We start from the raw sequence: 263,678 nt of genomic DNA, 5'->3' as shown, positions 1-263,678 counted from the left end.
GGAACATATAGAAAAAAGCAGAAAGATGGATTCAACTGTGCCAGCCACTGAGCCCCCCTCGGTGAGGAGGGGCAGGACGCTCGGCTCTGTCTGTGTGGCCCCCAGGAGCACAGTCCCCAGCCTGGTGCTCACAAGCCTGCTTTCCTCCAGGAAACAGTCACTCCTGCCGTCAGGCAGGTCCATACCTAAGGCAGCTGAGGCCTGGAGAGTCCCTTTCTGATGAGTCCCAAAGAAAGATTTAGCATTCGTCCTCTCTGGCCTCTGCCTGTCCCTGATACCAGTGGCTAACAGCCATCTTCCTTGTCCCCTTCTGCTCCTCTTTGGGGCCACCTCCCCCGTGCTGCCTCCAGTCACGAGGCAGGAGGATCTTAAGCTCGTGCAAAGTGTCAGACCTGAATTGGACTCTCCATTTCCCCATTTAGCTGGATGATCTTGGGAAAGTTATAAAACCTCAGTTTCCTCACTTATAATATGGAGCTTCATAATCAGACGTTTTTTACAGGGCTGTTCTAAGGATTCAACTGTGTTAAATGCCAAGCAAGCTAGTGGGTGCTCACAAATGGCAGCCACAACTCCTTACCACCCGCTCTGTCCAGACTAAACTCTCACACAACACATTTACCACTCCTTCACCCGTTCTCCTTAGATGGTATTTTCTAAACCTTTAGCCATTGTTCAGCTTCCCTGTGATTCCCTAAGTTATGGATCTTTGAGCTCTGAAAGGACAAAGTGGGTGGTGGGAGAGGAAGCTGCATCATTGAGCACCTACAGGTGGCTGAATACATGTATCCTTACTGCAGTTGTGTTATTCTCATGTCACAGATGAGGAAGCTGAGGCCCGGGGACATCCAGTCCTCTGCCCGAGGTTACACGTGTGGGGAAGAAGGGGAGAACTGAGATCTGGGCCTGGGTCTGCCTGACTTTCCTCCTCACCCCTTTGCCTCTGCATGATGTCACAAAGTTCATTTTAGAAATTTGTAGGCCATGACATTATGTATTTTCTGGACCAGTTATTAACTTTTTGGCTCCAAGGAGATCCTCCTGGCCAGGTGCCTGGGAGCAGTAGACAGGTGTCTCGGGGAAAGTCCTAGCAAATCCTGAACTATTAGTGCTACAGGTGAGCCTTTCTTCTAGAAGGAAGACAGAAAATCCAAGGGAGTGGTTGGGAGGGGTCCCAGGAAAGGGGAACAGCGGGAACATATGTGAGAAAATAGAAGGGCTCTGATGAAGTAGCCCAGTTCTATTACCAATAAAATTGTTTCCCAGGCTTCCCTGGTGGTGCAGTGGTTAAGAATCCGCCTGCCAACGCAGGGGACACGGGTTCGAGCCCTGGTCCAGGAAGATCCCACATGCCGTGGAGCAACTAAGCCCATGCGCCACAACTACTGAAGCCCATGCGCCTAGAGCCCGTGCTCCGCAACAAGAGAAGCCACCACAATGAGAAGCCCGTGCACTGCAATGAAGAGTAGCCCCCGCTCGCCACAACTAGAGAAAGCCTGCGTGCAGCAACAAAGACCCAACGCAGCCAAAGGTAAATATAAATAAATAAATAAATGTTTCCCTACACTCTACACATGCTTGACATAAAAATTCCTTATCTGTGCATTTTAAGTAGAAAATAGATTAATAAATCCAAATGTATTATAGGATTTTTCAGTCTTATATGCTCTAATCACGTACTCTCAGCACCTAAGATACAGGCTGCTAAAATGCATTCATTTGTGCATTGAACACTTCATTTTAGAGGCTATTCCTCTAAAATCATATAAAGGAATTTTCCAAAGACACTTGACTTTTTCTTTGTTTTTTTCTTTTTTCTTTTTTGGACACAGTGCACGGCATGCAGGATCTTAGTCCCCCTACCAGGGATTGAACCCACGTTCCCTGCAGTGGAAGCATGGAGTCTTTATCACTGGACCACCAGGGAAGTCCAAGTTTTTTCTAGGAAAGTATATAAACCCTTGGAATCTGGTCAATTATATTTAAAATTTTTTAAATTATATATTTACTTATGTAAGTTGAAAATATTTATATATTTAAGGAAAAATGCATGGTGATTATTAATGACCTTTTTATTTATTTTTTGGCAGCTTACACTATCTTATAAGAGGACCTTTATTTTTACTAAGAGGTTAAAAATAACCTGGAAAAGAGTGATTATTTTCTTTAAAATAGCTACCAGCAAGTCCTGTGATGCAGTGAATATCATCAGTATCCCCAAAGTATCAGACAAGTCCCCATTATCACTATCTTCCTGAACAGTGATTTTTTTTTTTTCTTTTTTGTGGTACGCGGGCCTCTCACTGTTGTGGCCTCTCCCGTTGCGGAGCACAGGCTCCGGACGCGCAGGCTCAGCGGCCATGGCTCACGGGCCCAGCCGCTCCACGGCATGTGGGATCTTCCTGGACCGGGGCATGAACCCGTGTCCCCTGCATCGGCAGGCGGACTCTCAACCACTGCGCCACCAGGGAAGCCCCTGAACAGTGATTATTAAAGAAGGTTCCCCAGGAGTTCTGAGTTTACAGTCATTGAAACAGAAATAATGTCCGATCTTTTAGCTGTAGCAGCAGAAATGTACCTTCACATGTGTGTTTTCAGCACTGGTATTGAGAGACGCGTTGTTTTCAGTCTGTAACAGCCTTCATTTTGACACAGGAATGGCAAGTATAGAACTCAGGTCACTTGTTTTTTAAATATTTATTTATTTATTTGGCTGCACCGTGTCTTAGTTTCAGCACACGGGATCTTTCGTTGCAGGGCGCGAGCTCTTTGTTGCGGCACAGGCGTCTCTCTAGTCACGGCGCTCGGGCTCTCTAGTTATGGTGCACGGGCTCTAGAGCACGCAGGCTCAGTAGTTGAGGCACAGGGGGCTTAGTTGCCCCACGGCATGTGGGAGCTTAGCTCCCCAACCAGGGATCAAACCCACGTCCCCTGCATTGGAAGGCGATTCTTAACCACTGCACCACCAGGGAAGCCCCCACTTGTTTTTTTTAATCTTTTAACACTGAGATAAAGGAACTTAGCTTTTTCTGAATGGCCTTTTTAAAGCATAATTATCAAAGAACACCTTCATCATTAAAACACAGCAGACTGTTAGTTGTTCCTGAAATGGGCACTTCTTGGCATGGGCAGTCCAGCTAAGACAGCATTCCCAGCTAGGCACAGCCATAAGAATAAGCTGGTTTCAGTGGAGTGTGAGTGGAGGTGATGTAACTTCCACCCTATTAGCTCAAAAGGAGTATGTTTGTCTAGGATTTCCCCTCTGAGTCCCTTCCCACTAGATGGGATGCAGGCTGCCAGCAACAGCTTCAGCTATTCAGATAAGGATAAGATGATGCAACAACAAGAAAGAAGGAAACTGGGGCCCCAAATAACCTCCAGGAGCTGAGCTGTTCCAACAGCCTGACCAGCTGTACTGTGACTTGAAAGAGAACTTCATTCTTTTTAAGCCACACACACACACACACACACACACACACACACACACACACATAAACTTTTAATTCAAGTTTAGCCATCACAGAGTTTCATATGTCTTAAGTTTATAGCTGGCTGAATTTTCTTAAACTGAACACACTCTAGTAACCTAGATGAAGAAGCATAATACATCCAGGAACGCAGATGGCCTCCCTCATACTCCCCTTCAGAACTATCTGCCAAGGTATTTGTAACAGCATAAACTGGTTTTGTCTGCTTTTCTACTTTATATAAGTAGAATCATATTGTAGTAGATGGAAGATATGGCCACAAGCTTCTCCCATCCCTGTATGTGTGACCCTTTGCAAAGTAACTTCTCATTAGTAGATGGGATCTATTTTCCTAGCCCTTGAATCTGTGATGGCCTTTGACTTGGTTTGACCAACAGAATGCAGAAGAACAAATGCTATGCAAGTCTGAGGCTCAGCCTTAGAGAGAGCTTGCCACTTCACTTTCACCCTCTTGGAATGCTACTCCAAGGCTGCCACGTCAGGGAGTGACCTAGGCCCTGTGGAGAAGAACCCAGTACCACCACACATGTGAACAAGGTCACCTTGGGCCTTCCAGCCCTGCCAAACCTGCAGCTGAATGCAGCCATAGATGAAATCAGAAGAGAAACTGCGCAGCTAGCCCACAGAATCATGAAAAACAATAAATTGTTTTAAGACTAGTTTTGGGGACAGTTTGTTATCCAGCAGTAGAGTTAGGTGAAACAATATGTGCGCTTAATTTTCGTCAGGCTTCTTGGGCTCAACATGTTTGTGAGATGGATTGACATTGTTTGATAGTATTCTATTGTGTGACAATATTATAATTTACCCACTTAACTACTGATGGGCATATGGGTGTTTCTAGTTTGGGGCTCTTATAGTTAGTGTTGCTATGAACATTCCATTAGTATGTCATCTGGTGAAATATTCAGGCATTGTATTCACTGTAGAACCAGGGGAGGCCATTCTGGGCCATAGGGTAGAGTGCATGATCAGCTTTAGTAGATACCACCTCTTTTCCAAAAAGTTTGTCACAGTTCACATTCCCACCAGCTGTGGAGGACCTTCAGCAGAGTTTCTGTTGTTCCATACCCTTGCTAACACTTTGTGCTCTTAAACTTTTCAAGCCTCAGTTTTAAAGATCAGTGTGTAAATGTTGAAGACTGTACGAGGGAAGTGTCAGCTCTGCGGGCCAACATTAGAAAGAAGCTGGACCAGCTGGTTTTGATTGTACCTTTCTTCCTGATACCTCCAGTTAAGAGGCCAGAATTTTAACAGTAAAACCTTGTATGCTCTATACAAACTACTTTCACAATCATAATTTCATCTGAGTCTTCCAATAAAATAACACTGGTGTCAACTAGCCCTGCATGTCCAGGTGCTGAACTCACAGTCCATCCAGAAATAGTCTTTTGGAAACCAGCCACCTTCACATGACTAATAACCTTGTACACATTTAAAATGGGGCTGCATGAAATGTTGTCCACGATTCACCCTAAGTGAAAAACACAGGTGACAAAACAGCCCCATATAGGCTCATCCCATTTTGGTAAAAATATATCTGCACATATGTCTATACATTCATAGATGAAGGTCTGGAAGAAATAGAGCAAAAATATTAACAGTGCTATCTCTGGGTATTGAGTTTAAAGATGAATTTATCTTCTACTTTATGCCTTTTTTGTAATGAGAATGAATCAGTTTCATTTTAAAAACTTAGTTATTTTTGAAATAGATAACTCATTCACATAGTCATAATCAAGACTGCAAGAGTTTATACATTACAGTCTCTCTCTCATCCACATCTGCCTTCCATCTGGCTCCCTCCAGAGGTAACCAGTGTTACCAGCATCTACTGTACTCTTTCAGAGACATTTCACGCATATACTACAAGCAAATACATAAATTTGTTCTTTCCTTTGTCACTTTTATGATCAAAAACAAGACTATTTTCATTTTGAAGAAAAGGTTGTAGAAGACTATTTTATGATGTGGAAAGATAAGCGGAAAGGCTACAAAACAGTACATAGAGTATGACATATTTTATAATAATGTATGAAAAAAAGTTTGCATTTAAAATACTTATAAAGGGACTGAAAGGCTATGATAAACATACCTTTGTCCAGAAAGAATTTTTCTTTGTTTCTAATTACCATCCGTAGAAAAGTTCTTATTGTGAAACCATAATTCAAGTTTCATACTGAAGATTCTATGACCCATTCGTTTGAACGATGTGATAATTAGGATACAATAATACAATTACAAAAACCACTTTGAGTTGCCTCTCATCCAGAAGATGTTATTTTTACAGTCTTATTTATTGTGGCGAGGGCTTTATGTTAGACCCTTCCCATTGTTTGGGTCCTGAGCTTTATTTTTTCGGTGGTCATCTCTGCATGTAGGATTTTGGGTGAGTTTATTTTCTCCTTAGAGGTGGCAGTGTGGCCTGGTTTTAGGGCGTGGACTCCAGCACCACCATGCCTGGTTCAAATCCCAGTCTGCCTCTTCTTAGCCTCACGACCTTGGGCAAGAGACTTAATCTGTGTCTCAGTGCCGTCATCTGTGAAATGGAGATGGTATGATGGCAGCACCTACTCACGGAGTTGTCATCAGGGATGTCATATGATTCAGGTAGAGCCTCTCGGATAGTGCCTAGCATTGTTCCTAAGTGTCAGTGTTATATTCATCTGAGTTGCCTAATTTCTCCATATTGGACATGTACTACAATAAAAGTTAAAGAATAAACTCCCATGAGAGAAGGGAAACTAGACAGATGTAGAGACCAGCACAAATGAGAAAGTGCCATAGAGAAGAGTGCCAACCATGAGGCCCTGGGAACCCAGAGAGGAGGGAGGGGCCCGGCTTCCTGATTTCGACTAAAAGCCCCATGAAAGGATCCCTCTGTCGGTTTTGCAAGCTGAGCATTCCAAGAGCAGAGATGGACTTTGGCCCAGGAGCCTTCTCTCCGGGAATTTGGAGAAGGCCTTTTAGACCTTCCTGGAAACTGCCCTGGCCCTTTCTTGTACAAACGGCCTCTTGCAACTTTTTGCCACTGTCTTCCTGGCAGCGGTCATGTGGAGAAGGGCTTCAGAGTAAGTGTCAGGACTTACCCAGCTGTGCCTGGCCCAACTCACTCCAAGGACCTTCAGGGGGCAATTACTGCCACCTTGATGTGGCAGCATGTCTGGGGGACTGGAAGACAACGTGCTTCATTCACAGCCCAGCTGGAGGAAGAACCGTCCAATTGCAGTTCTGTGTTTCTAAACACACCAGGTGGCATGGGCAGGAGGCCTGCTGTCCTGTGTCCTCAGCCAGGAACCCTCTGCCTGGGGACAGAGAGGGGAGGGGAAGGCAGATGAAGGGAGAGGAGGAAAGCGCAGGGCTAGGAGCTGGAGGCCCTGGGGTCTAGCCTTAGCTCTGACGTTTCGCACTGATGTTAGCTGGGATAAATTCTTAATTTCATCAAAATCCAGTCACTTCTCACAGAATCCCTTGAATTGATCTGGGAATAACAATGCCAGATGTGACCTGCTTGATAAAAGGAATTATGTGAACTACTTTATATTTGAAAGAATATCTAGATCCTGTAGTTCCTGCTAAGTCTGAGGTAAACGAGGGCTGGGAAATAGTGGTATATCAGTGTTTCTAAATTTATTCAATTGACACATTTTTAAAATAAAATAAAATAATAAAACAGTTCATAATCCTTATCCACAATGCTTAAAATCCCCCCATTCTGGAGACAAAGGTTTTTTTCATTAAATTTGGTGCCAAAACTGACCTGATGGTGCTTATCATTTTGGGTATCAATCTTTAAAATAAATTGCAGAATATTAATGCATTTGACTACCAGGTGCTGCCTCAGGTCTCACTAGTATATGGTAAATGCATCATATTATCTTCCTAAAATATGAAAAATTCTGAATTCTGAAACACATCTGGCCCCAAGGGTTTTGCATGAGGATTGTGACGTGTAAAACAAACTCAGATGCTGCACACAGGAAATGGGGAGGGAGGGACGGTGTCCATTCCCAGGCTGAGATTCACCCAGCCCTGTCTGGGACATCTTCTTCCTGGTGTCAGATCCTTGAGAAGTCTTTAAGAACCTGAAGACAAATGTACCCGGGATGAGTCAAGGAGCATATACTGGGGATATTTTTTTCCTAAATTAGTCCTCATACTTCAGTGTGTCTCTGAATCCCCCTGGAGATCTAGTGAAAATGCAAATTCTGATTCAGTAGGTCTGGAATGGGCCTGAGCTTCTGCATTCCTATCAATCTCCAGGTGATGCCTCTGCTGCTGGGACTGTTCTGGCCTCCGGATAAGCCTAAGACATGGCTCCAAGTGATAACAACGTGGTGCCCCACAGGGAGAGTTGCCCCCTGCCCTTGGCGGGGGTGGGAGCTCGCTCAACACTGATCACCTGACCAAAACCTGCCTCGTCACCGCCTTTTCTCCATCCTCCACTGCCCATTTACTGCCTTCTGCTGCCTCTTCCTCCCCGCGTGGTTCATGCCACCCTCCGCCTCCATTCCCGACCTTGGCTGGGCCTCACCAAGTCTCATGACTCTTCACTCACCCGGTTCCAAGGTACTGCTTAGACGAGGTGCTTTTCCAGCTGACTGACCTCACCTCCGAAGCATGAACTAAGTTAGTTCAACTCTCAAATTCCTGAGATGGCTCACTATCTCTCCTGGGTATCTCCCCGGAAAATTTTCCACTGGTTGCAAAGTACTCCCTCGCCCTGACCACCCAGCGATATTAATGATAATGCATTTGCTCACTAGACAAGCAGTGACCCGGGAAAGGGCCATGGGTTATTTTATTTTTATGTCAATGCTTGCAATGCCCTGACTGGTTTCTTACACACCCTCCTTGCTTCTTTTTAAGTTCTGGATTCCCGGGTTGCAGAAAACTCAGATTTCCTTGTTTTCCAAGTGAATTTTCCTATTGCAAAAATAATACATATTTATTAATAAAAGTCTAGAAAATATAGTTAAGAAGAAAATGGCAATACCAGTAAACTTAGCACGCAGAGATAACCATTGGGACATTTTGTCTCATGGCCTTTCAGGCTTTATATATAAATTTTGTTTTACAAACTCTGGATCATACATATAACATTTTGTAACTCCTTTGCCCCCCACCATTTATAGTATATTGTGACCATTTTCACAGATCAATAAAAATTCTTCTGCAATAGCATTTTAAATAAGGGACTTCCCTAGCGGTCCAGTGGTTAAGACTTCACGCTTCCACCACAGGGAGCGTGGGTTCAATCCCAGGCCAGGAATAGAATGAAGGCCAAATATACATATATTTCTTACTATAAATCACAATATCACACATACCTTTTGGATACTTACAGGGAATTATATTATTATGTAAAAGTGTATAAACTTCTTCATGGTTCGCATGAGTTGCCAAACCAGAAAGCATGGCTTCCAAACTCTCAAATACGAACCAGATCCTTTGGGCTGAATCAGTGTCTTGAATTCTCACTAACCTTAGTTAACCCGAAGTGATACTGGAAAGCAGGGCGTTCTAGGGCTGAGAGGGAATTCCAGGCCACCAGGTCATGCCTTGAGGTATCCCTCTGTCTCCTGCTCAGAAAGAGGAAAAACGCTTAGAGGTCTTTGTTAGGGATCTACAACTTCCCAAAGAACACAGCTATTTTTCAGACAATTCAAGGCTAATCTAAATCCTGCAATCATTTTGGCATTTATTTTTCCAGCCAATATTTATGTATTAAAAATGAAGGGAGGGCTTCCCTGGTGGCGCAGTGGTTGGGAGTCCGCCTGCCGATGCAGGGGATACGGGTTCATGCTCCGGTCTGGGAGGATCCCACATGCTGCGGAGCGGCTGGGCCCGTGAGCCATGGCTGCTGAGCCTGCGTGTCCAGAGCCTGTGCTCCGCAACGGGAGAGGCCACAACAGTGAGAGGCCGGGGGAAAAAAAAAAAAAAAAAGAAGGGATTAGGGGAACTTCCTGGCTGTCCACTGGTTAGGACTTAGCGCTTCCACTGCAGGGGGCCCAGGTTCAATCCCAGGTCAAGGAACAAAGATCCCGCATGCCTTGAGGTGCGGCCAAAAAAAAAAAAAAAAAAACAAATAACAACAAATGAAGGGATTAGATCAATAAGGGAATGGTTAAGTAATTTGTGGTACAGCCATTCAATGAAATATGATACAACCATTAAAAAACTGAAAAAGCTCTTAATGCACTAACACAGAATGATATCTCAGATACATGGTTAAGTGAAAAAAGCAAGGTGTAGAACCATGTATACCAAATGCACATTTGTGTAAAAAGGAGGAATAGGAATACATAGACGTTTTGACATAGGAGTTTTGCTTGTGTATTCATAAAGCATCTTTGGAAAGATACACAAGAAACTGATAGTATAATTCCTTAATTTTTAGGGAAATTAGGTAGCTGGGAGAACAACATTTTCATTGCAAAATGAAACCTCTTGTGCTGAACATGCAAATGTATTACCTCTTCTAAAATAAAAATTTTAAAACACAAAATAAGGGGACTAGGGCATTTGATTACATCATAAAATACAGTTATTTGTGTTTATTCTCCAAACCCCAATTTAAATGGTCAATAAAGGAATAAAAGAAGAGGACCATATGTACAGAGAATAGGAGAGGGAACAAAAGATGGATCGTATGAACACACTTTTGGGAGACAGTGAGGCAACGGCACAGATTTCAGAGTCATACTTGCAGTCTCAGCTCTTTAACTCGCTTCTCATGAGCTCTTGGGCAAATAAACCCCTTACTTGCTTTGAGCTTCTGATTCCTTATCTGTGGAAGAGTAAGGACAAGTCATTTATTTTATGTGATCCATACTGTGCCTTGTGAGAGTGTTGGGAGGATTCATTGTCCCAGATCAGAAGCATTTAATAAAGCACATAAACTGCTATTATTACTTTTAATAATAGTAGCGGGTTTTAGTTAATATTATGTTAATGTTTGTCAGTCTGATAGGAAAAATAGCAGTATCTTATTTAAAATCTGAATTTCTCTAACTATAAATGAGGTTGAACAATTACATATATATTCCACTTGTATTTCTTTTTCTGTGATTTGCCTGATCATCTCTTAATAATAGTTAACATTTACTGCATGTTACTGTGTACCAGGCACTGTGTTATGATCTCTGCATGCATTATCTCATTTAACCTGTGGATCAAATAGGTAAAATTATTATGCCCATTTTCAGCTGAGAAAAATAATATTTAGAGAAATTAATTTGCTCAAGTCTCCATCACTAGTAAGTAGAGTCTGGATTCTGGGCGAGGACTTGACTCTGACCCAGAAATCTGACTTGACTGAGAACCCAGGCTCTTCAGGCTTATGCTTCAGTGACTCTCCCCTAATGGTTTTCCTTTTGGATTAAATAATTTTCTCAATATTTTACAAGTGCCCTTTGTATTTTAGTTGCAGGGCGCAGAGTAGGAAAGGATCGATCTGCGCCGAGGGGCAGAAGTGGCATCAGAGACAACCTGCCTGCCTGTCAACTGCCCATAAGGCTGTGTGTGAGCCAAGGCGGTGCAGTCAGAGGTGATGCAGGAGGCCAACCGGGTGCAGAACAGAGGCCTGCAAAGATGAGTGGACTTCGACCTCCTTAGAGAAAAAGCAAGAGTGACTCACAGGAGGAAGATGAAACCAAAGCTTCCAGGCTGTCCCTGGTAGGCTCAGACAGTCCAAAGGCAGCAGAGGGAAGGGAGAAAATCCTGAGATGGAGAGCTGGCCGACAGCTTCCTGAAGACCATGCAAATGAGGCAAGCCCACAGCCGCCTGGAAACCGGGCCGGGAGAAGTCAGAGCCCAGAGCACATGCTGCAGGGCCGTGCTAGGCAAAGGAGCTGGAGGAGGTGGAGGAGGCGCTGAGGGAGCAGGTAAGGAACCAGGGAGGGTCATGGAGGGACGGCTCACAGGGCCCTGCATCCTGAGAGGCAGCATCGTCCACCGACTGGGTGAACGCTGTCCTGGGAGGCAGGGCTCCTGGGATCATCTTTCAAGCTCAGCCATTCTTTAGCTGTGAAGCCTTGGGCAAGTCACTTCACCATTCTGAGCCTTGATGTTCCCATCTATAAAATGAGTGTAAAAATAGCACGCTACTTATGTATGGAGCATCTGCTGTGCTTTGCTGGGCACATAACAGTCATTATCCCCTCCTCACAGCAAGCTCATAAGGTGAGATCATTAGCCTATATTACAGAGGAAAACAAAGCTCAGAGAGGTTAAGCCATTTGTCTAAGACCTCACAGCAAAGAAGTCTGGTTCCATAGCTGCACACTGTCGACTCCTGATCCTGCTTCCTTCAGCGGCTGGTTTTACAGAATCAAACGGTCTATGCAAACGGAAAAAAATTGCAAAAGGCAAATTATACCATCAAGATGTGAGTCACCACACTTAGATCCTGGCCAGGACTGAGGCCCTTTGTAAACTGGGAAGTCCTATAAAAATGCTAGTTCTTCCCCTCTCTCCTCTGGAGGTTGAAAGTATGGGGGTGATGCTACAGACAATGGATATTTGGCTGACTGACCTGGTCACAGACTGAGGCGATGTTTTTGGGGTGGTATTGGGATGTCCTGGCTTGAGAGTGAGTCGTCAGTGGTTAAGTGGCCAGAGTCCCTCCTGGAGACAGACTCTGAAACCACAGACAAGGCCTGAGGTGACCATGGCAGATAAGGGCCCAGGTGCTGATTCAACAGTGATCATCTCTCCTCTTGAGCATCTCTTTACAGCTCTGGCCATGGAACTTCAGAAAATGGAAGCCTGCTTTGTGGGGAGGGGAAGATCTTTAAGGGTAGTAATACAAGCTTAGTGCAATAAAGTTAGAATTTTCAGGCAAGAGAATGAAAAACAAACAAACTAACAAACCTATAATCTTACCCCCAGAGATAACCACTGTTGACATTTCAGTGTTTGTTTTTCCACACATTTTTTTCCATTGCACACATATATTGAAAAATTAGATTGTACCGTAATATGGTTTTATTACTGGTTCTTTTCACTTAATGACATGTCATGAACGTATTTCCATATCAATAGATGTGTTATCACATCATTTAAAGGCTGCAGAATGTCTCTTTGTATGGATGGAGCAGAATTTATTTAATAAGTGTCCTACTATTGGATAATTAGGCAGTTTTCAATTTTTAACCATTAGAGCCGTGCTTTCTACCCAAATCTTGGCACAGGTCCTGGATTATTTCCACAGGATAAATTACCAGTGGGGGAACTGCTGAATCAAGGTTATGTATATTTTAAGGCCTTTGATAAATACTGAAGGTCTGCTTCTGATACACTCTGGAATTCAGGGGCTCCTCAAAGCTCAATGCAGAAAATTTCATGGCCTCAAAGTCAGCCTTGAGCCTCCCTCTCTCTCAAATCCATTTGAAGGCATAATGCAACCACCTCATATATAGTCTTTACTGGGTGCCAGGCTCTGTCTAAGAGCTTTACCCTCTGAGGCACCACTTTTAGCTTCCTCTTCAGAAGAAACTGAAGAACAGAGAGGTTAAACAGTTCACTTGGAATCACAGCCCTAACAAGCAGTGTGTTGGGAGTCAATAGCCTTGACAACCTGGTTCTAGAATCTATGCTGTCCACTGCTTCTTGGAAAGTATATTTGATTGCATCTGCAAAGATATCTTTCACCCATCCCTTTGATCTTCTCCACCAACGCCTCACATGCATCAAGCCCCACCATCCCAACCTGGACCACGGCTAGAGCCCCTAACTGGTCTTCCATTTCCACTCATCCCTTTCACCCTGTCTTCTGCTCTGCAGCTGGAATGTTACTTTAAAAATGGAAATAGGATCGGGTCACCCCCACCCCCACCCCCACCCTTGCCGGCAAGCACATACATACACACAAGCTCAGCCCTAGAATAAAACCCAGATGCACTCCCCAGCCTCCAGGGCAGCATCTCTGGCTTCTTCCTAAAAGCCACTTCCCCATCCAGACCCACCCACTACACCCCAGTCACCCGGCCTCCTTTCACTTCCACAACGACGGAGCTTTTTCTCACCCTAAGGCTTTGGCACGTGCTGTTCCCTTGAGCTCGAATGCTCTTCTTCCACCCTGCAGGGCTGGATTCTTCTCATCCTCTGGTCTTGGCTTTCATATCCTCTCTCTGGAGAAAGCTTCCCTGGTGATCTCACCTGAAGCAACAAGTCCCCTAAGCCCATTTTCCTTTTTGTCCTTTATGGTATTAATTAAAATTGTGTATTTATTGCCCATCACTCATTAAATGTCTCTTTCCCTCACTAGACTCTAAACGTCATGAGGTCAAAGACCATGTCTATTTTGTTCCCCATTATTTACCCAGTGCCTAGCACAGCACCTGGCATGTGGCGAGCTCTCATTAACTCAATGACTGCTCGTAGAAAGGACGAATTGTCCACAGAAGGAGGCATTCATTGTTGAGGATCTTTGGCAAACTATCCGAGCTTCAGCCAGAGCTGTTCCATCCTCCTCCTGCGTGTCTTCACTTCCTCTTCCCTGTCACGAGGCAGTGACAGAGGTCTAGGGTCTAGAAGGAAACCAGGAAGCCATGGGTGAGAATGTAAACAGGTTTTGCTTCAGGCACCAACTCAGTCAGGGTAGATGATGTCATATCGGGGGCACAAGGGAGACTCGTTACCCCCAAGTCCCCCCTGCACGGTTCCTGGATTCCTACCATGAGAGACTTCTGGCCACGAGGAATCTCCTAGTGAAAGGCAAACACTCACTATCCAGTTAATAACACACATCCAGCAGGTGGACTGAATGGCTGAGGGCTCTACCTTTCTGACAGCAGCATGGTGGTGGCCTGGAAGTCCAGGTGTTGCCACTGACTAGTGGGTGACCATGGGTGAGAGTCACTTCTTGCCTCCCATCTGCAGAGTGAGTGGTTAGGATGGAGAAGAGGTTTTTAAACTTCTTTTTCCTCAGAAGCTCAAGTCTTCAACTTGTTCAGATGACCAATATGAGAAAAGTCAAGTGTTTCTGGTTGAAATAGGGATGTGGGGCTGGAGTGGTCCTCCTCCCTGACTCCCGCTTTTAAGTCCCAAGCATGGTGGGAGGGCTGAGTCTTGGACTCCAAGATCTCAGCAGTCAGTGCCTGCCGGGCTGACCATCTGTGTCATCTAAGGACAAAGAAGGCAGCCGGGCTCGCATGTTCTGGGTGTAGCTCCTTGGGCACATTAAGTGATCGGAAGGGGATGGGAGAGGACTTGTTGAATCTGATATTCAGAGAGTATTCAGAGACTTTAGGCTGTGCAGCAGGTGAACTTCATAGCAATTGAAGGGTAGGGCAGGCAGCCCCTTTGAGAAGGAGGTTTCAGCCACTTTAGAAAAGAAATGAGGGCCCAGGAGAGAGGAAGCCCAGAAGACTCACTTACCCTCTCCACAATCTAGAAGAAGGAAATTGCCACCCCTGCCTTTCCAGGCCGGCAATCCCAGGTCTTGAAGAGACTGCCCACAGTCTCACAGATAACTTGGCTTCCAGGGTTGGTTGTTTGCCACGCTCCAGAGGAACACTGTTTCCTCACCTCACTACCCGCCACCTGGGCAGCTCTCTGGCCTTCGCTGCAGGCAGGTGCGCTCAGGAGACTGCAGCCTGGGCTACCTGGCAGCTCCAGGTGCTGTGTGTACACTGCTATGGAGATGGGCCCCGGGGTTGGTGGTGAGAAAGCAGTCTCCTAAAGCTTTGCAGATCCTGGAGGGGAAGAGGCTGGAGCCTCAGGCCCTTCAGGGTAGTCTGCCTGACAGCCGTAGTGCCAAGGAAGGCCAGGTGGGTGCTCTGGGAGTTTCTAGGACAAAGGGGGGTGGGGGGAGGAGGAGCCAGGGGAGGCCAAATCTTGGGAGGAGGCTCTGGAAGGGCTGATCTGGGCAGGGGAGCCTCTCCATGTTTCCAGGTCAAGGGGAAAAGCCTTCCCAGAGGCCCCCTTGCCAGGCCAGTGCAGTGCCCTGCACAAAGACTGGGCCAGTCGCACTGAGGATTGGCCCTGCAGCCCAAGGGGAGGAGGGAGAGAGGGCCTGGCATTTGCCTCCAGAGGAGGGGTAGACCAGGGAATTCACAAAGCCCATCTCTGGGCTAGTCAGGACCCGAGGCAGCAGGGAGGGAAGTATTTGCCCTGTAGTGGGAAGCACTGACTGTGGCTCCTCTCCCTCTCCCTGGAGCCCAAGAGGCCAAGGGCAATCACGTGTAGCACAAGGAGCATTTTTATCCATTTCCAAAGCCAGGGGGCCGTCTCCTCGCGGGAGCTCGATGATCGTGGGGTGCCTGAGGCCTGGGCCCGGTAGAGGGGATGCTGCAGGAGTGCCACACCTAATTCTACGGCTTAGGGACTGGGTGATCTGAAACAATCGCTTCATTTTTAAATTTTTATTGGGGTATAGTTGATTTACACCTGTTAGTTTCAGGTGTACAGCAAAGTGAATCAGTTATACATATACATATATCCATCCTTTTTTAGATTCTTTTCCCATATAGGCCATTACAGAGTATTGAGTTCCCTGTGCTATACAGTAGGTCCTTATTAGTTATCTATTTTATATATAGTAGTATGTATATGTCAATCCCAATCTCTCAATTTATCCGTCCCCCCCTTACCCCCTGGTAAGCATAAGTTTGTTTTCTACATTTGTAACTCTATTTCAGTTTTGTAGATAAGTTCATTTCACTTCACCTTTGAACCTAAGTTTTTTCATCTGTGAAATGTGGGCGATAATACCAGTTAACAATCCACAGGACACAGCCTAGGGCCAAGTACCGGCACGGAGCTTAATGGGTGTTCCTTTGCTCCTTTTCCCTTTCTGCCAGGACGTCTCCTGCCAGACCTCCCAGTGTCTGGTCTGAGGATGGCGGAGAAGCAGGGCCGGGAGCCGGAGTGCCCTGTGTGCTGGAACCCCTTCAACAACACGTTCCACACCCCCAAAGTGCTGGACTGCTGCCACTCCTTCTGCGTGGAATGCCTGGCCCACCTCAGCCTGGTGACTCCAGCCCGGCGCCGGCTGCTGTGTCCGCTCTGTCGCCAGCCCACTGTGCTGGCCTCCGGACAGCCCGTCACTGACTTGCCCACGGACACTGCCGTGCTCACCCTGCTCTGCCTGGAGCCCCACCACGTCATCTTGGAAGGCCACCACCTCTGTCTCAAGGATGAGCCCAAGAGCCGCTACTTCCTGCGCCAGCCCCAGGCCTACACGCTGGAACTCGGCCCCGGGCCTGGGAGCCAGACTGGGCCCCCCCAGGACGTGGCCCCTACCACCATCCCCAGCCCCAGCCCCAGCCCCAGCCACGACTCTCTGAGGGGGTGTTTGCGCAACCCGCAGTTCCGGATCTTTGCCTACCTGCTGGCCGTCATGCTCAGCGTCACTCTGTTGCTCATCTTCTCTGTCTTTTGGACCAAGCAGGTTTTTGGGGGTGTGGGGTGAGCATCTGTTCCAGACAAAGGACCAAGCCTTTCTTGGCTGCTGCTGGGTATGAGGACTGCAGAGCCTCATTTGGGGTTGTCTTCCTTTGTAGTATTTTTCTTTTTTACAATCCAGGGGTCGGCTAGGCTGTGCATCTGCTTCTGGGAGCGGAGAGAGTTCTATTATAATGAGAACCTCTGAAAGCTAATGGGAAAAGATACGAAGAGAGCTCTGGGTGTGAACCACGGGTCATGGAAGGGCCGAGAAGCAGATCTGTGATGACAGGGCTACATAGCATGTTGTACCAAAGGGCTGGGCGATGGCATCCAGGAACCTGACCCACTCAGACAGCAAGCTGCAACTCTTACTGGAGCTGCTTTAAACTCAGTTCACATTTTTTGGAGTTGCTAAAAAATTTGGAAAGTGAACTTCAATTGTGAGCAAATGTGTTTGTCTTCCCCTTTCAGTTTTCTCTTTGGATGTTTTGCCACCAGTCCCAGTAAAAATGGCCTGCATTCATTAATTCATTCACTCACTCATTCAACAACCAGTTGGCTGGTCCTCTGTTAGAACTAGGGGCAGAGAAGCGTAGGATGAGCCAGGGGTGGCAGAGTCCTTACCAGCAAGGAGGGCACGTTCACTCAGCTGCTGCTCGTACAAGACGACCTCTTGTCAGTGCGTAGTTTATGGAGTGTTAAGAGTAGAAAAGTTTAAAGGTGAAAGAAACCAGAGTCAGTGATCAAAAGAAATCTGGGATTTGGAGGAAAAGATTTTTATTCCTCCTGGTAGGTGCGGGGTGGAGCTCTGATTCCCCTCCTCCAACCATTGTAATTCTGGCCTTGAGAGGTAAGGCAGGGAATTCCCTGGCGGCCCAGTGGTTAGGACTCTGTGCTTCCACTGCAGGGGGCACGGGTTTGATCTCTGGTCGGAGAACTAAGATCCCACATGCCGTGTGGCATGGCCAAAAAAGAAAAAAAAAAAAAAAGGTAAGGCAGAAACCCCGCATAGAGTAAAAGCCTTAGTTCCCATCCCAGGCCATGCAGGCAGGGGATTCTGGTTTTCATTTTACATGACAGAATCTAGGAACCAAGGAAAACTAGATAGGATTTGGATGCTTCTTGACTACAGGTTGCCACCTCTGCAGTATCTAAAACTCTGATTTCTTCTTCACTTTTAATACTGCCTGGTGGCTCAGGGCTCTGAAACAATCTCAAAGCGGTTAAAACACCATCACAAAAAGATAACATTTTGTTTTTGGGGATATGTAGAATAAGCTTTCAGAGGCCAGAAATTGGTTTTATTTGCTCTAAATAACATTTTGTTAAGTTTAATGAAACCAGCTTCTATAAACTCTTAGGGGTCTTAATGTACAACAAAGTATCATCTGTCCCAAGATGCAAATAGTTTCCTGTTGAATAACACTATAGGCTCCTTGCAAGTTCACAAGGTAGAAGTGGTAAAGTTAACTCCCTTTTGTGTGAAGTCAGAGTAAGAGATGCAGTGACTCCTCAAAAGGGCAGTATAAATGGTAGAGCAGGCTTTCCCGGTAAGTGGTCTGAGGTGACCGAGAGGTTCAAATCTTCATGTTCACTTTAAGAACACTCGTGAAACCATCCAGGCCATGAAGGGTAAGCACATCCGAAAAGCCACCAAGTATCTGAAGGATGTCACTTTACAGAAGCAATGTGTGCCATTCTGTCATTACAATGGTGGAGTTGGTAGGTGTGCCCAGGGCAAACAGTGGGGATGGATGCAGGGTCAGTGGCCCAAAGTGCTGAATTTTTACTGCACATGCTCAAAAATGCAGAGTAATGCTGAACTTAGATGCAGATTCTCTGGTCATTGAGCACATCCAGGTGAACAAAGTCCCCAAGGTGCAGCACAGGATTTACAGAGCTCATGGTCGGTTCAACCCATACATGAGCTCTCCCTACCACACTGAGATGATCCTTACTGAAAAGGAACAGATTGTTCCTAAACCAGAAGAGGAGGCTGCACAGAAGAAAAAGATATCCCAGAAGAAACAAAAATTTACGGCCTGGGAATAAATGCTGCAAAAAACTAACTACTACTAAATGCAAAGTTTTTTTTTTAAAAAAAGGTGGAGCACTTAAAAAGTTCAGACTTGGTACAGGGAACAGGCCATGCTGGCTGGACTGTTTTTTTTTTTTTTTTGGTCTGGCCCATGTTGCCGACATACTCAGTAAAGCCCTATGAAATCTCTTATAAGGTCACAGACGGACCAGACTCTACCATTTACTAACTAGGTAACCTGGAACAAGTTACTTATCTTCTTTGAACTTCAGTTTTTTTGTAAAAGAGGGAATAGTAATTAACTCCTAAGACTGTGAGGATTAAACAAGATGTCTGAATGTGCCTAGTGGTGTCTAGACGGCGGTTAAGTGTCCTATTAAGTGATGGCGGTGACGTTTGTCTCACCGTTAGCAGGAAATGACACACTTGGGATATGCTCCTCAGCTAACGGCTTTTGGACACTGATACTCCCAGTAAGGAAGTGTATATCCTGCAAGACATTCGTCTGGCCAAAGGCTTAGATGAAATCTTTTCATCCAGTTGCTACCCCTCTAGATCTCTTGGAACCACCCACCCCCTGCAAAACAAACGACAAGTTTAATGGAACAAGTGGTAAAATTTCAACTTGAAAAACTGAAAACCTTCAACACACTATATTTGAAAGTTGCACGCTAATACACTAACATTCATTATTAGTTTAAACACACTACAAAGGTAATAATGAAAAATAATTCCTTTTCATGGCTAACTATGGAGGAAATAGAGTCCATTAATACTTAAACAGTGAAGTGCCCAACAGAGAGTAGAGCTGATAATCCAGAAGCTTAACAGGTACATAGGATATGCAACTACTTGGTTATAATTGAAATCAGATTAAACAGACTATTTAGCTACATTTCACACATTCCTAGCTTGCACGACAGAGCCAGACAAAGTCACTCTCATCCTCCCTGGAACAGCAAAGGAAAAGTGTTTTGAACGTTCAAGGAGAAGCCATCATATAAGCCCTTCTTGAATTCTCTATACACAATCCTTTCTTCTTGCCAATTCCTCTATTTTTTGTGTGAATTTACTGTGTATTTCCGGAGTTCAGTGGTTGTATACCTGGGGTGGAAAGAGCTGAAAGTAACTGCTGCTTGGCCAGTGCGTAAGAATTATAGAGTCCTGATACAGTTCACTGGTAGTCTCGCCCACAATGCAACAGCCCCCCATTTTTAAAAAAAATTACTAACAGAATGCTTACTAAGGAGACAGAATTGGAGTACGCCATACTTGAGATCATTTGCTATATCTCAGACTAAAAAAAAGGGACCTCTGTGGACCAATGCCTAGGATTCAGAAAATGCTTAACTATACAAGATGATTCTTTAAAGGGCAGTTTTTTCAATAGGATTTTACTCTGTAGCAAGTGTATAATAAAGAAAAGGTTTATGTTTAGGAATATCCATTAGGGATTTTTTTCCAGAGTAACCTCAACATGAAGGGTATATCCTTTAAATAACCAATAGAAAAGAACTTGCACAATAGAGACATCATGTTTGCTTTCTAAAAATTTTATTGAAATCTTGGCACAATGGCCTAGCTTTTGGGTAACACAAAGGATGCCAAACTTGAAAGCAAAATGGAAGACATCTTCTGACGAAGAAAATGTTCAGTTCTGAGCTTCCTAATGCAGTTAGCATTCCCAGTGAACTCAACAGGAAGAGGTAAAATACTCTCTACTGCAGAACCCTGAGCATAGCTCTTCACCTCTTCACCTTCTGTTCTCAGGGTTCTTCTGTCAGGCATGGTTTAGCCAGTGCATGGTGAGGTGTCTCTCTCTACTTGAGGGCTTCCAGAATATAGTCCAGCCACCTTGTTCTCTGGGTCACATGTAGTCCTGAAGCATGTACCATGTAATGGAAAGCCAAGTTTCAAGAATTAAAAATGGAGTCAGTCACAATCCAGAGTGCTGTGAGGGAAGCAATAGGGCATTCAAACAAAAGATTAATAAAAACAATGTCTACAAAGTTCATGGCAGGGCTGGAAGATGAAAGTTAAAATTTCAACCATGAAAGGGATTCACCAACACCCAGGGACTGGGCTGCCTGCTTGAAGTGGGAGCTGACATGGAAATCCAATTCTTTTGAATCTATATATGGTAATTAGCAAAACACATGACAGAACAAAACACATCAACTCCTTTCCTTTGAAAATGGCTCTAAAGAGAGAGTGAGGCTAGAATCCTTCTTCCATGGTCCTGCCTATTCAGCCATCCAGAGCTTGAAGGTCCTGTCATATGAGCAAGTGGCTATGAGCTGCCCGTTGGAAGAAATGTCTAGGCCCATCACTTTGCCTTCATGGCCGGCCAGAGTCTTCAGTGGCGACCAGCCTGGGTGGGTCCAGATCTTGGCTGTGTTATCATAGGCACCAGTAAGCAAGAAATTCCCATGGATAGCTACAAAAGAAAAGGGGAGTTGCTTCAGGAATTCAAGTACTCAAAAAAGCGTAAGAAAATAAAAGACCCAAAATCTGCTAGAACATACTATTTTGAAAAAGAAGGTATCTACATTCAGAAAAACTCAACACTCTGATCTGTATTCCTACTAGACCTCGACGAAAAAGAAGACAACTACAGGCAGACTTAGGGAAACAAATAACATTATTAAGGTCTTTTGGCTCTTTCCCTGATAGACAACCTATTCAGAATAATATTAAGGATTCAGTGCTTGGACCTTCCATGGAAAAAAAATAATAAAGCGAAACATTCATGGAAGTCTTTACTTCCTAGGAACAAGACGCAGGCTGTGTCATAGCTCTGTCTGAAAGTGTGGTGGAGGGAAGGAGATTATAATTTGCTCCTTCAGTAGAGTCCAAATTCTCTCCTGTTCCACTTCCAAATCTTAACACCCGGACTGCATTCCTCAGAAGTGCAATTTGTCTATCTTGTAATTAGGCCTACAACAGGAGGAAAGCTTACGCTCAAACTTGACACCAGTCACTAAGTTCTGGTGGGCAGGAATGGTATAGACACAACGCCGCTGTCGAAGGTCCCACACTTTGCAGGTGTTGTCACCACTGCCAGTTGCAACGTGGTAGCTGTGGATCAGATGTAGTACTGAAGTTAGAAACAAAGAATATTTTCTGGCCAATAACCCTCTCCACCCCTCACTCAGTGAGCTTATTTACCCATTGGGGGAGAAATTTATTCCATAGATTTCCTTCAGGTGACCTTCTAGGAACATGATGCAACGTCCTGTACGCAGGTCCCAAACTCGACCAAATGCATCCAGTCCCCTGACAAAATAACTTATGAATGAACATTTTGAATCCAGTTCTCTGTGGAAGCAAGTATACTTAAGAGGTGAGACTACTGAGCTGCCCCCGCTACGTGGAAGAAGCCTTACCCAGTGCCAGCCAAAGAGCCATCTTGATGGAAGGCAATGTCATACACACCCATGCTGTGGCCTTCCTGATGTAGGATTTCCTCTTGAGCCTCCAAATCCCATAAGCGCCATGAACGGTCATAGCTAAAAAAGTCAAACTAACGATTAACCAGCAGATGTTCAGTTCCTACAATGTATAAAGTGCTATAAACAGCTGTAGCTCAAGTTACGTTTCTGAAACTACTCATACAACCATATTAACAAACTCTTTTCTGGCATAAACAAGGTCTCAACAACGAAGCATATCTGTCTTGGGTGCTAACTGGGAAACCATGGTTCCTATAAACCTACTTCAGTAGCTATTTTATTTTATATTTATTTATTTAGAAACATTTATTTAGTTAGTTAGTTATTGGCTGCGCTGGGTCTTCACTGTTGCACGTGGGCTTTCTCTAGCCGTGGCGAGTGGGGGCTACTCTTCATTGCGGTGTGCGGGCTTCTTATTGTGGTGGCTTCTCTTGTTGTGGAGCACAGGCTTCAGGTGCGTGGGCTTCAGTAGTTGTGGCTTGCGGGCTCTAGAGCGCAGGCTTAGTAGTTGTGGCGCACAGGCTTGGTTGCTCCGCGGCATGTGGGATCTTCCTGGACCAGGGATCAAACTCGTGTCCCCTGCGTTGGCAGGCAGATTCTTAACCAGTGTGCCACCAGAGAAGTGCCTTCAGTGGCTGTTTTAAAAACAGAATTCCTTAGAATGGCCCAGCAAAGATTCTGTTGCCTTCTTTCTTCCCTAATTTCACTGTTATGTCCTTCCATTCACTGAGCATTTATTGGGTCCTAAACTGAATGCTGGGCATACAAAAATCAATCACAAACAAATAGATCAATAGAATAGAATAGAGAGTATAGAAATAGGCCCACATATACATGGTCAAATGATTTTCAATGAGGCCATCAAAGCAATTTCAATAGTGAAAGTCTCCTCCATAAATGATGGTAGAACTGTAATACATATGGAAATAAAGACAAAACAAACAAAAAACCCTCAATAAAAAAAATGGGCAAAGCACCTGGACACTGAACAAAAGAGAATATACAGTCAATAAGCATATGACAAACTACTCAACACCAGTAGTCATCAGAGTAATAAAAATTGAAACCGTGAGATTTCACTACATACTTGCTGAACTGAGCAAAATGATAAGATTGATTAATGACAAATGTTGGCAAGGACGTGAAAAAAACCAGAATTCCAGAATTCTGGGAATGTAAAATGGCACCAACACTATGGAAAACCACTTGGAAGTTAAAAAAAAGTTACATATACATCTACCCTATAACCTTGCAATTGCATTCCTAGGTATTTATTCAAGGAAAGAAAAACACATCCACAAAAAGCATTGTACAAGAGTATTTATAGCAGCTTTATTCTGACTAGCCAAAAGCTGGAAACAGCCGAAGTGTCCATCAATAGGAGAATGAATAAACAAACTGTGGCAGAGTTACACAATTGGATACTTCTCAGCAATAAAAAGGAATTACTGATACATGCAACGACATGAATGAATGTTAAAAATGTTATGCTGAGTAAAAGAAGCCAATCAAAAAGAAGCCAAATGAACACAAATGAGTTCATAAACTATGAATAGATAGAATTAATTTATGGTGACAGTAATCAGGTCAGTGGTTGCTTTGGAACAGGGAGTTGACTGGGAAAGGGCATAAGGGAACTTTCTGGGGTGATGAAAATGTTCTCTCTATTGACTTGTGTATGGCTATGAGCATAACTGATGCTGTCTTGGGCCTGTACAGTTCTTCCTGTCCTTCTGCTGACCCGACCCAGAACTATACTGTGTGGTAAGTCACTTTCCTGTAGTCAAGGGCTTTGTAGTTAATAGATATTGTTTAATAATCATTAGGACCAGGTGGCCTCTATGCTCTGTTAGTCCTCCAACAATGATGAAGACCTTTGCTGATATATTCCCAGCACCCACTAGTTTACCCATTCTTCACTTAGGAATGTACTTCCTGTTTCCAAACATGTACCCCCATACCTTAGGTTAACTATAAAATTGCCTCAATGGTCTCTTGGGGGTGCAGAGTGCAGCTGTGAATGCTTCTGGATTGCTGTCTGCCAGATCCCACCCTGTGAGTAAGTGACCCTATGATAAACGGATCCATTGGATATATGGAGCTGCTGGCCGTGTTTTTCAATCTCAAGATGCCTTCTCAGTTTGGTGGGCACCTTCTGTTCCCTTGGATCTCCAACAACAGGGATGTGGGCCACATGAGTGTATGAATTTGTCAAGACTGACTAAATTACACACTTAAATCCATTCCATTGCACGTAAATTGTATCTCAAAAAATTCTTTAACAGATTCTGGCCTCACTGAATTTATAGAACCAGAAAAGGGGACTGATTTGTAAGCAGAGAAATTACACTGTATAGCAAAATATATATATATATACCTCTAGTATTGGCCAAGAAAGAGAAGAAAGAGGGAAAAATAGTTTTCCGGGAGTCAGTGACTCTGAAATTTCAGATTAACTGCAATTTAAAACCAAATACACTTAGCCCTGACTATGTCATATATTATTTTCTGATTCTGATTTATTAAAGTCCAAGAAAATCTCTTGAAGATCTCTGCTCTAAAAATTTACTTGGCAGTTTAGCCATAAAAGGTTAACAAGATGCCACAGGCCTGTATGGATAGAACAATAAGAGGATGGCTTACCAGGTGGTACCCAAGAAACGTCCTGATGGATGCCACATTACACGGGCCACACGCACTGTATGGCCTTCAATATCTGCCACTGGTTCATCACTGAAAAGGAATCACGTATATGTAAGTAAACTATTCTACAGTCATGTAAATACTCATTGAATTTATTAACTGTTGAGCACATACACACCCATTCTGCATGGTTTGACAGGCCAAATTGTAACTAAACCTGTAATTTGTTAAACTTTTAGGACTAATGATAATTTAACGCACTTCCCAAGGTCATTATAAAAGCTTTGGGACTATTTCCTGTGCCCACGGGGCAAAATTGCTCTTCAATAAACACTGCCTATTTCAATTCACTATGTTAATAAACTCTTAATGCTATATCATTTGCTTAGAGAAAAATAAAAGATATTTCAGCCTGACAAGCAAAATAAGCTCTCTGCACCAAAGGAGCGCTGAGATTCTAGAAAGAAAACATACTTTGATAGAGATGCAAGGCTATATCAAAAAGTTTTGGTGCAAGTGGATTACAGATAAATTTATCTCAAACTTCAGCTTGTCCAAGGATCCACATGAAAACAGGAACTCCTAAACAGAGGCTTAGTTTCCTTTTGGTGGCCATTAAATTCTACTACTAGCAAGGACAGAAAGAAGGTCTGAACACCAGCAAGAGGAAATAAACATGAACCCTAAAGAGGGCAATTAAAAAGGGAAATTTGTCAATGTGCATACACAGAACTAACTAAAGCCCTAGGGGAACAAATATTGCTATGTATTACCAAAGCCAATTAAAACTTGCTGTGCTCACAGGTAAGATCTTGTCTGGCAAAGAGTGGAGACACTAATTAGCTCCTCACAAAATCCTGGAACAAAAGCCTCATGTGCTTTCCCAAAGAAAGAAAACTAAGCAACTGAATTCAGTTGTCTTTTAGGCAAACAAAGTGCTTCCAAAAATTTCTTGGAAAACAATAATCACAAACACATTAAAAAAAAAAAACTGTTGCAGTTGGAAAATGTAGTCTAGGTAAAGGATGATGCTATTGGAAGTAGACATCACTTCCTTGGCAATACTGCCAGACAGAACCTCCTTCCTCTCCCCTGTGGCTGTTTGCTAAGAACTAATGTGCTGTCTAGAATATTATTTTTAGTCAAGCTACCAAATAGTGCATTTCTCCAATGTCAATCTATTGCATGGGAGGTATAATGGATCCTTCCAGAATAGCTGGAGCCAGGAAACAGTGGCTACTATGTTAGAGGCAAAAATCAAGGTACAAAGTTAACAAAGAAGGAAACCTGACACAACTCCTCTGGTGAGAAAAGGTCTAAGAAAAAAATCCTCCATTCTATTTTCACACAAGTTACCTTGACTCAGAGCATCTCTGGGGTTAAATGGTAGATTTTTAAGTCTCAAGGACCAACCAATCAACTATTTACTTTAGCGATCGCAGTGTGGACAGAGGGTAATATTCACCTGTCAAGGCTCCAAAGCTTCACAGAACCATCAGCAGCACAAGAGGCCAGATTGACATCTTTTTGGTCCAAGGAGACAGTGGATTTTGGATGGAATACAATTGCTCCCACGTTTGTGTTATGGCCTGAAGGAGTGTGAGAGATGCAAATTAAAGGGCTCCTGCTCCCTTATAACTTAAGTGTAAATACAGACATGACAAATATATATACACATATCAGAGGACATGTGGACCTAGAGAGTATTAAAGTAGCTATTCAACTACTAAAAAATTGAACTATTTTAACTTAAATTAATATATAAATTGCATTAAAAAAAGCTAAACACACAAAAAGATGTTTCTTGGTTTAGAGATTATAAATGCCAGAGTGGGGCTGGACATGAGAGAAAAGTGGTATGCGTATGAAGTCATTATCATCCAGCCCTGCAGTCAGAGAAAACCAAACCAAGTCAAATCAAATCAAGAATTAATCTGCGTGTACTGGGTCTGAGTGTCAGGCAGAGTTTTAGAGTTGTATTGCTTGAAAGAGTTCACACTGAGAAAAAGACTGAGATTTAGACAAGATTCTAACTCACCTCGAAGAGTATGGAGGAGGTTGCAATCAGGAACAGACCAGAGCTTGCAAAGCCCACTCCTAACAAACACAAAGGAAAGCATCTCAGCCAGGGTTGGTCTGGGAAGGAAAAGGTACCTTGGTAACATTACTAAAGGACAATCTCTCTCACCACCCCCACTCCGCAAAAATGTTACAGTGGCAGACAGAAAAAGAAACAGAAAAGGCTTGAAGGCTTAGAGAAGAAAGCTACACCCAGGTCTCATGCAAACAGAGGCCTCTACTGGACTAAATATTATAGCACAAGTTGCTCTTCTCCTTAACTTTTGGATCAATTTCTGAGGGAAGGTAGGACAAATTAAACTATCTAACATTAATATTAATAATGATACTATCTTCTTAAATACCAATAGCATTTTGCTGCTTACCAAGTACATTAATTTTTTTTTTTTTTTTTTTTTTGGCAGCACTGTGAAGCATGCAGGATCTTACTTCCCCAACCAGGGATCGAACCCGTGCCCCCTGAAGTGGAAGCACAGACTCTTAACTACTGGACTGCCAGGGAAGTCCCCAAAGTACTTCAATTTTTTAAAAAATGTTTTACTTTGGAAAATTTCCAACAAATTACTTTCATATCTATCATCAAGTGATCCTTATAACAGACCTGTGAGGTACATATAAGGCAGAAATGATCATTTCTACTTTATTATTTTTTTCTTATTTTATTTTTATTTTTTGTAATTAATTTTTTAAATTGGAGTATAGTTGATTTACAACGTTGTGTTAGTTTCTGCTGTACAGCAAAGTGAGTCAGTTATACACATACTCATTTCTACTTTATAATGAACGTAACTGAGGCTTGGAGAGGGGGAGGGATCTGTGTAGGTCCCTGGCTTTCTCCTGAGCCACAGTCTCAATTTCTGCCTAGTCAAGTAGTTCTTGTGCGTACAATGCAAGCGAGTTTCCCCCTCACTAGATGACAATGTTCCTCAAGAACAACTAAGTAACTAAATAGGACAAAACAACAAAGTTATCACATCCTAAGAGTTTTCTGCATATGTGGTGAGTAGAAAACAAAATGAAGATAAAAACAATAATTCAAGTTTACTGAGTCCTTACCACATACTAGGCACTATCAAGGCAAAATGTTTACAAACATTATATCACCTTACTTTACAGGTGACAAAAGTGAAGCTTACAGAGATTAAGCATCTTGCCTAGGTCACATAACCAAAAAAGAAAAGTTATATCAAGGTGTGTATACTAGTCTATAAGCTCACTATCTGATCCAAAATGATGCTAATGCCAAGAATATGACTGACATGTCATGGGTCTCTGGGGTACCTTGTGAACAGTAAGAACTGCTAATTGAAGGCTATATTGTAAACTACAGTGGGTAACTACTAGCATCTCTAGTTTGGTGTGATCATGAGAAGCAGAGGCAAATGGTACTGAAATGGCCTTCTAAGACAAATACTGATTTCTTCCCCTGAACCCCATTTAGAAAAAAATGTTACTGTAAAATGGGACTTACCAACAAGCTGTGGCCAGCATTTTGGAATTGGGACTAAAGTGACAGTAGGAGATAGGCCGATCATCCCCAATCTGACTGCAGAAATTATTCAAAGACTTAAAGAAAGACAGACAAGGGATCATTAACAGGCTAACCCAAGACTTTCTTGGCTTTTCCACCATAAAAACAAAACCAAAGACCATTCCAGTTTTAACCCTCCCCAAGAATCTTCTACCACCTTTTTGTTGTTGTTGTTAGGAGACACTTATACAAATGAATGGAGTCAAGGCTTATCTGGAACTCCAGCATGCTGTCTCCTACAGTCTTAGTATCACTAGCTTCTATGTCAGCTAAATACAAACAGGAAGGCCATGGCGAGATCTGAAGTACAGTCTGACATATTAAAAGGGAGAATTAAAGAGGAGACCCATAGGTCTCTGCCTAGTACAAAGCACAGTAGGTTCCCTGCCACCTTAGCTGATGGCTCCTCCCACATAGCAACAGTGTAAGCACAGACGAATAAGTATAGCTGCCTTTACTTGCTAGAGGTGGGCCAAAGTAGAGCATCTATTAAATACTTAAGAATCTTTAAGATATTAGACAATTATATATATGAGAGCATCTTATATATATAAGATGAGAGCATCTTACCCGGAGAGATTTGTGCAGTTCTTGCATCTGGGAGGTTCTCGTTGTCTCAGGAATCTCTTTATGAAGACGGGCCTCTTCCAAGCGTTTCATTGCCCTGTGACACAGAAATAACATTATTAACCCTGAGCAAATGGGTTGGAAACAAAGGTCGATAAAGTCTCTTTACCACTCAACTTCAATTAACAGCCACAGTCATTATAAAGCAGCTCCTCAGTCCTTGAGAGGAAATAAGAAAAAGTATGTTTCTTCCTCCTTCTCGAGGCTCTCCTTACCTGGGCAGTGAGTAATTAGCAATCCACAGTCTAGCAACCTTCAGGCTGTTTGGTCCTTCATGGTACCAGGTTTGCTGATACTGAAAGTTAAATTAAGAGCAGAAATGTCAAGTCTGAAGCATTCCTGCCCCTTTCATAGCTGTCAATTCCCTATTGTTAACTGCCCAGAAAAAAGATGAATTAGTTCAGTAATAGGATGAAATCAGGTATATGTGCTTTCTCTTGTGTTTCTTTCTATGAACTCTTATTGGATAGTTTCTGGTTACTTGTTAAAAGTGACACCAGGAATGCTATGGTTCTTTCCTGAATGGGGAACTCACTTTCTCCATTTATACCTACAAAGGAACCACAAACTATTGCCAACAACTATTCCGGAACAGTAGAGTCTCCAACTCCCCCTGTTCCCCATCCCACAGAAAACAGAAAATGAGAGAACTACCCCCTTGTTTCCTGCATGTTTATACTATGAAGCCAAAGACACATTTTTACCTCTTCTTTGGACTTCTTTGATTTCTCATCATCTTTTTTGGTCTTTTTTAAGGCATCAGTACCGACCACTGAAAGGATATTTCTTAACCTGCAACAAAAAAGATCAGAATTTAAACAGAGTTAAGACTGTGAAAAGTATACCTAAGAAGGCGGCAAGCCTGCCCTACTCTCTCACCATTCAAATCCCAAGCAACCTTCTTTAAGGGTCAAGTTGTGATGCCTGAACTTCCAGTGTGATTTCTCTCACTCAGTAGTCTTTATTTGAAGATTCCCTAAATTGAACTAAAAGCAATTACCCTGTTAAACTTAGAGTCAACTAGCTCCAACACTGCTACCACTTGGGCTGTGAATACAGACAACCTTCACTCAGTGCCACAATGTTCTGGATACTGCTCAGGTGCTAAGTATAAAAAATGACTAAGAAACAGTCCTTGATTTCAAGTAGCATAGTGCGGGGTGAGGGAGTGGCGGGTGGACAGGACATACAGAAAGTATCGGGGAACTAGAGTACGTTCCATTAAGTATTATGACAGTGGTAAGTGCATGGTGCTAAGGGAATCATAAAAGGAGTAAACAACCTAGGCTTGGAGGGAATCAGGGAAGGCTTCATGGAGAAGATGTTACCTGAACTGAGTCCTCAAGTAATCAAGTCAATGGGTCAAGAATGGGAAAGGACAGTTGAAGCAGAGGGTTCAACAAATGTAAAGGTCTGGAGGCAAGAAAAGCATGTTGAACTTGGAATCACAACAATTCAATATGGCTGGAGCACAGAGTACTGGGAAAGGGTTGGTGAGAGATAAGGCTGCAAATCTAAGCAGGGGCCAGGTCACAAAGAGCTCCTAACGCCATGGTAAGGAGGGTTTACATTTGAGAAAGACCCCTGGAAAAGTATGGAGAATGGACTGAAGAGGGAAGAACAAAGGCATATTATTGTATCCCCTGGGTCTTATGGACTGAATCAAGACAGTGGCAGTGAGGACTCAAGACATTCATTTAAGGGACACAATAAGACAGACTTTGCTGGTGGAGAAGACAACAATAAACAGTAGAAGTAAACCCTCTGAAAGGCTATTAAGAAAGTATGTTACTTTCTTAATAATGGCAGGACTTACTTTACAAGGGGTCAGGTGTTAGGAAAGGCTTTTTTGAGGAGGTGGCATTTATGCTGAAACCAAAAGAATAAAAAAGCTCTAAAAGGCAAGAGAGGGGGACAAAAAGAGAAAAGTTCAGTGGAAAGACAGCAAAAGAGCTTGAGTATCCCAGCAGGACCATTATGGCTGCTAAGTCTAGTAACCTGGGGAAGAGTGGCACAAGGCAAGGATGAAGAGCATGATTAGGAGCTTTTTACTCTAAGTTTAATAAGGAGACTCTGTAGGGGGCTTCCCTGGTGGCACAGTGGTTGGGAGTCTGCCTGCTAATGTGGGGGACATGGGTTCGAGCCCGGGAGGATCCCACGTGCTGCGGAGCAACTGGGCCTGTGCGCCACAACTACTGAGCCTGCGTGCCACAGCTGCTGAGGCCTGCGAGCCTGGAGCCCGTGTTCCGCAGCGGGAGGCCACCATGATGAGAGGCCCGTGCGCCGTGATGAAGAGTCGTCCCCGCTTGCCGCAACTAGAGAAAGCCCGCACACAGCAATGACAGACCCAACACAGCCAAAAATAAAATAAATTAAAATAAATTTAAAAATTTAAAAAAAAGAAGACTAGGATTTTAAGCAAACAATTAACACAACACATTTGGGGCTATTACAACAGTCTAAACGTGAAAGCAATGGAGGTAGAGAAAAGAGGACACACTGGAGGTACATTTCAGAAGCAGAAGAGACAAGATTTTGCTGATGGGTTACACAGAAGGTGAGCAGGTTTTCAACTGAAAACTGTGTGAATGGCACTGTTATTTGCAAGGAGAACTGGAAAATAGGTGAGTTCAATTTAGACATGTCAAATTTGAGTACCTATAGAATATCTAGGTTACAGAGACCTGGGAGTCATCAGAATATATATATACACAGAGTAATCCATGCCATGGGAATGGATTTGATCACTCAGGGTTAATGTAGGATAAGGGCAAAAAACAGCAGTTTATAAACAGGAAAAAAAGAGGCTTAGAAGAATTAGCTAGAGAAACAGGAGGAAAACCAGGATGATTTGGTCTTCTGAGAGCCAAGGAAACGGAGTGTTTGAAGGAGGGAATAGGTGGCAATGTACTAGGGCTATTCTTGATAAAGATGAGTTGATGACCTTAATTAAGAGCAATTTCAACGTGGTAGTGGTCGATCAGTTTGCAGTAGGTTGAAGAGTAAATGAGCGGTAAGGGCCTTAAGAGAGTAAATGTAATGAGTGAGGAATAGCTGAGCCCCAAGTCCTAAAGAGGCAGGTAGGCAGGCCAGGTCCGCATAACTGCATAGAACCAGCCTGTCACTAAGAGGTTTTGTAACTTCAAAATCACAAGAGGAGCATTATATGAGGACAGTGCCTTTTTGCAATAACACCCAAAAAACACTTATCATTATGTCTTATGTTAATGACAAAGAATGTGTTTGTTGTTTAAATTTTCAGAGTTCAGTGACGGATGTTTACCCAACTCACAACTCCATAGTGAGGAGAGGAAGGGAGGGAATGTGTTAACATCTTCTTCATAGTTTATAAAGAAAAATTAGTAGTGGAGTAAAAACTGGCCTAAGACTTAAATTATGGGCTAAAACATATTAATGCAATTTAATAAGGTATTCTGTCAACATTATCTGAGACATTCTATTAAAGTTTTAGCTACAAATTCCAACTGAAATTTGGAACTGGAACCCTGTGATTAAAAGAGAAGACAGTAGATACTTAGAAAGGGCACCTTTCTCTTCTTTCAGCAGGACCCTCTCCAAAAAGTGTGATGGGTTCCCCCAAGGCCCTAAGGCAAGCCTTGACCTCTGAGTCATCCGTGGAAACATTGATTTGCCGGGCTCGCTTCCTCCTCTCAAACTCAGCTAACACTTCGGCCTGTCGCTCACTGATGTGGTCTTCAATTTCAAACACCTCTCCTGTACAAAGAACCGGCAACATCAGCATAATCACCAGACCTTCCTCAAGTAGGGAGAAAGAAATAATTCCCATTTTTTTCTTTTTAATTTATCTTTGGCTGTGTTGGGTCTTCGTTGCTGCGCACGGGCTTCTCATTGCAGTGGCTTCTCTTGTTGCGGAGCATGGGCTCTAGGCGTGTGGGCTTCAGTAGTTGCATCAGGCAGGCTCAGTAGCTGCGGCACGCGGACTCTAGAGCACAGGCTGAGCAGTTGTGGTGCACGGGCTTAGTTGCTCCGAGGCATGTGGGATCTTCCCGGACCAGGGATCGAACCCGTGTCCCCTGCATTGGCAGGCGGATTCTTAACCACTGCACCACCAGGGAAGCCCAGAAATAATTTCTTACATTTGGAGTCTGTATGCCTCTAGGGAAAGTTAACTGTTTAATCTACTACAAACTTTACAGTTTCTCAGTTTATTAAAGTATGCCAGGGACTCCCTGGTGGCTCAGTGGTTAAGAATCCACCTGCCAGGTGGATTAAAGTATGCCAGGACCTCCCTGGTGGCACAGTGGCTAAGAATCTGCCTGCCAATGCAGGGGACACGGGTTCTATCCCTGGTCTGGGAAGATCCCACATGCCTCGGAGCAACTAAGCTCATGAGCCACAACTACTGAGCCTGCACTCTAGAACCCGCGAGCCACAACTACTGAACCCATGCACCTAGAGACCGTGCTCTGCAACAAGAGAAGCCACCGCAATGAGAAGCCCGCACACGGCAACGCAGAGTAGCCCCCGCTTACTGCAACTAGAGAAAGTCTGCGCACAGCAACGAAGACCCAAGCAGCCAAAAAATAAATAAATAAATAAATAAAAATAAATAAAGTATGCCAAACACAGAAAACTAAACGAGGTTTTAAAAGGCAGAAAAATAGTTGAAGCCATCTTGTTTCATTTGGCAAACTTACATAAACACATAGCTTGCATGAGACAATAAGAGTATGGAGCATCTTTAACAAATAAGTTATGCAGGCTTTCTATCCATGATAAAATAGAAACATTATTTTAACAATTGCCAAGGCTACTCTCTGAAATAGTCTCAGTATAGGGACACTAACTGGAAATAATTACCATGAAAATGATATTCTTTGACTGTAAGGTTTTTTGGATCATCTATCAGCTAGTTTTAAAACTCACACCAAATACAAGCATTTCGATGAAAAAGGAAAAGTATAGTAGTGATGCAGCTACGTTTAAAATAACATAAAAGGTTTAAAAAGTCACTAAAGTGCATGTGTATAGAAAAGAAAATGCATGGGAGGATCCATGAGAAACTTGACAAAAGTCCTATCTGCAGAGAACTCTTTTTATACCCTTCTGTACTCTCTGAATTTCTCATGACAAACATGAATAATTTTATTTCAAAAATATAGTGGACCACTAGTTACTGACATGAAAAAATATCCTCAACAGTATACAGAATGACAAATGCAGGTTACAGAACAATTTGCTTATCGTGGTTTCATTTATGGAAAAAAACTTGTATTCTGATTTCTTTCAAAATAAAAATGGCTACTACTTTTATAATTTAAAAGAGATATTTCATTTTGGGTGAAAAATAACTGGAAAACTAAAAAAGGGAGAATATTATGAACCATAGTAGCTCCAAACCAATGCCACAACTATGCTAGATCTCCAGAAGACAAATGGAATCACTTTGAATCCAAATACACAATGAATAAATTCCTAGTAAAATTACTAACAATTCACAGAAGAAAAACTGTATAAAAGGTTTTAAGAAAAAGGTTCTCCAGATGATACTGAGTGAGCAGAGAGTATGGCCTTATGATAGATGCAAGTTTAATATTTGAAATTTTTTGACACTAAACTAGTGATATCTAAGTTTAGGAAGGTAATCATTACAGATAATTTGAGCACCAAAGGTAAAGATGGACTCACAGTTTGCATCTTACCGGAGGTTATGTTAATGTTCCCTGCTTCAATTCCTGCTTTAAGTCCTTCTTTTCCCAAAATCCCAGATTCTCCTTTGGCCAGGCGCTCCCTCTCCTTCTCTTCCAAACTTCCATAATAGATGTGTGGTTTCTTCACAACAGGAGCGACTAAGTCATCAGATGCCTTAGTTTTGGTTGCCTGCTAAATTAAAGACCTGGATTAACCTAAAGCTTAATCTTAGCAATTTACTAGACCTCCCAGAAGGATGAAGCTTATCCAGAGCTTCAATCCCATTTCTTCTCTAAAGAAAAGACAAATTGGACACCGGTTAAGATGTGTCTTCCCTGATTTGGACGTGGTCGCGGGGTGATTCCAGTCTCTCGGTCACTTAAGTTTTGCAGATAGGAAGAGATAGATAAAACTAGTGAATTTCTCTTGGTGATTTTTCTATCAAAGGCGTGCTTTGGAACATGTTTACTTAATTCAGTTGCAAGTGCAATCTCTTCCTGGGTTTTACGAAACTTCCAGGGTTACTGCTCATCACAGGCGATATCAAGGATAACTGAAATAACCAACGCGATGGTAAGGGGGACAAGTTACAAAGTTACTGTCTATACATTTCAAACGTTTTCAGACGTGGGGCAGTAGATAGGAAGTTAGGAGGCCTCATTACAATTAAGAGGTCTGACATTGTCATAAATCTTGGCCAAGACACTACTCCCTTTCAGAACTCCGTTTCTGAACCAGACGGAAAAGGGGTTGTAGCAAGAGCTGAAAATGGGCTAAAATAGGAAAGCACTCAGGGATCAGGAAAACGCTGCTCCGCTCTCTAAGACCAGACCGAGTCTGGCAGCCTTCCTCCTTAGCCCTCCACCGCCGTAGCCCGTTCCCTAACGGCCCTGTTCCGCAGGGACCCCCACCCCTCCGCGCTCCCTGCCAGAGTTAGCCGAGACCTGTACCGCGGAGGAAGCTCGTGAGGAGGCCATGCTGGGCTCCGGGGCCGCGCAGCCCCACCGAAAGCCGTGCTCTACGTTTCAGACCATCCACCGCGCGCCCAGGAAGGCGGAATTACGACACCTACCGGAAGTGGGCCGCGGGCGGACGTAGAGTCCTGCGCGGCGTGGAGCATGATGGGAATCGTAGTAGGAAAGAGTCTGGGCGCGTCGAGTGGTTTGTTCCGTGGAGCCTCCGAGAAAAGCACGCGGGGGACGGGGTTCTGCAAGGAGAGAGACTCAGAGCAGTCTGGGAAGTGTAGTCCAGTTGGCTTAGCCGGAGATTCGGGGTGAGCGCCGAGGTTCCGGGAAGGGGCTGAACAGGTCTGAAAAGAGGTAGGTGCGGCGAGTCGCGCGGCTACGGACTGAACTCGGGGAGTGAATAGACGGCTTCCGGGGCCTGCTGTTGCTCCGGGCCCTGCGAGGGGCTTTAAGTCCTACGGGAGCGAAGGACCGTGTTGCCATGGAAACCCTCGCCCTGGACCAGCGAGTGCGGCCTTGGAACTGCGGAAGGAGTGCTATTCTCTTCCGCTGTCAGGAAGTTCTCTCGGCGGTTTCTTCTGAGCTGGGTGGGTTTTCGGTGGATTTGGGCAGTGGCGAGAGAATAAGTTCGAAGAGCCCTCTAGCGCCAAAGGAAAATAAAGACCTGGCGGAGGAGCCAAGGCCTGCTTTTGCTGTCTTCAGCCCGGTCTATCTTACTCAGAGTGAGATGATGAATGTGAGGCGTCAGGTAAACTGCACGCTAGCAACTCTGCACAGCCCTGTGTGCGCTGGGTGCTGGGGCTTCAGAGATGGACAAGACAAGGTTTTGTCCCCGTGTCGGGGGTGGAGATGGTCAAAATATTGGTGTTTCCCGAGCTGGACAGAGCCCCCTACACTCCCCGAGGACAATTACAATAATAATGCCTGTTTATTGAGCGTTTACTAAATGCCAGGTTATGTTACAGGAATTTACGCTGCAATACGACATTCAGTCCATACAACAATAGAGTACAGGTACAGACGAGGAAACCAAGATCTAGTGAAAGGTGAAGCTGATGGTCCAAGAGCAGTGGCGATGGGATTAGAATCTGCGCCCTCTGCCCTTTCGCCTCCAGAACAAGCACTTTTACCCATTACTCTATACTGCTCCCTAGTGGCGATCTTTTCATAGTTTGCAGAAAAGTTAGCTTCTCATTGCGGTGGCTTCTCTTGTTGCGGAGCTCAGGCTCTAGGCGCGTGGGCTTCAGTTGTTGTGACACGTGGGCTCAGTAGTTGTGGCGCACCGGTTTAGTTGCTCCGCGGCATGTGGGATCTTCCCGGACCAGGGATCGAACCCTTGTCCCCTGCATTGGCAGGCAGATTCTTAACCACTGTGCCACGAGGGAAGTCCCTGTTTTTTCTTTTAAGCATTCTCCCCCCTTGGAACTTGGCTTCCTCTACCTTTTGTCTACTTTGGAATCAAGATAGTATCTGTATCAATTTACATTCTCACCAACAGTGCAGCACTATTTACCATAGCCAGGACATGGAAACAACCTATATGTCCATCGACAGATGAATGGATAAAGAAGATGTTGTACATATATATAATGGAATATTACTCGGCCATAAAAAGAAATGAAATTGGGTTATTTGTAGAGATGTGGATGGACCTAGAGTCTGTCATACAGAGTGAAGTAAGTCAGAAAGGGAAAAACAAATATTGTATATTAACGCATATATGTGGAAGCTAGAAAAATGGTACAGATGAACCTATTTGCAGGGCAAGAATAGAAAGGCAAACGTAGAGAATGGACGTGTGGACATGGGGGGAAAGGGGAGGGTGGGATGAATTGGGAGATTAGGTTTGACATAAATACAGTACCATGTGTAAAATAGATAGCTAGTGGGAACCTGCTGTATAGCACAGGGAGCTCAGTTCCGTGCTCTGTGATGGCCTAGTTGGGTGGATGGGGGGGAGGGAGGTCTAAGAGGGAGGGGATATGTGTATGCGTATGGCTGATTCACTTCGCTGTGCGGCAGAAACTAACACAACATTGTAAAGCAATTATACTCCAATAAAAAAATAATAAAAGAAAAAAAAAGATAGTATCTGATTTAGTACAAAGCAATTTGAAATGTAATGTGTCATTGTTTCGTGTTGATAACATCACTTGTATCTGTCCCAAGCTTCGTGGTAGAAGGAGACATTTCTTCCTTTGTATACTTCACAGTCCCTAGCTATATCCTAGATACATGTAATAATAATTTATATCTGTACATATTTTAAAGGAGCCTTCACTTACATCATTTTCATTTAATCCTCACCATGTGACCTATATATAATTTTCACAGGAGGCTGACTTTTGTTTTTGGTTGCTCTGCTGCGGCATGTGGGATCTTAGTTCCCTGGAGAGGGATCAAACCCGTGCCCCCTGCAGTGGAAGAAGAGTGTAGCCAGTTTATTCAACAGAACATTTAATGGCTGGTTATTGCAGACATTCTCTACTGGATGCTGTGAAAATATAAAGATGATGCCTTCAGCAGCTTTTAAACTCAGTTGGGGAGTTTTATTTTCTTCTAAAAAACCCAGCTCTGGGCTTCCCTGGTGGCACAGTGGTTGAGAGTCCACCTGCCGATGCAGGGGACGCGGGTTCGTGCCCCGGTCCGCGAGGATCCCACATGCCGCGGAGCGGCTGGGCCCGTGAGCCATGGCTGCTGAGCCTGCGCGTCCGGAGCCTGTGCTCCGCAACGGGAGAGGCCACAACAGTGAGAGGCCCGCGTACTGCAAAAAAACAAAACAAAACAAAAAAAACCCAGCTCTTCTTCTTTTTTTTTTTTTTAAAGCATAAGCATTACTTTGGGTTTTCAGATTCTAGAGTGTTCTCTTGAGCTTCTGTGCGTACTTGTTCTCTCTGCCTGGGATGCCTTTAATCCTCTCTGCCTGCCCTTCACAAGGCAACTAAGACATCATCTCCTCTAGGAAGTCTTCCACATCCCTGTTCACCCCACTGGATTGCGTGTCTGTGTGATGCCATTGCATTACCCACATCAGAGTTCTTATTACAGTATACTGCAATTTTCCATTTTTGTGTTTGTTTTCCCCACAGACTGTGACTATGCCTCTTAACTCTGTAGCTGGAGCATAAGAACTGTTTGTTTAATGAATGACCTATCCATTTAGGACCTATTTAGACCCTGAGGATAACCCTGTGAATTGGTGAGTTAGAGGGAGTTTTCATAAGACTTAGTAAACTTATTTTAGCATTCGGGAGTGATCACAAATCTCTCATAATTCCCACGTACTGTTGTTGATCAAATTTAATGGTTTGTATACTCTCCTACTAACTGTACTGAATTAAAATGTGATATTTTAACTTTATTCTCTTAGCTAGAGTATTTCTTTGTGAATGGAGCATGAGATTAAAGTGATTGTTGCCTAGAATCCTCTTTTACAGGCACCTTGCTATTTTAAGTTCTGGAAGAAAGCTTTTGGGAATTACAGAGTGGTCAATCTCCATCACGTAATAAAATTGTAATAATTATACACTTAAAGACTTAGAAGTCAATGTGTGGATCCAAATGAGTCTTTTGTATCACCATTCGTTTTAGTGTGCATGCTTACAAATTGAACATATTTGTAGCTGAGATTTATCCCTTCCAATTTTTTCTCCTCTCTGCCATTTTTAACAGCTGATAGTTCACTGGGTCTGTCCCTTAGTGTTGGTTTCATTATGCTGAGACGAAAACCAACCCGTCTGGAGCTGAAGCTTGATGACATTGAGGAGTTTGAAAGCATTCGAAAGGACCTGGAGGTAAGAGTGCAACTTTCAAACCGTTAGGAATATTTAAAACAATAACTCTAACTTTTGGACTCCAGATTCTTATACCAACAGCTTATTCGGAATCTCTGGATGCTTTACAGGCATCTTAAGCATAATGTATTAGTTTCCTGTGGCTACTGTAACAAATTACCACAAACTTGGTGGTTTAAAGCAACAGAAATTTATGCTTTCACAGTTCTGTAGACCAGAAATCTGAAATCGGTATCACTGATCCAAAATCAGGGTGTCAGCAGGACCACGCTCCCTCCAGAGGCTCTAGGGAAGAATCTATTCCTTGACTATTGCAGTATTTGGTGGCTGCTGGCATTCCTTGACTTGTGGCCATATCACTCCAGTGTCTGCCTCCGTGATCACATTGCCTTCTCCTCTTCTGTCTGTGAAGTCTCCCTCTGCCCCCTCTTATAAGGATACCTGTGCTGGCATTAAGGGCCCACCCAGATAATCCGGGATAATGTCCCCATCACACCATCCTTAATTTAATCACATCTGCAAAGACCCTTTTCACATACAGGGCAACAGTTACAGTATCCAAGGATTAGGACCTGATAGCTTTGGAGGTCATTATTCAGCAAACCATACTTAACATGTTAAAACAAAAAACTCTTGATTTCTTCCTCAAACCAGTTTCACCTCAGAGTTCCCTATGTCAGTATCTAAGTAGTTGCTCAAGCCACAAACCTAAGAGTCAATCTTGAGTTCTCCCTTTCCCTCACCTTTTGTATTCAATCTGTCCATAAATCCTTTGGCTCTACCTCCAGAATATTTCTAGAATCTACCCATACCTTTTCATCTCCACCATTAGAACCCTAGTCCAAATAACCATCAACTCACTCTGTACAATTTCAGTAGCATCCCAAGTTGTCTCTCTACTTCCATTTTTGTGTCTTCAATCCATTCTCCATCAGGTGTCTAGAATGATCTTTAAAAAATTTCAGATCATGTCATTCTCATGCTTAAAACTCCTCAGTGGTTTCCTGCACTTGGAATAAAACCTCAGTTCCTTATCATGGCCTACAAGCTTTTAAATGTTCTTTCACCTTCTGTCACTCTTTGCCTTGCCCTCTGTACCCTAGGCACATTGGTTTTCTTTTATTTCCTTGAATATGCCAAACTATTTATAACTCGTGGCCTTTGCACATATTATTTTCCTCTGCCTGGAGTGCTTCCTGTTTCTTCATGTCTCAGTTTGAATGTCACTTCCTCAGTCTGAAAGGCCTCTTCTGACCCTATCCAACTTAGGTGTATCATTCCTACCCATGCTGCCTCCATCTCATTAGGGTCTCTCAAAGCACTTTATTCTTTTATTTCATAGCACTTATTATAAATTATAATGATTTGTTTGTTTATTGTAAAATCATTTACATTAGGAACCCTGATTGCAGAAATCATGTCTGTCTTCTCCACCGTTGAGTTCCCAGCATCTAGTACATAGTAGGAGTTCAATATGTATTTTTTAAAATTAATTAATTAGTTAATTAACTTTTGGCTGCACTGGGTCTTTGTTGCTGCACACGGGCTTTCTCTAGTTGCGGCAAGCAGGGACCACAGTGAGAAGCGGTGCGTGGGCTTTTCACTGTGGTGGCCTCTCTTGTTGCAGAGCACAGGCTCCAGGCGCGCGGGCTTCAGTAGTTGTGGCACGTGGGCTCAGTAGCCGTGGCTCGTGGACTCTAGAGCACGGGCTCAGTAGTTGTGGCACATGGGCCTAGTTACTCCACGGCATGTGGAATCCTCCCGGACCAGGGCTCGAACTTGTGTCCCCTGCATTGGCAGGTGGATTCTTAACCACTGCGCCTCCAGGGAAGCCCCGATATGTATTTTTAAGTATAGCCTTATGCCATGGTATTAGATGTCCATTGACAAGACTTAAATTCTTTTATTGGCCTTCAGAATAAAGTCCAAATTCCTTAGGATGGCATGTAAGGCCCTTTGTGATCTGGTCCTTGGTCATCTCTCCACTTTATCTTCCACTGCTGAGCTATCTTTAATCTCAGTGCCTATGCACACTCTGCTCTTTTCCTGAAGTGTCCTTTATGGCTCACACTTCAGTTGTAATGAGTCTCATAAAGTGTTAGTCTTATACTGAACTTTGACTCTGCAGAGTCAGCTCACTATTGAGTTACTTTTTTTTTAATTGAAGTAATTTTTATGACTGAGTAGTATTCCATTGTGTGTATGTGTGTGTGTGTGTATATATATACACCACATTTTCTTTATCCATTCATCTGTCAAGGGACACTTACGTTTCCATATGTTGGCTATTGTAAATAATGCTGCGATAAACATGGTGGTGCACTTACCCTTTTGAATTAGTGTTTTCTTTGGATATATACCCAGGAGTGGAATTGCTGGATCATATGGTAGTTCTACTCTTTATTTTTTGAGAAACCTCCATACAGTTTTCCATAGTGGCTGCACCAGTTTACATTCTCACCAACAGTGTGTGAGGATTTCCTTTTCTCCACATCCTCTCCAACACTTATTACTTCTTGTCTTTTTGATAGTAGCCATTCTAATGGGCATGAGATGATATTTCATTGTGGTTCTGATTTGCATTTCCCTGATAATTAGTGATGTTGAACATCTTTTCATATGCCTGTTGGCCATCTGTATGTCTTCTTTGGAAAAATGGTTATTCAGATTCTTGGGTTGTCTGGTTTTTTGTTGTTGAGTTGTATGAATTCTTTAGATATTTTGGGTATTAACCCCTTATCAGATAAATTGTTTGCAAATATCTTTTCCCATTTGTTAGGCTGTCTTTTCATTTTGTTGATGGTTTCCTTTGCTGAGCAGAAGCTTTTTAGTTTGATATAGTCCCATTTGTTTATTTTTGCTTTTGTTTCCCTTGCCTGAGGAGACATACTCAGAAAGATACTGCTAAGACCAATGTCAAATAGCATACTGCCTATGTTTTCTTCTAGGAGTTTTATGGTTTCAGGTCTTACATTCAAGTCTTTAATCCATTTTGAGTTAATTTTTGTGTATGGTGTAAGATAGTGGTCTAGCTTCATTGTTTTGCATGTGGCTGTTCAGTTTTCTCAACAGCATTTATTGAAGAGACTGTCCTTTCTCCATTGTATTTTCTTTGCTACTTTGTCATAAATCTATTATCCATACGTGTGAGGGTTTATTTCTGGGCTCTCAGTTCTGTTCCATTGATCTGTGTGTCTCTTTTTCTGCTAATACCATGCTGGTTTTTTTTTTTTTTTTTTTTTTTTTTTTTTTTTGTGGTACACGGGCCTCTCACTGTTGTGGCCTCTCCCGTTGCGGAGCACAGGCTCCGGACGCGCAGGCTCAGTGGCCACGGCTCACGGGCCCAGCCGCTCCGCGGCATGTGGGATCTTCCCGGACCGGGGCATGAACCCGCGTCCCCTGCATCAGCAGGCGGACTCTTAACCACTGTGCCACCAGGGAAGCCCTACCATGCTGTTTTGATTACTGTGGCTTTGTAGTATAATTTGAAATCAGGGAGTGTGATACCTCCAGCTTTGTTTTTTTTTTTTTCCAAGATTGCTTTGGCTACTCGGGGTTTTCTGTGGTCCCATACAAGTTTTAGGAATTTTTGTTCTATTTCTGTGAAAAATGTTGTTGGGATTTTGATGGGGATTGCATTGAATCTGTAGATTGCTTTAGGTAGTTATAGACATTTTAACTGTTAAATCTTCCTATCCATGAGCATGGAATACCTTTTCATTCCTTTGTATCTTCTTCAGTTTCTTTCAACAATATCTCATAGTTTTAAGTGTACAGGTCTTTTCACCTTCTTAGTTAAATTTATTTCTAGGTATAAATTTATTCCTAGGTATTTTTGTTGTTTTTAGTCTTTCTACTAAAGGCAGTTATCCAATGGGTTTCACCCATTTTAGAGCAACTTAGGAGAGAGGGATAGTTTTTGCCCTGCACTAAAATAAAAACAGTAGAAAACTGGTATTTCATTTGTTACTGAAATTAGTTTGATTACATTTTGATGACTCTGGTTATTATTATTATTTTTTTGGCTGCGTTGGGTCTTTGTTGCTGCGTACGGGCTTTCTCTAGCTGCGGCAAGCTGGGGCTCCTCTTTCTTGCGTGCACGGGATTCTCATTGTGGTGGCTTCTCTTGTTGTGGAGCATGGGCTCTAGGCGCATGGGCTTCAGTAGTTGTGGCACGTGGGCTCAGTAGTTGTGGCTCACGGGCTCTAGAGCGCAGGCTCAGTAGTTGTGGCACATGGGCTTAGTTGCTCCATGGCATGTGGGATCTTCCCGGACCAGGGCTTGAACCTGTGTCCCCTGCATTGGCAGGCAGATTCTTAACTGCTGAGCCACCAGGGAAGCCCTGACTCTGGACTTTTTTTTTTTGCGGTACACGGGCCTGTCACTGCTGTGGCCCCTCCCGCCGCGGAGCAACAGGCTCCGGACGCGCAGGCTCAGCATCCATGGCTCACGGGCCCAGCCGCTCCGCGGCATGTGGGATCCTTCTGGACCGGGACACGAACCCGTGTCCCCTACATCGGCAGGCGGACTCCCAACCACTGCACCACCAGGGAAGCCCGACTCTGGATTTTGAAACAGTCAGCAGTTGTTCATAGTGGGAAGCCTTTTAAATGATTTCATTCTACTTGGATATTCCAACTTTCTCATGGCTTATAAGATGAAACGATATCATCCTGTGCCTTTTAGAACTTGTTTTCACAAAGGTGTTTGGGGAGAACTTTCTAATGTTATTTATTGGGTAATGTAGCCTCGAGAGTAACTCAGGAAGGTCATTATGTTTGTATATATATAAAAAGTAATACCTCACTTATTCACTATAATACTTTGACACTGGCATTTAAATGCTCACAGTTCAGCAGTAAGTGGTGAAGAATAGCAGTGATTCCAGGGATTAGTGTAGTGGAGCCATTCTTCTGGTAAGGAACTCTCAGGTAGTGGTAGTTGTGGGGTGTTAGTTTTTCTCTTTGAAAATGAGCAAACTGAGACAGACTTTGTGAATTCTGCAGTTACTTGTGGCTTAAGAGCCAAACCTTTTATCTGAAAACAAAATGAATTCCCCAAATCAGGCCTCATGATAAGATAGCACAAAACCTTCTTTTCCTGCATTACATTTAATCTCATGGTGTCAGCTAAGCTGTTAATTTCTGGTGGTTATTGTTTTACTGGTCGCTTTATTTTTCCATCTCTTGTGTGGACATTCCTGTGTCATAGCCCTGATCACCCTGTGTTGTAATGGTCTATTTACCTGTTTCCCTATTAGACTGTGACATCCTGGCGGGTAGGGGTTACATCTTTTATCACTATATCCGTGTATCCCCCTTGTGCCCCTAACCATCTAAACCTAGGATTTCAGTTTATTGTTCTGTAGACCCAAACCCTATCCTTTACCCTGTGCCTAATACATGGTAGATGCTAAATAAATGTTTGTTAATGAATAGAATATTGCCTTAATACTAAAACTTTTATACTTTCAGACCCGTAAGAAACAAAAGGAAGATGTGGATGTTGTAGGAGGCAGTGATGGAGAAGGTGCCATTGGGCTCGGCAGTGACCCCAAGGGCAGGGAACAAATGATTAATGATCGAATTGGTTATAAACCCCAACCCAAGCCCACCAATCGTTCATCTCAATTTGGAAGTTTTGAATTTTAGAGGTGGATTATCTTGTGTGCAGAGCCCTGGAATGGAGTAAAGTGATGGCAGAAATACAAACAAGATTTAGAGAATTGAGTGCTTGCAGTCAAGCCGAATATTTTACGTCCTGCAGAGAGAGATACTTCTGCATGAGATTGCTGATGCTTAACTTTCACTCTGAAAGCTGAAATTCAAACTGTGGTTTGTCTCTGGAAAATCTGACTCGATAAAACTTGTCTGATTTTTGTTTTTAAAAATAAATATATTTTTGGAAAAGTGTGTGACATCCTTAATGAAGTATAATAGCACCGTTAAATTGCTACATCATTTTTCCCATCTTTATTAAAAGACCCTAAACAGAACACTTCCAGTTGATCCCTGTCACTAATTTTTGTTTAACTCATTTATTCAACAAGTATTTATTGAGAGTGCCAGGTACCATTCTAGGCACTTGGTAACATCAGTGAACAAATCAAAGATCCCTGCCCTTGTGGAGATTAGATTCTCATGATTTTGTATAAACTCGATCAAGTTGTGGACTTCCAGTATCTTTACAGAATGGCTTTGTAACCAGTTTGGGTGTAATTTTGGGAGGACAGGCAGTGGAGTATCAGTATTACCGTCATTCCAGTTTTCTTTCCTTTCCCAAATCGCCTAAGTTTTTCTGACGAGCCAATCTGCGAGGCACCTCAGAGGCCAATTTAGAATCATGTCTTATTGTTCTCACTGTTTAATTCAACTGCTGGGAACTGCTAACTGTGGTAGCAAGAACCTCTGGAATCATCAGTTCCAAAGAGACCTGTTAGCAGGATTTTACCCAGCCTTTCTGGGGCAGTTTAAGTCTGCGAAGTAAGAATGTGGGAGAGAGGCAGGAATAGAGGATGTATAGTTTCCCTTCTTCCTCCAACCATTCTTACAAGACCTGTTCTTCCAGTTTTATCTGGGACCTTCCATTCAATCTTGAAAACACAGCAAGAATGGGCTCCAGATAAGGAAATTGAGTTTGATTATTTTGAATCCTACAAAATTCAGTCTGGAAGGGCAAAAGAAAAAAGAAAAGGATCAAATAAGACTGCTTCAACATGTCACTGTGACTTCCCAGCATGAACAGGCACAGAAGCATGAAACCATGGTGCCTCCTGATACCAATACTCAAGAGGAGTCTGGGTGGAAGACACTGTACCAAGTGCTTTATGCAGATTATCTCATTTATTTTTTATTTAAAAATTTTTTTAGATAATCTCATTTAATCTTTAACTCTTACGAGGTGAGTACTTTAACCTAATTTTATAAAGGCAAAACTAATTCTCAGCTGTTAAGGGATAGAGCTGAGATTTGAACCTGGGCAGAATGATTTTTGAACCTGTGCTTCTAAACCTCCTTGCTACACTGCTTTCCTGGTCTCCCACTAGTAGGTCTCACTCCCTCGGGGTAGAGTGGGAGGTTGCTGTTTCAGTTCTCAGGAAATATCCATGCTATTTTATTTATAAAGAATGAGGCAGTTACCAGATTAGTAATAAATCTGAGCAGCTATAAGTCGTTTTATTTTTTTGGCCGTGGCACGTGGGATCTTAGTTCCCCAACCAGGGATCGAACCTGTGCCCCCTGCACTGGAAGCGCAGAGTCCTAACTACTGGACCACCAGGGAATTCCCTGTAAATCTTTTTTGACACCACTGAAATCACATGTATTGATTCTTTATTTCTTAGGTCCTGGTGTTCATTTCTGGGTTGCCCAAACCCAAGAAGATGGTCAAGAGATACCAACTGCAGCCAGAAGCACATACCTTTCATTTTCCTGAAAGCTGGAGTGACAATAATCAGGAGATTAATTAAAATAGGTACTATTATTGCCTTTTTATAAATGAGAAAACTAAGGCTTAGGGATTATTAAAATAACTTGCCTAAGGTCACACTTCTAGTAAGTGGTGGAGCTAGGAGTCAAAGCCAGGTGTACCTGACTCCAAAGCCCATGCTCATCACACAACAGTCAGGGGGGGTGCTGAATGGCAAGATGCCCATCTGGGGGCCAACAGGAAAGGGACAAAACACCACCATTCTGGCACAAAGTGGACAGGCAGAGCCAACTCCTAGCCTCTCGCCTGACAGCAGAAACAGGGAAGCGATCATATGACAAGTTCGCTTTTAAATTCAGGAATCCTTGGTATACTGAGATACTGCAGCTTCATGAAGACCCTGTATCCTGTGCAAAAGGTCATGTAGATCTTCTGGCATGTACAAGGCTTGTCATGTAGAGTAGGAGAGTAGGAGGAGAGTGAGATGAAAACATAAAGGGATCACGCCACCTAAAAGGTGGACATCTTAAAAACCGATGATAATGACCAGACTCCATGTGGACAATGATGAGACCACTTATTCTGATGTCACTCTGGGTAGAAGACATGCATAGAATCACAAAATCAAAATATTTATTTGTTCTTTTGCACATGACACTGTTAAAACATTCCTACTACAGCAATACTGCCCTCCAGGAGCTTACAATCTAAAACAGTCAACATTAATTGTAGACCCAATGATTAAGGCATTATATCAAATGCGGACTCTGTATCTTTAGGTGTATCTTCTGAAGGATGCAGATGGAGAGGGCAGGATCAACATTAAATGACATGAAAGTGTACTCCCTGCTAACTCCCTTTCCAGCTTCTACAAGGAACCCCTGTGGCTAGAACCCAAAACCAGTACCCCACAGCCTAAAAGGGAATTCCAGACAACCCTACCATAGAAGTAGTGAAGAAACCTTCATCTCTAATTCCCTGGTGGACAGAGAGGACTCTGTTTGTGGGCAGTGTGGGGCTGAGTGTTCTTCCAGCATAGATTGGAGACGGCACCTAAGATGCTGTAACTTTGTGGATGGTACCAGGTAGCCCCTTACTCAGCCTTATAGAAATTCCAGTGGGACAATTGCTCCTCAAAGTGTGCCTAGGGTCTCTATCAAGTTTTAAAACTTCTGGCTGGTATCTATATCCACATCTACTGCACAGCATTATCCACTGCATCAGGAGGGTGAGGGAGATTTAATAAACCAGACACATGGGATAAAAAACTGAAAGAAAGGGAAAAGGAGAGCAGAATAAGGGGCCAAAGATATGGGGATACAGCTCCTAGTTGTGAACAGGAGGAAGAGAAATTTGGATTCAAAAGGAACAAAGAAGTCAGGCACTAAATTCTAAATGAACAGGGTTACAGAAATGAAAGTCAACAAGATCATTATATTATCACAATCCAAGAGCTCAAGAAAGATAGAACTTAAGCTTTACTTTTTTTCTTTTCCTCGCTAGTTTCTTCCTTTGGCAACCTAGCTCAAGATCACTACAATTCAGGTTTTTCATGAGACTCTATCTTGAATACCCGAAGACTTATCCCAAACTGATGTTTCTCTCTGAGAGTTTGAAATTCACAGCATTTTGTCTAAACTGGCCTTGATTTTTCTTACCTTACTGATAAGGTCCTGTTCCTGAAAGAGTATTTTATAACAGATCATGTCAAGATTTCTAGAGAGTACCCGGGTCACTACTAAACATTGATTTCTCAGGGTTTTATTATTCCTTGGCTTCTGAGGCAATAACAGGCTATTTGTACCTTAATGTTGGATTTTTATCAGTACCTGTCATTCCCTTTACTTATGCTAAGTATCAGCACTACAAGGGGTTGGAATGAGAGAAAAACATAAAATTTTGGTTCTTAGATTTTAACCTCGATCCAGTAAGCTCATAACCCTCTCTTGGTTCAAAGCCACGGAAGTACACATTTCTCGCCCTCCAATATTTAACTGGCACCAACAAAGAAAGTACAAACTTCAAAACCACAAGAGGCCAACAGGATAGCTGTGTTTTGTCTCTCCTGCCCTGAGGCACAACTGGAGTCTAGCACCAAGGAGGGCAGGATTTAATATACCAGCACAGGAAGAGTCACTTTACAGAGGTAGGTTGGACTGGGAACAAGACTGTGGCATAGACTAACAACAGAATAAAAATCCAATGTGATTCTTACTGAGGAAAGTATTTTTGGCCACTTGTGATCTAATTAAGTCCCCCCGAGAGTAACAAAGATGGTCATGCAGAGAGTGAGGATCTGCCTGGTGTGGGCATGGATGCCCATCAGCCGACCACACCCTAGGCCTCTCCAAAGAGAGGGCTGGGCTTTTGCCCCTCCAACCCATGACTGGCTGATTTACATTGCAGATCAAAGATTCTCAACCTTCAAGCCATTTCCAAGAAATTACAGATCTTTAAGAATAAGGACTAGTGATTTCATACATGCTAATAAAAGTTACTTTGGCTACAGCCCTTTGTGCTTGTGTGCCTGGGCACAAAAACACAGTTGGGGCTGAATAAATGTTTGTGGAATGATTAAGTATTGACCAGCAGCATTTAGTACATGAGTTAAGCCCAGAAACACCACCAACCAATAACAAGTCATATTCCTGTGCCCAGTACCAGGTAGCTCACCCACCAGGTGATATTGCCTCAGTTTAAAGCAGAGATGCTCAAAGTGTGGTCCCCTGATCATCAGTAGGAGCACCACCTGGGAGCTTGTTAAAAATAGCAATTGGGGGGCTCTGGGTGGAGGCCCAGCAATCAGGGCTTTAACAAGCTCTCCAGGTGATTCTGATGCATGCTGAAGCTTGAAAACCACTGGTTTAGAGGCAGACACATGAAAACAATAATGGGAGAAAATTACTTAAACGCTTACTTCAGCTGTGACATACGAAGGTACCAAGTCAAAGTAAAATGTCAGTGGTTTCATTTTAAAATATCTATTTTCTCAAATTGATTGTCCTTTTTTTTGATTGACAAGTTCAATCTAATCAAAATGTTAAGTGGGAACACAAGTTGATGAGTCAGCCTCCCAAGAATGCACACTCCTGCAAGGTCTGGGCCTGTATTTATACAGGCTCAAACCACCTCTCTGCCCCCTACAGAGATTTCAGTTCAACACGTCACACCTAGGGAAAGGCACAATCTGTCTCCCACTCATTGAGCCCAAAGACTAGAACGTACTTTTAAATGTTAAGTTTGGGTTCTGGGCTTAGCTGGGCAAGACCCTCCCTCACCTGCCATCAATCCTGGCTAAAGTTAATCCATTTCCATCACTGACCCAGGAAAAACCCACCAAATTCGCAAACTGTTAAAAAAAAAATAAGAACAGAAGACTAAAAAAGGAAGCAGGTAATCAAGCCATCGAATAGAAAGCTACCTGGATTAGATAAGAACATATAACTTGGATCTAAGGTAATGGGGGAGGAGAGGACATCTCATGGGTGGCTTCACCTCAAGAGAAATGGGAAACTCAGCTCATTAGGGAAAAAAGGCAGGGAGGTTACCACTTTAGCTCAGAGACTGTAAGCTAAACCTCTGTTGAGCAGGCGTGCGTGTGTGTGTGTGTGTGTGTGTGTGTAGATAAGGAGCAAGAAGAGAAGATTGGAATCCTGTCTTCCAGTCTTGAACTGCTTTCCACTGCAATCGATAAGGCCACACCATAGAGTTAGACGTTAATGGCAATGTTCTGTGATGTCCACTACCACTGCCTTCTTCCAGCTGAAGAGAAAGTACCCCATGCCAGCCCCTGCCGCTACAGCAATGCAGAGGTAGCCGTTGTAGGTCATGAAGATGAGCATGAGGAAGTAGCTGATGACCACCTGGATGATGTGCAGCACTGTTTGCAGAAGGTGAGGAAAGCTCAGCATCTGTTGCCTGGAGAGTAAACAGGGACACAATAGTCAGGGCCCCAGGAGTGCTCAGGCAGCTCTGCATGCAGATCAGGAGAAAGGGGCAACAGTTGTAGTCATGAGCTCAGCTTGAGGTGGACTCTCTCAATAGCCACCCTGGCAACTCACGGGTACTTGTGTCTCTGCAGGTTGTTTATTGTCCTTGGAAATGAAACATGATAGGATTGTGAGGTTAATAAGCATCGGCCAGATATGATTATATGGCAGCAGAAGGAATGCTCTTCAGGAGGAGGGGAGAGGAAGGAGGAGTAAGCTGACTTACCTCCACCTTGGATACTGAAAGGGATGACCCACACCCTCCCATACTTATTTGCCTGAACTTTCTCAGGCCTTCCACCTTTGCAGAGTTCATACTCTATGTAGGGGACATGGGTTCGAGCCCTGGTCCAGGAAGATCCCACATGCCGTGGAGCAACTAAGCCCGTGCGCCGCAACTACTGAGCCTGCACGCCACAACTACTGGAGCCCGAGCACCCTAGAGCAGGCACGCCGCAACTACTGAGCTCACGCAACACAACTACTGAAGCCTGCATGCTCTAGGCCCTGCGTGCCGCAACTACTGAGCCCGCGTGCTGCAGCTACTGAAACCCGTGCGCCTAGAGCCTGTGCTCCGCAACAAGAGAAGCCACTGCAATGAGAAGCCCGCACACCACAACAAAGAGTAGCCCCTGCTCACCGCAACTAGAGAAAGCCAGCATGGAGCAATGAAGACCCAATGCAGCCAAAAAAAAAAAAATTGGAAATAGAATTGAGGGTTGGGTGGTACAGTAGAAAGTTTTTAATTAGGGATCAGGAGATCCGGCTGTTTATCCCCTTTGTCACTAACTAGTTCTCTCACCTTAGTTAAGTCACAATGTTTGGCCCTCAATAAGCCCAATCACTGGTACAATTGGAATAAATAATATTGTGCTTACTTGAAAGCAGGACATCGGTCTATAGGATTCCTTGAATTCCAGTTTAGCTTTAAGACCTACATTTCTATTATAACTAAATCTTAAAGCATTTGCCAATCTGTGGGAAAAACCAGTAGTCATCCATATACTTTCTTAGGTGGAATACAGACATTAGTACAGTCTTACATTGTAACAAAATGAGACTAGAGCTGGGCAGGTACAACTTTTTATAGAAAGGAATGAACTGGCTTCTGCCATTCTTCTATACCCTGACTTGAAATTTCTTAATTTGTTTATTATTATGTTGGCTAATATGTTAAAATATGGATTCTTTTCCTTCTTCTAAAGTGATCAAACTTAAAATTTGGAATAAATGTTCATATTAGCAGAAGGGTTCCTATCATTCCTCTTTTGGCCTGCTAATGACCCACAACCCCAAGCCTCCAAAAACAGGTTTTTTTTTTTTTTTTTTTTTTTTTTTTTTTTTGCGGTACGTGGGCCTCTCACTGCTGTGGCCTCTCCCGTTGTGGAGCACAGCCTCCGGACACGCAGGCTCAGCGGCCATGGCTCACGGGCCCAGCCGCTCTGCGGCATGTGGGATCTTCCCAGACCGGGGCACGAACCCGTGTCCCCTGCATCGGCAGGAGGACTCTCAACCACTGCGCCACCAGGGAAGCCCCAAAAACAGTTTTGATTAAGGTCATGTAGAATCATTAACTCAAGAAGAGGGCTGTTGCTAATAAAATAGCTGCTTTCCTATTTAGCTAATTCAGCTCTCCAGAACTTCCATCTGGATCTGTTCAATCTTCTTACCCAACAGTTTTGTGGGTCTCCATAAGGATGGTTCCATTCGGTCCTGGGACAGGCATGGAATTGTACCGAATGTTGACTTGTGACTTGCGCAGGAGGCCCTCTCGGGCTATCTTGAGTCCTTCGTAGAACATGGCTAGTAGAAACACTGCCACAAAAGCTCCAGCCATTTCTAAGTAGGGAGGGAAAAGATGGCGGTAATGTCAAACATGCAAAATCATTAGCTGGTGTGCTCTCCAAGCTAGAAAGACAACATAGAAAAACTGCTACTCTTTTTTTTTGGGGGGGGGGTTATGCCACGTGGCTTGTGGGGGTCTTAGTTCCCCGACCAGGGATTGAAACTGGGCGCACGGCAGTGAAAGCACTGAGTCCTAACCACTGGACTGCCAGGGAATTTTGAAAAACTGCTACTCTCTACTCTTAATTTCAGAGTATGTTATATTGTTACCTCTTCAGTCATACAGATGGAAGAGAAGAACTAAGATGGCGTTAGTGAGGATTACTGCCTCCACTGCAGATCATACTCATTTTCTGATTAAGATACAAAAAAATGAACAACAATAACCTTTTGGTCTGGCTGCTTGATGTCATTAAATTAGCTTGTCACACTGAAACACACAATGTAGAATATGCAAAAGAGGAAGAAAACAACTTATTTTAAAGTGCTGACCATTTCTTGAATGGGCGTTTCAATCTAAGTCTTTCACACTGTGAAGCATTGGTAACAATACGAATGTAGTCAAACTGATTTAACATACTACCTGAATTCAATGCTTCCCTTCTTCCCAAAACAAATTGATTTTGTGGGTCCAGAGATTTATCTTGTAACCTAAAGTGGTCCACCTGACTACTGAACTTGTGCAATTTGAATTTAAGGCACACCAACTCAACGTTATAGACACAAAAAATGGGCGATTAGCTACCCCAAAACTAGGACTGCCCCTAAGATGGGCCAAGAGTCAGGAATGATGTATACCAGTTTGGTAAGCTAGAAAGAGCACTGGATTAGGCAGCAATAGAAGCCCTAGGTCCCTGTCCTAGCTCTGACATACTAACTTTATGGGATTTAGGGCTAATCATTTCACTATTTGAAGCTTAATTTATCTGTAAACTGGAAGGATTGTACTTGATTAATAGTTTTCAAGCTAGGGTTATTTTGTGGTATGTATATATATAATGCTTTTTATGTCATTTGAACTTTGGCTATAGTCTTATATCCAAGATCAATAATTTATCAAACAAGGAAACACTCTGGAAAAAGATGAAAGGAAATGGTCTGCAAAAGACTCCTACCTGGTATCTAAATTATGTTTCAGAAATTCTACAACATACACATGCTATTTAAGGGAGGTTTACTGTAGGACCAAAATAAGCACCGTGTATCCTTACCTTCCAGGTAGGAAATAGGAAGCAAGATGGTTACGATCATAACCATAATGACTCAGTAATTATGGCAGGAAGAGGTGTTGGGTTTCCAGATTCTTTGTCACTGTCTCTCATGTGAGTGTCACCTTCAAACAAAACCTGATGGCTTACTCACCTCCAGCTGTATTGATCACCAAACCAGAGAACAATAGTTCCACGTTCTTAAAGCCAAAGTAGAAGGTCATAGGCTGCCAGGAAACCAAAACATGTCAATTAGAAACAATTGAAGCTTCTACATGAGAATTTCAGGTCAAGAAGCTTAGAACATTTAAAAGTAGCAGTTCTGGGTAATAAGAGGCATTCACTGAAGTGGGAGGCTTTCTCCCTCATCATAGTATAGTATTAACCACAGGCACTTGTCCACATGTATTCTCCTTTGTCCCCACCGTCAACTTTTGTCTTTTTCTCTTTTCTACACAAAGTGTAAAAGACCAGAACTTAATCCAGAAAAAGGTCAATTTTGACAGAAAGGAATACTGAAGAAAGAACCATAGAAATCTTGGTTCTGGTGTGGCTCTGAAATTAACCTGCCACATAATCTTGGGCAAATCACTTGACTTCTCTAGGTCTACCTTAGTTTTTTCTCATTGGTAAATTGATCTTTAAAGATAATCATCTTCTAGTCCTAAAGTTGGATTATTTCTATTCCCCAAGTGGGTGGGAAAGGGCCTGGGCTGCCTCTCCTGTGGCACTTACCATCATCATCATCATGTGATCATGGGAGTGGGAGGCTGAAGAGGTCGGGTGATGGTGAGAAGGTGCCATGGTACTGTTGTCGTCCCCACTGCTCATCCCCATGCTCATCCCCATGTGGTGGAAATGGCCCATTTTTCTGGGAAAAGTTGAGTCAGCAGAAGATTCTTTTAAGAAAAAGAATTATATATAATAATTAAAAATACAAAATCTTGATTTTTAAAAAAAATCTTCACGATGTTTTATCTTGTCCTTTTTTTTTTTTTTTTGGCCAAGCCGCACGGCATGCAGGATATTAGTTGCCCGACCAGGGATCGAACCTGTGACCCCTGCAGTGCAAGCACGGAGTCCTAACCACTGGACCACCAGGCAAGTCCCCAAATCTTGATTCTTGATAAATACTTTGTCTGTGTGGGATTTCAGCCAGTGAATACATGCTCTCCTAGCCTCTTTACTCAGAATTATTTTTTATAATCTACAGATGGAAAAAGAAGTAACTGTATAATAGGGATCACCTCTGGAGACTGCAGCAAAAGGGATTTGCACGTAGGGTTTCAGAACCTAACTCTTTTTTTTTTTTTTTTGCGGTACGCGGGCCTCTCACTGCTGTGGCCTCTCTCATTGCGGAGCACAGGCTCCGGATGCGCAGGCTCAGTGGCCATGGCTCACGGGCCCAGCCGCTCCGCGGCATGCGGGATCTTCCCGGACCGGGGCACGAACCCCTGTCCCCTGCATAGGCAGGTGGACGGTCAACCACTGCGCCACCAGGGAAGCCCCTAACTCTTTTTTTTTAAATTAATTTTTATTGGAGTATAGTTGCTTTACAGTGTTGTGTTAGTTTCTGCTGTACGGCAAGGTGAATCAGTTATACATTATCAGAAACCTAACTCTTATTCTGCAGAATTGTTCCTTTACTAGATATGTTCAATGTATGTTCAAATTTAAATGTGAGATAAGGAGAAGAAAAGTAGCTTCTTCGGGTTGCAGGAAACAATTTGTAATAATGGACAAATTGATGCCATTAATGAAATTTAACTGCTTTTCTAATCATAAATGTCAGTAGATAAAAAGCAAGTATTTCAAGATAATTCACCTAATTGGATGGCCTGTGTTCAATCAGGATATTAAGAAAACATTTTCACATATAGGACAACCAGCCTTCAGCTAATTTAAATTAGAAGAAAAGGTCTATTGCTGCCCTAGGCAAGCAGTGTGCTATGAATTTAGATACAGTATCAATCCCAGCAGGGCATTAGAGCTGAGAACACTGAAAACAAGGTATAAATTGGATATTCGCTATTAAATTAAATTCGCTATTAAATTAAGTCTAGACAACCTGCACATTCAGTCTTGTGTCTTTACTACCACTTCACTATTTTACTGCAAAAGTCCATCTGAGACATAATCCAAGGAGCAAAAACTCCTATAGCTGGGGTGGGGAGTGGGAAGTTGAGGAAGGTGGAGGGGGAGGTGTTGGTGGATTCTCTTAGTGTCCCTCAACTCCAGTTTGTGGAGGAAAGAGTGCTTTAGAAATTCCAAGTAGATATTCATGTTCATGAGCCTAAGTGTGCCTCTTATTATTAATTATCAAGCTCTTACACGCACCAAACTCTGAGCTAAGTGCTAGTAATTCAACAGTGAATAAGACAAACAAGGTACAGGATGGAGAAACAATAAAGTAAACAGAACACTTTCATGAGGCGATTAGTGCTGTGATGGAAAGAAACAGGGTAATATGGTAGTATTACTAAGAGGTTGAAAAGAAGCATACTTTAGATAGGAAATTTATACAGATTCAGGGAGTCTTGGATATCTAATCAAAAGCACAAATATTCAGCCATCTATTTTCCCCTCTTCAACTCCTATCCTATGATACTATGACAGCAAGCTTAAAAAATAGGTTCTTATTGGGACTTCCCTGGTGGTGCAGTGGTTAAGAATCCACCTGCCAATGCAGGGGACACGGGTTCGAGCCCTGGTCCGGGAAGATCCCACATGCCTCGGAGCAACTAAGCCCGTGCACCACAACTACTGAGCCTGCACTCTAGAGCCCACGAGCCACACCTACTGAGCCCGAGTGCCACAACTACTGGAGTTGTGGCGTGCCTAGTTGTGAAGCCCATGTGCCTACAGCCAGTGCTCAGCAACGAGAGAAGCCACCGCAATGAGAAGCCCGCACTCCCTGCAACTAAAAAGAAAGCCCGTGCGCAGCAACAAAGACCCAACGCAGCCAACATATAAATAAATAAATTAATAAAAAAATAGGTTCTTATTTCCAGCAAAGGAAAAGGCAAAGCATCAGTTACCAATAATCAAAATTCAACTCTGAATTTAAATAACTTTCATGCCAGACACTTTATTACTTCATAATTGGGGAGCTGGACAAGCTGGTATCATTGCCATAAAGGGACTAGATTGGAGGTACAAAGAGAGACATAATAAGATCTTTGTCCACAAAGGTTTTATAGCGAACAGCAAAAAAATAATAATAATAATACACACAAAAATAATCAACAAGTGAGAGCACACACAAAGTTTCAATGATGGAACAAATGGTAAGAGGACAGCAGTTTTCAGATAAAGAAACATAGTAGGATGGAGAGATCACTGGTATCTGAGTGATCATAAATTATGATGTTGAACCAAGCAAATGAAGTGAAATAAGAATGAAAAGACTTTTGCCTGCCAAGAAAATTGATAGCACATCCTCATGAATAGTAGAAGTCACAAGTTTTGTTCTCTTCCAATAAGGGTCTAGAAAATGATTATATCATAAGAAAACCATAAAGGATAATTTCATTTCATGTTATCAACCTGAATCCTTGCCTTTGATTCGGTGAATATTGGTGGAGTGCCTTTTGGTGTAAGAGACTGAGGGACATACAGAGATGAACCAGACATAGACTCTTTCCTCATGGAGCTTCAAGGCTAAAAGCTAGAAAGGGAAACTGAACAGTCATAATTTTCATTTTGGGGCATAAGATGAAACGCAAAGGCCAATTAAAAAAGCAAGAACACAGCACCAGAAACTACTTAAGATTTGTACCCTTGATTTCCCTGATAAACTTTTATAGTCTCCCCATCAACAGGTTTTTGTTTTTTTGTTTTTTGTTTGTTTGTTTGTTTTATTGCGGTACGCGGGCCTCTCACTGTTGTGGCCTCTCCCGTCGCGGAGCACAGGCTCCGGATGCACAGGCTCAGCGGCCATGGCTCACGGGCCCAGCCGCTCCGCAGCATGTGGGATCTTCCCGGACCGGGGTACGAACCCGTGTCCCCTGCATCGGCAGGTGGACTCTCAACCACTGTGCCACCAGGGAAGCCCACCAACAGGTTTTTTTGAAGACCCAAGGTTCCTAATTGTTCAGGCACCTCACTACCAGTCAGAGACACCCGCTCAGTGAAGATCCGTAATCAAATCTCTTTAGACATATCAGTGACCCAGTAATTCATATGCCCGAATCTCAAGAAGGCCTTTCAAAGTATGCACCTATTTTGAAGTGTCATCTTGTAGAATATATTTCACATTGAAATATACTAGGAAATACAGCAGGAATAGAATCTATTTCCTTTCATTGCAGATGGACAATGGATTTCTTTCTTCTTTTTATTTTTTTTAAAAAAAACCTTTATCAGGGGACTTCCTCGGTGGTCCAGTGGTTAAGATTCCGTGCTTCCACTGCAGGGGGCACTGGTTCGATCCCTGGTCAGGGAACTAAGATCCTGCATGCCCTGCGGCAAAAACAAAACAAAACAAAAAACAAAAAGCCTTTATCTTAATTTCTTTTTGGCCGTGCCATGCGGCTTGTGGGATCTTAGTTCCTTGACCAGGGATTGAACCTGGGTCCCCTACAGTGGAAGCAAGGAGTCCTAACCATTGGACCACCAGAGAATTCCCAACAATGGATTTCTTATAACAGAATCCTAGGCAAATGTCAGTTTTCTGTTAGCTTCTCTCCTGCAGAGTATGCCAGCCAAGACCACTTTCAAGCCCCTTTCTGCCTATCCTGTCTCCTGAGACCACAAAGTGACTATCGACACATGTGGATAGTTCATAATAGCTCCTTATTCTAGCACAGAAAACTTCTTTGATTTTTAAGGAAACAGAATAGAAATGGTCTAGGAGTTGGCTATAGAAAAAAGTCAAGTATGAATTTCTATGGAAATTTGTTCATACAAAATAGGTGAGAAGTTTATTTCTTAGGAAGGCTTTACACTATTCAGTTTTTAGGGAACATTTAACTTCAGCTGGGTACTTGAAGTTGGCTATATGCCAACTTGTTTGTATTGCCCTGAATACTATTAGATATGGAAAATGAAATGGCACATTCTATATTGAATGCCATATAGCTTTGCACTTCTTTCTGCCTTCCCCTTTCCTCCATTTAGTAAGTATGGCGCAGTATTTATAAAAATAGGTTTCAAAACTTCCTTGTATTCAAGGGTCTAATTCCTTCTCAGTCTACTTCTGAGGATCATGAAAAAGAAGTTTCCTCTGTTCCTGCCAACACTCCCCCCCAACACACGCATTTTAAAGCTTAACTAGAGGGCCAGATTCTTTGCAAAATCTAGCATCTCTAGAAAAATGAATATCCATTTATAGACAGAAGTTAGAGAATTAGCAAGAAGGCTAAATTCTGATACCCATTCTGAGTCTTAGCACTGACCTTACTTCTAACAGGTTTAGTCTAAACTTCAAATTCTCTTTTATTTTCCTGGTATTGCACAATGATGAATTAGAAACAATAATCCATAGGGACTATGGAGATTAGACCCCATAAAAAGACTACACAGAAGTAGTCATACATCTGCCACATGGGCCCTCTTCTCCAGCTCAGACAGATGTAATCTGGAGTCTCATAATTCTTTTGGAGACTGCCTCCAGTCTTTCCTGACTTCAATGATAAGGAAGAAAGTTTTTATTCTTAAAATGATTAGGGTCGGGACTTCCCTGGTGACGCAGTGGATAAGACTCCGTGCTCCCAATGCAGGGGGCCCGGGTTTGATCCCTGGTCAGGGAACTGGATCCCACATGCATGCCACAACTAAGAGTTCGCATGCCACAGCTAAGGAGCAGGCGAGCCACAACTAAGGAGCCCACGTGCTGCAACTAAGGAGGCTGCCTGACGCATCTAGGACCTGGCGCAACTAACTAACTAACTAAATAAATATTTTTAAAAAATGATTAGGGTCACGTTCCTTTTTGGATTTTTAAAAATATTAAACAAAGGGAAATCTATCTAGTCACTCTTCTGCTTTCTGTAGTCATTATTTATGATTGATGACAAAAGATTTTGGCAAGCACAGATAGGGGAAATTCAAGGTCAAAGATAATATACTACCATAAACAGGGATTCATGGTTATGGGCTATGTTCATGTGATCAAGCAACAAGTTTCACTGGACTAATCCTGCCTTTTTATGACCTGTATGGGGCCAGCAGATATTCTGAGATATGGCTCTGGCTTTGTTTCAAGTGCCTCTATAGGTGAACTTTGAAATTCTCCTATGGCTTTATGAATTCTGCACTTATCTTGTTCTTTGGGGGAGGGAGGTGGTAAAGGAGACGCAGGAATAAAGGGGAGACTTTGACATAATGCAATAACAAATAGGGATTAGGTGCCTCTCCAAAACTTGGCATTCCAGGCCAATACACTGGAGTTGTTTAGAAAAAAATGTAGTAGTTCCCAGGGAAGGGAAATACAATTTGATGAATATATATGGGGAAGACCCTTCCCGTTGATGGCTATGATGTTGTTCCACTCATCCTCTAGGCCCTGGCCTCATATTCTTACTGCAAATTGACTGGCAGAAAAGTGGTCATAATTGTTCGAATATAACCACACCATGCTTTGGATATTTTAGCTGCCTTTCCTTGGCCTGTGTCCTTCTTGAGGTGCAGTAATCATAAGGATACTTACACCAGTTTCATTTCCAAAAGGTATCAGGCTGAGAAAATCATAGGTTTACACAGGTTCTAGCCAGAACTGGCAAAAACTTTTGACTCCCAAAGTTCTGCCATATCACTGTACTAAAAACAGTTCAGTGAAATGAGGCAGTAGAGGTACTGAGAAGACAAGTCAGGCCAATAAGAGAAAAGGAAATGGAAAAGACCTTAAAAATCACACACACAGAGTTCTCCCCAGACTAAACGTGGCAGGTGATAGGAGTTGATAGGGCACTTGCTACAATTGCAGGTTTATAAAGACAGAACTCTGGAGAATAACTGCCAAAACCCCACCACCATCACTACCACTACCACCAAAAAAAGTAAAAAAGAAAGAAAACTTAGATTTTATCCTTTTAAAAATCCTTCAATAAAACTAAGGCTACCATTTTCTCTTCTAACTTTGTGCCTTTGTTGATAATAAAAATAATTCCAAGGGATCATCTACAACAACAACAAATTCTCACTTGCTTTTCTTTGTGTCAGTGGTTGGGTTGAGATGAGAAAGATGTTGATAGACCTGGCAGAGAATTAATTTAGTGATTACTTGCAGATTTCAATATTATTTTCTCTTTCCACACCATATACCAAAGCGAGCTCTACTGTAAGCAGATAGTGTAGGGAGTCCCCGGAGAAAAGAGCCAGATATAGCTTTTTGATATAAGAGAAGCCATTTTAGGCCAAAGCCATCTTGTCATCTAAGCCTGGCTACCATGCTTGCCCTTGAAAAGGTCTCAGTAATAATGACCTTAAGGGAACATAAGAACAAATGACTGTTTATCAGGCAAGAGAAGTAACAATAGCAAAGATTATAAACCAGTTGCAGGATTCCTTGAAAGCACTTTTTGTGGAAAGAAACCAACCTATGCACAGTCTACATATTCAAGTAATAAGCAGAGTCTATGTGGCTGTATTACTCATACATCAGACTAATGGGATGCATCAAAAGTAACCAACTGCCAGAGACATAAAGGGGAAAACTACTTCAAACAGTTACACTTAAAGGGCCTTGATTTATGAATGGCCAATGATCTAGGCAAACAAGAAATGCTCCATGGACTGACAAGTTTTTAGAAGAATAAAAGAGCAGCTATAAATTAGTGAGAGTAGCTCTTTAACATAGAAGTTCTTGGCTAAGGATACCTATTTTAGTAAAAAAGATGATAACTCAGGAGCTGCCCTGAGAATCTCTTTCTAACTATCCACAGAAAAGACAGAAAGCAAACCTGTGATTCGATTCTAATCAGAATAAGACGAAGAAAGGCTTTGCTTCCAGATAGTGGTTCAAGGTCACCCCCTTCTACCAAAAATTTTATCTTTCCATATGTCCACTCCACCTTATTAAGCTGCTCAGGCTGAGCAAAGGAGATGAGAAGCCTGTTTGTCTTGGAGGAACTGATTACATGGAGAATTATATGTATAATAATGGAGGGCTATCATTTTTAAGAGAAAGCATGCTATGGACAAACTCAATTTTTTAAATACCCACTTTCCAATCTCTAAATCATCTATGCCTTCCAGGCAAACATGAATGGACCAGGCTACTACAATATAAGAAACAGGAGGATTGGTTCAAGATGGAGGAGTAGAAAGATGTCACTCCCTCTTGTGAGAGCACCGGAATCACAACTAACTGCTGAACAGTCATCGACTGGAAGACACTGGAACTCACCGAAAAAGATAACCTCACATCCAAAGACAAAGGAGAAGCCATAATAAGACAGTAGGAGGGGCGCAATCACAATAAAATCAAATCCCATAACTGCTGGGTGGGTGACTCACAAACTGGAGAACACTTATACCACAGAAGTCCACCCACTGGAGTGAAGGTTCTGAGCCCCACGTCAGGCTTCCCAACCTGGGGGTCCGGCAACGGGAGGAGGAATTCCTAGAGAATCAGACTTTGAAGGCTAGCGGGATTTGATTGCAGGACTTCGACAGGACTAGGGGAAACAGAGACTCCACTCTTGGAGGGCACGCAAAAAGTAGTGTGCGCATCGGGACCCAGGGGAAATCAAAAGAAAGCTGGAGCAGCAATACTCATATCAGATAAAATAGACTTTAAAATAAAGAATGTTACAAGAGACAAGGAAGGACACTACATAATGATCAAGGGATCAATCCAAGAAGATATAACAATTATAAATGCACCCAAAATAGGACCACCTCAATACATAAGGCAACTGCTAACAGCTATAAAAGAGGAAATCAACAGTAACACAATAATAGTGGGGGACTTTAACACCTCACTTACACCAATGGACAGATCATCCAAACAGAAAATTAATAAGGAAACACAAGCTTCAAATGACACTATAGACCAGATAGATTTAATTGATATTTATAGGACATTCCATCCAAAAACAGCAGATTACACTTTCTTCTCAAGTGCGCACGGAACATTCTCCAGGATAGATCACACCTTGGGTCACAAATCAAGCCTCAGTAAATTTAAGAAAATTGAAATCATATCAAGCATCTTTTCTGACCACAACGCTATGAGATTAGAAATCAATTACAGGGAAAAAAACCGTAAAAAACACAAACACATCCCTTGGGATGTTTCCCTTCCAGAAATATAAGGAAACAAACACTGTCTTTCCAGCCAAGCCAAGTACAGGAGATGGTTCATAGGAGCCTGCATTTTGCTATTTTTTGGTGATGGTGTTGATAATAGAACCAGTATTCCCACCTAAACTAGTGTCCAGATACCCTTTGCATGTATTTCTCAAGCTGTAATTTGCATTTTAGGTTGTACTCCCAGAAACTAATCTCTCTGCAAAGAGACACATAAGTATCCTCACCTCCAACTTCTCATATTGATACACTTATTTTATGTTCACTACGTGGCATTTATGTCTCTGTTACAGATTTACTTTCCAGCCTTATCCCAATCTCATCCTCTTCACATTCAAATATTCCACTGAAATTGATTTACTCAATTTCCCTGAATAAATTTAGTACTTTGACACTTGTATGCCTTTTTGGCCATGTCATTCTCTGTAGTCCCCGCCCCACCCCCCCCACCCCCCGGTTTTCTGAATATGAGCAAATCCTATCATTATTTTACAGTGCACTTAAAATGTGTCAGAAGTAGGATAAAGTTAAAATACGGCCCCTGCTCTTTTGAGTTTACAATCTAGTTCATTCTTTAAGGCTGAGTTAAAATGCCACCTCTCCTATGAGGTTTTCCTTGAATTCTTGACAGAAGAAATCTCTCTCTCTTTTCTGAATTTTTCTAGCAATCTTCTTTTATGGAAAATTTGACTTAAGTTCTTAAAATACGAGATAAAAAATACCATATATACACAGCAAGTTCTTAGAGGGCAAGTAACTAATTTATACCTCCTTACTGCACCTGGAAGAACACTGGACAAATATTCACTCACTCAAAATGTATTTAATTCTTACAAAACCCATGTAGGTTTCATATCTCCTTACAAGGAGCCAGCTGCAAAAGACAAGATTCTTGCCTTTACGGAACCTACTCTAGAGGAGGAATCCTCATTAAATATGGAAACAAATAAATATGTATACGTATATATAATTATAAATTGTGATAAGTAATATGAAGGAAGTAAACATGGTACTGTGATAGGAGAATAACAGTAAAAGAACTAATTTAGATGGAGGCGGTTAGGTGGAGAGAGAAGAGAGAAGCCCTCTCTAAGGAGGCAACATTTAAACAGACTGATAAATTACTGGAGTTGGGTAGAAGGGCAGAGAATAGCACCCTTGAGGCAAGAAAAGAATCAAAGTCATTCAAGGTCAGTATGAATAGAACACATTGAGTGAGAAGAGAGGCCAATGAGGTTGAAGAAAGAGGCAGAAGGGGTATACTGAAGAAGGCCTTATAGGTCATTTAAAGGAGGCTAAATTTTATTCCAAGGGCAACTGGAAGCTATTTAGGCGTAATAAGCAGGGGAGTGATGTGACCAGATTTATATTTTAACAGAATACTTTGCTGTGTAGAATAACTGGCCTTTATTTGTTCTTCCCTAATAATATTTCCTGCTCAAGTTTTCTGTGAGGCATTCACAGATGGAAAAAAAAAAAAATTCCTTACAGAGCCATGGGCCATAATCCTTTAATTTGCCAGAATCCAGAAAGACATCTGTTAAAACTTTCAAAGGATTAGAAGAACCTTCTAATTTCTGGGTTATTTAATGGTTTGAGGGGCAAAACTGAAGGATATTCTACAAGGACTGTCCTGGGTTGTAAAAGCTTGTAAAGTCACACATCACCTTTCGTAGGAGAGAGTTAAGCTTACTGAATATTGTTAAGAGCATGAGTTTGGAGTCAGATAAGATCCAAATCTTGGCTCTGCTAATTTCTCTCTGAGTATCTTGGTGACATTTCCTATAAAAGTCCCATGAGTCTTTAGGTTGGCAGTAGGTACTATGCATAGAGGCTGCTAAAGGGGCCATATCCAGATTTCAATACCATTTGGGTAAATTACTCAAATTTGGTAGTTGCTCAATAAGTTAAAAAATATGATGAAGGTAGATTAACCTCCCTGTGGGGATATGGACAGCAGACTGTAAGACATACAGCAAATGTTTAGTAGATTTTTATTGGATTATACAATCTGTACTATACATGGAAACCTTTAACAGTGATATATGACAAACCCCACTTTTCACTCACACCTCCATGAAACATTAGCAATAAATCCAGAATTTATGTGACTGCAGTTTTTAATGCTAAGGGCAGTGGAGAATATACTAGACTGAGTCCAAGATCTGGATTCTGGTTCATCCAACTTTGTCACTTTGTATTCTTTTGGATAAAACACCAATGTCAGTTTCTCAATTTTAGCCTTATTGACATCTGGGGCTGGATAACTCTTTGCTGTATGAGCTGTCCTGTGCGCCGTAGGATGTTTAACAGTAAGTATCCCTAGCCTTTACTCACTGAATGACAGTAGCACTGTCCCATGTGTGACAATCCAAAATGTCTCCAGACTTTGCCAAACATCCCCTGGGGGGGGGCAGAATCACCCTACTTCTTTGAGAGCCACTATTGATCTCTGAGTTTTAGCCTCTCATCCGAAACTCAGGGGAATGAGATAACATCTGTCTTGTTCTCCTTTAGGGTTATTGTATGATTCAAGTAAGATAATGAATGGGGGGCTTCCCTGGTGGCGCAGTGGTTGAGAGTCCACCTGCCGATGCAGGGGATGCGGGTTCGTGCCCCGGTCGGGGAAGATCCCACATGCCGCGGAGTGGCTGCGCCCGTGAGCCATGGCCGCTGAGCCTGCGTGTCCGGAGCCTGTGCTCCGCAACGGGAGAGGCCACAACAGTGAGAGGCCCGCGTACCGCAAAAAAAAAAAAAAAAAAAGATAATGAATGGGAAGAAATACTGAGAGAGAAAAAAAGACCATATAACATACATAAAAGCATTATTATTACTCTGTGAGTTATTGTTATTATTATGTTCTCTGAGTGCTCAAAAACAAGGCTGAAGAAAACTACTCACATCTTGTTTATGGAATGCATTGTAAGGCCTACGTTAGGCTATGGGCAATCTAATACACCTTTTACGTTTGTATTCAATAAATATTTGTTGATTGAATGATTTTAAGTCTGGGCCCAGTAGTAACTTCATTTTCTTTTCTGGCATGTTCTCAGGTTTTTCTGCTGAGCTACTACAATGTAGTATGTTTCTAGACCTAACTCCACATGAAGGACAGGCCTGGATTAAACAAGAATGGCTACTTATTTTACAGCTGGAAAACTGAGGTACACGAGGTTAACTGACTAGCCAAGGTCACGTGTCAGTCAGTCTGGAGGCAGTCTGCAATTAGAATGCAGATTCTGACCTCAAGTCCGGTGACCTATTACTTGTATCATTGTACTTCTACCCAACTATTTGCGTCCCTGTCTCTTAACACAAAGGCAGCTATTTTACTTTATGGGGGCAATTCTGAAAAATTGAGATAAGGAAACAGAGTTATAGTTTTTAGGGAGCTTAGAAAGAAATGTAGACCTATTTCTATTGGGAGGCACAAGTGAATATTCCCTACATTTGGGGTAAACAAAGATCAAGTTATCCAAGGGCACTGTCAAGTCTATAAACCCCATTAAGTTGTCCAGGAGGAGCTAAATCTAGTTGTTATCTACCTGCAGAGTAGTTGTGTCTTGCAACACTTTACACCATGCTATGGCCTACAATTTGTGTTAAAACTATTACCTGCAGTATTCTTGGCTGCCCTGCCTCTGTAGCTCTAAGTGAGAATGGACTTCCACATAGCCTGAGCTCCAGGCCACATTTCAGCATTCCATTAAAATTCACAAAAGCCCCAAATGCCATTCTACTCTATATTTTCAGTGTCAGAAACAGAACTTATAAAGAATAACTCATAAAAATGTCACCGTTAAAAAAAGTCACCATTTATTCTACTCCTTTAAAATACCAGAACACATTTAATTATTATGCCTCTGTGTGAACTTTCAAATGGTGAATGTCACAAAGAGTCATCACTCTCAACCATTGATTCAATAGTCTTCTGAGTAATTCTCAGGCAACGTATGGGTTGTAGCCTACCTTAACCTTTATAATTATTACAACTTGAAAGAAAGTAAGACCCGGGTTCTAGCCCGGGTGTTTCCATTATACTAAGCAATTTAATCTTTATGATCACAATTTCCTTAGTGAAGAAATAGAATAACTCATCTTTAGGGCCTATTTCAATTAGAAAAGTTTAGGTGTGTATAATATCATTTCAAAGAACAAATGCATACTTGTCTTTTCTAGGAACATTCTGAATATTAGATGATATGCTTTAGACATTCCAACATTTCAGTGGCTTTAACTTAACAGACTGTTCATATCACTTTCTAATATATTCCAATTCACCAATCTTATACAATCATTTCTTCTGAGAAATACCTAAAGCAGAAATACTAAGAGCAACAGCCCTTCTGGTTCTTGGAGTCAGACTGCTGACTGTCATAATGCAATGCCATCTTTGGAGTTCAGAACAAGTTACTAAAACTTTGTGGGGGTAATACATACAAATAAACCTGGGTTAATAAAATCTCACAATTTTTTTGAACATCAAATGTAAAAATACATATGAAAGCGACTGGCACATTAGTAACATACATAGTAAATAATAAATGTTAATTGCTTCCCTCCTAACTCAAGGGTTTCTCAAAGTATGGTCCAAGGACCGCCTGAATCAGAATTATTTGAGATGTTTGGCTAAAAATGAAAATTATGGACCCCACTCCAGACTACTGAATCTCCTCTCAGGGAATGGGGTCTCAGACTCTAGGTATATATCCAGATATATAGGCAATTCTTACGTGCTCTAAAATTTGAGAACCAAAGTTCTGAATTACAGAGATGTACAACATAGATATAGTACACAGGCTCTAAGGACTGTATGTTTAAGAAGAGGAAGCTAAAAAAAAGAAAAGAAAAGAAAGAAAGTCACGATTCAACCAGGAACTAAAATAAAACACTTGTTTATTCTGATATTCCAAAAGGGCACAAAGCTTGCCCAGTCTCACTTAGAATTTACACACACCACCACCTACTAATCAAAGAACTTTCTGGGCTAATACTAAATTTAATACCAAATGGCTCATCTTTGGGATTTGAGAGAGGTTTCTTTCACCCACTGTGTGAATAAAATCTGACTTCCAGATGAAGGGGAAGTTATATATCTTCTACAATTCTATTTTTCTAGATTAGTTGTGAAATACAGGAATTGAACTAACAGACTTTATTGCTGACTAATAAGACAACAAAAAACCTTCTGTGTGAAGAAAATGTTGTGTATAGTTCCCAACATGATTAATGACGTTAAGATTTGTTCCCAGCTGAGCACTCCAGGGCCTGTCCCTAACCATCAACTCCTGCATTTCTGAGAATAGGAGTTCAGTTAGAGATCCTGAATAGGCCACTAAAAACAAACAAACAAAAAAAAACATGAGGAGGAAGCGGCGGGCAGAAGAGATATTTTCTTTCTTTTTTATGGCAGCTTTCCAAGTATGCAAGGAAGTTATTCTCTAACTGGTAAAACTGTACCTTCTGGTTGTGGGCCCTTGGGCAAATTACTTAATATCTCTGGGCCTCAGCTCTAAAATCAGGTAATAAAAGTAGCCTCCCTTGGGCTTCCCTGGTGGCGCAGTGGTTGAGAGTCCACCTGCCGATGCAGGGGACATGGGTTCATGCCCCGGTCCGGGAAGATCCCACATGCCGCGGAGCGGCTGGGCCCGTGAGCCATGGCCGCTGAGCCTGCGCGTCCGGAGCCTGTGCTCCGCAACGGGAGAGGCCACGGCACTGAGAGGCCCACGTACCGCAAAAAAAAAAAAATAATAAAGTAGCCTCCCTCACAGGATTGTTACAAAGAGTTCATTGAGGCAACAGCAGAGCGGTTAAGAGGGTAAGTTAGTTTCCTCTAACACAGGGATGACAGTAGCCCCTACCTCGTGACCGTGTGCATTTAAACACCAACTTAGCACAGTGCCTAAACACAGTAAGCCCTCGATAAATAGTCATTACCGTTACTTCTTAATCTACTGTTCTTTCTAAACTTGGCATAGGTATAATCCTCCAGATCCTTTGATTTGTCCTTCACCCATTGCTCCATAGCTAACCTTTCTTTCTAACCTTTGCTGTTCTCATTTTAGGAGTTTTCAGAATGTGCTAGTGAACTCTATCCACTTCACTTCACAGGGAGGGATGTTCTTCACCTATAATGAATCAGGTGGTCAGTAATTTGTTTCAATTTGATTCCAGTCTGCATTTATATTCTTTGAAATATCTCGAAGTTTCAGGCTTCTTTCTCTCTGTTTTCTAATGATAAAGGATACTTTTCTTACGGGTGGTTTCCCCACTGCCAAACAATTCTCCAACACCAGCTGGGTGTCCTACAGTTCAACTCAATTCTGACACTATCTTCTCAGAGATAGCATTAGATTACACAGATTTAGGACCCAGTCCTACAAGACTGCTCTTCACTTCAGATGCCAATTGCAAGCCTGTGCTTGTGATCAGCTGGCTATAAATCAGAGGCTCCCACAATCCCCTCTTCTTGAGTTCTACAAATTTGCTAGAGTGACTCACAGAACTAAGGAAATCCATTTACCCACTAGATTACTGATTTATTACAAAGTATATTAAAGGAGACAAATCAACAGCCAGATGAAGAGATATATATAGTGAGGTCCTGAACAAAGTAGCTTCTGTCCTTGTAGGTTGGGGCCGGCATGGTGGCACTTGGAAGCGTTCTGGTTCCCCAAACCAAAAGCTCTCGGAACCCTGTCCTTTTGGGTTTTTATGGAGGCTTCATTACATGGGCATGATTGATTCAATTTGGCCACTGTTGATTAAACTCAATCTCCAGCCCCTCCCGTCTCCCAGGAAGTCAGGGGCTGAAAGTTCGAACCCTCTAGTCACTTTGGTTGGCTTCACAGGCAACTAGCCCCCATCCTCACAGAAGTCACCTTATTAACAAAAGACACCTTTATAGCTCTAGTCACTTAGGAAATTCCAAGGGTGTTAGCTCTGAGCCAGAAATGGGATGAAGACCAAATATATATTCATTATAAATCACAATATCATACTTTTTCTTATTTTTATATTTCTAAAGTCATTTCATTAGGATTTTGAGAAGGAAACGAGATATGCTCAAAGCGCCATCTTGCAATGAAAATACATACATTATAAGATGTGCCGTGGACTACTTTGCAGCCATAAACAAGAATGAGGAAGCTCTTTGTATAGTGATAATGATCTCCAAGGTACCTTATGAGATGAAAAAAGAAGGGGCACTATATGCTATCATTTGTAAAAAGTTTTGAAAGGGAAAAAAGTATATACATATTATTTGTAAACACCTATACTACCTCTGCGCATGGGGGAATAAGAAGGTAGTAACATTGTGATCCCTAGGAAGGCAACTGGTCAGATGTGGGTTGGATTAGAAGCAACATTTTTCATTACTTATCCTTGTGTACCTTTTGAATTGTGAACCATGTGAATATATTTCCTACTAAAAAATTAAATTATCAAGTCCAACTCCTTTATTTTACAGATGGGGAAACTGAGGCCTAGGTCATTGAATAATGATGCTAATATACTCTTTAGTCAACTGAACCTATAACATCTGCTTCTTGTACGTTGCTTCTGTAACACTAGGCTAGCTACTTTCTCCAACCCTCCCATTTCTCCAGATAGTTTGTCGGGAAGCAGCTAAGTAGGAGGGGTTTCTGAGCTCTATATATCCTGTTTTAGTGGCAAATAATATAGAAGTTCCTGTTTCTCTTGCCCACTCTCACCTTTCTGTACAAAGAAGATCAAGTGTACAACTACATTCTTCACAAAGGCCTTTGGAAAAGCTTTTATTTGCCTGGTCCGAATAGGACAACTCAAATTTGATATGTCAAACAAACAAACTGAAAAGGTCTTTTAGTTATGCAATGATGGAAGGGCCTAAGTCCAATGGGGAGTGGATCTCCCAGTTACTATACTCCACTTCTCTGATACCTTTTGTTGTTTTTTAAGCCACATCCTGGAATAAAGCAATCCCGAGATGCACCCTTTCATACCCCTCTTACTGGATCCTTTTGTAGTCTTGACACATTTCCACCATGCGAACCATGAATGCTTAAGTATGATTTATGTAAAGATCTGAGTGTTTTATAAAAAGTGTGATAAGAGTAGAGACAGCCCTGGACTAGGCATCAGAGACTCTGAACTATAGACATAAGTTTGCCATACATTAGCTATGTGACATTAAGCAAATCACCTGAACTCAACATGTACTAGTTCATTTATTACAAAATGGATATAAAAATACCCACCCTGCCAATCTCACAGGTTGTGAGGATCAAATAAAATATGTCAAAATACTTCCTAATTCTAAGGTACAGTAAATATGAGATATTATTAATGGTAGCTTGCTTTCTCATTAGAGGACAAAATTAATCTCTGAAATGAGACGTCCAAGTCACACATAGGGCTCACTTTCATGTCACTTAAAACACATAGACTCTTATAGCCTGATTTAAAGAACACTAGCTAGTCAGATATGTATAGGTTGGCAAAGCATTGTTTTAAATGCCTCTTTGTTATAATCAAAGGCAGACAAAGGTCCCCCTTGCTAAACCTTCCATTTAGTTATATTATACGGGATTTCAATCGTCTATATCACAGTGTTGTTGGTTTGCCTGTGGAGAATGCTGGGAATTAATTTGGTGTGAGGCAGAAACTAGAAAACATTTTACCTTTTCCTTTTTTACTCCTCCCTCCCTCTGAGAGAAAAGTTGTTCAAAACCTCAGATAGAGGCTGCATGGCATGGTAGAAAAGTACTGGGCTAGGAATCAGGAGACCTGGGTTCTATATCTGGCTCTAGGGGTTTATTATCTGTGTGACAGGAGGAACTAAGTCTCTTCATTCATTCATTCATTCATTTGTTCGTTCATTCATTCAAATTTATTGTGTACCTACTGAGTGAAGGTACTGTGATGAAACCCTATCCTCAAGAAGCACAGTCTGATGGAGAAGGGAAATATACAAATAATTAAAATACAGTATGAGATGTACTAAGATATAGATTATGCACAGGGTTGTGTGGGAACTGATAAAAAGCCATTAGAAAAGGTAGGAGACAGGAATAGGTGCCTACAGGTACACTTAGCAGCAGTAAACTGAACGGATACATTCTAGATGCTCTAAACTGTTCAAAATTATACAAATACTCTGTATAGTTCTATAATAACTCTACTACCTACTTAGGGAAAGACTCAAACTGGCTAAAAAAAGGTCCCGCTAACGTTTCACTGGTTGCTAAAGTTTTGCTCTTTATGTGTTCCCCCCAAATCATTTCTCTTATTTACTTTTGTCATGCAGGTTTCTATCTCATTATGCTGTATTGCACAATGTCCTCAGCCTACAAAAGCAGGTTGTATACAAAAGCCTAGGGCCTTTGTGCAAAGGAAAAGAGGTAGGGTGGACCCTTCTCAACCCTTTCCTTCTCTGCAGGGCTTTGTATTCCTAAGGATGCCCCCCCACCCCTGCTTGGGGATGTTACCTAAATCATGAAATGGTATTACTCAAAGCAATGGAACTTCAAAAGCATTTCCTTCCCAGTGCCTACTCTAAGATTTCTTTTGGCATAAACTGCTCACTTTAATGGATTAAGTATCAGACCCTTGCTGACTTCTCATACTTAGTCACAAACTACAGAAAACTTCTGATTTTTTTAATGGCTTTTTTATGCTAAAAGCTGCATGTGGGGGTGCAGGCATCAATCAGCAACCTGCCCTCTCTCTTCCCTCCCTTTTCCCCAACCATGCCTGGCTTGCCAACTTTAAATGGCAGAGTTATCTGGGTGCTGCCTGGTTATTGACTTATCTGACATCTTCCACTAGTTGAAGTCATCGTGTCGCTGTAAACACTTACTTTTTCAGGGATAACTATGTCATCTTTTTCTCTTTTGAGGCATGTCTGGTGAGGAAGGCAAAAAGAAGAATCAACAACAGAGGTAAACTGGAACAAGGAGAGGAACAGACTTAAGAATCAGAGACTCTTAAGAGTATGGTATAAATTGTTACCTTTAGAGAAGTCATTTAATTTTATTCACATTCAGTCTAGAACATTTATTTTTCTCAATTCAAAATTGAGATTATAATCAAAAGGAAAACTGGATTGAGGTCATTTAAAATAAAAAATTCCATTTCCTACTGGGCTAAGTACAAACTTGTTAGCTTGGCCTTCAAGGTATTTGACAAATATGGCCCTGGTCTCCTTTTCAGCTTTAATCCACTGTTTCCCTATGTATACTGTTTAAAACAACAGTAAACTATTAGCAAACTATTGCACAGAACTCTCTTAACCAACTTAACTGATCACACATTAGCTAGGCTCTTCTCCAGTATCATGGGAGCAACACTTCTGCTCTCCCTGTCGGTGAAATTATGTGCTTATTGAGGGTATCAGTTGTGTTTATTCACAAAACAATTTATGCCGATTGTGTTTATTATTCTAAATATATAATTTAATAAAGTATTATATAAAGCAATGAAGTATAAATGAGAAGAGGAAAACAACAGCAGCAGCTAATATTAACTGAGTACTTACTACCTGCCAGGCACTGTTCTAAGTGTTTTACGTGAATTAACTCATATAATCTTCATAAGAACCTTGGGAACTACATACTATTATTGTCCCTATTTTACAAAGGAGGAGATTGAACAACATGCCCAAGGCCTATACAACTCAAAAATGGCAAAACAATCTGGCTCCAGAGCTTTAACTACTATGCTATACAAGTTGAAAGCTTAGGAAAGACTAGATAAAGATACACATAACTATACTCCACTCTACCTTGTATGTGAAAGTAGCCACAGATAATACATAAACAAGTGAGCAAGGCTGTGTTCCAATAAAACTTTATTTACAGAAAAGGCAGCAGGCTAGGAAAAGATTTAGCCCTCACACTGTAGTTTGGAGATCCCTGAGACCCACACTCCAAGAAAAGGCTTATGTCAAAAGAATGGCAAAAAGATGTTCAAGTTTTAAGTTAAAATAAAATGTTTAAGATCTACGGGTAACTAATATCTGTATGATTCCCTGCTTTGACTTACTTTTTTTACTTTTCCCTTCAACCTGGAAAGCCTTACTTCCTTACTTCCACTTGGAATCCCACTCATCTTCAAAGCCCATTATCTAACCCACACCTTCCTCCAAACTATGTAGATTTGATCTCTTCTTCCTCTGATATCCTACAATCATTCATTTCTACTTATGAGACTTACTTTGCTATATCTTCTATTATGGCTATTTGTATACTTCAATTATCGCCATTATTCAAGTATAAGCACTTTGAGGGCAGGAACAATGACTTACTCATTTTCTCATCCCAGGCAACACCCAGCACAGCGTGTATACATAGCAGGTTTTCAGGTGATGTTTCCTGAATTGTGTTCTGACATTCTTCTGTTTCAGTGACTGAACAGAAAGAACACTATACCCCCCCAAACCTACGTTCAATTCATATCCCTAACACCACACCTAAGATCTAACTTGGTTATAATTTTAAACTATTAATTTTAAAATGCATCCACCAGAACAGATTAATATAGGTGTACCTGTATATAAAAACTGTCATCTAAATGGTAGCAAAATTGCTGATAATTCTAAAGGAACTGTTAAAATTGATGCTTTCTGGTTAATCTTCAGGGGGTCAATACATTTTATAAACACATCTAAAAGCCGTATACTTAAGCAAAACGAACAAACAAAAATGCTTTATTCAAACTTGAGACAGGGTTGTGCCTATTTACCTTCCAGCAGTACTATTTGATAGATATCTGGGAGTGTCTAGGGAGCCTGGCCCAAGCTCAGAGTGAGTTAGAAGGGCTGGGACAGGAATTCAGGTTTCCTGATTCCTAGTCCAATATTCTACTTCAGGAAGACAGTGGCTTTTTAGGTACACTCAATCCTGCAGTTCAAAGCCTGGAAGACTGAGGAATCCTCACCACTATCTTCCCCTTCCTCGTACTGCCAATCAGAACAAGCAGCTGTGTCCCACAGTGGCAATCTGGGCACCCATATTTGTGGTGTTTCCATCACCAGAAAGGCTGATCCAGATTTTAGGATTCCAGCCTATCTAGAAGGGCGACTTAAACACCCTGGATAAAAACACTCCCAACTCAAGAATGCAAAGTAAGTGCTCAATGATCCCACTTAGCATTTTTCCCCCCTTTAGCATTTTTACAAAGCACTCTTCAGATGTTGTGGTGCTGGAATGACAATGACCAGTACTGGGGAGAGGGGTAAGAAAGAGCTGTTACTTATGCAGCTTATTCTTTTTTTTTTTTTCCTGAGAGTAGCCAAGCTCACATTTAACAGAGAGCTACCACAAAGGGTTCCAGTTCCAGTGCTTAGATTCCAGTTGCATCATTGCTTTAACATTGTCAGCCTTCACTGCTTAACCATCTTAATCTGTACAATAAACACAGGAAGCAGACAACAGCCCTATCCTTCAGTGTAACAGAGGAATACTTTACTAACAAAAATTAGACCTACATATAATATTTTTAGCTATCCTATTTCTCTTTCCCCTCCCCTAGAGCTTTAAACAATAGGAATATCATCTTCAATTGACACAAGAGACTAAGCAACCCAGACAGTTCACAGCTAGTACAGCGTTTTTATCTTTCTGGAAGCTACCTATAAAAGGCAAGAGCCATTGCTGGGCTCTCTGGGTCACACGGAAAAAAATATCCTAAGAGAATAAATTAAGGAATAAGGAAACAAGGATGAATTCCACTACTTGGTCTAACAAAGAATTAATGAGGACCCACAACGGGCAAGAAGGCGTAGTGCTCTGTGACACAGGAGACACCAAGATGAATAAAACTGTCATCGTCCTTGAGGAGCTTACAATTTAGTAGAAGCACACAAACTATAATAAGAAGCAGAAGAAGGCAAGTGCCAAGAGGTATAAAATCTCTGGGAAGGCGCTACCAACCACTTCCCTTTGATTTCATGCTAACAGATTAAAACATTCAGGTAAGGGACACCTGTTGTACTAATCTGATTGAGAGGAGAAGCCCAGAGTGAAAGCACTCCTGAGATCTATGGAAACAGAAGCTACAGTGGGACATGATCTGCTTATCCACACCTCCGCCAAGCCAGGCCTACCCCGAGATTGTTCCAAGAATGACCCTACGTTAACCAAAGAAATGCTTATATAAGATACAGAGAGGGTGGAAACCGGAGGCAGAGAAGTCGACAGCAACTGATGTTGTCTTAGGTCTGTGGCAAGAAGACTAAGCGAAACCCAGGCCAAGGTTGGTGCTGGGGGTTTTCAGCTTCTGAAGTTTCCTCTTTTCCATCACCCACCCCCAGAACATTCCAGCTCTCCTGCTCATCACCTGCATAGGTGGACTCTAGGGAGGGGACTTCTCTCCAGATGTATGCCACAGTGGAGCAATAAACACTCTGTGAGAGAATACAGTGCTTAAGGACTGGTAAGGTTCTTGTTGACCCGGCAGCCCGCTAATTCCCGAATCAAGAGACTAGGGGTCCAGCCCCGGTCTGCCCTTTACTCTGTGTGACCTCGGACTAGTCATCCAAGTGCTTAGTTCCTCTCTTTCCCTATCTGTAAAGTCTGGGATTATGAGGAGACTGGGATTGAATTCGATGACCTCTGAGATCTTAAAGCTTCTTGACCAGTCGGCACACGGAAGCACTGGACAAATAGCCCGTTGAATAAATAGCGAGGGCGGCCACAGGGGACAAGCGGCAGGGGGATCAGGCTGGTTTTACAGACGGGGAAACTGAGGCACGGAATACCTTGCCCCAAGGTTACTACGGCTATGTTACTATGGAGGCCGGGCCGAAAGCTCAGGTCTCCAGACCTCCAGTTCCGGGCCCTTTTTCCTTTCGCCGAGCTGAGAAGAGTGGCGTGGAGGTCCTCGTCTCGGAGGGGAAAGAACTGTGCTCGTGCCAGGGTTGCGAGAGGGGCGGGAGAGGCCTTACCTTCCCAGATCGAGTCGAGCCACCGGCGCCTCCCTCTCAGAACCTTATTCTGTCACACCCCCAGGACTCTTCAGAAGCCCCCTCCACTTCTGACCCTCTCGACGTGTCCAAGACCGCCACCGAAGCGCCGATTCCCGCCCCTACCCCGCCCCCTGCCTCTCCGGCCAATCGCCGCGCAGGGTTTCGGAGCGCCTGTGCGTCTCGCCGCCTCTGAGGACCGGAGAAGCCTTTCGTCACGCGGCGTGCCTCCCCCTCCAGGTCCTCTCATTTGCCTTTGCTCCACCTTCTCCAGAACCTAGTCTCCTCCTGGCCGAGTCACCGTGCGAGAGTTCGTCCTGCCGGAAAACAGCACGGCGCGGCGGCGTTTTACGACGTCGGCGGTGAAAGGCTCTGGAAAGCCTCCGACTTCCTCCCCGAAACGGGGCGAAAGGCTGCGCGATGTTCGGTGCGGGCGACGAAGACGACACCGACTTCCTCTCGCCTAGCGGCGGGTGAGTGACACACGCGTGGGGCAGAGGGCGTGGCTGAGAGAGCCTGGCCGTACGGTTGGAGGGGCCGCTGTCTTATCAGACCTCTTCCCAACTTCCGGGTCCAGACCCTTGCCACATTCCGGTGCTCCACAGGTCTCAGAATCCAGGCACAGCTCGAAGCTGTGCTGCGTCTGTCCACCTGGATTCTGGACCTGGCATCTCCCCTGACGCGCGGTAGGACCCTGGGGTTCGACTTTTGCTTTCTGGGTCACAGTTTCTCCTTCTGTGAAATGGGAGTGATTATTGATGAAAATACCTGTCTCAGAGTTTTTATGAGTCAGCTGGTGCCTATATGAGACTTTCTCTTCTCCGTGGACAAGGCGGTGACACTTCAGAATTGGCGCTGGTGGGTCGGCTTCAGCATCCTTCAAGGCCTAGCTCGGGTGTCATCTTTTTGGTGCTTTCCTTTCTCCCACGGCCCCAGGGAGAATAAATTGCTTTCTCTTACTTATTCCCACAACTAGGTGTGTTTACCTTTATCTTTGTACACAGAACCTACTAGATTTTGAGCCCTGACAGGACGAGAACTGTTTACGTTGTTCTGCGCTCGGCACGGTTCACCGTTCCTGGCACATTGTGAGTGCTCAGGAGGTGCCTGTTGAGTGAATAACGACTGTGAAATTGCACTGTAAAGCTTAAAACCAATGTAAGAAACTGCAGTTGCTGTCCCCTGTCCCCAGTCACTATATAAACTAGCCTGGGGTACAGGTCTTCAAGAGGCAGGGTTTTCTCTCTTCCACTAATCAGTTTAGCCTTTTCCCTTATGTTGTGTCCATCGACACAACAAACTTGTGAGCTGCCAAGTTCTGATCCTTGCAGAGTCTTTCTTTGAACATCTGGTTAACCAATTTAAGAATGTACCGAAGAATGATGAATACACCAATATATACTCCTCATTCTACTAAATACTTAGAGGTTACAAAAATGATTAAGCTTCTCTCTCTGGTCTCTGGTCTCTCTGGTCTCAGGTTGCTTCTAGTCCTGGTGGAGAGTCCAGTACGTGATTGACCTAAAATGACACTGGCTCTCTTTTGGTCTTTAATAGGATCTTTTGACTTCCACTGTGATCAGCTCTACGTTAGCCATCCTAAGTCCTCTTTTCACTCTCACTGCCCTGTTCCACCCCTACCCTCACTTTGGACGTCCTACATCCACTTAGTTCCCCTTTGAGTTCTTTCAGTTGCTCAATTATTTTAGAGTTAAGCAGTGCTTTGGTTCCTTTTTTCCCTGCTCCACCCAAAACATTCACTGTTTCCACACATCCAGCCTGTTGCTGTTGACTATGTAGTCAGCCATTTGAATTAATGTTTTTTCAGACAAACCTGTTTTGTTAATGGCTGTGCCTTTTGAAAGTTTACAAGATATACTTTATTTATTTATTTTTAATAAATTCATTTACTTATTTTTGGCTGTGTTGGGTCTTCGTTGCTGTGCACGGGCTTTCTGTAGTTGCGGCGAGCGGGGGCTACTCTTGTCGCGGAATGCGGCCTTGCTCAGTAGTTGTGGCTCACGGGCTCTAGAGCGCAGGCTCAGTAGTTGTGGCACACAGGCTTAGTTGCTCCGTGGCATGTAAGATCTTCCCGGATCAGGGCTCGAACCCGTGTCCCTTGCGTTGGGAGGTGAATTCTTAACCACTGTGCCATCAGGGAAGCCCACAATATATACTTTAAATTCACATTCTTCACTAGGTGAAAGTCTTTGCGGGAAGTCTGTAAATGAATGTTATGGCTCCCAACTTTATTTTTAATTTAATTTTTATTTTATATTGGAGTATAGTTGATTTACAATGTTGTGTTAGTTTCAGGTGAACAGCAGAGTGTTTCAGTTATACATATATATATCCATTCTTTTTCAGATTCTTTTGCATATAGATTATTAAAGAATATTGAGTAGAGTTTAGGGCTTCCAGCTTTGATGCAACGAGCGGTACACTGCTGACTGAAAATTCCCGGGTAGATAACGACAGTCATGTGCTCTTCTCCAGGTTCCTGGCCTGAGATAAGTTCTTGGTGGCTCAGCTATGCTGATTTCCTGTGCAGGCTCCTCAAGGACCTGAGAAACTAGTTCTAGGCAGGAGACTGTACTCCTAAACACAGACAACAGCTAATTGAATGATAAAAGGTTTAGTAAACAAAGTTATACAGGTAACTTATTTTTGTTCCCCTTAATAACCAGAAAAACTAAATCAAGTTTAAGATTGAGAATACAGAAAGTTTCACCAACATTCCCTGATTCAGCTATTCCTTTGTCAGTTTTCCCTAAGGAAGTAAAACATATGACAGTACTGCGGCTGCTTTTCAGTTCCTCTTGTACAACTGTAATTTACTGTAAATGTTACTTGATTATTATTTTTTAAGTATCTTGACTTAAATGTGTGACTTACTTGATTCCACTTAAGATAGTCAAGCCTGGGCTTCCCTAGTGGCGCAGTGGTTGAGAATCTGCCTGCCAGTGCTGGGGACATGGGTTCGAGCCCTGGTCGGGGAGGATCCCATGTGCTGCAGAGCAACTAGGCCCGTGCGCCACGGCTACTTAGCCTGCGCTCTAAAGCCCGCGAGCCACAACTACTGAGCCCATGAGCCACAACTGCTGAGCCCACGTGCCACTACAGAGTCCACATGCCACAACTGCTGAGCCCGTGCGCCTAGAGCCTGTGCTCTGCAACGGGAGAAGCTACTGCAATGAGAGGCCCACACACCGCAGCGAAGGGTGGCCCCTGCTCGCCGCAACTGGAGAAAGCCCGCACGCAGCAATGAAGACCCAACGCAGCCAAAAATAAATAAATAAAATTTAAAAAAAAAAAGATAGTCAAGCCTAATAGAAGTGAGAGTATTAGTGCCTAGGATGGCTGTCTAGATGATTGATAATCTGTGTTCCAAATTTCCAGGCCTCTTGGTCCATGGTTAACCTAGCAATAGTAAAGTGGTAATCAGGAGGTTTGTGGTTTTTTTTTTTTTTTTTTTTTTTTGTTTTTTTTTTTTTGGTCTTAGCCCTTTCTTTCCGTTGAGACTTTGAAATGAAGAAATATGTGAATGTCTACTAAATGTATGGTACTTGGCTTCAGCTAATATAGATAGGAATAAGGAACAGTTCCTGCCCCTAAGAAACTTCCAGTTTAGTAGTAGAATAAAACAATCCAATAATGATAATCAAAAAGCATTCTTAAGGGGCCAGTAATGTATATACTTACGTTGTAGATTATATAAAAGTTATATCTAGGCAGGGACTTCCCTGGTGGTCCAGTGGTTAAGACTCCGTGCTTCCAATGCAGGGGGCGTGGGTTCGATCCCTGGTTGGGGAACTAAGATCCCACGTGCCGCGGCACTGCAAAAAAAAAAAAAGTTATATGTAGGCAAATCTGATTAGCATAATGATGATAAATCACCAGTGTAGAGGTAGAAAAAAGAAATCTGGAACTGATCATCAGAAAGCATTTTTAAGTTCTGTAAAAGATACAGAAAAGCCTAGATTCTGATGTTGATTCTGCCCCCAGTTAGGAGTGTGACTTTATGGACAACTCACTTACCATCCTTGACTCTCCATTCCCCAGTCTGTTAAATAATGGGGTTGCTCTAGGTGATCTTTGAGACTTTTCCCAATCCTGTAGTTTGTATCTATGCTAATATCAGCTTATAGTTGCAGGTCAGTTTGTGCACTGATCAAGCATGGTTTCTTCCTTCTAGGGGTATCTGAGTTGAATTGACATTTTAAGGTAATAGGATGTGTACACATGTGTATAAAACATATTGTGTACTTACTGTGTGCAAGGTACTGTACTAAGTACTATATATACAGTATGTATTAATTTCTTTCTACTACTCTCTGAGGCAGTTTTTACTAATATTATACTCATTTTGCAAATGGGAAATTAAGGCTGAGAGAGGAAAGTTGCTCAAGGTCAAACGGCTAAAAAGTAAAAGAACCTAGATTTGAAATCAGGCAAGCAGATTTCCACCAGACTGCCTGTATGCCTTATTATTATTATAGAAGTAAATGTTTGATACCACAGTTTGGAAAAGAAGTACTTGAACAACCAAAAGAGTCCCCGTTTATTAAAATACGTTGATACATCATAAATGCATGTATTACTGTTTCGTTGTTTTGTTTTTCATTTTTGGCTGCGTGGGTCTTCGTTGCTGCGCGCGGGCTTTCTCTAGCTATGGTGAGCAGGGGCTACTCTTTGTTGTGGTGCGTGGGCTTCTCGTTGTGGTGGCTTCTCTTGTTGCGGAGCATGGGCTCTAGGCTTGAAGGCTTCAGTAGTTGTGGCATGCAGGCTCTGTAGTTGTGGCTTGCGGGCTCTAGAGCGCAGGCTCAGTAGTTGTGGCACATGGGCTTAGTTGCTCTGCGGCATATGGGATCTTCCCGGACCAGGGCTCGAACCCGTGTCCACTGCATTGGCAGGCGGATTCTTAACCACTGCACCACCAGGGAAGTCCTGTATTACTGTTTTTAATGAGAAAAGAAAAGGAGTATAAAATTAAGGTTAGATAAGACTTTGATAACTAAATGCACAGGCTAACATTTATTTTTTTAATTTTTAAAATTAAACAAATCTTTTTTATTTTTTGGCTGTGTTGAGTCATTGTTGCTGCACACAGGCTTTCTCTAGTTGCGGCAAGTGGGGACTACTCTTCGTTGCAGTGCATGGGCTTCTCATTGTGGTGCCTTCTCTTGTTGAGGAACACAGGCTTTAGGTGTGTGTGCTTCAGTAGTTGCAGGCTCAGTAGTTGTGGCACTCAGGCCCTAGAGTGTGAGGTCTTCAGTAGTTGCGGCTCATGGGCTCAGTCGTTGCAGGGTGCAGGCTCTACGGCATGCAGCCTTCAGTAGTTGTGGCTTGCAGCCTCTAGAGCGCAGGCTCAGTAGTTGTGGCACACGGGCTCAGTAGTTGTGGCACACGGGCTCAGTTGCTTCACGGCATGTGGGATCTTCCTGGACCAGGGATCGAACCCGTGTCCCCTGCATTGGCACACAGACTCCCAACCACTGTGCCACCAGGAAAGTCCAACATTTATTTTTTAAATGTGATTAATGCTGGAATGACTTTTCCTATGAATTATAAACATAGAGACTAAAGTCCAGAGTTAGCAAGCTCATTCTTGCTAACATAGTTAGGGAGATGTGTACATTTGAAAACACTTCAGAAGTGGAAAGTGTAATAATTTACAAAAAACCTATGCCCCTAAGTCTGTGTAGAGTTCATTTTAAAAAATTAATAGGGCTTCCCTGGTGGCACAGTGGTTGAGAGTCCGCCTGCCGATGCAGGGGACACGGGTTCGTGCCCCAGTCCGGGAAGATCCCACGTGCCGTAGAGCAGCTGGGCCCGTGAGCCATGGCCGCTGAGCCTGTGCGTCTGGAGCCTGTGCGCCGCAATGGGAGAGGCCACAGCAGTGAGAGGCCCGTGTACCGCAAAAAAAAATAAAAATAAAAATAATAATAGAAAATAGAATTAATCTGAACGATAATTAGGTTGACCTGGCTTTTGGATTGATTTTGCAATCATCAATTGGCTGGCCTTTAGGGCACCTGTGGAAACTTAGTTTACCTACAACACTTTTGTCTTTCCATTGAAAAAAAAAACAAAACGCACCTGCAAAATTAAAACAGCAAATCCAATACCCATAGTTTACGGAAGCTACCAAGGACATTCTTTCTTATCAATGATTTGTGCATAATCTGTTAATCTTAACTAGGTTCTAAGCTTTGCAAATTTTTCACAAGGTTAAAGGCATTGCTCAACTTCCTAGACTCTTATTCGTTTAGGGAATCTGCTCAGATTGCCCTGGGTAAAAGGAGAACTCTTGGTCTTTTCTAAATTTCATTAGCATTTGTTGATGTCTTAATGTAGGCCAGCACTGCTCTCTACAATTGCAATATCATTTAAACTTCTTGGTCCTTTAAATTAGACATTGTTGGCCCCATTTACAGGAAACAACACTACCTTGAGAAAACAAGGTAATAGTTTCAAATCATATTAAATTTATTTTGCAAAATGCTAGTATGTATTATACATTAAAATTATCAGGGGAAAAAAGACCCAAAAAAGTTGTTGGGATGTTTCAGTATTTAACAGTAACTAATTACCATGTTAGATGATAAAGACTGAATAAGTTTTATTAATCTCTATGGAGTGTAACTCCATATAACAGCTGCTTGTTATATATCTCATGTTATAGTTTGCAATTATATAGTATATACCTAATTCCCTTGTTAGAGTATATAAGCTACTTGAAAATAGAACCGAGTTTTGCTCACCAACGTATACCCAGCACTTAACACAGTGTCTGATGCATATTTCTTGAATGAATGAAGTATAGAGTTCTGTGGGAGCCCCAAGGAAGATCACCTAACCTAGACTTTGAGATTAAGGGTCAGCTTCCAGGGGAAGAATGTTACAGGCAGAGAGAACAGCATATCCAAAGGCTGGAGATTAGAAAGATCTTGCCTTATGTGAGAAATTAAAAGTTCCACAGTGTGGGCTTCCCTGGTGGCGCAGTGGTTGAGAGTCCGCCTGCTGATGCAGGGGACACGGGTTTGTGCCCCGGTCCGGGAAGATCCCACATGCCGTGGAGCGGCTGGGCCTGTGAGCCATGGCCGCTGAGCCTGCGCGTCCGAAGCCTGTGCTACGCAACGGGAGAGGCCACAACAGCGAGAGGCCCGCGTACCGCAAAAAAAAAAAAAAAAAAGTTCCACAGTGTGACTGTAGCACGCAGTTGGAGATGAGAAATGGTCAGATAGGAATCTGGGGAGGTAAGGAGAGGTGTGGTCTTGAAGGGGCTTGTAAAACTGTCTTATGGAGTTTGGACTTTTATCTTGGTAATATTGAGGTGTCATTGAGAGTTTTAAGGAGGAAAGAGACTTGGTCAAATTTGGTTTTGAGAAAGGTCACTGTGGGTGTAGTGGGAAGGATGGATAAGAAGCAGACACGACCAGGGTAGGGAGATGAGACAGGAGGTGGCTGCAGGAATTCAAGCTCTGTAGATGTGATGGTGGTCTGAAGTAGGGAAGTGTCAGTGAGGCTGGGGAGAAGTGAACGAGTTCGAGAAATAGCAAGTAAGATCAGATGGACTTGAGGATTGATCATGAACACCAGGGGAAAGAAAAGTCAAGGTCGATGCCCAGATTTCAGTTTTGGTTGTGGATGTTTGCAGAAAAGGGTTAACATAGTAGACCTAAGACGGTTATCCTTAGGAAGTCTTGCTTACGGGGTTGGCTGGCAGCTGGAAACTCGATTGGTAAACAGTTCCCCACACTAAAGCTTTCCACAAATGATAGGAGCAGCTCGCTGTGCCTAAACTGTTTGTACAGACGATATGGTTTATTACTGAACCTTGTCTTCCTTCTGGGAGTCTAGAATTTTGGTACATGGTAGAAGGTTTCTGTGTGACTAGTCCACAATAAAAAACCTTCGGCACTGAGTGTCTAATGAGCTTTCCTGGCAGACCACTCTCACACATGTTACAACTTATTGCTGGAGGAATGTAACATGTCCTGTGTTACTCCACTGGAAGAGGACTCTTGGAATTTTGTTCCTGGTTTCCTCTGGACTTTGCTCCAGTGTGCCTTTTCCCTTTGCTGATTTTGGTGTGTATCACTTCCTTGTAATAGACCTTAGCCCTGAGTATATATATATTATATGTATATATATATATATGTATATTATATATTATGCTATAACTGTATGGTAAGTCCATTGAGTCCTTCCAGCGAATCACTGAGCCTGGGGGCAGTCTTGAGGATCCTGACACAAAATGTCATTCATCAAGAGAGGGAGCACAAGAGTAAGAACAGGTTTTGCTGGGCAGTGGGCATTGGAAGATATGAGTCCTGGTTTGGACATGTTGCATTTGTGTTCCCTGTGGGATATCTGTGTTGTCTGCACTCAGGAACAAATTCTGGGCTAGGAATACAGATTTGAGCACCATCAGAATTTGGATAGCACTGATATCAAGGTAAATAAATTAGATTGCCAAGGGAGAGAGAGTATGAAATCTTGGGGACATGGATATTTAAAGGTTGGGCAATAGTAGAAGAGTCCAAGGAGTTAAATGAGGAGCCAGAGAGATGGAAAGACAGTAAGAGAGGGATCCCATTAGCATTTATTGATGTCTTATTTGGGCTGGTCCCTCCTCACACCCCTGCAGGTATCCCCACAGAAGTCAAAAGAAGAGTTTGTTTAAAGAAGAACAAGTTAGTTGACAGTGTAAAAAGGCAGCACGAAAGCCAAATAAGATAAGGACTGATAAACTGTTTATTAACAAAGAGGTTGTTGGTGATTTTAGTAACAGCAGTTTCAGTGGAATAGTTGGAGCATAAGATTCATCACAAGGGATGATAAAAGAATGGTTCTGCTGGGAAAGATAAAAGATGAAATCATATATGGGACTATGTGTGATGCAGTAAGTTTGTAATACTTTTTTTTTTTAAGGTGGTGATTTTCTTTCTTTCTTTTTTATTTTTTGAAAGCGTGGAGTCCTAACCACTGGACCACCAGGGAATTCCCTGTAATACAGTTTTACTTCAATGTAATAAACTAGTGAAAAATAGGAAACTATGACTTGCTAAAGGCAAGAATGTACAGTTTGAGGAGACCATAGAGAGCACCTGGACTAATCACCTTACTTTACAGATGCAGAAACTGAGGTCCAGAAAGAAGAGATGCCTTGACCAAAGTCCTGTGGACGGGCAAGGTCATTTGATGCTGTTCATATCAGAGATACAATCTTGATTTCGAAGAGACTTAGTTGCCACTTCTGATACTGAGTGGTGGGATATATAGTCAAGGAGGTATTTGTTCGAGGTAGGAGCATGAGCAGCTTTTATAATGATTCCAGGTTTGAGATATGTCAAATGAAATGTCATTTTCATTTTCTACTAACAGTACCAGATTGGCCTCTCTTTTCGGACTGGATCAGACAGCTGCTGGCCATGGAAATGAATTCTTCCACTACACAGCCCCAAAGCAGCCTAAGAAAGGCCAGGGAACAGCACCAACAGGTAAGTTACGAGATAAGGATTGGCCCCTGACAGGTCAGTTGGAATGATAAACAACCTTCTAAAAGTGACATGCCAGGTCATCCCTCCTTGATCAGTCTGGCCAAGCTCACCACCAGTGAGGTGCATGCTGCTCTGAGCTCTGAGATCCCGAATTCCGGCGGCTGGGTAGTATGCTGTTTTTTGGAAACTGATGGAGGAAGGTCACAGGCAGGCTCTTCTGCCCCGTGTGGACACCACTCTCCAAAACTTTGCCCGGGGTGCTCTGCGTAGGCGCCGTCCAGTATTTTGGCAAGAAGGAAGAGCTGCTTTTCCCATCTTTCACCTGGGTGGGTTAGATGTATGCTCACAGTGAATTTTTCCCAACTAGAGAATGATGCTCAATGCTGTATCCCCTGAACATTTCATCAGGATGAACACAAGACATATTGAATGAAAATTTGTTGAACGAAAGGAGAAAAGGGGGGACTAATATTTCTAGAAAACCTGCTATGTGTTTGGTCTCAGGTGCTTCACCTAGATTGTCTTATTTAATTCTCACAACAATTCTGTGAAATAGGTGAGACTACCACCATTTTAGAGGCTCAGAGAGGTTTAGGCACATGGTTAAGGTCATACAGCAGTAAGTGACAGAGTTGAAATTTGAACCCTGATCTGACTCACTCCAAAGCTTGTCTACCATCCTCTACACTTTGCTGTCTTTGTGTAAGAATCTGAAGAGGAGTGAGGGACTGATAGAAATAGCCCAGAGCAGAACAGGGGGTAAGGGACATTAAATTAAATATTTGTTGAATGAAGAAGAAAGTATTGAATGTCTTTTATGTGCTAGGCACAATGCCAACACTGAGGATGTTGTTATGATATTTAGAGTTGAACAGTTGCAACAGATACTGTTATGGCCCATAGCCTAAAATATTTACTGTTTGGCCCTTTACATACAATGTTTGCTGACCCCTGCTCTAAGTCTTACCTGTCACTTTTGACAGCTTTGCTGTAGATTGCTGGCCCTGTTCTCCAAGCCATAACCTGGCCAGATTTCTAGTAGGCTATGCTTTTACATTTCCTGTGGCACATCTCTTCTCAGCAGTGTACTTCTAACTCAGTTTAAAGTGGTTGAGTTAATGAATGTGGATAAAAACAAACAATCTCAGTCCCCACCCAATGAAGTAACTTGCTTTTTAAAATTAGAAAACAACAACTATGAGTTAATCATACTTTTAAAGAGGAATTATAGAGGCATTTCAACTTAAAAATTACCTATACTACTGTCTTATTTAGGCATTTACAAATAAAATAAAAACTTGAAATACAGGAGGCGCTCTCTGTTCAAGGAGTATTTATATAACAAGTCTTTTTGGGAAAGGAGGTGGCTGCAGCATAGTTCTTGAATCTCTTAAGATCTCTAGAAAAACAGAGCAACTGGACAAACCTTGGATAATATTTACAATAAAGCCAATTGAAAAGATATCCTTATGAACCCCCCCAATACAAGCAGGTATGGACACAAGGCTTGCATGGTGTCAACATTTGCATGGGAGAAAACAAGGAAGCAATGGGAGAATATTTGAATCTGAGAATGGGCGAACCCAAAGTAGCCAACAGGTGTTCATGGGAAATGTGGCAGGCCAAGCTGGAACTGCAAAGCATTTTGCCCATTTTAGTTATGGGTAAGTACAAGGGGGTGATGATGGTGACTAGAACAGGAGCAGTCTTGCTCCTATGAAGTGTTGAAACTCATCCACTATGGTGACCTTCCAGGAGAGGTCCCCACCCTGAGTAGGACCTGCTGAGAGTGGAATTAAAATGAAGGAGGATAGGGATATTAAAAGTGAAGAAGAAAAGATCCAGATAAAGGTAGCTCTAGAATAGAATCAGGAAGTCTCAGGAGGAAGCCCCCTCTTCCCGCTTTTTTGAACTCTGTATGGCAACAGAACAGTGAGTTCAATGAAGTTAGGAAAGCCACCCTGAGCCATGCCTCTGTCTAAAAGTTCAGAAAAGCAAATTTCACATAAAAATGAACAATAGAAAAGTATCAGAGTCAAACTCCATGCAAAGTTATTATAAGAGCAAGGAACAGAATAGCATCCCTACAGTGAGAGCTCTACTCTGTGAGAATGTTTCTTACTGAATAGATCAAAACTACAACCACCTATTACCATTAAGAAAATAACATAAGACATGAAATGAGAACATAAGTGAGAATTTTAAAATCTCAGAAGTAAGTGACAGGACTTAGGCAAGAATTAGAGATGTCAGAAAAATTATTTCAGAAATGAAGACTAAACTAGAAGGAACACAAGAATGAATAAACACAACAGATTATGCCTTAAGAGAAATAGAAGGTTAACAGGAGGACATTTTTAAAATAAGAATTAAAAAATTTAAGAAATAAAAAGTTTTGAAAGGAAAGTGACCAATATTGAAGATAGCAAAGAACTTCCAACATGTGGAATATACATATGTATATTCCCTGAAGAATTTAAAAAAAAAAGTAGGAGGGGGAAAACAGGCACCTAAAACTATAATTCAAGAAAATTTTCCTTAGGAATTAAAAAAAGATTTGAAAATACATATTAAAAGCAGTCCTCATGAGCAGGGAATTCAAGAATCTGTACAGTATTGATTTCCGAGAGGAAGAAATGCTTAACCAATGAGAAGATCACATGATTGTGGCATCTGACTCACTTACCCCTCTAGCAAATCCATGAACAAGGGCGTTAAGTAGGGAGATGAGAGTGTACTGGGAAAAGTTGAACTGACCTGAAGGAGGATGCTAGGCTGACCTTGGGGAGACAGTAACTTTTCTGTGTTTCAGACTTGGCCTGATAACTGAGGCCTTAGTTCCTCCTTTTTTTGGTATTCACTGCTTCTCAGGAGAGGAGTTTTATTGTAGCATTACATACAACTGGAAAGTACTGATTGAATTTAAAACTATGTTGTAGGTTTTTACAAAAGAATAAGGAAAACAAGAACAACCCAGACTAGGAAAATAAGCCAACAACATAAAATGGGCAATTCATCAAAATAAAACAAAGTAAATGGCCAATACAAGTCTAGAGAAAATGTTAAATTTCTCCTTCCCTGTAATCAATAAGTGCAAATGAGAACAACAGTGAGGTGGCATTCCCCTTTCCCTGATGCCACCGGTATCCCATTGGTAAAGATTTAGAAAGAATATCTCCTCTTGCTGGCAGGGATGCAGAGCTGGCCTACTCATATTGCTGGTGGGAGTGTAAACTGGTAATGGCATTTCTCAAGGGCATTTGGGCAGGTTGTAGCAAAACCTTAAAAATGTTCACACTCTTGCATGCGATAATTCCATTTTGGGGAATTAATTCTAAGAAAGTAATTAGAGGTACATACAAAAATGTGTGTTTTAAGGATGCTCATCACAGTGTTATTTATCATAGAGAAAAATTGGAAACAGCCCAAAGAAATGTCAAACAATAGGAAATTGGATGAAATCTAGTAGAGTCAACATGGTATTTAACCATCAAAAAGTGTTTTTAGGACTCTTTTGTGTTTTGGAGACTGTTTTGAAAAGTATAAGGAAATGCTTACACTAAGTGAAAAAAGGAGATTGTCAAATCATTAATTTTCTTTAAAAAAAGATAATAAAGCTGGAAAGTTTATGTGTATAGAAAAAAGACTATGACTAAATACATCATATTATTAATGTTCATTTTTGGGTGGTGAGATTATAGGTCATTTTTTTATGTGTTTCTGTATTTGCTAAGTTTTCTACAGTTGTACTCTATAACCAGAAAAAGTTATTTCAGTACTGTTAACAAAATTCAACTGAGTAAATTTTAAAGATCTTATTGGCTGTATTCAGCAATTCACGAATTGAGCAGCATCCAATCTAGTAGATAGGGGCTCTGACAAAATGAAAGTCTTTTATAGGCAGAAGGGAGCAGGAACCAGGCAGAAGGGGGAGTCTAGCGTAACACTAGGCAAAAAAGTGGGTTGCTTATTACAAGGTTACTTTCCTTTAGGGGATAGCAGAGGTCTATCAAACAGATTACCTAACTAGTGCTGATCAGATCATTCTGGTTTAAGATTCCATTTCTGGGGGAGCCAAAACTGTAATTATGTTGAATCTCTGTTTGGTGGGGTGGGTCTTAGGCTAAGTGACTCCATTTTGGGCCTGTTGTCTTGTTTTTAATAACAACAAAAAGAATCAAACAAGGATACTTTTGAAAATAAGTTCTTGGTTGCTATGGCCATGCCTGTGTTCTCAACAGATTCATGTGGTGAGTGTGAATATGTGATTTACTCTAAATACACTATTTTTAAATGTTAGTGTTACTTTATGCCACTGAGAAAGTAAAGTAATGGATGTAATCTGAATATCATAAATTTTCTACCCCAGAAGTAAGGGAAGGGGAAACAACTTCATTTTTATTTATTATAGCTGTCAAAATATTAGAAGGAGAAAAGGAAGATGGAATGTGACCTTGTTTTCTAGACAGTGCTTCTCGTCCAGCCCAAAGACTTGTTTGGAGTGGAGCCAGAATCCTGCGTTCTAGTCCTAGGCTTGCTACTGTCATCGTGTAAGGCACTTGGGGGGCTTAGAGCCTCAGTTTCCTCATCCCCAGACACGGCCGTAGGGCCATTTTGTGGATCAAATGAGGACAGTGGTCATGAAAGCATCGTAACACAACCACAAGGTTAAAGAAGAACTTTGAAGCTGCTTTAAGGGTTAAAAATCAGTTTCAAGCAAGAAATGAATGACAGCTTTGTTTTCTGCTTCATCTCTTCGTCTTCAGGAAATCAGGCGACACCAAAAACAGCACCCACCACAACAGGCACTTCCACGGTATTGGTTGCAACAGCAGTCCATGCGTATCGCTAGTAAGTAGCTGAGAAGGAACGCTTTATAAAGTTGGTGGGGGTGTGGGTTAAGCTCCTGCTTTTTGCAGTAAGCCTTTCTGTTCATTGCAAAGTCGCTACTCAGTCCTGCCGTAGGCAAAGTATCAGTCATGCTTTTTAATGTTTCATTTGGAGAATTTTGCACACAAAACTTTGAAGAGCCATTATCTTGTGTACTCTCTCCAGGAACTGCTTATACCCTCAACAACTGCCTTTTTAAGTGCTCAGAGAAAGCCACTCCACTGAGATATCATGAAGAGTAGATGTTTAAAGAGTAAAGAAGTTGTATATGAGTTTTAACTTATAAACTGCTCACCTCTGTCCCTTTCTAGAGGCTGAATGACTAGATTCCCCACTTTATATGGCAGAAAAGAAAGCTGGTTCTACTTAGTTGAAGGAAGTATTAATACCTGTTTTCCTTGCTTCTGTAGCACAAATGGTCAGTATGTAAAGCAGGGCAAATTTGGTGCTGCAGTCCTGGGAAATCACACAGCCAGAGAGGTAAGGTTGTCTCCTTGTCTCATGTATATTCACATGTCCCAAATCATATCAGTGAGCTGGTTTTTATCGGGACTTCTCTGATGTCTTACATATCAGAGGATTAGATTGATTGTACTGAATGTGAATTTTTAATGTTAGGTATATAATAACATTTATAGTCACATTTTGCTTACTGTTGTGCATTAAAACAAATTCAACCGCTCAAAGTCAGTAAGTTTGACCTTTGTGAAATGGATCTAGCTTAAGAATTTGGAGAGTTTCAGAGTAAACCATTTACCAAGGACATCCTTTTTTTAGGTAGTGAACAACATTGAGTGTACCACTTAGAGCATGACCACCATTTATCCTTTGAAAGTTTGATGAGTTGGGTAGTTGATCACACAGCAAAATATTGGTTTGAGTCAAAAAGATGTGGATAGAAGTGCGGAGACTGATTTCCTTGTGTGGGTTGTATCTAGCTTCAAATTCTGCTCCAGAAGGTTTTGAACATTGTTGAAATACGCATAAGAAATAATAGAGGGCTTCCCTGGTGGCTCAGTGGTTAAGAATCCGCCTGCCAATGCAGGGGACATGCGTTCGAGTCCTGGTCCGGGAAGATCCCACATGCCATGGAGCAACTAAGCCCATGCACCACAATTACTGAGCCCGTGCTCTAGAGCCCGCAAGCCACAACTACTGAAGCCTGCGTGCCTAGAGCCCGTGCTCCGCAACAAGAGAAGCCACTGCAATGAGAAGCCCTTGCACTGCAACAAAGAGTAGCCCCCGCTCGCCGCAACTAGAGAAAGCCCGTGCATAGCAATGAAGACCCAATGCAGCCAAAAAGTAAATAAACAAACAAACAAATAAATAAAATAAATCTATTTTAAAAAAAAAGAAATAATAGAATTTCAGAGGTCCAGGTAACATGGAGTCCATGCACCTCAGAGACGCTGAGACACTGAGAGAGAAGATGACCTGTTCAGGGTAACTAACATAATGGACAACACTCATTTGTATTAAAAACAAACAAACAAAAAGCGTAATTTTGGAAATTTGGAAACACCTATAAAAATAGTGGGTCTAGAATAACAAACACCCGGATACCCATTACCAGACTCTAGCAGTTATTAATCTTGTTTCATCTGAACTGCAGCCTGTTTTCCTTCTTCCCCTGCTCAGATTATTTTGAATAAATCTCCAGCATACACTTTTAGCTATAAATATTTTAGTATGTATCTCTACAAGGTAAGGATTTTAAAAAACGCAACCATTACGCCATTATCGCACCTAAACAAAACCTACAAAAATTCTTTGATCTCATTCACTACCAGTTAGCATTCAATTTCCCTGATTATCTCTCTCTCTCTCTCTCTTTTTTTTTTGCGGTACGCGGGCCTCTCACTGCTGTGGCCTCTCCTGTTGCGGAGCACAGGCTCCGGACGCGCAGGCTCAGCGGCCATGGCTCACGGGCCCAGCCGCTCCATGGCACGTGGGATCTTCCCAGACCGGGGCACGAACCCGTGTCCCCTGCATCGGCAGGCGGACTCTCAACCACCGCGCCACCAGGGAAGCCCCTCTCTCTCTTTTTTAAAACAGTTTGTTTTAATCTAATAAGGTCCATGCATTGTAGTTGGTTACTGTGTTCCTGAAATCTCTTTCATTCTCCCATTGGGAGGTAAATAATGTCTGATTGTCTCTCATTTTGTTATGTTAGCAGCCATTGTTGATTATTATCTACATCTATTAATTCATTAGGGGTTGCCATTTGGATTTCAAAAATCTGGTATTGGGACTTCATCACCCTTCACCTCCAGATAGGATGTAGCATGTTGTGGCAGGCAACATTCCCACTGTGACCATTATAAAAAGACAGATAAATTGCAAAAATTATATTTTAAAATTCGTTAGCTGTGGAAATTATGAGGACTAGATGAACTAAAATTTTTAGAGGAAAGAGCCAATGAGCGGAGTGTTTCCTCTTCCCTTGGGATCTTTGCTGATGCTTAGGAGTAGACTAAACATCAGGTATGTCCCAAACAGAGAGAGACTACTGGGGGAAGGAGACATTGGTAAAAACTAGAGGAGCTCCAAACACAAGATCAGTTTTTCCCCATGGGACATTTAATGAGTTTGGGGGTGGTGTGGAAGTCCAAGGGCTGTGCCAGAAAGGCAGAGGGAAACTTCTGCAATCTTGTGGGGCATAGGAGATAAAATCCTACTGTAGGGTGGGAAAGCAACAACCTTCCTCTCAATACATTTGCTAGATTTTGAACTTCATGGGGAGGAGGCTAAAGAATCTCAGCTCAGAATCTCTGATGGGCAGAAAAGTCAAGACTGAGGAGTCAGAGACCTTCCAGACTCTTAATCAACAGCCTATGAAGATAGTGCTCGAGAGTAGGGACAACCAGAAATGGACCAACGCTTAATAAATCTGTGATGCTTTCCTGACCAGCTCAGTCTATAAGATTAGCTCCTCACTCTATCTGCTTCACATAGGGTAAAGAAAGTCCTTTCTGGTGCAAGATTGTATATGAGCCCCCGTAGTGAGTCCCTCCCTGCCTTCTGGGGTTGAATTTTAGTTTCTCTGTGTGTGTGTGTGTGTGTGTGTGTGTGTGTGTGTGTATGTGTATTTGTATGTGTAGTAAATATATAGGAGACATAAAATTTGCCATTTTAACCATTTTTAAGTGTACAGTTCAGTTGCATAAATTACATTCACAGTATTGAGCAACCATCACCACTATTTCCACTTTTTTGTCACCCCAAACAGAAAATCTGTAATCACGAAGCAATAACTCCCCATCCCCTTTCCCTTATTCCCTGGTAACCTCTAATCTACTTTCTATCTCTATGAATTTGCCTACCCCAGGTATTTCATATAAGTGGAATCATACAATGTTTGTCTGGCTTATTTCACTTAGCAGAATGTTTTCTCAAGATTCATCCATGTTGTAGCATGTATCAGAACTTCATTATTTTTTATGCCTGAATAATACTCTATTGTATGTATATAACACATTTTATTTATCCATTCATCATTTGATGGACACTTGGTTGTTTCCACCTTTTGACTATTGTGAATAACAGGCAGTGAACATTGATGTATAAGTGTATGTTTGAGTCCCTGTTTTCAGTTCTTTGGCATGTATACTAGGAGTGAAATTGCTGTGTCATATGGTAATTCCTTGTTTAGCCTTTTGAGGAACCACCAGACTGTTTCTACAGCATCCATACTGTTTTACATTCCCACAAGCAATATATGAGGGTTCCAGTTTCTCTACTACCCTGCCAACACTTTATTATTTTTCCTTTTTTTTTATAGCCATTCTAATAAGTGTGAAGTGGTACCTTATAGTGGTTTTAATTTGCATTACCCTAATGCCTAATGATGTTGAACATCTTTTCATGTACCTGTTGGCCATTTGTATATCTCGTAGTCACCCCTCATACAAATAAAAACACCAACAAAATAAAGACATAGCTAACTATAGTTAAAAAGTAGGGTCAAAATGAGAAGAGATTAAAGTGGATGGTGAGAAGATGTAATTTAAACTCTAAGCTTTAAGGGATGAACTGAGTTTTGAGTTTTATGCCTGTATGAAGCATGACTCCTGACATCTTACTGCTGATTTTGTATTGCCTTTTAATTTCTGTTCTCTCTTTTTTTCCTGCCCATCTTTGCTTGAGTACAGTATAGGATTCTTCTTTATATCAGTCAGCAACAGCCAGTTACTGTTGCCAGGATTCATCTGAACTTTGAGCTAATGGTAAGACTTCCTGTATTGGAATCATCAGTCCTTTGGGATTGGTTTGTAGGAGAGATTGATGTGTGCGTACCTGGTGGGAACTAGGTCCACTACTTCCGCTCTGGAGAGCAGAGTGGATAGCTTTTTTTTTTTTTTTCCTTTTTTTGGCTGTGCTTTGTGGCTTGCAGGAATCTTAGTTCTCCAACCAGGGATTAAATCCGGGGCCCCAGCAGTGAGAGCACCAAGTCCTAACCACTGAACTGCCAGGGAATTCCCCAGAGTGGATATCTTAACAGAGCCTCTTGGATAGGTCTCTTGGCTGCCTTCTGGGAATGTGGACTAAGGGGTGATTGGTGGAGGGTGGGAGGGAAGAAGAAAGTTCCCTGATAGCTCTCTTTGGGTCCACCTGAGTCAAGGCCCTTCTACATGAGCTTAGGCAGCCAGATTTATCTGCTACGCTGCCTGCAGTTGAGTTAACCCAACATTTCTCCTTTCCCCAGGTTCGGCCCAATAACTATAGCACCTTTTATGATGATCAGAGACAAAACTGGTCCATCATGTTTGAGTCTGAAAAGGCTGCTGTGGAGTTCAATAAACAGGTAATATCTATATATTTTTTAGTGACAAACATTAAAAAACCCACTAAATTCATCAGTTGAGCTTACTGTATTTTAGGGAAATAATAAGAATACTTATTGAAATTGCTTGAAAATGAGACTTTAAGGAGAAAAAAATGGCTAAATGTAAACTTACATCTTTAAAACACTTTCCACTTCATAAATTATCTTAAGGAATAAACACAACTATCTTTTCAAAATAGTGTTTTAAGAGAATTTTTTTTTTTTTTTTTTTTTTTTTTTTGGCAGTACGCGGGCCTCTCACTGTTGTGGCCCCTCCCGTTGCGGAGCACAGGCTCCGGACACGCAGGCTCAGTGGCCATGGCTCACAGGCCCAGCCGCTCCGCAGCATGTGGGATCTTCCCGGATCGGGGCATGAACCTGCATCCCCTGCATCGGCAGGCGGACTCTCAACCGCTGCGCCACCAGGGAAGCCCTAAGAGAATTTTTAGAAGTTATTTCATGGTCATTATAGAAAATTTAGAAAAGCATTTTTTTAAAAAGAATCATTCATAATCTTACTACCCAAAGTAATCACTGTTAATATGTCATGTTTCTTTTTTTTCTATTCATGAGTTACATAAGTAGTTATAGTCCTTTAAGAGCTCTTGCTTATTTTATTTAATGATGTAAAATGCATCTTTCCCCACCTCATGAAAAATTATTTAGAAACATTTTTGAAAGCTGCATAACATGAATGTTCCTTAATTTATTTAATCATTCCCTTTCTTTTAGGCAGTTAGATTATTTTCAGTCTCTGAGATAAATGATACTGTAGTGAGCATCTTTGTATACAAATCTGTCTTTTTTTTTCCCCTCTCATTATTTCTTAGGCTAGAAGAAGTGAAAGATTGAATCAAAGGGTTCATATATTTTTAGGTTCTGTATACACTTTGGCACACTGCTTTTCAGAGAGATTGTACTATTTTACATCCCTATCAGTTCTCTCACTATGCCTTTGCCAACATTTAGAATTACTATCTTTTTTCCTTCTTAGTCTTATTTGCTTGATAAAAAATGACTTCTCATTGTTTTAGTTAGCATTTATGTGATTGCGATAGTGAAATTTTTTAAACAAAATGAGTAGCAAGTTTCTAAGGTGTACTGTGTTTAAACATTGACTATAGAAAAATTATTCCTAAAGATGTATCTGACTTCCTTGCCTAGAATCTGTGCTAAGGTAATATGGGTAAATCTGTAGGTGGTAGAGATATGAATTCTGGGAATACAGCATGGTTTTGTAAAGGGCCTTTATTTTATTGTCTTTAGAAATGCATTTTGAAATTTTTTAGAGGCTCCCCTAGCTTTCACAGGTTCCCAAACACTGAAGCAGTAAATCAGTATAGTAATGATAGCTAATGTTTATCGTGTACTTACTGTTATTTGCCAGGCACTGTGCCAAGTACTCTACTTGTATTAACTCAGTCTTCATAACTGCCCTAGGAAATACGCAAAGCTTTTATCTCCATCTTACAAAAAAAAACTCTGAAATAAGGTTCACAGGAGTTAAATTATTTGACTGAGGTCACAAGTTAATAAGTGACAGTGCCCAGATCTGTACCCAGACAGTCTGACTCCAAAACCATACTTCTTAGGCACTTTGATTCCTGGCAAGATTACTGACTTTGGAATGGTTTACTTCTAAACATGTAATATGTTTTGCTAGTGGGTGCCACTGTTCAGAAAAGAACATTAGCAATAACTGAGTGAGTACTTACCAAGCTTAAACTAAGTTTATGCTTCTTTGATTTCATTGCACAGGTATGCATCGCCAAGTGCAACAGCACCTCTTCCCTGGATTCAGTGCTGTCACAGGACCTTATTGTAGTAGAAGGCCCTGCTGTAGAAGTTGGAGATTCTTTGGAAGTGGCCTATACCAGCTGGCTCTTTCAGAATCACGGACTGGGCCAGGTAAGAAAATGTACCCTGCAAGTTCTTTTGTAATTTAAATAGCATGAGAGCTATTCAAATGTAAGGTATTATTACTATGAATTGGTGCTTTTGGCAAATAAAAATCTTTTAGGAGCCCTGCTTTAGTCTCTACAACTGCTTTTGGGGCATAGCCATGAAATGCTAATGTATAAAATCTGCTCAGTGCCACTATGTCTCTTCTACTTAGAAAAAGGAAACCAGTTTTGCAAGTATCATTTTTGGTAATTGTTCATAGGTATGTCTCTTCCTATACCAGTTTTAAACTTGAATATATTCTTATGGGATTAGGTCTTAAAACTTTTTAGACTTTCCTCACAGTTGTTTCTCCGTTTTTCTTATACTAGATACTGTGAATAGATTGGGCTCGTTTTGTATTTATATTATTAAGCCCTCAAAAGTAGTGTGGTATGATAGAAAGAGCTTTCGACTATGAGTCCAAAAAATGTGGATTCGGGTCCCAATTTTATCCTAACTTGACTTTGTCGAGTCATTTAAGCTCTTAATTTTTTTTCCTGTGAATGGAGCTTAGTGGTGCTCACCCTGCTTTCTTGGCAGGATGGCTGTTGGCATCAAATGAGATAATTTATTTGAAAATTCTTTATAGATGAAAATATTTTTAAACACTTGGTGGGAGAAGTTTATTTTTTTCTAAACCTGGAAAATCCTTGCCTCAGTGATATTCAGTGTGATAACACCTTTAACCATGATGTGGTCTCTTCTTTTCAGGTCTTTTAAGAAGTATTTTTCCAGTTTATTTGACATTACCTATTTCAGAAGTACTGTGCTGGTGTGTATTAAGTTGAATATCATAATGATTATTATTATTTTTGAAATTGGCTAATCTTGTTTATTTTGATCAACTTTCAGGTTTTTGACTCCACTGCTAACAAAGATAAGCTGCTTCGCCTGAAATTAGGATCAGGAAAAGTCATCAAGGTAAAGGCTTAACTATGTTATTATTATATATGGGTTTATCAGTTGCAGCGGGCTTAATTTAGAGTGAATTTTGTAAAATTTCTAACCTGGGTATATTTTTGGAGAATCTGGAAAGGCTTGGTTAAAAAAATAGGAAGAGAAAAATGTGCTATGTTACCTACATTTGGGAAATTTTTACCTGTGAAACAATATATTGAAGAAGGGTACATTTCTTTTCTCTAATCCCTACATTTTATTTTTCATCCTGTGGTTCTGAGGGAACTATTAAATTCTTCCTATCGCCTAATTGAGAAAGAGGTGAAACTGTTTCTTCTAGAAGTGTATCATAATGGGTGATTCTGATCTGTCTGGGATGCTTTAAATCATGGTGAGAAGCAAGTACATCATAGCAGGAGGAACACTGGGATTGGAGTCTGAGGACCTGGGTTCATGTTGTGAATTTCTTCGTTAGCAACTGTGGAAGTATTTTATAAAGTAAAGAGTATTTTAGGGACTTCCCTGGTGGCCCAGTGGTCAGGACTCCACACTCCCAATGCAGGGGCCCTGGGTTCAATCCCTGGTCAAGGAACTAGATCCCACATGCTGCAGCTAAGAGCCTGCATGCCGCAACTAAAAATCTGGCACGTGGCAACAAAGATCCCGTGTGCTGCAACTAAGACCTGGCGCAGCCAAATAAATAAATATTTTTTTTTAAAAAAGAGTATTTTACACATGTGGGGTATCATTGTGTCAGGACATACTGATACATTGTGAAGTACTCATTTATCCATGTGGCAGAATGGTTTTCTCCATAGCTTTGTTTATGACTCCTTTTCCCAGAATCCTTTGGAAACTTTTTCCTGTAGATCATAGCAGTTGGGGCATGACCCTTAAAGTTAGACTCATCTAGTGTTGAAATCTTGGCTTAACAATTTACTAACTGATCTTGGGCTAGTTACTTAACCTCCTTAAGCCTCAATTTTCTCTTCTGTAAAATGGAGATATTGCTATTAACCTTATGAAGTTATTTTAGGGATTAAACAACGTAATGGAAGTAAAGCACTTAGAAAAATGTGTTTAATAAGTGATAATTTTTGGGCTTCCCTGGTGGCGCAGTGGTTGAGAGTCCGCCTGCTGGTGCAGGGGACACGGGTTCGTGCCCCGGTCCAGGAGGATCCCACATGCCACAGAGCGGCTGGGCCCGTGAGCCATGGCCACTGAGCCTGCGCGTCCGGAGCCTGTACTCCGCAACGGGAGAGGCCACAACAGTGAGAGGCCCGCATACCGAAAAAAAAAAAAAAGTGATAGCTTTTATTTCTATTTTAATGCCATTCTTCTGTTCCAATTTCTCTCATCATCTAAGGTAAGTGTATTTCATACAGCCCCGGATATGCTGGCTTTTACAAGTGAATTGAGAAGCAGTTGTTCGTATAACCAGTTGGGAGGGGGGAATATAAACCCGATGATCCTGTACTTTGTTTTGTCTTATGAAAAGATTTGTATCTGATGAGCTTTTCCTCTTCTCTGATTCCTAAAGAGCTGGGAGGATGGAATGGTGGGCATGAGAAAAGGAGGGAAGCGGTTGCTCATCATCCCTCCAGCCTGCGCTGCTGGCTCTGAAGGGGTAATAGGATGGACTCCATCAACAGACTCGATCCTGGTGTTCGAGGTGGAGATTAGGCGGGTGAGTGAAATTGTGCTGTGTTGTGTTTGATGAGTCCTCTTTGCTAGTTAAGTAAAATGAATAAATAAATGTGTCAAAAAAGATTCTGAAGATATCTTTTTTTTTTTAAGTAGAAAATGGTATAGTTGGAAAGAACAACAGCTTTGGAATCTAAAGGCCAAGGTTTATGTCCTTCTTGGCTCTGTATTCATAGTCACTTCTCTACACTAACCTTCTTTTTATTTAAGCTGTAAAATAGTGATTCCTGCCCAATGTTCACACCTTTTGATTTAGTAATTCTATGGCTACAAGTGTATGCTATCAATATATTTACATAAGAGTGCAAAGATACCTGTATATAGATAGATAAATAGAGATAGATACATAGTTTCCTCCCTCTGCCACATTGTGATAGTAAAAAACTGGAAACAGCTTAAGTGTCTATTATTATGAGACTGGTTAAATTATGGTTCTTCATAGAGTGGACTTCTATGTAGTTCTTAAAGAATATCCAAAATCTATTTTTAAGTGAAAGAAGCAAGTTGCTAGACAGTATGGGGGGACTTCCCTGGTGGTCCAGTGGTAAAGAATCCGCCTTACAATGCAGGGGACGCGGGTTCGATCCCTGGTCAGGGAACTAAGATCCCACATGCTGCGGGGCAACTAAGCCCGTGTGCCACAACTACTAAGCTCCCGTGCCACGAGACAGCCCTCATGCCGCAAACTACAGAGCCCACGCACCCTGGAACCCACACCCCACAACTAGAGAAAACCCACACGCCACGACTAGGGAGAAAACTGCGCACCACAACAAAGAGCCTGCGCCTTGCAGCGAAAGATCCCGCATGCCTCAGTGAAGGTCCTGCATGCCACGACTAAGACCCGATGTAGCCAAAAATAAATTAAAACAAACAAACAAACAAAACAGTATGGGTAGTATGATCTTGTGTTTGTGTGTCTGTGTGTATACAAATGAATATACGCATATGCCCATATATTCATATAAAATTTCTGGAGGCATTAAAAGAAATGAAATGATATTCTCTGGAGAATGGAAATGGAGTTCAGATACTTCTACTTTTTTACATTCTACCCTTTGTACCATTTAAAAATTTTATCAAGAATAATTTCTATAATAAAGTTTGTAACAAATTGCGGTTAATTAATGTCCCCTCCCACCAAAAAAAAGGCTCTGTTTGCTTTATACTGTGATTATTAGGTCTGAATGTGATAATGTTTGTGACTATAAACTATAAAGTACAATGCAAATAAATATTATGACCATCCTCATTGTGGTGGTTATTCCTGCTGCAACAAAGGATATGCATTTTTTATTAATGACTCTTTCCTAATTGGACACCCTTATCTCTGGTGGGCATTCCGGCCCTCTTTTTTTTTTTTTTTTTTTTTTTCTTTTTGCGGTATGCGGGCCTCTCACTGTTGTGGCCTCTCCCGCTGCGGAGCACAGGCTCCGGACGCACAGGCCCAGCGGCCGTGGCTCACGGGCCCAGCCGCTCCGCGGCATATGGGATCCTCCCAGACCGGGGCACGAACCCGTATCCCCTGCATCGGCAGGCGGACTCTCAACCACTGCGCCACCAGGGAGGCCCCGGCCCTCTTTGACTGACGTGCTTCCAGCTGCCTTTTTCACAGCTTTTATATTCTTTCTCAATTTTCCTTTGAGTTTGAGGAAGTCAAGGGTGGTAATAGATAACAAACCATTTTGAATCCATTAAGACTGACATTTTGTAAACATAAGAAAAAAATACCCTATTTTACCAATAATCAAAGAATTACAAATTGATTATTAAACTGACGAGGCTGGGGGAGTTCCCTGGTGGCCTAGTGGTTAGGATTCTGGCTTTCACTGCCATGGCTCACATTCAGTCCCTGGTCGGGGAACTGAGATCCCGCAAGCCGTAAGACGTGGCCAAAAAAAAAAAAAAAAAAAGACAGGGCTGATACAGAACGATAATACCCAATGTGACAAGAGTGTTAAGAAAGATTTATATACTACTTACGGAGTATAAAGTAGTTCACCCTTTATGGTGTGAAATTTAGTGGTATATATCAAAAGTTTAAAAAATAAGCATACCTTTTATCTAACAATTTCACTTCTGGGAATTTGTATTTTGGAAATGATTATGTGCGAAGAGAGATAAAGCTATTCTTAAAAGTATTGTTTGTATAGAAAAAATTAGAAATAAATTGAATATCCAACATATAGGAATTGGTGAAATATATTTTATGATAACATATTTATGACTTGTGTTCCCAAAATCCTTTGGAGACTTTTTCCTGTAGATGATAGCAGTTAGAGGCATGACCCTTAGACGTACTCTTCAGTAGTTAAAAAGGATGTTGTTGATTAATAATTTAGTTAACGTGGAAATATGTTAATATATCAGTGAGTGAGCAAAGCAGGGTACAAAACAGTATGGCCCCATTGTTGTAAAACACATGCACTTACACACACACACACACACACACACACAGATAATATAAGTGCAAAATATTACATCCAAAATTCTAACAACGTTATTGCTTAGTGGTTGAATTGCAGGTGATTGTTACCTTTTTTTTCTCTTTTGGCTTATCTACATTTTCTGATTTGCCTACAGTGAATAGGTAATGACTTGTATAATGAAGAATAAGTAAAATGAAAGGAGAATGGAGGGGGAAGCATGCCTTTTTTTGTGGTTTATTAGCCTGTTCCATCTGTGGTTGATCTTTCCCTAGGTCAAATTTGCTAGAGATTCTGGCTCTGATGGGCACAGTGTTAGTTCCCGGGATTCTGCAGCCCCTTCACCCATACCTGGGGCTGACAACCTCTCTGCTGATCCTGTTGTGTCACCGTCCACATCTGTTCCTTTCAAATCAGGGTAAGATACTGGAGTTGTATAAAGCTCTTTTATTGTCCATGTAAATGATTCTTAGAGGGGTTCAGAAATAGGGACATAGTTGAAAACTAAAATAATTTTAAATAATTGGGAAAAAATGGGATGAGGGAAATGGGGAAAGTAATTGCATCAGATTTTCTGACAAAGGATTAATATTCATACTCTATAAAAGCACTAACTTAGATATAAAAGAATACCTTCCAAACTCTGGAAGAAAATTGGGCAGAAGGCATAAACACAAAATATATATCCAAGGAAAGAAATGTAAATGATAAGCATTTGAATGGAAAATTGTCCATCTTCACTAGCTTTCAGAAATTATACAAACTAAAGAAGAGTTAAAACTCTGTTTTACAGCGATTAAATTGGCAAACATTTTAAAAAACAATTTGTTTATACAGTATAATCTAGACTCATGATTATGGATTTTGTTTTTATCTCAGGATATGTCTTATTTGCTTTCAGGGAGTCAGTTCTTCGTTCCAAATCTAACTCCCTCAGTGAACAGCTTACAGGAAATACAGTGAGTATATAAGTCTATCTCCTCATCCCCAGTTGGCTAGAAGGGTTTCATGTGCCTAGGGTATAGTAGGTTAGAGAAAAAAAAATGTTGAAAAATGTTGATTTAGGCTAGAAATCAGTGGTTACTTTATTCATTTTCCCTTACTTGAGAGTCAGTATAAATTAGCTTGGGCTTCTGCATCAACAGACTTGGATTCAAATCTTTATTCTTATAAACATGTGGCTTTGAGGAAATTACCTGACTTCTCTGGTCTTCAGCTTCTTCATATGTCCACTCTTGCCGCTCTTATTCAACATAGTTTTGGAAGTCCTAGCCACGGCAATCAGAGAAGAAAAAGAAATAAAAGGAATACAAACTGGAAAAGGAGAAGTAAGACTGTCACTGTTTGCAGATGACATGATACTATACATAGAAAATCCTAAAGATGCTACCAGAAAACTACTAGAACTAATCAATGAATTTGGTAAGGTTGCAGGATACAGAATTAATGCACAGAAATCTCTGGTATTCTTATACACCAATAACAAAAAATCAGAAAGAGAAATTAAGGAAACACTCCCATTTACCACTGCAACAAAAAGAATAAAATACCTAGGAATAAACCTGCCTAAGGAGGCAAAAGACTTGTACTCAGAAAACTATAAAACACTGATGAAAGAAATCAAAGATGACATAAACAGATGGAGAAATATACCATGTTCTTGGATTGGAAGAATCAATATTGTGAAAATGACTATACTACCCAAAGCAATATATAGATTCAATGCAATCCCTGTCAAACTACCAATGGCATTCTTCACAGATTTAGAAGAAAAAATTTTACAATTTGTATGGAAACACAAAAGGCCCCGAATAGCCAAAGCAGTCTTGAGAAAGAAAAATGGAGATGGAGGAATCAGGTTCCCTAACTTCAGACTATACCACAAAACTACAGTAATCAAGACAGTATGGTACTGGCACAAAAACAGAAATATAGATCTTTGGTACAGGATAGAATGCCCAGAGATAAACCCACGCACATATGGTCACCTAATTTACAACAAAGGAGGCAAGAACATACAATGGAGAAAAGACAGCCTCTTCAGTAAGTGGTGCTGGGAAAACTGGACAGCTATATGTAAAAGAATGAAATTAGAACACTACGTAATACCATACACAATCCAATTAAAAAATGGGTGGAAGACCTAAATAGACATTTCACCAAGGAATACATACAGATGGCCAAGAGGCACATTAAAAGATGCTCAACATCACTAATTATTAGAGAAATGCAAATCAAAACTACAACGAGGTATCACCTCACGCGGGTCAGAATGGCCATTATCAAGAAATCTAGAAACAATAAATGCTGGAAAGGGTGTGGTGAAAAGGGAACCCTCCTGCACTGTTGGTGGAAATCTAAATTGATACAACCACTATGGATAACAGTATGGAGGTTCCTTAAAAAACTAAAAATAGAACTACCATATGACCGAGCAATCCCACTACTGGGCTTATACCCTGAGAAAACCATAATTCAAAAAGAGTCATGTACCACAGTGTTCATTGCAGCTCTATTTACAATAGCCAGGACATGGAAGCAACCTAAGTGTCTGTCAATAGATGAATGGATAAAGAAGATGTGGCACATATATACAATGGAATATTACTCAGCCATAAAAAGAAATGAAATTGAGTTATTTGTAGTGAGGTGGATGGACCTAGATTCTGTTATACAGAGTGAAGTAAGTCAGAAAGAGAAAAACAAATACCGTATGCTAATGCATATACATGGAATCTAAAAAAAAAAATGGTACTGATGAACCTAGTTGCAGGGCAGGAATAAAGATGTAGACATAGAGAATGGACTTGAGGACACGGGGTGGGATGGGAAAGCTGGGGCAAACTGAGAGTAGCATCGACATATATACACTACCAAATGTAAAATAATTAGCTAGTGGGAAGCAGAAGCATAGCACAGCGAGATCAGCTCGGTGCTTTGCCGTGACCTAGAGGGGTGGGATAGGGAGGATGGGAGGGAGGCTCAAGGGAGGGGATATGGGGACATGTATGCATATGGCTGATTCACTTTGGTGTACAACAGAAAGTAACACAGTATTGTGAAGCAATTATACTCTAATAAAGATCTATTTAAAAAATAAATAAAAAACAAAAAAAAGGAAATAATTCTCACAGCCCCTCTAAGTGTTCCTGTGATATGTTTATAAAGCACTAAGCTCAAAGCCTACATAGAGCTTGTCTTCAGTAATCTCTCGAGATTTTTATGGGGTTTAAATGAAATGATGCCTATGGAATTTTTAGTATTGTGTCTGGCATATTGTAAGAGCTCAATTAACATTAGCTCTGTTATCATAATTACTGGTAATGCTACATATCTTCATACTTTCATTCTCTCAGGAATTCTACACTAATTCACCAATTAGTTGACTTCTATCAGGTTTCTGGGCCTCTGTGTTTCCCCAACTGTAACATGAGAAGACTAGCATACTGTTGTAGTAAAATTTGGATTTGAAGGCCTTTAGAAGATGTACACTGTGTTTGCTCCTGCTCTGCCTGGTCCGTGAAGGCATCTGAGTTTGCTACATGTGGATGAGATGATAGCTGAAGTGCTTCAAGTTCTAAAGCTCTGTGGCTTGCACCTGCCACATTGGGAAACAGGATAATTGTATGGAATGAAATTGATGATTAATTTCTCTCCAACACTAGTTTATTTGCTTATATTCAGTCCAAAGCAGGAATTAATTAAGCAAATAATTGATCTGATATGTGTAAAAAGTGATCTAAACCCAGAAGGTTAAGCCAGAGAATCAAGAAAATTGAAAAACACTTTATAATCTCAGATCTTTGAATAGCCGCAACAATTGTTCAGTATTAGTTCTTTTGTAGTCTCAAGGCACAGCTACTTTCGTCACCTATTTCTAAGCTTCAGTAACTTTTGGTAGACTAATGCTCTCCAACCTTTTTTCTTCTTTTCTTTTTTTACAGTTTTGGTTTTTTAATTGAGGCAAAGTTCACATAATATAAAATTAACCATCTTTTGGTTCTTTTTACATTTAAGTTTTTGTTTTTTGTTTTGAATAGGTAATTACATTCATATGGCACAGTTAGCAAAACAATATAACAAGATATACATTGAGAAGACTCATTCCTACCCCTGCCCCCATGTACCCTATTTTATCTCATCCCCAACCTTGGGTAACTGCTTTTATTAGTTTCTTATGTATTCAATGTTTCTTTATGCAGATGCAAGCAAATAGGAATGTATATTTTATTTTCCCCCTTCACAGAAAAATAGCATATTATATATATTATCTACCTTGCTTTTTATAATAACAGTATCTTTCCATGTTAGTATATAGAAAGCGTCCTCATTTTTTTTTTATCTTTAGATCACAAGATTCCATTGTGTGAATATTGGTTTATATAACTCGTCCTCTTTTGATAGACCCAACGTTTTTTGATTATGTGTCTCCATTAGTTAAGAAAAAATGATACACCCTCTCAGTATATGTCTGTTTACAAATTATATACATAAAGTACTCTCCATCCTTGTAAACAAGTTTAATGTCTGATGTTTACTGTAGCTTAAAAATAATTTTAAAATAGAGGTCATGGTCATTTCTTTTTACACTCATTAGATCATCTTGTGCACCCTTAGGAGTATACACTCTGCTCTAAAGGCTGCACTTTGAACCAGTTAATGCATACAGAGGCGTCTAGCTCAGGGACTAGTATGTCATCAGTGCCAAGTCAGTGTTAAATGAACCTAAATTTAGAACACAGAGCTCCTGTTTTCTTTTTGCCCTAAATCTCTTCTGAATATTTAGCTTCTGAGTTGCTCTTGGGCTTTTGAGAGGTTACTATTATCTAAAATGCCTCCCTCCCTTCATCTATACTTTAGTTTTTTATCTGTAAAATGAGAATACTTATGCCTGGTAGGGAGACTTGATTGCAGTGAAGGAATATAGATGAAATCACTTTGTCCATTCCAACATATAGGGAATTATTTTTCCTACTGTTATTAATTGTGACCCTTGTATGTATCTAGGCAAGAAATCTTTAATTCTCATTTTCTAGAAGATAGTTTCAAATAGATAAGGCAGGGGGGACTTATTGAAAGATTTGATATAAGAGCCAAAAGATGTAGAGTTGACTGAAGGTAATGAACCTTGATTACAGTGATTTTTGTGACTTTCCTCTCCTTTTAGAATCCTGATACAGTCAAGGCCAAGTTGATCTCTCGGATGGCTAAAATGGGCCAGCCCATGCTGCCCATTCTTCCACCACAGCTGGATTCCAATGATTCAGAAATTGAAGTATGTCCCACTGGCTGTCTTAGAATGAATAGTGCAGATGTTGCTGTCTTCTGTTCTTTTAACTGAAATTATTGCTTTTTCTAACCTCTAACCCAGAATCATTATTTAGAGAGCTTATATTCAAAATGATACAGGTTGGTATTGGTACATGTGTTTCTGCTATAATTATCACTTCCCCTGAGAAATGGAAGCAATTCTGTATATCTGCCACAAGAACTGGGCAGTTTTAAGTAGTTAATTTAGCTTTCTACTAGAATCTCTGTTGTCAGCAAACATAAGCCTTTAGGCAGCATGATGCCTGACCCATAAAAGAATGAATTCATATTTGTTGATTGAATGTTTAGATTATCTTGGGAAATGTTGATTTTTCCACTGATGTAATTTAATATGAAGATCACACTGTTGTAGGAATTCCCTGGCAGTCCAGTGGTTAGAACTCGGCACTGTCACTGCCAAGGGCACGGGTTCAATCCCTGGTTGGGGAACTAAGATCCCACAAGCCATGAGGTGCAGCCAAAAAAAAACACTGTTGTATCTTTTGGCTTTGTATGTGGCATGATTTTTTTTAATTAATTTTTTTTTTTTACTGCATTGGGTCTTAGTTGCGGCGTGCAGGATCTCCCATGGCAGCACACAGGCTTCTCTCTAGTTGTGGCGCGGGTTCCAGAGCGCGTAGGCTCAGTAGTTGGAGTGCGCGGGCTCAGCAGTTGGGGTGCACAGGCTCAGTTGCCCCGCGGCATGTGGGATCTTAGTTCCCCGACCAGGGATCAAACCCATGTCCCCTGCACTGGAAGGCGGATTCTTAACCACTGGACCACCAGGGAAGTCCCCTGTGGCATGATTTTTCTGAAGTTCAAAAATTTTATTGCAATCAGCTCTATCAATTTTTCCCTTTGTTTTTTGCTTTTGACATTATGCTTAGAAAGCCTTCCCACTTTCAGATACTGTAAACATCACATGTCTTTTTAAAATATTTATTATTATATGTTTAGATCTATTATTTCATATTTAATCCATCTGGAATTTGGTGAGTGGTGAGAAGTAACTTAATTCCAACTAAGTTCTTTTCCCATTGGTTAGTTCCTTATTGAATAAAATAATTCTTTCTCAACTGAATTGAAACACTTAACAGTGATTAATTTTTAGGATTCTTTGATATTGATGTAAAACAAAGCAAGCATGATGCTTTTGAGGAAAAAAAATTTCAAAATAGGCTTTTTTCACAATTTTGTTTTATTTCTTCATGGAAAAGCTCTGTGTAGATTTAACATTTTAAAGGAAGATAGGATTTCTGGGACCTGTTACAGGATTGATTTTTACCTGGTTTCTGGAAATTAAATTTGGATAAGACAATACTCTTATTAAAATTTTAGGTGCTAATTATTCATTGTAGAGTAATGTAAATTAAAAAGAGGAAACATATTTAACAAAAAGGACATTCTTTTTTTTTTTTTTTTTTTTTTTTGCGGTACGCGGGCCTCTCACTGTTGTGGCCTCTCCCGTTGCGGAGCATAGGCTCCGGACGCGCAGGCTCAGTGGCCATGGCTCACAGGCCCAGCCGCTCCGCGGCATATGGGATCTTCCCAGACCGGGGCACGAGCCTGTGTCCCCTGCATCGGCAGGCGGACTCTCAACTGCTGCGCCACCAGGGAAGCCCAAAAAGGACATTCTTTATATGTTGTTTCATAATCTGATTTTTTAACTTAATGTTATATCACGAACATTTATGTTAATATCAGTAATATAAAAAAAGTAAATAAATAAAACAAAGCTTTATCACCTTTAAAGATAATCCAGTGCTCTGCTACATTGATTTATCATGATTCCTTTTACTCTGTTGTTAGACATTTAGGTTGATATATGTAATGATGTAAAACTGGGATGCCTTTCCAGAAATGCATAATACATTTCTGAGAATATTGGGAAACAAGAGGAAGTTCTGAAGTAAAAGAATGTCAAAGAGATTTCACCCCTTGAACTGTAGCATAGCAGATCACAGTCACTGTATATTGTGCCTCAAGTTTTTCTTTTCCTTGAATGAATCAGGAAAACGTTTGTATGTTAACTTTGTTTAGAATTATAGTAGGGACCAACATTGCTTTGCTTTTATGAAGAGAAAGAATGAGGGGAAAACACTCTAAAACTATATTGTCAAAAACAGCATCGTAATGAGGCACAGTGAACCCTACTCTGTCTGATTTTCTTTGAGTACCTTGAGGTCTGTGTATATTATTTGGCAGAAGAGAAAGGCTGCATTATTCCCTGGGTTTCCTTGTAAGAGGCCCTAATTCTGTGGAAACAGACTAGGTCACTCTGAAGGTAGCTAGCTGCTGGTTTGCAAAATGATACATTATGGGGAGCAGTCACTCTAGCTGCTTCAGACAAAATAACATCAACAACTTATACTGGAAATTAACTATGATTATTTGATATAATTTACAGGGAGAAGGGATCCTACTCCAGTATATAATAGAGTGCTTTCTTCCCATAGCCCACACCTTAAACTCTTGCCTTTCTGCTTGCCTTTCCTTCCTCTTCTTTGCCTAAAAGCACTGGTTGTAAGCAGGTTTAGGGTGGACAGTCACCCTCAGTCTTCAATTAAGGACCCATAGACACAGTAACCAAAATGCTCATGCTGTTGCAGGACGTGAATGCTCTTCGAGGAGCTGGGCAGCCTATGGTGACTCCGTCCATCCAGCCCTCTCTTCAGCCAGCCCATCCAGTGCTACCACAGATGACCTCACAAGGTAAGGAACCTCTCTGAGGCTCTGTGGCCTTGAATTGGGTCGGTACCAAAGTTGTCATCATTGTTCCTTAAAATGTTAGGCTGCATTGTTTTAGTATTGAAAACTGAACTAGAGTATAAAACTTGTCAGTTTGTCCCTGGGTAGGGCATTTTCAGACCTGGAGATGTATTTGGTCTGCTTGCTGTGTCTTCTGCTGTGTTGCATTGTCAGTTTTGGAAATCGGCACTCAGCTAATGAGCCATCTCCCTGTGTGTAATTCTGCACTTTGTGTCAGCTGATGGCGTCATAGGTCTGAGTCACGTGCACCTGAGCATGCCCAATTTCCTCCCACTAGCCCATTGCTGAGACTCCAGTAGAACTGATTTTAGGAGACTAGGTGAGAGAAGTGGTCAAGTCTGAAGGGTGGTGGTGTGAAAGGTGATAGTCCAGACTTATACCAAGAAGCAAGGGATGGATAACAGTGAAAACTTCTTGCTTTATCTTAGCACCTCAGCCATCTGTTTCTGGGCTCCAAGCACCGTCTGCTGCCTTGATGCAAGTTGCATCTCATGATTCCCACTCAGCTGTATCTGGAAACGCCCAGTCCTTTCAGGTAACAACATTTTTAAACCATATCAGTTATAAGCTATAATTGATTATGGTTCTAGTCAGTCTCTTTTCTTCTTCTTGCACGACTTGTACTGTACCAGTTCCTCACAGAGTTTATAATTTTTCTCCTTCCTGAACCCCTACTTTCTCATGTCTAAACAAGCAAAGGATTACCTACCTTATAGGTGGTTGTAAAGATTTCGTGCAAGAACAAGCAAAGCACCTGGCACAAGGCCTGGCACATAGTAAAAGCCCAAGCAATGTTTGTTTGTTTTCCTTTTCACATATGTCTAATTGAGGGCTATAGATTCAAGTCTTCTGTGTTCTCTTCTGTCAAACAGCTGATAGGCCAAGATTCTGCACTCCACTCAGCAGAACGGTTGTGGTGGAGGGTCAATGGATGGAGGCTGTGAGAACATACAGCTGAACTCTTTGTCTAGTTATCCTCCAAAAGTGAGCTCTTAAAAGTAGGGTTTTTTCTGTTTTCACAGAAGGCAGTGGCAACAGCCTATCTGCCTCTGCTGACTGTTTGCCCGGACAGTGGACTCTTTCTTTTGCCCTGACACATTTGATGGTTAAGACTTAGACTTAACTCCCCATGGTAACAGACCCTCACTTCCTTGGTGATTCTTGATGGAGGGATCAGAGTGATGGTGGCCCAGCTATGCCCCATTAGGAAGGGGTGTATCAGAATTGAGAAAAGTCCTACCTGGCCCTCTCCCCACTCCTGAATGGACCTAATGTAGAGTTATATCCTATAGACTAAGATTCTTTTTTAGTAATGGATGGGCGGTTATACCAATCCCTGGAAATGAGCTGGATTTCCTTAATTCAAGGAAGAACAACCATCATCACTAAAATGATAGCTGCTGTTTATTGAGCATTTATTGTCTTCCAGGCACTTACTTACCAGCTGTTAGGAACTTTACCTATATATCGCTTCATTTAATCCACACAGCAACCCTAAGAAATGGTATTATTATTTTCATTTTATAGCTGAGGTGGCTGAGGCTCAGAGGAAGATGAGAGCTCTTGGTCATACAGATAAGCATCAGAATCTAGAAGGGGAGAGGCATCCTTTGGAAACTGGTGGTTTTAGTTTGGAATCGCAGTGAACACCTCTTCTTTTACCTTAATGAAACCAAGCATCGTTTGCTTAGTTTTAAATTTTTTTAGACCATCAATAGGCCCAATGGCCGGAGGATGAATTCCTACTTAATTAAATCATCACAAGAGGACTGGGGAGTGACCTGAGACACGCTTCCCTCACTCTCTAGGTGTGACTTTGGTGACCAGGCATCACTGGATTACATACATGACTCTTCTGCTGCAATTATTACCCAATACCAAACCCTGGTCTCATACATCTCCAGCTTCAATAAGTTTGAGTCTCCTTCCAGTTTAGCTACTTTATTCCATCCAAGACAAATTAAGCAGAAAAGAGAGATATGACTGTTTTATAAGCCATCTGTAACTTGGCATTTTCTCAGCCCTATACAGGTATGCAAGCCTACGCTTATCCTCAGGCACCAGCTGTTGCTTCCCAGCTGCAGCCCGTTCGGCCCTTGTACCCTGCACCGCTCTCTCAGTCTCCTCATTTTCAAGGTAGGAGTTTCTCATCTTCTGCTCTTGCTGTGCTTTTCTCCCTCCCATCCCTTTTTCATTTTGACTCCAGTAGATCTCTGCCCTTTTTTTCTTTTCTCTTTTTTAAACAAGTTAGTTGAGGTATGACTTACATACCGTGCAATTCACTCATTTTAAGTGTACAATTCAATGGGTTTTTTAAGGATGTTTACAGAGTTGTGCAACTCACTCATTTTAAGTGTACAATTCAATGGGTTTTTTAAGGATGTTTACAGAGTTGTGCAACTATCACCATAATCCAGCTTTAGAACATTTACATCATCCCCACAAAAACCCTCATGGCCACTTTCTGTGTTTTGTTTCTTGCATTTTCTCCTGCCAGCCCTTTTTTTTTTTTTTGCGGTATGTGGGCCTCTCACTGTTGTGGCCTCTCCCATTGTGGAGCACAGGCTCTGGACGCGCAGGCTCAGCGGCCGTCTTCCCGGACCAGGGCATGAACCCGTGTCCCCTGCATCGGCAGGCGGACTCTCAACCACTGCGCCACCAGGGAAGCCCTGCCAGCCCTTTTTAATTCCTCTCTCAGAGTTGCTCTGTAGGGTTCATAGCTAATAGTAAAAGAGTAAAACATTGGAGGAAATTGGGAGAAAACATGATGGCTGTTCAGTATCTCAGATGAAAGCTATTTTCTTAAAATTTTAAAGTTGTGAAAAGAATATACTTCTATAAAAAGGTCAAACAACACAAAAAAGTGTGAAGTGAAGTTAACTGTTTTCCATCATTAAACCCCCCTGACCTTAGGAAACAGTCCCTTGGGTAACTTTTCAGATATCTTGTATACATGTACAAATGTGGTTGCCTAGTGTAAAAAACAAAGCAAAATAAAATGCACACAGCTGGGATGGTATCCTGCCTTCTTGTTCTGCAGCTTGTCTTTTGTACAGTAACCACTTTGGGTGTTAAGACAGTGGTAGGAAGAAGCAAGTATATCCCACAATGAAATTTATGGTCCTGGAGTGGTAAGGGTTTCCTGGGTGCATCCTTTGTCTGGAAGCCCTGCCCTTCTCCATCTGGGAAACCACTGAATCTGTCTTCTCCTCTGCTACCATCCCTCTCTCCTCTCCTTCCAGAGACATAACTGTATACGTGTGTCACCAAAGAGTTAATATTGCTTTTCTCTGTGCTGCTTTTGTACCTTGTAACCTCGTACGTGGTTCATTCTTTGCACTTACAACACTCTGTTAGAATGAGCTGTTTGTGCGTGAGCCTCCTCACCAGACTGACCTTGCCGAGGGCAGGAACCATGTTTCATTCCTTGCTGTATCCTCGGTACCTGGTCCAATACCTGGCGTGCAGCTGGGTGAATGGAGAAGCACTCTGAGTCGCTAGTGCACTACTTGTGCCCTTGAACCAGACTGTATCACTTGATGCAGTTTGCAGGAGGATAGCTGGTTATTGTTAGCTTTGGAGCCATTTTGTCTTTAACCCCTCTCCATCTTCTCCTGGCAGTGTCAATCACCTGCAGCATTTTCCAGTATTTGGGAGTGTTCATTTCTTTCTTTCCTCTGTTGATAGAGCTGTTGGCTTTTCCTCATACAGTATCCTCTGCTACAGTTTCATAAGTTTCTTTTTGGCTTGTGTCTGTTCAGGATCAGGCGACATGGCTTCATTTCTCATGACCGAAGCCCGGCATCATAACACTGAAATTCGAATGGCAGTCAGCAAAGTGGCTGATAAAATGGATCATCTCATGACTAAGGTGACTGAGTCATCTCATGACTAAGGGGCTGTGTTGAAAGTGGGGGTATAAAGGGGGGATACAAACAGGGAGCAACCAGGGCAATAGGTAAACTCTTCCTAGTTTCCTGTATTCATAGTAGTTAGTAGTTACTTCCCTAGAAGGGTCATTTTATTTGGGGATCCAGTTAGCAGAAGAAAACTCCTGCTTACATTGGAGATTGTCTCAGAAACTTATTAACCTCAAACAAGTAGTCAGACCTTGGGTAAATTGTATTTCTCCTTTTAAAAATTTCATGAAAAGTCTTTCTGACACTCCTTTTGTAGGTTGAAGAGTTACAGAAACGTAGCACTGGCAATTCCCTGCTCCTTCCTAGCATGTCGGTGACAATGGAAACAAGCATGATCATGAGCAACATCCAACGAATTATTCAGGTGAGAGTGATCAAGAGCAGAGCCCTCTAATATGTATAAAATAGATAACTAATAGAAAAAGTATATCATTAAAAAAAAAAAAGAACAGAGCTCTCAACCTGGAGATCTTGCCCCTGCTCTCTCTGGAGATGTACTACTGCTTGAAACCTCTACTCCAGGAATAAGAGCATGTGATAAATGCTACACGGAGTTGGGAAATTCCGGAAAATCCATTATGGCTTAATTACTCCAAGTGACTTATCACTCTATTATCAGAAGGAAACATTTCTTTTTTGACCATATTCCAAAGTTTCCGCTTCATTTTATAGCCATTTATACATTTAGTCTATTGGATGTAGTGATTTGTATCCATCACGTAGAATTTGATACATTGTTTTAAGTATTATATTTATGTGGACATAAGCTCTAGATTTTTCTCTCAGCTATGTAACAGTTATCACCTGTCAGTTCAAGTTGATTCCCTTTTATCTGGTGCTTTTCTCTTAAACACTTAAGTTAAACATCATATATTTTGAATTAGGAAAATGAAAGATTGAAGCAAGAGATCCTTGAAAAGAGCAGTCGGATAGAAGAACAGAATGACAAGATTAGTGAACTAATTGAACGAAATCAGAGGTAATGACAGGTACGGGGCACTGGCTAGGATGGACAAAAAAGGGTTTAGTTTGTAAATGCCCAAGTTAAATAAGCATGTTTGTTTACAGAAGTTTATGTGTATTTCTGCTCTTTTCTGTTTCCTGCCTGTCATGTGAATTACTGCTTGTTGACTGAAGGGGATTTCAGGAGAAAGGGCTCAGGAGGCTGTGATGTCATGCACGCCTGCGTTTGAATCCTGGCTCTGCTTCTCATTTGTTGTGTGGCTTTGGGCGTTTTATTTATTCCCACCGGCTCTAGTTTCCTCATCTGTAAAAGCAGTGTTAGTGCCTAGAGAACTCCCGATGTCAACTCTTCTCTCTTCTGTGTGGGCTGACTCTTCTTTTATCAACCAGAACTTCACTGATTTCCATATAAAACCCAAGCATTGTATAATTTTTCTAGATCCTTCTGAAAATTTTTTTTTGTGGGGAGGGGTCAGGGGAACATGTTACAGCAGCATTTCACTTTAAAATATCATCCTCCCATATTTCTCTTCTCCAGTGTCTCTTATCTCCCACATGGAAGGGGGAAGGGGATTGGCTTTCTTTTCTTCCCTCCTTGCAGCCTTCATACTCCTGTCTCTTTCCTCTCTTATTTCCCCTCACCACCCATGTTCAAATTCCTCTCCTCTTCATTCTGCAAATTCAAAGCAATTCACCCCGGTCCAGGTTCCTGCCTCCAAACTTGCTTACTGTAGATCTTCGGAAAACAAAATGCTTTCAGGTTGTTCCTGATGAAGGTATAGAGCAATGCTCTGACAGCTGAATGTATTGATACATTGGGTTATACCTGGTGTGCATTGAGTGCTTGACAAATGTTTTCTTTTTCCCTGTTTATTTCACAGGTATGTTGAGCAGAGTAATCTGATGATGGAGAAGAGGAACAACTCACTTCAAACTGCCACAGAAAACACACAGGCAAGAGTTTTGCATGCTGAGCAAGAGAAGGTAAAGTAACTGGAGAGAGAAAAGCCCAAGTCAGGATGTGTGGAGCCAAGGAGTGTCCTCTGTACGTCCTTCCCAGTTTGCCTTTTAGCAGAATTTTTGCCATCATTGAGAAGAGAACTAGAAATCTTCCAACAGATTTTTAATATATCCAACATCCATATTTCTGTTGTATAAATGCGTTACAGTAAGTTGACTCAAAAACAATCACTGATGTTAGTAATCTGGTTAAGGTAAGGATTATACAGTTTATTAGAAACTAATCCTCTTCTGCTGAAAAAATCAACAGACAATTTCTGTTATGCCACATAGCAAATATTTATTGTGAAGTTTGAGATTGTTTAGTTTGCTCCTTCATCTGTGTCTGCCAAAGCATTTTAAAGTTTTGCTGTTTGACTTCAGTCAGTTCAGAATTAGGTATTTTGACCTGTTTCTGAAGTAGCTATAAGGAAGGAAGACTGTTGTGGGTCTTGGGTTGAGATGACTGCTTTTGAAGCCCCACTCCTCCTGTCTTTGCTCCAGTGACACTGTTTTTCTGAAATGAGTTCCTTCTTGTTTGGGCTCCCCCTCATCAGCTGGGGCATCGCGACCCTTTCATCGGCTGTTTTCTCAGATTTAAGAAGTGTTTTATATTTTGTATTTGAATTTTTTTGAAAACATGAAAATTGAATGGAATGCACTTTATAACTTGAGATAAGAGCTTTTGAGTGATTTTCCACTCTGCTTGTTCTTTGGTGAGAGTGACCATCCACCCCACTGCCTCTCCTCTGGAATTCATCCCCTCCAGTGGTCTTAGCTGCTGCAAGGCCCTGTGCAAGTGGTCTTCCCTCTGATATCAGTGAACTCTGGAGCCATGATAGACACAAAGCCCTCTGAGCATTGTGTTAGTTCAGTTTCTGTTAGGCCAGTTGAGGCAGGACAGTGAGTAAAACTTTGATTCTACTTGCAGCAGGTGAAAACTCCTCTTCTGCCTGGAAGTCCAAACTGTCATTGTCCTCTGAGTTTAACAGATGAAAACCTAAGGCTGCTGAACAGCAAAAATAAGTATCTTAGAGCTCACTCTAAAGGTCGCATGTTACTAAAAAATTTATTCTGACACTTATTAAAATAGTAAGGAAGATTTTATTCAAGACTGTTGCAATAGATGGGAGTTCCCTGGTGACTCAGTGGTTAGGATTCTGGACTTTCACTGCTGTGGCCCGGGTTCAATCCCTGGTTGGGGAACTGAGATCTCACAAGCCACAAGGTGTGGTCAAAAAAATAAATAAAATAAAAAGACTATTGCAATAGGGAAGAAATGTTGAGCTCAACTCCAAATACAGTTAAGGCCAAGAGGGCAAGTGGGGAATTTACAGCCAAGGAGCAGAGTGGGGGGGCGGGGTGGTCAGTGGATGGAAAATTACTAAGAGGAGACATCCTGGGTAGGGGGATTCTTGCTAACGACAGGCCAAGGACTTAGACAGCAAAGGTTGGGATGGAGAACTTTGATCAGATATCAAGGGTAGAGATTCACTCTAAACTGACTTAGCAGGGATTCTTGCTAAAACTGGGCTGGTCCGGCCAAAGACAGGAGGGGAGAACAAGGTCATGGGCTTAGAGGAACCTAACTTGAAGTGTGATCAAGGAGAGAGCCTTTGCCAGTGTACACTCAGATACTCATTCATAGCTTATTTCTTTTTATTTTATGTACAATTTGTTTTATTTCCCCCACCTTTAAGAGAGCCAAAATATCAGATTTTAAATGTAAGCTAGAAAACTGATTAAGCCTTTGGAATAAGTGTTTAAAACTGAGGTAGGCGCAGTGAACACCCTAAGAAGGGACAAGTGATAATAAGAAAGTAGACAGCAGTAAGAATGCATGTAAAGTATAGTGGTGTAGGAGGAGTAATGGTAGTAGCAGTGTAATAGTATAGGAGAGTTGGTCCAACCCCGTAAATACACTGCTGCCCAAAAATCAAAACCAGCGGAGCAGTCACTCACTGCCTTTCCTGTCATCTGATTTCTCCTATTTTTTACAGGAGCACATCAATTCGGGTGAAATGAACGTAGTATTTGTCATTTGTTTGCCATTCCTTTTCACTGACCATCCTTTTAATTATCATTTTCAGCATCGCCCTTCATAAACAATATCTGTAGACAGTTTTCCAGGGTAGTCATTTTGACTTCATCGGATGTTACTTGAGAATATTTAGCTCCTGTTTGGCCAGTACAGAGCACCATTTAAAATGCATTGAAAAAATAAGTAAACAAATAAAACAAACAAACAAACAAAAAATAAAATGCATTGAGCAGTCAAAGAAGTTAGAGTGTTCCCTTCTTTTATTACCACTGTTCTTCAAAGAACCCACAAAGCAGTTACTCTCACGTGACCGATCTTTATAGTACTACTGTGGGTTGGCCAAAGAGTTCATTCCCAAGTGAACTCTTTGGCCAACCCAATATTAGTACAGTAGTGCTAGGGAGAAGTTGTAGCCTGAGAAGTGGATTGCCATCAAAGGCATTCAATTTAAAATTTAAAATACCCTTTTCTTGTTAAAAAAAAAAAATGCTTGTTCATTATAGGAAACTTAGAAAATGGCAGGAATACCATTTCTCATGTATCAGATTGGTGAGATTTAACAATAGGTGGTGACTGTATACCAAGCCACTGAGTATTTTTTCATAACACTATTCTTTTTTTTTTTTTTAATTTATTTATTTATTTTTGGCTGTGTTGGGTCTTCGTTTCTGCGCGAGGGCTTTCTCTAGTTGCAGCGAGCAGGGGCCACTCTTCATCACGGTGCGCGGGCCTCTCACTGTCACGGCCTCTCTTGTTGCGGAGCACAAGCTCCAGACGCGCAGGCTCAGCAGTTGTTGCTCACGGGCCTAGTTGCTCCGCGGCACGTGGGATCCTCCCAGACCAGGGCTCGAACCCGTGTCCCCTGCATCGGCAGGCAGACTCCCAACCACTGCGCCACCAGGGAAGCCCCATAACACTATTCTTAATAGTTGCATACAGGATAGATATACCAGTTGGCTTAAGCTCATTTTTTAAAATTATTTTGTGTTTCCATTGTTTGGTAACTATAAACTGCTGCATCAGTCATCCTTGTAGGAAAATTTTTGTGTTCTTGCATAGTACTTCCTAAGGACAAAGTTTTGCAAGGGCATTCCTGAGTCAGAGACCTTGCACATTTGAGGGTTTGATTTGGGCTTAATTCAGGTTGAAGGTGGCCTTAGCTATCTTCCTACCAGTTCAGCCAGCACAGAATATGTGAGGTTGGGCCATCACCATCTTTAACATGACATCGTACTTTGTTACTGTTCAGGCCAAGGTGACGGAAGAGTTAGCAGCAGCCACTGCACAGGTCTCTCATCTACACCTGAAAATGTCCGCCCACCAAAAGAAAGAAACGGAGTTGCAGGTACAGCTGACAGAAAGCATGAAGGAGACGGACCTCCTTAGGGGCCAACTCGCCAAACTGCAGGCAGAGCTCTCAGGTATGCCCTCGCTGGAGGGGGCTGGGATTTTGACAATGTAAACTTAAAGAATTACACTGTTTCCTTCCTCCCAGTCCATTTGGCACAATGCTAATGAAGTTTGTGAAGGACAGAGCCAAAGGTTAAGGTGAACCAGTATAAACCTATTACATGATTGTTTGGCAAAAAGGACAGCAAAAGAACTGACTGTCCGTTTAGAGTGGATCAGTGGCCACAGTTCTGCTTTGTTTGGGCGAGTGTTGAGTATCCTTGGTACTTAGGATTGGCCTCATAGGCCTTGAAGAGTTCATCTAACTTGTGACTAACTAATCTAACTGAAGGGTTCCTTTAACTTGTGACTCAGTAGAAGCTTAAGAAGCAGGTGCTTCCTGCTGCAGTTGCCTCTTTCCTTAGACATGGATTGCAGTCCTTCAGCCTGGCACTCAAGGCCCCTCCACTTTGGCTTATTTCCTGTATGTTGCCCAGTTCAACATAGCTCTGGACATACTAACCAGCCTGCTGCTTCAACACATCCTGTATTTCTTGCCTTGCTTTTTATCCATGCTATTCTCTGGACTTGGTGTGCCCACCATCGCCAAGTTTTGCCTCCAGTTCTCTCCAAAAACTGCCTCTTTCAGAAACTTTCCCTTTTTTTCCCTAGAATATTTGATCTCCTTTAAAATCCTTCATCTCCGAGTGCATTATTATGCCCATTATCAGAGATAACCTTTGATCAGCACTACTTATATGTGTTTTCCCTTCTAGAATGCAAGCCTCTGAAGGGCAAGGATGGTGTCTTGCTCATCTTTGTAAAGTCCTTCCCTTAGTATTAGTTTAGTGCCTGGCACAATGGTGCTGTTCAAGACGTGGTGACTTGAAAGGCAGATTTGTGAAGACTGGCGTGTTGATTCATCCACCACTTTGTATAAAGAAAGACATGTGGAAGGCACAGATGGGACCAGTGGGTGGGGTGTGGCTGGAATAGCAGCAGAGTTAGGAAAAAGCAAAATTAACTTGCCCGAAAAGAAAGCTAAAAAACACTGATGTCAGTTGGTGAAGTGATACCTTGAAGATAAATCCCTTCCTTTATAGAGCATCACTTGGGCGCACTTGAGGGAAAATCTTAGATTTGAATGTCGTACAGATATCCTCTTTTCTGTTTTTGTGGTGCTCTGTGACAGTTACCTTAAGGGCACCATAAGGATCTCAAAAGTCTTCCAACAAAATTAATTTTGATGCATTACATTTTTATTATTTTTTATTGATGTATAGTTGATTACAATGTTGTGTTAATTACTACTGTACAGCAAAGTGATTCAGTTATACATATATATATACATTCTTTTTTTTAATATTCTTTTCCATTATGGTTCATCATAGGATATTGAATGTAGTTCTCTGTATTATACAGTAGAACCTTGTTGTTTGATGCATTACATTTTTTTTTTTTTTTTTTTTTTTTGCGGTACGCGGGCCTCTCACTGTTGTGGCCTCTCCCGTTGCGGAGCACAGGCTCCGGATGCACAGGCTCAGCGGCCATGGCTCACGGGCCCAGCCGCTCCGCGGCATATGGGATCCTCCCGGACCGGGGCACGAACCCGTATCCCCTGCATCGGCAAGCAGATTCTCAACCACTGCGCCACCAGGGAGGCCCGATGCATTACATTTTTAAGAAATATTCCAAATAGCTTTATTTGAGAAGGAATGTTTTGAAAGCAGACTCTTGGTAGAATTTCCCAGCTACCAAGAGAGTTGAGAATATCTTACCCAGGCAGTGAGAAAGGGCCTGGACCACTACTAAACAAAGATCTCAATGTGTTGAGTCCAGTGTGTTGAGATGATGACTGAAATGGAATTGTGGGACTGGTAATATTCCGAAGGTGGTCTCTGACCGCTTAGAACATTTCTCTTCCATTTTGTATGTGTCGAAGGTGACATGTAGGTGCAGAGATAAATATGGATGGATGGGGGAGTCAGTTTATGGCTTGATAAACCTGCTGTTGGTCAGTGAGGTGATGCTGGAAGAAGTGAGTGGAAGAGGCTCGTGTGGTAGGGTTGGGAGATGATGGGATGCAGCCTTGAAGGCGGTGCTGGGATGCCATGCAGCCCACTGCAGCTCTGGTTCTGCAGCCAAGTCTCTGTGCTGTCATATCCCAGAGCTCCAGGAAACCTCTGAGCAAGCACAGTCCAAATTGAAGAGTGAAAAGCAAAGCCGGAGACAACTGGAACTCAGGGTAACGTCCCTGGAGGAGGAGCTGACTGACCTTCGAGCTGAGAAGGAGTCTCTGGAAAAGGTAAGTTCTACATCTGAAGTTTCTCTGTTGGGCCCAAGTGGCCAGGGTTAGCTGTTTAATAAACATTTTTATTTTCCTTTTAAAAATTACAGTTGCATGTGCTCATTGTAACAAATACAAATAATACAGAAAAATATAAAATAAAAAATAAAATTTATCTTTTCCCCCTCTCATACACTAGAGGCAACAACTATAAAAGGTGTATGATTATTCTTCCAGATTGTTTTCTGTGTATATAATATATACATACACATATGTATATACATGTATGTATAAAATAAATGTACATACATGTATGTATGCTGATAACATTTTTAACAATAATGAGATCGTATTTATTTATTTATTTATTTATTTTTATTTAGTTATTTTTTATTTTTGGCTGCGTTGGGTCTTTGTTGCTGTGCGCGGGCTTTCTCTAGTTATGGCGAGTGGGGGCTACTCCTCATTGTGCGCAGGCTTCTCATTGCGGTGGCTTCTCTTGTTGCGGAGCACGGGCTCTAGACATGTGGGCTTCATAGTTGTGGCATGCGGACTCTAGAGCGCAGGCTCAGTAGTTGCGGTGCACGGACTTAGTCGCTCCGTGGCATGTGGGATCTTCCCGGACCAGGGCTTGAACCTGTGTCCCCTGCACTGGCAGGCGGATTCTTAACCACTGCACCACCAGGGAAGCCCCTGGGATCATATTTAATACTTAAAAAAAAATTGTATTGTGGCCATTATACTAATGAGAACTTTCTCATTCTTTTTTTTTTTTTTTTTGCAGTGTTGATTATTTTTATTTATTTATTTATTTAAATTGGGGTATAATTGCTTTACAGTGGTGCTAGTTTCTGCTGTACAGGAAGTGAATCAGCTGTAGGTGTACATATACCCCCTCCCTCCTGGACCTCCCACCACCCACCCCCATCCCACCCATCTAGTTCACCACAGAGCACCAAGCTGAGCTCCCTGTGCTAGACAGCAGGTTCCCACTAGCTATCCACTTTACACATGGTAGTGTATATATGTCAGTCCCAATCTCCCACCGCCCCACCCCTCCACCCTGTGTCCACACGGCCGTTCTCTACATCTGCATCTCTATTCCTGCCCTGAAAATAGGTTCATCTGTACCATTTTTCTAGATTCCACATATATGCGTTAATATACGGTATTTGTTTCTCTCTTTCTGACTTACTTCACTCTGTATAACGTTCTCTAGGTCCATCCACGTATCTGCAAATGACCCAATTTCATGCCTTTTTATGGCTGAGTAATATTCCATTGTATATATGTACCACATCTTCTTTATCCATTCATCTGTCAATGGACGTTTAGGTTGCTTCCATCTCCTGGCTATTGTAAATAGTGCTGCTGTGAACATTGGAGTGCATGTGTCTTTTTTGAATTATCGTTTTCTCAGGGTATATGCCCAGTAGTGAGATTGCTGGGTCGTATGGTAGTTCTATTTTTAGTTTTCTAAAGAACCTCCATACTGTTTTCCATAGTGGCCATATCAATTTACATTCCCACCAACAGTGCAAGAAGGTTCCTTTTCTGAACACCCTCTCCAACATTTATTGTTTGTAGATTTTTTGATGATGGCCATTATGACCAGTGTGAGATGATACCTCATTGTAGTTTTGATCTGCATTTCTCTAATTATTAGTGATGTTAAGCATCTTTTCATGTGCCTCTTGGCCATCTGTATGTCTTCTTTGGAGAAATGTCTATTTGGGTTTTCTGCCCATTTTTTGATTGGCTTGTTTGTTTTTTTGATATTGAGCTGCATGAGCTGTTTGTATATTTTGGAGATTAATCCCTTGTCAGTTGCTTCGCTTGCAAATATTTTCTCCCATTCTGAGTGTTGTCTTTTCATCTTGTTTATGGTTTTCTTTGTTGTGTGAAAGCTTTTAAGTTTAATCAGGTCCCATTTGTTTATTTTTGTTTTAATTTCCATTACTCTAGGAGTTGGGTCAAAAAAGATCTGTGATTTATGTCAAAGAGTGTCTTTCTTATGTTTTCCTCTAAGAGTCTTTTTTTTTTTTTTGCGGTACACAGGCCTCTCACTGTTGTGGCCTCTCCCGTTGCAGAGCACAGGCTCCTGATGCGCAGGCTCAGTGGCCATGGCTCATGGGCCCAGCCGCTCCGCGGCATGTGGAATCTTCCCGGACCCGGGCACGAACCCATGTCGCCCTGCATCGGCAGGCAGACTCTCAACCACTGCGCCACCAGGGAAGCCCCTCTAAGAGTTTTATAGTGTCCGGTCTTACATTTAGGTCTTTAATTTTCGTTCTTTATAACTACTACATAGTAGTCTACTGTGAGGCTGTACCATAGTTTATTTAACTATTCACCTGTTGATGGATATTTATGTTTCTCTTTTTTTGCTATTTCAAGCACTGCTGTTGTGGACATCTTTGTACTATATAACTATTTTTGCAAATTCATTTGAGCATTTCCATAAAATGGATCGCTCGAATTAGAATTGCTGCATTAGGAGGGAGACGCAAGAGGGAGGAGATATGGAATCATATGTATATGTATAACTGATTCACTTTGTTATAAAGCAGGAACTAACACACCATTGTAAAGCAATTTTACTCCAATAAAGATGTTAAAAAAAAAAGAACTGCTGCATCAGAGAAGAATGCTTAACATCTAAATTTTTGAAATAAATATTGCCAGATTATGCTTGAAGAGTTTGTTAGCTTACATTTCCAGCACTGTGTGAACAAGCCCATTTCTCCATACTTTTTCCAACTCTGCACATATCAATTTTTCTAATCTTTATAGTCTGATAGGTGAAATATACACTCTTGTCTTAATATGTGTTTTTGTTAGTATTAAAGCTTTCATATATTTAATGCCTATTTGTATTCTGTGAATTCTTTTTAATGTCCTTTGCTATTTTATCTATTGTAATATTAGTTTGATTTAGAAACACTGTTAAAGGTGCTATCCTTTGTCAGTCATAGATGTTACAAATATTTTTCTAGTTTGCTGTTTTTTAACTTTATTTAATAGTATCTTTTGATGTTTTATAAATTTAATATCAGGGTAATACTGGCCCCACTGAATGGATTGGGAACAGTTCTGTCTTTTTCTATGCTCTGAAACAGTTTAAATATGAAAACAACAACCTCTTTCTGAGGTTTTAATAAAACTCTAGTAAAGTCCTTTTGGCCTAGTGCCTTTTTAGGGGATAAATCTTGGTCTATATTTTCAGTTTCTTCTATGATTTTATCAGATTTTTTAAAAACCAGTTCTTTGTGATTTTGGCGGCTGTTTCAGTTTTTCATTGTTCTAGATACTACTGCAGTGACCATCCTTGTAGCACATTATCTTTATGAACACGATCTACTGCTTCCTTAAATTATAATTTGTGTAAATTCTGGGTGTGTGTGCGTATTTTGAAAGTCCTTTCACAGGATTGTGATTTTCCTACCAGTAGATTGTGAAAGTATCTACTTCCCTCTACCCTCACCACTGTTAAGATATTCCCCATCTCTTCATAGAATGGTAGATAAAGCTCTTCTTGTTTTCCTTCTTCTTGTCACAGTTTTTTTCTGCCAGTAGCCAAGAATGTTAAATATATAGGGGAAATTAAATTGAAAAAATGAATTGTTTCCAGAAACGAAGTAAGGACCCAGTGACGTTAATATCTACCACCAACAACCATCACCATCTCCATTTATCCTCTATCAGACAACTAGAGCTGATGTTGGTTCTCTTGTTCCTAAGAACCTCTCAGAAAGGAAAAAGAAGTCAGCTCAAGAGCGCTGTCAGGCTGAGGAGGAGATAGATGAAATTCGTAAATCACACCAGGAGGAATTGGACAAACTTCGACAGCTCTTGAAAAAGGCTCGGGTGTCCACGGACCAAGCAGCTGCAGATCAGGTAATGGGAAGCTGAAGCACTTTGGAAATAAAAGGAAGGCATGAAGGACTCAGAAAAGTTTCTAGTTTCTTTATCCTTTAGGATGAGATTTCTCATAGTTGATGGGCTAACTTTGGACAAAGGTGGAAGAAGAGCCAGGAATCGAATGGAGAATCTTCTTCCTTTTTTAAAGCTTAGTGAGAATTTTACTATAAGTAAAACATGAAGGAAAAAATTCTTTATAAAAACATTCCAAACATAAGGCCAAAGTCCTCACCCACCAGACACCATCCTTCAGGCACATTATCATCCTTGAAAAGAAGGGACTTATTTAGGTAATTAGGCAGGAAAACCAGGGATAGTGGCAGTACACAGCTGGATCTCTAGTCCATTTGACAGCAGCCTTTCTTTTTGTAAGTTCCTAAATTCATGTTTGTATGTTCTTTAATTAGAGTGAATTGGTGCCCTCAATTTGATCACCTATGGGAATTTGGACAAAAATAAGTTTCTTCTGAACCCATGAAGTTTAAGGGCCTGGATCCTGAAAAGTATGATCATACTAGGGCCCTGCCTTCCTGGGACCTGTCTAGACAGTCATACCTTTACCTGGTTGGAGTACCTTTTAGAGTCCTAGCAACCAAGGTCTTCCAAACAGTTGTTTCCTTGCTAAATCTGGGCTCTTAGCTTACTCTTTTTGCCTTGTTGAAGATGGGCTTCTTTAGATGTGACTAGACCACCCAGCATACGGGGATTACTTTCTCTTGGCAGCTGTCTCTAGTACAGGCTGAGCTGCAGACCCAGTGGGAAGCCAAGTGTGAACATCTGTTGGCCTCTGCCAAGAATGAACACCTGCAGCAGTACCAGGAGGCGTGTGCACAGAGAGATGCCAGGCAGCAGAAGCTGCTCCATCTTGAGGAGAAGGTGGGTGTTTTCCCTGGACTTCGACAGCCTGGTTAATTTGAGGCAAACAGGTTGTTCAAGTCTTGCAGATCCTTTTGTACCTGAAAGATGTTAATAGCTTGAAAACAGAATCATACTTGCTCAGCTCTCCAGTTTATCAGTAATCTTTCACATACTCATTTGGGATGACAGGTCAGTGACCTAGAAAAAAAAAAAAGCAGCATTCATAATCTGGACCATGTTTTCCATTATAATCTGATCCTTCATTTATTAAGCAAATATTTATTGAGTGCCAGTTGGGTTCCAGACACTGTGTTAGGGAAAGGGCTTACAAAGAACTCTCCTCAAGAATCTCACAATCAAGGAAGGGAGACCAAGGAACAGAGATAAGCATTAAATGCTGTGAGACCCAGAAGAGGAAGTGCCTAGGGGAGCATAGCCAAGAAAGACAAGGAGCTTCGGTGAGGTGGGGAAGGCGACAGAGGCTCTGGGCAGAGGCCCTGAGGTGGGCTGGAGCACAGGTGTGGTGGGATCATCTGGCATAAAAACGAGAGAGAGAGTGGGATGGCTTAGCACCAAAGTCCTCATATCTGGAGGTCAGTTTCTTAAAGTACCCAGTTGAAAATCTGACTCAGAGATGAGGAAGGCAATCTTGTAGGTGAATAGGTTGCTTCTAACGTCCACTGTTCATATGTCTGTGTGACTAGGGTTATGAAACCCTGCCCCCCCACCTGCCCCACCTTTTTATTTTATTCTTGACCTGATGAGGAACAAGGCAAGTGACCTTGTTGGTAAAGAGGAGATGAAGTTGTGAGTTGAGATTGCGTGATGAGCAAATGGAGTGCCCTGAGTCAGCAGGCCTGGGCGGGGGCGGAGGGTGTGGATGTCAGCAGACCGAAGTGAGATTGACACTTGAAGCTTAGGATGGTTCTCCTCCTCCTGGGTTTCCTGACCTTCACCTGGAAGTCCAGGTTCCAAGGCCACAGCCACAGTATGTTTTGCAGTGTTTAGCCCTCCAGGCCCAAGTCACAGCCCTGACAGAGCAAAATGCACAGCACATCAAGGACCTGGAGAGCAAGTCCCAGATGTCTGGGGTTGAAGCTGCTGCTGCTGCTGCGGACCCCTCAGAGAAGGTGAGCTGGTGATTTCGGGGAAGTGAGCCATGTCATGTCCAGGGGTTGAATGTGCACATCAGGCGTTCAGAAAGAACTTTTGTCGGTTTGTTGTGTTGTTAGCTTTTTTCCTAACTTTATCCATCTCCCATTTATCTGACTTAAGTCACAGTTAACCCATTGGAACCTGTCTCTTTGGTGGCAACCCCCATAGGGCCTTATCCTGAGGCTTTGACAGATAAGGGAAATGTTTCTAAATCACAGGAGAGGAGTGGGAAGTGTGCCCAGCATCTTCTAGCCACTAATCCTCATAGCCCATGACAGCTCTAGTGGTGGCCATGGTGGGAGGAAAGCATCAGTGAGTGGTCTTTGAGCAGTCTTGGGCACACAGGCCACAGCTTACCCATCCTTCACAGCCCTCCTCTCAAGTGCTGCTCATTATTTAACATTGTCCCCTCCACAGTGACAGCCTTAGGTGTCTCAGTCACTGACCAGCTGTGTCCCACTGCAGAGTTCTAAGAGGGCTTCATTTTAGCCTTCCAAACCTCTCTCTGGAAGTTACATGCATCCCTTAGTCGCTTGATTTTGGCAGTGTACATTTTGATACTGTTCTTCTCTCCTCATGTCGTCACGCAGGTCAAGAAGATCATGAACCAGGTGTTTCAGTCCTTGCGGGGAGAGTTTGAGCTGGAGGAGTCTTACAATGGCAGGACCATTCTGGGGACCATCATGAACACTATCAAGGTACAGCTGGCTCTCGATTGTTTCACTGAGATGGGTATCTTATTGCTTAAGTACCGTCTAAGGGATCCTGAGTAAAAAAATGATTCAAGGCTGTTCATCAGTAACTAGGATGCCTGGAATGACTTACCTGCACAGATATGGACAGCCTCCTTTGAGAGGAGGAAACAAAGTCATTTGAACTGAAAAAAACTAACTGAAAAACCAAGTCACTTGAACTAGATGACCAGTTGTGTTAATAGGAGAGCTAGGAGCGCCTAGGAGTGCCTCTGTTTCCGGTCAGTGATCCTCTCCTCTTTCTTGGCTTTTGAACAGATGGTGACTCTTCGGCTGTTAAACCAACACGAGCGAGAGAAGGGAGAGAGCAGCAATGAAGAAGAGGAAGAGGAAGAAGAAGAGGAGCGACCTCAGAGTGCTTCCGGACAGTCTCAGGCACCCTTGAACAGGGAGAGGCGGGAGCCCCCCACAGTGCCCTCAGAGCAGGTGGTCCAGGAAGCTGCCCCGCTGCCTCCTCAGGCCCTCCCCACTCCCCAGGATGATGCACAGAGAAGGGAAGGGGAGCCCTCGGAAGCAGAGGCGCACTCAGAGATAAAAGAACCGGCTTGCCTCCCCTCCCGAAGAGCTCTGGGGCCCCCAACTTCAATTCCCCCTGCGCCTCCAGGCCCTGTGACTGTGGACTCTGCGGGTGAGGAGGCGCTGGCAGCCAGCCCATTGGGAGATGCCTGTGTCGGGGAGCAAGAAAGCTCCACGAGACTGCCCCTGACTTCAGACCCCGAGAAGGTGGACCCACTGGCTGTGGGGCCTGAAAGTCCAGGAGGAGAGCCTCAGCCTCCAGAGCTCCAGGAAGACGAGGATGGCACTAGCTCCGCTGCTCCCTCCCAGGAGCCGCACGGCACAGAGGCAGCGTCTGCAGCCGTAGGAGCAGTGCCTGGACCCGAACACTGTTCTCAGCATCCCAGGTGTGTCCCCTGGGCAGAGTTTCAGGAACAAGGCGGCTGCGTGTGGAGGTTGTCTCTGGTTTCTCCAGGGCTGGTGACTCATCCTCAGAACCTGGCTGGCCGATTCGCTTACTCATTCATTCATTCATTCATGCATGCATGCATGTATTCGTAACAGGCTCTGTGGCAGGCACTGTGGTAGTGTGGGAGGCAAGGCAGAGTTCCTGAGCTGAGGAGCTTACAGTCTGGTGGAAAGACAGACAGACTCTTACACAGTTGAGCTCGAACAGCGCAGGGGTTAAGGGTGCTGACCCTCTGTGTGTAACTTTACAGTTGGTTCATCCCCAGATTCAGCCAACTGCGGGTCGTATAGTACTTTAGTACATATTCATTGAAAAAAGTCTACATATAAGTGGGCCTGTGCAGTTCAAACCTGTATTCTTCAAGGGTCAACTGTATGTTATAAATGCATGACAAATGCTTCTTTAAAAATAAAAACAGGGTGTGTAATAGAGAATAAAGGGAGAGTTATTCTGCATTAGATAGAGTGATAAGAGGGGCTTATTCTATTTTAGATAGAGTGATTAGTAGGAATTATTCTACTTTAGGTAGAGTGATTAGGGAAGGATTCTGAGAAGGTAACATTTAAGCTGAGACCTGAAGGATGGATAGAAGCCTTCCCTGCCAAGAGTGGGAAGAAGCATTTGCAGAAAGCAAGAACAGCACGTGCAAGGCCCTGCAGTAGGAGGGACATGACACAATCAAGGAGGAAGGCACAGTGAGTGGGAGGAGAGTGGCATTATGCTGAGGTTGGAAAACTCAATAGGAGCCAAGTCATGTGAGATTTTGTTGTCACTGTTAGAAGTTTGGACTTTAAGTGCAGTGAAAAGCTATTAAAGGGATTTAAGCAGAAGGGTGCCATGGTCTGATTTACCGGCTTTGAAAGATCGCTCTGGGGACTTCCCTGGTGGTGCAGTGGTTAAGAATCCACCTGCCAGTGCAGGGGACAGTTTCGAGCCCTGGTCCAGGAAGATCCCACATGCCATGGAGCAACTAAGCCCGAGAGCCACAACCACTGAGCCCACATGCTACAACTACTGAAGCCCGCACGCCTAAAGCCTGTGCTCTGCAGCAAGAGCCGCCACCCCAATGAGAAGCCCACGTACAGCAGCAAAAACCCACTGCAGCCAAAAATAAATAATAAATAAAAATAAATAAATCTATTTTTAAAATTATATTTAAAAAAAAGATCGCTCTGTAGGTTATGGAGGGAGTCAAGAGTGCTGGGAGGCCAGTGTGGAGAGGGAGGAATTCCTGGGTGATTACCCCAGGATTCTGTTGGATTCTTACCCCAGAGCCTGTGGGCATTGTGGCCTGGAGCAGAAACAACATTTTCCTATGACTTGATTTTCCTGATTTTTCTTTCAGTCTCTCTGAGGATGAAGAGGATGAACTGTTTCAAGGGACAACTCTGAAAGTTCCGAAGCCCAAAGCACAGGCTGAGGAGGAGGATGAAGACGAGGTGGTAAGGAAGTCCCAGGCGCTGCCAAGTCCTCACACTGCTCCCTGGGGGCCCTTCCCTGCTGGCTGTGAGAAGAGGAATGGAGTCTGTTGGTGGCCCTCTCCCTGGGCTCTGTGCTCAGGGCCCTGTGGGAGCAGGCTTGGGGTTGGGAGGGGGCAGCTCTGTAAGCATGGTGGGGATGGTCAGATACCACTTTATTCTTGACAAAGGACCATAGTCTCCATTCATGCAGCAGTGGTTTCTACTTTAAGTAAAGAAAGTTGGGCTGCTTCGTCCTGTACTAGAGTGCTAAAGCCTCAGGTTTCCTCAGCTCTGCTAAGGGATTATATTTTAGAATTGGAAAGGACTTTGATGATCTTCTTGTCTGGCATCCTCATTCATAAACAGACTGAGCCTCAGAAGGATGATTTACCTAAAGCCACAGAGTGAGTTAAGGGCAGAGCTAGCACTACAACCCCAGGCTCCTACTAAGACCACCCATTTCTAAGCATTTTCTGCTTCATCAGCCTGCTTTCCAGTCAGCTGCCTTGTTTTGTCACAACATGCCTGGGCAGAAAATGGGTTAAGCCCTGATAGTGTAGCCTCACTTCTCGGGAACTACTCTGGCCCATGATCAGTCTTCACGGGACCATCCAAAGGGAAGGCCACCAGAGCAGAAGGTACCTTAGTAGAGGACACTCAGTGTGCCTATCTCCAACATCAATCCCCGCTGCCCCCGTGGGACCTGTTCTCTGCCGATCCGGAAGTAAAAGGCCAGGGGCTCAAGTCATGAGAAGTGGGGAGAGTTTCCTCGGAGGCCCGTTAATCCCCCTTATCCTCCTACCTGATTGGAGGGTGTGAGGGAGGGAGGGAGACTAGGGCTAGGAGGCTGTGGCCCTGGGTTCCTGGGGTTTCTTCATCTCGGGATTCTCCACTTGGTCGTGTGGCCAAGCCTCTGAACTCGACTCTCTCTCAGATGATGGGGCCGCATCCAGAGCCAGACAGACCGCCTCAGGCCACAGCGTCGTTTTTTCAAATGTGATTGTATTCTTCCCTGCTTCCCTTCACCCTCCTGCATCCTCTTCCCTGAGGGCTGCTCTGCTTCTCTGTTCCTTCATCCTACTCCCACTTTGCCCTTCGACCCTTCCTTTCTGACAGGAAATGTGTAAGTTACCACATGAGAGGAAACCTGTCCAATCAGTACACATTTCTCAAATAAATGACAGAATTAGCCAAACAAAGTTGGTCTTCTTGTCTCTGTGTTGAAAGATTGCCTCCCTTCTCTGACTGCTTGTCTCAGCTTTTCCGGAAGCCTAGGGTTTGCTGGCCTCAGGGTTAGTCCTTTCAGTAAAACCCTAACCAGCAACCTCCTTTCCAACCTGGAGCCGGGAACAGATGCTGGTCGCTTCACCTTGCCCAGGCGGGAAGTCCATCTGGTGCAGGGACAAGTGAGGACTGACTGCTCTTTCCTGTTTTGTCAGAGCATGAAGGGACGCCCGCCCCCAACACCCCTTTTTGGAGATGATGACGATGACGATGACATTGGCTGGCTGGGATGAAGACCCAGGAAACGTGCAAAGGTTTCTCTACCAACCTTTCCCTAAGCATGATTTTGCACAGCCAGCCCTGGGTCTAGACGAGCCACAGGGTGAGGTGAAGGTGAGCATCCTGAGGACAGTAGTTCAGATATCTGACTTAGCCAATTTCTGAGCCCCCGCCTGGCCAGGTGAAGCAGAGTGTGAACCTGTCTTCAGAACGCTGGGGTTGTCAGCAGCCCGCCATGGTCCTGCCTCAGAGTCCCCCATGGAAGAAGGGCTGGGGGGCTCCCCTTCAGCCAGTCCCTACAAGAGTCCTGCCCACTCCCAAGCTTTTTATTCTCTGAACTCTCAGACTGATCTGCCTCTCAGTACTCAACTGTGTCCCAGCAACAGGACTGTCACCTGGGGTGAGGTCTCCCTGGTAGAACCGAGGGTGGAGTATACCATCTAAACCCGGTTCAGTTAACAGCCTTGCCTGTAGTCCTGGGACATATATCTTTTCTCTGCCTTAAAGCTGATATAAGAGGTCAATGAATATTTGAAATTAACAAAACTAAAATAAATGTTCAGTGAAACTTGACTCAGGGTGAAATCGAATTTGGTTCTGAGGGCAGTCTGTGCTCTCTGGGAATCTAAGGGTAGGAGTTGTAACAGATCTGGGTTAACATGCATGAAAGCATTGTGACATGCTCCCTTTGGTACTTAACCCTGGAACTTTTAGGCTTTCAAAGAAGGTCACCACTCTGCTATTCCAGCTCATCCCAGCTACTTTAAGGCTCAGGGCAGCAGGGTTGTCTGAGAACCAGTCCTGTCATCCACTGGCTCCTGCAGGTGTAGTCCTACACCCTAGGAAGCCATGCAGAGAAGGTGGGAGGGTCCCTGTGTTCTCTTGTCATCCATGATGGCACCTGAGAGATTGAGTCTTCACTTTGAGAGCAGCTTCCATTCCCTCTGAGTTTAGTCCCAGGACTAATGTAGGGAATAGTGAGAAAATATCTGTGGTCATTTTACTTATTCCAGGATTTTCTAAAGACCATGCAGCCAGTCTTCAAAAAGTAGAATAATTTTAATAAAAATGTTCCCTGATTTAAAATGTTTATAAGATAGGAACCTGAATTCCACTCCATCTGACCTGACATCATCCTTTTTGATGACAGCTTTGAGCGTGTCTCCCATTTGTGGGCCTGGGAGGCAGTAAAAACTACCATTTACTAAACTTTGTTGTTCAACAAATAGGCACTGTTGTGGAGTACTTTACCCAGACTGTCTCACCCCCAGCAACCCTTGCAGGAGACACTGTTGTCCTTGTTTTATAGAGGAGAGACTGAGGCTTAGAGAGGTAAAGTAACCTGTCCAAAGTTACATAGCTAGTAAGCAGCAGAACAAGAATTCAAATCCTGGTCATTGGATTCCGGAGCCAGGGCTCTTGGCCACCCCGGCAGCATTCATCTTGAGGGTTGAGGGAGGAGGGCAGTGATGTTTGTCAGAAATACAGGCTCCTGGGCCCCACCCCGGATCTCCTGAAACAGAATTTTTGCCCCATTAGGGTAAACAGAGCGTAGACTTTTCGGTCTCCACTGCCGTAGCCAGTTACTCTCTCAGCCTCAACCCTCATCTGAGTTGATGAACAGACTCCAGGCCAGGCTGCCTGGCTCTGCATCCTAGCTCTGCCACTTATTAGCTGGGTGACTTTAACTTCTGTGTGCCTAAGCTTCCTCGTCTGTAAGACAAGGACAGAAATAGTTTCTACGTTATTCTGGGGATTAAATGAGTTAATATTGTAAAGTGCTTAGAACACTGCCTGGCACATAATATGCACTATATAGGTGTTTGTTAAATTTTAAAAAAAAATTCAAGTAGAGAAAATACCACCTTTTGTGATTTGGCTCTGAAGAACGTTGAAGTGCCTACTTAACTTGGCCATATAGTCCATTTCTCTAGAGCATAGATTTTTTTAAAAAGCCCTTCATGCTGTGAAAGCCTCAGATGTATTACCACATTTAAAGAGACTATCAGGGACTTCCCTGGTGGCGCAGTTGTTAAGATTCTGCCTGCCAACGCAGGGAACATGGGTTTGAGCCCTGGTCCGGGAAGATGCCACATGCCGCGGAGCAACTAAGCGCGTGCGCAACTACTGAAGCGCGCGCGCCTAGAGCCTGTGCTCTGCAATAAGAAGCCCCCGCTCACCGCAACTAGAGAAAGTCGGCACACAGCAACGAAGACCCAACGCAGCCAAAAATAAATAAATTTATTAAAAAAAAGAGAGAGAGAGAGAGAGACTCAAACTGAAGAGGTTGCTGGTCACCTATGGAGAGTCTTATCTCAGCAGTGCCCCAGGGCAGGGGTGGAGCCTTAGCTGGTTAGGACACATAAGTGGATGCCAGAGCCTCCATCAGCAAGACAAGAAATCTTACACTTGTGATGCTGAGCAGCTTTCTAACTCCCTGCTTATGTGGGGAGAATGCACTAATCAATACTGAAGGCGTCACATGCTACACTTTCTGTTACAGCTATTTCTTCCTGTAAATTTTTAAAAGTGGTTTTGATATATTTTTGCTTCTGCCCTCAGGGAGAGAAGGTGCCAATAACTGTGCTGACGTGAGCGTTTATAGTCCATGTGACAATTCTTTTTCTCGTAGCAGGTTCACCATCAATGTCTGTTACATGCACAGAAGAATAGTTTGTTGACTAGGCTGGCATTGGGGGTGTCTGCCTGAGGGAATGGTGTTTCAGGGCTGGGTTTCGCTGAGCACAGAGTTGTCCTCTTAGCAGACAGACAGTCTTTGGACGGCCCTGCTGCCGGCACTACCAGCTCCTCTGGCCCCACTCAGCTCCTGCAGCTGTTACCAGGGTTACATGAGCTTTGCTGTGTGAATGAGGAGGAACAGAAAAACAGTCACGGACTATTTAAAAATATATATTTATTAAAATATATTTCTTTTTAGATTCTCAAAGCTTCAGACCATCTTTCATCTAGCCCATGAGGGGCTTGAATGTAGACATTACAGTATACAGCAGTGATTTCCTCTCCCTGGGTCTATTCTTTGCTTTTCTTTAAAGTGAAAAGGCTCAAATATCTGAAGAGCCCCACCTAAGTCTACTAGCATAATGCTTTGGTTTGACTGCTTATTGCATCTTCAGTCAGTACCCCCTGTGGCTTACTCAGTATTTTAAAGGATACATCATGTTTCCCTACCAGATCATTATGGGTGAGCAGTAAGTAATAAATAAAGAACATCTGTATTGAATATTATTCAGTGCAGTTCTTGGTTTTGCATAGAAGGAGGATCAGGATAAGAGAGGGGAATTAAGGCCATGAAGAGCTCCCTGACACCTAAAGCCATTAAAGTAGCATCTTCCTGCAGGCAGTGCTGTCTGATGGGAGGAGCTCACTCTATTTGGAGGATGGGTCAAGGCCTTGCTGACGGCCCTGCTTCTCTGCCTTTAGTCTGCTGTCACTCCCCCCACAAGAAAGGGAAACAGGTCCCGCAGATGCTGCCATCATCATGAACCTGCCCTCCGGGTTCTGGTCTCTCCATCCACCCTCTGGTCACAGCACCCTTCTTAAGGCACAGAAAGACTATGCCTGGGCCCTCTGCAGCCTGGCTGAGGAGCTACGGTGGCCTCAACTCCAGGGAGCAAGTGCTGGCTTCAGCTGAAAGTTTCCAGGAGCTGGGGATGCCGTGAGAACAGCCAACAGAAGAAAAAGGAGACGTGGGGCTGGAAGTTCAATGTCTGGAAGGAGGGGCCCCAGCTCTCTCCAGCCCCCAGAGCCTGCACAGCTGTCACCAGCTAAGTCATGCTGAGAAGTGGAGAGGCTAGGTAGTAGCCCACACCTGAGCCCAGGACCACGCCGAAGAAAATCCAGGTGTTGTAGGACATAACAGCCAGCATCATGAAGTAGCCGATGACCACCTGAGCGACATGAAGTAGAGACTGGCCAAAGTGACACAAGAGCCACCTAGATAAAAAGGAGGGCCAAGTTAATGCTGGTAATGAGCTGGAAGCTAGGAGTTGGTGTCAGGGAGTAGAAAGAGCAACTGAGTTACAGGACGAGCTTATTTATAATTTGTATGCTTAACCCAGGAGAGGTTTCTTTTAAAGAGACATATCAGAAACCAGTGATTGAGAGGGGAAGAGGGACCTGTACAAGGAGATTAGGATAATCACTTCTCCACCACATTTAGCTCCGAGCTTCCTGGTATCCAGGGCAAAAAGGAAGAATGAGATGTGTAATCTGTCACATCTGACAAGGGATAATACAAAATCATCAGTAAGGCAGATTTTTTTTTCCCTGAATTTACTGTGAGAGGCAGTATTACAATGGAAAGAGCATGGACTTTGTTGACAGATTATTCCTAGCTCTCCCACTTACTAACTGTGGCTTAGCACAAATGTCTTAACCTATTTGAACTTAAATTTCCTCATCAGTAAAACAGATAAGAAAATACCTCCCTTGCAGCGGGGTTGTGACTATTTGAGGCACTCATGTAAGAAACAGGCAGGCCCATTAAGCACAGCTGGAGCTGCAGAGAGGGCAGAAGGGGGATCCTGAGTGGCTGTCCTATCAGAACAGGAAGAAAGGAGAGGCCACCCCGCCCTCCACCACCAAGCTGGATACATTGCTGACAGCAATTCTTATTTGTGTGGGGACAGCCACAGGTCCCATCTTGGGTTTGGAAGCCTTAGTGACCTAAGGAAGCCTGCTGAGATTTGGGGGAGGGCTGGGTGGACACCCCTGTTGCTAGACTGAGGCCTGCACCAGAGTCCTGAAGATTGGAGCCTCCCACGTGGCTGTTCAGAGAGCTCCAGCCTGGGCGTTAGGAGACCTGGGCTCTAGCTCACGTCACTACTTACTAACCGTAAGCACTTCAGCAAGTCCTGGTCCTTCCCTGGGCCTCAATTTCCTTTCTGGGAAGTGGGGCTAAGTGCCCTGTGGGCCCAGGCTAGCTCTCAGGGTGAATGTGAGGACTCTGCCCTCCCCCTTCCCAACCCCCGCCGTCCCGAGCCTGTTACCTGAGGTGGGCTCTGCTGACTTGGGGGGAGTCTGAGCTTGAAGAATTCTGGTCTGTCTCTTCAATGAGCTGCTGGCTGGTAGAGATGGACAGGCTCATCAGGGCCTGGTGGAGCAGCCTGGCTTTGCCAACCTTGATGCCTTCATACAACACAGCCAGGAGCAAGATGACCAACACCGAAAGGGCCATGCCTGTCAAAGGAGGCTGAGTTACAGAGGCCCAGCCAGGCAAGCACTGCTCCTCTTCTGGCAGCTTCCCCGGGGAACTGGCACAGGAGGCAAAAGGGTACCTCCCCCAGCCACTGTGAATCCATTCCTCCCTCCCTCTCTCATCTTCTTCCCCACCCTTGCTGGGCTCAGAACTTCCTGTCTCTTTCCCACTCCAGCCCTTTCTTGATGGGGGTGGCTACTGGAGTGTGGCTTTGAGATCATGAAGAGAAGCTGCCCGGCAAAGCCGGGGGCCGGTGCAGGGGGGGCGGGATTGGCGGTGGCATGGTGAGGGGCTTGGTGGGGGAAGAAGCCATCTGTGCCCCACTGCCCCAGCTGCGCCCCAGCAGGCAGCCCAAGTCTCTGTGCTGACTTCTTGTTAAGGGAGAAGCATGTATAGCAAGTTCCTGTTTACATGTGCATATACAGAAAAGTCTGGAAGGAAGAAGATACGATGAAGGAGTCATAATTATCTCGGCAAATTAGGATACAGTTTTTTATTTTCTATTCACCGAATTTCCCTAAGTTTCTACTGTGTACTACTTTTGTAATAGTGGGAAGAAACCAATCAGCTATTTTACAGAAAACTTAAGTGCTTACTAGAACTGCTGTGTAAAATTAACTGCTAATTGCTACTTCTCTTTTACAAGTGGAGGGATACTAAATGGTCCAGCTGTAGTATTTTTGGTGGCCTCCAGGAGGAAATCATCTGCAAAAGATGCAGGTTTTTGAAATATAAAATTACAGGTAATTGCATGCACATGGTACAAATTCAAACAGTACAAAAGGGTATACAGTGAAAAGTAAGTATTCTTCCCAGCCTAGTCTCCCAAAACTCCAATGCCCCTGTCTAAAGCAGCCTCTGTGTATATAGCTTTCCAGGGATACTCAATGTATATATAAACCTTTGTCTAAATGACAGCACCCTATCTGTGCATACTCTTCAGCATCTGACATTGTCATCCAACTGTACATTGTGCATGGGTTCCCCTTAGTTCGCACAGATCTACCTTATTCTCTGGCTTTATAACATCTGTGATAGATTAGATTCTCCAAAGATGGCTGCCTCACTGTATCTCACCCCACGTTCATCTTACAATGTCAACACTCCTGCCATCAAGTGGTGTGGTCCATGTTCCCTCCGCTTTAGCCTGAGAAGACCTCTGTGACTGCCTCAAGCAGTAAAGGTGGAAGTGATGTTCTCTGAATCCAAGGCTAGGTCTTAAAAACTAGGCATGAGTTCTTTTTTTTTTTTTTACCTTGTTCTCTCTCTTCTTTTCTTCCCCCTACCTTTTTCTCTTGGGACACGCATTCACTCTTGGAACCTAGCCGCCCTGCCACAAGGACCTCAGCTAACAACACCTGCTGAGAGTCCCAGCTTACAACCAGCATCAATCAGTAGACATGAGAGTAAGTCTTCAAGATGACTCCAGTTCCAGCCACTGTCTGATTATACCTGCATGAGAGACTCTGAGTGAGGCCTGCTTAGCTGAGCCCAGTCAACTCAGAACCTTGAGAAAGAATAATAAAATGACTGCTGTTGTTTTAAGCCACTAGGTCTACCCCACAGTAGATAACTGGAGTGGTAACACATTGTAGGGAGGGCCATAATTTATTTGATCAGTACCTGCAATGATGGACATTTGGGCTGCTTCCAGTCTATTTTTATTTATTTTATTTTTTTGAAGGTACTCAACAAAATTTATTGAATGAATAAATTAAGAACAAAGAATTAACACTTCCAAAACACTGCAGTCTTTAAATTGTTTTAAATGGACCTCAGCTGTGTAGAATTGGATTATTCATACATAATCTTTGCCTTTGCCACTATCATCACTGATCTAAGAACAAGAGGACTGTCCTCTTGTAGTCACTTCTATTTTACAATTTGCCTAGCAAGCTATAGTTAACAAAATCACATGTACTATTTTAAAATAACTTGAGAAACATGTCTTACTTCTATTAACAGATGTAATAACAGACTTCAATGCACTAAGTAACTGGATAAAGCTACTCAGCTAGGAAATAACATATCCTACTCCGTTTCTAATGCCTGTGTTCCTTCTACTATGTTACAATGCCTTTCATAGTCCATTCCCAGGTTTTAGAGATCCTGGTAGGTGGCTGATGTGTATTGAATATTGTGATCAATGCAATTTCCATCCATAGGTTGCCAGCAGAGATTATAAACCCAGAAAGTAAAAATGGCAACACGTGGAAGAACACAAATATGAATCGGGTCTAAAGGTATATAGGAGGAGAAAGTAGAAAGAGCTAGAAGGATTGGAGAGAATGGGCAAATGGGAGATGTGGGCTCCTAACAGAGATAACTGGATCATGGGAGTGAAAGCTCTCATCTCACCAGTCTATTTTTAAAATGCAAGTACTAAAGTGGGAATAGAACTCCATCATGAATTAGTGCCCGACTCTGCCTTTTCAAGTTAAAGGAATACTCTTCTCATTTGAGGTCAATGGCTGCAGCAGCTGCTCTGGGCTTCTGATCTGATGCTGGACAGTGAACCCTGTATAAAGGAGGTGCTAAGAGGTAACAAGAGGCCTTGATCTAGTTCTGGCTCTGATGCTTACTCTGTGTGACCCTGGACGAGTCTTTTCCCCTCTCTGGGCTTCAGTTCCCTCCCCTGTAATAGAGGGGAAAGCTGCACCCCATAGCCTCTCTCTGGGCCTTTGTGAGCATCAGTGAGATAACAGAGCCCTTTGCAATCTGAAGGGCAGTGGTTCCAAATGGAATTATAAATGCAAAGTTCCCGCTCAATGTTTATGCAAGAGGAGTCAGGCTTGCTAAAATGTCCACCGAGAATAACAATAATGAGAACCCAGGTTCCCACTGCCTGGAGGTACAAGGCTTCCCAATTCTTACCTGCAGGACTGTGGACACTCCAGAAATCAAAGAGAAGCACTACCTCATCTGAGAAGATGAAATGCATCTGAAAGAGAAGGGACTGCATCACAGGGGGCTTAGGGCAGTGGAAACTGTGTTCCCTAATGCTCTCCAGCAAACTCTTGTAAAGGCCCAGGAAAATGAGGTCACTGGACTTAAGTGCTGGAAGGGCCATTAGGGGTCATCAGGGCCAAATGAGGCCAGATAAGGCAGGGATTTGCCCAGGGTCCCACAGTGGGTCAGCAGTACAGCTGTAGTTGAGCTGGCCCTGTTCCAGGTAGACGTAAGGTGTTGGTGGGGAGTTGCCCATCCTCACTGGGCCAGTTGGGTCACAGTGCTCTCAGGTCATGCTGAGATGACTCCCCTGTGCCCTCCAAAGCCAATGGGAGAAGCACTAGACTGAGGAATGACTACCTCTTCTTACACCCTGGGCCCCAGCTGTTCTGCTCCAGCAGTGTTTATCATGAAGGGCCCAGGGACAGCTGTCTTCAGTCTGTACCACCCACCTGTTCGCCTGAAATTCACTAAACATTTGCTGAGCCCAACTGTCTGCCCAACATTATGGACAAAGGTTAATGTCTCTGCCCTTGATGAACACACAGTCTTACAGAATGAAGGTAGAAGCAATGAGCACACAGCACCTGTCTGAAAGCTCTTCTCGAAAAGCAGCTGGTCCACCCTGTGTTCAGGGTGGCATCAAGGGCTTTTCATATATTATCTCATTTCACCACAGTCTTCTGTGTGACAGGGCCAATTAGACCCAGCTTACAGGAAGGAAAATGGGGAACCAGACTCTGAAAAGTTAGGTAATTTGCTGAAGGTCACAAAGCTAACAAGTTGGCAGAACTGGGATTCAAACTTGAGCCTGGTTAGATGCCAAAGCCCTATCCATCTATGCTGCCTCTCAATGACCAAGAAAGGAAAACAAGATGGAAACTGAATGGTGATTCTAAATGCCTGCACCAGGCTTAATGACTATGTTTGGCAAGATTAAAGCCAGAGAGATCAATCAGTTCACCCTCTCAAGGAACAGAAGTTTCCCTCTTGTCACAAAGTAAGACCTCAGCCAGCAGAAGCAGCTCTAGAAACACTGTCAGTGCTCACCCAGCTGAGGAGATCCTGGCTGAGTTGGGGTCAGTTGGTGGAAGCCTTTGCCTTCAAAGACAATGGCCAAATATTAGAATCCTCAAACGCCAGAGCTAGAAGTGTCCTCAGAAAGTTGTTTTTCTTTTAATTGAGATACAATTGACAACATTATTTTCAGGTGTACAACATGATTCGATATATGTATATATTGCAAAATGATCACCACAGGAAGCCTAGTTAACATCCATCAAGACAGTTACAATTTTTCTTTCTTGTGATGAAAACTTTGAAGATCTACTCTCAGCAACTTTCAAATATACAGTATTATTAACTAGTCACCATGCTGTTACATTACATCTCCAGGACTTAATTATTTTCTCAGAGAATTTTTAGTCCCCTGGTTTTCACTTTTTTTCCACGGAACACCAGCAAATAAAATCTTCCTTGTAACTCCACTATATAAAACGTAGGGCTCTGGGTGAAGAGGGGAGAGACATGTGAGCTCTGCTGAAATTCAGTGTGGAAAACATTGATCTAGTCCAATTCTAGTCCCTTTCTAACCCCTTCTCACTTGCAGATGGGGAAAAGGAGTCCCAATAGGGGAATGGATTTGTCCGAGACCTCCTAAGACAAAAATGGAAACCTAGGCAGTCTTTTAAAAATCATGTTGAATAATTTTAAAAATACCTTTTTATCTCCCTAGTATGAAAGTGGTACTTGCTCAATGTAGAAAGTTGAAACTATACCAAAAAGAAAGTGAAAATAATTTTGAGTCCTACTACCCAGAGACATCCCATGTTAAGATTTCAAAGAGAATATCAGTTGAGGTGGCAAAATGTTCACAAAAGATTAATACGCAAAAACAAACAGGTACAAATAATCCTGTGAAATTCCATTTATACTGGAGGTGCGCTCATTCAATTTCAGAAGCCTCTGGCACCATCTCTGCAGGTGGGGTGGAGGGAGGTGTGGAGCCTAAAGGCGCCTACCCCATCTCTGAGTTCACGTGATAAAGCAGTTGGCATGACTGGAATGTCCCCTGTGGCTAATTAATCAGAGAGGTTCCATAACTGGGTTCCTTCTGTCATCCTTGGGCCTGAGCCAGCTATCTCTGGGGCCCCAAACAGTTTTTGCAATAGACCGGAACACCCACCAAACAGTACAATTAATTCAATCAATAAGCATTGTTGTGCTGGAGATAGAGAGATAAATGAGACAAGTCCTTGGCCCCCAAGGAGCTAGCATCTGTTAGGGGAGAGGGAGTGAACAGATATTACAACGGGGTGTATGTATTCAGCAAGGGGGAGAGGCACAAGGGAGCCAGCTGGGGTACTGGGGATGAAGACCCCTGGGGGACACCTAACCCATCCAGTAAGGCAGGTGGCTAGGACATCTTCTGAAGCAGGAGAAGCAGGAGGCAGCTAGGGGAAGATGGACAGTCCAGTATTTCCAAGCTGAAAGTGTCCATACAGAGTGTCCACCCCACTGGGGAGTAAGGAGCCAGGGAGGGACAAAGACTCACCTCTCTTGCCTTTTCACAGCAGACAAAGATTCAAATCAGCACACCCTGACTTGGAGCTGCAGTTTTCAGTTAAATAGTCCCGTGGTCAGATATGCAAGGGGCGGGCCTCTCATCCTGTTTCACTGCTTAGGATAAATCCGAGCCTCCAGTAGCTGAGTTATCTGCGCCTTGTTCAGGGCCCCACCCTGCTAGGGAGGGGCTGTGGTGAAGAAGAGAGCAATCATGGGACTTGCTTTCTTCATTTTCTCATTTGGGGTTACTTATACTTTTGAGAAAAGTGCCCTCAGTTATAACCCGAAGAGTTTAGGGGAAGATTAAGGTCGCTGTCCTGCCGCTGACTGGGGATTTTTTTTTTTTTTTTTAATTATTTGGCCGCGCAGAGTGGCATGTGGGATCTCTCAGTTCCCCGGCCAGGGACGGAACCCACGTCCTCCGCATTGGAAGCGCAGTCTCAACCACTGGACCACCAGGGAAGTCCCTGGGTAACTTTTCACATAAGCTCTTCCCATCCGTTTCCCCTTTTAGAGGAGCTGCAGGAGGTGGGTGTGTGCGTTTGACTAAATGACGTGCGTTGGCTTCCTGAATCTTCAATTCTACGACATTTTTCATGGGATGAAGAAAATTGCGTATATGATTTATTCAAAGACCAAAGAGGTTTGCAAGCTGTCATTCTCTCCAGCCCAGGTGAACTCTACCAAGAAAACTAGTTTATCTGAAACGCTATTTCTAACACAAGTGTAGGGAAGATGGAAAGTAGCTGGGTCTGGGGTTTTTTTCCCCAAAAGAATCAGACCACGAACTTGCCAAGACAGGGAACTAGCCCGGGGGCTAGTGCGCGCCCGGCCTCAGGCTGAAATGCTCTGGGCACTCCCTCTTCGTGGGAACCTTCCCAGAATCTCTCTCAAGTCACTGCGCCCAGAGCTGGGGACCCTCGACTCCGTCTTCACCCACCGCGCCCCGACCCTCAGCCGCCCCACAGCTGCGCGTAATGACTGCTCGTCGAGCCGGACTGACTCCCAGCAGGAGGGACAAATAAAAAGGAAACCCCAAAGACGCGGCCGGCTCTGCCTCTCGCGTGCCCCCAGCCCTGTTCCCGCTGTTGACAAAGCTGCCAACACACCCCCTCACCGGCCCTTGGTCAGGGGCGGCGGCACCTCGGGATGCCAGAGGTCGGCTGCTCCTGGGACCCCGCCCCAGCGCCCACCCCGCGTCCTCTCCTCTCGGCGGCGCCCGGACTCACCGCCATGGTGAGCAGGCTGGGCGGCCGGGCGCCGGGGCCGCGTCTGCTCGCTCGGGTCTCCAGGCTCCAAGTCCCGCCCGCAGCCGCCGGGATCGCAGCAGAGGCCGCGCGATCACGTGGTCGGGGCGAGGCGCGCGCGGGCGCCTGGGAGTTGTGGTCCCCACGGCGCGCCCCACTCAGCGCGTCCTCGGGCGCACCCACGTGCCGGACACCCTGCCGAGCCCCTGCCGAGCCCCAGGTCCCAAGCCAAGCGGGTCGCTGGGCCAGAGCCGCCAGCACAGCGGACTCCCTCCTGCCTTCCGTTTGGCCCCTTTCTGTTTTGCACTTGACTTGTCTTCGCAATTATCATAAAAAGACTTATTGCTTGTTATAATAAACCGTGCGAAGCTTAACACATGTTGAGTTATATATTGAAGAGTCCATCCTATGGACTTAATAGAAACAAATTAGAAGTAAATTAAAGAAATTATGCCCTAAGCTTTTAATATAGCCATTCTTCTTCTTTTTTTTTCTTTTCCAATCTGATAAGTGAAAAGCAATACACAGTTGTAAATTTAATTTGTATTGCTTTGATTACTAGGATGGGAAACTTTTTTCTTATTGGTATTTCTATTTTTCTGTATTTGTCCATTTCACCCATCCAGTTTTTTGGGGGAAGTTTTACAGGGGATGAGGGACTTTTAACAGTATTTAATTTAAAATATATTTAGTAGCCTAAATATATTTAGAAGAACTCTTTGCCAGTCCTTCTATGAGGAAAGTGGCTTCTTAGAGAAACCTTTCCAGAGACCTTGAACCTTACTAGCAGACCTTGAACCTGGAGTGTGACCTCAGTTCAAATCCTGAGCCAGCAAGAACTAGCTATGGGACCTCCAGCAAAAGGCTTTATATTTTGAGCCTTGGTTTCCTGGTCAGTCAGTAAAATGGAAAGAATAGTAGAATCTATGTCACAGAGGTATTGTAAGGCTTAAATGAAGTCTTGTGTGTTAAATTATCAGCATAGAACCTGGCAGTGGGAACTTGCTCAAAAAATGATAGCCATTGTCATCGTTAGCGGCAAATATTTCTGTTCTGTTGTAACTGAGCAGGACCCTATGGGGCCTTCCAGGGACAGACCCCTCCCAGCATGTCCTCTGCCTGCCTCTTCTTTGTAGAAAAGCTGTAGTCTCCTAAGCCTCCCCTGACTCAAGAATTAGTGATTGAAAGGGTGAACATGTAGTGACAAAAATAGCAGCTGGGCCAGGAGAAACAGGTAAGAATTTAAACAGTAAATCAGCCATGCGGCAGTCACAGAATCTTTTTAATTCCTCCCTGAAGTACCTAGATAACAGTATCTGATGCAAATTTCCTGAGTTGTTTTACAGATGCTAAAACCCCAACAAACGGAAGAAGTTAACCACTAGATGATCATGAGCATGTAACCCCCAGACCCACTGGAGCCTGAGGCTTAATAATGTTGACCCCTGTGACACCAACCTGCTACCTCACCATCAACCAATCAGAGAACTGTGCACCAGCTGATCACACACCCTGCGATGCCCCTCCCTCACCTTGCCTTTAAAAATGCTTCCCTGAAGCCCATCGGGGATTTTGGGTCTTTTGAGCATGAGTTGCCCTGTTCTTCTTGCTCGGCCCTGCAGTAAACTTATGTCTGCTCCAAACTCCGATGTTTTGGCTTGTTTGGCCTCATTGTGCGTCAGGCACACGAACTTGGGTTCAACAACACTGAGAGAGGAAGCCACTTCAACGGTCAAGCCACTTGCTCAAGATCACACAGCTTCTAAGGACCTCAGTCTGAAAGACAGTGAGGGTTGAGGGAAATCAGGGATTGGGGCAGCCTCAGGGAAAGAGTACAGGGCCAGCACTGTGAGGAGGTCTGGGAGGGAGGGCTGCTGCTGTCAGGGATGTGCTAGGCGCCATGGAGAAAGCAATGGGGAGAAGAGGTATTCTTGAAGCATCTGGACTCCAAGGGCTTGGTGATTTGGGTGTAACTTCTCACCTCTCTGGGTCTTACCTGGGCAACAGAAATAAGAAGACTTGACCTTCACACTGGCAGGCACCCATGCACTCCCCCACTCCCCCACCCCCCATCAAAGGATTTTCAACACAGCTTTATTCATTTACTATTTTTTGTTGGCTTTGTTACAATCTGATGACCTTCACACTTTGTTCTCACTTCCTCGTGTGTGTTAGGATTCTAACAGTCCTAAAGTTCTGAAGTGCCCCTTTTCTTTCTGAGCCACCAGACTCCCCTCCTCTGCCTCTCAGGCAGGGAACAGAATCCCAGCTCATAAGATAATACCACAGGTGGCCAAGTCTTTGTCCATGGCAAGAGATTCTTTCCAGATTCCGTACTTGACAACCTGTAGACTCCCCTTCTCCCGAGGAGCAACAGAGTCTGCCCTTGTCTTTCCAGTGCACACCCAGAGCCCTGGAACAGAACAGAATCCCCAGCCAGAAAAGATGGTGCTGCCTTGGGTGCCACAGAGATCAGCCAGGGGCCCTTTAAATTGGGTGCTCAGCTCATGTGTGGTCAGTTGGTGGAGGGGAAATCCAACGAGTCATTTCTCCTTTTGAGGCTCAGTAGAGGAACTTGAGGTTTCATGAAAAGCCTACATGCACAAAATATTACTTCTGCAGAATATCTGGCCTTGATGCACAGATAAGGCTGTATGACCCCATGGGCACCACTATCCTTCTCTGGGCCTCTCTGGAATGGATGACCTCTAAATGCCTCTTCACATCTGATGATCTGCAATTATAAGTGAGCTTGAGTTTGGGGTTGAACACTCTATGGCTAGGATTTTTGCATGTTTTCCATGTAGCTCCATCCAGCTAACCTCCCCTGTTCTTCCACAAACCTCTAGTATTTTATTTTACTTTATTTTATTTTACTTTATTTTATTTATTTATTTATTTTGCGGGGCAGCTGTGCTGTGTGGCATCCCTAGCTCCCCGACCAGGGATCGAACCCACACCCCCTACATTGGAAGCATGGAGCCCTAACCACTGGACCACCAGGGAAGTTCCAAACCTACTATTTTATATTTATACTATGAGTAGCATAATGTATAATACATACATAATACATAACACAGCATTATGCATCTGGTGTGTGTGGCACAGGGAGAGTATGCACATCAGAGGTTGATCAGAGTGTGGAGACAGAGTGTGTGTGTGTGTGTGTGTGTGTGTGTGTGTGTGTGTGTGTGTGGCATGGACTTTGTGAGGTTGGGAAAAGCAGGAGCCAGGCCACTGACAACCTGAAGGCCATGTGTAAAGTGGGGAACTTATTCTGGGACACAGAATCGCCAAAATGTTTTTTTTTTTTTTTAGAAGATGTTGGGGGTAGGAGTTTATTAATTAATTTATTTATTTTTGCTGCGTTGGGTCTTCGTTTCTGTGCGAGGGCTTTCTCTAGTTGCGGCGAGCGGGAGCCACTTTTCATCGCGGTGCACAGGCTTCTTACTATCGCGGCCTCTCTTGTTGCGGAGCACAGGCTCCAGACGCGCAGGCTCAGTAGTTGTGGCTCACGGGCCTAGTTGCTACGCAGCATGTGGGATCCTCCCAGACCAGGGCTCGAACCCGTGTCCCCTAGCATTAGCAGGCAGACTCTCAAGCACTGCGCCACCAGGGAAGCCCACCAAAGTGTTTTTAATGTATGTTTTTCTCCCTGCAGTTTCCCTTTTCTTTCCCAGATGTCACTCTCTTAGTGAGGTCTACCCTGACCACCTGATTTAAAGCTACAATCCTTCTTGTATCCTTCGCCCTGCTTACTCTCCTTTGTTGTTTTTCCATGGTATGCATCACTGTGTAGCATCCTGTTTAATTTTGTTATTCATTCTTCCTTTCTCTGCACTCATATGGAAGTTCAAGGAAAACAGAGATTTCTGTGTTTTTATTCAAGAAGGCACTCCCAGTCCCTTAAATAGTTCATGTCACAACACAGACTGTCCATTAACAATCACTGAATGAGTGAATGAACCCCAGCAGGCACACGCTCTGTGCTTCATTGCTTCAGAGGAAGGAAGTGGCAGAAACAGAGGCAGCCTCCATGAGAGTGTGGCAGCTTTGGGGCGGTTTGTGGGAGAAGTTAGAAAATAATTTGTGGAGCAGCATGAGGTAAAGCGGGGTTCCCTTCCCCAACCCACAGAATACCTCAGCCTAGAAGAGGGAGCCTGGAGCAAGGGGCCTCTGGATCACCAGGGGAAGGCCCTGGAGGGAATGGCGACAGACAGGACAGAGGGCCATGCCCCAGCTTGGGGAAGGAGCAACTGAGAGGTCAAGAGACCTTGCAGTCAGGACAATGATAGCAAACCCAAGTGTGGCCCTGCCTCCCAAAATCATGGACCAGGGGTAGAGAGACCACCAATCATACAAATAAACATACAACCTGTTTAGAGGGGGTTAAAAAAAGATGAGCGCTTCTTTAGGAAGCCCTGGTCTTGAGTTGTGAAGTCTTAGGAAAACTTAAACAGAGGACAGGCAGGTGGGAGACAGATCCCTGGAGGGCACCCTACCTTTCAGCCCTCTCCTTTGCTCATGTCTGGGCTGTGACTCCCTTTCACTGATCACCTCAGGCATTTAGATCAGCCTGATTCCTCCTGGGTAAACATGGAGCAAGTCCCCCTGCAATCACTTTCTCTCTGTTTGCAAAGGCTCTCGCTGTTAACCTGGATTTTTGCAGCAATCTAGGGGCCAGAAGGCCAGACGTGGCCACCCAGAGAGAGGATAGGACTTCCCAGGGTCTACAGTGAGTCAGTGGCAGACAAAACCCCCCCAACTTGCACGTGGCCCAGCACTGTGTCCAACTGTGGAAGGCTGTGAGCAGCTGTTACAACCTCAGACTAGCATGTGCAGGATGAGAACTCCCCGCAACTACAGTGGGAAAAGGGGCCCTGGAGAGGTGCACACATTTTACCCAAATGTACCTGAGATGCTTTCCAAGATAACCCCAAACAGGGCCTTAAGATCTCATGCTTTACTTGCACGGTGTTTTTTGGTTTGGTTTGTTTTTTGAGGGTACTAAATTGTTTATTGATTACACATGATAATGGATGATACACAAGCTTCATTCCCGTCTATAACTTTATCTGGTACCATAATTCAATTTAGATAGTTTGCATGGGATGTGCCAACAATCATATTAATAACAAAAAAACTCCATGACTTTGCTTGGGTGACCCCCTCCCCCTTTTTTTTTTTTTCTGCGGTACGCAGGCCTCTCACTGCTGTGGCCTCTCCCGTTGCGGAGCACAGGCTCCGGACACGCAGGCTCAGCGGCCATGGCTCACGGGCCCAGCTGCTCCGCGGCATGTGGGATCTTCCTGGACCGGGGCACTAACCCGTGTCCCCTGCATCGCCAGGCAGACTCTCAACCACTGAGCCACCAGGGAAGCCCCTGTTTTGTTTTTTGAGGGTACTAAATCGTTTACTGATTACCCATGATAATGGATGATACACAAGCTTCATTCCCGTCTATAACTTTATCTGGTACCATAATTCAATTTAGATAGTTTGCATGGGATGTGCCAACAACCATATTAATAATAAAAAAACTCCATGACTTTGCTTGGGTGACCCTTTTAATGGTGAACTCCAGGTTACAGCACAGTAACTCTCAGTTCAACTATACCTAGGTTTCTGAAGACAATGGCTTCTCCATCCAAGCAGGTTGTAAGAGAACCTGGCATCACCCTGAAGGAATTCTTAGTTCATACTGTTGGGGTAGTTTACCAAAATGGCCTCAGAGTAGACTAACTTTATGCAGCACATTAAAAAAAAAAGACACATTTATTCAGTGTCATGATCAGACTAGTACACTGAGCAATCAACAGCATGGGTGCAAAAAAAAAATATCTACATTAAAACCCTTTGCTGGAATGCTTGGCTCTTTCCACAGAACAGAAACTAAAATAACCTGTTATACAATTAGTCACAAATACAGTCTTTGAGGGGTTTTTTTTGTCCATACACATGAGTATGGTCTAAAACATGTCTTCTTTGTAGCAGCTAGGCCCTGCCACCACTGTGCTTGGCTGAGTTCACAAATCTGTTGTAACCTGTAGCTTCCCTGTCACTTGTCTGGCTCTCCTCTCCTGCTCAGCTTTGCAATTAAAACCTTCTGCCACTGCTATAGCTATTGCTGCTGCCGGAACCACCATAGCTACCTTGGTTTCGTGGTTTGGCAAAGTATTGGCCTCCACTACCATAGGGGCCAGAACTTCGGCCTCCAAAGTTTTCTCCTTTCATGGGTCCAAAATTTGCAGATTGATTGTTGTAATTGCCAAAATGATTGTAGCTTCTGCCACCGCCAAAATTGCTTCCATCATTACTGAATCCATTATAGCCGTCCCCACTGCCACCATAGCCACCACCATGGCGGCTGCCACCAAAGCCACCTCGACCAATGATCCCACTTCCGCGACCACCACCAAAGTTTCCAGAACCACTTCGACCTCTTTGGCTGGATGAAGCACTAGCCATCTCTTGCTTAGATAGGGCTTTCCTTTCTTCACAGTTGTGACCATTCACTGTGTGGTATTTCTTTCTTTTTTCCTTTTTTTTTTTTTTTGGCTGCATTGGGTCTTTGTTGCTGTGTGTGGGTTTTCTCTAGTTGCAACGAGCGGGAGCTACTCTTCGTTGTGGTGCACAGGCTTCTCATTGTGGTGGCTTCTCTTGTTGTGGAGCATGGGGTCTAGGTGCACGGGCTTCAGTAGCTGTGGCACACGGGCTCAGTAGTTGTGGCTTGCAGGCTCTAGAGCGCAGGCTCAGTAGCTGTGGGGCACGGGCTTAGTTGCTCCACAGCATGTGGGATGTTCCCAGACTAGGGCTCAAACCCGTGTCCCTTGCATTGGCAAGCGGATTCTTAACCACTGCGCCAGCAGGGAAGTCCCGATGTGTTCATTCTTGAAGCCACTGTTGAGGAGGTAACACCTCTAAGAATTCTTAGGCACAGGCTCTCTGCCCAACTTCACAGGGACCCTGGACTTGTCTTGATGGGCTCCTTTGACACCTCTATGAGGTTGTCCACTCCAACTGCCAAGGGCTCCCAGGCCCTGCACACCTGCCTCCTGCAGGAAGACTGAGGGGCCCCGAAGACTTTCCATCACATTGAAGTTAGCCCATGATGTCATGTCCCAACAGTAACTCAGAGGCAAATCTAAAAATCAGATAATAAGCAGTTGGTACTTTATTTGTTTGCTCAGACATCTTGTACTGTTTGGTTTGGTATTGCAAAACAAAGAACCACATGGAAGTTTACAGTTCAGGGAGATTTTTTGCTGTGAGTACATAGACATCCAGGCAGCTTTCCCAAACATGCCTGAATGTCCCCTTCTGAGAAATCACAAGTGATTGGCAGGGAGAGGTCAGCAGAGGATGAGGGGCCACCTGTACATGGATCAGGACGTGGATGTGCGTATGGTGAGTGTGTGTATATGTCAGAGTACGTGTGATTGAGCACATGTGTAACTGTGCAGGTGCATTGGGTAGATTTATGATTCTGTACTTGTGAGTCAGTGTGGGTGGCAAGTCTGAGTTTGTGTGAGCTAAAGTGTGAGTTGAGAATGTGGGGAAATGTTGGACTGATGTGTGTGTGTGTGTGTGTGTGTGTGTGTGTGTGTGTGAGAACATGTAGGCACTTCAAATGATGGGGGAAAGGAGGAAGGGCTGGATGCTCACTGTTGGCCATGAGAAAGCCCCCAGGAAGTAAACCTGGGACACGAATGCTGCAGGGTTGATGGGAAACCACCTCCCTGGTCCCTGACTTGGAAAGCCCCAGGGCTGACACTGTTTCCAGCTAGAGCCAGGGTTGATTATAATGTGCCTCTCTAGATCCAAGGCCAGTCTGTCCAGGTTCCTACTCTCAGACCCGCATTTGAAGCCTCCTCTTATTTTTCTGTGCCCTGAGACCCCTCCTTGATAGACTGTCTCCATCTGCAGGCCCCTGCCTCATTTGCAGAGGGGGAGATGGGGTTGTCACCTTCCAGAAAGCAGCCTAGAGTTGCTTCTGTATAAGTGGGTTGAGCACAAGAACCAGGTAAAGAGGTCACCTGGCCGGTCTCTCCAGTCAGAGAGATACCTGGCTCTAGAAAACTATAATCAGAGCTCCAGGGAATTTGAAGGAGCAAGGATATGTCTTTTTCTTTCAGAGGGATAAACAGTCAGGGATGTCCCCCCTGAACTGAGACTCAGGAGGCCTGACTCCAGACTGTGCTATTGCCTTAGTAACTCAGGAAAGTCATTTCCCTCCTCTGGGCCTCTGTAGGAATAAAGATACAACACAGAATCTCTAAATTTTCTTCTTTTCCAAGTGGTTAGCACATGGTATTTTAATGATCTGTAAATTTATCTGTCTCCCCCACTAAAACCTAATGGACTGTTCCTGTCCCCCTGACCCCCATTCATACGTTGAAGCCTTAGCCCCCAACGTGATGGTATTTGGAGATGGGGCCCTTGGGAGATAAGTAGGTTTAGATGAAGTCATGGGGTAAGGCCCCTATGATGGGATTAGTGTAATTATAAGAAGAGAAGGAGAGACCGGAGCTCTCTTGCACGCGCTCTCTCTCACTCTCTCTCTCTGTCTCTCTGCCATGTGAGGACACAGCTAGAAGGCAGCTGTCTGCAAACCAGGAAGAGTATTCTCACCAGGAACCAAATCTGCTGGCTTGATCTTGGACTTCCCAGTCTCCAGAACTGCAAGAAATAAAAGTCTGTTGTTAAGTCACCCAGTCTATGGTATTCTGTTAAAGCAGCCCTAGCTGACTAATGCAAACGTGGAGTTTTCTTCAGTATTTCCAGGGCTTGCCTAAGTTTCTGGCATATATATATATATATATATATATATATATATATATATATATATATATATATATATATATTATTTTATGTTTGTCTGTGTTGGGTCTTCGTTTCTGTGCGAGGGCTTTCTCTAGTTGCGGGGAGCGGGGGCCACTCTTCATCGCGGTGCGCGGGCCTCAGTGTCGCGGCCTCTCTTGTTGCAGAGCACAGGCTCCAGACGCGCAGACTCAGTAGTGTGGCTCACGGGTCTAGTTGCTCTGCGGCATGTGGGATCTTCCCAGACCAGGGCTCGAACCCGTGTGGCCTGCATTGGCAGGCAGATTCTCAACCACTGCGCCACCAGGGAAGCCCTCTGGCATATATTTAAGGATGGCAATAGCAAAAATGGAACCTAGAGTTATTGTACATTTCCTGTACCTGGTTCTATGCTGACCACTTCACACAGATTATCTTTTCTAATCTGCACAATAACTGATGATGTGGATGCCATGATGATCCTCATCTTTTCAGAGAGGCCAAATAGCTTGCTCAGGGCATCCAGCTGGTAAAGGGAAGACCCCAAGCAGTCTGATTCCAGAGGCCCCCTTCTTAGGCATACACAAAATCACCTTCCTTAGGAGACATATCACAGTGCTCAATAAATGAGGATTAAATATTGTTTGAGTGAAAGAAGCTGTTCCCTGCAGTTGAATGCCCTCCCCTTCCCAGTTTGCCTAATCCCTTTTCAGGGCTCGGTTTCCCTGACTCATAATAAGGACACAGTACTGTCTTGTGGATACCTTTTTTAAAACAATTTTTGGTGCTTTTTCCTTATTCTTACCTTAGTGATCTCTGACTTATTTCCTATATGCCTTTGTGGGCTCCTCCAGGATGGACCTGTGTCTTATCTACTTCTCTATTCCCAGTCCACTACCTAGATGTTTCTAGGTATATGGTAGGTGCTCAGTTGATACTGGATTGACTGACTAGCAAAAAGCCAAGGATGATTTCTGAAAATTTCCCCAAAGTGACCACATAATTAACATATATAAAACCACTGACCTATGGAATCATACATGCAGAACAAAATGTGTAAGTAGAGTTATGGAGAAAACACATTTTTCCTAAAGCAACTCTCAGTCTTTCCTCAATTTTGACTTTCAGAAATAATGTATAATTTAATAAGGTATTATTAATTTACTCAGTGAGGTATAATGTACACTTTGATGAGTTTTGACAAATATATACACCTGTAAAACCATCACCCCAAAGAAGATATAAACTTTTCCAACATCCTAAAAAGTTACTTTGTGTCCCTTTCTAGATAATTCTTCCCACCCCTTGCCCTCTACAAAAATTGTTCTGATTTTTTTTTTTTTTTTTTTTTTTTTTTGCGGTATGCGGGCCTCTCACTGTTGTGGCCTCTCCCGTTGCGGAGCACAGGCTCCGGATGCGCAGGCCCAGCGGCCATGGCTCACGGGCCCAGCTGCTCCGCGGCATATGGGATCCTCCCAGACCGGGGCACGAACCCGTATCCCCTGCATCGGCAGGCGGACTCTCAACCACTGCGCCACCAGGGAGGCCCTGTTCTGATTTTTATCACTATAGTTTTGTTTGTCGGTCCTAGAACATCATCTAAATGAATCATACAGTATATACTCTTTTGTATGTGGCTCTTTTCGTAAACCTAATGTCTCTGAGTTCATCCATGATGTTGTCTGTAGTTCATTCTTTTCATTGCTGAATAGTATTCACTGTGTGGTATGTTATTTCCTGTCAGTATAAATTTGGGTTGTACATGAACTATCATGTACAAGTGATTTTGTAGGCTTATGATTTCATTTTTCTTGGGTAAATACCCAGAAGTGGAATTGCTGTGTCAGGCTATTTTCTTTGATACCCAGAGTCCTTTGTAATTGTTAGAAACAAATTATTTTTCAGAAATGTGACCACTTAAAATGGCACATCATCATGATGAGGCCTGGAGATTTCCTGGAGCATGAATGCTTTGTGTTCCTTTAATTGGCACACTAGGCAGTATATTCAGGGCTCCGAGTAGGCACAGAAAAAAGAGAACAAAGAAAGAGTATGGGGCTTCCCTGGTGGCGCAGTGGTTGAGAGTCCGTCTGCCGATGCAGGGGACACTGGTTCGTGCCCCGGTCTGGGAAGATCCCACATGCCGTGGAGCAGCTGGGCCCGTGAGCTATGGCCTCTGAGCCTGCGCGTCCAGAGCCTATGCTCCACAATGGGAGAGGCCACAACAGTGAGAGGCCCGCGTACCACAAAAAAAAAAAAAAAAAAAAAAAAAGAAAGAGTATGACCTGTTCACAGAACTGTATGAAGTTTCTAAGAGCACTTATGGTTTGAGCAGAGCAAAATCACTTGGTCGTTGCAGACCTTTGGAGTAAAGACTTCGACAGGATTAAGAGGGTCTCAGACCACATGCTGGGTGTTGGCTAAGCCATGTCCTACCTGTGTGACCTCATACAAAGTTGCACAACTACCTCTGCATCTCAGTTTCTAGCTTGTAAAATGAGAGGAAAACCTTGTGAAACAAAGACAGACATTCTCTGCCCCCTGCAGAGGGGTGCTGTAAGGATGAGCTAAGATAAAATCTACCTGTCTCACCTTGATAAACTGTAAAGTGTTGTGCAATGTGAGATAGCACCATGTGGAGAGAAGCGGGAACACACACAGAGCTCGCTTTGTGCTCCGATGACTGGCACTTATTGCCATGAGGACTCAGATGCCCTTCTTTCAGGGGACTGCGGGCAAGGTCAGACACACAGTGACAGTAACTCTTTGTGAGTTGCCAGCTGGACCCGGATACCTCTCTCCATTGTGTTCATCTCTGCAATGGGGGACTGTCAGGCTCTTTATTCCTTTACACCTGCAGGAAAATCGTTCCCCGAATCACAGCCACCTCCCCGCCCTCCACACAGTATGTCTTCAACAATTTTGTCCCTCGCTGATCTTTATCACCCAACTCATTCTCGGTCCACCACTGCAGATGACCTAAGGTGACTATTTTATGGAAAGTCTGTCTGGGGTAGTTCTAGCCAAAGACCTCAGGAAGAGATCTTAACTGGAGACAAAAGGTGAATGCAGGCAACATCACATACCAGCTGTATTTATTGAGAACCTACCTCTGAGTGCTAAGTGCTCATAACCATTTTATGAGTTGGGCACTATTATTACCCTTAGTTTACAGATGAGGAGCATGAGGTAGGACTAGGAGTCTTAGAAACTGAGGATTCCATTGTTGTCACTACCAAGGCTGCTGCCAGGTCACATGATCTTGAGCCTCAGTCTCCCTACCAGTAAAATGACAGTGAGGACTACCTCCCTTTAATTTTAGACATCTTTTCCAGCATCATCATCCTGTGAGTCTGTGTCTGACTCTGGATGAGTCAGATAGCCCCTCTGAAACTGTTTTCTCATCTGTAGAATGGGCAGAACCACCATCACCTGGCTAGGTGCTGCTGTGACAGCGTCCTGTGAAGAGGGAACTGTGCTGAGATACTGCGTGTGTGTCTCCTCAGGGCCCCTGAGCCCCTAGGAAATGGTGGGAACCTGTGATGAGCCGGAAACCAGGCACTTCCTTACAGGTTCCCCGTTCACTTGGTCAGGAGTGGATAGAAGAAACAACAGAGATTATGGGACATTTTACCCTGATAGGATCTTGAGATCAGCTTGTTAAATACTTTCCATTCGATAGAAGAGAAAACTGATGCCAGCAAGGGTAGTGCTTTCTCCAAAGACACTTAGAGAGCAAAGGAAGAGCTGGAATTTGCAGCCCTGGCTCGCTGATGCCGGGTCAGTTCTTCCTGGAGCATCAAGATGCTCACCTGCAGAAGAGAATGCTGCATCACTCCCTGGGCCCCACTCTCTGCCTGGGTTTGCTTCCTGTCTAGCCACATTTCAAGTAATTAATAGTCACGTGTGGCTAGTGGCTGTCGAACTAGATAATTGCAGCTTGAGAGAGACGTGATGCTGTTTTATTGGGTATTGGCCACTGGGTGGCGCTGTTATCCATTTTGATCCGCACTTGAGAAAAGACTCAGACACAGGAGTAAGGCCAAAGCAAGGCATTTATTACCCTGTCCTTGCCTTCCCCTGCCCCTCCCCCTCCTTCAGAAGGCCCACTTACAAAGAACTGCCGCCTAGGCACAGACTTCCCAGAGCGCAGTAGGTGAGTTCTCACACGCGGCTGGGGCGTCGGGGCAGTTCAGCAGAGCCAGGTGATGGGTAGGGATGCCCGTTGGAGCCAAATGCCCTCGAGTCCTGTCAGGCTTCCAGGTTACACAAGGAGAGGTGCTGTCTTACAAGAAACTTGTGCAGAATTTTACAAAGGAGTTTGGATATCCAAGTCGATGTTATCAAAGCTTTATTAGGAAATATACACCTGTGACCCATTTCTTAAGAAAAATCATTTGGAAAGAAGCTAAATAATCTGATAGGAAATTCTAGCTAACCATGAGGTCTTTGGAATTTTAGCCACTAGGCTCTTTCTTGTGTAAACTTTGCAAACAAGCTTTAATATTTTCTTTGCTCTCTGGTGAGGAGTACAGAAATTCATTACAAATGTACTTTGCATCTAAGAAGACTAAGCCTACAAATAGAGTTTGCCTAGTTTCACCCTAAGACAGAGTAGTCCATGGGAATTTCATTATTCTCAGGCTGAGACAGTCCAGTGAATGGGTCATGAATCTGGGTATCCCTACCCATTTTAGAGGCAGCATGAAAAGTGTGAATTGAAGGGCTGAAACACACACAGCCTCGGTACTGCGTCTGCATTCTGATCTATTGGGAACACTGTCCTTCTAAGTTTCTTACCTTTCAGACACTGATCTAGCATGAGATCTGAAACACCAAAAAGACACCACAGTGGGGGCAATACTCTGGATCCCAACTTTTGGAAGGCTGAGGGGGAATCACTTCCATTCCTCTCCCACTTACAGGTCATGTAGAACACCTGCCACCATCTGTGAACGAAAGCTCAGTGTGAGTTCCTACCATGTGCACCGTGACCCTTCTCTGAGCTTCTTGTGTTTGCTGGGAGCCCCTGATCAAGTTGAGTTCACTGTTAGGAGGCAGTCTATTTCCTCAAGCGTGACTCTCTAGGTGTGGCCCTGCAGGTGGACCCAGGGCAGGGGTGGAGCACAGGAAGGGAAGAGTGCTGGCCAGGGATCTAGGAAGCAGGCTTGTCTATGACCCAGGAGCACTGGAGGCAGAAATGAGCTGTAGCCCAGCCCTGATTTACCATGAGAAGGCTTCCACCTGCCCCCAGCTGCTTCCCCATTGCACACCAGTGCAATAAGCCAAGGCCAGCTGAGGACGTTTGAGGAACAAGGAGGGTGAGGGAAGAGATATTTGAAGGTATGACCTCTGGCAGGACAGTCAACTTCAGTAGGTCTGAAGTGAACATTCCCTGGAGATGGAGCAGGCTTGAGAAGCAGAGCAGGATATCGACACTGTCTAAACTGGCTTGGCCAGTAGGAAAAAAGAATCATAATCCTGGATTCTGAGATACTTTAGGACTCAAACATTCCTTTTCTGGATTTTTAAAACTCAGATCCATGGACTTCTGGGTGTCAAAAAGCCACAGGAATTATATGCAAAACAGTGAGTATGTGTGTGTGTGTGTGTCTATGCATGCAAGCACACAGGGCATTTCTATGGAGAGAGAAGCCATAGTCCATCAGACTCACGAAAAAGAAAATGGTAACAATTCCTGCACTAAAGTTCTCTGTGCAAAGGGGCTAAATGAATTCAGGGGGTTGTGAAAAGAATAACTGTGGAAGAATAAAGTTCTTGGTAGAACTTATTGGAAAAATAGGCTTCATGGCAAGACAACGCATATTTAAGATTTGACAATTGCTTAGTAACGGAACATGCTTTTAAAAAAAAACAACCAATTCCATATTCAGGTATGACTGACATACAAAAGGCTGACCATATTTAATGTATACAACTTGGTGAGTTTGGGGATAAGTATACAGCCATTAAACCAATACCACAATCTATGCCGTAAACACATCCAAAAGTTTCCTCCTGTCCTCTTTGTTATTACTTTTTGTGATATGAATATAACTTAAGATCTACCCTCTTAGCAAAATATTAAGTATACAATACAGTATTGTTAACTATGGACACTAAGCTGTACAGCAGATCTCTAGGACATATTCATGGTGTATAACTGAAACTTTGTATCCTCTAACCAACACCTTCCTGTTTCCCTCTCCCCATAGCCCCTGGCAACCGCCATTCTACTCTGTTTCTGTATATTTGATTATTTTAGATTCCTCATATCATGTAGTATTTGTCCTTCTGTGACTGATTTATATTACTTAACATAATGTCCTCCAGGTTCATCCATGATGTCGCAAATGGCAGGATTTCCTTCTCTTTTAAGGCTGAATAATATTCCGTTGTATGTAGATACCACATTTTCTTTATTGATGCACCCACTGATGGACACTTAAGTTCTTTTTATATCTTGGCTATAATAATTGTGAATAATGCTGCAATGAACATGAGAATGCAGATATCTCTTCAAGATCATGATTTCAGTTCCTTTGGATATATACCCAGGAATAGGATTGCTGGATCATATGGTAGTTCTAACTTTAATTTTTTGAGGAACTTCCATACTCCTTTCCATAATGGCTGCACCAATTTCCATTCTCATCAACAGTGTACAAGTGTTCCCTGGAGACCTTAGTGAAGGTCTCCAGACCTTCACCAACACCCCCCCCTTTTTTTAAAATAATAACCATCCTACCAGGTGTGAGATGATAGCTCAGTGTGGTTTTGATTTGCATTTCCCTGATGATTAGTGATGTTGAGCACCTTTACATATACCTGTTGGCCATTTGTATGACTTCTTTGTAGAAATGTCTCCCCAGATCCTTTGCCCATTTAAAAAATCAGGTTATTTGGATTTTTGCTATTGAGTTGTAGGAGTTCCTTATATATTTTGGTTATTAATCCTTTATAAGATATAGGGTTTGCAGATATTTTCTCCTATTCCATAGGCTGCCTTTTCATTTTGGTGATTGTTTCCTTGCCGTGCAGGATCGTGCTTTTTATATACATCATCTCACCGACTTTTCCAAAGCTGACAGTCCAGAGATACTAAACAGCTTGTCCGGGTCTCACAGCTTTTACCGACCAGTCTCCGGGTCTCCCGACGCCTGCTCAGTGCTCTTTCAACTCCAACTCCGAGACCCAGGCTCCCCGACCTACCTGGTGCTGTGGCTGGCCCGCTCTGTCCAGACTCTGGAGCTGAATCAGCTCTTCTTTTCACGGAGAGATACCAAGAAGTGACCTGCGTTCGCCAGAGTCTTGCTGCTGACAAATCTGGAACCCTTGAGTTCAGAAACACACTGGGCCAGATCCTGAAAGTGCCCAGCATGGCAGCTTTCTTTTTGAGCAATTCTCTCCCATGTACATGAAGAGGGGTTGCAAGTGGCCCTGGTACAGGGATGTCATTGCGTGTGAGCTCCTGGAGGGGGATGGGCACTGTGGGGAGGGAAAGGTGGAAAGGGATCCTGTGTCCTGGGGCTGGGCCTGCTACAGCGCACACAGCTCCTGGTGCCACCTGGAAAACAGGTTTCCTAACTCCCAGGCCACCTAATTTTCCCTCCCACTAAACCACCCCTCTGTTGCATCTACCGCAAACCAGTTGAGCAAGCCCAGTGATTGGAAGGATAACCACGGTGCTCATCTTCTGTCCAACCGCGCTACCTTGGGTGGAGTTAATATTGAGGAACCTCTGAGGTTCAATAATATCACCTATGAAAATAAAAAGACAAAGTAAGATCATGGTTTAAGCTGAACCTACCTTCAGTTTTATGCGTAAAAATGTCTTTCATTTCTACAACACTACTTTAGAGTTCACATGATAGGTTCACATATTTGAAAAGCATCTATGGGATTGTCGCGCGGCCCCCATCACCGGCGGCCTCCTCCGCCCGCCGAGCGCGCTCCCGCGAGGGCCCGGGAACCCGGCGAGCCGGCCGTGCGTTCCGAGTCGCCGCCGTCGCCGCCGGTCTCCGAGGCAGGCGCTTCCAGGCGGGGCTGGACGGGCACCTCCCGCCCCTCGAGGCAACCACCGCCTACCCGCATGTGTGGGAGGAGCCGCCGCCGCCGCTGCTGGTGCAGACCGCGGAAGAGTCCGCGGCCCCGAGACATAGGGTATATACCGCCGCGCTGCGAGAACAGGTTCCGGTCACTTCCGCCTGTCGGAACCCCGTTTCCCGCAGCCGCGCTAATTCCGGCGCCCGGAACCTGGCGGGGACGGCGTAGAGTCCGACCCGAGACGCGGCCGAGGCTGCGGCCACGACCGGCCTGCAGCCCCAGATGGAGAGCGGAGCCTAGCGGGCCCGGCCGGGCGGCGGGGACTTGCAGGCCCCCGATACCCGGCGCAGGAGCCGACACCCAGCCCTGAGCCAATCCCGCCCTGGCCCCGGAGGGACTCCCGGGCGCCCTTCCCCGTGGCTCGCCGACTTCCCTCCGTGACGAAGTTTTCTCCTGTGCCTTCCCGAGGAGGATCGCTCTCTAGCTCTAGGGCTCGCCTTCTGGCGGACTTGCTTGGTTCGCTTTGGGAGGTAACTTGCTTCGCTCCCACCCACATCTCCTTTCCTTGACCTCTTCCAGTCGGACGTTCTAGGTGACTGAATGGAGTTTTGAGTTGGTCTCTTGTATGCCTTACAGAGTTGAGCCTGGTCGTGGAGCGCTGGGGGTGGCGTGGTGTCAGCTGTAAGGTGCAAATTGGATAAAAGGAGGACCTCTCTCCAAGGGCCCCAGTGAATGGCACACAGTCTACTATCACCGACGGGTTGGTATGAAGCTCCCCTTGCGCTTAGCCTCCCTGGATGGGGCCCGACCTAGCCGGAGAGTCAGGGTTTGCCGATTCCCTTTGCCCAGTGAAGTTGACAGGCGTCAGAGAGAGGGTTGTTTTGGAGCTCTGCAATTTGCCTGGGGTTGCTGCCAGGTTATCCGGTTAATTGAATTTGGAAATGTAGGGGGGGGGTTGTTTGTTTGTTTGGTTTTTGGTTTTGTTTTTCTGAAGAGAAACATTTCTCCAGATTCTCAGAGGAGGGGTAGGTAAAGCAATGACTGTGTTTTTCTGTCTGCAGTGTGCATTAGGATTCTGTACTGATCTTGGAATCAGAGGGTGAAGGTCAGTGCCCGAAGTCAGCTGGGGTATTGGTGCATCGTCAGTTTTACTCCTGTCCTGTAGTTCTCTAGACTCTGTTGCATTTTAGGAATTTCTGTTTGTGAACTTCATTCTGAGACTGCCACATGATGATTTATGAATTTGACATCTTTTAAGTATTGACTTGCACAGTGTTTATTATCTAATAGTTTTCCAGAATGTTGGAGTTAGCAGTAAATCACAGGCTCCTGGTGGGGACAGTATCAAGGAGCTAAAAAAAAAGGCGAGGGAACATCATGGGGCTTGATTTTTTTTTTTTTTTTTTAGTAATTTTATTTATTTATTTTTGGCTGCGTTGGGTCTTTGTTGCTGCGCGCGGGCTTTCTCTGCTTGCAGCGAGCGGGGGCTACTCTTCGTTGTGGTGCGCGGGCTTCTCACTGCGGTGGCTTCTCCTGTTGCGGAGCAGGGGCTCTAGGCTTGCGAGCTTCAGTAGTTGTAGCACGCGGGCTCAGTAGTTGTGGCTCACGGGCTCAGTAGTTGTGGCTCACGGGCTCTAGAGCGCAGGCTCAGTAGTTGTGGCTCACGGGCTCTAGAGCGCAGGCTCAGTAGTTGTGGTGCACGGGCTTAGTTGCTCCGCGGCATGTGGGATCTTAATGGATCAGGGCTCTAACCTGTGTCCCCTGCATCGGCAGGCGGATTCTTAACCACTGCACCACCAGGGAAGTCCATGGGGCTTGATTTTAATTATTGCGTTTTTAGTATTTCATCTTCTAGAAACATTTGCATTTAAGGGGTATAAAGCCTAAGTGAATTACGTAGTAGAAACTGGCAGGTGGATTTGCTGAGTTGGGTGAGTCCTTTATAGTACTTACCTATGTTGCTTGGTGGTGGTTGGTAAATTGAGCTAGACTATGTGTGGTTTAAGTAGAGTTCCCTTATTCTTAAGAGTTATTCTTTGGACTATTAGGTGAAGTGATAAAAGCATATTCCTTTACTACATTTTACTTCTCAGCTTAATTATGACATTGTATCCAGGTCACAGGTTTTATCAGCCTTTTTTTTTTTTTTTTTGGTCAACCTTCAAAGTATTACATCATTAAAAAAAAATCAAATAACTGAAGTAAGGGACCAAAGAAAGCACTTTGATGAGAAGTGCAACAGTTGTGCTCCTGCAGAAAGTAGTTGAATTTCCTGATAAGAGAGTTTCACCCAATTTTAAGACACATCTGTTGATTTTAAAAGGGCCAAATTCCATGATCATACCATAGCTATTCCAGAAACAGAATTTCCTCTTCCTGTGCATGCTTTCCAATGTCATGTGAATGTTCACCTAAAAGATTCCATTAAATATTTAACCTTTTTTTTTAAAGCATCTGTGGAGTGTACCTATGTGCCAAGCACAGAGCTGTGCTTAGGAGGCAGTGGTGAACAAGTCATTCATGGCTCCCTGTCTACATGAATTCACAGCCTGGCAGAGAGTGAAGCCCTAAGCCCTGGCAGGTTTTGCCAGTTTACTGGGAAGCCACATCACCTTGCTGGCTGGTAAGGCTTTTCTGCCTCTTCCCAAGCTGACACTTCCCAAGTCACGCGGTGTCCTCGGTACCACATAAAGGACTGCTCAGTGAGCAGCAGTGCCTGCATTCTCTCTCTGAGGCCCAAATATGTGCACCTTTTGCACCTTCACTCTGTATCCAGCAGAGGAGTACTTCCTAGGCTTATTCCTCTGGTAGTGCCTTTTCCTCGGAGGTGTCAGCTACTTCTCTCTCCTTGACCTACAGGCAGAGTGAAGAGGTCTGTTTCCTCACACTCAGAGTGATGCAATGGAGGATCATGAAAAGATGGTTTTAAGAAGGGTAATTAAAGTTGTTTCCTGTGCTGTGTGCCCTCTCCCTCTTGGCACAGCTAGGGTGGCCCATCCTTGTCAAATGACTGAAACCAGTGTGATAGAGGTCTCCATCTCTAAATTACATCAGCTTGAAAGTGCCATCTCTAGAAGCGACCTCTTTCTGATCTTTCTTATAAAAGAGCCTCTTGTACGGGAACAAATGAGGAAGATCCACATTGACTGCCTCAGACAGGGACTTCCACATGGAAAGAGATACACCAGCAGCTTTACATCTTCCTGTCCTAAAGAGTACACTCACAGTCCTTTCCTTCTGGGATCTCTACACCCTTTTCGGCTCCATTAACTCTGAAGGTGGTATTCAAGATAATTAAGAGGTGAAAGGAAGGTGTGATAAGGCGGTTTATTCCTAATTCTGAAAATTAATTCTTTAAATCCAGTGCCTTATTGTTTGGTGAATAAGGAGGGGGGAGGGTAATCTAGTACCTTGTTCTTTACTTTAGAATGCTAAGTTCCTATTAATTAATTTTTATTTTTTTTAGCCACGCCATGTGGTGTGCAGGATCTTAGTTCCCCTGACCAGGGATGGAACCCGTGTCCCCTGCAGTGGAAGCACAGAGTCTTAACCACTGGACTGCCAGGGAAGTCCCTCATTAATTTTTTATATATACAGAAAGATATTTATTATACGGAACTGGCTCACGCGATTTTGGAGACTGACAAGTCCCAAGATCTGCAGGTGAGTCAGCAAGCTGGAGACCCAGGAGGACTGATGGTGTAGTTCCAGTCTGAGTCTCAAGGTCTGAAATCCAGGAGAACTGATGTTTCAGTTACTGTCCAAAGGCTGGCACAAATTTTTATAGATATAGAAAGAAACTTTAAGTATCCTCTTTATGATGGAATGATTTGATTGTGCAGCATAACCAGTTCTGTAGCTACTATTTCATAGTCCCAGGCTGAGGGTTTGTTCAGAGGGAAACAGAGGAATATCTAAGTACATATACTACCTTGCATTCCTAAGCACTTTGAGTTGTTTCTTTCAAAAGATTAGCAAACATGGCATAGTTATTTTATTTTGTATCTCTTTAATTGTTAGTGAAGATGTCATTTTTTTGTCACCACCTGAAGTTTAAGAGCCTGTATTTTATCTGAACACTTATATTTGCATAAATTCTGTGTATATTTGGGTAGTAACCTTTTATCAGCTCTCACCTTCCCCCCATTATGTTCCTTTCCTTTTGATATTTTATGCATTTCCTGATATCTTACGTACATAGTACCACAGAATGTTGCTTCCTAGTGGTGTACTCAGCAAGTATTTATGCAGACATGTTGAGTTCGAACTTGAATGGGCTTTGAGGCTTTCTAGTCCAGGAACCTAAACATACATATGTAGAAGATGAGGCTCAGAGCAGTTCAATGATTTATCTAAGGTCATAGCTGGTAAATAAAGAACATTGAGCTAGACCTTGATGTCCAGTAAGGTTCTAGACACCACACCAAATTGGCTCAAACCCTAGAGCAGGGTTTCTCAACCTCAGCACTAGTTTTTGGGCCTAATTGGCCAGATAATTCTTGGTTGTAGGGGACTGTCCTATGCATTGTAGAATGTTTAGCAGCATCCCTGGCTTCTATCCTCTAGAAGCCAGTAATGAATGCCCCCACCCCTGAGTGGTGACATCTGAAAATATCTCTAGACATTGCCAAGTGTCCCCCGGGGGACAAAATTTTCCCCAGTTGCTCTAGCAGGAGGTAAACACTTCCTAGGCTTTGGGGGGGAGTGGTGAGTTTCCTCTGCAGAAGTTTAGAGTTGGAGCCTGGCACTCTTCTCAGACAGGTGGAGGATGTGGACAAACCCATATAGTTGCCCCATTCTACCTCTACAGAGCCAGGAGTATGGATACTGAGAACCCCTATCCCATCATATGGTTCTGAGTCAGCCCTTCTTCCACAAGGCTCTCAGAAGGGCTGAACTGGCAGGCTGGGAATGGGCAGGGAGGAGGTGGGGTCTGCACACTTGTTGGAGCCCAGGCTTCTGCTGAGATGGAGACAGCAGTTCAGACCCCTGAAGGATGACACAGGCAGAGTGCTGAGCAGGTCTTCCCAAGATAATGAGTGGGAAGCCCCGGTGAAATCAGCACCAGAGACAGCTCCCAGGGCAGACAGTTTTTCAGGCACTAGATTGACCCAGAGGAGTTCCTTCCAGCCCTGGTAGTTTGGATCTGAATACCCTTTCCCTGCTGATCTCCTCCACCAACAATGTTCAAAATATATGTTTAAGGTAAACTTCACCACTGCACTATGAGATTATTACTATGATCCTAATGTTACAGAAACTGAAAGCAGGCTCAGAGGTTCCCTTGCTCAGTGTTACACAGCTAGAAAATCTCAGGCTTCACAGTTGGACTGAGGATACTGGCTTCAAAGCCTGCTCTTTACCAAATGCCTCCTCCAAGCAAAGCTTAAGCATCACATCTTCCATGAGGAACTTCCAGAAACTCTATTCCCAATGGAATTGACCACTCCCTCCTCTGCCCCCCACCCCCTGACACCATACCTTGTAAACACTTCACAGCCTCTATAATACTTTGTTGCACTTGTCTCTACATCTTCCCCTGCTATACTGTAGACTTCCTTAAGGCCAGATCGAATATCCCCAATTAGTAACATGGTGCTGCCTGACAAACAGTAGACACTTAATAAATGTCATTGAATAAATAGATTCAGAGGAGCTATATGAATCAGTTATGGGGACATTCTCCCATGATCAAATCCATTATAGGCGGATCAGCAAGAAGAGAGTTCTCTAATTCCTAATTCTGAACTCTTTTCTATAGTCTTAAGGAATGAAACCAAAGTGATGATTTTGGCAAATGTGGAAAACAAAGATTACTGACTCATTATTTTCCAAGTTGGTCACACTGCTGTTAGAACAACAAATGAAAAAGAAGAAATGAAAGTTACTAGACAGTGTTAACAGATTCAGGTTATTGAATTTTCAATGTTTTCAAGATTGGAGAAGAAAATCCTTAAGGAGGAAAGAAATAAACAGCAGAATTTGTCCCTGAGCATCTTTATAAGGCAAGAAGTTCAAACTTTGGAAAGGGTCTGATCAATCTTTGGGGTTGGTCACTGCTCTCCAAGACCTGTCAAGCATCACTCCAGTCTAAGGAGAACAAGCTCTCTTGGTTGACTGAGGAATTGATCTCATTTATCACCAGATTTTTTGCTCAATGTAAGGTTGTGTTCAGATGTGCCACCCCCAAAAAACTGGGTCTTCCTCAGGGAAGCATCTATTTCTAAGCCACATGAAGGCAAGCTAAGGGCCCTGCTCAGACTCTGCAGTCTTTGGACGACCCTCCACCATTCCTAGTGGAAAGAGACTCCCTATCATTAGCGATCACTTCTAAGGGTAGAAGGCCCTTCGCTTTGGTGAGTCTTTACTTATTATCAGACCCAGAGATCTTCCTGCCACTTGGACTTGGCATTTCTAAGAGTCAAGCACTGGGGACAGGGAGGGATGGAAGAAACAGTTTAAACCCTGCGAGTGCCTGAGGGTATTGGAATTCCAGTTAAACACTTTTGAGTAATTACAACTTTTATCCAAAAGGCACACATAACTATTGTATTATTTTTATATATAAATTTATTTATTTTTGGCTGTGTTGGGTCTTCCTTGTTGCATGCGGGCTTTCTCTAGTTGTGGCGAGCAAGGACTACTCTTTGGTGCAGTGCACGGGCTTCTCGTTGCAGTGGCTTCTCTTGTTGCGGAGCACGGGCTCTAGGCGCGCGAGCTTAGTAGTTGTGGCTCTCAAGCTCTAGAGCGCAGGCTCAGTAGTTGTGGCTCACGGGCTTAGTTGCTCCACGGCATGTGAGATCTTCCTGGACCAGGGCTTGAACCCATGTCCCCTGCATTGGCAGGCGGATTCTTAACTACTGTGCCACCAGGGAAGCCCAACTGCTGTATTTTTAAAATTTTTTATAAGACATCGAAAGGCAAGGCTTCATATAGATGATGAAAATAAACACTAAGATTTAAAATAAATGGGCTATATAATTTACAAAGGAAAAAACACACTAACAACTAGTTAACACACACGGATAAAATCATTCCGGGTAACTTAAAGATATGTCATTCAAAACAAAAGGCTTTATGTTCTGCTTCTTACATCAGGAGTTAAAAAAATAGTCTCACTGCCAACAGTAGGATTTATAATCCTGTCATCACTGAGGGAAATCAGTGATGATAGGATTGTAAATTGGACACAGATCTAGGAGACAGCATGGTGCAGTGGCAGGGTCAGAGAGAGCTGCATTCCAGTCTTGGCTCTGCCACTTACTATCTCTATGATCCTGGAAGTTTCTTTGGGTCTGTGTCTTTCACATCATCTTGAAAATGGGGGTAATACTATCCACTACGTATACATATACTCTTTTTTTTTTAAATCTGTAGTTTAACTTATTTTTTTAACATCTTTATTGGAGTATAATTGCTTTACAATAGTGTGTTAGTTTCTGCTGTATAACAAAGTGAATCAGCTATACATAAACATATATCCCCGTATCTCCTCCCTCTTGCATCTCATATACATATACTCTTCAATGAGTAATTGATGTAAACTGTTTAACAGAGAACCTGACATGGATAATTAATGATGGTTGATCTCCCTAGCCCCATGGAAGGGAAGAGGTGACAATTCTCAGTGGAAGCAGCATGGATATTTGTTATATTATTCTTCTCTTGAATATGTTATACCATTATTCTATTCTTGAAAAGAGAGATAGAGAAAGATCTTTAAAACTGGAGATGGTATTTCAGGAAAAAGGCAGCCGTGACTCACCTCTATTTTGGGTATTTTCTTCTCTTCTTGGGAAAGAACAGACCAGGGAAAACAGAGCTGAAAAGAGAAAGGAAAGCCGTGGGATCAAGCCTGGCCAAACACTGCCTTAGAATTGGAAGGGATCCTTTACCTCAGCTGTGCCATCTGGCCTCTTCTTCCTTCCTCACTGCTTTCTGCCCTTTCCCCCAACCCTCCCACATGTACAGTAAGTCTCCTACATATGAACGAGTTCCATTTTGAGAGCACATTCATAAGTCCAATTTGTTCATAAGTCCAACACAGTTAGCTTAGGTACCCAACTAATACAATCGGCTATATATCGCTGCTTTTATGCTTGCTTCCGGACATCCTGGGTTTGAAATAAAGATACTGTGCTAGTGTACTCTATACAGTACTGTATAGTAAAGTATGCAAAAGCACAACCACTTGTAGAGGATGCACGCACATGACAATGTATGCCATACACATGAACTAAGTTACGTGATGGGACATGCGAACACATGTTCGCATCTTTGAAAGTTTGCAACTTGAAGGTTCGTATGTAGGGGACTTACTATAATGCTCACCTCTCTTGTCCACAGCCTTCTCCTCCCTCGGGCTGTGTGGGAGGGGACTACACAAGGGTGTGACTACCAGGAAGTGGAGATCACTGTAGGGCATGTTAGAGGCTGCCTGTTACAGACAGCATTTCTTAATTAATTAATTGAAATATAGTTGATGTACAATATTATGTTAGTTTCAGGTGTACTCCATTGTGATTTGACACTTGCATACATTATGAAATGATCACCATAATAAGTCTAGTGGACTTCCCTGGTGGCGCAGTGGTTAAGAATCTGCCTACCAGTGCAGGGGACACGGGTTCGAGCCCTGGCCTGGGAAGATCCCATATGCCGCGGAGCAACTAAGCCCGTGCACCACAGCTACTGAGCCTGCGCTCTAGAGTCCGTAAGCCACAACTACTGAAGCCTTCACACCTAGAGCCTGTGCTCCACAACAAGAGAAGCCACTGCAATGAGAAGCCCGCACACCTCAATGAAGAGTAGCCCCCACTTGCTGTAACTAGAGAAAGCCCGTGTGCAGCAAAAGACCCAACACAGCCAAAAAAAAAAAAAAAAAAAAAGTCTAGTAACTGTCTGTCCCCATACAAAGTTACTACAATATTATTGACCATAGTCCTTATGCTGTATATTACATCCCCATGGCTAATTTATTTTTTAACTGCAGGTTTGTACCTCTCAATGCCCTTCACCTATTTCAGCTCCTCCCACACCCTTTCCCCTGGCAACTACCTATGTTTTTTCTGTATCTATGAGAGACACCATTTCTGTGTTGTTGGATAGTTAGGTTGGTTCCAATTTGTCAAGACCTTAAATAACACTACAATGAACATCTAGTATAACAAGCATTATGTTTAAATTAGGAAAAATATATTGTTAATTTTGTAAAAGAATTAAGAGCAATTATTGAGAACCCTGATGAAAAGTTGTTATACTCACAGTTATGGTTTATTACAGTGAAAGGATACAGACTAAAATCAGCAAAAGGAAGAGAAGCATGGGGAATGGTCCAGGAGAGTTCCAGGTATGAGCTTCCAGTTGTCCATTCCCAGTGGGATTGTGTGGATTGTGTGGATTGTGCTTACTTCTCCCAGCAACAGGGTCTGGCAATATGCATGGAGTATTTCCAACTAGGAAAGCTCACCTAAGCCTTGGTGTCAAAGGTTTTTATTGGAGATCAGTCATGTAAACATGAATGATCACCAGTGTAGCTGATCTAGAATTTCTATTTGGATCTTTTTTAAAAATGTAATTTCTATCTCTTTATTGATATTTTCTATTTTATGAGATAGTATTCTCATACTTTGCTTTAGTTAGTTATTCACGGTTTTCCTGAGTTCTTAATCATATAAAATAGCTGATTTAAAGTCTTTGTCTAATAAGTCTAATGTGTGGGCTTCCTTAGGGATAGTTCTTCAACTGCTTTTTCTTTTCTTTTTTTAGTATTTATTTATTTATTTATTTTTGGCTGCACCGGGTCTTAGTTGCGGCATGCTGGATCTTCGTTGCGGCATGTGGGATCTTTCGTTGTGGGGCGTAGGCTTCTCTCTAGTTCTGATGCACAGGCTCCAGAGCGTGTGGGCTCCGTAGCTGTGGCGTGCGGGCTCCAGAGTGCATGGGCGTCATGTGGGCTCTCTAGTTGTAGCTCGCATGCTCAGTAGTTGTGGCACGCGGGCTTAGTTGCCCCGCGGCATGTGGGATCTTAGTTGCCTGACCAGGGATCGAGCCCACGTCCCCTGCATTGGAAGGTGGATTCTTAACCACTGGACCGCCAGGGAAGTCCCTTGGCTGCTTTTTTCTTATGTATGGGCCGTACTTTCCTGGTTCTTTGCATGTCTTTAACTATTTTGTTGAAAACTGGGCATTTTAAACAGTAAAATGTGACAAGTCTGGAAATCAGAACTCGATCTCCTTAGGGTTTGTTATTGATGTTGTTGTTGTTTGATTTGTGACTTTCTGGGGCTACTGCTGAACATTCGTATTTTATATCACGTTGGCTACTGAAGTGTGTACTCAGCCTAGTAGTCTGCCAATTATTAGATAGAGATTTCCTTAAATTAACTGAACCAATAAGTCTCATAGTCTTTTGCTGAGGGTCTGTTGTGTGTTTCTGGGCGCGTCTTCAATCCTCCAGCAATTTTTAATTCTCTCTTAGCCTTTGCTCTTCGTGCACAATCTCAAGGTTAGCCAGAGGTGAGTGATTAGGCCTTCCTAGGTCTTTCCTGGGTGTGTGCACAGTCCTGCACGCACACGTAACCTTTTAGATCCCCAAGAATATGTGAGAGCGTTTCAACCCTCCTATGGGCATCTCATTCCTTAGGTTTTCCTTATGTTTTTGGCTGGCCTCTGTTTGCCCCAAGCAGTATCAATGCTTCAGGCAGCTGTGGTGTTAAACAACTGTCACTGACTGTTTTAGATCCTCTCTCTGGGGACAGGGGCTTCTCCCATGGAGTGAGTTCCGAGTTGGGTCAAATAAAGACAAGCCTGTGAATGAGGCCTTTTCGGGGAGCTGAAAAATAGTTCAAATAGTGACAGTTCTCCGGAGATGGGGCTTTGGGGAGCTCCTGAACCAATTGTCCCTTCCTGTGGCGGGTAGGCTGCTGTTTTTCACAGCTACCTTGGTTGTGAACCTGCTGATTTTCAAGTTGCCATGGAACTGGGAAGAGAAGGATGGAAGAGGACAATTTAAAATGCCACAAAGCTCACTGTTCTTACTGATATTGACTTAAAAAAAATATCCCTTTGGCATGCCTTGTAATTTTTTTTTTTTTTGCGGTATGCGGGCCTCTCACTGTTGTGGCCTCTCCCGTCGCGGAGCACAGGCTCCGGACGCGCAGGCCCAGCGGCCGTGGCTCACGGGCCCAGCCGCTCCGCGGCATATGGGATCCTCCCAGACCGGGGCACGAATCCGCATCCCCTGCATCGGCAGGCGGACTCTCAACCACTGCGCCACCAGGGAGGCCCTGGCATGCCTTGTAATTTTTTTTGTTGAAAGCCAGACATGTTGTATTGAATCATATGAACTGAGGTAAATAGGCCTTTTGTGTGAAGATTTATGTTAACTGGGCTAGAAGTTGAGCTGTTCTTAATGTTTGTTGTAACTCTAGGTTCTAGAGCCTTCAAACACCTCTAGTGTCCTAGTTTTCATTCTCTTGGGACTCTGGGCTTCCATAAATTCTCCTCCTCAGAGAGAGTTTGTGTCTTGTAGCTCTTTCAGCTGTTATCCACTCTTGTTATACTGAATTCCTTTTAGTATAGTGGTAAACTGTGGGGGAGGGGGAGCATTCTATAATCCTTTGATTAAATCTCAGTCTTAGAATGAGCCTGTTTCGGGAGGCTATGACCATTACATGTGTTTCTCCATTAGTATTGCTTTCTTTCCCCCACCTTATTTGTGTAATAAAATTCCAAACGAATTTATAATGCTAAGAAATCACATTTGATCTGAAATACCATGGAGAAAGTAAGACGCAAAATATTATACTTAACTTATTTTTTAATTGTATGACAGATGCATTCCTTGCTGCAGAAATGTCAGATTATAAGGCATGTTCACTTTAAGAATACTGTCATAACAACAGAAGAAAGATTTATTAACTTTATTGAAATGAAAGAGAAATTTAGATATTATCTAGCTTAGGAAATCATTGATACTACAGAAAAAGATGATATTGACATAATGCTAGTGATCAGCTATATAAGGAACAGTGGTGACAGGTAAACACAAGGTTGTAAAGTCCATTATTTCCACCAAAAAAGTGATTATGTCACATGACTCTGTGGGCACTGGCCCCAGCTTTTTCAACTGGAAGCCCCAATATTTGTATATTTTGCCCTGATCATGGATATGTTTTCCCTTTCTCTGGATTTGTGTCGGGATCTCTCCCAAGAAACAACCCTGAATATGGAAAAATTAGTACAGCACGTGATGATTTCTAGCCTCTAAATGCCTCAACAAATGGATACTCCAAATGCCTCAATAAATGGATACTTCTGTAAAATAAGTCTCGCTAAAATGTTATACGAAAAAGTTGAGAGTAAAAAGATGGGGGGCTTCCCTGGTGGCGCAGTGATTGAGAGTCCGCCTGCCGATGCAGGGGACGCGGGTTTGTGCCCCGGTCTGGGAGGATCCCACATGCCACAGAGCGGCTGGGCCCGTGAGCCATGGCTGCTGGGCCTGCGCGTCCGGAGCCTGTGCTTCGCAACGGGAGAGGCCACAACAATGAGAGGCCCACATACCGCAAAAAAAAAAAAAAAAAAAGATGGGGAAAGCGCGGAAAACGGGAGGTTCTGTGCTCATTTTTTCAGAAAATAGTCTCGAGAGATCTCCGTGGCCGAGCTCCTCCTGGCAGTCAGGGCCTGGGAAAAGCAACTTTTTATTCACTATTTCCGCAACCCCCAGGGGTCACTCAGGCGGACCTGCGATAAATGTAAGTGGGTTTCTCATCCGGGAAAAGGCGCCACATCTCCCGGACTCAGGACGTGGATCCCGGACCCAGGGCATGGATCCCGCACCCACTAAGGAGCCTATCGGTCCCGGGGCGAGTCGGGCGCCCTCTGCAGGCCGTTGATGAGTGGCGAACAAAGCCAAGCGCCTCCTCGCGGCCATCTCGGAGAATCACGGAAATTTTCGAGGCCCTGGTTTTCGTTGATGGCCCTGGAGATGCTCTGCTCTAGCCATACCTGTTCTCTTTCCTGGGACAAGCCTTCGTGTCATAGCTTGGAGAGCAAGGAAATCTTCATGGCTTTAAGATATTTGGAAAGGATCTCTTCTAAGTCATTCCATAATGTCAGGACTGACTTCAAGTTTCAGGAGAAGAACAGGGGATATCAAAACCCCAAAGGCGGGCCTTCCCTGATGGCGCAGTGGTTGAGAGTCTGCCTGCCGATGCAGGGGACGCGGGTTCGTGCCCTGGTCGGGGAGGATCCCACATGCCGCGCAGCGGCTGGGCCTGTGAGCCATGGCCGCTGAGCTTGCGCGTCCGGGGCCTGTGCCCCGCAACGGGAGAGGCCACAACAGTGAGAGGCCCGCGTACCGCAAAAAAAAAAAAAACAAAAAACCCCAAAGGCACCGAAGCACCTGTTTTGACCATCCGTCGCTTTTCAACCTGCTTGGCAGAGGACTACAGTGCAGCGTGAGATAAGAGCCTCCTTGATAAATCTCTCTCTAACTTTGATCACAGTCAGGAACAACTGGAGCAGAAGATAAAGGTAGAATCTCTTCAGGCTTGTACCTGTCTTGGAATTGTCCAGAGGAACTTCCAAGAACTCAGTAGCTCTCTGAATCAGGGGTCATTCAGCCAGTGTGCCTTGGAGCTTATCAGAGGGGAAATTGAAGTGAGCTTTCCCCCATTTAACAAATCCCTATGAAAAATCAGGAAATAAAGAAGAAAGTGAAATTGGAACACTCTTAATTTTATTATTGTTTGCTAAGTACAAGAAGGCAATCTACCCTTGTATTTCTGTATCAGATCTAAAATACCAGAAACCAAAATCTTGCTTGTACATCTTCAGTTTCCACAAAAAAAAAGTTTAGAGAGAAGAACATGATTTATATTCCTTAAATAATTACCTTTATGATTTACATTTATCATTTAGTTTTGCAAATTTTCAGGGAGTCTTTGATATTTCCCCAATTTGAAATATATATATATATATATATATATATATATATATTAAGTTTAATTTTATTTTTTTTCTGCTTTATAACAAATTTAATCAGTTATACATATACATATGTTCCCATATCCCCTCCCTTTTGCGTCTCCCTCCCACCCTCCCTATCCCACCCCTCCAGGCGGTCACAAAGCACCGAGCTGATCTCCCTGTGCTATGCGGCTGCTTCCCACTAGCTATCTACCTTACGTTTGGTAGTGTATATATGTCCATGCCGCTCTTTCGCTTTGTCACAGCTTACCCTTCCCCCTCCCCATATCCTCAAGTCCATTCTCTAGTAGATCTGTGTCTTTATTCCTGTCTTACCCCTATGTTCTTCATGACTTTTTTTTTCTTAAATTCCATATATATGTGTCAGCATACAGTATTTGTCTTTCTCTTTCTGACTTACTTCACTCTGTATGACAGACTCTAGGTCCATCCACCTCATTACAAATAGCTCAATTTCGTTTCTTTTTATGGCTGAGTAATATTCCATTGTATATATGTGCCACATCTTCTTTATCCATTCATCCGATGATGGACACTTAGGTTGTTTCCATCTCCGGGCTATTGTAAATAGGGCTGCTATGAACATTTTGGTACATGACTCTTTTTGAATTATGGTTTTCTCAGGGTATATGCCCAGTAGTGGGATTGCTGGGTTTTTTTTTTTTTCCGGGAGTGCTTTGATTTTTATTTTAAATTTGAATCAATTGAAAAATTAAATCTGCTTCTCCCCTCCTGGCTCTTCAAGCCCAAGTGGCTGGCTGCTGTGGGGACCATTTGTCTTCTCCATGTCCCTGTTTCCTTCATCGCTGCTGCACAGCAGCTAGGCCATCAGCAATATCAGGAGGTAGAGAGGCAAAAGGAGATTGTCTATCTGCGTAGTGTATGCTTCTAGGAGGGACACGGTGCTGATGGACCCCAAAATCCAAGCATAACTGTAGTTTAAGTCCACTCCACTGTCGAAGATTCAGATCAGAGCTACAGAAATGATCTGGGCAAATATAGATGTCATGGTCCCCTCAAAAGTCTTTTTATTTCCAGGCCAGCAAATCTCCCCCATGGTGCTGCCGAATATGGAGGCCACCGTGTCGCCCACACCGACGGCCAGGACTCCTGCATAGGGGACTAGGGCCCTGGCTCCCCCTAGGCTACCTTTCTGTGTGCAGGGTCTGGGGACTAACCAAATGGGAAGAGACATGCCTAGGAGCAGGTAGATGTGGGTCAAGATGAGCGGTCCACTGTCTCGTTCATCCAGGAAGAGGGACAGGAGGCTTCGCAGAGTGTGGCCCAGGGGCTTGATGCAGAAGTAGCGCACATACTCTAGGAAGATGAAGACCGCCAGACATACGGTGGCGGCCACGTAGAGCAGTGGCCGGTCCAAGATGATACCTGGGATGTAGGTGGCTACCACAATGAAGTGGAAATACTTCCGAGCAATAGTGGGGGCCTGGTGCTTCTTGGACTCGGAAGATGACCGCTTGGCATTCTGGTATAGCACCACCAGGCAGGCAAAGGTGGCCAGCAGAGACCAGTAGGCTAGGAGGTAGACTCGGGTCTCTGTCTGGAAGAGGAATTGAAAAAGCCACAGCAGGGGGTTCCTGCGGATGAGCCGGTGCAGCCAGGGCAGGACCACGCCAAGGCCCAGTACACAGGTCATGAGGTGGAAGAAGATGGAAGAGGCCCAGGTGCCTGAGTCCATGAAAACAAAGAGGGTGCTGAAGAAGATGCCCATGAGCACCATCCCTACCACCACTACCAGCAGGAAGAAGTCCAAGGGGTCCCCCTGGCTTTTCACCACAGTCAGAGAGTGCTTGATGAGCTGGTTGAGCATGAAGCTGATACCACCCAATACCAGCAGAGCCTCTCCAGGGGTGAAGCAGCGGGGCAGCAGATACAGCAGGATCATGTTGAGGTAGACAAAAATCAGCAGGACCTCCAGGACCTCGATCACCTCGCCTACACTCAGCGAGTGCTTCATGATGTAAATGATGACACCTCCATCCAAGCCCGAGATGACACAGGTGTTGGTGGGCACTGGGCGAGTGATGCCCAGTGCCAGTACTGATGAGAAGAGGGCCACTGCCATGCCAGTGGCCGCCACCACAATTCCAAACTGCTCCAAGTATGGGTTCCCCGCAGCCTGGCAGCGCTCCTTCATAACCAGCCCGAGCAAAGGCATGACCACCGAGGCGGGCAGTAGGCCACTGTTTGCAGACATTCGAAACTGGAAGACAGCGCTTCCCTGCTGTAGCAGCCGGTCCCACTTGTATTGGACGTGGAAGGCCTGCACCGCGAGGGCCACGGCGCACCACGAGTATCGATCCCACACGGCTGCGTGGATGCTCAGCACCACTACAAACACCACTGCCGCCTCTGCCAGCACCGAACCGCTCAGCGGAGCCCCAGGCCCAGGGGCCGGGGAAGCGCACTCTCGGGTCATGTCTTTAGACCTGAGACTCTGGGGAAACTGGGGTGACTAGGAACGCCCTGGACTCTGGGCCCTTTAATCCCCGCCAGGCAGAGAGCGGTAGCTTCGCCCAGCTAGCACCTTCTCTCTCCGTTCTCCAGCTGCGAGAAGGGAATATATATATTTTTTATGGAAAACTTTCTTTGGTGTACAGACTTCTATCAGTTAAGGTGAAGTTAGCTTCTGCAACAGAAAAACACGTGAATATTGTTTGAACACCATACAAGCTTATGTTTGCTTCATATAACACCTAAATGTAGGCTTTCAAAATCAAGTGACTCTGCTTATGGCTTTTCTCCCAACAATGATCCAGGACCCCAGGACCGTCTTTTTTATGGATTTGCCATTGTCAACATATGGCTTCAAATCTGGCTCCAGTGCTTGGGTCTATCCCACTCATTGTAGAGGGTGAAAGAGCATGTTACGTCTCTTGGGGGAGTGTTTTCATAGGCCAGGCCTGTGTGGGCCAAATATCACTTCTAGCCACGTAAACTTGGCCAGGACTCAGTCTCATGGCCGCACCTAACAATAAAGAGGCTGTGAGACAGTCTTAATTTTGTGACTGAGGAGAAGGGGATGTAATAGGGAAGAACCTTCGTATTTTATTACAAGTTAATTACTAAAGGGGTGTTGCCTATAAACTTCAATTTTACATATGGCCCATCTTTGGGAACTCTGCCTCCCAGGTAATGAGCATTAAGCCAAAATACCTTAGTTTAGCTCACCAGAGACATCCTGACCACGTCCACCTGTGAATGACTGTAGGAAGGAAGAAATTAACACATCCCCTCTGGAGGCTGACCAGAACCAGATGTTTGATTTTACTTCGTCCCCTTTTAGTATAAAGGAAGCCTGAATTCTAACTCAGGCAAGATGGTTCTTTGGGACACGAGTCCACCATCTTCTTGGTCTGCCGGCTTTCTGAAAAAAGTTGCTATTCCTTGCCCCAGCAACTTGTCTGTTGATTTATTGGCCAGGCATGGGGCGAGCAGTATGAGCTTGGACTCTGTAACTGAGAGACGAGATTGGTGAATAAGTGCACTGTTGATTTTTACATTATAAACACTAATTCGGTTTTTAGAATTAACATCCACTTTTCTTGCTTGAACACAATTTACCCAATAAAACTGTGACTCACAATCTAATTCCATATATTAAACCCAGGAAATACACTCAAGGATGTCAATCATAAGGTTCACAGAATCTTCGGTTCTTTTTAAAAAGAGAGATTCACACTGTGTTTCAAGAGCATAGATTAAAGTTGAAAAAGAGCCTAGACTATTGTTGTCTCAAAATAAGAAAGAAAGTAGTTAATAGACTTAGTAATACTTAGATAGAGATTGACACTGGGGCCATCAGTCAGTGACTGTGACAGATACTCCCATGTCCAGGATGATGTATGTGGTCTTTCACTCAGCATACAGAGAGGTTGTCAATGGGACTCACTCTTGCATGTGCTTTCATTTTACTGTCCTTCAGTTCACGTGTGATCAGTTAAGTGAACATCTCAAGAGTTATCCTTTCTTTATTCAGGTCCTTGACAGTTTCTAGAAGCCCTTATTATGCAGTTTGTAGTGCACCAGGGTGGGGCCCACTCTTTAATGTCCTTGAACACAAAACACAGTTTAAGATGAGTGAGACCCAATCCCAGCCTCTTCCCCAGTACACCTTTATTCCTCATCCACACGTTTCGAGGACTGACTGACTCCACAGAGACATCTCAGAGAAGGCAGCCATGGTGAGGGCTCCCTGGAGCTGGCTCCCAGAGCTGGTCCCTGCATCTTGGGGAGCCTGAAGTCAGGTCTGTCCTCCCAGATTGGCAGACATAAAACACTCACTTTTTGGTGGAGGAACATGAAGATGTCCCCTTTGCCCGGATAATGGCCTGACCCAGATCACAACCCATAAAAAAGATGGGGCTGGAGAATGGATGTTCTTTAAATTGAAAAAAGTTTTCCTTTAAATATTTTTGACAGATTTGATTTGTTTGGAGACACTTCAGCAGAAAAGATGTGTGGATGGCAGATAAAAACAATGAAAAGATGCTTAGTATCTTAGTCATTAGGGAAATACAGATTAAAACCACAATTGAATACTACTACATAACTATGAAATGGGTACAGTTTTAAAATATGACTCTAGTAAGTGTTAGAGGATGTGGAGTGAATGGAATTCTCTCCTTCACTGCTGGTGGGAATGTACAGCGGTGGCATGGCCACTTTGGAAAACACTTTGGTAGTTTCTTAAAAAGTGAAATTTATCTCTTCTGTATGAGTCATCTATTCCACTCCTAGATATTTGCTTAGAGAAATGAGAGTATATGTCCTCACAGGACTTATACAGGAAAATCCGTAGCAGCTTTATTTGTATTGCCAGAAACTGGAAACAACCCAAATGCCTATCATTAGGTGAACAAGTAATGTGTACATCCATGCAGTGGACTACTATTCACCCACGAAAAGGAACCAGACAGGGGTGCATCTCAAATAATGAAGCTGAATGAAAAAAGCCAGACCACCCCAAAATCATTTACACTGCATGATTCCATTTACATAAAATTCTAGGAAATGTAAACTAATCTATAGGGATAAAAAGTAGCTCAGTAGTTGTCTGGTGGGGAGAGAGTAAGAGACAGGCAGGTAGCAGAAGGAAGGGACTATAACAGGGAAACTTTTGGAGATGATAGATATCTTCATTACCTTGATTGTGGTGATGGTTTCATGGGTGTATACACTTGTCAATGCTTATCACATTGTATTGTTTAAATATGCCCAGCGTATATTATGTCAATTATACCTAAGAAAATTTTAAAAAAAGAAAAAGAAAAGCTAACTTGGACATGAGGGCAGTCCAGGGCTGCCCAAAGTAAGGCAGCATCTACTAAGAAACAAAATCCAGGCGCTAGTGACTTTGTAGGGAGGTGGAAATCACAGGAGGGAATTCACGCCCTCTACTGGCCACCAGAGACAAAGACCATTTATCCCTGTGGGCAGAAGGCAGACAAGCACATGTGTGACCTAAGTAGAGCTCCTCCGGCTTTCCTAGCAAAGCTGAAAAGAACTCTTTCTAGTCAGGACTTCTCTTATCTCTGTGACAAAGAAATTTGTCTTCAACGTCAGGTAGCAGAGAAAAACTACAAGTTATTTAATCTCTCTATACCTCATGTTGCTGATATATGGATAATAATAGTGCATGGGTCATAAGGCTCAGTGTGTAACCTATAGTTTTCCAGCTCAATAAGGCATATCTGCTGTGATGTAGGATAAATGTAATGTGAATAGATGTGGAAATATATGAAGAAATAATATAATACACAATAGCAGACACATAAATGCCTAATAAACGTTTTAGTGTATTTGGAATCTAAATAAATGCAAATCAAAATGAGATATCATTTTAAAGGCCAAAAAAGCAAATATTAAAAAGAATCTTTAAGATTGTAGGGGAAGGGTGGGACTTCTCTGGCGATGCAGTGGTTAAGAATCTGCCCGCCAGCACAGGGAACACCAGTTGGAGCCCTGGTCCGGGAAGATCCCACATGCCACGGAGCAACTAAGCCCAAGTGCCAGAACTACTGAGCCTGTACTCTAGGGCCTGCATGCCACAACTACTGAATCCCACGCACCTAGAGCCTGGGCTCTGCAACAAAGAGAAGCCACCACAATGACAAGCCGGCCACTGCAACAAACAGTAGCCTCCACTCACCGCAACTAGAGAAAGCCTGCCCAGCAATGAAGACCAAATGCAGCCATCAATCAATCAATCAATCAATCAATCAATCAATTTATTTTAAAAAAAGAATGTAGGGGAAGGGTAAGATGGATTGTCATTGCTATATGTCAAAACCCCCTAAATGTCACAAAAATACACAAGATAATAGTAAATAATTGAAATATCAGAATACACCCCAGGCTTCCCCATGCCTGTCACCTGCTCCACTGAAGGGCACCTTCCAAATACAATGAGGCATTTTTTCAGGGGCTTCACCACTGGAAAGCAGGGGAGGGTCCAGAAGATGCATGTCACAGAGGCAAGAGTGTGTTCGGCTCTGTGCAGAGAGAGCCCAGGCCCACCAGAAACCGGAGGTGTTTCCAGGACAAGGTGGATGTTAAAACTCTGAAGAACAAGTCAGTCATGGACCAGTTCCTAAATTACAAAACAGGGGTAGCTTGTGGAACTAATGCAATGAGGAAAGTCCTCCCAAAGATGTACTCACAGCCCAGGAGGGAACCAGATAAGCAAAGTCCTTAAGATTACAAGGCTCCCTCTTTCCCTATACAGGGAAGGACATCAAATCCACATCTTCAGACTGGAGCAGCCTTGAGGTCACAATGCTCTTAACAAGCAACAGGGAGGTCAAGGTCAGAGTCATGATGCCAGGAACTGTGAGGCTCCAGGATCAGCACCTGTGTCTGAGGGAACCACCTCCTGCTCCCCAGGGGTCTCCTGTCTCTGAGAGAAGAGGCTATGGGACCAGACCCAGAATAAGCAGAGACTGCTGGGGAGAACCACAGATTCTGTCCAAGGGTAAAATTAAAAAAGAAATGAGGCGTTTTTTTCAGGGTCTTCATTTACTGAAAAGAGGGAAAATCAAAAAGAGCCATGGTCCAAACCAAGACATGTCAGGCTGCGTGCAGAGCCCAGACCCCGAGAAATCAGACCTGCCTCTGTGAGCAATGGACCTCGGCCACGAGGTCCCTGGCCACCCCAACTTTGCCTCATGAGTTTGGGAGGTTTTCCATCATCAATCAGAAATCACCCTCCCTCCCATCCATCCGGGCATGGATCCCTAGAAGCAACGTTTACTACATGTAGACAAATCCTACTAACTCTCTCCCAACCACTGACCTTGATCACAGGACATGCCAGGGCTCTAGCCTTGCAGCCCATACGACGTCATCCATACGCATCGTTCTGTATTACTAAGAGTAAGTGATGAAGTGAGACTGAAGAAGGGCCATGCCATGCAAGTGGACAACTTTATGAATAGGCACAATATGTCAAATCAGTGAGACACAAAGCTCCATATAATGTCCGAAGGAATTGCTTTTCAGAAAGACATGAGTTCAGATTTTCAGGTTGGTTGGTATAAAGATTGCACATGACGGAAATATTCTGTGTCTTGAGGGTGAAGTGGTGGTAACACGGGTTCGAATACATTTGTGAACATTTGCTTGATGTATGCACTTACATGCTGTGGAATCAGGTTTAAAGTGGATACAGTAGAGAAAGGAAACAGGAAAATGAAGGGTAAAGGAAGGATTCAGGACACAACCAGGACGCTTGTAAGCACATTCACAAAGTCACACTGACAAAGGACTGCCAGAATAAAAAATTTATTGCAGTACATGGAAAATACAATGGTCCATAATAAGTAAAAATGTAAATTTACTTTTAACACCAAAAATCTACAAAGTCCCTCCTAGAACCCAGATTGCTCATGTGATGTAAAGGTTTGTTCAAGGTAGGTTTCTAAGCATAACCTCGAAGAAACCCAATCTCTGGTCAAACGCAAAGACAGACAATTGTTCTTTGCAGTGGAACCTACCCCGGAATCGATCTATCTCTACCTCCATCATCTAATCTATCTATCTATCTATCTATCTACCTATCTATCTATCTATCTCGTCCTCCTCCTCCTTCTTCTCCTCATCCTCTTTTCCCATCTCTCTCCTTTCATTTTACACATGAAACAAGAAAATATGGAGGGATGAAAAGGCACAAATCACATCTCTAAGGTTCGCAGTCTGAACCGCAGAAGAACAGAAGTGTTTTTCTCTGAATGCACATCCTGGCAGCCTGTCTTCTGGACACGGGGACACATGTCGCTGAGCTGGGATGTGGCAGGAGCTGATGTCTGGTGCGTGCTGAACAGCGTTTCCGGGACAAGTGGATTTCTGTCGGCTGTGGGGGAAGCTCGTCGCCTCCGGGTACACGACGCTGCCGCGGAGCCTTGCACGGCGAGGTGGCGGCGCGGAGTCCGGCTGTCTCTTGGGCGGAAGGGAGCGGCCCTAGGAAGGGCGGGGAGCAGCTGGGTGCGCCCCTAAGGCGATGGCGCCCAGGGTGGGGAGGGCTGCGGGCCGGCGGGCCCGGAGCGCGCGGCGAGCAGGGAGTCGAGCGCCGCCAGCGCCCAGTGCAGGGCCGCTCCCGCGTGCGCCAGCTGCCAGGCGAGCCAGGCGCGCTGCGCGGCCGTGGGCTCCGTGCGGCCGGTGGACAGCGGCAGGAAGGCGCCCCCCGGGGCCCGCAGCTCGCCCAGGACCACCTCCAGGGCGCCCATCTGGTTGTAGAGATTGGACTTGAGCGCCGCCAGGGGCGCGCGGGTTTCGGGCCACAGGGTTCCGCGACGGCGTTTGCGGGCGGGGGACCGGGCCTCCGCCGGCTTGTGCTGGCAGCGTCCCCAGCTCCTGACCCACGCTGGCGATCGGGACCGGGTCCTCCTGCCGTGGAGGCGCCAGGGAGTGTGGGCGGAACCTGCGCAGGAGACAGAACGGGAGGGATTCAGGTGATGCGCGCCGCCCCGTGGGTCAAGGTCACCATCGCCCCTTCCCTGTCTCCACTCCCCCACCCGACGCCCCACACCCCACCACGCCTGACTCTGGTGGCCTCTTCCAGGATCTGCTGGCAACCGGGGCCAGGTCCTGGATGCCTTGCTCTCAGCCCTTCTGCCTTCAGGGGCATCTCACCGGGGTCAGGGTCTTTCTCGGCACCCTGGGGGCTTGGCTTGCCCCTCAGGTCCTTCCCTTACATCCCCACCTCTGCCGAGGCTCAGCGCAGACACCTACCTCGTCTGCGGTGAAGTCCTGCTCTGGAGGAGTCAGGCTGCTCCTTAGCTCTCCGGTGGGCTGGGGGTGGTCGTCCCCTCACCTTCTCTTCTCCAGGTCCGTTTCCTTGGTGGAGACTGTCAGGGGGAGCCATCGGGACTTCTCCCCGCTCGTGCCTGGTGACCGCTGTGGGTGGAGAGGAGGAGAGGAGTGAGTGTTCCCTGACCTACCTCTGGAACGTGGGGGAGAGTGGATTAGAGGAGATTCCAAGTCCCACCGCTCCACCCACCTCCATTCCACCAAGTCCCCCAAGCTCTGGTTTCCTCCTGCTCCCCACAGCCTCCATGGGCAGCTCCCTAGGGCCGGGCCTTTCCTGTCACTGTGGCAGCTCCTGAGCTGCGTGGCAGGCATGCCCCTGGAAACCCTCCCTCAAGTGCAGCCCCCGAGGATGGCACAGCTGGTAGAGAGCCCGGGTCACAGGGAATCGGGACTTCACCTTGGGTTTCTCTCACCACTTGCAGTGGTGTGAATGTCACGTCTGGCACCTGTTCCTTTGCTCCTTAGCCCAGTATCTTGTGTCTCCCGAACCCTCTCAAGCATCACTCAAAACAAATGTCTGCAAAAAAGAACCTAGAATTTTACCTCCTTTGCTCTGACAGCCCTCTCGGGTCTCAATGCTTCCTATTGCTCTCCATCTTTCTGAGGGATGTGCATCTCCTCCCTTCTGTTTTAGAGACAGGTTCTCCTTGGAGGAAAGCCTTCCATTTTCCCTGTGGGAAAGACCTTTTCTCTGCTGGCCAGGCCACCTGCCACTTGCTGCCCCTGCCATTTCATCCAAGCCTCCCAGCTGAGCCACAGGTCTGGAGGCCTGGGGAGTGGTTCAGGGAATGACTAGGCCAGCAGAGGCCGTGGCCTTTTATGGCTTCCCAGCAGCCCACTGCCGGGTCTCAGATTGGTGCGCAGGAGACCACACCCACCAAAGAGAATTGCAATGATGAGGTTAAGGGCTGTTTGGGGTATCCCACTGACTTCCTTGGTCCTCAGGACGTTGTAGCTGTACATTTCGGAGCATTTCAGCTCTCTGCTGTAGGTTAACGTCACAAAAGGGCACTTGTTTTCTGGTTTGTTTCACGGTGCTTTTTATCTGTTTGTTTCACCAGTTCTGTGTGTGTCTGCATGTGTTAGCATGGGTCCCTCTTAGGCCAGGGGTCAACAAGGTGTTGGTATAAAGGACGAGGAAACCTTTTGGTCTGTTTTACTTGCATCCCCTTTGGCCCCTACTCAGGTCTGACATCCTGACAGGAATGCCACCATAGACACTATAGGATGAAAGACTGTGGTTAGGCCCCAAAATAATGTTGTTTACAAAATAGGCAGCCGCATACACCCAGCCTTAGGACTTCTGCCCTCCACAACATATCAAGTTTTGAATTTAATTTTTTTTCACTCTTTCTTCTTTTGTGCTGGATATCGACTTTCTTTTTTTTCAACTTGGTCCAAAGGGTACAAAAAGACATATTAGGAGAGTGTTAAAAATAACCTAGGACTCAGCCAGTGAAAGCAATGGTCCATGATTTCTTTGAAGCACCTGATAGATATATTTGCTGGCTCTAATGGCAAACAGTGTAGTTGTGGATGGAATAATTTCTGTGAGTGAGCAGGAGGGAGGGTATGGAGACCGATTTGTCTGTTTGCACAGTTACTCTTCTATAAAAACAGCCTCCACCACATCAGTGGGACCTGTAGGTCAGGTTGTTGCTGCCTATGGCTGATAAAACCAGCAAAAGCCAAACAGAATCTTGTTAGACTCAAGGTACCCAGACCTCAGAGCAAGGAGCTCAGTCCCATTAATGAGAAGGTTCACTCTGCTGTACACCTGAAACTAACAACATTCTTTTTTTTTTTTTTTTTTTTTACGGTATGCGGGCCTCTCACTGTTGTGGCCTCTCCCGTGGCGGAGCACAGGCTCCGGACGCGCAGGCTCAGCGGCCATGGCTCACGGGCCCAGCCGCTCCGCGGCATATGAGATCCTCCCGGACCGGAGCATGAACCCGTATCCCCTGCATCGGCAGGCGGACTCTCAACCACTGCGCCACCAGGGAGGCCCTAACAACATTCTTAACTATACTCTAATAGAAAATAAAAAGTTAAAAAAAAAAAAAAGAAAGAAAAAAAGGAATGTTCTGGGTTGCTGGGGCTTATGGAGTCCTTACCTGTTCTGAGGCTTCATTAACTGTTACTTACTTGGATTCGGAGACGTATCAATATTTTTTCACCAGTTATCTTGGACCACATATGATATAAGGTGTCACATCTTGCTAGAAAGTGTATGAGTTACGAGAGTGGCAATTAATTCCAAGTGCTCATGTGTCTGGAAGTCCCTGCTCTCCCCTCATTCCGGGGTCACCACTGGGATGGTTTGTATGTCACGTCTGGAAATAAATCCTTCAGCTGTAATCATGGTAACTGGCCACGTGAATGTAGGCTTCTTGAAGTGTTAAAATCCAATGTGGCTCCCCGAGGAGGTTCCCATGGGGGAGTCAGTATTCTTTATAATTTTGCTCAAAATATCCAAATTTCATATATCCCAGAGGTTTGCCTTTAATGGGCACAGAATTTAGATCCGAAGAGATCACAGATAAAACCAGTATAAAGTGGATGATTAAGGGCTACACCTGCACTCAGGGAAGGTGCTGTCCTCCTGGTCTGGATGTTGTGATTCATAATAAGAAATATATATTTGGTGTTTGCCAGGGTTTCTGGCTCAGCGCCTAAACCCACTGGAATTTCCTAAGTGATGAGAGTGATAAATGGGTTTTGTTATGTTAATGAGATGACATTTAGAAAGCACCCAGGTCACCAAAGGGTGGGGGCTGCATTCCAGAAGACCCCATGTGGTGATTAGGGGATTAGCACTTTTTATCGGAACCCCCAGGTTCCCGGAAGGGGAGAGAATCTGGAGGTTGAACCCATCATCAATGTGTAATGAGTTAATCACGTCCCTGTAAAAAACAAAAAGGCTGGGGTTTGGACAGCTTCCAGGTTGGCGAACACATGGAGATTTGGGGAGATGCCTTTTGGAAAGGCATGCCCCTTCCCCATGCCTTGCCTTATGCATGTCTTCCATCTGGCTGTTCCTGAGGGACAGCCTTTTATAATACAGTGATACTCTAATAAGTAAAATGTTTCTCTGAGTTCTGTAAGCAAATTAATTGAATCCAAGAGGGGTCGTTGGAACCTCTGAGCTATAGTGGATCCCCCAGAAACACAGCTGACAACCTGGACTTGCGATTGCACCTGAAGTGGGGAAGGGGCTGTCTTGTAAGACAGAGCCCTGAACGTGTGGAATCGGAAGCTGTCCCTGAGTAGATAGTGTCAGGATTGTAAGACACCAGACTGGTCTCAGAAATTCCCTGGCGGTGTAGGGAAAACCCACAGACACATTGGAACTTGTACTAGAATCTTCCCACCCTTACCAGGCTACTGTCACCGCCAGCTGCGCCTGTGGGCCCCTACATTTGTAGGACCCCTCTAGGTTCAGAGCAGCCAAGCCGGGGAGGTCCTGTAGCCTTCAGGGAAACCAAAACAGTAGCAAGCATAGCTTGCGTGAGGCTGACTTCTCTTCATTTACCACGTATTTATACTTCCCATAGCAAGTATAAATTGGATTGTTTCCCCATCATTCACTCTGGATTCTCCTGTCTTCAGAGGTCTGATTTACTTCATGTGAACAACATTGGGCCACATCGCCATTACTAAGGGTGACCTGTTGCTTTCCCTCGGCCACACGCCATGAGCACAGAAGCCCTTCCAGGAAAAAGAAAATTTTTTTTTTTGATCACTTTCCCTAAGGCAGTTATATCGCAGCATCTGGCATTGGCTGGTTGGTTTGTTGGTTGGTTTTAATAGTCTCTACTCACAGCATTTCTAAGTAGAAAAATGACCATCTAATCTATGCTAATGTGAAGAGAGGAAAGGACTCGTCTTGCCCTACATCCCCGTTCTGGAAGGCTCACTTTAGTCCATATCTCACAGGACCATGTGAGATGAGTAACCTCAAGGAGAACGTGCCTTTGTCTTTTAAATTCTACCAAGTAGGTGAGTGGTTCACAAAGTGTGATCCCAGGACCAGCAGTATCACCATCACTTGGGAACTTGTTACAGATGTAAATATCAGGCTTCAATCCAAACCTAGAGGGTCAGAGTACTGGGGGTAGGGCCATGTGTTCTGTGTTCCAAGGCCCCCCAAGAGATTCTGATGCAGGTTCCAGTTTGAGAAGCACCGAAGGAGGATATTCAGGTAGAGAGGGAGGAGGAACGTCATTCACTTACAGCCAGTGATCAGGATCCTAAGGGAGCAGTCTGGATCGGGTCATTTTACTTTTTTTTTCTTATAAGGGCAACATATAATAATTTTTGTGTGTTTATGCCAATATAGGTTTTAGGGAAATAGCCAATTTTCTTGTTTGTACAAGTTGTATCCTAAGCTTATCTTCCCTAAGGTGTAAATTCAAAAATTAAACACAAGGGAGGGAACTGAAAAATGCTCAATCATCCTTGTCACTGAAAAACCAAAAGAAAACTCTTGAACTGAAAAATACAATGTCTGAAATTTGAAATTCACAGGATAAATTTGCCAAATGTAAATTAGAGGGGGAGAGAGTCACTGACTTGAAATAGATCAGTAGAAATGATCAAACAAGTCAGAGAAAAATGATGAAAAGACATTAACCTGTGACCTGTGGGGGGGAAAAAAAATGTCTTACATATATGTAGATGAAGTCCCAAAAGAGGAGAGGAGAAAATGGGACATACAAAACTTTTGAAGATATAATGGCTGATATTTCCCCAAGTTTGGTAAAAACATGATTTTGGGGCCTAACCACAGTCCTTCATCCTGTAGTGTCTATGGTGGCATTCCTGTCAGGATGGCAGACCTGAGTAGGGGCCAAAGGGGATGCAAGTAAAACAGACCAAAAGGTTTCCTCGTCCTTTATACCAACACCTTGTTGACCCCTGGCCTAAGAGGGACCCATGCTAACACATGCAGACACACACAGAACTGGTGAAACAAACAGATAAAAAGCACCGTGAAACAAACCAGAAAACAAGTGCCCTTTTGTGACGTTAACCTACAGCAGAGAGCTGAAATGCTCCGAAATGTACAGCTACAACGTCCTGAGGACCAAGGAAGTCAGTGGGATACCCCAAACAGCCCTTAACCTCATCATTGCAATTCTCTTTGGTGGGTGTGGTCTCCTGCGCACCAATCTGAGACCCGGCAGTGGGCTGCTGGGAAGCCATAAAAGGCCACGGCCTCTGCTGGCCTAGTCATTCCCTGAACCACTCCCCAGGCCTCCAGACCTGTGGCTCAGCTGGGAGGCTTGGATGAAATGGCAGGGGCAGCAAGTGGCAGGTGGCCTGGCCAGCAGAGAAAAGGTCTTTCCCACAGGGAAAATGGAAGGCTTTCCTCCAAGGAGAACCTGTCTCTAAAACAGAAGGGAGGAGATGCACATCCCTCAGAAAGATGGAGAGCAATAGGAAGCATTGAGACCCGAGAGGGCTGTCAGAGCAAAGGAGGTAAAATTCTAGGTTCTTTTTTGCAGACATTTGTTTTGAGTGATGCTTGAGAGGGTTCGGGAGACACAAGATATTGGGCTAAGGAACAAAGGAACAGGTGCCAGACGTGACATTCACACCACTGCAAGTGGTGAGAGAAACCCAAGGTGAAGTCCCGATTCCCTGTGACCCGGGCTCTCTACCAGCTGTGCCATCCTCGGGGGCTGCACTTGAGGGAGGGTTTCCAGGGGCATGCCTGCCACGCAGCTCAGGAGCTGCCACAGTGACAGGAAAGGCCCGGCCCTAGGGAGCTGCCCATGGAGGCTGTGGGGAGCAGGAGGAAACCAGAGCTTGGGGGACTTGGTGGAATGGAGGTGGGTGGAGCGGTGGGACTTGGAATCTCCTCCAATCCACTCTCCCCCACGTTCCAGAGGTAGGTCAGGGAACACTCACTCCTCTCCTCCTCTCCACCCACAGCGGTCACCAGGCACGAGCCGGGAGAAGTCCCGATGGCTCCCCCTGACAGTCTCCACCAAGGAAACGGACCTGGAGAAGAGAAGGTGAGGGGACGACCACCCCCAGCCCACCGGAGAGCTAAGGAGCAGCCTGACTCCTCCAGAGAAGGACTTCACCGCAGACAAGGTAGGTGTCTGCGCTGGGCCTCGGCAGAGGTGGGGATGTGAGGGAAGGACCTGAGGGGCAAGCCGAGCCCCCAGGGTGCCGAGAAAGACCCTGACCCCGGTGAGATGCCCCTGAAGGCAGAAGGGCTGAGAGCAAGGCATCCAGGACCTGGCCCCGGTTGCCAGCAGATCCTGGAAGAGGCCACCAGAGTCAGGCGTGGTGGGGTGTGGGGCGTCGGGTGGGGGAGTGGAGACAGGGAAGGGGCGATGGTGACCTTGACCCACGGGGCGGCGCGCATCACCTGAATCCCTCCCGTTCTGTCTCCTGCGCAGGTTCCGCCCACACTCCCTGGCGCCTCCACGGCAGGAGGACCCGGTCGCGATCGCCAGCGTGGGTCAGGAGCTGGGGACGCTGCCAGCACAGGCCGGCGGAGGCCCGGTCCCCCGCCCGCAAACGCCGTCGCGGAACCCTGTGGCCCGAAACCCGCGCGCCCCTGGCGGCGCTCAAGTCCAATCTCTACAACCAGATGGGCGCCCTGGAGGTGGTCCTGGGCGAGCTGCGGGCCCCGGGGGGCGCCTTCCTGCCGCTGTCCACCGGCCGCACGGAGCCCACGGCCGCGCAGCGCGCCTGGCTCGCCTGGCAGCTGGCGCACGCGGGAGCGGCCCTGCACTGGGCGCTGGCGGCGCTCGACTCCCTGCTCGCCGCGCGCTCCGGGCCCGCCGGCCCGCAGCCCTCCCCACCCTGGGCGCCATCGCCTTAGGGGCGCACCCAGCTGCTTCCCGCCCTTCCCAGGGCCGCTCCCTTCCGCCCAAGAGACAGCCGGACTCCGCGCCGCCACCTCGCCGTGCAAGGCTCCGCGGCAGCGTCGTGTACCCGGAGGCGACGAGCTTCCCCCACAGCCGACAGAAATCCACTTGTCCCGGAAACGCTGTTCAGCACGCACCAGACATCAGCTCCTGCCGCATCCAGCTCAGCGAGATGTGTCCCCGTGTCCAGAAGACAGGCAGCCAGGATGTGCATTCAGAGGAAAACACTTCTGTTTTTCTGCGGTTCAGACTGCGAACCTTAGTGATGTGATTTGTGCCTTTTCATCCCTCCGTATTTCCCTGTTTCATGTGTAAAATGAAAGGAGAGAGAGAGATGGGGAAAGGACGATGAGGAGAAGGAGGAGGAGGACGAGACAGATACATAGATAGGTAGATAGATAGATAGAGATAGATAGATAGATTAGATGATGGAGGTAGAGATAGATCGATTCCGGGGTAGGTTCCACTGCAAAGAACAATTGTCTGTCTTCGCGTTTGACCAGAGATTGGGTTTCTTCGAAGTTATGCTTAGAAACTTACCTTGAACAAACCTTTATATCAGATGAGCAATCTGGGTTCTAGGAGGGACTCTGTAGATTTTTGGTGTTGAAAGTAAAATTACATTTTTTACTTATTATGGACCATTGTGTTTTCCATGTACTGCAATAAATTTTTTACTCTGGCAGTCCTTTGTCAGTGTGACTTTGTGTATGTGCTTACAAGTGTTCTGGTAGTGTCCTGAATCCTTCCTTTACCCTTCATTTTCCTGTTTCCTTTCTCCACTGTATCCACTTTAAACCTGATTCCACAGCATGTAAGTGCATACATCAAGCAGATGTTCACAAATGTATTCGAACCCATGTTACCACCACTTCATCCTCAAGACACAGAATATTTCCGTCATGTGCAATCTTTATACCAACCAACCTGAAAATCTGAACTCATGTCTTTCTGAAAAGCAATTCCTTGGACATTATATGGAGCTTTGTGTCTCACTGATTTGACGTATTGTGCCTATCCATAAAGTTGTCCACTTGCATGGCATGGCCCTTCTTCAGTCTCTGAATAATATAGAACGATATGCATGGATGACGTGGGATGGGCTGCCAGGCAAGAGCCCTGGCAATGCGAACCATGTGAGTCAACGTCCTTTATACAGAAAATAGGCAGTTTCTCCAAGGGAACCTGTCCCTTAAAGAGAAAGGAGAAGAATGAGGACACAATAATGGATGGAGCAAAGGAGGTTCTTGAGACCCAGGATGGCTCTAGGGGAGATAAGGAAGGTTCCAGATTCTTCTTTGTAAAGATGAGAGTTGGGAGGTGGCACTAGGCTTTGCACATGCAATTATTCAATCTGTAATGCTGTCATAGTTAATTCTTGTTCATCCTTCAAATGTCAGCTGAAATGTCCTTTCTTCCTGGTAATTTACATAAATCTAAGTCTATAATCCATACTCTCGTGGCACCATGTATCTTTTTTGAAGCACTTATCATAGTCCTAATATTGTGTGTGCTCATTTGAATAATACTCGTCTCCTCCCCTGCATCCTAAGCTCCCTGAATGGGACCCATGTTTCAATATTTTTCCCATTATTGTATCCACAATACCTGGCCTAGTACCTGGCACATTATAGATGTTCAATAGATATCTACAGGTGGAAAATGAATTATTGAATGCATGCATGAGAAAACATAGATAGGTGAGATCACACAGTTCTCTTAACTTTTCTGGACAAGTCTCACACAAAGTCCGTTGGTAGGACATTTCCTAGAGACTATTGTAAGAAAGTCTTTATAGTCAAGAGCCAGACTACAGGCTAATGGAGGGAACAGAGTTTCTAAGTCAGGTACCTAAAATTGTGCAGATAGTAGAATCTCATGAGACCAGAAGAGGTAGTAGAGGTCATGGAAAGCAGAGACAATTTCCTGGGCTTTCTTTGATATGACAATTGTTTTACTCAGTTGAAAATGTCTGCACATACACAAAAACTCACATGTAAGTGTATAACCCACACACTGTTCCTTACCATCTTGACAAAATTGATTCAAGTGTTAGATTCACTCTTTTCGGACTTCTGTGGCGGTCCAGTGGTTAAGACTCCACGCTTCCACTGCAGGGGACGCAGGTTCCATCCCTGGTCAGGGAACTAAGATCTAGCATGCAGCGCAGTGTGGCCAAAAGGAAAAGAAAAAGAAGATTCACTCTTTCACTATTTATCCTGAGCCTGGAAACTGACAGACTCTGCCATGCCAAGAAATGATGGCACTTCTCTGGTAGATTGAAAGTTCCTTGTCACCATTCCATGACCTATTTTCACCAACCTCGTTCATCTTCTTAATTTCTCTCCCCTCTTCCTTGCTTCTCTTCCTCCTCTTCAGTGCAGGGAATATCCATACCCTGCCTTTCCTATGCTTTTCCACCCACTTCTGTCTCTGAATACTGCCCCCTAAGGGCCATATGAGGATGATAAGTTAATTATTAGAATCAAGGTTTGGAGAACTGTTACAGTAGAGAACAGCATTTTGTTTATAGATAGGTTGGAATTTGTTTGGATTGGTGAGGAAACACTGATATTGTTAAAGCAAAGTCTGGAGAAACTGGACTGCCTCTCTTCTCTCACAGCTAGCTGGGATCAGATAGAAAGTAGAGTTATTTTTTTTAATGTAAGTAATGGACCTCTTTGGACTGTACTGTAAGGACAAAGTCAGGACTTTATCTGAGGAGGATGGGCGTCAACTGCTCACACGCAGAAGGCGAGGCTCAAAGATGCTCTGTCAGGGACACAGGGGAGGTGCTGTGTCTCCAGTAGATGAAGAGGAATCTCAATCACAATTATCCTTCAATTTTCGCTGAGTCCTTAGTTTTCTATTGCTGCAGAGCAAATTATCACTAATTACTGGATTAAAACAACACAAATTTATTATATCAGTGTTTCACGACATCAGAAGTCTGAGCATTGTATGGCTGGGCTCTGTTCAAGGGCACACAAAGTTGAAATCAAGGTGTTGGGTGATTGTGTCCTCATCTCGGGCTCCACTAGAGAAAGATATCCTTCCAAGCTCCCTCAGGTTTTTGTCAGAAACATTTGCTTTGCAGCTGTGGGACTGAGGTCCATGTTGTCTTGCTAGTGGTAGACCAAAAAGCACTCTCAGTCCTCAGCCGCTGCTCTCAGGTCCTTGCCATGTGGCTCCTTCCACAGGCCTTCTCACATTTGGAATTTTGGAATTTCTGACTTCTGGAAGGGCCTAGCCACTTTTAAGGGCTCACCCAATTAAATCAGCCCCACCAAGATTATCTCCATTTTTATCAACTCAAAATCAACTGATTTGGGATCTAATCATGGAAGTAATATTCCATCAAACCACAGGTTCCTCTTGCATTGAAAGTTAGGAGATCCCACAAAGGTATTACACTAGGGAGCAGAGTTAATGGGGGCCATATTAGGATTCTATGCATCATAATATTTACAACATACTTTGCTAGGCCCTAGAGTTGATGTCAGAAGACTAGGAAAGCATTGCTGGGCCTGGGGACCACCCCCCTTACCCTTTTCCTCAAAGGAAAGTGACCTTGCTTGAAATAATCCTTTGTTTTGTTTTTGACTCCCCTGTCCCAGCCCCTTTCTGCCTTTAAAAGCTCCCCATTTTGTACAGCTCCTCAGATGGCCTTTCTGTTTGCTAGATAGGATGCTGCCCCACTGATGAATTGTTTAATAAAGCCAATTAGATCTTCTAATTTACTCTGTTGTATTTTGGGATTTTTTAGCACATATAAGTGGAAGGTGCAAAACAGGGTATGTTTGGCTCTGGAAAAAAGAACAATATATTTGTGATAACTTACCAGCCCTCTGCCTCATTGTAAATTCCACAAGGGTGAACAAAGGCTGTGTCTGAATCTCCAGTTTTCTCGTTACCTAGCAAACCCAAGCAACTTAGTCTGCATATAGTATAAAAGCTCAACAAACAACTATTAAATGAACGAAGTTTGTACATGAACTGGCCCATTGGGAAACTATTTCTACTCCAATTGCTTGCTTATTTGGGTTTGATTATTTGGCTGAAACATCACCATCAAACTCTGGTTCTCACTGAGGATTGATGTATTCACTTAATCTGATGCTTCATGTTTTTTCATTGTTCTTATACCATAAATGAAAAGACATATATTTCAAAGATTAGCGTTCTCTCTCTATAAAACAATGGCATCTGCCCGATTGGGCTTTTTCTTCTTTTTCCCTCCAATTTCTCTCATTATCCCAGCTTTCTGGAGTCTGCGGTAGGCAGTGCGATTCCCGGTTTCCCCGCAGCTGGCTGCACTTACTGGGAAAAGCAACTCCAAATTCTGCCCTTAAGTGTTGAAACCTTTGAGCGCCGGGGGTGGGTTGTCAGGCACAGTGAAGCACTCTGCAGGGAGCAGTCTGCAAGCCAGGTTTTGCCCGCTTGCATTTCACCACTGCGAGACCATCTCAGCTAGCCGGGCCACCCACCTCTGAGCCCGTCGAGAGCGCCAGGTCCCCACTGTACGGCGGCGACTCGGTCAAGATGGCCGCGCCCGGGCGGATACCCAGGGGCGGCGCCATCGCAGCTGCCGAACTGGCAGAGGCCGCGCTCTGGGGGGCCGCCATGTCGGCCTCCGCCTGCGCCCTGATCCTGACGAAGCCAGAGACCGCGGACCGGAGGAGGAGTGTAGGGACGGCTGAACAGGCCGGGTGTCCCCCGGAGATGGCTGTGTCGGAACCCGGGGGCAGCGCCGCGGTGAGTGCGATGATGGGGAGGGGGGTCTGGTGGTCAGCTGCGGTCGTATCGGGCGTCAGTGACTGGAGGGTTACTGTAGTCTGTGAAGATAGGTGATTCGGGAATTGGAGTCGGTACTGGAGGGCCTCTTGCAGGGGTGGGGGGATGGTGTTAGCACACTCAGAGATCTATGGAGTAGTGCTCGGGAGGTGTCTGTGGAGTCCGTGACTGCTGCAGTTTGAGGAAATCGGTGTTTGAGGGATATGCGGTGCCAGTGGTTGGAGGGGAGGGGTCTGTGGCGGCCCCTGGAAAGTCAGAGTTTGGGAGGCCATGGGGATCAGAAATGGGGGCTTTGTGGTGTATCAAAGATTGGGGAGTCTGTGGGGGTCGCAACTGGGAATGTCTAGGGGAGCCAGTGATTACGGTGCCTTTGGTAGTTAGACTGGATTGTCCCGGGCTGCGTGCAGAGGTGCAGGGAGGTCCGTTAGTAGCTTATTGCAGTAGTTAAAGCGAAGAGATGATGATGATGGTTTACAATAGGCCAGGATGTTGAAAGGCTCTTCTGCATCGATATAGAGATAGTGCAGGGCTGTGGTGAAAAGGGATCTGGTGTTAAAGTTTTCAGTGAATGAGGGAGGATGACTGTGCAGAAAAGTTGACATGAAAGACCTGAAACAGCTGTCCTTAGAAAGGTCTGATTGCAAGGTTAACCTTTGGCCAACATCCGAGAACTTAGATTTCAGGAGAGTTCCCACTACAGGTATTTTAAAAGTGGCTCACTGTTCCTAAACTATGGAAACAATGTGGTTTATGCTGAATGCCTGATTTCTTTCTGGGAATCTGGGACTTTTGTATATGCTAGGCAGAGAGTGCCTATTTGACCAACCCCTAAAAATGTTGTTTACCAAGCATTGGTAAACAACATTTTTTAAAATTGAATTATAGTTGATTTACGATGTTGTGTTAGTTTCTGGTGTACAGCAAGGTGAAAATATATATATATATACATATATTCTTTTTCATATTCTTTTCCATTATGGTTTATTACAAGACATTGAATATAATTCCCTGTGCTATACAGTAGGACCTTGTTGTTTATCTATTTTATATATAGTAGATTGTATCTGTGAATCCCAAACTCCTAATTTATCCCTCCTCCACCCCCTTTCCCCTTTGGTAATCTAAGTTTGTTTTCAATGTCTGTGAGTCTGTTTCTGTTTTGTAAATAAGTTCATTTGTGTCATATTTTAGATTCCACATATAAGTGATATCATATGGTGTTTGTCTGACTTACTTCACTTAGTATGATAATCTCTAGGTCCATCCATGTTGGTGAAAATGGCATTATTTCATTCTTTTATATGGCTGAGTGGTATTGCATTGTGTGTGTATATATATGTGTGTGTGTGTGTGTATATATATATATATATATATACACACACACACACACACACCACATCTTTATGCATTCATCTGTCAACAGACATTTAGGCTGTTTCCATGTTTTGGCCATTGTAAATGGTGCTGCAGTGAGCATAGGGGTGCATGTATCTTTTCGAATTAGAGTTTTCATCTTTTCTGAATATATGCCCAAGAGTAGTGGGATTGCTGGATCCTATGACAACTCTATTTTTAGTTTCTTAAGGAGCCTCCGTACTGTTCTCCATAGTGGCTGTACCAATTTACATTCCTACCAATAGTGTAGGAGGGTTCCCTTTTCTCCACATCCTCTCCAGAATTTATTATTTGTAGACTTTTTAATGATGGCCGTTCTGACCAGTGTGAGGTAACACCTCATTGTAGTTTTGATTTGCATTTCTCTAATAATTAGCAATGTTGAACATTTTTTCATGTGCCTATTGGCCATCTTTATGTCTTCTTTGGAGAAATGTCCATTTAGGTCTTCTGCCTATTTTTTTATTGGGTTTTTTTTTTTTATTGAGTTCTATGAGCTGTTTGTATATTTTGGAAATTAAGCCCCTGTTAGTAGCATCGTTTGGTAAACAACATTTCATATGTGTTAGCACAACTCATTTCTGAAAGAATTAAGTATGTACTGTGTGACTCTACTGAGAGAGGACTCTTGAAAACTTGTTCCTGGCTTCCTCTGGACTTCACCTCATGCAGCTTTTTCCTTAGCTGATTTTGCACTGAATTCTTTTGCTGTGCTAAATCATAGCTATGAGTACAGCTATATGCTGAACCCTGTGAGTCCTCCTAGTGAATCATCGAACCAGACTATTAATGAGTTAAAGTCTGGTGATACTCTAAACAAGATAGGGATTTTGAAGAATGAGTGAAAAACTGTTGAAAGTATAATTTACTTCATTTTCAAGCCCTGAGGTACATGGGTTGGGGTGGAGGTGGGCAAACAACCTCCACGGGGATCACTGTAAGGGAACAGAGTCCTCAGGAGACAGGTAGGTTTTGGTTAAAGCAAGCAGGCAAAGGGAATGGCTAAAGAGGGTGAGCGTGTAGTGAAGTTTACTGGCAGTGATTAGAGTTTCTGTAAAAGCCACTGTTTGAGATTTCTGTTGGCATCAGTGACTGGAGATTGATAGGATTTGGGGTGATATCAGAGATGGAGATTGATATGTTCCACTGGTATCAATAGTTGAGGAGGGCTTCCCTGGTGGCGCAGTGGTTGAGAGTCCGCCTGCCAATGCAGGGGACACGGGTTCGTGCCCCGGTCCGGGAGGATCCCACGTGCCGCGGAGCGGCTGGGCCCGTGAGCCATGGCCGCTGAGCCTGCGCGTCCGGAGCCTGTGCTCTGCAATGGGAGAGGCCACAACAGTGAGAGGCCCACGTACCGCAAAAAAAAAAAAAAAAAAAAAAAAAAAAAATAGTTGAGGAACCTGTGGGAATATGTAATCAGAGTGTTTGTGGGGCAAGTGACTGGGGAGATCTGTTGCTGTTAGTGATTGGGAGGTTTGTTGGGATCAGTAATTTTGGAATTATAGGCTTAGTGATTAGGAAGGGCCATGCTGGCTCAGTGATTGGGAGGCCAGTGACAATTAATGACAGGAGTTATAGGAATCAGTGACTGGACGTTTGTGAGGTCAGAGATTGGTGAGACATGCAGCTAATTTATTGGTGGTTTATGGTGGTCAGGGGTGATCTTTAAATGTTAAACAGACATGTTTGAATGTATACTTATCAGTTTCAGAATTCTCCAGTAGCTGCCTAATAAGAGGAGAAGTTTAACATGCTTTAATTTCTCCCCTGTCCCCAACCAGTTATATGCCTGCTTATTTTTCTTACATCATACCTCTTGATTTTAAGGTTACTTTTATAACAATTGCACAAGAATGTTATCAAGTTACTTGGATGTAACTAGACATTTTACTGGTTTTATTATTCATAGTTCTCTCTTGTATATGCTTAAGTCTTTCCCAATCTTGAAATCTTTATTCTGATCCAATTTTCCTTCTTTTAAAAATCATTCCTCTTCTTCTTCTCCTCCTGTCTCTCCTTTTCCTACCACATTCCCAGTTTCTCCCTCCCTCCTTCTCTTTATTTCTAAAGTACATAGGTAATATACATTCTGCATCCTTACATGCCTAAAACACCTACTTTTGCTTCCAAACATAAATGATTTTTTGACTGGTCATAAAAACCAAGGGTCTCAATTCTTCTACCTCAGAACTCTATAAACACTACTCCATAGTCTTTAGTTACAGAAGAAAAGATGAAGACTGATTCTGGTTTGTTTGTTTGTTGTAATTGCCTTTCTCTCTGATAATCATAGGATTTTTTTTCAAAGTACCGTAGACTAAGTGGCTTATAAACAACAGAAATTTGTTTCTGACAGTTCTAGAGGCTAGTAGTCTGACATCGGGTCGGGATCTGGCGACAGCCCTCTTCCAGGTTTCAGACTTCTTGTTGGATCCTTACTTGGCAGAAAGCACAGAGACAGGAAGCAGGCTCTCTCATTGACTCTTATAAGGGCACTGATCCCATTTATGAGGACTCCCCTCTCACGAACTCATTGAATCCTAATTATCTCCCAAAGGCCCTATCTCCTAATATCATCACATTGGAGGGCAAGGTTTCAACAACGAATTGGGGGGACACAAACATAGAGTCCATTATAGGGACATTTCTTAATATGATTTTTGTCTCTCAAAAACAAAAATGCAAAAGTGGGTAAAAAAATAAGCCCCACGTATAACATTATGATCATCAGTGAATGGTCAAGGTAAGAGAAAGTCATTATTATCTTGTCTGCATCTTTCACTGATGTGGATAACATTGGACTGAACTAGGAATGTGCTATTACAGGGATCGGTAACATTCAAAGATGTGACTATGGCCTTTACCAAGAAGGAATGGGAGCAACTAGATTCTGCTCAAAAGAGCCTGTACAAGGATGTGATGCTGGAGAATTACAGCAACCTAACCTCAATGGGTAAGGACAAAGTAATTCAAAGTGTGCCTACTGTGATGCCTTCTCTCTGAAGTCCTTGGATAAGTTTATCCTTAATTTTTATGAATCAAAGAGTTTTAATCCCCTTTGGGTGCTAGCTAGAATACTTGTGCTCCTGCCTTGAAAATGGAGGATCTACTCAGATGGGGTACATGGACATCTGCACTGTGAAATTCAGAAGCCATGTGTTCTTTTATCCTTTAAAAGCTCTGAAGCTTAAATGGTAGGGCTTGATTTCTGGAATGTTTGTTGTTCTAACACTCAATTTCTATCTTTTCTCATGAATAGGGTATCAAGCTCCCAAACCAGACATGATATCCAAGTTGGGAAAAGGAGAAGAGCCATGGCTGGGGAAGGGGAAAAGACCCAGACAAGGTGGTCTGAGTGAAATAACAAGACCCAAGGGAATGGGAGCCAATGGAAGTAAGTTCCTAGTTTTTTGGAGGTAACTTTGGAATTCTTTTTTTTCACATTTTTATTATTTATTAATTTTAAAAATATACATTTTTCTTTTTATTGAAGTATAGTTGATTTACAATGTTGTGTTAGTTTGAGGCATACAGCAAAGTGATTCAGTTATACATACATATATTTTTAAAGATTCTTTTCCCTTATAGGCTATTGCAAAATATTGAGTATATTTCCCTGTGCTATACAGTAGGTCCTTGTTGGTTTTCTGTTTTATATACAATAGTGTGTATATGTTAATCCCAAATTCCTAAATTATCCCTTCCTCCCATCTTTTCCCTTTGGTAACCATAAGTTTGTTTTCTATGTCTGTAGGTCTGCTTCTGTTTTGTACAGTTCATTTGTATCATTTTTTTTTAGATTCCACATATAAGTGATATTGTATGATATTTGTCTTTCTCTGTCTGGTTTACTTCACTTAGTATGATAATCTCTAGGTCCATCCATGTTGCTGCAAATGGCATTATTTCATTCTTTTTTATGGCTGAGTAATATTCCATTGTATAAATATACCACATCTTCTTTTTCCATTTATCTGTTGATGGACATTTAGGTTGCTTCCATGTCTTGGCTATTGTAAATAGTGCTGCAGTGAACATTGGGGTGCATGTATCTTTTCGAATTATGGTTTTCTCTAGATATATGCCCAGGAGTGGGATTGCAGGATCATGTGGTGGCTCTATTCTTAGTTTTTTAAGAAACCTCCATACTGTCTTCCATAGTGGCTGTACCAATTTACATTCCCACTAACAGTATTGGAGGGTTCCTTTTTCTCCACATCCTCTCCAGCATTTATTATTTGTAGACTTTTTGATGGCCATTCTGACTGGTGTGAGGTGATACCTCATTGTGGTTTTGATTTGCATTTCTCTAATAATTAGCAGTGTTGAGCATCTTTTCATGTGCCTGTTGGCCATCTGTATGTATTCTTTGGAGAAATGTCTGTTTAGATCTTCTGCCCATTTTTTGATTGTGTTGTTTTTTGCTTTTTTTTTTTTTTTTTTGCTATTGAGCTGTATGAGCTGTTTTTATATTTTGGAGATTAATCCCTTGTTGGTTGCATAGTTTGCAAATATTTTCTCCCATTCTGTAGATTGTCTTTTCATTTTGTTTATGGTTTCCTGTGCTGTGCAAAAGCTTTTAAGTTTAATTTGGTCCCATTTGTTTATTTTTGCTTTTATTTCCATTACTCTAGGAGAAGGTCCAAAAAGATATTGCTGCAGTTTATGTCAAAGATTGTTCTGCCTGTGTTTTCCTCTAGGAGTTTTATAGTATCTGATCTTACATTTAGGTCTTTAATCCATTTTGAGTTTATTTTTGTGTATGGTGTTAGAGAATGTTCTAATTTCATTCTTTTACATGTAGCTGTCTAGTTTTCCCAGCACCACTTATTGAAGAGAACTGTCTTTTCTCCATTGTATATTCTTGCCTCCTTTGTCATAGATTAATTGACCATAGGTACATGGGTTTGGAATTCTGTGAATAATTTATTCTTAAATTCATCTTATAGATCCTAGGAAGTAGCAGTAGAAAAATATCAAAATCTCCTGGGGGAAAAAGAGTTCAAACTCTTTTTCTCCAACCTTGGAGATTCTAATATCTCTTCCTTCTGTGAACCTGTCCACATGAGAGGTTCTCATAGGAGATTCACTGTAGTCGGGAGCCAGTGTGACTTATGGGGATTTGCTTATACCATTTGTATCAGTCAGCTTAGGCTAAGTTACGTCCCATTAAAAAAAGACCCCAAAATCTTAGTGGCCTACAAAAAGAAAGATTTGTTTCTTGCTCAAGCTGCAGCCCCTTTCCACATTATCTTGTGACCTACACTGAAAGAGCAGTCCCTATTTGGCAAATTCTGGTCTCATTACAGAGGCAATGAAGAGGGAGTGGAACCATATGATGACTTAAAATCACTGATTGGATGTGGTAGATATCTCTTTCTGCTTACATTTTATTGGTTCATTAGTCAGAGCAGATCACCTGGCCACTCCTGAGTTCAACTGTGTAGGAATGTATACTCCTTTCACAGGGAGGATTCAAATGGCCATGCAGTGGGCCTGGGAGGTGTAATCCACCAGGAACAATAATACAGTCTTCCATACCACTTGGGTTGTGGTAGGGAAAAAGGTGAAAAACAGGGCTCTAAACCTTGAGTACCAGACCATCAGATGCCTAACTGACCCTTCCATATAGCCATCTTTCCTCATCCTTGCTCTCTGTTGCTCAGTTTTGAGAAAGAGCAGTGAACGCTTTTAGCTGTTTTCATAAGTAATCCCATTCCTGCTTACCTCTCTAAAGCAATGCTTTTTAAAATTATCCTCCCTTTTCCTAGTATCCTCAGCTTTTCTCCCTTCGTCCACCCACACTCTTAGACCCCATAGTATCAAATTTCTCTCCTTAGAGCTTCAAGCATTCTTAAATCTGTCCCTATCCAGATCTCTTGGCGTGATCCTCCTGCCCCTCTTTACTTTCCATTTCCCCCCTTTCACTGTGAAGTGCTCTAGACCTGTGGTCTATACCATCAACATTATTTCCATTTTCTCCCTAACCCTTGAAGTCAAATTCCATAGGATCCATGCCTCTAACAATTTCTGACTTTAAAGTCAGCAGTGGTAACCTTCCAGTGCATATTTTAATAGTTTTGATCAGCCTGAAATTCTTGCCCACCTAGCTTGAATTATACCACTTGAATCTGATTGTATCGTTTAAGTGTTCCTTTACCAATTTTTTCACCAGATTCTCTTCTTTCTCACTTTGTTGAAGTATCCCTAAGGTTTTGTCTTCTACTGTCTATTCTTTTTTTATTTTTATTTTTATTTTATTTATTTATTTATTTATTTTGCGGTACGCAGGCCTCTCACTGTTGTGGCCTCTCCCGTTGCGGAGCACGGGCTCCGGACGCGCAGGCTCAGTGGCCATGGCTCGTGGGCCCAGCTGCTCCGTGGCATGTGGGATCCTCCCGGACTGGGGCACGAACCCGTGTCCCCTGCATCGGCAGGCGGACTCTCAACCACTGCGCCACCAGGGAAGCCCCTATTCTTTTTTTAAATTCTGTTTTCCTCAAAGGAATAATCTACTGTGTAAATACAAGCTATTTATTCTATACTGGTGACTTCCAAGATAAATTTATCTTGTCCAGATAAATTTTCAATTCCTTTGTCTTATATTTTACCTCCTTACAGGATAGCTTATTCTCAGATGGTCAGAAACTGAAAGTTTTATCTTTCTTTCTAAATTAGAGCTTCCTTCCACCTTCCTTGTTTTTATCAGGGTCAGATTTTAGGCCTGTCTGCCATGGAGTTCCCATGAATCCTTGCTCTCTGCCTTCCCTCTTACTATTCTTTCCTCAGTTCTGACTGACATCACCCAAATTAGATTCATATTGTCCCATACCTAAATTGCTCCAATTCTTAGGTAGATTATTAAATCCCCCCCTGAAAAAATTCATCTTAGATGTTGCCACCAAACATTAAAATATTCAGTTATTATATATCACTGCAGTCCCCAAATTAGCAGAATATCCACAGTATCTTTTTCAGTTTCTTCTAACATTGAATTTTTCAAGACTCCATGAATTTCCCAAAACCAGAGGGATCAGTCCTTCAAATGACAAATGAAGAGACTTCATAGAGTTTTCTTTGTTTGTTTGTTTATTTTATTTTATTTATTTATTTTTGGCTGTGTTGGGTCTTTGTTGCTGCGTGCAGGCTTTCTCTAGTTGCGGTGAGCAGGGGCTACTCTTCATTGCTGTGTGCAGGCTTCTCATTGCGGTGGCTTCTCTTGTTGCAGAGCACAGGCTCTAGGCTCCTGGACTTCAGTAGTTGTGGCATGAGGGCTCAGTAGTTGTGGCTCGCGGGCTCTAGAGCGCAGACTCAGTAGTTTCAGTGCACGGGCTTAGTTGTTCCATGGCATGTGGGATCTTCCGGACCAGGGCTCAAAACCGTGTCCCCTGCATTGGCAGGCGGATTCTCAACCACTGAGCCACCAGGGAAGTCCTTCATAGAGTTTTTGATCCATCCATTAGTGTCTCCAGTTTTGGCCGTCTTCACTTTTCTCGCTGATACTTGGTGTTACAACTAAAAAATAATCCTGAGTCATTTAATACATACATTTTTGTCATTGCTACAGTGACTCTATTCTTGGCTCAGGTTCTTCTATCATCCTTGAAGTTTCTTCAAGGAAGGACTATTCTATTCCCTCCAATGATTCGCTGGGTCTAATGAGCTCCATGCTTCAGTTTCTGAAGTTACAGTCATTTTAGCTTAAAATTCATGTCTTAGTTACTGTCTCAGATTCAGGACAAGCTTATAGCCTTAATTACATGCTCTGCCAGACCCAGCTCTCTCGTAGTATTACCCTATTATTATACCAGTTCACTAGTTCAGAGCCTCCTCCCCTCCCTCATGGTAAATTTCTCTTGTGGTGCTTTATATCTTTTCCAGCTGGCCAGTGTCAGTTGGGACCAGCCCAAATCATCATAATAAGAGGTTCTTATAATGTTACACCTCAGGGGGAAAGGTTTGAGTTTTGATCCCTTTCTTCCCAGAAGGAGATTTGCCTCCATCCTCCCCAGCATCCTTGGACATTGGAAGATTCAGCCTTGCCATGCTACATAAAAGTTCTTGTTATACTCTTTCTCTCAGGATGCTTGCATCACTTAAAATTTCCTAGATGAAAAAACAGCTGGCAACTCCAATTCTTCCTACTATAAGTATAACACTACTTTATGTATACTTATAAAAATTGATCTACGCCATGGGAACTAATCTCTTAAAAGTTCTCCATAAAAGTAATAGTATTTCCCAGCTATATATTCAAACACCATAACTCTTTTCTGTTTGAACTCAGTTTTCACTTTATCCATGTAATGTTCTTTTACTAGTAAAACAACTATTCACTTTTTATCTCTTTCTTTCTGAGGTCATGGGGACTCTTATATCTGCTTCTCTCTTTGAGTCTCTTTGATTCCTATCCTGAAGCTTTTTCTGTTTTTCCATGTCCATAGCTGAAAAAGGCCACCCCCAAAATGGTAGTCCTAGCTTCTAAATTGTTTGGTTTTTACATATGTAACATCCATATCTAGCTAACAGAAGTCTTCAAGTTTCAATTCTAAGTTCTTAGGAGAATTGTTGAATAGCTGGAGCCTGGTGTTTACCACTGTCCGATCAATTGTTTTCAAGGAGAGGTTGGATCATACACTACAGACATGGCTGCCTACATCTGTCAATGTGGGTGGTGGTCTCAGAGAAGGGAAGCATAGATTGAGAAGATATCTCAAAATGTATAATTGTATAATGTGTGGAGGAAAGAATGTGAGCAATCACTTAGAGTTAGGAATTAGCTTAAAATTTGTAATTGGCAATTAGAGTGACCTGACAGGAAGGTGTGCTCCATAGCAAACTATTGGAAAACAAGTGTGTGTGTACACTGTAAATCCAAATGGTGTAAAGTTTATTTGCCATTATCAAACTTTATAATATGGTAAAAACATCAGGTAACTCATAGAAACTGTGGTATGTTTCTTACTACAGGAATTGCATTATTATATTAATCATGGGTGGTAGCAGTGGAACATCCTTTCCTGCTTAATCCCTCAGTCATCTATATGCTGTTCAGTACTCTTTGATGGACTTACCTTATTTTCTCTTATTTTGGCTCTTTGGGGAGCAATAACAAAATTTTACTTGAGCTATCCTAAGTAAATGGAGGAATTTATTATAAGGCTTCTTGTAACCTAAGGGGTGATACTTCAGCTGGGGACTAGAACCAGTACTGGGAAGCCATTAGGAACTGGGATTATGCAAATGGTCTCTTTGAGGACACATGATCTTACATCTCTGCTTTTCTGTGGATGTATGCTTTATTCTTTGTACTGATGAACTTTCTGTTTACATAGGGAAAATGTGGCTTTGTAGATATCATTTTTAAATTTAGCACCCAGTGGAGACTAACTAGAGTCTAAGTTTTTAGGAGACATACTCTTATTGGACATCTTGGCTTGAGCCAGCTGTCTCCAACCGTGACTATGGAGAGTTGGATGAATATAGATGGGCTGTAAGAGCCAAATACTATTGGTGGATTGGCAGATATTAAAGCTGGGCAGCTTGGGCTGAGGAGAGACTTCAAAAAGTGTCAACAACAATTATAAGCTTTTAACTTCATCTGTTTTTTATTCACTGCTCCTTGTGTTTATTTCATCTTTTATCCCAGGTTGCAAGGTCATATTTATAAACAGCCAAAGCCTTTTCTAATCACTATTGTCAATTTTCTTTTCCTGTTTTTACTACAGCACTTTCCCCCTCAAGTCCAAAAAGACAGGGACACTTGCACTTGATATTTCATTCACTTTAGGATACTAGGCTTGAATAAAGATTCAGCCCCACAACAAGGCATTTCTTTATAAGTTGTATTCCAAAATATAAGAGTGCAAAGATTCACAAGAATGTCTCATTGAATTCCACTTTAGAAGAAGTCCAGCAAGATGATGACCAGCTAGAGAACCACCAGGAATCTCAAAACAAACTCCTTAGGGAAGTTGCTTTCAAGAAAACAACTCTGACTAAGAAAAAGGGCCATGAATGTAGTTCTTTGCGGAAAAAAAATGTGAGTACAAAATATGTTCCTTCAAAAAAAAAGCTTCTTAAATTTGATTCACATGGAAAGAATTTAGACTTACCTGGTCATGTAAGAAATTATGTAGAAAAGAAACCTGATGTAGCTAAAGAGCGTACGAAATCATTCAGCCATAGCTTATCTGATACAAAGAAAGACAAAAATCAAACTGGAAAAAAATGTGAGAAATTACCCAACCATAGCTCATCTAATAGGCCTGACAAAACTCAAACTGGCAAGAAACATACTGAACAGGACAAAATTCAAACTGGAGAAAAACATAAGGAATCATCCAGCCATAGCCCATCTCCTACTAAGCGTGACAAAACTCAGAATAAAGTGAAACCATATGAATGTAATGAATGTGGGAAGGTTCTTAGCCACAAACAAGGACTCGTTGACCATCTGAGAATTCATACAGGTGAGAAACCATATGAATGTAATGAATGTGGGATAGCCTTTAGCCAAAAATCACACCTTGTTGTGCACCAGAGAACTCACACTGGAGAAAAACCATATGAGTGTATTCAGTGTGGCAAAGCCCATGGTCATAAACATGCCCTCACTGACCATCTGAGAGTTCATACTGGGGAAAAGCCCTATGAATGTACTGAATGTGGGAAAACCTTCAGACATAGCTCAAATCTTATTCAACATGTGAGATCTCATACAGGCGAGAAGCCCTATGAATGTAAAGAATGTGGAAAGTCCTTTAGGTATAACTCATCTCTTACAGAACATGTGAGAACTCATACAGGTGAAATACCATACGAATGTAATGAATGTGGAAAAGCCTTTAAGTATAGCTCGTCCCTTACTAAACATATGAGAATTCATACAGGTGAGAAACCCTTTCAATGTAGTGAATGTGGGAAAGCTTTCAGCAAGAAGTCGCACCTCATTATACATCAAAGAACTCATACTAAAGAGAAACCCTATAAATGTAATGAATGTGGAAAAGCCTTTGGACATAGCTCATCTCTTACTTACCATATGAGAACTCATACAGGTGAAAGTCCTTTTGAATGCAATCAGTGTGGGAAGGCTTTCAAGCAAATTGAAGGTCTTACTCAACATCAGAGAGTTCATACTGGGGAGAAGCCCTATGAATGTAATGAATGTGGGAAAGCCTTTACCCAAAAGTCACACCTCATTGTACATCAGAGAACTCATACTGGAGAGAAACCCTATGAATGTAATGAATGTGGAAAAGCATTCAATGCAAAGTCACAACTTGTTATACATCAGAGATCCCACACTGGAGAGAAACCTTATGAATGTAATGACTGTGGAAAAGCCTTCAAACAAAATGCATCCCTTACTAAACATATGAAAACTCATTCAGAAGAGAAATCTCATGAGTGAAATTAGTGTGGGAAATCTGAACTAAAGGTTTTATTTAATCTTAGAAGTATTCTAACTTTAAAGAATGTTAGAAAGCTTTTAACAAGAAGTCACACCTCGTTACACATGAGAGAATTTGAAAATGAATCATCACATGGAAGAAATGGATGGAGAGTTTAAACCTTTTATATAAAATATTGTTTTAAAAATAATTATTATAGGGCTTCCCTGGTGGCGCAGTGGTTGAGAGTCCACCTGCCAATGCAGGGGACACGGGTTTGTGCCCCGGTCTGGGAAGATCCCACATGCCGTGGAGCAGCTAGGCCCGTGAGCCATGGCCACTGAGCCTGCGCATCCAGAGCCTGTGCTCCGCAATGGGAGAGGCCACAACAGTGAGAGGCCCGCGTACCACACACAAAAAAAATTATTATAAATGATCTATATATTCAGATTGAATATAAAGCTTTTAAAATTGTTAATAATTGAATAATCAGAGCACTAGAGAAACAAATTACATTTTCTGACAATTCCTGAGTTGCTTGAGGGTTGTGTACTTAAGCACCACATACGAGAATTGAATTTGAATATCTGTTTATTGCCATGTATAAATGTGTGTGACCATTGGTATGAGTTTCATCTTTGATGCTATCATGCAGCTCTTCTTAATGTCTTTGCTAGTCCCTGCGTCAGCAGAAAACTTTATAAAAGGGTTATTATCTATGTTAAAAAAATGTTAACACAAAATTAAGAGAAAATGAAAGAAATCAGCTGAGAACACACAGGTGCTGGAAGGGAATGCTATCCAAGATATATTGTTGAGTGAAAAAAGCAGGTTGCTCAACTGTGTATATAGTTTGTTCCCACTTGTGTACAAAAGGGTGTGTGTGTTTTCCTGTCTGTCTGTGTGTATGTATGTATGTATTTATGTATATATACGTATATTTATATGTGAGTAGATTGGTTTGAAAAATTACAAAAGAAACTTAGTGGTTGCCATTGGGCACAGGACTACAGGAATGGGGTCTGGGATGGGAGGGAGACCTCCTTTTTATTGTATACTCTTTAAATTTTTAAATCATGTACATATATTATTTTCACAATTAAAATCCTTTTAATATGTATAAATCAATACTAATGAAAATTTTCACTGAACCTACTCCATGATGTCATTTGACAAAGTAAGAGTTTCTATGCTTATTCATGAATGAGGATATGGTATTAAATTTGATATTGAATTCACAAAGGCTTTTCCTATCAAACATGTTCTTTCATTAAAATAATGAATTACAACTATAACTCAGCACTGTGCTTCTTTTATTCATCATATTTTTAAAGACTGAAGGTGAACTGTGATTGCAGCTGAATGAAAGTGATTTTCTGCACAATCACTCCATTTTATCTCATATTCAAAGTGCTTATACACAAATACCTCAATCTGGGATTTCAAATGTATTGCAACAAATGGCACTACTTCCTGTTCTTGCCCAATAGCAGACCTTGTTAATGTATCACTACACTCTTTCTGAGTGAATCTAGACTTGGCCTGAGAATCATTCTTAAGCATGCATTCCAGAAGATACTGTTAATCAATTTGGGTTTGCACAGGAAACTTATTTTCCTATTTTTACTCATGAGTCATAGATTAAAAAATACAGCTAAACTGTTCTAAAATTTAAGTTGTTACAATAAAAACAGTAACATAAGGACAAAAATGGTTTTGTAATATAAGGTAATAATAATATTTGATATGTATGTCACCTTTTACATTTTTCACAGCACATTCACTGCATTACCTGATTGATTCCTCAGAATAAACATATAAGTTGGTAGGAAAGACTTGTCTAGTCATGGTCAATACTTCTCAATAAATATTTCACCTAGATACTAGCCTAGCATAATTATGGACCCTCAACCATATGTGATTAAATGCCATCTTTGCAAATATTTCCTATTCCAATGCCTGCCTTCTTGAACTCATTTTGGAGAATTAAAAAGTATGAATATTTAGAATGGAACGTGTGCATGTGTGTATGCACGTGTGCACATACATGTATTAAAAGATTAACTCACGGATATTATGCTCTCATTACCAAGTAACATTTACTGTCAGGGAAGAAAATGAAATGTGAAAGCCATTTCCATCAGTAATTTATTACCAGGTGAAAATCTAGCACTATGCACAGAATGAATCATCACTGTCCAGAGCTGTAGAAAATGTGTATTTTGTAGAAGAATAAAACAGTTGCACATATGGCTAGAAATTTCCTACACTTCTTGGAGAACCCACGGTAGTGCCACACCTGGGAAAGTCAAGAATATAGGTATACTTGAACAGTAAAAATGAATGCTGAAAGTCATCCTGTGCAGTAAAAAATGAATTAAAATTTAGTATCAATTATTAGGAAATGATGTCTAAAAATAATTAGAAGCAAACAGGGCTTCCCTGGTGGCGCAGTGGTTAAGAATCTGCCTGCCAATGCAGGGGACACAGGTTCAAGCCCTGAGCCAGGAAGATCCCACATGCCATGGAGCAATTAAGCCTGTGCGCCACAACTACTGAGCCCGCGTGCCACAACTACTGAGGCCCATGCTCCTAGAGCCTGTGCTCCACAACAAGAGAAGCCACTGCAATGAGAAGCCCGCGCACTGCAACGAAGAGTAGCCCCCGTTCGCTGCAACTAGAGAAAGCCCACGTGCAGCAACGAAGACCCAACACAGCCAAAAATAAATAAATAAATTTATTTTAAAAATTAGAAGCAAACAATGAAAGAAAATAGACATACAGATGTGAGTCTAAATCAATGATACACAAGCTTGGGCATGCATCACAGTGGCCTGGAGGGCTTGTTAAAACATGGACTTTAGAAATGGGCCCCACCCACAAAATTTCTGACTCAGTAGGTCTGTGATGGGACCTGAGAATTTCCATTTTAAATAAGTTCCCAGAAGATGCTGATGCTACTGGTCTGGGGACAACACTTTGAGAATCACTAATCTGAATAATGAAGTAAAATTTTAAAATATTTTAAAATGTTCCTAAGACATTTCTTCAATATAAAGAAGAGGAGGAGGCATATATCCATAAAATTAATTATTAACAGTTTTAAAACATTTCTTTATTCAAGAAATATTGATCATCTACTATATGCTGGTCACTGTTCTAAGTCTTAGAGATATAGCAGTCAACAAAACAAGAAGAAAAGAAATCTTGTCCTCAGAGAGCTTAATTCTAGAGTGGGAGGCAGGCAGTAAATCTAAATATAGTTGTCCCTTGGTATCCACAGGGGACTGGTTCCAGGACCAGCCACAGATACCAAGATCTGCAAATGCTTACGTCCCATAGTCGGCCCTCCGAATCTGTGGATCCATATCCAAGGATTCAACCAACCATGGATGATGTAGTACTATATATATTTATTGAAAAAAATCCATGTATAATTGTACCCACACAGTTCAACCTGTGTTGTTCAAGAGTCAACTGTAATTAAAATACAGCATATGACAGAGGGTGACAAGTGGTATGGCAAAAAACAAAACAGGGAAGGGAAATGCAATTGTAAGAGAATGCAGTTTTAAATATGGTGGTAGTGGTGATACAAGCTCAAGCTTACTTAGTGGTGACACAATCTTGACGAATATGAAAACAAGTTAGGTATATATGATGGAAGAGCGTTCCAGGCATACATTTTTTAGAATCTGAGGGTGTGGGAAGAGAGAGAAAGACGCTGAACTCCTCTGACATACAGAAGAGGAAAAAGTAAGAAATTTTTCTATTAAATCAAGATTTAAAAAATAATCAGGTTTGCAGGAGAGGTAGAAACAAGATTGTTCATACACTGCTTTTGGTAGTCAAGTTTGTACAACCTATTTAAATGTAAATCTGACAGTATACATCAAAGCCTGAAAATATTTTGCACTCCTACTTCCAGGAATCTATTCTATGAAACACAATCAGGGTGTACTATAATTATCACAGAACACAGAGAAGTTGGATAAAACATAAGTTGCCAATTAATTGATTAAATAAAGTATGACAACCTCATAAGATAGAAGTTGGTGTGGTAGAGGGAGATAATTTGAGTGAAAACATGCAGGATTTTTTTTAACATGAAAAACCACAAGACTGAGTTCATAGCAACCACAGCTACTGGAAAATGAGGGGAGAATCCCAGAAAAGAGACTCAAAGTGGGGGAACCCAAATTATGTGAATAAAGTCTGCACAAGTCTCTGGCTGACCCCTGAATCATGCAGGTATGGCACAACTCCTAACCCTTTGTCTTTTGAACTGAGCTTTCATTTGTGCTGCTCCCTCAGCGACAGAATTTAAAGTCTGAGTTCAACGATGTTAATTACTTGATAGAACAAAAACATTAACACTCCTCCAAGAAATATAATGGAATCCAGAATTGCCACAACTTATCATTCATGATATCCAGGTTACATGACAAACTTACTTGACATTCAAAGAATTAGGAAAATGTGACCCCATTTCAAGAACAGACAACCAACCCAGAAACTGGAATAAGCTGATGAGGATATTAATGTAGCTATTATAACTATGCTTAATGAAATAAAATATGCTCAAAATGAATGTAAAGATTTTTAACTCAGAGAAGAAATAGAAACTACCAAGAAAAACCAAAAGAAAATTCTCGAACTGAAAAATACAATGTCTGAAATTTAAAATTCACAGGATAAGTTTGCCAAATGTAAATGAGAGGGGAAAGAGTCATTGACTTGAAATAGATCAGTAGAAATGATCAAACAAGTGAGAGAAAAATGATGAAAAGACATTAACCTGTGACTTGGGGGACAAAAAACCATGTCTTGCATATATTTAGATGAAGTCCCAAAAGGAGAGTGAGGGGAGAATGGGACATACAAAATATTTGAAGATATAATGGCTGATACTTCCCCAAGTTTGGTAAATGACATAAATGTACTGATTTGAGAATCTCAGCAAACTCCAAGCAGGATGAAAAATTAAGAAAACCATGATTAGGTACTTCCTAGACAAGCTCTATAACTTAAAGATAGAAATAAAATCTTGGGACTTCCCTGGTCCCAAGACTCCACGCTCCCAATGCAGGGGGCCCAGATTTGATCCGTGGTCAGGGAACTAGATCCTGCATGCACGCCGCAACTAAAAGTCTGCATGCCGCAACTAAGAAGCCCACATGCCGCAACTAAGAAGCCTGTGTGCTGCAACTAAGACCCAGCGCAGCCAAAATAAATAAATAAATATTTTTTTAAAAAGAAGAGCATGTTCCAAATCAATATCTTTAAAAAAAGAAAGAAAGAAAGAAAATCTTGAAATCCAGGGGAAAAAGTGACACATATTTGATAAAAACAATCTTAATGATTGGTGACTTATCATCAAAAACTGTGGAGGCCAGAAGACAGTGGATCGGTATCCTTAAAAATGTTGTAGAAAAAAACCAAAAAAACCTTCAACCTCAACCTCAAATTCTATATCTAGCAAAAATATCCTTTAAGAATGGAGGTGGAGCAAATGGTGCTGAATAGTTTTTTTTTTAAGCCACAGTTTCATTGTCTTAGTTAAAACAGGATTATTAAGTGGGGATTTTAAATTCTTTTTTTTTATTAGCAACTTCAAGTATAACAACTGGAATAAATGTTTATTTTCTATTAACAAAAATGAATTTTGACAAAAAAAGAAAAAAGAATGGAGGTGAAATAACGACATTTTAGATAAATGAATTAAGAGAATTTATCCCCAATGACCATAAAGTTCTTTGGGTTGAAGGGAAATAATACCAGATAGAAACTCAGCTCTTCAGGAAGCATTAAAGAGTATCAGAAATGGTAAATACATAGGTAAATATAAAAGACTATTCTAACTTGTTAATTTCTTTAAAATACTTAGGATTGTTTAAAACAAAACTTATAACATTGCCTTATGTGGATTGTAAGGTATTAGATGCAGTACATATAACAACTCTAGCATAAAGAAGGGGGTGGACCTATATTGGAGAGTTTCTAAATTTTATGTGCTATAAATAATAGCAATTGAAAGTAGAATGAAAGTCAAGGAGGTATAGGCAATATCTAGAGAAACCATTAAAGAGTAAAGCAAAGAAGTATAGCCAGAAACACAACAGATAAACTTAAATGAACCTCTAATAAGTATTTAAAATTCCTAATGGAAGCAGGAAAGGAGGTACAGAGGAAAAAAATCAAAGGGGACAAACAATACAAATAATTTGGTGGATCTAAATCCAACCATAGCAATAATTACATTAAAAGTTAATGGAGGGCTTCCCTGGTGGTGCAGTGGTTGAGAGTCCGCCTGCTGATGCAGGGGACACGGGTTCGTGCCCCGGTCCGGGAGGATCCCACATGCCGCGGAGCGGCTGGGCCCGTGAGCCATGGCCGCTGAGCCTGCGCGTCCGGAGCCTGTGCTCCACAATGGGAGAGACCACAACAGTGAGAGGCCCATGTACTGCAAAAAAAAGAAAAGTTAATGGACTATAAATTGGAAGATTGGGATTGACACATACATACTACCATATATAAAATAGATAACTAATAAGAACCTACTATATAGCACAGGGAACTTACACTGTAATTGCCTATATGGGAAAAGACTAAAAAAGAGTGGATCTGTGTATATGTATAACAGATTCATTTTGCTGTACCTCTGAAACTAACACAACATTGTAAATCAATTATACCCCAATAAAAAAAAGTTAATGGACTAAAAGCTCCAATTAAAAGTCAGAGCTTTACATAATGGAGGAAAAAAAGCAAGACCCAGTTTTATGTTCTCTACAAGATCCAAACTTTAAAAAGTCACAGGTAAGTTAAAATTAAATGGATTGAAAATGATATATCATACAAATAGTAAGCATACCAAGGCTGGAATGGCTATATTAATAGCAGACAAAATAGACTTCTCTCTTTTTTTTTTCCTTTTAGCTTTTTAACTTTTTTAAATTGAGGTATAGGGAATTCCCTGATGGTCCAATGGTTAGGACTCCCAGCTCTCATGGCCGAGGGCCCAGGTTCAATCCCTGGTCGGGGAACTAAAATCCCATAAGCTGCATGACACAGCCAAAAAAATAAATAAATAAAATTAATTAAAAAAATAATAAAGTAGAGGTTACAATATTATATAAATGTCATGTGTACAGCATAGTGATTCAGAATTTTTAAAGATTATACTCCATTTATAGTTATTATAAAATATTGGCTATATTCCCTGTGCTGTACAATATACCCTTGTAGCTTATTTATTCTATACATAGTAGTCTGTACCTCTTAATCTCCTACCCCTATCTTTCCCCTTCCCCCTTCCTCCTTCCCCCCGCCATGGGTAACCAGTGGTTTGTTTTCTGTATCTGTGAATCTGTTTCTTTTTTTTATATTTCTTAGTTTTATTGTTTAGATTCCATATGTAAATGATAACATACAGTATTTGTCTTTCTGTCTCCGACTTAATTCACTAAGCATGATACCTTCCAAGTCCATCCATGTTGTTGCAAGTGGCAAAATTTCATTCTTTTTTTATGGCTGAGGAGTATTCCATTGTACATATGTACCACATCTTCTTTATTCATTTATCTGTTGATGGATACTTAGGTTGCTTCCATATCTTGGCTATTGTAACTAATGCTGCTGTGAACATTGGGGTGCATGTATCCTTTCAAATTAGTGTTTCTGTTTTCTTCAGATATATGCCCAGGAGTGGAATTGCTGGGTTATATGGTAGCTCTATTTTTAGTTTTTTGAGGAACTTCCATACTGTTTTCCACAGTGGCTGCACCAATTTACATTCCCACAAACAGTGCACTAGGGTTGCCTTTTCTCCACATCCTCTCCAATATTTGTTATTTGTGGTATTTTTGATGATAGCCGTTCTGACAGGTGTGAGGTGAAATCTCATTGTAGTTTTGATTTGCATTTCTCTGATTAGCGATGTTGAGCATCTTTTCATGTGTGTGTTGCCCATCTGTATGTGTTCTTTGGAAAAATATCTTCTGCCTCTTCAGGTCTTCTGCCCATTTTTAAATCAAAACAGACTTCTTGATAGTGTTATCAGACATAAAGAGGGCCAATTAAAAAAGATAAAAGGATCAATTCATCAGGAATACATAGCATACATAAATGTCTATGCACCTAAAAGAGTTCCAAAATACAGGCATACTTCAGAGTTATTGCAGATTCGGTTCCAGACCACCACAATAAAGTGAGTATCACAATAAAACAAGTCACATGAATTTTGTAGTTTCCCAGTGCATATATAAATTATATTTACACCGTACTGTAGCCTGTGGTGTGCAATAGCATTATGTCTAAAAAATGTACATACCTTAATTTAAAAAATACTTTATTACTAAAAAATGCTAACCATCATCTGGTCCTTCAGTGAGCTGTAATCTTTTTGCTGGTGGAGGGTCTTGCCTTGATGTTGACGGCTGCTGACTAATCAGGGTGATGGCTGCTGAAGGTTGGGATGGCTGCAGCAGTTTCCGAAAATAAGACAGCAATATTCGTGGCACCCCCAAACAATTACAGTGATAACATCAAAGATCACTGATTACAGGTCACCACAACAAATATAATAATAATGAGAAAGTTTGAAATATTGTGAGAATTACCAAAATGTGACACAGAGACACAAAGTGAGCAAATGCTGTTAGAAAAATGGCACTGAGAGACTAGCTCAATGCAAGGTTGCCGCAAACCTTCAATTTTTAAAAGATATTTTTTTCTGCAGAGGGCAATAAAATGAGGTATGCCTGTATATGTAGCAGAAATTGAAAGAATTAAACAGAGATATCAATATTCCACAATCGTAATTGAAGATTTTCACATCCCCCTCTAGGCAATTGATAGAACAAACTAGACAGAAAAAATTAGTGAAGATGTAGACTACCTGAAGAGCACTATGAAAAACCTTGATATTTCTAGAACATTAGCTCTACAACTGTAGAATATACAGTGTTTTCAAGTGCACATGGTATGTACACCAAGATAGAAAAATGCTGGGCCACACCACCAGTCTTGATACACTTAAAACAGTTGAAATCATGCAGAGTTTGTTCTCTGACCACAATACAATTGTGGTTGGGATCTCTGGAGACAGATTCCGAGATAGAGATGAAGTTTCAGATGTTTCTTTTTTTTTTTTTTTTTTTTTTTTTTTGCTGTTCGCGGGCCTCTCACTGTTGTGGCCTCTCCCGCTGCGGAGCACAGGCTCCGGACGCGCAGGCTCAGCGTCCATGGCTCACGGGCCCAGCCGCTCCACGGCACGTGGGATCCTCCCTGACCGGGGCATGAAACCGTGTCCCCCTGCATCGGCAGGCGGACTCCCAACCACTGCGCCACCAGGGAAGCCCTCAGATGTTTCTTAAAGATCAATACCCATGAAAGGAAGGGGGAGAAGCAGGATTAGGCAAAGGAAGAAGTTTACATTATAGGCCCAAAAAAGCCAACCTGGTGAGGAGCTCTGGGGTGAGTGTTTTTCTCTTCCAAGTGTCCTGTATTGGGTCTTCATACCCTGACCCCAGCCTTGCTCATTCACCAGATTCAGGCTTCTCTGCAAAGGGCATGACCTTGGGTGAGGCAGCTCTCTGTAGCTGAGGCCCACCTTTAAGTAGCTGACAGCTAGAAATTGTCTTCTAATTGTACTCCCCACAGCTGAGCAGTAAGACCTTCCTTGCAGAAGAATCTGGATATGCAACTCTATGTCTATCATAATCCATCCCTTGCTCTGCTCAGATATACTTCTCCATACATATCTATATATAGCTCCTATATATCATTATATCTTGGCTGCACTGCTAACAAGCTGTGTGACCTTTTGGTGCCTGAAATTCCTCCTCTGTAAAAGAGGGATAATAATGGTTTTCCCCCTCAGCATTAAATTAGATCAGAGGTCAGCAAATTTCTTCTGTAAAGGGATAGATAATATTGATAAATAGTTTAGATTTGGGGGGCCATATGGTTTCTGTCACGACTCCTCAACTCTGCTGCTATAACACAAAAACAATCATAGACAATATGTAAATCAGTGAGCATGGCCAATAAAATTTTATTTATTAAAACAGACAGCAGGCCAGTTCTAGGTTGGTTAGTTTATCCACTAACACCCAAGTCGTATATTATTTCCCATAAACAGGGTATCAGTCTCTGAATTCAGATGTAATCTTCTTGTTTAAGCAAGGAGAACCATCGATGGAGGAGGGAGAAATGTCAAATTGGGCCTATTCAGGTAAGTTGAGAACCTGGCAAATGGGAGGCAAGGAAGGAAGATTCATATTGATTAGTGATATGTTTGTCTTTGAAGTATTTTTAGGAAATTATTATTGAAGACCATAGGTGTTTACAAATGGTTGAAAATAATTGATGTGGGTTTGTGGAAAGCTAAATGACACTGCTACATATCAAACACCCACATAATCCTTTTCCTTTAGTTGACTTTTAGAGAAATAGGTAATCCCCCTACCTATACTCTGAATCTTATCTAGCCCACATATTTAGGACACTTCTTAATTAGTTAGCATCTCTTTGACTAATATCTTTAGCACTCCATTCTCCCAAAGTGGGTTTATACTCCTCTCCTCATGCACTCAGGCATTCTTAGGTATGCTCTCTTTCAAAGTAACTTACGGAATGATATTCATATTCTTTCTAATTACCTTCTGTTTTTCTCACCTTTCAGTGTGAAGTGTCTTGGAGTTATAATCTTTTGTTTGTTTCTTAAAAAATTCTTTAAGGGGCCTCCCTGGTGGCGCAGTGGTTGGAAGTCCGCCTGCCGATGCAGGGGATACGGGTTCGTGCCCCGGTCTGGGAGGATCCCATATGCCGCGGAGCGGCCGGGCCCGTGGGCCATGGCCGCTGGGCCTGCGCGTCCGGAGCCTGTGCTCCGCAACGGGGGAGGCCACAGCAGTGAGAGGCCCGCATACCGCAAAAAAAAAATAAATAAATAAAAATTCTTTAAGGTCTCCAGTATTCCTTCTTTTCCTGTCTTCCTTTTCCACTGCATTCTCTATGACCATTTTAATCTGATTCTTTTTTTTTTTTGCAGTATGTGGGCTTCTCACTGTTGTGGCCTCTCCCGTTGCGGAGCACAGGCTCCAGATGCACAGGCCCAGTGGCCATAGCTCACGGGCCCAGCTGCTCCGTGGCATGTGGGATCCTCCCAGACCAGGGCACGAACCCGTGTCCCCTGCATCGGCAAGTGGACTCTCAACCACTGTGCCACCAGGGAAGCCCTAATCTGATTCTTTTTTTTTTTTTTTTTTTTCAAAACGTACCTCTGAAGGCTTCCTTCACCCCAGTCCTTTTTTTTTTAAGATGTTGGGGGTAGGAGTTTATTAATTAATTTATTTATTTTTGCTGTGTGGGTCTTCGTTTCTGTGCAAGGGCTTTCTCTAGTTGTGGCAAGCGGGGGCCACTCTTCATCGCAGTGTGCGGGCCTCTCACTATCATGGCCTCTCTTGTTGTGGAGCACAGGCTCCAGACTCGCAGGCTCAGTAGTTGTGGCTCACGGGCCCAGCCCCTCCGCGGCATGTGGGATCTTCCCAGGCCAGGGCTCGAACCCGTGTCCCCTGCATTAGCAGGCAGATTCTCAACCACTGCGCCACCAGGGAAGCCCCTAATCTGATTCTTTATGTCATTTTTATTATCTTGCTTGTTTTCTTTCCTTTAGTCATTGCCACTTACTAAATTTTAATTTCCCTTCTTTTCTTCCTGACCACACTTTGTAATTTAATCTTCCATTTTTTTCCCTGAGTTCAATCCGTTCTTTTTCATTTCTCCCTGTTTTTTGTTCATTTTGGTTTTTATCTTTTGAAGTTCTGACTCATGGTGGTTTTCCGTGTCCTGATATGCTTGTTTAAGTATATTTAATTCTGCCTGGAGTTCAAACCAAATTTTCTTCTGTTTCATGGCACATTTTTGAAGGGGACAATTTCCTCTGTTTATTTCTGCACAAATTCATTTTCTGATTTTATGTAATAGTTTTCTATTGACTTTACCTTTTCTTTTCATTTTATCATATCACAGTGTTTTTATAAGATTTCTAATTTTATGGATCCCTTTTCTGTTAATATAGCAAAGTTCAGGGACTTGAGCAGAGTCCTTTCTTCTTCTCTCTCTCCCTCCCTCCCTTCCTTCCTTTCTGTGATTAAGGAGGAGTTTTGAGTTTTCTGGTTTTGTGGTTCTCTTTTGTCTTCCAGGACCCTAAATTTCCTCTTTTTTTTCTTTTCCCCATTGCCACCACCCAGTTACCAGAGGGTACTTCTTTCTTCTTTTTTGCTTTTTGTCTCCCTTTGAAACTGCTATTCTTCTGAGGACTGTCCCCTTTAAATAGAGTCTATCTTATCTTGTGCCTTTTTAATGTCATCTGACCCTTTAAGATGGATGTACTTTGAAATCCTCTCCCTGTAGTTGTGCTCTAATCTGCCTGGTTACATATAAAATTTTTTTTTTTATTGCGGTACGCGGGCCTCTCACTGTTGTGGCCTCTCCCGTTGCGGAGCACAGGCTCCGGACGCGCAGGCTCAGCGGCCATGGCTCACGGGTCCAGCCGCTCTGCAGCACATGGGATCTTCCCAGACCAGGGCACGAACCCGTGTCCCCTGCATCAGCAGGAGGACTCTCAACCACTGCGCCACCAGGGAAGCCCTAAAACTTCTCTTGATTGAAGGTGAAGCTGATATATGAAGCTGATATACTGCATTGAACTTGATCCTAAATTTTTTTTTTAAAAGAAGATGTTGGGGGTAGGAGTTTATTAATTTATTTATTTTATTTTTGCTGTGTTGGGTCTTTGTTTCTGTGCGAGGGCTTTCTCTAGTTGCGTCGAGGAAGAGATGGTGATTTGTTCTTAATGGAATTGACAACTAACCTGGGTGTGGGTTTGCCTTTGCTGTGTGCATTGACTCTGGCTGCATAAGTAATTGAGAGCTTACTGAATGCCTGAGTTATGGACGTGGGATCCTCCAAATCATTGCCTGAGACCAATGTACCCATTTTTAAAATTTATTTTAAAAATTTTATACAATTTTAAGTTTTTAAAAATTAATTAAATTTCTTTTTGGCTGCGTTGGGTCTTCGTTGCTGTGCACGGGCTTTCTCTAGTTGCGTCGAGTGGGGGCTACTCTTCGTTGCGGTGTGTGAGCTTCTCATTGCGGTGGCTTCTCTTGTTGTGGAGCATGGGCTCTATGCGCGTGGGCTTCAGTAGTTGTGGCTTGCGGGCTCCAGAGCACAGGCTCAGTAGTTGTGGTGCATGGGCTTAGTTGCTCCATGGCATGTGGAATCTTCCCGTAGCAGGGCTTGAACCCATGTCCCATTGCATTGGCAGGTGGATTCTTAACCACTGCACCACCAGGGAAGTGCCCCCCAAATATTATACAATTTTAAAGGTTACACTCCATTTACAGTAATTACAAAATATTAGCTATATTCCCCATGTTGTACAATACATCCTTGTAACCTATCTTACACCCAGTAGTTTGTACCTCCCCATGTTGCCCCCCGCCTCAACTGGTAACCACTAGTTTGTTCTCTATCTGTGAGTCTGCTTCTTTTTGGTTATATTCACTAGTTTGTTGTATTTTTTTAGATTCCACATATAAGTGATACCATATATCAATAGTATTTGTCTTTGTCTGACTTATTTCACTTAGCATAATGCCCTCTAAGTCCATACAGGTTGCTGCAAATGGCAAAATTTTGTTCTTTTTTATGGCTGAGTAGTATTCCATTGTATGTATATGTGTGTGTGTGTATATATATATATATATATGTGTGTGTGTATATATATCACATCTTCTTTATCCATTCATCTGTTGATGGACATTTAGATTGCTTCCATATCTTAGCAATTATAAATAATGCTGCTGTGAACATTTGGGTGCATGTGTCTTTTTGAATTACTGTGTTTGTTTGTTTGTTTCAGATGTATACCCAGGAGCGGAAATGCTGGGTCATATGATAATTCTATTTTTAATTTTTTGAGAAACTTCCATGCTGTTTTCCACAGTGGCTGCATCAATTTACATTCCCACAAACAGTGTACAAGTGTTCACTTTTCTCTACATCCTCACCAACCAACATTGTTATTTGTGTTCTTTTTGATCATAGCTATTCTGACAGGTGTGAGGTGATATCTCATGGTGGTTTTGATTTGCATTTCCCTGATGATTAGCGATGTGGAGTATCTTTTTGTGTGCCTGTTAGCCATCTGCATCTCCTCTTTGGAAAATGTCTATTTAGTTTGTCGATGAAAAATTAATCAGTCGATCTAAGAAATAAATGGAAAATTTTATTTGAGCCAAATCTGAGGGTTATAACTGGGGAAGAGCATCTCAGAAAGTTCTTAGAACTATTCCACTGGTTAGAAATCAAGGCAGAGTTATATAAGTCTCTTGAGACAGAGGGCTGTACATCAAATGACATATTATTGACAGTTTACATAATCCAGATCTAAGCGTTATTATGGTGGGTCATGTGTACCCTCACAGGATCAAGAAGGAATGTTACCTTTTAAGGAGTTGTCTTGTTGATGCTAGGAGAATGTTGCTTTTTATGGTTGAGGAAGTATTATTGCCAGCGGGGGAGGTGTGGTTGATGCATAATGCAGATACACAATGCACAGTGTGGGGAGAGAGGAGGTTAAAGGGCAGAAAAAAATTTATGTTTAAATGTTTCTTGTCTTGCCATAGAATATAAATTTTAGTTCACAAGTTCTTCTGCCCATTTTTTAATCGAGGTGTTTGGTTTTTTGATGTTGAGTTGTATGAGCTGTTTATATATGTTGGATATTAATCCCTTTTTGGTCATATCATTTGCAAATACTGTCTCCCATTCAGTATGTTGTCTTTTTGTTTGTCCATAGTTTCCTTTGCTGTGCAAAAGCTTTTAAGTCTGCTTAGGTCCCATTTGTTTATTTTTGCTTTTCTTTCCTTTACTTCAGGAGACAGATCCCCCTGAAATATTGCTGCGGTTTATGTCAAAGAGTGTTCTGCCTATGTTTTCCTCTAGGAGTTTTATCGTATCTTGTCTTACATTTCGGTCTTTAAACCAGATCAGTGTACCCATTTTTGGTGAAGGATGTGTGAAAATGGGTGTATGATCAAGGAATCCACTGGTCCTCCCGTATGCTGTATGACCTACCAGCTGCCATTCTAGTAGAATTTTCAGCTGGCCTCTTCAAGACTCAGCTAAGGCACCAGTTTAAGGATGACACTCTTCAGAGTTCAGGTGCTGTTGTCCAAGTTGTGACACATACATTGAAGCTATGCCCCCCAAGTTGTCCTCCATCCCTGAGCCAGAAAAGCTCAGTTCCTTCCCTCCTGAGTAGGGAAAACCCAGTCCCTCACCTCCTGGGTGACTCTTTTATGCTCACACCACGGCCACACCCACACAGAACCCTTCACTTCTGATCACCAAATGTGTGGGTTTGTTGCCTCACAACAAGCAGTTCTGCACAGCACCAGCTGGTGTCCTATACTTTAACTCAACTCTAACACTACCTACTTGGCAATGGCGTCAGATCCCGCAGGCTGAGGGCTTGGTCCCATGAGACTGCTCCCACCTTAATCGGATGCCAGTCACAAGTAGTAGGTCCCTGAGTTACCCACAGCTTCTGTCTGGTTTGGCTACAAATCAGAGGTTCACACGGCCCCCTTTCCTCAGTTTCAATTAATTTGCTAGAGTGGCTCACGGAACTCAGGGAAACACTTACGTCTACTAGTTTATTAAAGGAGATGATAACGGATACAGAGGAGCAGCCAGATGAAGAGATACATACAGTGAGGCCTGGGAGGGTCCCGAGCTCAGGGGCTTCTGTCCCTGTGGAGTTGGGGTGAGTCAACCTCCCGATGTGGATGGGTTCACCGACCCAGAAGCTCTCTGAACCCAGTACTATTAGGACTTTATAGAAGCTTCCTCACACAGGCATGATCAATTATTAATTCCATTTCCAGCCCCTCTCCCCTCTCTGGAGAAACTGGGGTGGGGCTGAAAATTCCAAGCTTCTAATCATGGCTTGGTCTTTCTGGGGACCAGCCACCTTCCAGGAGCCCAATCAGAGTCGCCTCATTAGAACAACAGATGCGCTTAATGCTCTTATCACCTAGGAATTTACGAGAGTTTCAGGAGCCCTGTGTCAGGGACGGGGTCAAAGACAAGCATTAAAACAAGAGATGCTCTTAGCACTCTTAGCACTTGGGAAATTACAAGGGTTTGGGGAGCTCTGTGCCAGGACCGGAGGCAGAGACTAATACACATTTTCTGTTATCTCACAGCCCCCAGTGGCTGTTAGACACAGGCCCAGGAACCAAGGGTTAAAGTAGGACTGGCTCCTGTCACCATCACTCCCAGAGTCCCACTTGTCCTTCCTTTCCCACAAACTTAGGCTGTGCTGGAGTGGAGGTCCTGTTTTCCGGGGCAGGATGTCCACTGAACGTGAAGCTGTGACCTACCACTGGTCTTTAGGGCCCTCATGTCAATAGGTCAGCTGGTCCAAAAAGGAGATATTGGTGGGTAAACTGTGTGACCCCAACCGGTTAGATATTTTCTATTTGTCTCTCTGTTGTTCTTTATTCTTTATCCTATAGAAGCTTCATGCTTTCTGCCCCATTTTGCAGTTCTCTGAAAAGAGACTGGCCACTTCATGAAATGTTTAATAAAGTTTGTCTGTATCACCTAAGTGTTTGACAGCACCAAGAAAAAGTGGTGCAGAAGGGCCAGGCTAGGAGGGTTCAGGTCCTGCTCTGGGGGCTTCCTCGATCTTACTCCTCTTTTCAGAGTGAAAATGGTCCCGGATGAGAACATTCATATTGGTAGAAAGCACCAGCCTGTGGGACTGGGGCTTTAAATGAACTACCGCAGCACACCCAGACCTCCCACCTCTAACCATTAGCTGCTTCGGGCCTGCACACAGACAGAGGCTCTCAAACCACCACGTGCCCTCTGCCTAGAGGGAGGATCTGCCAGGTCTGGGACCCTGGCACTGAGGGGCACCAGGGGGCCCAAGGAGCGGAGCAGTGGAGGTCATGCTGGAGGTGCCCACCTCCTCTATTTTCAGTTTACTTTGCTTTGCTTCTACAAGCCTTATGGAGTGAAACGTTGGGTTATTGATTTTTAGACTTTTCTTTTTTCATAAAAAGGAAGTATTTAAAAGTACAAATTTTCTTCTAAACACTGCGCTAGCTGCAGCCCACAAATTTTGATATATCACATCTTCATCGTCATTTAACTGACCCAAGTATTTTCTAATTTTCTTGTGATCTCTTCTTTGGCCCAGGCCCTAGCTGCCCATTCCCAGCTCCAGTGGGCGTCTGGGCCAAGCCCTGGATGCCTTCATCTCAGCCCGTTAGGTATTCAGCCCGTTAGGTATTCAAGCCAATCTCACCTTCCCACAATCCTGCCCCTGTGCACTTGGCCTTAGAGGCAACTCGCGCATGCGCACACACACACCCCCTGCACCACCACACTCCAAACGCCAAGTGTGGGGCCTGGGCCCTCTGCAGTGCCGTCTGCTCTCCGGCTCAGGTTTGAGTCAGGTTTGTCCTTTCCTCTCCCTTTGGTTGGGCACAGTTGCCCCTTCACTTTCTTTTCATGGTCTCCATTTTCTTCTCATCACCTGCAGAGGTTTCTTTCTTTTTTTCATTTTAAATTTAAGTATAGTTGATATACAATGTTTCAGGTGTATAGCAAAGTGATTCAGATATATATATATATATATATATATATACGTATATATATATATGATACATGTTCAGGTTCTTTTCCATTATAGGTTATTACAAGATATTGGATATAGTTCCCTGTGCTATACAGTTGTTTATCTATTTTATATTCAGTAGTGTGTATCTAATTTATCCCTCCTTCCCCGCTTTCCCCTTTGATAACCATGAGTTTGTTTTCTATGTCTGTAGGTCTGCTTCTGTTTCGTACAGAAGTTCATTTGTATCATTTTTTTAGATTCCACATATAATTGATATCATATGATATCTGTTTTTTTTCTTTGACTTACTTCATATGATAATCTCTAGGTCCATCCATGTTGCTGCAAATGGCATTATTTCATTCTTTTCTATGGCTGAGTAATATTCCTGCAGAGCTTTCTTGACCGGCCTCCTTGACCTGTTGCTATGGCTTGGTGAGGGCCCTGTGGGGAGAGAGGGATATAAAAGAGCGAGTGGGTGGCTGATCTCTCTATGGAAGTCTGGCGGAGCGGGCATTAGACCAGGCATCCAGTGGAGCCACAAGTGGCCTCACTCTGAGAACTTTTTCGCCGCCTAGCGGCCACTAGCCTCAACTACAACTTCCCAGGGCCTTGCCTGCCGGCAACTGCTGATTTTTCCGACGAATAAAGGAGTTTTGGCCTCATTTTAGTATGGAACCTGAGACCAGTATGGAGATTTCTTCTGGCCTGGTGGTGAATGACGAAGTCAGAATTTAGACTCGAGGGCATGTCAGTTAGAATGGGAGAAAATAAAGAAATTAATTAAATTCCCACGTGCAGTGTGGGGCCTTGGGCTGTGCACCACCAGTGGGCACTCACAGGAGGCTGGCCCCCGGAACCGACAGCTCGCCCAGGGCTACGACCCCCAGTGCACCCATGTGCATGAAGAACATGAATGTAGGCTGGGCACGCAGGCTGCCAAGACAGGTGGCTTGAACCCAGACTTTACATTATTTGGTCCCTTTAAATACGATTTACACTGGAACGTCATAGTGTAATATTACATTATGTTTTCTTCTAAAAACTTACGTTTTCCTTGGAGTTGTTATTTCATTATAGGTGTAGTTTCTTTATGTACACCCCCCTTATTCGGGTAGCTGGCAGAAGTGTAAATTGCCTTTTAATTATTTCTTTTCTTCTTCCTCTTTCTTGTTTTTTTTCTTCTGCCCCTCCTCCTTCTTCTTTTAAACCTGGAGACAAATTCCTGGAGCTTTTCACCCTCTCCAGTCAGATATTTGCGCTTGTGCCCACTTTGCTGCTTTGGTCTTGGGACGATCCTTTCCCATTATCCTAAGAGTTCCTCTTGCTTCTCTCTTGTGCATCATCCCATTTCCCATATCTTTCTTTTTCTTTGTTTCCTTCCTCATTTCATGAATATCTTCCTCCACAAACTTCCTGATAAAGGATACAAGGAAGTAAAAATGTTCAGTCTTCATCTGTGAAACTGTCTTTATTCTACGCTTACCCTTGATGGATAGCTTGGCTGGATGTAGAACTCTAGGTTGAAAAATCATTTTCTCTCAGAATTTTGAAGATATTTCTCCACCATTTTCTTACTTCCAGTGGTCCTGTGACGAACGCCATTCTGATTTTGTATGTGACTTACTTTTTTTCTTTGTAACTCTTAGGTTCTTTTGTTTTTCTCAAATTTAAGTGGGATGGTCCTTGCTTTTTTTTTTTTCATTCATCGGCATATAAATCGGTTGTTGTATCATTTTACCTTCCACCAGCAATGTATGGGAATCCTGGTTGTTCCACATTCCTGCAGTATGTGATGTTGTCAGATTTTCGGTTTTGCCTTTTTTTTTTTTTTGCCATTCTGGTTAGCACATAGCAATATCACATTGTAGTTTTAATTAAAGAATGTAAATAAACAATAAAATATCAATTTGGTCTCCAAATTATTTAACCAAAAACGATATTACTACTCTTTTTTCTTCAGTGGGAGCAAACATAAATGACATTTTGATATTTATCACATTATTGCTGAAAGTTTAAATTTGTGCAGCCTCTTTGGAGGGCAATTATCTATTCAACAAATCCTCACTTACTGTCTGTCTACTACGCAAAGTACTGTCCTAGGTGATGAGTATAATGGGGAATAAGACAAGTCCTGCCTTCATGGGAGAGACAAATGATAAAAAAGTAAATAAATACAAGATCTTATATATCATTATCAATGCTAAGAAGAAAACAAATAGGGTGCCACAAAGTAAAGCACAGGGGTCGGCATACCTAGATGGCAGGGTCATAGAAAGCTCTTCAGGGAGGTGATATTTAAGCAAATTTGGATACATATCTAAAGGTCAAAGGTGCTTACCTCGTGACTAAGAACTCCCACTTCGAGGAATCCAGATTGCAGAAGTACATGCACACAAGTATATGTGTGAGGATGTGTACCAGTGCTTCCTCTCTTGTCCCACCAACCCTGCATCTTAGCTCACAGCAGCCAGCGTGATCTTTGGAAAACTCAGATCTGATCATATTCCCCTCCCGGCTTAAAACCCTTCAATTACTTGCACTTTGGATAAAGTCCAAACTCGTTACTTTATAAATCCCACAATAATCTGACCATTCCTTGGTTATAGCTTAACTCTGTTTCATACCATTCTTCCCCTGCTTCTTATGATCCAGCTGCCCTGGTCTGTTTTCTGTTCTTCACATAAGCTAAGCCTTTACACATAGCGTTCCCTCTGTCTGAAAGCTCTTGCCTGGATTCTTCCTGTGGTTGGCACATTCTCGACCTCAGGTCTCAGCTCAGGGCTCATTGCTCTCTGAAGGTCATGGTAGTCAGATGTGGTGATGGACAGATGGATGCAGAGGTGCCCAGCAGATTCCAGCTGGTAGTCTTTCTCCCTACCCTCGCCCCACTGTGTCTGGCTCTTCTTTGCGACTCCTGGCCCTGCTGACAGCCTCAGGCCCACCCGCAGCAAAGGCAAGGGACGTGATTCAGGGATCCCACCCCACATGGGCACCGAGAAGCTGAGGCTCGTGAAAGCTGGTCAGAGCAGCCAGTAAAACAGGGAAATGAGATAATTCAGAGGCCTCCTGCCTGTTATGCTTCTTGGCCCCCAACACACATTGGGCAAAGTGGCTGTGATGATTTGCACCTGGGAGGAGAAAAAAGACTGGATCCCCACAAATTATCCAATTTGAACTATCTGAGGGAGAGTATGTTAATAATTTTTATTGATTGTTTCTGATATGCAATTTTCCGAGGTCTCTGATTGGCTGTTTTTCTCTTTTCAGAAAAATTGAAAAATGTTCAGTTGAGAGGATGCAACAAAAAACAAACAAAAAAAACAACTTTTGCATGAAACATCCAAAGCAGGATTTTTGACGTGCCACATAGCCAGTGTCTTACTATTCCTTTATTCTTTATTTGCCATGTGCTCATTTAGCTCCTGCTCTGTGCCAGGTGCTGTTTGGGGCATTAAGGACTCAGCAGGGAACAAGCGAACAAAATCTCTGTACTTGGGGAGTTTATATTCTATTCAGAGAGACAGACAATAAGCGAACAAATGAAACGCATGTATAATAAAATTGCAGAGACGATGTGCTATGGAGGTACTAAGCAGACTAGGCAGTGACTTTGGGAAGAACAAGCCTTGCCACCGGGTAGGAGAAATGTGTTTTAGAGGGAATAGCAATTGCAAAGGTCATGGGATGGAAACAAGCTCAACACGTTCAGGGAACAGCAAAAAGCCCAGTGAAGGAAGGAGCCAGCCAGGACATGAGGGTGGGCTTGGAGAGGTCAACACCAGAAGCAGTTTGGATGGTTTTTCTAGGAGTGATGGAAAGATCGAGATTTTCAGCAGTAAAGTGATCTCATTTCCATTTTTATAAGTTTTCTCTGGAAGTTGTGTAGAAAATAGGTTACACTTGTGAATGAAAATCAACCAGATGAAGATTAGAACCAATAGCCATTGCTGCAGTTCTCAAATTTGTTAAAATAACAGACATTCCAATTTTTTAATATAAATTTATTTATTTATTTATCTATCTATATCTATCTATCTATTTATTTATTTATTTATGGCTGCGTTGGGTCTTTGTTGCTGTGTGCGGGCTACCTCTAGTTGTGGCGAGCAGGGGCTACTCTTTGTTGCGGTGCACGGGCTTCTCACTGTGGTGGCTTCTCCTGTTGAGCACAGGCTCTAGGCACATGGGCTTCAGTAGTTGTGGCACGCAGGCTCAGTAGCTGTGGCTCGCAGGCTCTAGAGCACAGGCTCAGTAGTTGTGGCACACGGACTTATTTTCTCTGCGGCATGTGGGATCTTCCCGGAGCAGGGTTCGAACCCATGTCCCCTGCATTGGCAGGCGGACTCTCAACCACAGCATCACCAGGGAATTCCCCAGACTTTCCAGTTTTTAAAGGTCGCCATAATGGGTAACACTTCTGTACTCTGCTGAGACTCTTCAGCTAATAGTTGCAAATTATATTTACATGTGTGTATATGACAAAAATAAGCATTCAGTACTCCTGACCTCAGAAACCTTCTCACAATGCACAGAGGAGGAGAGGAAGCCGGAAGAGGCTGCGCCTGCCAGCCCAGGAACAGCCAGTGTGGCTGTGGGGAGCAGGTCATCCCTCCGGCTGGCCACTAGGGGGCGATCCTACACCTTGCTGCACTTTCCGCCTCTGCTCTGCTCTGCGCTGTCTTCCTCTTCTGACTTCAACCAGCTTCAGCTGTGTCCCAAGCTGCTGATGGAAAATGTGGTTATGAATTCTTTCCCTTTCATCTCTGGATGATCTGGGACAGATCCAAGCATGGACAGTTACAGAGATCTTGGAGAGGCTGCTGCCCCTGTAGCTTCATAGTAACAGGTCTTTCTAAGGCCACCCGTTATCTTCAGAATACTAAATTACACAGACCTTTTTTCAGTCCTCATTTTACTTGGCTTTTCATCAGCATTTGACCTGCCCCTTCCCGCCTTCATTTTTCTATATACTAAATTAAAACTTTATTGAATAAAGAACCCTCTCCAAAACACATGATTGGATGGACTATATCCCATGCAGTTAGACTGAACGCTACAGTCGTTTAACATGGAAAATCACACAAATCGGCACTTCTACAGAATCTAAAAAAGAATGGATATATGCATTTGTTTAACAGATTCACTTTGCTGTACACCTGAAGCTAACACATCATTGTAAATCAATTATACCCCAATACAATTTTTTTTAAAACTTGGCAGTTCTCACTGTACAAAGCTGTTTATATACCTGCTTTATAATAAACAAAGTGTATGTTACTAGACTTGTAAATAATGTATTTGAAGAAACTGGTAGATATTTAAAGCATATATCAAAAAAAATCTGTTCCATATATACTATTCAAAAACTTTTTCATTGTTTTGCATTCTAAATAAAACCTAAACGCCAACATCAAAACTATGGTCATCCCAAAAAATTGACTCTCAAACTCAGACTGCAAGTTCTGAATTAATGTCTATTAAGTGAATTAAGTAAGGCAAAAATCAGGAAATACCAGTCATTTCCAAATTCATCTTGGCACACTTAATATTCCAGTTTTAAGGATTTCTTTGGGCATTTTTTTTTTTTTTTTTTTTTTTTTTTTTTTTTTGCAGTACGCGGGCCTCCCACTGTTGTGGCCTCTCCTGTTGCAGAGCACAGGCTCCGGATGCGCAGGCTCAGCGGCCATGGCTCACGGGCCCAGCCGCTCCGCGGCATGTGGGCTCTTCCCAGACCGGGGCACGAACCCGCGTCCCCTGCATCGGCAGGCGGACTCTCAACCACTGCGCCACCAGGGAAGCCCTTCTTTGGGCATTTTTTAAAGTTTCTCACATTAATGACAAAAATATATTTTAAAATTCTGTTTTATATTGAAGTATAGTTGATTTACAATGTTGTGTTAATTTCTACTGTATAGCAAAGTGATTCAGGTATACACATATATACATTCTTTTTAATATTCTTTTCCATTGTGCTTTATCACAGGATATTGAATATAGTTCCCTGTGTTACACAGTAGGACCTTGTTGTTTATCCATTCTATATATAATAGTTTGCATCTGCTAATACCAACCTCCCACTCCATCCCTCCCCAGCCCCCTCCCCCTTGGCAACCACAAGTCTGTTCCCTATATCTGTGAGTCTGTTTCCGTTTCATAGATAAGTTCATTTGTGTCATATTTTATTTTATTTTATTTTATTTTATTTTATTTATTTATTTTTGCAGTACGCGGGCCTCTCACTGTTGTGGCCTCTCCCGTTGCGGAGCACAGGCTCCAGACGCGCAGGCCCAGCGGTCATGGCTCACGGGCCCAGCTGCTCCGCGGCATGTGGGATCTTCCTGGACCGGGGCACGAACCCACACCCCCTGCATTGGCAGGTGGACTCTCAACCACTGCACCACCAGGGAAGCCCCTATGTCATATTTTAGATTACACATACAAGTGATATCATATGGTATTTGTCTTTCTCTTTCTGACTTACTTCACTTAAGTATGATGATCTCTAGGTCCATCCATGTTGCTGCAAATGGCATTATTTCATTATTTTTATGACTGCATAGTATTCCATTATGTATATATACCACATCTTCTTTATCCATTCATCTGTGGATGAACATTTAGGTTGTTTCCATGTCTTGGCTATTGTAAATAGTGCTGCTATGAACATAGGGGTGCATGTATCTTTCTGATAAAATCCTGTAATTTAAGGAAAATAATTACATGTCAGGAAAAGAAAATCATTAATGTCAACAGTAGCATCACTACTATTCAGTTGAACCATAAGAGACTGCCAATTATCAACTGTCTTTTCACCTATAAAATGAAAATTTTATATGGTTCAACTCAATACATGTCATGTTTTCTGCAGTTGTCCCCTGAATATGATCCAATGAGATTGGTATAGGTTTCTGAGTAAGCTGGAGCAAGCTGGAGAAACTAACAACAAACAAAATTGTCCCACTTCACATTGAATTAATTAAAATTGAAAAATGATTTCCTTTAAAAAAGACGTTTAAACTGATAAGCAGATTTTAACTGTTCACCTGTGTTATCATGATTCTTATCAATACATCACAAACAAGCAACATTCTAAGTGAAAACAGCTAAGACACTTTATTTTCTCATTAGTTCTTTCTCCTGGAGGAAAATAAAATCTCTCCTCTTCTGCCACCTTGTGGCCACTTCATTTTCCTGCTTTGCCAGTCTTTAATAAAAGACTCTCAATGGTCTTATGAAGACTTTGTTTTTCCAAAAGAAAAGTATTTGGTTCCTTGGCTTAAAGGACTTGCTTCTTTTCAAGATGCCAGGCAAAAAGGAGAATTGATAGGCAAACTAGATTTGGTGTAAAAAGTATAAATTTAATGCCTGTTGTGTACTTAAGCCCAGGAGAAAACAGAAGAACGGGGACCAGTTATTTCCCTTTGGAGCTCAAGTCAGTATCTGGTGGGGAAGAGATCAAGACAGTTGCCTGATACAAGGCCATAAGCAAAAGAATGAAAAGAAGAGCAGTGTTTTTGAAAGGGATTCACTCAGAATGCAGCTAGCATGCCCCAAGCTTTCTCCTGGAACGCTGGGGTTGCCTATGTTATAAGCTTGTTTTTCTCCCTCCTGATGGTAGGAAAGCTCCTTGTCTTCAACTTCCCTACTATTACTTGCACTGGGCCTGGACACTCAGCAAAGACTAGTTGTTCCCAATAAGGGTGCCCTGGGACAATCTCTTTCTTCAGAAAATAGATGAGCTCACTGTGGCTGGCAGCCGCAAAAAGCAAAGACCTATTCTTCAGACAAGATCCAGTCAACAAAATGAGGCTGTGTTTCAGGCACGGAATAATCTGGGGAATTGCTAACATGTTTGGAAATAAAACATACTTTTTTTGTTTGGCAAAACAGGACTGTGTAGTGTACACATCCTCCATCCTTTGAAAACACACACACACACACACACACACACACACACACACCAGAGAAGCATTAATTTGTTTTCAGAAGGTGTACATTTGCAAAGCCCTGTAGATATGGTTAAGTATTTCCCAGTGGGGATGCTACTGGTGTGTTGGATGAAACAGTTCCACTTCATAGGGGGCTGGCCTAAGCACTGCCGCAGGCTCTCATCCCTGGATCCTGGGCCCCAAATGTTGGTAATACTCTCCAGTTACTGTAAAAACCAAAAATGCCACATCCACTACCCCCATTTCCAAAATCTCTCCCTTGACTAGTGTTAGCCGTAGTTAAGAACCACTGAATCTTCTCATTTTATCAGTTGAGGCACAGAGAAGGGAAGGAACTTGCCTAAGTCACAGACAAGACACAAAGCAAACAGCCAGAGAAGATTTATTGAAAGTCTATTATGCAGGGAGACTTGCAGGCGGAGGGAGCACAGTAAATACAAAACGTGACCTGTGTTCTCAAATAGGAGGGGAAGAGAGTAAAAGAACTCATATTGATTGGGGACCTATTGCATTCTAGCCCTTTCTAAACCTTTTCACATTATCTTTGCAATGGCGCTGAGGAAACTTGAGTCGCACAGAGATTAAGTGTGGAAACAGAATTTGAACTCAGGCTTTCCTGACTCCAGAGCCTGTCTTTTCACAATTACCTTTCCAGTGTGTGTATAAACACAGAAACCAGTGTTTTAAAAAGTTATCCCAGGGCTTCCCTGGTGGTGCAGTGGTTGAGAGTCCGCCTGCCGATGCGGGGGACACGGGTTTGTGCCCCGGTCCGGGAAGATCCCACATGCCCCGGAGCAGCTGGGCCCGTGAGCCATGGCCGCTGAGCCTGCGCGTCCGGAGGCTGTGCTCTGCAACGGGAGAGGCCACAACAGTGAGAGGCCCGCGTACCGCAAAAAAAAAAAAAAAAAAAGTTATCCCAAAATGGAGAAAAGGTAAAAGATAACTGAGAGTCATACAAGAGCGTAACCTAATAGGCCGTCCTACCTGGTTCTGTTTGTTGTGGTCTGAGCGCGGGTTGGAAAATAATTTCCGGACACAAGGCAGAATGTAAGGAAGACAGAGTTTTCGCTGCAAGGACAACGGGCCGACTTCCTGGTAGCCAGGGAAAGTCGACCATGAACACGGGTTGCTTGTCTGTTTTTAGAGCCAGGGAACAAAGGGACTTCTGAGTTGCCTGCTGATTGGGTAGGGTCTGCATGTTTCCAATGGGATGAATACCTTTCTGTATATGGGATGGGAAAGGGCCAAGGCGTGCTGCTTGGGAAAGCTCAGAGATGTTGAGTGGTTGCTGCGTGACAGAGTGATAAGGGTCTGGTAACCCTCTGTTCTGGTGACGTTGGCCCTTTGAGTTTATCTTGTTCTTTGTCCTTGGAGCACACCACGCTCTTGGCAAATGTGACTCTGTTTAACTTACTGTTTACTGTTGTTTAGGGGCCAGGCTCTGTGAAGTTAGAGATTAATTGATAAAAAACTGAGAAGGTGCAAAGTATTTTTGTCTGGTAAATATGTACGTGCTTTCTGTCCAGTGGCGACAACAACCACAAAGGTTGTGGATTTCTTGCCCTATAGGACGTTAACCACATGTGTCTAACTTAGCAGTTTTATCCCAGCAGTTTTTTCTTTCACTGACTTATACATACATCAGCTTCTCATATCCTCCTTTGAATCAGCTGTCATTCTTTTGGGTCCTTCAAAAATGATTTAACATTAAATCTTTGACCCAGGCTCGCTATATAGTTGTATGAGAGTTCTGTTCTTTAACTCTTTGAGAATTACGTTTTGACAGTAGCACAATCCAATAAGTGACGGACTGCTATAAAGTAAGTGTGAAACTCTAGGTGCTATGGGGACATACAAAGGATGAGAAGAGTGAGCCCTGGGGAATCAAAGGAATCCTTGAGCGGGGCCTTGGAGGAAGGGTAAAATTTGAACAGGCAGAGAAGGGAGGGCTTTCCAGAAGGGGTTGCAGCATGAGGAAAAGAAGAAAGAAGTCAGGGGTTTTTGTAGACGCTACAATTAAAGGAGAGGCACCTAGTTTGGTCTTTTTCCTCAGCTCATGCTCCTGACCTTATAGGATCCAGAATGTGAAGATTAACAAGAAAATGGACCACTGTAGAAGCTCAGTAAGGGCAGGAATTTGAGCTATTTTTGTCAACAGTGTACTCTCAGAGCTTGGACATAATAAGCCAACGATGACTGCCTGTTGAATGACCAAGGTGATCAAAAGAAAAGAATATGATTAGCTTCCATTAACTGACCACTTACTACGTGCCAGACACTATGCTAAGCTCTTGAGAAACTTTTTATTTTATATTGGAGTGGAGTGGATTTACAATTTTGTGTTAGTTTCAGGTGTACAGCAAAGTGATTCAGTTATATGTACACATGTATCTATTCTTTTCAGATTCTTTTCCCACATAGGTTATTACAGAATATTAAGTAGAGTTCCCTGTGCTATAGAGTAGGTCCTTGTTGATTATCTATTTTATATATAGTAGTGTGTCTGTGTTAATCCCAACCTCCTAATTTATCCCTCCCCTGCCCTACCTTTCCCCTCTGGTAACCATAAATTTGTTTTCAATGTCTGTGAGTCTGCTTCTGTTTTGTAAATAAGTTCATTTGTATCATTTTTTTAGATTCCATATATAAGTGATATCATGGTATTTGTCTTTCTCCGTCTGACCTACTTCACAGTATGATAATCTCTAGGTCCATCCATGATGCTGCAAATGGCATTATTTCATTCTTTTTTATGGCTGAGTAATATTCCATTGTATAAATACAACACATCTTCTTTATCCATTTATCTGTTGATGGACATTTAGGTTGCTTCCATGTCCTGGCTATTGTAAATAGTGCTGCAGTGAACATTGGGGTGCGTGTATCTTTTTGAATTATGGTTTTCTTCAGGTATGTGCCCAGGAGTGGGACTGCTACATCATATGGTAGTTCTATATGTAGTTTTTTAAAGAACCTCCATACTGTTCTCCATAGTGACTGTACCAATTTACATTCCCACCAACAGTGTAGGAGGGTTCCATTTCCTCCATACCCTCTCCATCATTTGTTATTTGTAGACTTTTTGATGATGGCCATTCTGACCGGTGTGAGGTGATACCTTATTGCTGTTTTGCTTTGCATTTCTCTAATAATTAGTGATGTTGAACATCTTTTCATGTGCTTTTGGGCCATCTGTATGTCTTCTTTGGAGAAATGTCTATTTAGATCTTCTGCCCATTTTTTGATTGGGTTGTTTGGTTTTTTTTGATATTGAGCTGCATGAGCTGTTTGTATATTTTGGAGATTAATCCCTTGTTGGTCACATAGTTTGCAAATATTTTCTCCCATTCTGTAAGTTGTCTTTTCGTTTTGTTTATGGTTTCCTTTGCTGTGCAAAAGCTTTTAAGTTTAACTTGGTCCCATTTGTTTATTTTTGTTTTTATTTTCATTACTCTAGGAGGTGGATCCAAAAAGATACTGCTGCGGTTTATGTCAGAGAGTATTTTGCCTATGTCTTCCTCTAAGAGTTTTACAGTGTCTGGTCTTAAATTTAGGTCTTTAATCCATTTTGAGTTTAGTTTTGTGTATGGTGTTAGAGAATGTTCTAATTTCATTCTTTTACATGTAGCCGTCCATATGCCAAACTCTTTACATAAATAATTCCATGAGACCCTTACATTGATGATATGAAGCAGATTTTCTTATTTTTCAAATTAGGTCCAGCCTATGGCAAAATGGTTACATGAATGATTTTTATCTTTGGGGCTCCTTAACCCTTTCCCAAATGGCACAGAATCCAAGACTTATGATTATTCTTCCCACTGCCCAAACTCTCTTCCTGCCTCCCCAAGCCCGGTGGTGTCAGTACCATTGGAATAAACTGGTCCTACTACTGACCAGCAACTGATGTGCTACCAGGAGAGTCCCAGATGGACCTTGGGGTAACCTGGGCCCATGTGTATGTAAGTACTTGCTCAATTTTGATGAGTGAATCTGGAGGTGACAATCACTGTTATCCTTGGGTTTCTTACCTACAGGGAACCCTCATGTTGTAGAAATTTCAAACTAGAAAAGAAGGAAAGGGTTTCTGCTTCCACCCCTACCCCATGTGGGAAGAGAACTCTGGATCCCTTTTGACGGGACTGCCTCTTTCTGGATATTAGGATGGTGTGCCAGACATAGACATGTATTGCTCAGATTCCCTCTTCATGAAAGGACTCATTGTGCGGCCTTGAGGAGTGTGGTTGGCTCACAGCCACCACTGTTAACTGGTTCAGATTGGCCTCAACTCCTGAGCTGAGGTAGTGGTCTTCTTGGGGTGGCCCCATCCAATGACTGTGCAAGACTGTGGTACAAGGTCCCATCCATTTCTGCCTAACGCAGGACTCTTCTCACATGCTCAGAGATCCCTGCTGGGCTGACAAAGACTTTGTCTGATCTGTGTCTTGGTCTGGCAACTCCCCTTCCCTAATCCCATTTCCTCCTTTTTCCTTTCACAAGTGTTACTCCCAGGAAGCCTTTTATACTCGTAAATCTGTCTCAGGATCTGTTTTCCGAAGGACCCAGATGACACAGATGAGATGCTGTTAGCTCCAAGCAACCTTTCATCAGTGAAGAGAATGGATATTTTAGAACTGGATTTGAGCCAATACCAGCAGAATATAATCACCCCGGGTGCTAGGGACCAAGGAGTACTTCCACTGTGGTGCATGAATCAAATAAGCTTTATTTCTTGGTATGCTTCTTGGCACTGACTATGTCTCGCTATTATATAAGATGGCTTGAATGTTCCTACTGGCTTTCTCAATGAGTGATTTGTTCAATTAATTAAGAGTGTGACTATAGACAAGGTCACTAAGTCCGTTTCCAGTCAGCCGTTAGTTTCAATCAAGTTACCTGTTATAAATGGATTGTTATCTGGTCATATATGGACTCCATAAGCCCCTTACCCATGCTGAGTCATGACTTAGGCTAGTTGTTTCTCAGCCTCCTGGAAGACTGTCACCCTTCCCATGGGTCACTTATAAAATGCTCTGTGCAGTATTTTGGTTTTGGTCAAGGAAGTCTTAATGTGGTTGGTGACCAGCTACTTAACTTGCGGCCACAAATGGGAGGGCATAGTTTTTGCTTTTTTGGTATGGAAGCATCTCCTAATTCCTTATTAGAAGAGCAATACTCCTCAAATTATCCATTCATCCATCAAATATTTTTTGACCAAGAGAGAGTTTCTACTTGCCCTTCCCTTGATCAGACTCACAGCTACATCCCTAGTGTCCCATTTTAGGGAAATCTACATGCAGCTTCTTCAGTAGTAACTACCAGCCAGACACACCTGAGGGTCTAAAGCATTACTTATTCCTCTTCCATTTGTCCTTCATGCCAAAGACATCAAGCCTCAACCTGTGTCGTGGAGTCAATAATTGTAGGGGCTCTGGGATCAGTGGGTTCAAATATGGGTTCTCCCACTTCCTGGAGTAAAGGTGGTGTCTTGTGGACAAAAAACTGGACCCAGAACAGATATAAAAACAGAGGCCCTGGGGAGAGGAGCCACCGTCAGGGAAAGACTCACTCCCAGTGACTACAGAGAAGACAGCGCTGTCCCCTGCCAAGATGAAACTGCTGTTGCTGTGTCCGGGGCTGACTCTAGTCAGTGCCCACAAGGAAGGAAACCCTGATGTTGTGAGAAGCAACTTCGATATTTCAAAGGTAGGGGCAGTGGAGAATAGTGACTTTGGATTTTGAGGGGTGGTTTGGAGGATTCTGAAACAAGGTGACCCTCCTGGAGGGCAGCAGTTCCTTGACATATTAGGCAAAAGGGGTGATTTCAGACCTTAGACTAAGGGCAGTTGTGCCATGTTAAAAGACAACAACACTTGAGGACCTCCATTCTCACTAGAGGGACAGTTGAAAGAGTCCTAGGTGTGTGGTGCCAATTGACCTGAGTTCTAATTTCATCTTCACATCACCGTGATGAGTCTTGGCCCACAGGCCAGAGTTCAAGGAGACAAGTGTTCATGTTGTATCTCTTTCCTCTTTTCTCACCCAATCATTTTATTGATTTATTGCAGATTTCAGGGGAGTGATATTCCATTCTCTTGGCCTCAGACGCCGAAGAAAATATAGAAGAAAATGGTAGCATGAGAGTTTTTGTGGAGCACATCCATGCCGTGGAAAATTTTTCTTTGTTCTTTAAATTTCATACAAAGTAAGTGGGTTTTTTGCTTGGGAAAGAAAAAACAGAAGCCTGAATATGGTCTTGGACCTCTACACACACACACACACACACCCGTATACATACATTCTGGGCCTGTATCTAAAATCAGGGTCCATCATCTGGCACTGATTTGGGGTTTGGTGAACCTGTGGCTTTTCTAGATTCAGAGATAAGAATTGGTGACAGGCATGAATTTAAACGGGAATAGAGGAGGTAAGGGGTAGAGGGGTATCAGAATCATAAGTAGTGTGGCAAGACAGCATAGGTTAAGAGCATAGGATTCAGATTCAACAGACTATCTCGTTCTTGAATCTATGCATGTGACCAAGAAAATTCATCTGTTTCTTCCCCAATTTTCCCTAGAGTAAAAGAAGATGATAATAATTGTCTCCAATGTTTTTTTGTGAGGACCAAGTGAGGTTATGTTCGTAAGGCACATATCTAAGAGGCTGGCACATGGTAAGAACCCAGCTAATTCTCTAGACGAGTAGCTATCGTAATAGTAATAGTGGGAAGTAGTGGTAGAGTAATAGTGATAGAAGTAGTTGACTCATTCTCAAAGCACCAAATAAAGTGAATAATGTAAATAAAAGTTCTTTGGAAACTATACCCAAAAATGTTCAACAGTTAATCAGTGGAATCGTAAACTCAAGTTACAGGTAGAGTGTGAAGGAGCCAGCCCCATCAGTATCTCTTGGGCATCAGCTCATTCTGTTTTACAGGGTAAGTGGAGCATGTACTGACATGTCTTTGCTTTCTGACAAAGCAGGAGAGGATGGTGTATATAGTGTTACCTGTAAGTATGCAAAAAAAAAAAAAAAAGGGTCTTTCTAAATTCTACTTCCAACTGCGAGGAATTTGCTAAACCCCAGTATCTTCAGGATCTTGATCGTTTCTGATATGCTTGTTTAGGTAATACAATGGGGCCATCTAATAGCCAATATCCTGAATTTGGGAGAAATGTGTGTGTAAAAGCCAGTGCCTGGCACACAGAACCATTAGGTATAGAAGGCAGTTTGGTCACATGTACCTCCTGCAACAAAAGAAAATTGGCAAAAAAAGTAAATTGGCAGGACAGCTTCTCATTCCTTGCCCACTTTCTGATGATGTCTGATGGCTATTGCCACAGCACATTATTCAAGTTACAGCCCTGGGTATATAATGCAATGGGGCTTATAGAGAAGACAGAGACACACAGTTGGCAGAGACATCTGAGAGAGGGTAGGTGAGTTTCAGGGAGGATGATAGAGGGAAAACTGCTGCTGTGGCTGAATTTTTCTACCCCTAGTGGTCAGTCTACCAGCGTTCCTTAGAAGTTGCCTCATGAATCCCAGAGAGATGCAAATGGAAGGCAGTAGATATCACTCTCTATTTCTTCCAGGATATGCACTTGAATTTGTTTTGTGGGAGAGAATAGGAAGTGAAAGGGTTTCACTTCCTTCCCATGGACCAAAGGAGTTCTGAGCTGTGTTCTGTTTCCTCCACAGATGATGAAGACAATAAATTTCACATACTTCAAATGAACTGTACTGAATATATTACTTTTTATCTCATGAATGTCAACAACAATGAATCATTCCAACTGCTGGAGCTCTACGGTAGAGTATTTTCATGCTGACGCTCACCGTGGGGTGGGGAGACTGGGGAAGGAAGGAAGCCTGGAGACAGAGTGGTCTTCCCAATCTTATCCTGGGACATCTCTCCTCCTCTGAAGATAGATGCTCACCTTTGGGAAAATTTCTCAGGCTCAGTGTTGGGAACATGATGAATCTCTCATCATGCCAGAAAGATATCCTAAAGATGTCAAATTCAAGACAGGTTATTTTTTCATCCCCAAGACTTCTGCCTAAGCACCCAATCAGTACCATTTATTTTCCCATCTGGCTGGAGCCCCGCCCCTCTGATGAGCCTCAGTGACCAATAAAAAAGACAAAGCAGTTACTGTCACTTCCCACAGCCCGAGAACCAGACGTGAGCCCCAAATCAAGAAAAAGTTTGTGAAAATTTACCAAAAATATGGGATTGTTAAGGAAAACATATTTCCACATGTTTCCATATTACCAAAGTCGGTAAGTTGAGCTCTCTCTGGCTTTCTCTGCCTAAATTCCCATTTTACTGAATTGGAATGTTCCTGAAGGGAAAAATCCAAGAGAAGTTAATACCCCAGTCAGTCCCCTTTGTCCTAACCTGGAGAAGCATCTGGTTTCATTCTGGGAAATAAACCAGGGTTGGTATTTGAATGTGCTCTTCTCTGCCTCTGTAGATCACTGTCTCCAGGCCCGAGGGAGTGGAGTGGCCCAGGCCTCCAGGTTGGTGAGCTCTGCTGGAGAGGGGCTGGCTCAGGGATCAGTGCCTCCCAAAAGCATTAGGGTTTTATGTCCAAAGATTACAATAAAAATAATTTGGTAAGGAAGCTTTTTGGGAGAGCTTGAAATTTGGAGTTGGAGGACCTGCATTCAGGATCCACACCTGCTATGAGCTTTTTGAGCAAATGATGTAGCAATTAAAAGGGAAACAATGATGTCTACCTTACAGAGTTACTGTGTGGATATAATGCTGGAGAAAAGGGCTCAGTAATTGATAATGTTGTAAAAATCATGACTTAAAGTTTTAAATGGGAAAAGGGTGTGAGTGTGAAACTCAAATACATTTCTGTGTTCGTGGTCCATCTTCCAAGCCCAGAGGACCATCTCACCCTCCAATTTATGGAAAAATTTTCTTCCTTCAATCTCTTCCTTTCTTCCTGCACATTCTTAACTTCTAATCTGGGAATAGAGTTGTCTGACCTTCCAGTTGTCTTCCAACCTGGAAAATAGACTCTTGAGTTTCCTCATCTGTCTCCTACCTCAGGTTTATTGTGGGGCTTCATTAGCAATTATGGATTACATAAAGGAAGCATTTAATAAAAGATTGCTATGGGGCTTCCCTGGTGGCGCAGTGGTTGAGAATCTGCCTGCTAATTCAGGGGACACGGGTTTGAGCCCTGCTCCGGGAAGATCCCACATGCCGCAGAGCGGCTGGGCCCGTGAACCACAACTACTGAGCCTGCGCGTCTGGAGCCTGTGCTCCACAACAAGAGAGGCCGCGATAGTGAGAGGCCCGCGCACTGCGATGAAGAGTGGTCCCCGCTTGCCACAATTAGAGAAAGCCCCCACACAGAAACGAAGACCCAACACAGCAAAAATAAATAAATTAATTAATAAACTCCTATCCCCAACATCTTAAAAAAAAAAAAAGTTAAAAAAAAAAAAAAGATTGCTATGGCTTTTGCCATTATTCCTCAATTTGTCAAAACTTCTTTAAAACTTCCAATGCTGAGGATGGCAGAAACAAGCCTAAGATCCTTCATTGCTTCTTTTCTTCTTTTCATAGACTCAACTGGGGGAAGGTTAAGATGGGATCAGCAATAGAAAAAAAAAAAAGTCATTTACTTAACACCCTCCCTACCCCTATTCTGGCAAACAGCATGGGTTAGAATGCAGGTTGACAACTATTTCTTCAACATTTTTTTTTTTTTGTAATAGAAATTCTCTTTGTCCTCAGTTCAATCTGAGAAACACTTAATAAGTTTCGGTGTTCTCGTTCTCATCTGCTTATTTAGCACTGGGTGAGTGCCACCTCACTTGGGCTCCAGGATCTTCTCTTCCATGGTCCCCACATCATCTTGCAACAAGTTCTGTGACCTGATTTCCATTACTATCGCACGGGAAGGCATCAACTCTGCATCTTCAGGATCTTCCCTAATTATCTAGGAAGACTCATCAGCTCACCACAAATCAAAGTTACCTGCAAATTTCTAACTCTCTTTGCCATATTCAGGACAACAGTACCATGAATAAGACCTTCCTCTACCTGGTCAATAAATGATTCACCTTTCAGTCATGTGATTTGTCTTTGTTTATGTTAAGAGATGTGGGGTTGACAGGAAGCAAATGAGGGCACTTCCTTGGCCCAGTGTCCATAATCTTCCTCTAGCTTCTCAGAATCTTCCCTGAGTTTCAGGATTCTCCCTCGTCTGCAGTAATTCTCTGTCCCCATGAGTGCTACTTGCCTTTTGATTTGCCCATTTCTTAGTGACCTGGTAAGACAAACTATAAGACTTGCGCTACAAATTGCTCCATCCTAGAATTCTCTTTTTCAGTGGTGGTACTGAGAGAAAGATGCTGCTGGGGCTGATACCAGCTCGATATGTTTCAGAATATGCCCTTATACCCCAGCTTCTCTAACTCATCCATCCTATGAGATGGTCAGTGTCCCTTCTTTCTTTCTTTCTTTTCTTTTCTTTTTTTTTTTTTTGGTATGGCAAATGCTTTTATTTTGTAGAAGCACATCTATGATATCTAAGTTGAAAATTACCATTATAAGATGTTGTTAGTTTCTGAAAGTCTTCATTTTTTAAAATTTTATTGAAGTATAGTTGATTTACAGTTTTGATTTCTGCTGTACAGCAAAGTGATTCAGTTTTACATATATACATTCTTTTTCATATTCTTTTCCATTATGGCTTATTACAGGATATAGAATATAGTTCCGTGTGCTATACAGCAGGACCTTGTTGTTTATCCATTCTATATATAACAGCTTACATCTACTAATCCCAAACTCCCATTCCATCCCTCCCCCAGCCCCCAAACCCCTTGGCAACCACAGGTCTGTTCTCTATGTCTGTGATTCCGTTTCTGTTTCATAGATAGGTTCATTTGTGTCATATTTATTTATTTATTTATTTAATATTTATTTTGTCTGCTCCAGGTCTTCATTGCGGCACATGGGATCTTCGTTGCAGCATGCGGGATCTTTAGTTGCGGCATGTGGACTTCTTAGTTGTGGCATGCAGACTCTTAGTTGCAGCATGCATGTGGGATCTAGTTCCCCGATCAGGGATCGAACCCCTGGCCCCCTGCATTGGGAGCGTGGAGTCTTACCCCTGGACCACCAGAGAAGTCCCTGTGTCATATTTTGGATTGCACATATAAGTGATATCATGATTTATCTTTCTCTTGGTCAGTGTTTTTTCATACTCTTGGAAAACTTCCTTCAACCACTGCTTTTATCTACTGTGAACGTGTTAAATGAGATTCCATGAAATGTGAGCAATACTTATCTGCAGCAATCTATATGTGGTACATTCAGGAGGCATCAAGGAGGCTAAGTGTTATTAACCTCTTCTTTGGGGAGCTTACAGGCTTTGGAGAAAGTGAAGTTAAAGGTCCTCTTCCAGTTATAATCCTTTCCCAACATCAGCTGATAATAAAAACAGTGTAAGAGTTACACATGTTTGTTGGGGCAGAGCAAGACGTGGGTAGGGGTTGTCATGCAGGAAGAATGACTCATTCATTATGGACATGAGGCTTATGTTAACAAGAGAAGGCTTTCTAGGCATCTGACTTTCCCCACATCTTACTCTGCCTACAGATCAGAAGAGTAAGGTAAGTTCAGACTTATTGCTCCTGACTTAAGTGCTCAGTCTGGTTTGCTGAAATATGACAAAAGGCTATGTAGAAAGTCAACCAGTCATGCTAGGATCACCCATTTTTTAAAAGTTTGCATTTAAGGGACAGAGCAGCTGATACCCAGAGGGCATGGCCTAGCATATCCTTGAGAATGCTTAGAACATTAACAACAATAGTAATCAATGCACAAGAGGGCCACATTGATGATGGGAAATGGCTGGAGAGTGCCACGTGTCAGGAAACTACAGCCAATCGGGAGGCACAAAAAGACCCTCAGGAGTTCCCAGATCAAGTTGGCAGATGAGCTCACACTGAAACCTATACCTCAACCCCAAACATTTTATGCAAATGAGGCATGAAATGTTAAGGACACTCAAAAGCAAGGAGTGAAGATCTCTGTGGATCAGAAACAGAGCAGTCCTTTTCAAGAGGAACAAAAAGAAAAAACAGGAACGATGTGGGTAAACAGGCCAGAGCAGCATCGTCCTCTGGGTTTGGGGTCCGGGGACAGATCTGGATCACCCATGCAGGGTTGGGGCCAATCACGTGGGGCTGCAGACTGAAGATGCGGACCTCTGAGAAGCAGGGGCTGAGCCTGAATGAATTTAGGACAGTTCCTCTCCCTCACCTGGAGTCACAGAGAGAAGCTGACTGCAAAGGAGGCACCACCACCTCTTTCTTTCATTTGAAAAAGAAAAGAGCAGTCCCTGCTCTCCTGGAATCGGCCGGACTCCCATCATGAGGCTTCAAGGTTATCACCAGCTGGCCTGATGCTCACAGCTAGGCCAGGTTATTCTGTTGGACATAAACAATCTCCTGAAACATCAACACAGACAAGGTCACTCAGAGATCATTAAAAAAAGATCATTGTGCAATCCAGAAACGCCCCCCTCTTGGGTAAAATGAGTCACTACTACTTTTCTACTAATTACAGCTTTATCCTCATGCTGGTCTTCTCTTCCTATAGATGAGATTTACTGAGATATGCATTCATAGACTTGCCCCTGCTTTCTGACAGCACCCAATCTAGAGCTTCCTTAGATCCTCCCCCAAACCTGCAGTAGGTCCTTCCTAACATGCTCCTACTGAGACACCCATGGTTCCCCATGGTGAGCGTTCTTCCTAGCTGCAGTAATAAACCCAATTTTTCAATTACATGTATGTTCCTGGTGGTCTTTGGCTGAAGAGTATTAACATTTTTAGGACTTGAACCCAGGCCCACTTCATGCATGTGCCGCCCAGAATTCTGGGAAGCACCAAGCTAAATCACAAATGCAAGGCCTGGTTTAATGCTGTGCACTTAAGTAGCACACAGGATGCCCCCACGGCTTTTGGCCTGAGCAATTGGAAGGATGGAATTGCCATTTACTCCAGTTACCTAGAGGAGCCAGTTTAGTGGGGAAGGATAAAAAAAATCTCTGTTTCAGACATTTAATTTGTTTATCTAGCTAGGCTACTATTAAAAAAGAGAGACCCAGGCTTCCCTTGTGGCGCAGTGGCTGAGAGTCTGCTTGCCGATGCAAGGGACACGGGTTCATGCCCCGGTCCGGGAAGATCCCACATGCCGTGGAGCGGCTGGGCCCGTGAGCCATGGCCGCTGAGCCTGCGCGTCTGGAGCCTGTGCTCCACAACGGGAGAGGCCACAGCAGTGAGAGGCCTGCATACCGCAAAAAAAAAAAAAAAAAAAAAAGAGACCCAACCATAATTTAGTATGGGTTAGTGAAGATAGAATTAATTTCATTACTTAATAATAGATTTCATTATCAGTAACATAAATGTGAATTTTCTTCAGCAAGTTAAAAGGAAATGTACTAGATCTATATTAACATTGTTAGATCTCAAAAACAAATTGTAAGATGAAAAAAGCCAGTTGTTGAATGATATGTGCAGTATGACACCATTTATATAACTTAAAAAAATTTATTTACTTATTTTATTTTTGGCTGCATTGGCTCTTTGTTGCTGTATGTGGGCTTTCTCTAGTTGCGGCGAGAGGGGGCTACTCTTTGTTGCAGTACGTGGGCTTCTCATTGCGGTGTCTTCTCTTGTTGCAGAGCACAGGCTCTAGGCACTCGGGCTTCAGTAGTTGTGGCACGTGGGCTCAGTAGTTGTGGCTCATGGGCTCTAGAGCGCAGGCTCAGTAGTTGTGCCGCACGGGCTTAGTTGCTCCGCGGCATGTGGGATCTTCCCGGTCCAGGGCTCAAACTGGTGTTCCCTGCACTGGCAGGCGGATTCTTAACCACTGTGCCACCAGGGAAGTCCCATATATAACTTTATAATAACACACAGAACAATGCAATACATTATTTATGGATTTCTATTATATGTAAGATAACACAGCGCTTCCTATAATGTGCATACGAATCACCAGAGGAACTTGTTAAACAGCAGGCTCTGATTTAGCAGGTCTGGGGTGGGGCCTGAGATTCCAACTTCTAACAAGCTCCCAGAGATGCCAGTGCTACGCCGCCTTGGGAGAGGGGAGACGCAGGTAAAGTGAAACTGTTCTTACTTTCTTCAATTATTTTGCTCTATCTGGGCGCTAGAACCTCTCTGTTGTACTTCCGGACACTCATAAAGGTATTCATGTCCATGAGTGGTTGTTAAAATAGGTGTGTCGGTGGGGTTATGAGGGCTGGCATCTCCTATTCCACCATCTTGCTAATGTCAACCCTGTCAAATCTGTTATCATTTTACCCAAAAGACAGAAAGACATTGAGTTTTCGAAACATTTTTATTTTTATTTTTATTTTTATTTTTCTAGAATATCTGCAGAAATCAGGGATCAAATGAAAATTACGGTGGAATTGTTACTGATTTGGGTCCTCGGACTCTTTAATCAATAGAAATTGGTAAGAAGCCAGATGAGGAATTCAAGCAAGGCTTTACTGGGTCTCGTGCTTGCTGCAACATGAGGGAGTGAAAACAAGAAACAGGTGGCCCTGTTTTCTCCCGGAGAGGGGACGAGCTTATTCCTTAAATAGGATAACAACAGGGGCAGGTCTGCAGGTTGAGCAGGAGGGGCGGCTTGGGTGGTCCGCCCACCCCCGTGGTGGTGCTGTGTGCAGGGATCACGTGTGGTACCCTGCTTTTGCTCTTAGCACTTCAGAAATGGCAGGCTGTTTGTGGTTTTTTTGTATCTTATTGTTCGTAATTACCCTGACTGTGCACGTGTGCAGCTATTTTCAGCCCCTTATCGTTGCTTTGTATTCTGTTGTGGGAGGAGACGTTTGTCCAGGTGCAAGCACTGCAGCGAAGGGTGCCAGGTCCCAGCCCATCTTGGAATCAGCCATCATTGGGAGCTCTACGGCTTCCTGGTACACTTTGCTCAGGGATGGAGGGCCAAGCTCACAGCCAAGTCCCGTAGGGCAGGGGTCCTCAACCCCCTGGCCAGGCCGTAGACCGGTACCAGTCCTCGGCCTGTTAGGAGCCAGGCTGCACAGCAGGAGGTGAGCGGCAGGTGAGTGAGCGAAGCTTCATCTGCCGCTCCGCATCGCTCCCATTACCGCCTGAACCATCCCCCCTGCCCCGTCCGTGGAAAAATTGCCTTCCACGAAACCAGTCCCTGTTACCAAAAAGGTTGGGGACCGCAGCCATAGGGGATTTTTCAGTCATGATATTGAAATCCTAAATTGTGTTTTTATTAGTTCCTTATCACCCTACTACCACCTCACTGCCCATGAACACATTCTTAGGGCCTGAAAACAAATTGAGTCGATTAAAGGAAGGGAAATAAGTCTACTGCAAAGAGCACCACAAAGTAATATTCCAAATGCAGGCAAGGGTGAGGTAGGATTGCACAGCAGATCGTATGTGCTACACTCCCTTCCAAGAGTTAAAAATTTATGTTAGGAAACAGCTGCTGTATCAAAGATACAGTTAGGAAGCTCTATTCTTGGCATCCAGCTGGACAGGAGAAATGGGTCCTATATTAGTTTCTGCTGCAACAAATAACCACAAATTTGATGGCTTCAAACAGCACAAGTTTATTATATTACAGTTTTGGAGGTCAGAAATCTGACACGGGGCTCCCTGGACCAAAACCAAGTGAGCCCAGTGTCTATAAATGTATTCAGATCATCTTCTGTGCCTTTTCTTAGAGTTTTAAAGTTCTCTCCTTGGTGATCTTCTGGTGTATTCTCAGTTGTTAATTCCTATATACTTTCACAGGTTTTTTGTTGTTTATTTTTTGTGTTTTTTTGTTTTGTTTTGTTTTTGCGGTACGCGGGCCTCTCACTGTTGTGGCCTCTCCCATTGCGGAGCACAGGCTCCAGACGTGCAGGCTCAGCGGCCATGGCTCACGGGCCCAGCCGCTCCGCGGCATGTGGGATCTTCCTGGACCAGGGCACGAACCCGTGTCCCCTGCATCGGCAGGTGGACTCTCAACCACTGCGCCACCAGGGAAGCCCAATTTTTTTGTTTTTTTGACTATTAGTTATTATCATGAGTTTTTGCTGGTATAGAGAAATGTTATTGAGTTTTATAAGTTGATCTCTCTAGCAACCTTGATGAAATTTTTCATTAGTTATAATAAAATTAGTCCTAATACTTTGTGGATTCTGTTGGCTTTATAGGTGCCTATATATGACCATATTATCTGCAAGTAATGTCAGTGTATCTCTTCCAATCCTTACACTTCTCTTTTTTTTCCTCTCTTCTTATAACTTCAGCCAGAACCTCCAGGAATACTTTTAACTATTGAAACCATATTTTCTATACCAGGGGTTGGCAAACTATGGCCCACAGGCCAAATTCAGCTCCCTGCCTATTTGTGTATAGACCCTGAGCCAAGAACATTTGCAATTAATGTTAAAAACACTAATTTTTAACCCCAGTTAAGCAAAATGTTATTCTAAAACAGAATTGTATTCTTCTCATTAATAGGCCTGTGTTTTTTTTTAATTGTCCTCAATATTATATTTTGAATTTTATCAGAAAATTTGGAAATGTGTTTTCTCTATTACTATATTAGTATCTACATAATATCTTCAATTCTGCCTCTTGGCATGCAAAGTGTAAAATATTTACTATCTGGCCCTTAGAGAAAAAGTTTGCTGATTCCCTTTTCTACATCCTGCTCTTTCCCCGACTGTTATTTATAATAGTTATTTGTACTGCATTTTCTCCCAAATAAACAAGTTCATCAAATTGAACCCCTCAGAATGCCTTCAATTAAATGGGCATGAAATTATAGGATTGTGGATTAAGGAGATATTTTTAAGTTGTTCTGTTACCGCTCCCCTTTAAATATTATGAATAACTTAAACCTGAATGGAGGGAATTTAGATAAATGTCAAATAAACTTCCAGAGTAAATATCAAACTAGGACACCCTGAGGTTATTTGGGGGTTTCAGAGACAATGATGAAGACTCCAAATCTCTATTCTTGGCTTAGGGGACTTTGTCACTTGATTCTCGTGTCCTAGGACAGACCTTTAGTTGAAATTGTCTGCTCCTGGGGGCAGCCCCATCAGGATGCTAGCTGTTGTTCTTAAAATCTGGCATTTCAGAAACATTGTTTTGTTGGTTTCAAATATGTATGATGGATCTATTTTGGTAATAGTAGACAATCACTGGCTAACCACTTGGTAAAGAAAGACAGAGAATGGAGTGCCGGGTTGTTCAGGAGAGCCTGGCCCCGGAAGCAAGGTCTGGTCAGCAGTGCTGACGTGGATTATCCAGCTGCCAGGGTTCTGCCTGCTGCCTCACGGCCTTCTGGCCTCTCTGGGTCACCTCACACAGAGGACTCCTCCAAACCCCAAATATAAGTAGCACTCTTTCCCCACCTTTCCTGACTGGCCTCTCATATTTATTTGTTATTGCCTGTACCCACTCCCTCTAGAATGTAAATGCAACGAAGTCAAGGAGTTTGTTTTATTTTTTTTTTTTTTTTTTTATTTTTTTTTTTTTTTGCGGTATGCGGGCCTCTCACTGTTGTGGCCTCTCCCGTTGCGGAGCACAGGCTCCGGATGCGCAGGCTCAGCGGCCATGGCTCACGGGCCCAGCCGCTCCGCGGCATATGGGATCCTCCCGGACCGGGGCACGAACCCGTATCCCCTGCATCGGCAGGCGGACTCTCAACCACTGCGCCACCAGGGAGGCCCAAGGAGTTTGTTTTATTCACTGCAGTATCCAACAGCTGAAACAGCACTTAGCATGACACAGGCACGCCATGTTTGTTCCTCAGTGAGTGGCCTTCCTGACCTACACGGGAAGGATTAGAGAACCCATCCTCTTTCTCCCTTGTCCTGATATTTTCCCAAGTGTGTCTCAGCTCACACCAAAGAATGTGGGGCCTGTAGCATTTTTCCCATTGGTGAAATTGGAGACATGGGAACTCTAAGGAGATTGCTTCAGAAAATCTCTTCATAAAACACTGGGCTCTGGGAACGGGGCCTAGTTGTCTCTCTCTCTCACACACACACACACACACACAGCAGGTTTAGCAGTCAACCTCTGAGAGAAGAGCAGGGAATCCATGACGCTTCTTCCCCGCCTCCTACAACCCGGCCATCGTGCTACTCCCATTCCATTTCTGTCCAGCCTCCTGGGGGTCTTGAAAAAAACTGAGATTCAAGAAGTTACTGACATGGTAGGTACAAGAATTGTCCAGATGGAGGGAGATGGATGTTTCTGGAATGTGACCCAGTCTTCTGAGTTGAGCCTGGGTGGGCTGAAGGCACTAGAGGTCTCTGTATATACAGATAAAAATGGAAGAGCAGATTTGCAGGGTTCAGATGAAAAGGAGGGACTGTGTGTGGGAAGCTCAGGAGACAACCTTTGCCTGTGCTTTACTGTTTTACATTCCCTCAAATCAGTTTCACTAATTTGACTCAGACTCTTGTAGATAAGTGAGTCTCAGCTCAACAAAAACAAAGAAATTACTACATTAGTGGTCATCTTGTATTATACATATATTGCTATACCTCTTCCGCAAACTGACAGCTATGTCCACATCTCCACATTCCTTTAAGGCCAGGAAAAAATATGTAGAAAGCTTCCCCCCACCTGCTTGCAATACTCCTTCACTGTACTTTTTCATCTCAGCTCTAAAGCAAGGAACATAATACAAATCCACTTATGTCTTCCCTATCTGTAAAAGGGGAATAATAATCATCATAATACCTAAATAATAGATTATTGTGAAGATTAAATTAGTTAATATTGCAAAGCATTTGGAATAGGGCTGGACACACAGTAGGTACTATCTAATGTGTTGGCTGTTATTATTCTTTTAATACATTTCTTGATTCAGTTTGCTAATAATTGTAATTTTTGTATCTCCATAATTGAGATTCATCCATAGTGTATTTTTATTGAATGATTCTTATCAGATTTTGGTTTTACGATAATGCTAACTTCATAAAATATATAAGGGAGTTTTCCACCTGCAAATGATTCAAATAGCTTTGGGAGGATTTGTTCTTTAGAGACTATCATTAAATTACAAAAAATGTATCTGTAAAACCATTGGGCCATCATCTTTGGTAACTGGTTTCTTCTAGTTTTCTATTCCTCTAGGGCTGTGATATTTGTGTCGTCCACCAAAGATTTATGTTTCTTCTAGGCACACGGAAATTAGATCTGGCCTTGTGCCTTGCTTTAATCAGTGAAAGTGAGCGGAAGTTCCATATGTCCCCGGCATCAAGATTTTTTTAAAGCTCCCCAGGTGATTCAAAGGTGCAGCCAAAGCTGAAAAGGTGCTTATGTAAGGATGGAATGAGTTGGTTCCGCCACGTATCTCTAAACTAGAATTCTAGAACAGGAGCCGCGGAGACCTCAATGCTCTGCAGATGCAGGCCTGCCGGCCCGGGAGGTAAACAATAGGAAAGGAAATTGCAGATTGTCCCCTTCGGATTCTCCCGGTGCCCAGAGGAGCCCCAGAGAATGGCTTAGGTCCCCTCACAGGTGGCCTCCCGAAAACCGGTGGTTCAGGCTTGTCTCCACGCAGCTTAGAGAGATGCAGCCAGCGGCGGGCCCCTGGGGTGCGCAGAGGCGAGGAGCCTGGCGCGGCGCGCCGAGGACATTTGCGGGAGGCCTGGCGCCGCCTGGTGGCCGATTGCGCGCATCTCAGCCGCCGCCGCCTGCGCGCTGCTCTGAAAGAGCCCGGTGTCCTAGGGCCCGGGCAGGGTCCGGCGCGAAGAGGCCACGCGCCACTTTGGGAGGCCTCTACCGGAAAGCCTGGGGCCAGGGGCTCATGCTGAGGTCCCTCGGACTCTCTGAGAGCCGGAGAAACTAAGTCGATGCGGAGCATGGAGGGGAAGGCCACCCAAGAGGGCCGTGGGTTGACAGGGAAGTATGAGGCTGGTACAGAATCCTTTTAGAACCTGGGTGTCTAGAATCCCCTAGACCTCTCAACACAGGAGTTGCAGAGCTTAGAATTAGGGCCTGCAGGGGCCCTGTGTTGGCAGAACCTACAGCGAGTGGGTGGTTGGTTGTTCTCTGCTGCCTGCGGGTTAGCGGTAACCCCCGGAAGTGTTTGGGAACCAGAAATTTTGCCTATCAGAGCCCAGGGCCCCCCTAGGTATGTTCTGAGGCCCCGCCTCAGAACCAGGGCCTGGTGGGGAACTAGCATCGCACTGGAAGCGAGTGAATTTGGAGTCTTCATTTACCCAGGGACCCCAATGCCTTTAGGATCTAAGGAAGCACCCACCCACAATAGCCTTCCAGCCTCCTCTCTGAGGCTTGTGAGTCAGGACAGTGTGGGGAAGTCATTAGTTTTGTCCTCCAAATATAGGCATTTCCCACTTAACATCAGAAATGAAAATCAGGTTCGTGAAATCAGAGGTTCTGTGTGAAAATGCTAACTGGAAAGTTATTTCCTATTTTTAATAATAGCTTTCTTGAGGTATAGTTGACAGCCAACTGCACATATTTAAAGTACAAAATTTGATGCTTTTACACAGACGTTCCCATGAAACCATCACCGCAGTCAAGATAGTGAATATCTCCATCGTCCTCAAAAGTTTTCTCTGTCCCGTTGTAATCCTTTCCTCCCACTGTGCCACCCAAGCCCCCCGGCAACCACCGGTCCCCTTTCTGTCTCTAGAGTTTGTGTCTTCTAGAGATTTATATAAATGCAGTCATCGGTATGTACTTTTTTGTTGTTCTACTTTCACTTGGCATAATTATTTTGAGATTCATTTACATTGTGTTTATTAATAGTCTGTTCTTTTTTTAATGCTGAATAACGTTCTGTTGGATGGATATACCACAATTTGTTTACCCATTCATCAGTTGATGGAGATTTGGGTTGTTTCCTAGTTCTTGGCTATTACAAGTAACTACTATGAACATTCATTTACAAATCCCTTTATGGACATATGTTTACATTTCTCTTGGGTTATACCTAGGAGTGGAATGGCTGGGTCATAGAGTAGGTGTATGTTTAATTTTTGTAAGAAGCTGACAGATTTTTCTAGAGTGGTCATACCATTTTACATTTTCATCAGCAGGATATGAGAGTTCCAGTTCCTCCATATCCTCACCAACAGTTGGAATTTTAAGTAGAAAAAAATTGTAGTGTGTTACACAGAGCCCAAAACTTCCCAACAGTTTCCTAAAATCCAGGTAAGACACATTAAGTGCTTATATGAAATAAACAGTAAACTGTAATGTTGGGAATGAAAAGCTTAAAACATTGCTATTTCATCACCAAAAACTAACAGGGTTGCCTTGTGTTCACCTAAGCCTGCTTTTCTTAGAATATGAGATGCATATCACTTTTGTTGATGATCCTAAAGTTCTACCAGTTGTATGTGGAATACAATTCAAGCTTTTTCTGGATTGTTAAAAATGTTGCACTATATTTTTTTAATGTAAACATAAGTTTTCCCCCAAAGAACTGCCAAAAAAGCCATTATATTGAGAGAGACAAATATTCCATAAGGATTTGGGTATTAAAAACCAGAAGACTGGGAGAACATTCTGTAGCATATGTCTTTATTTCTGCTTTTCCCCTGGGGCACACGGTAGGTTTGCTCTCTCCACCCACACCCCGCCCTGGGAGTTGAGTGTGAACATGTGACTTGTTTGACCAGTAACATGTTAGTAGAAGTGATGTGTGTCATTCCTTGGCAGGAGTTTTGAGAGCCAGTGTGCAATTTATCCATCTCTCCCTTTGTCACATTGCCAGCACCCCATGGCTACTCCATCTACCTGGTCCCAGAGAATGATGGTCCAAAGTCTGGAGTCCTCAGCCATCTTGTGATGGGTGGTTTGGTTTGAAAGATAAACCTTTATGGTGGTAAGCCACTGAAATTTGAAGGTTGTTACCACAATATAACATGACTATCCTGCCGAATACATGGAGTCAATTTTGGACACTAAGCAAAATTCCTCTAGGTTTTCAAGTTTATTGCCACAGAGTTATACCTAATATTCTCATGTATACATCTCATCTCTTCTAATTATGTTGTGAGGTATGTTGCCTTTCTCATTCTCAATCATATTTTTACTGAATATCTGCATCAATCTTGCCAGGGATTTTTATACTTTACTGCTCTTTTCAGAGAGCCAGTTTTGGGTTCTATTTGTTCAACTTTGTTTTTTCTAATCCATCAATTTCAACTTTTATATAAAGGGAAGAGTCTCTCATGGTAGTTAATATCATGAACTCAAATCCTGACTCTCCAGGACTGAATCACAGCTTTGTCAGAGTCTAGATATGTGATCTTGAGCAAGCTTCCTATTCCCTGTGCTTGTTTTCTCATCTGTAAAATAGGATTATGAAAGTACTTACCTCATTTGGTTTTTGTAAGGATTAACACATGTAAAACAGTGCCTAGCACTTGTATATGTTCAATGGTATTACTGTTTCTCTTTGTTTTGTTCTCTTGTTCATCTTGGAAAGATGGATCAGAGATGCCCTTTGGCACCACCTCTGCCGCCAGCCATCCAGACTGGTACCAGGGTAGGGGTAGGGGAGGCAGTGAGAAGTGGCAAGTGTCTGGATGTCCGTTCACAGTTTCGGAGGGCCAACTGTGCTATGTCATTTTATATAAGGGACTTGAGCAAATGCAGGGGATCCTGGAACGGAACGAATTCCCCCTGCAGATACTGAGAGATAACTATTTTTGTTTTTTGTTTTTTAAATTTATTTTATTGAAATATAGTTGATTTACAATGTTGTATTAATTTCTACTGTATAGCAAAGTGATTCAGTTATATATATACATTCTTTTTCATACTCTTTTCCATTATGGTTTATCACAGGATATTGAATATAGTTCCCTGTGCTATACAGTAGGATCTTGTTGTTTATCCATTCTATGTATGATAGTTTGCATCTGATAATCCCAAGCTTCTACTCCAGCCCTCCTCCACCCCCCTCCCCCTTGGTGACCACAAGTCTCCTCTATGTCTCTGAGTTTGTTTCTGTTTTGTAGATAAGTTCATTTGTGTCATATTTTAGGGTCCACATATAAGTGATATCATATGATATTTGCCTTTCTCTGTCTGACTTAGTTCATTAGTATGATCATCTCTAGGTCCATTCATATTGCTACAAATGACATTATTTCATTCTTTTCTACGGCTGAGTAGTATTCCATTGTATTGATATATATGTACTACATCTTCTTTATCCATTCATCTGTTGATGGACATTTAGGTTGCTTCCATGTCTTGGCTATTGTAAATAGTGCTGCTATGAACATTGGAGTGTGTGTATCTTTTCAAATTATAGTTTTCTCTGGATATATGCCCAAGAGTGGGATTGCAAGATCATATGGCAACTCTATTTTTAGTTTTTTGGGGAACCTCAATACTGTTTTCCATAGTGGCTGCACCAATTTACATTCCCACCAACAGTGTAGGAGTGTACCCTTTTCTCCATACCCTCTTCAGCATTTGTTATTTGTGGACTTTTTAATGATGGCCATTCTGACCAGTGTGAAGTGGTACCTCATTGTAGTTTTGATTTGCATTTCTCTAATTAGTGATGTTGAGCATCTTTTCATGTGCCTGTTGGCCATCTGTATGTCTTCTTTGGAGAAATTTAGGTCCCCTGCCCATTTTTCGATTGGGTTGTTTGTTTCTTATTGAGTTGTATGAGCTGTTTGTATATTTTGGAAATTAAACTCTTGTCAGTCGCATCATTTGCAAATATTTTCTAGCCGTTCATAAGTTTTTTGTTTCGTTTATTGTTTTGTTTGCTGCACAAAAGCTTATAAGTTTGATTAGGACCCATTTGTTTATTTTTGCTTTTATTTCTACTGCCTTGGGAGACTGACCTAAGAAAACATTGGTACAATTTAGGTCAGAGAACGTTTTGCCTATGTTCTAAAAGTTTTATGGTGTTGTGTCTTACAGTTAAGTCTTTAAGCCATCTTGAGTTTATTTTTGTGTATGGTGTGAGGGAGTGTTCTAACTTCATTGATTTACATGCAGCTGTCCAGCTTTCCCAACACCACTTGCTGAGGAGACTCTCTTTTCTCCATTGTATACTCTTGCCTCCTTTGTTGAAGATTAATTGACCATAGGTGTGTAGGTTTATTTCTGGGCTCCCTATTCTGTTCCATCGATTCTTATGTCTGTTTTTGTGCCAATACCATGCTGTTTTGATTACTATAGCTTTGTAGTATTGTCTGAAGTCTGTGAGGGCTCTGCCTCCAGCTTTGTTCTTTTTCCAAGTTGTTTGGCAATTTTTGGTCTTTTATGGTTCCATACAAATTTTAGGATTCTTTATTCTAGTTCTGTGAAAAATTATTTTGAAAGAGAGCCAACAGGATTTCATGATGGATGGGACACATAGTGTGAGGGAAAGAGGAGAAAGAATGATATTCTAATAAGAATGTTAGATTTTTCAACCCAAGTGACAGGAAAAGTTGAGTTGACACTAGTTGAAAACCACAGGAGTTACAGGCTTAGGAGAGAAGATCAGTTCAGATTTAGATAAGTTTGAGATGCCTATTGGACATCCAAGTGCCAATGGTGATCCACTATCTTTGCAATGCTGGTCAAGAAACAGACATGTCCTCTACCCTAGAGAGGGACATTATCTGTCTTCCCAGGCTGTTTGCCACACAAACGTCACAAGATATAAAGAAATGCTATTAAGGATTACCTTCCCAATGATATCCACCCCTGGTTTCTATATTGTCTGGCTTCTGGCAAGGTTTCCTATGAATATACCATTGAGTCAGCCATTATGATTAGTTAAGCCAACAGGAGCTTACACCAGATCCATTTAATTTGTATTCTATGCAGAATTAGACCTGCTGGTCACCCTGAAATATTGACCTCAGCTATGTCCCCCAAGGTTCCAGCTGAACAAAGTTCAACTATCAGTGCCTACCTTAGAAAGCCAAGTGGCTTTCTCCTTAAGGTTCTGTATTACCCAAAACATTAATCCAAGTGGGGCAGGATGTATTAGCAATTGCACAGATAGTGTCCTTGGAAAGTTTACAGTTTGGGTAGGGGAGAGGGCCTCTGAAGTAGGATCTATCAATACATCACTTGGAAAGGTTGACAGTAGTTACCAGTCAACTGGTAAGCCTTCAAGTTCCCAATTATGTCCATTCGGGGGGTCTGCCTAAGGACAGTCAGTCTAGTTTGTTCCCTGACACCAGCTGGCTTGTATCTATCCACCTCAGAGTGCTCAGAACCATCTGGCTGAGGATGGCAGAGTCAGCCCGTTGAATTTCTTGCGACAGTTTGGGAGAAATATATCATGGGTTTTCCTCCTATAGGAAGGCTCTGGGCAGGTTCACCTCCCAGGTGTTTCTTTTGTTACTGAATAAATCAGGTGGATTGGGTCCCACCGCTCGCCACTTACAAAATAAATTACATACTTACGAATGGTGGAAGAAAAAGGTGCCTTTAATCAGAATGCCAGCAATCTGGGGAGATGGTGGACTCAGCGTACCCCCAAAACCCCCTCTGAAGATTCTGCTCAGCCATGAAACTTTTTTTTTAACATCTTTATTGGAGTATAATTGCTTTACAATGGTGTGTTAGTTTCTCTGCATAACAAAGTGAATCAGCTATACGTGTACATATTCCCCATACCTCCTCCCTCTTCCGTCTCCCTCCCACCCTCCGTATCCCACCCCTCTAGGTGGACACAAAGCACCAAGCTGATCTCCCTGTGCTATGCGGCTGCTTCCAGCTAGCTATCTATTGTACATTTTGTAATGTATATATGTCCATGTCACTCTCTCACTTCGTCCAGCTTACTCTTCCCCTCCCTGTGACCTCAAGTCCATTCTCTAAGTCTGTGTCTTTATTCCTGTCCTGCCCCTAGGTGCTTCAGAACCTTTTTTTTTTTTAAGATTCCATATATATGTGTTAGCATACAGTATTTGTTTTTCTCTTTCTGTTCTGACATACTTCACTCTGTATGACAGAGTCTAGGTCCATCCACCTCACTACAAATAACTCAGTTTCATTTCTTTTTATGGCTGAGTAATATTCCATTGTATATATGTGCCACATCTTCTTTATCCATTCATCTGTCAGTGGACACTTAGGTTGCTTCCATGTCCTGGCTATTGTAAATAGAGCTGCAATGAACATTGTGGTACATGACTCTTTTTGAATTATTGTTTTCTCAGGGTATATGCCCAGTAGTAGGATTGCTGGGTCATATGGTAGTTCTATCCTTAGTTTTTTAAGCAACATCCATACTGTTCATAATGTATCAATTTACATTCCCACCAACAGTGCAGGAGGGTTCCCTTTTCTCGACACCCTCTCTAGCATTTTCTTTTTTCCAGCATTTATTGTTTGTAGATTTTTTGATGATGGCCATTCTGACCAGTGTGAGGTGATATTGAGGTATATTTTATCAATAGCTTTGTGGAATTTGTACTTTGCTGTGATTTATTTTCTCATTCTTAATAAGTACTTACTTCAGTGTTTACTTTTATTTGGGTAATTTGAAATTTGGTTAAGAAGGTCCCCCAAATTACATGAGCTTCAGGTCCCACAAAACTTTGATTTCAGGAAATTCCCTGGTGGTCCACTGGTTAGGACTCTGGCACTTTCACTGCCAGGGACTGGGTTTGATCCCTGATCAGGAAACTAAGATCCCACAAGCCAGGTAGTGCAGCCAAAAAAAAACTGATTTCAATGTGATGTCCAATAAGTTGCTTTCTTTCTGAGCCGAGAAATTAAAGAGGGTCTATGGGGAAGAGGCAATGATGACCTTGGCAAAGGGAATAGAGGCTGAACCACAAAGAATCTTGATGCTAAGGGAGTTGAGGGCTTCTCTTCTGCAGAAAGCAGGAGCTGAGGAAGAGTTTTAGGCACGGGATTACTGTGATCAGAACTTCTGTGAACACTGTGGGAGAGGCTCTGGAGTTGGGGAGACCCTCAGCAACCCAATGCCAGAGTCTAGGTGAGAAAGCATAAGGATCAGCTTATGCCTTTCAGCAGCTGAGGATCCAGCCATGAACTTACCCAAACTTCAGGAGAGATTGTGGCGAGAAAGGTTGCTTCAGGTTATTCCCTTTAAAATGTTTGTTTAAGTATCTACTTGCATTTTCTGCCCCCTTTAGATATCTCTGTAGAAATAATTTATTATGTGATTCCACAGCTGAATCAGATTGCTAACATAGTTTATCAATCAAGTGTAAACACATGGGAGTTTACTTCATTTCACTAATAAGCAATATTACAAAGGTGCTGTAACTCAAGCATCAGACAACCCTTCGGCCTAACACATAGCATAAAACTGTAAAAAAAAAAATTCACAGTATCACTTGTGTAAATCAAATTAGATCCCAATATGCAAAGGTGTTTCACAAAATAGACAGGTGTGGCTACTACCACAGTCAACCTGGGCCAACTTTCTCTTTTATAAAACAAAAAATTATCTAGCAGTGTTGATTTGGAATGCCTCTCTCTTTGGAGACTTCCCCAAATGGCCATCATTTGCGAGAGAAACATAAGTCATTTAGCATTTTTCT

General features: G+C 43.0%; 9 protein-coding genes and 1 pseudogene across 24 annotated transcripts in view; 5 read left to right on the top strand and 5 right to left on the bottom strand.

Moving 5' to 3' along the window:
- LOC309806751 (ferritin light chain-like) overlaps nt 1-7,999 on the bottom strand; it is a 34,429-nt pseudogene extending 26,430 nt beyond the window's left edge. The window contains exon 1 of the transcript in view: nt 7,914-7,999. The product of the transcript in view is annotated as a ferritin light chain-like (transcript). The remainder of the gene's footprint in view (nt 1-7,913) is intronic.
- A 7,151-nt stretch (nt 8,000-15,150) lies between these two features.
- On the top strand, nt 15,151-16,905 carry RNF183 (ring finger protein 183; the record flags this gene model as incomplete). The annotated part of the gene is made up of 2 exons (XM_082620639.1): nt 15,151-15,262; nt 16,295-16,905. The coding sequence occupies exon 2, from the start codon at nt 16,333-16,335 to the stop codon at nt 16,903-16,905; it is 573 nt and encodes a 190-aa protein (XP_082476765.1). The 5' UTR covers nt 15,151-15,262; nt 16,295-16,332.
- Nucleotides 16,906-20,455: 3,550 nt separating this feature from the next.
- Nucleotides 20,456-35,982, bottom strand: PRPF4 (pre-mRNA splicing tri-snRNP complex factor PRPF4). 4 transcript variants are annotated; one of them, XM_082624568.1, is made up of 14 exons: nt 35,868-35,982; nt 34,935-35,115; nt 32,799-32,985; nt 29,955-30,042; nt 29,466-29,545; nt 29,194-29,287; nt 28,564-28,658; nt 27,052-27,110; nt 26,479-26,602; nt 25,014-25,103; nt 22,305-22,427; nt 22,087-22,194; nt 21,878-21,996; nt 20,456-21,355 (listed from the first exon to the last, which is right to left on the bottom strand). In XM_082624568.1, the coding sequence occupies exons 1-14, from the start codon at nt 35,898-35,900 to the stop codon at nt 21,162-21,164; spliced, it is 1,575 nt and encodes a 524-aa protein (XP_082480694.1). In that variant the 5' UTR covers nt 35,901-35,982; the 3' UTR covers nt 20,456-21,161. The 4 variants fall into 4 exon arrangements, with proteins under 4 accessions (XP_082480694.1, XP_082480695.1, XP_082480696.1 ...); XM_082624569.1 differs by having other exon boundaries at nt 34,935-35,112; XM_082624570.1 differs by having other exon boundaries at nt 35,874-35,982.
- A 55-nt stretch (nt 35,983-36,037) lies between these two features.
- Nucleotides 36,038-45,591, top strand: CDC26 (cell division cycle 26). 4 transcript variants are annotated; one of them, XM_082624670.1, is made up of 4 exons: nt 36,038-36,242; nt 38,978-39,087; nt 39,589-39,682; nt 45,157-45,591. In XM_082624670.1, the coding sequence occupies exons 2-4, from the start codon at nt 39,035-39,037 to the stop codon at nt 45,331-45,333; spliced, it is 324 nt and encodes a 107-aa protein (XP_082480796.1). In that variant the 5' UTR covers nt 36,038-36,242; nt 38,978-39,034; the 3' UTR covers nt 45,334-45,591. The 4 variants fall into 4 exon arrangements, with proteins under 4 accessions (XP_082480796.1, XP_082480799.1, XP_082480798.1 ...); XM_082624673.1 differs by having other exon boundaries at nt 36,040-36,242; nt 39,561-39,682; XM_082624672.1 differs by lacking the exon at nt 36,038-36,242 and adding an exon at nt 36,271-36,475.
- Nucleotides 45,592-47,721: 2,130 nt separating this feature from the next.
- Nucleotides 47,722-77,458, bottom strand: SLC31A1 (solute carrier family 31 member 1). Of its 2 annotated transcripts, XM_082624609.1 has the most exons (6): nt 77,332-77,458; nt 73,246-73,290; nt 54,888-55,051; nt 54,307-54,379; nt 52,770-52,938; nt 47,722-51,028 (listed from the first exon to the last, which is right to left on the bottom strand). In XM_082624609.1, exons 3-6 carry the CDS (start codon nt 55,017-55,019, stop codon nt 50,827-50,829), a joined length of 576 nt encoding a protein of 191 aa, XP_082480735.1. In that variant the 5' UTR covers nt 55,020-55,051; nt 73,246-73,290; nt 77,332-77,458; the 3' UTR covers nt 47,722-50,826. The 2 variants fall into 2 exon arrangements, with proteins under 2 accessions (XP_082480735.1, XP_082480736.1); XM_082624610.1 differs by lacking the exon at nt 73,246-73,290 and having other exon boundaries at nt 77,332-77,452.
- Nucleotides 77,459-77,611: 153 nt separating this feature from the next.
- FKBP15 (FKBP prolyl isomerase family member 15) lies at nt 77,612-134,405 on the top strand. Of its 2 annotated transcripts, XM_082624548.1 has the most exons (28): nt 77,612-77,822; nt 86,740-86,855; nt 91,622-91,706; nt 92,156-92,225; nt 95,897-95,971; nt 96,451-96,549; nt 98,329-98,478; nt 99,367-99,435; nt 100,952-101,098; nt 103,817-103,959; nt 104,443-104,500; nt 108,709-108,816; nt 111,461-111,563; nt 112,049-112,155; nt 113,642-113,756; nt 115,382-115,491; nt 115,797-115,904; nt 116,425-116,519; nt 117,385-117,487; nt 120,793-120,964; nt 123,101-123,237; nt 126,961-127,116; nt 127,864-128,016; nt 129,000-129,128; nt 129,744-129,851; nt 130,164-130,807; nt 132,215-132,311; nt 133,769-134,405. In XM_082624548.1, the coding sequence occupies exons 1-28, from the start codon at nt 77,770-77,772 to the stop codon at nt 133,844-133,846; spliced, it is 3,588 nt and encodes a 1,195-aa protein (XP_082480674.1). In that variant the 5' UTR covers nt 77,612-77,769; the 3' UTR covers nt 133,847-134,405. The 2 variants fall into 2 exon arrangements, with proteins under 2 accessions (XP_082480674.1, XP_082480673.1); XM_082624547.1 differs by lacking the exon at nt 133,769-134,405 and having other exon boundaries at nt 132,215-133,578.
- Nucleotides 134,406-136,056: 1,651 nt separating this feature from the next.
- Nucleotides 136,057-145,875, bottom strand: SLC31A2 (solute carrier family 31 member 2). Of its 4 annotated transcripts, none has more exons than XM_082624634.1 (5): nt 145,794-145,857; nt 144,554-144,752; nt 141,925-141,991; nt 138,842-139,031; nt 136,057-137,786 (listed from the first exon to the last, which is right to left on the bottom strand). In XM_082624634.1, the coding sequence occupies exons 3-5, from the start codon at nt 141,989-141,991 to the stop codon at nt 137,618-137,620; spliced, it is 426 nt and encodes a 141-aa protein (XP_082480760.1). In that variant the 5' UTR covers nt 144,554-144,752; nt 145,794-145,857; the 3' UTR covers nt 136,057-137,617. The 4 variants fall into 4 exon arrangements, with proteins under 4 accessions (XP_082480760.1, XP_082480761.1, XP_082480759.1 ...); XM_082624635.1 differs by having other exon boundaries at nt 144,554-144,738; nt 145,794-145,854; XM_082624633.1 differs by lacking the exon at nt 144,554-144,752 and having other exon boundaries at nt 145,794-145,875.
- Nucleotides 145,876-162,785: 16,910 nt separating this feature from the next.
- Nucleotides 162,786-211,680, top strand: ZFP37 (ZFP37 zinc finger protein). Of its 4 annotated transcripts, none has more exons than XM_082627743.1 (5): nt 162,786-163,186; nt 163,293-163,416; nt 201,875-202,001; nt 202,308-202,442; nt 208,954-211,680. In XM_082627743.1, exons 3-5 carry the CDS (start codon nt 201,902-201,904, stop codon nt 210,462-210,464), a joined length of 1,746 nt encoding a protein of 581 aa, XP_082483869.1. In that variant the 5' UTR covers nt 162,786-163,186; nt 163,293-163,416; nt 201,875-201,901; the 3' UTR covers nt 210,465-211,680. The 4 variants fall into 4 exon arrangements, with proteins under 4 accessions (XP_082483869.1, XP_082483868.1, XP_082483870.1 ...); XM_082627742.1 differs by having other exon boundaries at nt 163,293-163,420; XM_082627744.1 differs by lacking the exon at nt 162,786-163,186 and having other exon boundaries at nt 163,193-163,420.
- On the bottom strand, nt 177,309-180,121 carry LOC309807823 (dolichol kinase-like). The gene has a single exon (XM_082627769.1). It carries the CDS (start codon nt 179,083-179,085, stop codon nt 177,613-177,615), a length of 1,473 nt encoding a protein of 490 aa, XP_082483895.1. The 5' UTR covers nt 179,086-180,121; the 3' UTR covers nt 177,309-177,612.
- Nucleotides 211,681-241,614: 29,934 nt separating the features above from the next.
- Nucleotides 241,615-247,134, top strand: LOC309806741 (salivary lipocalin-like). The gene is given in 9 exon segments (XM_082625702.1): nt 241,615-241,806; nt 242,169-242,180; nt 242,184-242,305; nt 243,444-243,468; nt 243,732-243,912; nt 244,272-244,292; nt 244,295-244,383; nt 244,578-244,623; nt 247,067-247,134. Coding segments are annotated over 9 exon segments (642 nt in total). The 5' UTR covers nt 241,615-241,710; the 3' UTR covers nt 247,117-247,134.
- The last annotated feature ends 16,544 nt before the right edge of the window (nt 247,135-263,678 follow it).

Source organism: Mesoplodon mirus, assembly GCF_964341445.2.
Source record: "Mesoplodon mirus genome assembly, chromosome: 1".
Lineage (NCBI taxonomy): Eukaryota > Metazoa > Chordata > Mammalia > Artiodactyla > Ziphiidae > Mesoplodon > Mesoplodon mirus.
Note: the sequence above shows the minus strand (reverse complement) of the source record. Positions and strands in the feature narration are given on the sequence as shown.

Coding starts and splice junctions, on each gene's coding strand:
- PRPF4 (XM_082624568.1), bottom strand. CDS start 35,900: ATGGCCTCCTCACGAGCTTCCTCCGCGGTACAG. Junction 30,043..32,798: donor CCTGCTGAAAGAAGAGAAAG/GTGCCCTTTCTA, acceptor TTTTTGTTGCAG/GTTAAGAAATATCCTTTCAG. Junction 27,111..28,563: donor ATGCTGGCCACAGCTTGTTG/GTAAGTCCCATT, acceptor TGTGTTTGTTAG/GAGTGGGCTTTGCAAGCTCT.
- CDC26 (XM_082624670.1), top strand. CDS start 39,035: ATGACCTATCCATTTAGGACCTATTTAGACCCTGAGGATAACCCTGTG. Junction 39,088..39,588: donor GAGGATAACCCTGTGAATTG/GTGAGTTAGAGG, acceptor TCTGTCCCTTAG/TGTTGGTTTCATTATGCTGA. Junction 39,683..45,156: donor GCATTCGAAAGGACCTGGAG/GTAAGAGTGCAA, acceptor TTATACTTTCAG/ACCCGTAAGAAACAAAAGGA.
- SLC31A1 (XM_082624609.1), bottom strand. CDS start 55,019: ATGGGCCATTTCCACCACATGGGGATGAGCATGGGGATGAGCAGTGGG. Junction 54,380..54,887: donor ATCACATGATGATGATGATG/GTAAGTGCCACA, acceptor GTTTCCTGGCAG/CCTATGACCTTCTACTTTGG. Junction 51,029..52,769: donor GAGACCCACAAAACTGTTGG/GTAAGAAGATTG, acceptor TTTACTCTCCAG/GCAACAGATGCTGAGCTTTC.
- FKBP15 (XM_082624547.1), top strand. CDS start 77,770: ATGTTCGGTGCGGGCGACGAAGACGACACCGACTTCCTCTCGCCTAGC. Junction 95,972..96,450: donor ATCTGAACTTTGAGCTAATG/GTAAGACTTCCT, acceptor TCCTTTCCCCAG/GTTCGGCCCAATAACTATAG. Junction 117,488..120,792: donor TGCATGCTGAGCAAGAGAAG/GTAAAGTAACTG, acceptor GTTACTGTTCAG/GCCAAGGTGACGGAAGAGTT.
- SLC31A2 (XM_082624633.1), bottom strand. Junction 139,032..141,924: donor GAGTGTCCACAGTCCTGCAG/GTAAGAATTGGG, acceptor CTCCTTTGACAG/GCATGGCCCTTTCGGTGTTG. Junction 137,787..138,841: donor GTCAGCAGAGCCCACCTCAG/GTAACAGGCTCG, acceptor CTTTTTATCTAG/GTGGCTCTTGTGTCACTTTG.
- LOC309807823 (XM_082627769.1), bottom strand. CDS start 179,085: ATGACCCGAGAGTGCGCTTCCCCGGCCCCTGGGCCTGGGGCTCCGCTG.
- ZFP37 (XM_082627741.1), top strand. CDS start 197,483: ATGTCGGCCTCCGCCTGCGCCCTGATCCTGACGAAGCCAGAGACCGCG. Junction 197,615..201,874: donor AACCCGGGGGCAGCGCCGCG/GTGAGTGCGATG, acceptor GTGCTATTACAG/GGATCGGTAACATTCAAAGA. Junction 202,443..208,953: donor GGGAATGGGAGCCAATGGAA/GTAAGTTCCTAG, acceptor ATTCCACTTTAG/AAGAAGTCCAGCAAGATGAT.